Source organism: Gorilla gorilla, chromosome 8, assembly GCF_029281585.2.
Source record: "Gorilla gorilla gorilla isolate KB3781 chromosome 8, NHGRI_mGorGor1-v2.1_pri, whole genome shotgun sequence".
In the NCBI taxonomy this organism is placed as follows: domain Eukaryota; kingdom Metazoa; phylum Chordata; class Mammalia; order Primates; family Hominidae; genus Gorilla; species Gorilla gorilla.
This window is the reverse complement of record NC_073232.2, coordinates 80067827-80356184: the sequence shown is the minus strand read 5'-3', so window position 1 is coordinate 80356184 and position 288358 is coordinate 80067827. Positions and strand designations below refer to the sequence as shown.

Sequence of the window (288358 nt, the reverse complement as noted above, 5' to 3'; positions counted from 1 at the left end):
TTGATGGTATCCCATAAGTTTCTGAGGATCTGTTTATTATCCTTCATTCTTTTTCCTTTTTGTTCTTCATATTGATTAACCTCTATTGGTCTACCTTCAAGTTCACTGATACTTTCTTTCACAAGGTCAAATATGCTATTGAACCTCGCTAGTGATTTTTTCACTTTAACTGTTGTACTTTTCAATTATAGATTCTATTTTTAAACATATTCTGTCTCCTTATTCATATTCTCACATTATCATATTTTTAATTTGAACATATTTTCCTGTTTCCTTACATGTCTGATAATTTTTAATTGAAAACTAAACACTTTAATTACACATTATAGCAAATCTGGATTTGGTTTTTATTTGTTATTGTCTTTGTTGTTGTTATGTTTTGGTAATTGGCCTATACTTGTGCTGTGTAATCCTTCTGCCCAGTGGTTTTCAGCATTGATGTCTTTTATATCGTGTTGTTGTTGTTATTGTTGTTTTAGCCTGTCTTTCTAGGGATTTCCTTTGTGTCTGTTGCATAGCTTGATTTTGGAGAGACATTATATTAAAGCTAGTAAGGTTTCCACTCTCTGCCAAATAATCTGTGGGTGGGTTGGGTGAATGCATTCAAAGTTGCAATTAATACTCAAGTCTTACTTCATTTTTACTTTTTGTCATACTCTCTTGAGTGTTTCCTGCACTTCCATACTTTTCCAATCGGCCATATGTGTGGAGAACTTTTCTCAAACTTTCTATGGTTCTCTCCTTTCCAGGATTTCTCTCTCTCTCTCTTTTTTTTTTTAGTAATACTCAGGTTTTTAATTTATTATAGTGAATGGATACAAAGCAAAATTAGCAAAGGGAAAAAGTTGTATGTGGTAAAGGCTGGAGGATACCAGGCACAAGCTTCTTGGAATCATCTCCCGTGGAGTTACAAGGATGTGTTTCTCTTTCCCAGCATGAAATTTTGACAGCACATGTGCAATGTCATCTACCAGGACCAGAGTCTCATTAGAGACCCAGTACTCAGGATTTTACGGAGATTACTCTCCTTCACATGTACCAGAATTCCAGACTCCCAGAGGAAAAGTAGCTGTTCAGAGTAAACCACATTGTTTGTATAAACAGTTTAGGCACAGTGAGCCACTCTTCTCAGTGAGAGAATTGGAACTTGGAACTGGAAAACTCTAGCCTTGCATGTGGGTCTTTCTTTTCTTTCTTTCTTTCTTCCTTTCTTTCTTTCTTTCTTTCTTTCTTTCTTTCTTTCTTTCTTTCTTTCTTCTTTCTTTCTTTCTCTCTTTCTCTCTCTCTCTTTCTTTCTTTCTTCCTCTATGTTTGTTTCTTTGTTTGTTTCTTTCTTTCTTTCTTTCTTTCTTTCTTTCTTTCTTTCTTTCTTTCTCTTTCTTTCTTTCTTTCTTTCTTTTTTAATTTTACTTTGAGTTCCAGGATACATGTGCAGAACATTCAGGTTTGTTACACAGGTATACATGTGCCATGGTGGTTTGCTGCACCTATTGACCCTCAGGATCTCTCATTTAAATTTTTGTCTTGTCTTCCACTTCCCCAGTTGAAGCTGAAACCTCACACTAGCAAATCTGCAATTCTCTCTGTTCATTCCCAAACCACTCTGCTATATTTAACTGGCAAAACCATTGATTTCTTCCCTCTACTCCATACCAAATCCACCCGTGCCCCCAGCCCTAACAGGAAAGCTGCTGGGTTTTACATCCAGCTTCAAACTTGTAAAACTACAGTTTTTCCCAACTGAGCTTGGGGGTGAGAAGACAGATGGGAGTGTATTAGTCCGTTTTCATTCTGCTGATAAAGACATACCCAAGACTGGGAAGAAAAAGAGGTTTAATTGGACTTATAATTCCAGGTGGCTGAGGAGACCTCAGAATCATGGCGGGAGGTGAAAAGCACTTGTTACATGGTGGTGGCAAGAGAAAATGAGGAAGATGCAAAAGCGGAAACCCCTGATAAAGCCATCAGATCTTGTGAGACTTATCCACTACCACAAGAACAGTATGGGGGGGAGCCACCCCCATGATTCAATTATCTCCCACCAGGTCCCTCCCACAACACATAGGAATTATGGGAGTACAATTCAAGATGAGATTTGGTTGGGGACACAAAGCCAAACCATATCAGGGAGCAACCCCAGTCAGGAAGGGCTCAGACTTTTACCAATCTTACCCAAAACCCTAACACTTTTTTCAAGAATAAAAGCTTCTTAAATTTGATAACTGCCGTTGATGAGTTTTCAGGGTCCTGAAATGATTGTTTTTGGTATTTCTGCAATTTCTGGGGGGAGTTTTGGTGTGGAAATAAATTGCCAACCTTTTCATGTCACCTCCCAACCTTATCTTTATATCCTCTGATTAACAATTTTCATTAGTAATGTGTTACACAACAAATACTTGTTTAGACTAACCTGTATTTTACCAATTTCTTTGCACATTGTTCCGTCTTTTTTGGTTCTATGTCATATTTCTAAAGCATATCTTTCAGTAGATTTTTCCCTGGTAAAAAATGGCATATGTTCTTAAATGTATTTGTTTGACAATATCTTTCATTTGTCTTTTGTTCGAGTGACAGTTAACTGGCTACAGAATTCAACATTGAATGTTTTATTTATCTCTGTACTTTGAAGACTTTATTTAATTATCTTCCATCTTCTATTGTTGCTGATAAGAATTGAGAATCTGCTCTATTGTTTATTCAATTATGATTAATCTCTCTTTCTCTGTCTAGATTATTTAAGATTTTATTTTTGCCTTTGGTAGTCTATAGTTTCTCAAAATTTTATCTAAGTATCTATTTTTACTTAATCCTGATTAGAACTCATTTGACTTCCTGTGTCCAAATCAATAAAAACCCTAATCAATCCTGTAAAATTTGAAGCCAGTTTTCTTCTCAAATATTATATCTTCTTCATTCTTTCAATTATGTTTCTGAAACTACCAGTAGTTGTGTTTTAGATCTTTTCCATAATCTAAATCTCTCATTTTCCACCTCGTTTTTTTTTTTGTGTGTGCTATGCTTTTAAATAATTTCCTCATATCTACTACTTTGCTGTGTTCTCTCTTCAGCTTTGTCTAGATTGCTATTTGGGTACTTAGTGGGTTTTTTTCAGTTGAGTAAATTTTAAAGTTTTTTCTAGGTGTTCTATTTAATTATTTTACAATACTTTCAAGTAATTTCTTCTTCTCATGTCTCCAATTTTTAAAAATTGTCTCTAGTCCCTTTGAAAATACATACTTTATAGTGTCTATCTAGTGGTTCTATTGACTTTATGCAGTCTGGGATCAGGAGTGTCTATTAGAGGTTTTTTGAATTAGCATCTACTAAGTGTTCTAGGGATATTTCTATGCAGGGACACATTTATGGTAGGTTTAGAACTTTGGGATCCCTAACCTGTGCACGTAATGTAATTTGAGCCCTACACATAAGTTGGACGAGGCCAGTTTTACATATGAATTCTCAAAAAAGACTTTGCCACCCAGAGACCAGCTAAGAAAAACTGCCTTGTCTTCTCAATTAGTCAGTAGGATGACATTTTCTGGTCCGTGTTTTTTATTTTTTTTTTTTTGTTTTTTGTTTTGTTTTGTTTCTTGAGATGGAGTTTTGCTCTTGTTACCCAGGCTGGAGTGAAGTGGTGCCATCTCAGCTCGCTGCAATGTCTGCCTCCTGGGTTCAAGCAATTCTCCTACCTCAGCCTCCCAAGTAGCTGGGATTACAGGCATGCACCACCAGGCCAGGCTAATTGTCTGTATTTTTAATAGAGACGGGGTTTCACCATGTGGGTCAGGCTCATCTTGAACTCCTGACCTCAGGTGATCCACCCACCTCGGCCTCCCAAAGTGCTGGGATTACAGGCGTGAGCCACCATGCCCAGCCTGGTCCATTATTTTAGTAAGAGTTTAGCCCTCCAAGGCTTCCAGTTTTGCAGGATGACAATAATCAGAGGGGAGGAGGAAAGAAACTTTGTTCTAATTTTCCGCCTGGAGTGAGTCAAAATCCTCCTCTCCTACCCTGGCAAATTCTATACAGCCAGAAAGGGGTCATAGCTAAAAAATTCATGTAAGCTGTTTTAAGAATATTAAAAGCATTAGCAATTATGATTCATAGCAAATAAAGGTAGCCATTTAATTAGCAAATGGAAATTTACCACGTTATTGTCTGTCCTTTACAGAAACCTATGGATTCCTCAGTGAGTAGCACCTAGTTTCCAGAAACAAGATGTCTAGTAATTTATACCTACTCATCTTAATCTCCCTCTACCTCCTACCCATAATCTAAGATACATTATATTTATTCCCACAAAATCTAGGTTCATTGCTTCCAGCCACTACCTCCTATAATACATTTATGCCAAAAATCAGTTGAATTATCCTTTCAATAAAAAGATTTAGCAGGTTCCTGTTAAAAGATTTGGCACCTTGACACTGTGATCTTCAATAAGGTTGTGAATTCTTATCACAGCCAATCATCCTCTTATTTTCCATCCTGATAAAAAAGCTATTTTAAAATATAAAATGAAGTAAATCTCATCATATTGACATGATGTTTTTAACTATCATGTATTATAAGTTAGCATTTTCAAGAGTTCACATATAGGTTTTTTTTTATTTATTTTTATTTTTTTATTGAGACTGAGTCTCACTCTGTCACCAGGCTGGAGTGCAGTGACACAACCTTGGCTCACTGCAACCTCCACCTCCTGGGTTCAAGCAATTCTCCTGACTCAGCCTCCCATGTAGCTGGGATTACAGGCACGAACCACCACGCCTGGCTAATATTTGCGTTTTTAGTAGAGACGGGATTTCACTGTGTTGGCCAGGCTGGTCTCAAACTCCTGACCTCATGTGATCCAGCCTGCCTCAGCCTCCCAAAGTGCTGGGATTAAGGCGTGAGCCACTGCATCTGGCCCACATATAGTTTTTAAATATTTTTAAAGTGAAAACACTTTGTTTAAAACCTACTTCATAAATTGACAGGTTATTTGGAATATATGTTAAGCAGATATCTCTTTCACCAAACTTGTAAGCAATGTTGATCTATACCATGTATCATTTTATAGAACTGGTTATTAGTATATATGATAAAAGAGAATTGATCCTTTGTTTGTATACATCTATGTGTATGTAGATATATAGCTGTACACTTTTTTGTATTTCAGGAGTTACACTGTTTGTGATATGGTGTATGACCTGGTCAATCTTAGGCTCTGAAGCTCTCCCTGGTGGAAATTTATTTGGATTGTTAATTATTTTTTATAGTGCCATTATTGGGGGAAAAATTTACAACTCATTAGAATGCCTTTAGTGCCTCCATTTCCACCTTTTCTTGGTAAGTATATAATTAGCTCTCTTTTCTTTATTATTGACTATATGCAAATTTTGAACATTTTCTTGTTGAATTAGTTATAATTCAGCAATATTTCAATGTAGTATGTTTTATATAGTTTCTTCATGTGTGTATTTACTGTATGTGTGTGTGTGTGTGTGTGTGTGTGTGTGTACAGCTCCTTTATAGGGGCATTTATTTCTCTCTCTGTCTACATATATACACAAACAAGTTTTATCCAAAATTTATTTTTAAAATAAATTTAATATCCTTAGTTCATTATTCCTGTTGCTTTATTGTTTAATAGAACCTTTAAAAATTTTAGATTCACGGAGTACATGTGCAGGTTTGGAACATGGATATATTGCATAATGGTGAGATTTGGGCTCTAGTGAACCCATCACCAAACAGTGAATACTATACCCAATAGGTAATTTTTCAACCTTAACCCTCCAACCCTCTCTCCTTTTGGACTCCCCAGTGTCTATTATTTCCATCTTTATGTCCATATGTACCCATTGTTTAGCTCCCACACATAAGTGAGAACATGTGGTATTTGAGTTTTCTGTTTCTGAGTTATTTCACTTAGGATAATGGTGTTCAGCTCTATCCATGTTGCTACAAAGGACATGATGCCATTCTTTTTTATGACTGCATAGTATTCCATGGTGTATATGTACCACATTTTCTTTATTTAGTCATTTAAGTTGATTCCATGTCTTTTTATTGTGAATAGTGCCACAATGAACATATGTGTGTGTATGTCTTTATGGAAGAATGATTCACATGTTTAACCATCCTTGTATTTCTGGAGTAAAACCCACTTAACTATATTCTTTTTGATGTACTATAGAATTCATTTTGCTAGTTGAGAATTTTTGCATCTATGTTCATCAGGGATATTGACCAGTAGAGTGTGTGTGTGTGTGTGTGTGTGTGTGTGTGTGTGTGTGTGTGTGTGTGTATGGCTTTGCCTGATTTGGGTATAATTGTGATACTAGATTCATAGAATGTGTTAGGGAGGGAGTCCCTCCTTGAATTTTTTGGATTAAGTTTCAATCACCTTTGACCCTGAAGTAGTATTCTAGTGGATTGTACAATGACCCTGAACTAGTGGATTGTACAATGAATAAATGAATGCATATAAATTATTGTAAAATAAAATTTTGTTAAGTATATGATAACCATACACATGCAAAACAATAAACAATGTGATATGCAAACTCTCAGCCAGCCTACCATATTTGTGTTTGTTTTTGAGCTGCATAGTGGGAGGAGGTGCTCCTTACAATTTTCACTTTGTAAACATTTATTCTTTGATTTTAACCATCACTGCTATAACCACCATCACTCATGGAATCACCAAAAATTAAGTAAAGAATTATCTTATTTGTTTTTATAAAACTTTGTAAAATGTATGTAGAGCTCACCTTTATTTCATTGTTTAATACTAGAAGTGTTTTGGATCTTTATTTAGAAGTTTGGTGATGTTTTGTGACCAGCAATATGCTGTAGGAAATTGACTCTTGTTTATATCATTTAGCCTATGCTAAAATTGATTTTGTTATATACCATTTTACTCAAAGTTGCCATTTCCAATCACCTATCGACGATGTTAAGTGAGAACTTACTGTGTTTAAATATATCTAAATATTCAGTACAGTGGGCCAGGCATGGTGGCTCATGCCCATAATCCCAGCACTTTGGGAGGCCAGGGCAGGAGGATCACCTGAGCCCAGGAGTTCAAAACCAGCCTGGGCAACATAGCAGACCTTCTCTTTACAAAATATTAAAAATTTTTATGGGTCTCAGCTACTCAGGAGGCTAAGGCAAAAGGATCACTTGAGCTCAGGAGGTTAAGCCTACAGTGAGCCATGTTTCCATCACTGCACTCACCGTGGGCAACAGAATGAGACCCTGTCCCCAAAAATAAATATATATTCAGTACACTGTCAGTAGAGATAATCTCTACATCTTATCTCTGCTGTCCCTTCTGTATCCACAGTTTTCTTGCAGCACCTTCTAAGTATTTATTGAATCATTTTCCTCCTCTCCAAACTTTCTCTTTTGCTCTAGCTTAGGCTATTTGTTTCCAACTTTTGCATGGACTGTGGCAGAGCCTTCAATTTGGTCTCTGTCTCCAGTTTTGTCCCTAACTAATTCACCAAGACCCTCATATAAAAATCGCAAGACTCATTATGTTACTTCCTGCCTAAAACCTTCCCATGGTGCCTTACTTTGCCAAAGTGAGGGGAGACCTTTCTATGATCTGGCCCACCAAGCTCATTCTCCTCCCTCCTTTCCTTGCCCTGTATGTTCCAGCAACACTAAATTACTTGTTGAACCCCATTTAGGTGTATTGTTTCTTATCGCCATTCCTTTATTCATGCTGCCTTCTCTACTTGCTTGTAACCTGCCCTTTACCAAAATAATGAAAGGCATAGTGCAGTAGAAAATAAAGTAAACATTTCTGTTTTCTTTCTCAGAAAAATGAACTGTCATGTATGTTTATTTTGTTTCTTTTAAGGGATGTTACCGGCTGGTTTTACAATTAGGAATGTTCCATTCATCAATGAACAGGTCCATCTTCCTAACGCGTGGTCTTCAATTTTAAGAAGCATTGCCCTTAACATTATTCTAATACGAGCTGGGCTTGGACTCGATCCACAGGTAGATTTACAATTACAAATCGAGTAAGGTTATTTCAAATATTAGAGGATGGTGAGAAAGAAAAAGAAGCAAAAATTGTATTTACCTGTTCCAAGTGGAGTCTGTAAACAAACCTAAGATAAAGAAAAAAAGGCCGGGCATGATGGCTCATGCCTGTAATCTACAAAAACTAGCCAGGCATGGTGGCGTTTACCTGGTAATCCCAGCTACACACAGGAGGCTGAGGCAAGAGAATCGCTTGAACCTGAGTGACAGAGGTTGCAGTGAGCTGAGATAGTGCCACTGCAATCCAGCCTGGGGGACAGAGTGAGACTCCATCTCAAAAAACAAAACAAAACAAACAAACAACCGTTTTATAAGAAAAACCTTATACAATTATTTTTATTTTTTAGGGAGATTAAGGATTTCAGTAATTTTTTATGACGTTTTCACTACAGGATTGTGTTCCTGATTATCTTTGCATTATTGTAAAATCTAATCTTTTAAAGCATTTCTTAAAATATTACATTCTAGGGATCATAAATCCCATCTATAAGAAGATGACTATTCATGAGTATGACAGCCACTCAAATAAATGTGGCAAATGTGGTTTAATAGAAATAGCTCAAGAGCATAAATAATTATAGCCAATGAGATTATATTCTCCAGTAGAAAGTATGAACCAAGGAGAAAATTGAAAATTCTCCCTTTTAAAATGAATTATGCAGTTTTTAATTTATTTTCTTTGGCATGTTAGTATTGTATTTATACTTATCAAGTTAATCAAACAGTTCATATCAAAAAGTTAATGGGAAAACACTAATAGGACACTATTATTATACTATGTATTAGGAAAGCTCAGGAAGGTAGCATTAGCTATTTAATCACAGTAAAATTGATCTTTTAATAATTAAAATACAATAATATTTTATGAAAGATGAAATTGTTTATAATCCAACCTATGATGACACATAAAATATAATAGAGTTCAAAGTCCAGTGGGACAATCTGTTGAAATGAGATTTTGTTTAGTGAAAGCTTCTTATGAAAAAAGACTTTATAGTGCAACATTTGTTAAAATAATTTTCTTGTTTGGCCATTGTAAATGTATCAAATGTAGCTGTTTTGTGTTTCAGGCTTGGAGGCATTTGAAGGTGGTTTGTTTCAGATTGGCTGTAGGTCCATGCCTTATGGAGGCAAGTGCAGCTGCTGTTTTTTCCCACTTCATTATGAAATTTCCCTGGCAATGGGCAATTCTATTAGGGTAATTTCTTTCTCATTTTTTCTTATGAAAATATTCAATTAAGGATGCTTGGTTAAAACTGTTAAAATATTCAGAATATTGTATAGAAAAGCTCTATTAAAATTCATTTCACAGTGTTAAAATCCTTGGGAAGCAGTTGATTAAAAGCAGAGCATGTCCCGAATTGCACGAAATTTTTTTAACAAACATTCATAGCCCCTAAATGTTTATCATCAAGAAAATTCACGTGATCAATTTATTCCTTTTCATCTGTATTATAACATATCTGTATGTTTTAATCTATCTAATGGCCTCTTCCTCATAGCTATGTGTAAATACAGTTGCACATTTCATATATATGTATGTGTATATATATATATTTGAGAAACATTTTATATAGACATAGGTGTATAAATATAAACTCTCCCATTTTAAAGAAAGCAAGCAAACAAAAACTCTTGCCGTATATCCAATGCCCCATCCATCTTTATCTACCATCCATTTGTCTTATGTTTGAATTCCTCAAAATAAGTCTATAACTACTGTCTCTAGATCCTTACTCCTTTTCGTTTCTTAATTCAGCAACTTTTGTCTCTGCTTATCCATTCCAATGACACTCATAGCAAAGTTCATCCATTACATAGTTACTACAAAATCCAGTGAATTTTTAAATTAATGTTTATGATAAAATACTCAAATGCACTTTTATTTTAAAAATTAGAACTTTATAAATAAAGGAGAAATGACCTTAAACTATGCCTTCAAATCATAATGCCCATAACTCTACCCAAAGTGACAACTCTTAGGAGTTTTTTTCTTCTCCAATTTTTGTTTTGGCTCAAGGGGTACATGAGCAGCCTTGTTATATGGATAAATTGCATGTCACAGGGGTTTGGCATGCAGATTATTTTGTCACCCAGGTTGTAAGTATAATACCCAATAGGTAGTTTTTCTATTCTCCCCCTCCTTCCACCCTCCACCCTCAGATTCACCTAGTGACGATTGTTCGCTTCTTTCTGTCCATGTGTACTCAGTGTTTAGCTCCCACTTATAAGTGAGAATATGGGATATTTGGTTTCCTGTTCCTGCGTTAATTCACTTTGCATAATGGCCTCAACTCCATCCACGTTGCTCCAAAGGACACGATCTCGTTCTTTCTTATGGCTGTGTATTATTCTTTGGTGTATATGTGCCACATTTTCTTTATCCAGTTCACCATTGATGGGCATTTAAGTTGATCTCATGTCTTTTTTATTTTTTTCATTAGTTTTTAAGGAACAGGTGGTGTGTGTTTACATGGAAAATATTTTTAGTGGTAATTTCTGAGATTTTGGTGCACCCATCACCAGAGCAGTGTACACTGCACCCAAGGTGTAGTCTGTTATCCTTCACCCTCCTCCTACTCTTCCCCCTAAGTCCCCAAAGTCCATTGTATCATTCTTATGTTTTGCATCCTCATAGCATAACTCTCACTTATAAGTCAGAACATACAATGTTTGGTTTTTTCATTCCTGAATTACTTCACTTAGAATAATGGTGTCCGACTCCTTCCAGGCTGCTGTGAATGCCATTATTTCATTCCTTTTTATAGCTGAGTAGTATTCCATCCATGGTCTGTGTGTGTATATATATACACACATACACATATATATACATATATACACATATATATATACACCACATTTTCTCTATGCATTCTTTGATTGATGGGCATTTGAACTAGTTCCATATCCTTCACAATTTCAAATTGTGCTGCAATAAACGTGTGTGCAAGTGTTTTTTTCATATAATGACTTCTTTTCCTCTGGGTAGTTACCCAGTAGTGGGATTGCTAGATCAAATGGTAGATCTACTTTTAATTATTTAAGAAATCTTCATACTCTTTTCCATAGTGGTTGTACTAGTTTACATTCCCCCCAGCAGTGCAAAAGTGTTCCCTTTTTACCACACCCATGGCAAAATCTATTTTTTTTAATTGATTATGGCTATTCTTGGAGGAGTGAGATGGTATCGCATTGTGGTTTTGTTTGCATTTCCCTGATAATTAGTGATATTGAGGATTTTTTCATGTTTCTTGGCCATTTATATCTTCTTTTGGGAAGTGTCTATTCATGTCCTTAGCACATTTTCTGATAGGATAATTTGATTTTTTCTTGCTGATTTGTTTGAGTTCCTTATAGATTCTGGATATTAGTACTTTGTTGGATGCATAGTTTGTAAAGATGTTCTCCCACTCTGTAGGTTGTCTTTTTACTCTGCTGATTATTTCTTTTGCTGTGTAGAAGCTTCTTAGTCTAATTAACTCCCATCTATTTATCTTTGTTTTTGTTGCCTTTGCTTTTGGGTTCTTGGTCATGAAGTCTTTGCCTAAGCAAATGTCTAGAAGGGTATTTCCAATGTTACCTTCTAGAATTTTTATAGTTTTAGCTGTTAGATTTCAGTCTTTGATCCATCTTGAGTTGATTTTTGTATAAGGTGAGAGATGAGGATGCAGTTTCATTCTTCTACATATGGCTTGCCAATTATCCCAGCACCATTTGTTTAATACGGTGTCCTTTCCCAACTTTGTGTTTTTGTTTCCTTTGTTAAAGATCAGTTGGCTTAAGTATTTGGCTTTACTTCTCAGTTCTCTATTCAGTTCCATTAGTCTATGTGACTATTTTTATACCAGTATTATGCTGCTTTGGTGACTATAGCCTTATAGTATAGCTTGAAGTCAAGCAATGCGATGCATCCACATTTGTTCTTTTTGCTTAGTCTTGCTTTCGTTATGTGGGCTATTTTTGGGTTCCACATGAATTTTAGGATTGCTTTTTCTAGTTCGGGGAAGAATGATGATGTAGATTACTCTTGGCAGTATGGTCATTTTCACAATATTGATTCTACCTATCCATGAGCATGTGATGTGTTTGTATTTGTTTGTGTCATCTATGATTTCTTTCTGCAGTGTTTTGTAGTTTTCACTGTAGAGGTCTTTCACCTCCTTGGTTAGGTATATTCCTAAGTTGGTTTGCTTGGGGTTTTGTCTTTGGTTTTGTTTGTTTGTTTGTTTTGGTTTTTTTGTAGCTGTTGTAAAAGGGGTTGAGATCTTGATTTAATTCTCAGCTCAGTCACCGTCGGTGTATACCAGTGCTACTGATTTGTGTACATTGATGTTGTATCCTGAAACGTTACTGAATTCATTTATCAGATCTAGGAGCCTTTTGGATGAGTCTTTAGGGTTTTCTCATTATATGATCATATCATCAGGAACAGCAACAGTTTGACTTGCTCTTTACTGATTTAGATGCCCTTTATTTCTTTCTCTTTTCTAATTGCTCTGGCTAGGACTTCCACTACTATGTTGAATAGAAGTGGTGAAAGTGGGCATCCTTGTCTTGTTCCAGTTCTCGGGGGAATGCTTTCAACTTTTCCCCATTCAATATAATGTTGGCTGTGGGTTTTTCTTTCTTTCTTTTTCTGTATTTTTTTTTTGAGATGGAGTCTTGCTCTGTTGCCCAGGCTAGAGTGCAATGGCCCAATCTCAGCTCACTGCAACCTCTGCCTCCCAGGTTCAAGCAATTCTCATGCCTCAGCCTTCCAAAGACCTGGGAGTAGCTCCCCAAGCTTGCCAGCATCTATTACTTTTTGACTTTTTGATAATAGGCATTCTAACTCCTGTGAGGTTGTATCTCATTGCACTTTTGTTTTGCATTTCTCTAATGATTAGTGATGTTGAATATTTTTCCATATACTTGTTGACTACATGTTTGTCTTCTTTTGAGAATTGTCTTGTCCTGTCCTTTGCCCATTTAATGGGGTTGTTAGATTTTTGCTTGTTGATTTTTCTAAGTTCTTTTTGGATTCTGGATATTAGATTCTTGTTGAATGCATGGTTTGCAAACATTTTCTCCCATTCCATAGGTTGTTTGTTGATGATTTCTTTTGCTGTGCAGAAGCCCTTTAGTTTAATTAGGTCCCATTTGTCGATTTTTGTTTTTGTTGCAATTGCTTTTGGCATCTTTGTCATAAAATGTTTTCCAGAATTGAAATTTCATAGGATATGTCCAGAATGGCCTGTATCCAGAGTGGTATTTCTTAGGCTATCTTCCAGGGTTTTTATAGTTTTGGGTTTTACATTTAAGTCTTTAATCTACCTTGAGTTGATTTTTGTAAACGGTGAAACGTAGGGAGTCCAGTTTCAATTTTCTGCATACAGCTAGCCAGTTATCCCAGCACAATTTCCAAGTAGGGATTCCCTTCCCCATTGCTTGTTTTTGTCAAGTTTGTTGAAGAGTAGATGGCTATAGGTGTGCGGCTTTATTTCTGCGTTCTGTAACATGTTCCACTGGTCTATGTCTGTTTTTGAGTTCCTTATAGATTCTGGATATTAGTACTTTGCTGGATGCATAGTTTGTAAAGATTTTCTCCCACTCTATAGGTTGTCCTTTTACTCTGCTGATTATTTCTTTTGCTGAGCATAACCATGCTGTTTTGCTTACTGTAGCATTGTAGTACAGTTCGAAGTCAGGTAGTGTGACGCTTTCGACTTTGTTCTTTTTGCTTAGGATTGCTTTGGCTATTTGGGCTTTTTTTATTTTTTTCTTTTTTTTTGGCTCAAAATGAATTTTAGAATGCTTTTCTTTTAATCCTGTGAAAAATGTCATTGGTGGTATGATATGAATAGCATTGACTCTGTAAATAGCCTTAGACAGTATGGCCATTTTAACAATATTGCTTCTTCCTATCTGTGATCATGGAATGTTTTCCTTTTGTTTCTGTTGTCTCTGATTCTTTGACACTAGTTTGTAATTTTCATTTTAGAGATTTTTCACCTCCCTGCTTAGCTGTATTCCAAGGTATTTTGTAGTTTTTTTGTGGCTACTGTGAATGGGATTGCATTCTTGATTTGGCTGTCATCTTGGATGTTGTTGGTGTATAGAAATGCTACAGATTTTTGTACATTGATTTTTGTATCCTGAAACTTTGCTGAAGCCATTTGTCAGATCTGGGAGCTCTCGAGAGGCTACTATGGGGTTTTCTTGGTATAAAAGTGTTTCATCTATGAAGAGGCATAGTTTGACTTCCATTCTTCCTATTTAGATGTCTGTGTTTCTTTCTCTTGCCTAATTGCACTGGCTAGGACATCCAGCACTATGTTGAATAGGAGTAGTGAGAGTGGGCATCCTTGTCTTGTTCCAGTTCTCAAAGGGAATATTCCAGCTTTTTCCCATTCAGTATGAAGTTGGCTGTGGGTTCGCCATAAATGGCTCCAATTATTTTCAGGTATGCTCCTTCAGTAACTCATTTGTTGAGGGTTTATATCATGAAGGGATGTTTTTATTTTTAGTTCTATTTTATGATGAATCACATTTATTGGTTTGTATATCTTGAACCAAACTTGCATCCCAGGGATAAAGCTTACTTGATCATAGTGGACTAGCTTTTTGATATGCTGCTGGATTCAGTTGGCTTGTATTTTGTTGAGGATTTTTGCATCTATGATCATCGGTGATAACTGTCCTGAAGTTTTCTTTTTTGTTGTATCTCTGCCAGGTTTTCATATATGAATGATGCTGACCTCATAAAATGAGTTAGGGAGGAATCCTTCCTCCTCATTTTTTCGGAATAATTTCAGTAGCATTGTTACCAGCTCTTCTTTACACTTCCGGTAGAATTTGTCTGTGAATCTGTTGGGTCCTGGGCTTGCTTTTTTTTTTTTTTTTTTTTTTTTGGCTCAGAGAATTTTTATTACACATTCAGTTTCAGAACTCATTTTTGGTTTGTTCAGGATTTCTATTTCTTCCTAGTTCAATCTTGGGAGGTTGTATGTTTCCAGAAATTTACCCATTTCTTGTAGGTGTTCTACTTTGTTTGCATAAACATGTTCATCATAGTCTCTGAGAGTTTTTTGTATTTCTGTGTGGTTGGCGGTAATGTCCACTTTACCATTTCTGGTTGTGTTTTTTGTATCTTGTCTTTTTTTTTTTTTTTTCTTATTGGTCTAGCTAGTGACCTATCAAATTTATTTATTCTTTCGAAGAACCAGCTTTTAGTTTAATTTATCTTTTGTATGGCTTTTCATGACTCAATTTCATTCCATTCTGCCCTGATTTTGGTTATTTATTTTCTTCTGCTAGCTTTGGGTTGGTTTCCTCTTGTTTTTCTATTTCCTTTAGGTATGATATTAGGTTGTTAATTTAAGATCTTTCTAACTTTTCAATATGGGCCTTTAGCACGATAAATTTTTCCCTTAACACTGCTTTGCCTGTGTCTTAGAGAGTCTAGAATGTTGTATCTTTGTTTTAATTAGTTTCAGAGAATTTATTGGTTTCTGCCTTAATTTCATTGTTTATCCAAAAGTCATTCAGGCACAGGTTGTTTAATTTCCATGTAATTGTATGGTTTTGAGAGTTCTTCTTAGTGTTGACTTCTATTTTTGTTGCACTGAGCGGTCCAAGAGTGTGGTTGGCATGATTTCTGGGGTTTCAATTTATTGAAAATAATTTTAGACTGATAGTGTGATCAATTTTACAATATATGCCATGTACAGATGAGACGAAGATATATTCTGTTGTTGTTAGGTGGAGTGTTCTGTAGATGGCTGTTAGGTCCATTTAGCCAAGTGTTGACTTCAAGTCCTGAATATCTTTGTTCATTTTCTGTCTCTATGATCTGTCTAGTACCGTCAGTGAGATGTTGAAGTCTCCCACTATTATTCTGTGGTTATCTAAGTCTCTCTATAGGTCTCTATGAACTTGTTTTATGAATGTGAATGCTCCAGTTTTGAGCACATTTATCTATCAGACAGTTAAGTCTTCTTGTTGAATTGAACCCTTTATCATTACGTAGTGCCCTTCTTTGTGTTTTTGATTGTTGTTGGTTTAAAGTCTATTTTGTCTGAATTAGAATAACAATGCTTACCCTTTTTTGTTTTGCATTTGCTTGGTAGATTTTTTTCCATCCTTTTACTTCAAGCCAATGGGTATTGTTGCATATGAGCTGGGTCTCTTGACAACAGATACAGTTGGGCTTTGCTTCTTTATCCAACTTGCCATTCTGTGAGTTTTAAGCGGGGTATTTATACTGTTTACATTCACAGTTAATATTGGTATTTATAGCTTTGGTCCTGCCATTATGTTGTTAGCTTGTTATTATGCAGACTTGATTGTGTTGTTACTTTACACGTCAATGGTCTATGTACTTAAATGTATTTTTGTGGTGGCCATTAACAGTCTTTCACTTCCACGCTTAGCACTCCCTTAAGGACCTTTTGTAAGGCATGTCTCGTGGTAACAGATTCCGTTAGCATTTGTTTGTCTGAAAAGGATCTTACTTCTCCTTCACATATGAAGTATAGTTTGGCTGGATATTAAGTTCTTGGTTGAATTTTTTTTTTTTTTTTTTTTTTGCGACAGAGTCTTGCTCTGTCCCCAGGCTGGAGTGCAGTGGTGCTATCTTGGCTCACTGCAACCTCCACCTCCTGGGTTAAGTGATTCTCTTGCCTCAGCCTCCCGAGTAGCTGGGACTACAGACACGCACCACCATGCCCAGCTAATTTTTGTATTTTTATTACAGATGAGGTTTCACCATGTTGGCCAGGATGGTCTTGATCTCTTGACCTTGTGTTCCGCCCTCCTCAGCCTCCCAAAGTGCTGGGATTACAGGCATGAGCCACCACACCCGGCCAAGTTTTTTTTTTTTTTTAAGAATGCTGAAGGCCGGGCGTGGTGGCTCACACCTGTAATCCCAGCACTTTGAGAGGCCAAGGTGGGCAGATCACGAGGTCAGGAATTTGAGATCACCCTGGCCAATATGGTGAAATCCTGTCTCTACTAAAATTATAAAAAAATGTCGGGTTTTGTGGTGTGCACCTGTAGTCCCAGCTACTTGGGAGGCTGAGGGAGAAGAATTGCTTGAACCCGGGAAGTGGAGGTTGCAGTGAGCCGAGATAGCACCAGTGCACTCCAGCCTGGGCAACAGAGTGAGACTCTGTCTCGAAAAAAAAAAAAAGAATGTTGAATATAGGCCCCCAGTTTCTTTTGAATTGTAGAGTATCTTACAGTTCCACTGTTAGCCTGATGGGATTCCCTTTGTATGTGACCTGCCCCTTCACTTTAGCTGCCTTTCATAATTTTTTATTTCATGTTGACCTTGGAGAATCTGATGACTGTCTGTCTTGGGGATGGTCATCTTGTATAGTATCTCACAGGATTCTCTGCATTTCCTGGATTTAAATGGTGACTTCTCTAGCAAGATTTGGGAAATTTTTGTGGGCAGTATTCTCAAATATGTTTTCCAACTTGCTTGTTCTTTCTCCCTTTCTTTGAGTGATGCCTTGAGTCATATGTTTGGTCTCTTTACATAATCTCAGATTTCTCAGAGGTTTTGTTCATTCTTTTTTATTCTTTATTTTCATCTGACTGAGTTGATTCAAAGAAGTGGTCTTTGAGATCTGAGATTCTTTCCTCAGCTTGGTCCATTCTGCTGTTAGTACTTGTTATTGTATTATGAAATTCTTGAGGTGCATTTTTCAGCTCTATCAGTTTAGTTTGGTTCTTTCTTAAAATGCCTATTTCATCTTTCAGCTCTTATGTCATCTTATTGGATTCCTTAAATTATTTGGATTGGATTTTGACTTTCTTCTGAATCTCAATGATCTTTGTTTCTATCTAGATTCTGAATTCTATGTCTGTCATTTAATCCTGGTTAACAACCATTGTTGGAGAGTTAGTATGATTGCTTGAAGACAGGAAGACATTCCGGCTTTTTACATTGCCAGAGTTCTTGCACTGGTTCTTTCATATCTGTGTGGGCTAAGGTTCCTTTAATGTTTTGAATCACTGTCCTTTGGATGGAGTTTTTTCCTTTTTTATATTCTTTAATGCCCTTGAGGGTTTGACTGTGGCACAAGGTAGTTTCAGTCAAATGGCTTCATTTCTGGAAGATTTCAGTGGGCAAAGGCTCAGCTCAGCACTCCTGAACTGCACGCTCTAACTTTGCAATGCTGGTACCATACCCACAGATTTGTTGTCTGGCCCTTCAATGTTAAGCACTGAGGTGTTCCCAGTCCACTGGCAACAACACTCTGATGGGGTGTGCCAGCCAAAGTGCTTCATTGTAGTGATTGTAACAAGGTCCCCACTCGCACATATGTGCCAGCAGCCACAGCACACAGCAGGTATGCATGTGTTTGCAGGGGTGCAGTGCCGGCAGGAGTGGGATGGGGGTGTTCTGCATACTTGCACGTGCCAGCCGGGGCAATGGTGCTGTGGGGTGCACTCATGTGCCACTGGAGACAGAGTGGCAGCATCTTCATGAGTTTTATGTTATCATTCTAGATCTTTAAAAATAATGTTCTGGAGTTCTAACAAATGTATTTGTGAACCCAGAGAAAAAAAGAGTATTATTTTGTGCATTTTTACTTAATCATACCCAAGAAAATTTTACTTTACAATTTGTTCTTTTCACTCAACAATAGTCTTGAGGTTTATCCATCTCAAGATAGATACACATGTAGTTTATTCCTTTTAATTGTATAAGATTACATTGTATGTCAACAGCAGATTTTATTTACAACGTTATAACAAAAATAGCATTTTATTTGTCTCATTTTACATAAATATAAGTTTGTCTGGAATAGTTACCTGGGTTACATGCATTTTTAGTTTGATGTATACTGCCAAAATCCTTTCGGTATGGCCACTTTAATTTGCCCTAATACCAATAGCTTATGAGCCTACCTGTTGTTCTTGAAAATCCTTGCAAATCCTTGATATTATTAAATTTTATAATGTTTTCCAGTCTGATAATTGAAAAAAATGGCATAGTTTTGTTATTTTAATTTGCATTTCTGTGATTATTCACAAGCTTGAATATCTTTTATATATGTGTTGTCCTTCAGCTTTTCCTTATCTGTAACTAGCCTGTTCATATCATTTGTCCATTTTTTTGTTGAGTTGGTCTTCTTTATTAATTATATCTGTTATATGCATTTGTAAATTATATGTATTGCAAATATCAGTAGATATTTAATTTGTTTGTGATGATTTTTTTTCACTCTAAGAAGTGTATTCTGTTATTTTCAACAGGCAGAATTGCCAATACACAACACTGTTCACTTGACTTTGAAAATGAAAAAGAGAAAAAGGGGAAGAAAGAGCAGAATTGCTTTTGAAGTAGTACTTTATTATAGTACTTTTGAAGTTACTTTTGAAGTACTACTTTAATATAATTGAATGTATGAAAATCTCCTTTTATGTCTAATGCCTTTGTATGTATCATTCAAAAGGTCCTTTTTACCTCATGATCACATATATATTATTCTACATCTTTATTTTGTTGTTCAGAGTCTTGCTGTCACCCAGGCTGTAGTGCAGTGACATGATCTCAGCTCACTGCAACCTCCACCTCCCAGGTTCAAGTGATTCTCCTGCCTCAACCTCCCAAGTAGCTGGGACTACAGGCATGCACCACTGCACCCAGCTGTTGGTTTCGCCATGTTGGCCAGGCTGGTCTCAGATTCCTGATCTGTCCGCCTCAGCCTCCCAAAGTGCTGGGATTACAGGTGCGAGCCATCAGGCCTAGCCCACTACATTTTCTTATTACTACTTTTCCTTTTGAGCTTTTAACATTTATTATGTGTAAGGATCTATCTATATTCCTTTCCACATAGTTATCTGAACACCATTTGTGAAAGATTTCTTTCTTTCTCCCACTGATTTAAAATACCAATTGTATGATGTAACAAATCCCATAGATTTGTTTCCACACTTTGTATTCTCTTTTCTTCCAATTTATTTTGTCTATTTATATGTCACTATTATTCAGTTTTAACTATTTTACCTTTATAAAAACAGTATCTTGTTTTCTTAAGTTTACTTGATCTTTCATTCTAAGATCTTATTCTTCCAAATGAATTTTATAATCAGCTTGTCAAGCTCAGTAAAAATCCCTGCAAAGATTTTGATTGGTGTATCTCTGATTAATTCATTTGGGGGAGAGATTACATCTTTATATTACTGAGGCTTTGGCCGGGCGTGGTGGCTCACACCTATAATCCCAGCACTTTGGGAGGCCAAGGCAGGCATATCACTTGAGGTCAGGAGTTCAAGACCAGCCTGGCCAAAATGGTGAAACACCGTATGTACTAAAAACACAAAAACTAGCCAGGCGTGGTGTTGGGCGATGGTAAAATTGGGGCTTTTTAGTTCACACTTGTGAAATGTCTCTCTAAGTATTCAGGTATTATCTTAATTACTATATTATTATATTCACAATTTTTATAAAAGTATAGACTGTCTTCACAGTTTTGTTCTTAGATACTTTGTGTCTTTAATTGATGTTGTGGATTAAATTCTCTTTGATCACTTATTCCTGGGGAAGCCAGCTGCCATGTCCTGAGGCAGCCCTGTGGAGAAAACCCCGTTGGAAAAAACTGAAGCCTGCAATGGCTACATGAGTAAACTTGGAAGCAGATCTTCTCCACCCCACCCTACCTCATGGGAAATCTTAAGTCAAGGCATACAGCTAAGCCATGACCAGATTCCTGACCCACAGAAGTCATAAGACAATAAATATTTGTTGTTTTAAGCTGCTATGTTTGGGGATGACTTGTTAAGCAAAATGAGAAAAATAATACAACAGGTGATTACAATGTTCAGCAGAGTTCAGGAGCCACTGAGCTAGACCAGTATGTGGTCTTAGAGAAGTCTAGTCTCTTCTTGAGCCCACAGGGAAATCTGTAGCATAAACTTCGCCATAGAGTTGTACAGCCAGAAGCAAATCTCACATCAGTCCGTCATTGGCAGATGCTGTCTGGAGGGAAAGTAGAGGGGTGCACAACCTCCCTAGTATTCCCAGGTAGGTGCTTGTCAGCAGGACAAGGGTTCTAGAAACCTGCAGATATTAGCAGCCAACAAGAAGCACTGGGAGATGTGTTCATTGACCTGGTAAATGGATTCTGGCAGGAGCACCAAAAGCATTTCTACACAGGATATACTTCACGCTTTATAAAGTAAATGTAGAAGAGATGAGGTGAAATTCTGGATAAGATATGCCAATAGAAGGTATTCTGAGCAGGAGCCTCCCCATTCCTCATGGGGGTCACCAACCACTCCAGAAATGTTCTCATTTGCCTTTGTAACTTAGGTGGCCACACTTGTTTTTTTTGGGCAGACAACGCTGTTCCTTCCTTACTTCCTTACTTATTTACTCAAGAGCTAGGAAATGTGTGGAAGGTAGATTTGTCTGACCATTCTTACAGTGGTACTCCAAATAATCAACTATTTGGTTTCCCCAGAGGTCTCCCCTGCTCCCATCATCTGTCATTTCAGGGCTTGGACCACTTTTAGAAGCACATGTATCCTTTGAGGCAATCTTATTTACACACATTTTGGTTTATGGTTTCCTTTTTTCAATGGTAAATTGTCTGTCTCTTATCTTTCTGGCATATACTTAGTTTCTTGTCCATTGATGATTCACCTTTTGCTTTCTAGTTAGGTTATGAATTTTTCTATTACCTTTACATCTTCACTTCAAAGGATTTAGGAATAGAGGGAGAGGCTGCAACCTGTGCTCAGCCCAACATTTTAAACCACGTCTGTATAAAATTTTAGCCAGCACTAAACAATGCATGAAAAGTTTTATCACCATTAAATTGCATTCACTCAAATTTGAAATTCTTCTAAACAATGTCGGTTATAAATTTATTATAAACTACTTGTACTTGTAAAACACTACTTGATTAAAAAGATGCTTTTAAATTAATTTTCATTCTTTCTTTCAGTTTTGTTCTAGGTGCTGTCTCTCCTGCTGTTGTTGTCCTTTACACGATGGTGTTGCAAGAAAATGGATATGGTGTTGAGGAAGACATTCCAACCTTACTAATGGCTGCTAGCAGTATGGATGACATTCTGGCTATCACTGGATTCAATACCTGCTTGAGCATAGTCTTCTCCTCGGGTAAACAAGAAAATATAACAACCACCAGATCATTCATGACCCTTTTTGTTAGTTCTTTAAACAGGGTTTCTGGCTTTGCTTCTTCATTTACTAACCAAGACTGTTCAATTTAACATCTTTTTAATCTCCATAGAAAGCTCATTCCAGACCAAAGAAGATATTTCAGTGGCCTAAGATACCACTACTTAACACACATGATCTCACTTTAATAATCATGTGACAATTAATTTGATAAACCATATTATTACTATTTATCTGCTTATGTTGCTTTTGAATTTTACCAGTTCTCATTAGAAAAAATTAAGCAGCAGTATTATTTGTACTACTAATATTTTAATAGGCATTTTTGAAATGTGCCTTTTTGGCCATCCTAATAAACAACTGGTTGCTGTATTATAAGACAACATAAACATACAGAGCTGGGACAGCCATATGCCTTTTTGGTTGTGTTAGGACAAGATCCTGCACCAGTTCTGATTCCCAAGTTGATATCTGGTCTTGAATATCACTACAGAATTTGTGAAACTAAACATTTCCACATTAAGTAATGCTTTAATTATCTGCAATGTTTGAGTCTTCTGTATTATTGAAGTGCTAAACTATTTTTAAGTTGAAAAGTAATATATATAGTTTTATAGTTTCTCTTAAAATAAGAAAATATAAATAAATAAGAAAAAGAGGAAAAGTTAAAAATAAAATCTGCAATAGTCACATCCAGAAGAAAAGAATCATTTCCTTCTGAACCTTTTGATATAAATCCACCCATATTCCATTCCCTTCCCTTCCCTTCTTCCCTTCCCTTCCCTTCCCCTCTCCTCCCACTTCCCTTCCCTTACCCCTCTCTCTCTGTCAAATATTCTTATAAAAATCAGTGAATATTGACCAATATGTTCTTTTATTTATTTATTTTTTTTTTTTTTTGAGGCGGAGTCTTGCTCTGTCACCCAGGTTGGAGGGCAGTGGCACAATCACGGCTCACTGCATGCTCTGCCTCCTGGGTTCATGCCATTCTCCTGCCTCAACCTCCCAAGTAGTTGGGAATACAGGCGCCCGCCACCACGCTCAGCTAATTTTTTTTTTATTTTAATAGAGCCAGGGTTTCCCCGTGTTAGCCAGGATGGTCTTGATCTCCTGACCTCGTGATCCGCCTGCCTTGGCCTCCCAAAGTGCTGGGATTACAGGCGTGAGCCATCGCACCCGGCCTAATATGTTCTTATAACCTGAATTGTTTTACACTTAACTGTGTATCACAAACATGTTTCTTTCCAGTAAATGTATTTGTATATCATTTTTAATAGTTGTTTAGCTTAATGAAAGAGTATTCAATGTGCTGCATCATGATTTCTTATCCTGTTCAAAATTAAAGTTAACTCCAATATTTACTATTAAAATAATACTTAGTTGTGCTGCTATAAAAATATTTTTTTAATTAAAAAATTGGCCGGGCATGGTGGCTCACACCTATAATCCCAGCACTTTGGGAGGCCAAGAAGGGTGGATCACTTGAGGTCAGGAGTTCAAGACCAGCCTGGCCAACCAACATGGTGAAACCCCATCTCCACTAAAAATGCAAAACTTAGCTGGGCATGGTGGTGGGCATCTGTAATCCCAGCTACTCAGGAGGCTTAAGCAGAAGAATCACTTGAACCCAGGAGGCGGAGGCTGTAGTGAGCTATCCAGCCTGGGCAACAGAGCGAGACTCTGTCTCAAAAAAAAAATTTTTAATTAAAAAAATAATACTTGGCCGGGCGCGGTGGCTGACGCCTGTAATCCCAGCACTTTGGGAGGCCGAGGCGGGCGGATCACGAGGTCAGGAGATCGAGACCATCCTGGCTAACATGGTGAAACCCCGTCTCTACTAAAAATACAAAAAAATTAACCGGGCATAGTGGCGGGCGCCTGTAGTCCCAGCTACTCGGGAGGCTGAGGCAGGAGAATGTCGTGAACCCGGGAGGCGGAGCTTGCAGTGAGCTGAGATTGCGCCACTGCACTCCAGCCTGGGCGACAGAGCCAGACTCCGTCTCAAAAAAAAAAATAATAATAATAATAATAATAATACTTAGTTGAACATACAGAGAAATATTTGTACCTAATCTTCATATTTTCTTAAGCTTAAAAGTATAATTGTTGATCTAAAAGGTATATACATTTATGAGTGTTCTGAAACACATTGCCACAATATCATGTCCTACCAGGGTACATAAACTTGTCATTTCCTCTCACCTCTCTTCAAAACTTAGTATTACTAGCCTTTTTCATCTTTGCTAATTTGATAGGTGAAGGAGGGATCTCTATAAATGAAGTACTTTGAATACTAGTGTTGTTAAATATCCATGTTTATTAGTCATTGGCATTTTGTAAATTGCTTTTCTTGAAAGTTTTTTGCCTATTTCTTTTAGGTGGGTTCACCTTTTGTTCTTTTTGATTTGTCAAGATTCTGCATTAAATTGAGAATGAAAACCTTTGTTTTATATACTTTAGTTTTTTCAATTTGTAATTTGGCTTTTAATTTTCTCACACTTTTTACCATTCAGAAGTTAAAAGTTTTTTTATTGTCAATTGTGAAAATCTTTTCCTTCATGATCGGTATCTGTCATTCTTTCCAAAAATATTGTTATCAGTCATGTTTCAAAAAAATATTTCCAGGCTGGGCCCAATGGCTCACGCCTATAATCCCAACACTTTGGGAGTCCAAAGCAGGGGGATCACTTGAGGACATGAGTTCAAGACCAGCCTGGCCAACATAGCAAAGCTCCATCTCTACTAAAAATACAAAAAGTTAGCTGGGTGTGGTGGCGCAGGCCTGTAATCCCAGCTACTCGGGGGGCTGAGGCACAAGAATCGCTTGAACCCAAGAGGCAGAGGTTGCAGTGAGCCAAGATCACACCACTGCACTCCAGCCTGGGTGACAGAGGGAGACTGTCTGAAAAAAAGAAAAAAAAATTCCTCTTCCTTTTGCTGGCTACTATGCCAAACACTGAGAATAAACAGTAGGCAGCAACATTAGCTTTTATTGCATACTTGCTTGGCTCTTGTTCTAAGTTCCATATATGTCACCACTCATTTATAGGTAAGGAAACTGAGAAAGATGTTAAGTAGTTTTCTCAAGGACAAAGATCCAATAAGTAGGAGAGCAAGATGCAAATCTGACAGTCTCACTCCACACCCACACATTTAACTCTTCTCTTCTCCACTGCCTCTCAACACAACAGACAGACAAGATCAAATGGTGCATGTTCTCAAGGAGCTTGTATATTAAAGAAAAATTACAAATGGGATGAATATTACATTGTGAAGGTTAATATTCAGTAAGTGTCAACTTGATTGGATTGAAGGATCCAAAGTATTGTCCCCGGTTGTGTCTGTGAGGGTGTTGCCAAAGGAGATTAACATTTATTTAGTGGACTGGGAAAGGCAGATCCACCCTCAATGTGGGTGGGCACCATACAATCAGCTGCCAGCATGGCTAGAATAAAGCAGGCAGAAGAAGGTTAGGAGAAGCTGACTTGTTGAGCCTTCTGGCCCTCATCTTTCTCCCATGCTGGATGCTTCCTGCACTCAAATATCAGACACCAGGTTCTTTGGCTTTTGGACTCTTGGACTTACTCCAGTTGTTTTCCAGGGGCTCTCAGGCCTTCATCCAGAGACTCAAAGCTGGCCTGTTGGTTTCCTTACTTTTGAGGTGTTGGGACTCGGACTGAGCCAATAGTAGATTCCTTACTCCTCAACTTGCAGATGGCCTGTTGTAGGACTTCAATTGTGATGGTGTGATTCAATTCTCCTTAATAAACTCCCTTTTATATATATATATATATATATATATATCCTATTAGTTCTATCCCTCTAGAGAACCATGACTAATACAGATTTTGATACTGAGGTAATGGAGTGTTGCTATAAGATACCTGAGAATGTGGAAGTGACTTTGGAACTGTGTAATGTGCAGAGTTTGGAACAGTTGGGAGGACTCAGAAGAAGACCAGAAGATGTGGGAAAGTTTGGAACTGCCTAGAGACTTGTTGAATGGCTTTGACCAAACTGCTGATAGTGACTTGGACAGTGAAGTCCAGGCTAAGGAGGTCCGAGATGGAGATGAACAACTTGTTGGGAACTGAAGTAAAGGTCACTCTTGCTATGCTTTAGCAAAGAGACTGGTGGCATTTTGCCCCTGCCCTACAGATTTATGGAACTTTGAAATTGAGAGAGATGACTGAGGACATCTGGTAGAAGAAACGTTTGTTGTTGTTGTTGTTGTTGTTATACCTTAAGTTCTAGGGCACATGTGCACAACGTGCAGGTTTGACACATAGGTACACATGTGCCATGTTGGTTTGCTGCACCCATCAACTCACCATTTACATTAGGTATTTCTCCTAATGCTCTCCCTCCCCCAGCCCTCCACCCCCCAACAAGCCCCAGTGTGTGATGTTCCCAGCCCTGTGTCCAAGTGATCTCATTGTTCAATTCCCATCTATGAGTGAGAACATGCGGTGTTTGGTTTTCTGTCCTTGTGATAGTTTTGCTGAGAATGATGGTTTCCAGCTTCATCTATCTCCCTGCAAAGGACATGAACTCATCCTTTTTTATGGCTGCATAGTATTCCATGGTGTGTATGTGTCACATGTCTTAATCCAGTCCATCATTAATGGACATTTGGGTTGGTTCCAAGTCTTTGCTATTGTTAATAGTGCCACAATAAACATACATGTGCATGTGTCTTTATAGTAGCATGATTTATAATCCTTTGGGTATATACCCAGTAAAGGGATCGCTGGGTCAAATGGTAATTCTAGTTCTAGATCTTCGAGGAATCGCCACAATGTCTTTCACAATGGTTGAACTAGTTTACACTCCCACCAACAGTGTAAAAGCATTCCTATTTCTCCATATCCTCTCCAGCATCTGTTGTTTCCTGACTTTTTAGTGATTGACATTCTAACTGGGGTGAGATGGTATCACATTGTGGTTTTGATTTGCATTTCTCTGATGACCAGTGATGATGAGCTTTTTTTCTTGTGTCTGTTAGCTGCATAGATGTCTTCTTTGGAGAAGTGTCTATTTATATCTTTGCCCACTTTTTGATGGGGTTGTTTTTTTCTTGTAAATTTGCTTGAATTCTTTCCTTGTCAAATGGGTAGATTGCAATTTATCTCCCATTCTGTATGTTGCCTGGTTCACTCTGAAGGCAGTTTCTTTTGCCGTGCAGAAGCTCTTTAGTTTAATTAGATCCCATTTGTCAATTTTGGCTTTTGTTGCCATTGCTTTTGGTGTTTTAGTCATGAAGTCCTTGCTCATGCCTATGGCCTGAATGGTATTGCCTAGGTTTTCTTCTAGGGTTTTTATGGTTTTAGGTCTAACATTTAAGTCTTTAATCCATCTTGAATTAATTTTTTTATAAGATGTAAGGAAGGGATCAAGTTTCAGCTTTCTACATATGGCTATCCAGTTTTCCCAGCATCATTTATTAAATAGGCAATCCTTTCCCCATTTCTTGTTTTTATCAGGTTTGTCAAAGATCAGATGGCTATAGATGTGTGGTCTTATTTCTGAGGCCTCTGTTCTGTTCCATTGGTCTATATATCTGTTTTGGCACCAGTACCATGCTGTTTTGGTTACTGTAGCCTTGTAGTATAGTTTGAAGTCAGGTAGTGTGATGCCTCCAGCTTTGTTCTTTTTGCTTAGGATTGTCTTGGCAATGCAGGCTCTTTTTTGGTTCCATATGAACTTTAAAGTAGTTTTTTTTCCAATTCTGTGAAGAAAGTCATTAGTAGCTTGATGGGGATGGTATTGAATCTGTAAATTACTTTGTGCAGTATGGCCATTTTCATGATATTGATTCTTCCTATCCATGAGTGTGGAATATTCTTCCATTTGTTTGTGTCCTCTTTTAATTCGTTGAGTAGTGGTTTGTAGTTCTCCTTGAAGAGGTCCTTCACGTCCCTTGTAAGTTGGATTCCTAGGTATTTTATTCTCTTTGTAGCAATTGTGAATGGGAGTTCACTCATGATTTGGCTCTCTGTTTGTCTGTTATTGGTGTATAGGAAGGCTTGTGATTTTTGCACATTGATTTTGTATCCTGAGACTTTGCCGAAGTTGCTTATCAGCTTAAGGAGATTTTGGGCTGAGACGGTGGGGTTTTCTAAATATACAATCATGTCATCTGCAAACAGGGACAATTTGACTTCATCTTTTCCTAACCAAATACCATTTATTTCTTTCTCCTGCCTGATTCCCTTGGTCAGAACTTCCAACACCATGTTGAGTAAGAGTGGTGAGAGAGGGCATCCTTGTCTTGTGCTGGTTTTCAAAAGGAATGCTTCCAGTTTTTGACCATTCAGTATGATATTGGCTGTGGGTTTGTCATAAATAGCTCTTATTATTTTGAGATACGTCCCATCAATACCTATTTTGTTGAGAGTTTTTAGCATGAAGGAGTGTTGAATTTTGTCAAAAACCTTTTCTGCATCTATTGAGATAATTATGTGGTTTTTGTCTTTGGCTCTGTTTATGTAATAGATTACATTTTTTGATTTGCATATGTTGAACCAGCCTTGCATCCCAGGGATGAAGCCCACTTGATCATGGTGTATAAGTTTTTGATGTGTTGCTGGATTCAGTTTGCCAGTATTTTATTGAGGACTTTCGCATTGATGTTCATCAGGGATATTGGTCTAAAATTCTCTTTTTTTGTTGTGTCTCTCCCAGGCTTTGGTACCAAGATGATACCCGCCTCATAAAATGAGTTAGGGAGGATTCTGTATTGTTCTTTTTTTTTTTTTTTTTGGATGAAGAAAGAACTGTTTAAGTTTTTTGATGTTTTCAATGTTGATATTTTTTCCAAGAATTAGAGAAATATCTCTGGATGGTTATCTAAAATTTATAATTTTTGTACAGATATGGTATGTAGGAGAGTGTCATAGTTTTTCTATTATTATACTTTAAGTTCTAGGGTACATGTGCACAATGTGCCGGTTTGTGACATATGTATACATGTGTCATGTTGGTGTGCTGCACCCATTAACTCGTTATTTACATTAGCTATATCTCCTAATGCTATCCCCCCTCCCCCCACTCCATGACAGGCCCCAGTGTGTGATGTTCCCCACCCTGTGTCCAAGTGTTCTCATTGTTCAATTCCCACCTATGAGTGAGAATATGCGGTGTTGGTTTTCTGTCCTTGTGATAGTTTTCTCAGAATGATGGTTTCTAGCTTCATCCATGTCCTTACAAAGGACATGAACTCATTCTTTTTATGACTGCATAGTATTCCATGGCGTATATGTGCCACATTTTCTTAATCCAGTCTATCATTGATGGACATTTAGGTTGGTTCCAAGTCTTTGCTATTGCGAATTGTGCCGCAATAAACATACGTGTGCATGTGTCTTTATAGCAGCATGATTCACAATCCTTTGGGTATATGCCCAGTAATGGGATGGCTGGGTGAAATGGTATTTCTAGTTCTAGATCCTTGAGGAATTGCCACACTGTCTTCTACAATGATTGAACTAGTTTACACTCCCATCAACAGTGTAAAAGCGTTCCTATTTCTCCATATCCTCTCCAGCACCTGTTGTTTCCTGACTTTTTAATGATCGCCATTCTAATTGGTGTGAGATGGTATCTCATTGTGGTTTTGATTTGCATTTCTCTGATGGCCAGTGATGATGAGCATTTTTTCATGTGTCTGTTGGCTGCATAGATGTCTTCTTTTGAGAAGTGTCTGTTCATACCCTTTGCCCACTTTTTGATGGGGTAGTTTGATTTTTTCATATAAATTTGTTTAAGTTCTTTGTAGATTCTGGATATTAGCCCTTTGTCACATGGGTAGATTGTAAAAATTTTCTCCCATTCTGTAGGTTGTCTGTTCACTCTGATGGTAGTTTCTTTTGCTGTGCAGAAGCTCTTGAATTTAATTAGATCTCATTTGTCAATTTTGGCTTTTGTTGCCATTGCTATTGGTGTTTTAGTCATGAATTCCTTGCCCATGCCTATGTCCTGAATGATATTACCTGGGTATTCTTCTAGGGTTTTTATGGTTTTATGTCTAACATTTAAGTCTTTAATCCATCTTGAATTAATTTTTGTATAAGATGTAAGGAAGGGATCCAGTTTCAGCTTTCCACATATGACTAGCCAGTTTTCCCAGCACCATTTATTAAATAGGGAATACTTCCCCATTTCTTGTTTATGTCAGGTTTGTCAAACATCAGATGTTTTTAGATGTGTGGTATTATTTCCGAGGGCTCTTTTCTGTTCCATTGGTCTGTATCTCTGTTTTGGCACAAGTACCAAGCTGTTTTGGTTACTGTAGTAGTTTGAAGTCAGGTAGTGTGATGCCTCCAGCTTTGTTCTTTTGGCTTAGGATTGACTTGGCAATGCAGGTTCTTTTTTGGTTCCATATGAACTTTAAAGTTTTTTTTTCCAATTCTGTGAAGAAAGTCATTGGTAGCTTGATGGGGACGGCATTGAATCTATAAATTACCTTTGGCTGTATGGCCATTTTCACGATATTGATTCTTCCTATCCACGAGCATGGAATGTTCTTCCATTTGTTTGTGTCCTCTTTTATTTCTTTGAGCAGTGGTTTGTAGTTCTCCTTGAAGAGGCCCTTCACGTCCCTTGTAAGTTGGATTCCTAGGTATTTTATTCTCTTTGAAGCAATTGTGAATGGGAGTTCACTCATGATTTGGCTCTCTGTTTGTCTGTTATTGGTGTATAGGAATGCTTGTGATTTTTGCACATTGATTTTGTATTCTGAGACTTTGCTGAAGTTGCTTATCAGCTTAAGGAGATTTTGGGCTGAGATGATGGGGTTTTGTAAATATACAATCATGTCATCTGCAGACAGGGACAATTTGACTTCCTCTTTTCCTAACTGAATACCCCTTATTTCATTCTCTTGCCTGATTGCCCTGGCCAGAACTTCCAATACTATGTTGAATAGGAGTGGTGAGAGAGGGAATCCTTGTCTTGTGCCAGGTTTCAAAGGGAATGCTTCCAGTTATTGTCCATTCAGTATGATATTGGCTGTGGGTTTGTCATAAATAGCTCTTATTATTTTGAGATACGTCCCATCAATACCTAGTTTATTGAGATTTCTTAGCATGAAGGGCTGTTGAATTTTGTCAAAGGCCTTTTCTGCATCTATTAAGATAATCATGTAGTTTTTGTCTTTGTTTCTGTTTATATGATAGATTACGTTTATTGATTTGCGTATGTTGAACCAGTCTTGCATCCTAGGGATGCCAACTTGATCATGGTGGATAAGCTTTTTGATGTGCTGCTGGATTCAGTTTGTTAGTATCTTATTGAAGATATTTGCATCAATGTTCATCAGGGATATGGGTCTAAAATTCTCTTCTTTTGTTGTTGTGTCTCTGTCAAGCTTTTGTATCAGGATGATGTTGGCCTCATAAAATGAATTAGGGAGGATTCTGTCTTTTTCTATTGATTGGAAAAGTTTCAGAAAGAATGGTACCAGCTCCTCTTTGTGCCTCTGGTAGAACTCAGCTGTGAATCCATCTGGTCCTGGACTTTTTTTGTTTGGTAGGCTATTAATTATTGCCTCAATTTCAGAGACTGTTTTTGGTCTATTCAGAGATTCAACTTCTTCCTGGTTTAGTCTTGCAAGGGTGTATGTGTCCCAGAATTTATCCATTTCTTCTAGATTTTCAAATTTATTTGTGTAGAGGTGCTTATAGTATTCTCTGATGGTAGTTTTTATTTCCCTGGGCTCAGTGGTGATATCCCCTTTATCATTTTTATTACATCTATTTGATTCCTCTCTCTTTTCTTCTTTATTAGTCTTGCTAGCAGTCTATCAATTTTGTTGATCTTTTCAAAAAACCAGCTCCTGGATTCATTGCTTTTTTGAAGGGTTTTTTGTGTCTCTGTCTCCTTCAGCTCTGCTCTGATCTTATTTTTTGCCTTCTGCTAGCTTTTGAATGTGTTTGCTCTTGCTTCTCTAGTTCTTTTAATTGTGATATTAGGGGGTCAATTTTAGATCTTTCCTGCTTTCTCTTCTGGGCATTTAGTGCTATAAATTTCCCCCTACACACTTCTTTAAATGTGTCCCAGAGATTCTGGTACATTGTGTCTTTGTTCTCATTGGTTTCAAAGAACATCTTTATTTCTGCCTTCATTTTGTTATTTACCCAGTAGTCATTCGGGAGCAAATTGTTCAGTTTCCATGTAGTTGTTCAGTTTTGAGTGAGCTTCTTAATCCTAAGTTCGAATTTGATTGCACTGTGGTCTGAGAGGCAGTTTGTTGTGATTTCTGTTCTTTTACATTTGGTGAGGAGTGCTTTACTTCCAATTATGTGGTCAAATTTAGAATAAGTGAGATTTGGTGCTGAGAAGAATGTATACTTTGTTGATTTGGGGTGGGGAGTTCTGTGGATGTCTATTGGGTCTGTTTGTTGCAGAGCTGAGTTCAGGTCCTGGATATCTTTGTTAACCTTCTGTCTTGTTGATCTTTCTAATATTGACAGTTGGGTGTTAAAGTCTCCCATTATTATTGTGTGGGAGTCTAAGTCTCTTTGTAGGTCTCCAAGGACTTGCTTTATGAATCTGGGTGCTCTTGTATTGGGTGCATATATATTTAGGATAGTTAGTTCTTCTTGTTGCATTGATCCCTTTACCATTATGTAATGGCCTTCTTTGTCTCTTTTGATCTTTGTTGGTTTAAAGTCTGTTTTATCAGAGACAAGGATTGCAACCCCTGCCTTTTTTTGTTTTCCATTTTCTTGGTAGATCTTCCTCCATCCCTTTATTTTGAACCTATACGTGAATTTGCGCATGAGATAGGTCTCCTGAATACAGCACACTGATGGGTCTTGACTCTTTATCCAATTTGCCAGTTTGAGTCCCCATTTAAATGGGGCATTTAGCCCATTTGCCTTTACAGTTAATATTGTTTAGTGTGAATTTGATCCTGTCATTATGATATTCACTGGGTATTTGCCCGTTAACTGATGCAGTTTCTTCCTAGCATTGATGTTCTTTACAACTTGGCATGTTTTTGCACTGGCTGGTGCCGGGTGTTTCTTTCCATGTTTAGTGCTTCCTTCAGGAGCTCTTGTAAGGCAGGCCTGGTGGTGACAAAGTCTCTCAACATTTGCTTGTCAGTAAAGAATTTTATTTTCTCCTTCACTTATGAAGCTTAGTTTGGCTGGATATTAAACTCTGGATTGAAAATTATCTTCTTTAAGAATGTTGAATATTGGCCCGAGGGAGGCCTGGTCATGGGATGCACACCTGGCCACTGCTAGGGTAAGGAAGTGTCCTGTGAAAGGCACATGTTAAGCATCCACAACTCCCTGCCCAGAACCCCGGAAAGGCAGGGCTCCAATTGACAGCCACTCTCCAGAGACAAACCTCAAGCCCTAACTGGAGGAAAAGAAAACAATGTAAAAAGTTGAATTTATCTTACTATTTTAATGTTCCAGTAAAGACATTCTATGCCTGTACACCACATATTTTCTTCGATTGTGGATATATTTTAGATAAGATTTTATGTCTGGCTTTTACTTTTGCCTGGTCCCTATCTCAAGCATAAGGTAAAGATTTTCCATGGGTTCTTTTCTGGTACTGCTACCTGCCAGTGTGGGCTCATGTCCTAGTCTATCTTGAGGGAATCCCCCTATTCATTATTGTCAGAGTGAGACTGTTAAGTCTTGATTTCCCTGGACAACTTCATTGCGTGAGTTTTAATATGATTTTTAAATATACCCTTTACTGGACAATAAATTACATAGGTATCTGAGTAAGAGATATGGTCAGGAAGAGGCATTGCCTCATTCAGCTTTTCTGTTTGGTGAACTTGCATATGTTCTCCTCACCCACCAGTCACCTCTAAACCGTATTGTTCCAAGACAACAAACAGAACTCGAGTGTGTATCTTTCACCACTGGATTTGTCTCTGCTCCATAAAGCTTAATGCTTAATAGGGTTTCTGTTAGCATTTTCTATATATATTTTCCCATAAAATATCACAGGCCTTCTTCATATGGAATTATGGGTGATTTCCTTCAATCTACATCATATCAAGTTGAGGTTCATGTTGATGGAAAGTAAAACATACGTTTAAAATTTCACTAATGATGTTTTCCTCTCCTTTTTAGCACATGTGCCTGTGAGAGTCATTGTAATACAATTCTAGTCTCATGCTTTGATCATTCCTAAGATGAAAATAACATTTTTAGATAAAATTTCTGTGTTTTATGAGGTCTTTTGTATATGATGTGATAGAATATCGGAAGACCATACTTTTTTCTAGTTTTCCATGCAATTCTATCAGTTTCATCTTTACTCCTACTAGAGTAATTTTCCAAAATAGATATCTTATCATTCTTCCTGTTGTTATCAGTAAATAAGTGAAACGAAAAGCTAGATTATATAATTTATCTAGAACAAGAAAGTAGAATTGAATCTATATTCATTAATGAGACTAAGCAGTCAATTACACAGATAGGCATTTTACATTTTGAAGATCATATGGACCCATTGTCAGATATATTATTATTTATGTCTACATGGACATCACCTGTGCATATTTATGGAGAAATCAATGAGAGCTGATTTTTATTTGTATTATATATATTTTTTGAGATAGGGTCTTTCTTTGTTGCCCAGGCTGGGGTGCAGTGGTGCAATCACTGATCACTGCAGATTCAACCTCCCAAGTTCAAACAATCCTTCCACCTTGGCCTCCCAAATAGCTATGACAACAGGTGCACATCACCATGCCCACCTTTTTTTTTTTAACTTTTGATAGAGACTGGGTCTTGCTATGTTGCCCAGGTTGCTCTTGAACTCCTGGGCTCAAGGAATCCTCTCATTTCAGCCTCTTCAACTGCTGGTATTACAAGCATGAGCCACCATATGGGCTGGAAGCTGATTTTTAAAATACTGAGATCATATAGATGACAGCACCTGAAAAATAGACAACACCAAGCTTTATGTTAAAAGGTGTGAGGGTATCAATACTGTTGTGGCTATTGGGGAGGAAAACATTAGTAAAACCTGTGAGTTAAAGCTGTTGCTTTAAACTTTGGCTTTAATTCAACAAATGTTCTCTGTGGTGATAGTATGCACGTAACCATGCTATGCCCATTCACAGATGCAGTAGAGGGAAGAATTTCTCAAAGACAACTGTTCTAAGATTGAAATTAAACCATACTGGGTTTAAAAAGAGAAAGTCCAGGAATTACCAAATATTTTAGATATCAGATAAAAGAGAATGCCAGGTATGCGATGATAATCAGCAATGGTTGTTCACACAATATATCAAATCAGTATTTGAATTAGCTTTTGAATTACAAGGACAAATGGATCAAGTCTTGACTCTCTAGTAGATAAATCTTATTAGGCTGAGATGTGTTTTCACTTGTTTTTCCACAAGGGGATTGCAAATTTGCAAACCTCAGCTGCTCTCATTTTATGCTCTCGCCAATCCAAAAGCTGAAGTTCATCAATCAGTGTGTCTAAGTGTTCACTAGTTATATACCATTTTGTAGTTTAGGCTATCTTTCCAACTTCCTAAATCATCATCTTCATTTGACCTTGTTTTTTTCCACTATCACTTCTTTATTGACCATATAAAGAATACAAGTAAGTTCTTATTTTGTTATTGTTCACTTTAGTCTACTCTCATCAAAATATCATAATTCTTTAATTTCATTTTAATTTCAAAGATTAAATGAAACCTACATAGAAATGAGTGTAAGATTACATTTGCGTTATTTTGGCATCAATTTGCTATCCTCCCTCATACACATAGAGATCATTTCCATGTACGTGATTTCAAACATCCAAGTGCAGTATTAAAAGCAGTTGTAAATTATGGTTCTCATTTTCATGATACAATTACTATATAAACTTCCTCTTGCTGCTGTAACAAATTATCATGAAATTCATATCTTACAATAAAGTGACTGTTAAGCCTACAGTTCTGGAGTTCAGAAGCCTTAAATGAGACTCACAGGGCTAACATCAAGTTTTGGGCAGGGCTGCAGTCTTTCTGAGGGCTCTGTGGCAGAGTCTATGTACTTTATTTTTTTCAGCATGCAGAGGCCACCTTTATTCCTTGGAACATGACCTCATTCTTATATCTTTTTTTTTTTTTTTTTTTTTTGAGATAGCGTCTCCTTCTGTCGCCCAGGCTGGAGTGCAGTGGCACTATCTCAGCTCACTGCAACCTCTGTCTCCCGGGTTCAAGTGATTCTCCTGTCTCAGCTTCCTGAGTAGCTTGGACTACAGGCACGTGCCACCATGCCTGGTTAATTTTTTGTACTTTTAGTAGTGAAGGGGTTTCACCATGTTAGCCAGGATGGTCTCGATATCCTGACCTCGTGATCCACCCACTCCGGCCTCCCAAAGTGCTGGGATTAGGCGTGAGCCACCACGCTGGGTCCTCATGCTTGTATCTTAAAAGTCAGTGATGTTGAGTAATTTCTCATGCCACCACCTCCATGGTTGCCTTTCTTCTGCCTTCTTCTTTCACTTATAAGGAAGCTTGTGATTTCATTGATCCCAACCATTTAAGATAATCTCTCCATCATTTTATTGCAACCTTAATTTCACTTGAAATCTAATTTTCCACTGCCATGTAACCTAACATATTTGTATGTTAGACTCTGGGAATTAGGACATGAACATTTTGGGGAGGCCATCCTTTTGTCTACAGCAGACATAATCTATTTACCTGCAGATTAAAGTGTTCTTTATTTTTCTTCCTCCGTGTCTTAATTTTTTTTAAATAATATGAATTGTAGTAAAGAGAAAGAAAGAAAAGAAAAGAAAGAAAGTAAAAAGAAGGAAGGAAAGAAAGAAGAAAGAAAAGAAAGAGGAAATGAGATAAGGAAGGGAGGGAGGGAGGAAGGGAGAAAGGCAGGAAGGGAGAAAAAAGAAAGAAAGAACACAAGAAAGGAAGAAAGAAAGAAAGAAAGAAAGAAAGAAAGAAAGAAAGAAAGAGAAAGAAAGAGACAGAGAGAGAAAGAAAGTGAGAAAGAAAGAAAGGAAGGAGGAAGGGAGGAAGGAAAGGAGGAAGAGAGAATGGTAAAAGGGAGGAAGGCAAAGAAAGAAAATAAAGAGGAAAAGGAAGGAAGGAAGAAAGGAAGGAAGGAAGGAAAAATGAGGAAAGGAAGGGAGGGAGGAAGGAAGAAATGGAGGGGGGAGGACAGGAGAAAAAAAGCAAGGAAGTGAGAAAGAAAGAATAAGAGAAAAGAAGGAAGAAAAGAAGGGAGGGAGAAAGGAAGGGAGGGAGGAGGGAAGGAAGAATCAGAGGAAAGAAAGAAGGAAGCAAAGAAGGAAGGAAGGAGAAAAATGAAAGAAAAAGGAAAAGAAAAAAGAAAAGAGGAAAAGAAAGGAAGGAAGAAGGGAAAGGAAGAGAAGAGAAAGGAAGATGGAAGGAAGACTGCAAATATTAGAAATTCTGGTTTTGTTAGAGAATATGCCGTACTGTTTTTTTTTTCACTTGAAAGGAAAGAGTATCTGCCATTGAAGATTGGATGTCTTGTTGGTGATATTGTTCTTATCTTCCATATGATTACTGAGTCTGTGCCTAGTCTGTCCCTTACTAAGACAAAAGTTTTGAAGTCTGCAAATATAACTTTGGATTTTTCTAGTTCACCTTTGATTTCTTTCATGTTTTACCTCATGCATTTGGAGGTTCTGTTGTTAGCTGCATACCCTAATTAGTAGGATGTTTACATCTTGAGAATTGATTATTCTATTATCTATTATCTCTCATCTCTGATACTATTTCTTTTTCTGAACTCTGTTGTGTCTAATATCAATGTAGTCCTTCCACAGCTTTATTTTAGTGTTTCCATGATATGGCTTTCTCCATATCTTGATGATAACCTATTTATATCTCTATATATTTGGAGCAAGATATAAAATTTAGAGTTGATTTTTTAAAGATTTTCCAAGATGTAATTCTTATTTATTTTTGTTTTATTTGACATTCTCTGAGTTTCCTGTATCTGAAGTTTGATTTTCTGTCACTTCTTTTAGAATATTTTTGGCAGTTATTTTGAAAAATATTTCTTTTGCTCCATTATATTTTCCTCTTTTCTTTTTGGGATTTCAATTATAACTAGGGTAGGTAATTTCATCTCAGTCTTATGCAGGTACTTTTTCTGAGGATCTCAGGAATGTAGACTTCTCACACTTCTGTTCTTTTCCTGGCTGTGTTGGTGAGCTCAGTGATATTCCTCCATCAACTTCAAGAGCAGTTTTGTTTTGTTTTTCCTGTTTTCATACTCCCAGCATCAGGAGTGTTCTAGGTGTGTCAGTTTTTGTTACCTTCCCCTACATATTAAGTGGAATATCTTGGTCTATTTGGAGTCTTATAATAAAATAATATGAACTGGGTGACTAAAAAACAACAGATATTTCTTTTTTCACACTTCTTGAGGCTGTAAGATCTCAGGTCAAGACGCTCACAAATTCAGTGTTGATGAGAGCCCATTTCATGGTTCATAGATGGTGTCTTCTTTCTATGTCCTCACATAGTGGAAGGCACACAAGAACTCCATTGAGCTTCTTTTATAAAGGCACTAATCCCATTCATAAGGGCTCGGCCCCCAAGACCTGGTCACCTCCCAAGTGTTCTGCTCTCCCTGATCTGTATCATATACAGACTCTCTTGGATTCCTTACCAATTGCTTGAGAGATCACAGTGGGTTTGTGGGGAGAAAGTTTTCAAGATGATGGATCTTTCCCAACTTCTGCAGCTGTCAGCCGTCTCCCAATCTGACCAGCCCCACTTTGTCCTTAGGAATTTATTGATTATTCCAGCTTTACTTGTCATAGTGGTGTCTATTTGCATCTGTCCTATGTAAGTGCATCTGTCCTCTTTCTCCTTGCAGGTGCTTGCTTTCCCTCACATTTTGACTGAGTTCTTGGCAACCTGATTGCTATAAAAATAAAATCATGACTTTGAAGTTAGTTTGTTTATTACATTGTGGTAAGGTTAGGAGCCCTACTCCATCCCAGCTCTGCAAAACCCAGAATTTTGTGGGGGTTGAAATTTTAGGCTTTCTCTTTGAATTGTAGTTTTATCTTATTTCAGTTACAATTTGCATTTTAATTATGATTAATAAGACTAAGCTTTTTTTGTGTAGTTGACTGTACCTTTGGATTTTTTTCCCAAATCCCTTTTCATTTCTTATTTTCTTTATGGTTTCAGAAAATGTAGTTTACATAATTGCAGCTTGATTTTTTAATCAGTTAATGGCATGCTTAATGGAGAGAAAAACTATTAACTATATTTCCCTTTTTAATTACTGTGCTTTTTTCTTTTTTAAGGAAATATTTCATTATGTTAAATTTCAGTGTTATTCTACTTAGCTATTCCTTAAATATTATAGTATTTTGGATTTCACATATAAATTTGTAACACATCTTGAGTTTTTTGTATATACAGTAAGGCTATTTTCTCTTTTTTGTTTTTTAAGGCAAAAATCACATAATATAAAATTAATAACTTAACCGTTTTAAAACATACAATGCAATTGCTTTCAGTATATTCACAATGTTCCAGGACAATTTCATCATGTCCCTTCTAACAACCCATTATGCATAAAGTTGTTACACCCTATTCTGCTTCCCTGAGCCCTAATGACCACTAGTCTGATTTATATCCCAATTGATTTGCCGATTCCTGATGTTTCATGTGAATAAAATCAAGTAATGTTTGTCCTTCTGTGAACTTAACATAATGCTTTCAAATTTCACCCATATTATACCATGTATAAGTACTTCATTCTTTGTTATAGCTGGAAATTGGGTGTCCATTTATAAGTCAACAAACATATGGATTGTTTCCACTTTTTGACTGTATGAATATTACTGCTGTAAATATTCATGCACATGTTTATTTTTTGAGCACCTATGTTTTGTAAGAGTAACAGCTGACTTAACAGAAACAATGGAAGGCAAGAGGCAGTAGAATAATATAGTCAAAAGATGCAAAGGAAAAAAAACTGTCAGCCACCAATTCCTTATCCAGCAATTATTTTTCTAAAATGAAGATAACACAAAGACTTACCCAGATAAACAGAAATATTAACTGAAGTTATTGCTGGCAGACCTACCATAAAAAAAAAAAAAAAAACTAAAATAAATTCCTAAGGCTAAAAGCAAGTTACACAAGACAGTCATTTGAATCCACATTTTTAAAAAAGCACTGCTATAGGTAATATTATCATTATAAAAGACAGTATAAATGCATGTTTTCTCTTTATCATAAATTGTTTATAAAATAATATGTGTATAACAGCCGGGCACGATGGCTCATGCCTGTAATCTCAGGACTTTGGGAGGCCGAGGCAGGCATATTACGAGGCCAGAAGATCGAGACCATCCTGGCTAACACAGTGAAACCCCGTCTCTACTAAAAATACAAAAAATTAGCCAAGCGTGATGGCGGGCGCCTGTAATCCCAGCTACTCGGGAGGCTGAAGCAGAAGAATGCATGAAGCCAGGAGATGGAGCTTGCAGTGAGCGGAGATTGTGCCACTGCACTCCAGCCTGGGTGACAGAGGGAGACTCCGTCTCAAAGATAATAATATATGCATAATGTATTGCTGAGTATTTGACATGTAGAAATGTAACATGTCTATAACATATTTTCCAGTAACATCAAAAAGGAGGTAGTTGGAAGAAAAATGTATTGTGATAAGGTAATCCCTCTAGATGGTAAAGTAATAATTACTAAAATGTATTGTTGGCTTTGTAACTTTAATAGATGTAATGTGTAAAGTGATAATACCTTAAAATGGAGGAAATAAAACAGATTTGTAAAAGAATGATGTTTCTATGTATTACTAAAAGTTTACTAGTATAAATTGGAAGACGATTTGAATAATTAATTTTCCATATACTTATATGTTAAACTTACAACAACAACAATTCTCAAAAATAAATAGTAAAATAATTCATTAGTAATCTAAAGTTCCTTGTTTTAGAAAATATTCATTCATTGCAAAATAAAGCAATAACGAAAAATATTTGAGAAATATACAAAACAAACGGTAAAATGGCAGACATAAATAGAATTATACCAATTATAATATTAAATGTGAGCAGATTAAAGTCCAATCAAGAGGCAGAGATTGTCAGACTGGATTAAAACAAGTGATCCCAATATACGCTGAGATGCAAGGATACTAATGGATTGAAAGTAAAAAGATGACAAAAAATATCATGCAAAGAGCAATCATAAGAACACTGAACTCATTACACTCATAGCACACGATAGAGACTATTAAAAATGTGAATAGTATTTTAAAAATTTATATTGTAGTAATAAGGAGGTCAACGCTTTCGGAAGACGTAACTATTACAATCATGTATGCACAGATATGAGCTAAATTGTTTCCTCTATATAGATGCTGAAATCCTAACCACTGAATATGACCTCATTAGGAAATAGGTTCTTTGCAGGTGATCAAGTTAAGATAAAATCAGATGAGCCTGAATTCCATATGACTGATGTCCTTATAAAAAGAAGAAATTTGAGTAGAGGAAGACATACACACAGGGAGAGTACCATGTGATTATGAGGGCAGAGATTAGCCAAGGAATGCCAAAGACTGCCACTAAACCACCAGAAGCTAGAAACAAGGCATAGAACAGACTTTCTCTCATAGCCCTTGAAGGGACCATACCTGCTGACACCTCAATCTCAGACCTTTAGCTTCCAGGACTATAAGACTATAAATGTATATTGTTCAAGGCACCCAGTTTGTGTTACTTGGTTATGGCAGCCCTAGAAAACTAATACATGAACTAATAACAAAGCGTAATAACATGAAGCAAAAATTGACAAAAGAGGATCATCAGCAAAATAGCAGTGGAGACAGCGGCAATCTTTCATTTCCCCACAGAAACATCACACAACTAAGAGAAACTGTCCGAATAAACTTTGCCAAAACTCTGGAAAATGGTCAAAAGATTACAACAACCAAGTGAAAGCAGACTCAAGAAAAAGACAACTTGAAAACTTTATGACATTTTTAACTTGCCTTAGCCCCAGCAAATTGGCAGTTTTGAAGTCTCAGAAGCCCACGTTCCCAGTGAGGAACCCTGGTCCATGGTCGAAAGGAACAAGAGAATATCTTACCCGCAAATTATTATGTGTCTGTTCTGACTGGTCTGGGGGATACCTAAAGGACTAATGAAAGGCTTTTTTTTCTTCTGCGTTGCTAGAATACAGAAGAGATAAGGAATAGACATTATTAAGAAACTCTGTAAGGAGACCTAACAAACCACAGATGCTTAGGGCAAAAATTAGAGTTTACACATATAGTAGATCACCTTCAACACAGGAATAAAAGTTGGAGAAGAGTATTTGGAAAACTAAGACATTCAAAATCTTTCACGGACATGAAAGAGTCTAGAAAGTCACATGTATGCATAGGTCAAGCCACATGCTGACAAATGTCATAAGAAGACCCTACATTTTTACCTTGTCTGAACCCTCCCCTCAGTGCAAGCTCTGTGCAAGAGTGAACTTGAACTTCACTCAGTGCAAGAGTGAACACACACTTTGTGCCGGCATTAAAGAACCCAGCACAAAGCCAGTCTGCATGGCCTAGAGACATATTTTGCTGGATAATGATTCCCTGCTTTTCTTTTTTTTTGTTGTATTTGCCTGTTTGCTTAGTTCCTGACATACAAGAAAATCACTGTCAAAACATTAGCTTAACATTTGTTAAGGAAACAAAAAGACTTCAGTGACCACACCTTATAAAGCAAACAGTTTTTTAAATCACTTTGGAAAATTTCACTAAAAATTAAAACCTTAACAATAATAAGTAAATAAAACTTAAAACCACAAAACGTTAGTGTGTTTGTAGGGGGGGTCTGATTTACAGAGTAACCACATAATAATTATAATTATTATAATGTCCAGTTTTCAAAAAGTTACAAGGCATACAAAGAATGGGAAAGTATGGCTCATTCAAAGGAACAAAATAAATTGACAGAAAATATCTCTAAGGAAACCCAGACATCAAACTTACTAGACAAAGACTTTAAAACAACTCTCTTAATTATACTCAAATGTCAAAAGGAAAACAGAAACAAAGAAATAAAGGAATCAGAAAAAAATATTAAAAAGTAGGACTATCAACAAAGAGATAACAGAAATTCTGGAGTGGAAAACTACAAGATAAAAATTAAAAAATCACCGGAGGGATTTAAGAGTATATTTGCACACACAGAAGAAGTCATGAGCTTGAAGATAAGAAAATGGAAAATATTGACTCTGAGAAACTGATAAAAAATGAGCAGAGACTAAGGAATCTGTGGGACATCATCAAATAGACCAACATTCATATTCTAGAAGGTTAAATTATGTTGTTAAAAACTTTACCATTCTTTCTTTTCACCTTTCTTTCTTCCTCCCTCCCCCTCCTCCTCCTTTTTACTTTTCATCCTCTTCCTTTCTCTTGTTTCTCTCCTTCATTATAACTTTCGCTCTGTTTCTCTTTCTCCCTTTCTCTTTTTTCTTTCCTTTCAATTTTCTCAATTACTAAGAGATGTTTAAATACCCTTACCATGTTAGTACATATGGTTATTTATCCCTTTAGTTCTCTTTTGAGATTTATAGTCACTCTAAGTAAAGAGATAACCCAAACATAAGCCTCACAAACAGGCTTCCATACCATTCTTAATTTGGTCCTGTAATTCTTCTTTGCTGTATTAACTTTCTGATGCTTTTAAGGATGTTTTATAACAAATTGTTTAGTTTTTTCCAATGGAATGTTTATTCTGAATTATCTAATTCATATTGTAAGTATATAGGGAGTTTAATATAACATTATTAAACTAATATTTGTGAAAGAATGTATTTGTGCATTTAACAAATATGTTAATCCTCAAACTGTTATTGGGCAGCTGAGCATACAGCAATGAAAATAACATAATTTTTATGTGTACAATATTTATGGAATACGTTACTGGAGCAAATAAACAATTTAGTTAATAACATGACAAAGAACAGAAATGCTATACACTATAGAGCACAGTAATGGAATAATGAATGATTAAAGTTATTAATATTAGGTAGAAAATGAAGGGTATCTTTAAGAGCAGATCTCAAGGAAGCAAGCAATTTGCCTTATGAGGAAAGAGTTACCTGTGGATAAAGGAGAATCTGAAAAATTTACAAGTCAAGACTTTTTGAGCAAAAACAAAAATATGACCATTAGTCACCAATTCAGTACAGTGAAAAAAAAGTTGAAGAGATATCTTGAAAGTAAACCATGTTGTGGAAGAGCATGTAGGGTTTTGATAATCATGGGATTATACTGAATTAATTTTAAATGTGATAGGAATATATGAGATACTTTCACCAGAGAATAACATGATTGTGTTTGCATTTCAAAGGGGTGTATCTGGTGCACTGTGCAGAATAAGTAGGTCATGTGAGCAAATAAATTGGGAGGCTATTGTAATCCAGAGAAAAAAGGTAGTGACTTAGGTGAGAATGCTGTTAGTATGAGTGGTATTAGTGGTGAGAAGTTGTTAGGCCATAGATGTATTTCATAGGACTGGCCAAGAGAACTGCAGCTAAATTGGAGTGTAGGGAGTGAAATGGAGAACTTAAAGATGACTGTCAGCACTGGAAGGTGACAGCTGTCACTGAAGCATGCTGATGCCTCTTATTAAGAGAGTTACTTGGGAATGGCAAGATCAAAACTTCTCACTTTCAAATTTATGAAAAATATTGTTTTCAGAACAAATGACTTTGGGATCAGAAAGCCATCATTCTAATTGATGGTTCCACGACTACACAAGCTCACACTCCCAAGAGCAAAAGTAAATCATCACAAAAGTGCTTCCTGATAATTCTAGAGGATGGAGAAGTACTGTAACATCTTTCTGATTTTAGGAGAGGTAGCAGTTCCCTTTTTAGCCTAAATGCTATTTTTTTTAAAGCTCAGCCAAGAGACTCCATTATAATTTTCAAATGTGTATAACTTAAATTCTCATATGAAATACCACTATGCTTAAATTAGTCAAAACATTTTCCCCATCTACAACTCTATCTTGTCATTGCAATCATTTTCACAAAAGTGACTGCAGCTAACAGACCCTAAAAGGGGAAAATCTTGTGTAGGTTAACTGATCTAGTTGGTTTTGAAGACAGGATCTAGAGATTATTTAATATGAAATAGGTCACCTGAAATGAACTGTTTACTGAAAACAGTTTGGATCAGCCCACTTTTCTACTACTGAACCATGCATTTGGTTTAAAAAACACAACAACTCTGGGGAATATTGGCTGCTTCCAACTGTGTTGAAGGTGTTAAAGAAAAGAGCATAAAATTATAAATGATCATCTGAGGCCTTTATAGTCTCTGCTCAAGAGACTAGGGTCTTCCATTCTTAACGAAACGCCCAAATATCTTCATAATTGGGCAAAATCTAAATATCAGAGAGATAATTTTATCTTGAAGATTGTTAAATTATAATGGTGATTCAGTACCTTGCCACGTCTCTGAGTCAAAAATTAGATCTTTGTTTAGGAATTGATGGTACTCTGCAACTTGGAAATAGGAAGATTTTAGAAGACTCAAACATTGACTTTCTTGTGTGCCAAAAAAAGACGTATTGACATAAGACAAATCTTTCCTTGCAAGGATACCCCTAATGCTCATACACCACCTCCCCTAACGTTAATATAGCTTCCAGATCACTAACCAGTGTCAGACAGCAGCCTATGCAACTACAAATTCAAAAGATGTCGAACACAGAGTCAAGCCTAGAATAAGGAGTCTTAGCTAATTTAGTATGCTTTTCCCCCCAAATTCATATTAACAAAAACTTGGATATGTCAGAGAATGCATTCTAAGTTCACTCAACCTACGAGGGAGAAACATAATTTTAAACTAAGAGCTGAATCATTCTTGTCCTAACAAAAAGCAAGGAAAATGAAATATCACACCACAGGAGGGATTTCACAAATTAGTGTCAACATCAAAACCTTAAAATAGGCAAAGAAAATGGAGACTCACAATTAACTCTTCTACTTGTTTTGTTCAGAGAAGAGATGGTTCTGAGAGAATGACAGTGAATTAACCCCAACTGGTTTAGTTGGTGCTTTCAATTGCTGCTTCTGATAAACTCCTTTAGCTAGAATAAATTGATGAGGATTTTGACATGTGGTATTAGAGATGGTTATTAATTTTGTCCTCTTATTTGCATTGCTCAATGTAGTAAATACTAGCTGTATATGGCTACTTAATTTCAAATTAATTACAATGAAATATACTTAAATATTGAATTTTTTAGTCACTGTTGGTTCATTATTGAATCTCTTCAGCTAAGATTTCCCATCTAAATAGACTAAGTGGTGGCTTAGTTAACTGGTTGTCCACAAATATTGATGCTGTTGTTAACTCCTGATATATTCTCTGCAAATAGAATATTCATGAGCCTCCTCCTGAAACCAGCTGCCTAGAGATAATTTTATAAATTGGACACAAGTTGGAAATCTATACTCTTTCAGTTTTTGAAATATTAGCTTCCCAGGGAACAAAATCAAATTCATAAGATATGTTAGGACAATTTAACTCAACCTGTTCAAAACTGAAAAGACATATTCTACAATATGTGATAAAACCACCCCCTAACAACTTAAAGCAAAACAGGGATTGACCTTAAAGACCTGCCTTTTCCTCATCCCCCAGCCAATCAGTTTTCAAATCTGGCATTTTATTTTGAAAGATCCTTATCCCCCAAGTCTCTGGTTTCTAGACTTGGCACATATTTAAGTTTGTTACCTCTATCTACTGAGTTTCCTCTCTTCAAACAGTATCTATGCCTGCCAAATGTGAACATACAAAAAACAAATCAGAATGTGCCATTCTGATTTAAACTGCTTTTTAGTTAATACCCTCAAGATAACATCTGGGTTCTTAGCTGCACTGAGTTAAGCCTACTTACATCTTTTTTTGTCTTTGACTGCACTTTTCCTATCACATCACACTCCAGCAATGCCAAGCTGTGCCGCCTTCTACCCCATTTCCACTATTTTGCCCCCGCCGCCGAGGCTTTCTGCCCCCACAGCCGCAGCTTTCTCCCACCATGGCTTTTTGCCCCCGCCGCTGCTGCTTTTTGCCGCCGCGGCTTTTTCCCCCACCGCCGCGGCTTTTTCCCCCACCGCCGCGGCTTTTCCCCCCACCGCCGCGGCTTTTTACGGAATTTTTCCCCCCGCCGCCGCGGCTTTTTGCCCCTTGCCGTCATGGCCTTTTGCCCCCGCCACGGTGACCTTTTGCCCCCACCACCGCTGCTTTTTGCCCACGCCTCCATAGCTTTTTGTCCCCGCCGCCGCGGCTTTTGGCCCCTGCCGCCACGGCTTTTGCCGATGCGGCTTTTTACCCCCACTGCTGCTGCTTTTTGCCCCCGCCGCCACGGGTTTTGGCTGCCGCGGCTTTTTGCCCCCTCCCCCATGGCTTTTGCCTACCCGGCTTCTTGCCCCCGTCGCCGCGGGGTTTTTCCCCTGGCCGCAGCTTTTTGCTACCGCCGCCGCACTTTTTTGCCCCGCCATCGCGGCTTTTTGCCCCCACTGCTGCTGCTTTTTGCAGCTTTTTGCCCCTGCCGCCACTGCGGCTTTTGTTGCTTTTTGCCCCCCGCCTCAGCGGCTTTCCGCCGCCGCGTCTTTTTGCCCCCGCCGCTGCTGCTTTCTCCCACTGCGTCTTTTTGCCTCCGCCGCCGAGTCTTTTTGCCCCTGCCGCCGCAGCTTTTTGCCCCCGCCACTGCGCCTTTTTCCCGCTGTGGCTTTTTGCCCCCGCCGCCTAGTCTTTTCGTTCCCGCCACCGCAGCTTTCTGCCCCGACACCGCCGCTTTTTGCCGCCATGGCTTTTTGCCCCCACTGCCGCTTTTTGTCCCCGCCACAACGGCTTTTTGCCCCCACAGCTATGACTTTTTCCCCAGCTGCCGCGTCTTTTTGCCCCCACTGCCGCGGCTCTGAGGGCGGGAGCGGCAGACTCCGCTGCCAGCTCTACTGGCGTCCTGTTGGGGTCAGCGCCGAGGGGCGCTCCTGGTCCAGCTCTCCAGGCTTGGGGGTTCCTTGCCTAGGCGCCCGGGCCCCCTGCCTGGGCCACTGCGGCTTGCATAGAGCGGCCTTGCGCGTGGCGGCGATGGCAGAAAAGAAGGAGGGCGGTGGCGGGGGTGATGCCGCCAGGTCCAGTCCTCTCATCTTGTAGCTGAGGAAACCGAATGCCTGAGGGAGAACTGACTTGCCAGGAACCCCTGTTAAGGAGAATTAACAAAGTTTGATTAATAAAGGAGCACTGACTTGGGAGTGAGACCTGGAGGCCCACACCCTTGGTTAAGACATTATACCACCTTGAGTCTGGCCTGTTGACTGAGGGTGAGCCACTCCATCCTCGTCTGATTGTGGGGTCTTGACCTCAAGGGGTTTCCTGCAGGGAGAAGCAAATGGGTTTGCTTTCCTAGCTCTGTCCAGTACCTTAGGAACCCTGAGGACTGGAGAGATTCTTGGAGAGACATCCAGTGTATGTCATGGGTGGGCCTTTCTTGAAGGTCAGTCTGCCCAGTGGGCTGGCTCAGCCCCAAAGAACTGTCTTGAATCTTTGGAGTTGTCTGTGTACTTTTAAGGGCTTCTTATCCTTGCACCAAAAGATCCCCTGGAAATTAGGTGGGAAAACCTTAACTTTTGTGGGGCCTTGTGTTTGTCTTAAAAGTTCATGCACATGGCCAGGTGTGGTGGCTCACACCTGTTATCCTGTCCTGGATCCTTTGAGTCAAGGTGTTTGAGACCAACCTGGACAATATAGTGAGAACCCGTCACTACAAAAAATAAAATATTAGCCAGGGGTGGTTGCATGCATCTGTAATTCCAGCTACTACTGTGGCTGAGGCGGGAGGAGCACTTGAGCCTGCACTGAGCTGTGATCTCACCAGTGTACTCCAGCCTGGGCCACAGAGCAAGACCTTGACCCAAAAAAAAAAAAAAACCAACAAGAAAAATTCTTGAAGATTTTGCATTCTGTCCCACTATCCATTGGTTTTCATGTCAAGATAATGTCAGAAATTCTTTACAATTGCTTCCAGAAGGAGTAGACTTTTGATATAGTGTTCAGTCTTTCAGCTTCTCAGGGCCACATTGGAAGAAGAATGTTCCTGGGCCACACATAAAATACACTAATGCTAACAACAGCTGATGAGCTTAAAAAAAAAAAAGGTTTGTACATAATTTTCATGATACCCACCACCACAGATAGGCGGAAAAGTCCTTATAGTCAAAGGGTTGGACACAGCTGATCTAGTGTCCTGTCGTCTGTTTTGGCTTTCTCCCTGATTCCAGAATGCAGGTAGAGATGTAGAGACATGCTCTCAGGACAGCTGTTGAGATAAAAAAACATTGTCATTTATTCCCAAGCACAGCTGTTTGTCATTTGCATGGAAAAAGTCTCCATTCAAACTGCTGTCACATATAAAATCTATTCATATAAGTCTGTATTTTTCTGTTGTCTTGGCCTTTGTGGGCAGTAGTGGGTTTTAACCAAGCAAATTGTCCTTCCAAGTAATGAAGCCGAAGTCAGCCTACCTGCTTGCCATTTTTCTTCCCCTTCCATTTTTCTAACCTCAGGATAATTGTAAGCATGAAGTAAGATTTGTGTTTAAGGCCAGGCACAGTGTCTCAGGCCTGTAATCTCAGCACTTTGAGAGGCAGAGATAGATGTATCACTTGAGCTCAGGAGTTCAAGACCAGCCTGGGCAACATATTGAGACTCCGTCTTGTATAATTTAATTAAAATTTAAAAAAAGAAGAGAGAAAGACCTGTGTTTAAAATTTAAAAAAGGGGGGGAAAGTGTAATGCAAAATGTGGACTATGCCAGCTATGATTGGGAAAAATAATTTTTCCTACAGCATTATCTGTAGACTTGTATTAGCAGCATACTGGTGATAAGCGTTTTGCTTTCCTCAAATATGATGAGGTAAGCTACTTTGAAGTCTGGTGGGGCTTTCCTCCGTGTGGCTCCTGGAGGTGTTGAGTCCCAATTTAGCCAATTAATTCGGGTTTAGTTTTGATATGGATAAGGGAGACCAGCTTCATTGATGGTGCACGCACAGTTTTGCCAATAACGAGAAAAAAAAGCCACCTGAATGTTCCTGTTCATTAGATGCTATCTGGAGAGCTCCTACCCCACCTCCACCAAGGCCCGGGCCCTTAATAAGACTCAATGCAGCCTTTCTGTAACTCATACTGTATTCTGCAGGATGCTCCTGTGAAAGAAAGTTGTGCTGCATCAGCCATGTCCCTCCTGAAGATCCCTGCGGATGAGGATTTGTGTTTTAAAGGTTCTCAGAAGTCCTGCATCAACAGTTCTCAAACTTATTTGTCCAGGGATGTTTTCTTCCACTGAACGTAGTTGGGGAGACACGGCCTTAAGCCTTGAGCAGAGAAAGAGACAAGAAACTGTTGTCTCACTTACAACCAAGTGTTGTGTTTATGTTTTAGCTTTTTATAAAACTGAGGTGCTGTTTGAGGTTCCAAATCAAACTGGGTGGTTGAAGAGAGCCTGGTATCCCTGTAGACTTAGCCAGCCATGGGAGGTTGCCGTTTGTTGAAGGAGGTGTTTTACAAAGGGAAATAGGGTGTCTCCTGGGCATCATATTAGCACTTAAATACATGTATCACTGAAATGAAATGAAATGATGAAATGATGAAATGAAATGAAATGATGGAATGAAATGAAATGATGAGATGAAATGATGAAATGAAATAATGAAGTGAAAGGATGAAATGATGAGATGAAATGAAATGATGAAGTAATGAAATGAAAAGATGAAATGGAATGATGAAATGAAATGAGGAAATGATGAAATGCAATGGTGAAATGAAATGAGGAAATGAAATGAAATGAAGAAATGAAATGATGAAGTGAAATGATGAAATGAAATTAAATGATGAAATGAAATGAAAAGATCAAATGATGAAATGAAGAAATGATATGAAATGATGAAATGAAGTTAAATGATTAAATGATGAAATAATGAAATGAAATGATGAATTGAAATGAAATGATCAAATGAAATGAAATGATGAGATGAAAAGATGAAATGAGATGAAATGAAATGATGTGATGAAATGAAATCATGAAACGACAAAATGCAATGATGAGATGAAATGATGAAATGAAATAATGAAATGAAAGGATGAAATGATGAGATGAAATGATTAAAGGATGAAATGAAATGAAATGATGAAATGAAGTGAGGAAATGAGGAAATGAAATGATGAAATGATGAAGTGAAATGATGGAATGAAATGAAAAGATGAAATGATGAAATGATATGAAATGAAAAGAAATGATAAAATGAAATCAAATGATGAAATGATGAAATGAAATGATGAAACTAAACGATGAAATGATGAAATAAATGAAATGAAATGATGAATTGATGAAATGAAATGATGAAATGAAATGAGATGAAAAGATGAAATTAAATGAAATGATGAAATGAAATGACGAGATGAAAAGGTGAAATGAATTGATGAGATGAAATGAAATAATGAGATGAAATGAAATGATGAGATGAAATGATGAAATGATGAGATGAAGTGAAATGATGAAATGAAATGAAATGTTGAGATGAAATGAAATGATGAGATGAAATGATTAGATGAAATGATGAAATGATGAAATGAGAGGATGAAATGAAAGGATGAAATGAAATGAAATGAGGAAATGAAATGATGAAATGAAATGAAATGATGAAATAGATGAACCAAACATACTTATTCATTTTTTTCTTGGCATCCTTCTAAGAGTATTTTAGCGAGGTTAATTTCTAAAAATAAATTGCTATTCAATGGCTATACAGTTGGCCTTTGCACTACAGTGGTTTGAACTGTGCAGGTCCACTTAGCAAAACCAACAATTCTATATCCTTCTCCACACCCTGCCCATGAAAAGGATGAGGATGAAGATCTGTTTGATCATCTACTTCCATTTAATAATTAGTAAATATATTTTCCTTATGATTTTCTTTTTCTTTCCTCTGGCATGTTTGTTAAGAATACAGTATATAAGACATATAACACATTAAATATGTGTTAATTGACTGCTTGTGTTATTTGTAAGGCTTACAGTAGGCTATTAGTAGTTAAGTTTTGGGGAAGTCAAAGTTATAGTGGATTTTCTACTGTACAGGGGGGCCAGCACCCCAGCCTCCGTGTTGCTTAAGGGTCAACTGTACATGTTATTTCCTTTCTCGTAAGAGAAAAATGATGAGAAGGTCTTTTCTCCAATAAGTGTATTCAAAATATAGCAGACTTGAAATGTGTTGGTGCCACCATTTTGTGTCTCACTTTGAAAACTTATTATTAAAAATCGTGCTAAAGCCTACCTTACTTTTTCAACCTTAGAAAAAATGTTACAAAGAAAAGGGGTGAAACCATGCTAGTTTGCACTGAAATTTGAAATTATCTTTTAAAAATATATTTTTACTTTAATTACTTCCAAAATTGAGATCAGTTGCATACAAATGGCAGGTCATCCTAATCCATGCTATGACTGCACTTAGATTCATGAGGACTTGTGCCATCTAGAAAGGGCAGAGAAGAGGAGCCACATGCTTTGATTCTGTTGTCACTGTGTACTTACTGCTAGGAAGAGGGCATGTTTGTGTATTTTTATGCTAATTATTATCCAAGTTGTTAATGATTTAGGCTTTCAGAATCATACGAAGATTTTTTTCCTTCCAGATATAAACTATCTTGCATTGTTCTTCTGATCATATGAGTGATAAATTTGCCTAAATATTCTTCAGACCATAATAGTAGGTCCATACAAATGCCAGTAGCAAGAGTAGAATCAACCACAACTGCCTTTGTAATTATTTAAAGCATGTGTGCTTATAAGTAATTGGCATTTTATATAATCAAGAATCTTTGATATAATAATATCTCAACTATTTGAAACATGGCTTACATATATTAATTTTATATGCAAATATAGATATAATATCATTGTATATGAAACTAAATTTTGGACTTTAAAACAGCTTCTTAGAATCTTGACTTAAATGTCTAAAGTAATATTTGACTTAAAAAAATTTAGCACACTGTCACCATGATGAAAAAAATTACTATAAAATTATTTAAAAATTTTTCCACCCTAACATTTAGACTATTCTCACATTTGTGGTTAAAACCTATTGCGATTGTTCTTAGAATTTAGATAAAAAATGTTCCAGAAAGTTTGAAGAGAAGCACTTTAGTCCATTTTTACTTGTTCAAGCATGAAGAAACGACATTTCATTGACCTTTTAAAATCTATTCAGATTCCCTCTTTGAATTCAAGTGTTTCAAAGATATCTCATTTTAAAATACCAAAATAGGAATCGAATATGAAGGGCTGGTTATGAGTAATATGATACACATTTATGAGAGGATGAGATCACAATAACAATACCTCCTCTCATAGAATAGCCAGCAAGTCTCCACTAAATAACAGTGCCTTGATTTTATAGATGTTTAATCATGGATATTGAGTTAATGTGAACCATTTGTAGACACAGGAGTTTATTAAAGAATTATATAATATCTTTCAAGTATTAAGAAGAGTGTTGAAATTAAGCCTACATCCCCACGATTTTCAGAGGTGCTGATGCCTAATAAACTCAACCCCTTGCAAGCCAAAATTGGCTTAAAGCCCACCCGTTACCCAAGCTACACTTCAAGCATCAAGGCTCAAAAATGTAATTTTAAATATGCAAGAGTTTGAGGAATTCACTACTCACAATTTCTTGAACAGTCTATCCAAGTGCATCAAGCACAATGTGAGTAAAGAAATTTTGACCAAAGGATTGATAGTAATGTTGAATATATTTAATAGTAGATCTAAGATTAAAAGGTGACAGTGAGGGTCAGAAGAGTGTATGAATGCTTCGTGTTCTGACAAAGAGAATGTAGCACTCAGATCCTACCTGTTTGGTTGCATTGCCAGTGCCCACGGTAGGCTATTTTATCCAGGTTTTTAGGTTTTTTTGTTTTGTTTTGTTTTGTTTTTTTCTTTTCAAGAGAGTTAGTCCAAGACCAATAACTCCATAACTGGTAGATTTGGAAGATTTCAATAGTGCTTAACATTTTGTACATAGCTTTATAACAGTTTTCTTTTCATTTTTTTCTGAGAGATTCTTTTCAATATACCCCATCATGGTTGAACTCAAAGTCATTGCTTATATACAATCCACAACTGCTGACATTTTGTATCCTTTGCATTCCAGGTAATTCTTTTTGTGCATTTTCTGTATTTTTCTCCATCAGTCTACCTAGATATTTCTTAGATTTAATATTTTAATATTTTTCTGAAAAAGTGAGCTTTTGCATTTTTAAATATATACTCAGTTGCTTTATTTCTGCTTTTTCACGTACTATTTCCTGGTTTTTTTTTTTTTTTTTTTGACACGGAGTCTTGCTCTGTCGCACAAGCTGGAGTGTAGTGGCGTCATCTCTACTCACTGCAACCCCCAGCCCCCACGTTCAAGCGATTCTCCCACCTCAGCCTCCCGAGTAGCTGGGATTACAAGTGCATGACACCATGCCAGGCTAATTTTTGTATATTTAGTAGTGAGTGGGTTTCACCATGTTGGACCAGGCTGGTCTCTAACTCCTGACCTCAGGTGATCCACCTGCCTTGGCCTCCCAAAGTGCTGGGATTACAGGCGTGAACCATGGCACCTGGATATTTCCTTCACTCTTTATGTTTATTTTACTGGTTTTATATATATCTCTCTCACTGTTTCTCTCCTTCTCACATTCACTTTGAAGTTGTCAAATAGCCCAGGTGATGTTACAGATTGACTTCTTATAAAAGGAGGCATTACACATTACACATGCATCTTAGTGGCCTTACAAAAGTGTTTGGTTCATTTGTATTGACAATTCACCTTTAAAATATTTAAATAGTCATTAAAATAGCTTCCAACCAATATTATTAGCCTTATGTTTCTAGCTTTCTTTATTGTGTTGATATTTACCTTCATTGCTGTTTGTTTAGGAAATATATTGTGTCACGTTATTTCCGTGAAAATTGTTTGAATTTGTGGCATGGTCTAGCAAATGTTAATTTTTGTAAGTATTCGGTATGAACATGAAAATGACATGAATTATAATATTCATGTTCCTTATATAACATTTGCCCTTTTTAAAATCTAGTAGCTTCTTTTAAAACTTACTCTTTTAATTTCTTCTTGTATCTATTACTGAAGGATGTGTGTTTGAAATGTCTATAATAATTTGGGGGCTTATCCATTTCTACTTACTTGCTGATATTTTTGCTTTATATAATTTGACTCTCTCTAAATACGTGTTTGTGTGTGTGTGTGAGAGAGAGTGTGTGGTGTGTTTGTATATATGTATCAGGCTAATGCACATTTAAGTCATCACATGTTCTTAATAACTTAAAACTTTTATTACACTGGTTAGACTAACTTATTTTAATAAATGTTTCTAACTTACATTCTATTTTGTCTACATAGCAACTTTTTAAAAAATTATATTCATGTAGTATGTTTGCACGTATATCATATATACACATACTATCTGTATTGTTTCAACTTCGAAGTTTCTGAAAATTTATATATTAGTTGCCTCTCGTAACTATGATAGAGACGGAATTTTTTAATTTTGCCAATCTTTGTATTTTAACAAAAACATTGTCTACTTAGGTTTAAGTTAATCTTTGATCATTTATACTTAACTTGTTTTATTAATTTGTTATATATATATAAAATGCCTCTTTTTTCTTGTCAGGGTCTGTCTTCTTGTTTTTAAATTTTGACTTTTATTTTTATTGTTTTCATAGATACAACAGAGAAATGCATAATGTCCAGTGAATTTGTTACAGTTCCAAAGTCGGTCGTGCATGGTGGCTCACGCCTGTAATCTCAACACTTCGGGAGGCCAAGGCATGTGGATCATGAGGTCAGGAGTTGGAGACTAGCCTGACCAACATGGTGAAACCCCGTCTCTACTAAAAATACAAAAATTAGCCAGGCATGGTGGAATGCGGCTGTAATCCCCGCTACTCAGGAGGCTGAGGCAGGAGAATTGCTTGAACCTGGGAGGCAGAGGTTGCAGTGAGCCGAGATGGCGCCACTGCACTCCAGCCTGGGCAAAGAGTGAGTGAGACTCCTACGCAAACAAATAAAATAAAAAATAAAAAATAAAAAAAGTTGCAAAGGCATACTCACCTTTCTGCTCTTGTCAGACAATTAAGGGGTCTTTGAATACTTCATCCCTAAGAAGTTGCTTCCTAACATACATATTTCCGTGCTTATCTAATTTTAAATATCTTTTTGTTTCAACATCTAATTTTTTATTGAGATCTGTCTGTATGTTTACAATGTATTTTGCTCTGTGTTCATTCTTTGATTTCAGAACTTCAATCTTTCTGAAGCATGTTTTCAGAGTTTCTCTTTAGTTTCTTTAGTGGAATTCTGCTGGTGGCGTTTTGTTTCTTGTCTCTAAATAAGTTATTTAGCCATAGGTTGATGAATACTTTTCTTGCTTGAGAATTTCAGAATGGCATTATTATTCTTAACAAATAATATTGTTTATTTTACCTTTCATTCTTTCAGATTTCAATATGATTAAAGGTAATTTATTTTTCTAGTGCTAATTGAAATATTTTTCCCTTCCTGATTGTTTACTATTTCTCTAGGAGATACGTAGGTGTAGGTTTATCTCCATTGTAGCTTGCTTAGCATGCATGGAATTTTTGAACATGCAGATTAATGTCTTACAAAAGTCTAGAGAACTTTCAGCCAAAATACCATCACATATTGTCCCTTCCCAGTTCCCTTCTTCTATGAGAACACTCACTAAAGACATGCTACACTTTCTCACTGTATCTTCCATGTCTCTTCATGATTCTGTCCACATTTTGCATTTTTTTAAATTTTCTGTAATGCATTCTGAAATATTTATGAACTCTCACCATGGCCATCTCTAATCTGATGAGTTCATTTTTGAGTTTTTAATTTAAAATATTATATTTTTATACAAACTGCTTTTCAAATTTGCTACATCAATTTTTTAGTCTCCTAAAAATATATTCATTTTATTTTAAATTTTTTACAGCAAATATGCTTTATAATCTAACAGTGATATTTCTACTAATGAACCGTTGTGGATCTGTTTGTATTCATTTTCTACTTCCCTTTCAAATGGTGGAATATCATTTCCTTGCATACCTAGATGCCTTTGAATGACAAATATTTATTTTTCTCTGAAAATTATTTTTGTGCACTTTTGAGGATTAGTAAGAAGAAAATTTGCCGAAGAGAATTTGAATTTTTTTGTGAGTCTACTAAAGGTGCCACCATTCTGGGACCACATTATGTTAATTCTTGGCCTAAAGGTGTTTGGACGTATGTTTGGACTGCACATTTAAACATTTTTTAAATTAATTGCTGTTAATTATTAATGATTGTGTTTCTTTAAATCTGTCCAATCTCAAGTCATTTTTATTTGCCGTTTCCAGGGAATGTGAAATGGGACTAATTTACCTCTGATTCTTCTTTATACTGAGGATAGAAATTTTGGTCCTAGCTTTAGAGAGGAGCTCCTGTGTGATGCCCTATCTTGGGAAAAACTATGTATTTCTTTACTGTCTTATGTGATGTGTGACAGTAGGAATCTGCACTCATTCACTTTGGTACATGTCCGTAGGGCAAAATCAGATTCATTGTTTAGGTATATTTTGTCTGCTTCCTGCATTCCCATGGTTTTGACCTTATATTTTACTTTTTTTTTGTGAACATACCAATGCTTCAATTTTTTTCCAGTAATATAATCAACTATATTATGAGAAAGAGAAAAATTTTGATAAAACACAAATTTCATGTTTTCCCACTCTAATTGGCTTTTACTTAAAAATACAGGTAAAATTTAGTTGTGCTTTTTTGCTATTTCTGTTTGGCTATTCTCTGTTTGTCTATGTCTTCTCCACATAGGCACAATTAGGGAATTTCGTACACTCTTGTGCCAACTGCTTTGATAGTCACAAGATGTATTTCTCGAACTCCTAGGTATAAAACTCAAGTATCCACAATTTAAATTCTTTTTCCCTCACTTCTATTATGTGTCCAGTCTCAATAGAAATCGATGCCAATCCAGAAATACAAGCATTATTCTAATACTTCTCACACATTACAGATATAGATTACATTCTCTAGATCTCCTTAAATACTGTCATTTTCACTACTTGTATCTTAACTGTTATGTTCAACATTTTCTATAATGTTAATATGTTGTGAAAATTTCCTACTTTCTTATTTGTCCCAGGTTCAATGTTTTGCAGTCTCTACCTCACCCTGTGAAGCATAAACATTGTACATGCTGTAAAAATAATACATAGTTAATGTACTTAGAGATTACACAATTTTTATTTGGTTGACAATAGTTAATGTTTTCTTCTTCATTTTCTACTTCCTGATTTTTCTTTATTTAGTATATACTACATTATCATAAAAATAAGAACGTTTTAAAAACTAAAGCAAAAGCAACCCTAGGAATAAAATGCACAATTAAGATATGTAAACATACAGTTAGATATACCACGTACCCTTCTAATTTATTTAGACATTTAATTTTAGTACAATTTTAATTAAAGTCTGTGTATTATCTGTCATCGTCTTAGTATTTTTTATATAACAAATTTTGTAAATCAAGAACTCTCAATGTCGTTATAAACTATCTTGGCAGAGGTTGATCTCCAAGGAATAATTTCTCTCCCAAATTATGTCAATCAGAATTTCACTCTACCATAATTCTTCTAATCAGTTTCAGAGGAATAATAAATTTCAAGATTGTTCAAGGTACTTGCTGTAGTTCAAGTACATTTTGACAGGTGTAAAACTGTAGACAGACTGATACAAACATATTCTAATTGACTCAAAACTATATAGGACCTGTTTTAAAATCTAGATTTTAAAATGTCGTGTCAACACACACATGTTCTCCTTGTGAAAGAATTGCTTTTTATTCTCTGGATAGAATAATTTAATTTTTAAACCTTCAATTCACTGTTAAAAACAAAATATTACATAAGGATATGCTGATAAAAGTAATTCACAACTAGCTTTCTAATTCAGAAATATATGTGAGAAATCATCAAGCATCTAATGGATTTCAAGGAGAAATGGGTTAGTAATTTATTCCATATGTCTCAATTTTTCCTAGACTCAAGGCTTCCTTTAAAATAATTGTAGGCATTTAAGAAACCATGTAAACTAAAAAGAAGAAATTGTGACACTGCCACTTAGGTTTTTTAAATCTTTGGACATGAATCAATATGTTTTTATATTATATCTTAATTAGACATGGTGAGTTCACCATCTTCCTGTCAGTATAGCATCCAAGCTGATTATCACAGATTACAAGTTACACTATCAACTGTGTTCTGAGAGTCTAAAAAAAAAAGAATGTATTTGTTTGGGTATTCTTAAAGCAGGAGTGAGGACACAGTGAAAGTGAGACAAGGAAGAGAGAACAAACTAAAACAGGAAAGATAGAAAAGCCAATACCACACATGCTAAGAGGTAAGTTTCTGTGTTAGATATCAGGGCTTAATTCTCTGGGAAGCTATGTGGAACATGCCTCAGAATCACATCACTGAATCCAGGGAGATTCTTCTTAGTTACCCTCACCTTTTCTTCCCACTTCATGCCCAGTATCAAGCTCCCATGCTGCTAGAGAAAGTCCTCAGCTAGAAACAGGTGCAAATTCTGGAGATGAGACCTTGTAGAGTGTTAAGAATGGTTTTCTTCCAAGCAGCTGCAGGTAAAGAATAGGGGCTGGGCTATTAATACATCTGCTACAAATCAATAAAACCCTTATGCTCCTTTTGGTGATCGACAATGTATTTAAAAATATTAGATGATCAAGAAGGTCTGCAGAAAGGACGAACCAGAAACAAACAGCACACCTCTTGGTTTATTTTTATTCATTTCATCAGTTTCAAGGAAAATGTGTTGGGAGTTCCTGGCATAGAGAATGTCACAAAGACATGTTTTCAATAGTGTTGCTATCCCAAGGGCACAGAAGACCCAGAGAAAGCCCAAGTGGCTGCTGGAACAAAGTCAGACACCTTGCCACCTGTCCGCACTCCTTGGTTCTGCCATCATGCTGAAGATCGGTTTAAAGGACTGGCCTCCCTCCCTCCAAAATTAAAAGAGCACAAACTGAGAAACTGAATGTGGGAGACAGCAGTGGATTATGCTGTTCTCAGGGGTCACCTCGGGTTTGGAAGCATTCTTTCAAATTAACCCATCTCAGGCCATCTGCAGAGAAGAAAGGTGGTACCTAAGTTTTTTCTTGTCAGCATTTTGTAGATGTGTTTTATTGACCAAATATGCTCCCACAACCTAGTTTTTTGTAACTAACTAAATATAGTAGATTTTTAAATTTTATCATCAAAATCTATAGACAATTTTTGATTAAAATAGACTCCACATCTATGTCCTGCTTTTCTTCTTGTTATTAATTACATTGCTGTATAAAGAACAAGACTTCAGAATCAAGAATATCTTGTCTCTTTGCACTGAATTTATACAAGGTGCTCTTTCTTTAATGCTGTCTCAAAGGATATATTTTTACTCATTAAAAAGGAAGATCGGAATCTTGTTGTACGTACTGCTCCAACATATTAATAATTAAAATTAGGAGGTAAATGTGGTCAAAGCAAGAGAAAGACTTGAGATGTCATTTATATTGATTACTGTGTAGCACTCTACAAACAGAAATTTTTAAATATTAGTTTATATAAATATTTTGTAGCATTTCAAATATTTGAGTGCCTGAAGTTCCGACTATTACATAGTTCAGATAATCAATTTGAAGACTTACTCCACTAGTTAAAATGTTTTTAGTCTTGTTTGAGTATTATAAAAGCAATTTTCAGTTAAATGTGTTCTGCTTACATAAAACATTACAAATTATTGAGTATTTAATTACATTTTCATGTTCCTGTAATGTCTTTAGAAAATTTTCATATTATTACCTATCAATATATGTATGATTTGTCAAAGAAAAATCAAACATATATATCATTAAAATTGATACCTTTTAAAAGTACTTATTAATTCTATTCAAAAACCACATGCATAGGAACAATTACAATATAATATTGTGAACATGTAAATATATATCCTATGTCAATTTTATATATAAGCATATATGATTAAAATATAGTTAAGAATTTTTAAACCTAGTATTATAAAGTAAAAATCAGTTAAACTTCTGATGATTGTTTGTTAATTAAGATAATATTATTTTGATTAGGGTGATTTAAAATAAACAAAAATATTAAATTACATGAAAAAATTCTTTATAAAATGTTTATGATTTTTGCATTGGTTTTATCACTTTATTCCACTATTTTATTTTAAGATGACCAGCCTTGTTTAAAATACTGTATTCATCTTAATTAAATTAAATTCCATTTGTAAAAAAATTAACAAATGATTTGCTCTATTATACAGTGCAGTTATAAACTGAGTATCTCAAGATTTATCCCCATTATCGTCATCTGTGGCCCTATTTGTTTCATAAATGTATTGTCTTTTTCCATGCCTGTCACATCTCTATTGCTCATTCATTTTCCTCTTTGTCCCTTACAGGGAGCATTGCCTATCTCTAGATTAAGCAAAAGTTGCATATTAACAAAGCACAATAACCTGCTCAATCTTTCTCACACAGAGAAATGTTTGTTAAGTAATTAACGTGTAGATGATGATACAAAGAGTTTGATTAAATTAGATGCCAAAATACCCTTGTGATTCAGAATATGAATGGTATTTAATTTCTTTGAAATCAGTAATTGCTGAGTGACATTAATTAATGCCAATATTTCAGAAGTTGTTCTAGTTAGTGAAATGTATACAGCATGCAAAAATTTCAGAACTCTGAAGGGCAACATTATTCTATAGTTAAGAATTAAGAATCAATTCACATTAATTATTGGAGAGAAATAATTATTAAGAATTAATGACCAAGAAAATGTTTTCATTTTTTATTTAGAAAATTATTTTGTGCGTGAGCGTTAATGCAAGTTTTTCAAGAAACATACATTTAAAGAAACAATTACGTGCCCAAGGTGAATTTAATAACATCTTGATATTTTCCACGATTAGAGTTTTATTTGGTAAATCTTTAAATGCACATCATCTAAAGATAATAAATGAATCTTGGAAATCTTGTAGGTAAGGATAAATATTAGGATGCATCCAATTACATTTACACACACATACAATTACATTCACACCCATACATGCACACACACTCACTGATACACATTTGTGTATATATATATATATACTTGAATTTACTAATTGATTTTAACTAATATTTATAAGAGCCAGTAGGATTGATGTATATTGTTGAAACTGAAAAATATTTATTATATACATGTTTAATATACACACAGAAATAAATAGTAATTGCACTAGGCTTTTGCAACTGTACTAAAATATAAGCTGTGAATATTTTGTGATCACTACAAATTCTTACACTGAATATTTTTATTTTTATAATATTAATATGTTTGGTACATGTGTACATTTTTTACAATGTGTTATTTTATTTTTGTCATAGAGTCATGTAATGCATAATAACATTTCTGTCAAAGATGGATTACATATACAAAAGTGGTCCATGAGATTATAATACATATTTTTACATACTTTTCTATGTTTAAGTATGTTCAGATACATAAACTCTTATCACTGTGTTCTTATTGCCTGCAGTATTCAGTACAGTAATGTAGTACACAAGTTTGTAGCCTAGGAGAGAGAGGCTCTACCATATAAACTAGGCGTGGTAGGCTGTACAATCTAAGTGTTTGTAATATTCTCTGTGATGTTTACAAAATGATGAAATTGCCTATGGATGAATCTGTTAGAACGTATCCCTATCATTCAGTGATGCGTGACTGTACTAAAATGCTCAATCAATTTTATGCCCTCCATAAAATTGTTGTACTGTGAAATGCAAATCTCTCACCTATGGCCTGAACATGTTTGCAAACTAAGCAGATCATGGGAAGGAGAATGTGCTGGCATCGCTGGGATGATTTTCTCACACTACATGAATAATATCTCCAGACTTTTCGAATATGACCCACTTGCATAGAGTAAAAGTAGGCATCTCTTTGCTGGGAAATTTATCAAATGGGAGTGTGAATTGTTTTTAAAAGACACTTGTTTGTTTGTAGCCTGTAGGCCTACAGTGACTCATGGTAATGGTTGAGGTTGCTAAGATTTGGTGGAAGGAGGCAAAATGAAATGGCCACTTATATGGTATATGGATCACTTGTTTCTTTTGAGTTACAGATTGAGCTGGCTATTTCTCCAAATGTTAGTTATTTGGAGAAAAAAACATGATGGTAATTTTGGGGTAACAAACACAATATTTGATGAAAGCAAATTTATTAAGGGTTAGACAAACTACAAGGTAATTTAGGCTGCAAAGTCAACACGAGACTTCTGGCCCAAATTGTGCAGAGTTTGGGTCCAACTGCAAAGTTCAAAGGAAGAGGCCATATAAGACGATTCTCACTTTTGACACCAACTGCAAGTTCAGGGCTTTCCCCAGAACACCCTCAGTTTCAAGAATTTACTAGAAAGACTCACAGAACTCATTGAATGCCATTGTATTCATGGTTTATAATAGAGAAAGGGTAGGAATTAGGACCAATCAAAGGAAGAGACATATCACATAAGGTGGAATCTAGGGGGATTTTGAATGTTAACTTTCCATTTTCTTCAGGACATATTACCTGCCATTGTTGTACAGCAATAAACATGGAGTACTACCAACCTGGGGAGCTCACCTGATGCTAAAAAGACACTATTTTAATGAAAAGACAAAGGAAAGGATGAGATAAGATGACCTTCCACATTAAGGCACTGGAAAAAATAGCAAACTAAACCTAAGCAAGCAGAAGGAAGAAAATAAAAATTAGAGAAATTAATAATTTATAATATTAATCATATTTGTTGGTATTGACTAATTGATATTAATTCTTGACTAACTTTTTTTAAAAAGAGAAATATTCACTTCCCAATTTATTCTGTGGGGCCAGTGTTACCTTGATACGAAATTAAGTCCAAATAGCATAGAAAAATAAAACTACTATAAGTATAAATGCAAAATTCCTTAAAAAATACTAACAAATCAAATGTAGCAACATATAAAAGAATTATACACTATGACAAAGTGAAATTTATACTAGTCATCCCAGGTTGGTTTAACAGCCCAAAATCCGTTAAGGTAATACATCTTATCCATAGAATAAGAAACAAGAATTGTGTGATCATATCGATAGATTCAGAAAAGACATTTAAGAAAATCCAAATGCTTTAATGATTACAAATAAAAATAAAAACTCAATGAACCAGGAATAGAGAACTTTCTACACCAGATACATGGCACTTGTGAAAAGCCAATAGCAAACATTCAGCTTAGTGGTGAAAGAAAGGATACTTTCCCGCAATGGTCAGAGATAAGAATAAGATATATACTTTGACCTCTTCTAGTCAACACTGTACTAAAGATTTTATGCAGGGCAAATCGGCAAGTAAAGAAATAAGAGTCACCCATATTGAACAGGAAGAAATAAAACTTTATTTGCAAATAACATTCTTGTATATAGAAAATTTTAAGGAATCCACTGAACAATAGAAGTAGTAAATTATTTCAGCAATATTACAGCATACAAGATAAATATACAAAAATCAATTGCACTCATCTACAATGAAAACCCCAAAATGAAATTAAGAAAACATTTCAATTTGCAACAGCATCAAAAATAATAATAATTAATTTGGAAAATGTGATACAAGATTTTACTCTGAAAATTAAAAATTATTGCTTAAAGAAGATCTAAATAATTAGCAAACATCTTACAGCCATGAATTGAAAGATTTAATATTGTAGTACTTTACAATTTGAACTACAGATTTGATGAAATCCCTACAAGTATCCCAACAGACTTCTGTCTAGAAACTGACAAGGTGATTCTAAAATACACATGGAATTGTAAGGGACTCAAAATAGCCAAAATAGTCTTGAAAAAAGAAAACATGTTAGGATAATTCACACCTCCATGCTCCAAACCTTACGGCAAAGCATCAGTAATCAAGACAACACAATACTGATGATGGAAAAATATATAGACTGATGGAAGAGAATTGAGAGTCCATATATAAAACTGTGTATCTATAGTCAATGGATTCTTACAGTGGTGCCATTTGCAATTCAATGAGGAAGAGACAGTCTTTGAACAAACTGGGTCAGCAACGTACACGTGGATCACCACTTGTAAAATAATGAATTGGAACCCTTACACCAAAGCATACAAAAATATTAACTCAAATGAATTAAAGACATACATGCAAGAGCTAGAATAAAGCATATGGGAAAATCTTCAGGATCTTGGATCTAGCAAAGAAATAGCTGTAACACCAAAAACATGAGCAACAAAATAAAAATTAGATATTTAAAATTTCTTAAAAATTAAAGACATTGGTGTTTCAAAGGACAACCAAGCAAGTCAAAAGGCAGCTCAAAAACTGTGAGAAGATATTTGAAAAACACATATCTATATGTCTGTATATATATGTATCTTGAATATAGAAAAATTTTTTTAACTCAGTAACAAATATCCCAACTCAAAACTGATAAATGATAGGAATAGACGTGTTTCCCAGGAAGATACACGAACGGTCAATAATCCCATAAAAACGTACTCAATAGCATCACTCATCAGGCAACTACAAATCAAAACCACAGTTAGACACTCTATGGCTAGAACTGGCCACTTTGGAAAATACTTTGATGGCTTCTAAATATATTAAACATAGAATTGTCATATGAGCTAGAAATTTATTCCTAGGTATACACCCAGATTATTGGAAAGAGGTGTTCAAACACAAATTGTACACAAGTATTTTTAGCAGCAGTATTTAAAATAGCCAAAAACTGAACACAACTCAAATGTCAATAAAAATATTATTGGATAAACAAAATGTTCTATCCGTAAAATTGAATATTATACAGTTATAAAAAGAAATAAAGTACCAATACATATATGAACCTTGATAGCATTATGCCAACTGAAAGAAGCCAGGCACAAAAGGCTACCTATTGTATGATTCTATTTAGATGAAAATAGAATAGGAAAATCTACAGAGACAGAAAACAGATTTGTGGTTGCTTAGAATTGAGGAGGGGATGGGTGCATAGGAGGTTAACAGCTAAAGAAGGTGGGGTTTCTTTTTGAAGTGATGAAAATGCTCTAAAATTCATTGTGATGATGGCTCCACTTATCTGTGCATATATGAAAAGCCATTGACTTGTAGACATTAATGTGTGCACTCTACACTATGTAAATTATATCTCAATAAATCCTTTCAAAAATACACAGAAGTGTAAGGGGTTTTGGAGTGTTGCAACTGGCAGGCAGTTTGAAATACTGAATAGGTCTCATTGAGAATGTGAGGTTTCAGTAAAGACTTGAGGAAGTTGAATGAGCTGATCAATGGATATATGGAGGGTTATCTTTCCAAGCCAAGAAATTAACTAGTCTTCGTCATAAGACAGCAGCACGTTGGCATGTCCAGAGGACAGTGAGGTGGCCAGGAACACTGGTAAGATCAAGGGTGAAGATATAAAAGAATTTGGGCGGTTAACATGCGGCAGATCATGATGGGCTTGCAGACCATTGTAAGAATTGTGGCTTTTAGTGTAAATGAAATGGGGAGACAAATCATTACCCCATTATCAATATTTTAATAAATTGGGTCCATGAACCAAATACAATGAGATTAAATCAATTAGTAATAATATGCAAATTTGTTTTAAAATTACAAGAATTACTTGCACATTTGAGAACAGGAGAGTCATGATTGTTTATCAGCAATAATAAACATTATTAATTTTAATTGTGATCAGCTAATTGAGATTAATTGCAATACATCATGCTTTATAATGTGACTGTCCAAAGGAAAATATGATTGTAATCTTATACTACATCTATCAATGTCTTTGATTCATAGGACTATAGATTAAACCCCTAGTTTTCAAAGCCAACTTATGAGGCAGTGACATCTTATGCAAGTTTGCTGCTTTCTGCCACAGTGGTCCTCGGTCAGCTGGCACAAATTGTTTTACAAACGCCACTAGGTCTAAAAACAGTTTGGATCACAATGAACACAGAAACACCCTCTTCCCTTCAGAAATACCCATGAATTACTTCCAATACACAATGAAAAATTGACAAAGGAAATATGTTGATTGTAAAAATGCCAGTTAGCTTGCATCTACATAAAAGAAAAATGCCATTTTTTATTACTTTAGATCATTGTTTTACATGAGTTTTGGTATAGCACAATGTTGAACCAAGGGCAAAGAGAGATGAATTAATGAAGTCTTAAGATGTCAAGAATTTAAAAGAAAAGGAAGGTCATATTTGAAGGTTAGTGACATAGCATTCATCTTCTGTTGTCACTTTTTCCGTCATTCCCTGTATGCCTGATGGACAGCTTTCACTCAAGTTCAGAGAACAGCATGCAAAGATTAGCTACCAATTAATCTGTATGAAGTGAGCTTAATTTCTAGCCAGACTGAGCTTACGTTTTAGCAGGAAGCATTTTTGGGAAATGTTTATGTTAGAGTTTGCCCTTCTTGACAAGGTGAGACATAAATGTCTACTTTATAGACATGAATTAAGATAGGAAGATATTTGGGGGAAACATTTACTCAAACGCTAAATAATAAAGGCACACAAAGGGCAAATTATACTAGATTTTTTCCCACTTGTTTTCTACGTCTCATGCAATTCACCTTGATTCCCTTCAGTTTCTGTTTAATGTGGAACGTGGCATTTTCATTACTTTAAGCTTCTAGCACAATGAAAGAATTTCTCTCTTTCATGAACTGCATCATAAACGAAAGGGAGGAAGAGTTTCCTATATCATATTTATTGTTCAACAAAACACTGCTCCACGGCTTAAATTCAGTTTAAAAAAGAGAATTTATTGAACATCTAACACATACATAAAAGGTAGTAAAGACAAATGAGAAGAGGGCAGGATATTGAAGTATACAGACTTTAATGCTGAGTTTTGTATCTTAGGAAGTTACTCCGCCTTACAGAGGCTCAATTTCCCCTGATTTAGGAAGGCGATGCTAATGGGTATTGCCTAGGTGTATGTATAAAATGTTGTATTTAAGAAAATCCCACAAGCTTGGTATAAGGCAGAAAATAAATAGATGTGACATGAATAAGTAGTTTATAACATTTGTATGCTACCTGCAGACTAGAGGAAGCAAGAAACACAGCCACTATGCTTGATTAGCATTATATTCTAATTTGGAATATGAATAGAAAAGAAAAATAGAAAGCTATGCATAAACGCGTGCATTAAAATGAATTTTATGTGGACTCTTCCATGAAAATGTTCCTAAGGTATTTTATTTTTTTATTGTGGTAAAATACACATAACATAAAATGTACTCTGTTAACCATTTTAAGTGCACAGTTCAGTGGTACTAAATACAGTCATAACATTGTGCAGCCATCCCTACCATCCATCTCCATAACTCGTTTCATCTTGTGAAACTGAAACTCTATACCCATTAAACAATACTTCCCCATTTCTTCCTCCCCCCAGCTTCTGGCAACCATCATTGTACTATCTCTGTGATTCTGTCCACTTTAAGTCCCTTATACAAATGGAATTATACTGTATTTGTCCTTCACTGACTAACTTATTTTACTTGGCATAATATCCTCAAGTTTTATCCAAGTTGCAACATATGTCAGAATATTTCCCTCATGTTTAAGGCTGAATAATATTCCATTGTATGCATATATCATATTGTGCTTATCCACTCATCTGTTGTTGGACACTTCAATTGCTTCTACGTTTTAGCTATTGCCAATAACGCTGCTGCAAACATGGATGTACAAATATTTTTTCAGGACTCTGCTTTCAATTCTTTTGCTATCCTGAGATGTGGCGCTGCTGAATCATATGGCAATACCATTTTGATGTTTTGAGGAACTACCATACTCTTTTCCACAGCAAACATAGCGTTTGGCATTCCCTCCAATACTGCAAAACGAATCGCCACATCCTTGCCTGTGGATTTTATTCACAAGTCCTGTGGCTCTCTCTACATCCCGGCCACCATGTGTTATTTCCTGTTTATGTATATGACATCAAAGGTGCAGGAAGTAATGAACTAAATTGGAAGGATAAACATGTAGAAAAATAGAGGTAAATACTGACTACATAAAACCATAAGAATAAGAAATTTGGATGATCTATCTATTATATACCTATTTATCTAACATCTATCTGTTCCTCCATCTGTAATTAAAATATATTACAGTTAGAGAACAGAGGAAAAAGTAGGAAGACATGAATTTAAATTTTAATTCTTCTTAGATTGTCTCACAGCATCATTATAGGAAAGAAAATTTATAGGTCAATATCTGTTAACTGTAAATGTAACATTCTTAAAGAATTCAAATATATTGATTTACAGCAAGAATAATATATTACAATCCATTCAAGTTTATTTTATTCCAGGAACACAAAACTACAAATTTCATTTGCAATTCAAAAAAAACCAGAAATCGATACATATGATTGATGTATATACACATTTAATGTATTTTTAAATATACATTTTTTAAAATAGAAATTTTTCTAGGACAAATACTTAAAATATCACTGAAAAAAGGGTTATTAGCTAATACCTTCCTAATAACTCTGGTATTACATAAGAAAACAAAATTAAAATTTCAGGTAAACTTAGAAACTAAAAATTTTAAAAATATTATTCTGTTCTCCATATGTTCATAATTAATATTATTTCTTGTTTTCATTCGTCTTCAGTGTTGCTCTACTAAAATATAACATACAATACTAACTTTTGATTTCTGTTCTTATTACTCAAAATTGTATACATTTTCTCATGCTCTTAATTTAGTTATGCTACTCTTCTGTACTCTTGGAATTTTCACATTTGTGTTCACTCTCTTTTGAGTTCCCATAGTATCAGATGAGCTTTTTTCCCTCTTTCTGATTTGAAGATTCATCTTCTCATAATTATTTTGTCCACTCAGTTTCTTTTCATTCTCAGTTAAGTGCCTCTCCTCTGGCTTCTTTTCATTTATAAGGTTTCCTTTCATCTTAAGCCAGTCTTTCATTTATATTTTGATTCTGTTTTTTGGAGGACATGCTTCCCTGAATTTTATGGAAGAGGTCAAAAGGTTTGTTCAAGTTTTTACCTGATACATTGGATTAAATTATCTAATGCACACACTCTTAATTTAAGTCTAGGGGGGACTGTCTACTCTTGATTTTGTATAGTATTATTTTTCTTAACATCCATGTCCATCTTCTTCTATTTGTATAAGATCAATGAAAATATATTTGTCCAGAACCCTGCTTTGGCGGAGTTACTTCTTTCTAAGTAGTAGAGGTAGCAGTTGAGACATGAGCTGGGTTCTGGGTCAGTTTAGAGGGCTGGGCGACATTCCTCCTTTTGGTCTGTATGACTGAATGAATGCAGTTCTTGCTGTCTCGCTCCTCTCCTTAACACACTGAGCCATTGCAGCAGATGAGAAGGAATAATCTTGATCTTCCATTCAGGTGGAACACATGTTCTCTCCAACCACACCCATAGTTTGTACTCACACTTGGCCGGAAGGTATCCTGTCAATGATATGGAGATGTATCTATATATCTAGATAGATATCTACTTTGGTTTATGCTCTCTGGTTGCCCGTAAATTATCTCCTTAAAGTGAATATCAAAAGAGAGCTTGGTGATGGCAGTGTTATAAAATCCTCAAAATGCAGCACCCACACCCAGAGGAATTTGTAGATTCTGGGATTCTAATTCAGATACCAAACTATATAAAAGGGGAATTGGTCATTGAGGGTTGCTAGGCTCTTTGTTGAGCATATCTGCTCTTTTCATGACGTTGAAATTATTTTAAAAATCTAACCTTTTTCTCAGTGTGCTGCAAGATGATTTGATTTTAATGCATAAGCACTAATTCTCCCCTAAGATTTGTACAATATATTTCCTCTGACAAGCCATAGCCAGCAACTCACTTCACAGCAATTTATAGCATTTCCACGATAAGTTGAATTATTTTTGACTAGACTCTCTTTGCCTTAATAAAAATATGAAGAAGCAATCTACTTGTTCTAATTAGGTTCAAAAGTTGGCAGTCTCTCTCCTGGAAAGAATAATAAAAGTTTTCAACGGCCTAATATGCATCTATAGACACACACACACGCAAGCACTATTCATGAAACTTAAAGCACATTCTGTTCTATGACTTCATTTGTCTCGCACAAAATAAAACGATCTCAGTATATGTCAAGTACCAATTTTTTCATATGGCCAATTATAGATATTTTATTTTTTAAAGATTAGGGTGTTCTTGAAGCTCTTTCTATTTCTTTGTCAATGAACTAAACATTGGCAAATATGTAGGGTTTCCCACATAAGAACATGATTAACATCAAAATAGAAAGCTGGTGGTAGAAATAATGATTGGGAACACAGAGTCTCTTCTCAACGTTCTAGTTCTGTCATACCATAACTTTGTGATCTCAGGAAATATCTTTCCATGTTGTCATCTCTATGTATAGTTTTGTCATTTTTCAATAAGAGCTGTTTGCTTAATTATGAAGTACTAGTTACTATAACCATTATTTTGAGCTTCATGTAAATGAAGAACACATGGACTCCACTTGCAAAACATTGAAAATGTAGTTAGGGATTGGGGGCATAAAGCAACATTTTAAAATGTGTAAAGACAATGAGTAAGCAACAAAGTGTCCAATTTTTTAGGGGAAAGTTGCTTACATCAGGAAAAGGCAGGATTAAGTAACAGAGAATTTGAATGATAACTGGCCAATTGGTGTCATTTACAATTGCAAGTCATACAAATGAAGTTTGCTTTTTTAAAGAGAAAAGGAGTTATTTAGAATGGGTCAACCTATTGGGGAAGCAATGTAGTTAGAGACAATGCCCAAAACCATGTGAGCAAATACTCTGTAGAGCGCACCCCTGCAATGCTGCCATTATGAGGCCAATTCTCTCCTTGTCTTGCTACTGAGCCCTCCATTCTGCCTCCATCATTGTCACTGTAGCTGCCACAAAATGATCCCTCAACCACCGCTGCCCAGGAACAAAGAAAGAATTCTGTCCTTCCATGCTCTCAGATCAATTTCCAACAGCAGGTGAGCCTTTGATGGGCACTATTCAGTTCCCATATCCCTGAAATAGATGCAGTAAAAACATAGAAATTGCCGATGTGTTTCCCAATAAGACACATATGGAAGCCTGTTTTCCCACAACAGGAAGGTGTTTGCACGATGGGTGTTCAAAGGAACAATATTCCCTGTAAACCATACTTTGCCCATATGAAGAAAAGCAATAAGGATTATTTAGTAAATAGACACGGAAACTCATCCAGGGTTGGCTGATGAGAAGCTGGTTAGCAAGGGGTCTGCCTTCAGTTAGGACAAGGTCTGTGCTTCCCACGGGTTCTCTCCACAGCAGGAGGGATGCAAACTTCCCTTTCCTCCCCTGCACCTACCCTCAAATGGCCCAGAGGTCTTCAGGTGCTAGAATTTCTCAATTAATGCTGCACAAAATAACAGACAGCCTTGACTGTCACAGTCTGTTCTCATGAAGCTAGTCTCTGCTCACTACATAAAACAGGAGAGTAAAAACAAGGGTGTTTAATGCTACCCTAGCTCAAACGTGTTTCTCTCTATAGGATGCCAAGAAACTGGGAACCAGTGCATCTGCTGCTTTCCCTTCTCGGATTCTAGCAAAGACAAAAGAGGCAAGAGGCATTTCTTCAGAGGCCTTGAGCTTCACTACACAATGACCGAGGCTCTACATGCACCCTCTTTATATATTTCTACCTTGAAATTTTTTTTATATAATATTAATAATATATATTTTTATATAATAAACACATATGTTTATTTTATAGATAGATATAGATATACATAGATAAAGATCTCTAGTCAGCCTTTTTTAAGGCTGGGCTGATCACGGTGCCTCAAAACTATAATTCCAGCACTTTGGGAGGCCAACGTGGCCAGATCTCTTGAGTCCAGGAGATGGAGATCAGCCAGGGCAACATGGTGAAACCCCATCTTTACAAAAATTAGCTAGTATGGTGTCATGCACCTGCAGTCCCTGCTACTCAGGAGGCTGAGGTGGAAGAATCGCTTGAGCACAGTATGTGAAGGCTTCAGTGAGCTCTGATCACATGACTGCACTTCATCTTGGGTGACAAAGTGAGACCCTCTCTCAAATAAAATAAAATAAAATAAAATAAAAAGGCTACCACCATACTCACAGATAAGTGTGTCAGGTATATTTGCTGCTATCTTTCCTATATTCTACTTGGTAAAAAAATAATTGCAAAGAACTCTTCTCATTCTAGATTTTTGTATTAATTAGACATTTGAAGTTTATAGCAGAAGAACTATAATCATGTTTTGTGTGTGTACTCTATAGACCAGATAGTGCAAACAGATATCAATGCTTTTTAAAAGTATATAAGGTTATTAGAAATATTTTAAACTACCTATAGGTATATATGTATGTAATTGAACTATCAAATGCAAGTAAGATCATTTCCTTAGCATGTGAAATCCACTCAATTTATTAAAATATTTTCTAATATCTATTACAATAATATTTCTTAATTAGCTAACATAAGAGGAGTTTTAAGACATTTATTTATATGTACTTACTAGATTCAAACTCGATTCCACTATTTTCAGAAATCATACTCTGAGACAAGTCCTTTTTTTATCTAACTATGTTTCTGCCTATATTAAAAGACAGATATGTCAATTTTGCTAATCATGCTTTTCCAAACCTCTCCATCCTGATTATTTTTTGGTTTGTTCAACCAGTCACTCAGAGACTTACTTATATTCAAATTTCTCTCTAGGTTTAACATTTGTGTATGTCTTCTTGTGGTTTTGTCTATTTTTGCTGTATATATTTTATTGACATATATCATACATGCAGAAAAGTACAATGATTAAATATGGATAGCTTGATTAATGAAACACATGTATTTGCTTATAACCATGTATGAAAATAGAACATTACTAAAAATAGTGATACTTCTCCTACCCCTTTCCAAACACTAACCCTCATCCTCAATAGTAACAGATTTTTTTTTTTATCATCCAGTAATTTGGTCTATTTTCAAATTTTTATTAAATAAATCACAGTATCTAAGTCTATGTTTCTTTCATTGTTGTTATTTTGCTTATAGTATTTATCTGCTAATGGACATGGTAGATTAAAGACGGCTACATATACATTTTTTAATTAATAGATTTTTTGAGCACTTTGTGGCTCATGTCTCTAATCCCATCACTTTTGGAGGCTGAGGTGCGTGGATCATGAGGTCAGGAGATCGAGACCATCCTGGCCAACGTGGTAAAACCCCTTCTCTACTAAAATACAAAAAATTAGCTGATAGACTAACATCAAGATAACATCTGGGTTCTTAGCTGCACTGAGTGAAGCCTACTTATATCTTTGTCTTCCGCTGCACTTTTCCTTCCACATCACACTCCAGAAATGCCAAGCTGTGCTGGCCTTCTACCCCATTTCCACTATTTTGTCCCGGCCGCAGCGGGTTTTTGTGGCTTTTTTCCCCCGCCACCGCTGCTTTCTGCCCCCGCCGCCATGGCTTTTTGACACCCCCACCACGGCTTTTTGCCCTCGCGGGTTTTTGCCGCCATGGCTGTTTGCCCCCGCTGCTGCAGCTTGTTGCCCCCGTCACCGCGGCTTTTTGCTCCTCCCGCCTTAGGTTTTGTCTATTTGTACTATTCATGGGACTGCAGTTCTGGGAACTTAGTACTGGGTACCTAGTCAAGGAGGCGTAAAAAAGCTTTGCTTATATCGATGCCTTTATCTGAGCTTGAAAGGGGAGAAGAGGTTTGGAATAGGAACACTGGAATATTTTTTAAAAGTGGCTCGCCTAAGAAGAAAAACAAAAAGGGAGTAATAATGGCATTGTGTAGGACAAAATGACGTGCCCTGGGGCTGTGAAGGAGAGTGTGAGTGTAGAAGAAAGGGCAGTGCTCAGACAGGCTGGGATTAAAACACTTCTTTGCCCAGGATAAAAAGAGGACCAGAGGTGGGATGGCCTGCAGAGGGCATGTTCTTCTACAAAGCCAGCACCCTGAGTCCCACCGTGTTCCTCCTGCAGGAGGCGAGGCCAGATTTGCTATTTTTCTGACTCCTCTGCTGTCACACCTGCCAAATGCTGCCAGTGGGCACTACCAGAACCTGGACACTCTTGGGCCAGCTGCCAAACAAGTGTGCCGACGGGAGAGAGAAGGTGAGCTCTGTGACCAGCAAGCCCTGACACTTTGTTAGGCCAACTGGTTTCTTAGTTTGCATCTTGGTTCCTGGAACCATCTTGTACCTTGTGAATCCCAACGTGGGATGTGGAATGCCTGCCAAAGGGAAATGTCAAGTGTGCTGGTCAAGAAAAAGGATTTTATAACTTTTTGGGCTTTTGATTTTTTAATTTTTTTTAATATGTGGTCTTTCACTATGTTGCCCAGGCCGTCCTTAACTCCTAGGCTCAAGTGATCCTCCTGCCTTGACGTCCCAAAGTGCTGAGATTACAAGCATGAGCCACCTCATCTAGGCTATAACTTTTTAAAATTGTGGGAATGTTGCTTTTACTTCAAAAAGGGGGAACAAGAAGAGAAAATGGAAGAAAGGGATAGAGAAAAGAAATACTTTATTTTAGCACAGAGGTAGGAGAGGCTAAATCATGAAATTACACCTAGTGTTGGGATGTCCTGGGGAAAGGGGTGGAGGCAAGTGACTCTGTCTTGTTGATTTCAGTCTCTCCTGATGTCACTGAGGGACTTGGACTATGAGCAGAATTGGGGCAGGAGGGGCTCCAGAGAAGCCCTCCTTGAGCATGGGGGCTTCCAGCCTAACTTACAGTTCCCAGGGTTGTTTGTGGTTGTTTTTAAATATCATGGACCAGCAAAATTAAAGAAAAATAACCTGAAGACAATACTGAATCACCCACTTTTTATTTTGCCAGGGAGAGAATCCCAGAGCTTCAATTATAACATTATCAACACAGTATCATTTTAACATCTCTCACCTCCATTGAAAAAACACACAACTGCATGATAAAAAGAGTCTAAGAAAGTTCAGCTGACCTCCAGACTGATTATTTGGAAAGATTATATATAGTCACTATAAATAAATACTGATACTTACAAATACACATCCATAAGTGTATATGTGTGCATACAAATGATTGTGTGTGTATATACTATGAAAGGAAAATAAGTCTTGGGACCCCAAACTCTCTAAGGCAAAGGGGAAAGTTAAGCTGGGAACTGGGTCATGCAAACCTGCCCCCCAGTTTTGTTCCTAAATAAGACAGTTACAGAGATGAAAGGGTATATACCTCCCTCACAATTTTCCCACAAGGGAATTCCTGGTTGGCCCCACAATCTTTACCCTAAAGCAGTTCTGTTGAATTTCACTCTGACCGTGTAAATTCATCGCTGATCTTCTCAGGTATGGGACAAAGGACAGAACTGAAAAGTCATCTCTCCACTCACCTGAGACAAATGCCTATCTTACTACCTCCTCTACCCTCTGTTTATTTAAGGTTATGTAGTAATGCAGATTCACGGAGGACAAGTTGAATGCATAAGTGACTATTCCTCTACCCCCTCTCACATGTAAAATGTAGATTCAGAGAATACTGATCCAAGACTAAAAAGGATGCAACCTCTTGCCACTTTTATCTACCATCCTTTAAAAAGATTTTTCTTCTTCCTCTTTCCCCCAATACCTGCTTTTTTCCCTTTAAATATTGAGGTCCTCAGATTCTCTTTGGAAAAAAGCACAGACCACAGATTTTTCCTATGATTTTGTGTTCTTTTGTCCTAGGCATGTCCTTAACTTTGGCAAATAAACCTCTTAAAATAATTGTAACTTGCCTAGGTCATCTTTGATTTACAACACAATACACTGAGATGTATGAATAGGTTTAAAATATAAATACAAAAAAATAGCATACATTTATTGACGGTATTATATTGCAGGCGATTTTTTAGAAGTGGGTCAATTAGGGGTTCATGTTGAACAGTGCAACATGAAGTATAGCTCAAATATCTACTTGTAGACATTTTTCTGACCACATTTTAAATATAAGCTTATGCGTAAGCCTCCTGATGAAAATGGAAGCACTATGGTTAGCTGATGCCATGAAAGTGGTGGAGGCAGCCCAGCAGAGCTGGCTACAACTTCAGGAAAGGGGGTGCTGAAGGACACACTCTGCTTTCAGAGCCCTGCGGGGCTGCATCTGAAGAGTGGTTGCCCAGAGCAAGCATCTGAGAAGGCTGCTGCACACAGCAAAGCTTGGTCATGAGCCAGCTCTGCTTCTGGACCTGGAGTTTATGAACCAGTCACCAATAAATCTGGAATGAGAAGATTGAGAAGTGTTGCAGAAAGTTCCAAGGTCTTCTGAGCCTTTGAGACATGATAATATGAAGAGGCAGAAGCCAACGTATCATAAGAAAAAAATAAATATACTTAGCATCAACCTTGGTGACCAGTGGGAGTTCTCGTCCCTGGCATCCATTAGAATCACCTGGGGAGCTTAAAATCTAATAGCGAGTCCCACTTCCAGAGGTTGGGATTTAATTGACTTGGGGTGGGGCCTGGGTGGCAACATTTTCTTTAAAGCTTTCCAAGTGATTCTAACATGCAGCTAACTTGAAAACCACTACTTCAAAGACAGAAAAGGATGCAGGAAAAATTCCCTCTCATCAGAGGTTCTGAAACTGATTCCCAAATTCTCAAAATTCCCTCTCATCAGAGATCTGCTAACTATTTGCAGTAGGACAAAACATTCTACTATCAACCAAAAGAAATAAAAATATTTTACCCCAAAATGTATTTCTTTGACATAGTTTGAGACTGCTTGCTCAGAGACCCAGCAAACAGAAGTAACTCTGCAAAGCTGTCTTTTGTGGGGGACTTTGACACCTACAGAGAATCTAAATTGATGCAGCCAGGCCTCCCCTTGCCCCACTCTAAAAGAAAAATAATGGAGAGTTCAACACTTTTAAAGGTTTAAGAAGAAAAAAAACGTTTACCATCTATTATTTCTTTCTCTCTCTCTCTCTCTCTTTTTTTTTTTTTTTTTGATGGAGTTTCACTCTTGTCGTCCAGGCTGGAGTACAATGGCATGATCTCGGCTCACTGCAACTTCCACCTCCCAGGTTCATGTGGTTCTCCTGCCTCAGACTCCCAAGTAGCTGGGATTACAGGCACCTGCAACCATGCCCAGTTAATTTTTGTATATTTTAGTAGAGACAGTGTTTCACCATGTTGGCCAGGCTGGTCCCGAATTCCTGTCCTCAGGTGATCCACCCGCCTTGGCCTCCCAAAGTGCTGGGATTACAGGTGTGAGCTACTGCGCCCAGCCCCATCTATTGTTTTTGAGGGCTGCTACCTTTGCTAGCCAGGCCTCCTCTTCTCTCCCTCCCATAACCTGTTCTGCCATCATTACCTGTTTTTTCTGTACCCCCATTTTTTCTGTACATCAAGATGATATATAAGCTTCTACACTCCCCTGGTGGTTGGGGTAATCACTCTGTGGTTCTCCCTTGTGTGCATGTTTATAAATGTTTACGCCTTTTCTTCAATTAATCAACCTTTTGTGACTTGACTTTTAAACAATCCTTTAGAGGGTGAAGGGAAAGTTCTCTCTTCACCCCTACACAGTTGTGTAGGGATTCTCTTTTTTCGCTGAAAACCTTACCGTAGTTAACAGGCAAAAAGACACCCGGCTCATCAAAACACCAATGAGATGGTACAATGTAAAGTAGCATTATGAAAGCCACAGGCATTAACACAACAAATCTCAACAGTACAAAAATTCCACAGACCACCTAGAAGCCACCAGCCCTTGGTTACCTTGGGAAGTGTCTGCATGTGTGATGGGTGGGGTTGGCATCAAAGCTGGCCGAAGGCAGAGCCGGGGCTTCACAGCTTTGGAGCGTTGATTCTGCACCAGGCACTAGGCATACCACACATTCTTGGTATAAATGATCTCATCTAATGTACGTTTGTTCACTCTGCCTTGGCTGCACAGTCCTCCTGTTACTCATCAAATATGCCAGCCATGTCATCTCCCTTCTTCCACCTGGAACCCTCTTCCCCAGATATCTACCTTTTTCAAGTCTTTGTCCAAAATCCACAGACTCTGTCAGGGCTGTCTGAATACCCGATTTAAAGATGCCCGCAGTTGCTCTCTCTTCCTATTGATTTCTTTGTGCTTGTGCTACACTTTCTTCTTTTCAGAGCTTTTATCACTTTCTAGCATCTGTCTATTCATCAGCTATATATCTATGTGACATGGTTTGGTTCCGTGTCCCCACCCAAATCTCATCTCCAATTGTAATCGCCACTTGTCAGAGGCCTGGTGGGAGGTGACTGGATCAAGGGGGTGGATTTCCCCTTGCTGTTCCCATGATAGTGAGTGAGTTCTCACAAGATCTGATACTTTAAAAGTGTTATTTATATCCACTTCCTACTTCATTCTCTCTCTCCTGCTGCCATGTAAGACATGCCTTGCTTCCCCTTTGCCTTTCACCACAAGTGTAAGTTTCCTGAGGCCTCCCCAGCCATGCAGAACTGTGAGTCAATTAAACTTCTTTTCTTTATAAACTACCCAGTCTCAGGTAGTTCTTTATAGCAGTGGACTAATACATATGTGAATATATATATACATGCATGTATGTGTGTATGTATGTATATATCTATTTATCTACCTATCTACATTACTGTTTATTATCTGTCTTACCCATTAGACTCTAAGCTCCACTAGGGCAGACAGTCTCTCTCTTCCACTAGACAATGTCTAACCATGCCTGACATTTAGTCAATAAATATTTGATGAATTAACAAAAATATGTACTAACACTACAGTAAATTATTATTGTTATAATTATTTAACATAAATCTTCGCTAAAAAGTAAATGCTTTATTCTTTAATAAAAAGAAAACAAAACAGATAAAGGAAGACACTGAAAATAGAGAGAAGGGGGGAAAAAAAACTCCAGGTGGCTGTTGCTGATATTTGTATCATAAAATTACGAGCTTTGTGATTAATGGAAATATAAAAGTCACATGTGTGGCTCATAAAACTGAGGCTGGGTGATTTATATCCTCAGTTATTTTCATTATCCTCCCTTTAGGTGATTTTTTTTTGTAGTTTCCAAAGTTGACATCTGATAGTCACTTTCCTCAATTTATCAATAGGAATCTAACATCCCAAAGGCTAATATCTTGATTTTAAACCAGAAATCCCTTCCAAGAATTGCTCCCAAAATACATGCAGGTTGTTCCACTACCTTGAAGAGTGAATATGCCTCTCTAATATTTATTAGGAGTTATTCTGAAAATAAATGGAATACAACAAATCACTCCAGTCCCTTTTGCTGACAATGCCTGCAGCCTTTCTCCAGTTCCCTAGGTGCATTGGAACTGCTGTCCCCATTCAGAATTCTGCATGCAAGCCTGCAATCTCTAAAACTCTTACTCAGCAGGAAAGCACATTTAAACATTTTACCTTTGCTCCCAGTGTAACAATAGAAAAAAATTTTATATTTTTACAAGATTTTCACTCTTCTAGTACTAAAATGTTTAAATGGACTCTGCATAGAGGATCAGAGGTTTTCCAGATGGTCAGAAGTTGATTATGGCAGGCAAGGAAGAAGCAGAAAAGTCATACATGACTTGATAAAACAAGAAATACAGTTACCAAATGTAGTGTGTTCAAGGCAGGAGACTGTGAAATCATTATATTTTCCAAAAAGAGAGAGTAAGTACATCCCTGTAGAGTCAGATCTTTGCAGTTAAGCATCAAAATCTTTATCTTCACCAGATGCATAAAATGGAAAATACAATTTTGACACAGAGAGAAGGAAACACAACCAATTTCAGTTTTACCCTCCCCTTCACAACAAAGCAATTTGTTGTAAATGCATTTAAAGAGGCACCCTTCACCACTACTTTCAGGCAAATGACAGCAGGTTAAAATGTAAAAAGAGCTTTCAGTCCAAATCCAAAATAAGGAATAAATCCAGATAATGTCAACTCACGTGAGTAAAAAGCAAGATGGTTTCATTAGAATGATCAAAGGCAGTACAGAATTTCCATTAAAAAACGAATTTGCACGCTAAGCAAAAGTGATTTCAATTACTTTTTGCTAAAAACAAAGTAAGTTTGTAAAGTGCATACTTTGCGTGAAATCACCTTTGCAAAAACTGTGACAGCAAAAGAAACATGACCTAACTGACTCTATCTTGCTTCCAATCTCCAAGTTGCCCTGTTCTTTCCTGGGTGTAGGTTGAACTAAGTTTAGAAGAAATTTAGTTTATAGTTTAACTTTGAAGTAAACATGATAATAGCCCCTCCCTAAAACAAACCTCTTCTTTGCTTGAGGACCATACCGCCTTTGTAAAACTAACAAATCATCCACAAGATTAAGAATTATGTCTCAGGAGTCAGGCAGCCAGAGGCCAAAAGATTCCTAACATCTCCAATTGCTCCCATAGATAATATTACTACTATAAAACCTAAAATTGATGTTTGAGTATTTTTCAGACTCTACATTCTGATGGACCAGATGGCCCCACCCAGATCAGTTAACTGGCTGATCAGGTCTTGTGGCCACCACCCAGGAACTGACTCAGCCCAAGAGGACAGCTTCAACTCCCTGTGATTTCATCCCTGACCCAAACCAATCATCATTCTCCATTCCCTAGGCTCCTGCCTGCCTAAATATCTTTCAACAACCATAGCCTCTGAATTTCAGAGAAGCTGATTTGAGTAATAGCAAAACTCCGGTCTCCTGTTTAGCCAACTCTATGTGTATTAAACTCTTTCTCTATGGCAATTCCCATGTCTCAATAAATTGGCTCTATCTGGGTAGCAGGCAAGAAGAACCCACGGGGTGGTTACCAGTGCTGTGAAATGTGTATCAAGCATAAGGCTAGAAAACATCCTATACCTCCCGAAAGTGGTCCTATGTCATCCAGAAAAGTAAGCACAAACTCTAGTTTATTATTTTCCAATCTTACTACATTCTAAAATAACTATCTATACACCAATGTGCTGTAACTGTAAAGCAGGGATCTAAATGATGGTGACTGGGCTGACTCCATAGGTAAGGGTTTTAAGCCTGCATTGTGAGATATATGTATAGGGAGAGAGAGGGAGACAGAGAGAGGGGTGGGGGGTACAGAGACAGAGAGAGAGAGGCAGAGAGGGAGATAGAGAGTGGGGGAGGGGGAGAGAAGAGAAAGAGAGTCAGAGTCAGTCTTGCTCTGTCGCCAGTCTGGGGTACAGTGGCAGCATCTCGACTCACTTCAACCTCCGCCTGCTGGGTTCAAGTTGTTGTTGTTTTTTTTAAAATTGAACTTGAACCCTTTCATGCTGGCAAGCATGGACTCTGGTCCTCTACAAATTCTAGCCCTTGCTACAGTTTACACATTTCCCATTGTCTGGACCTTGAGGGTTTTTGTAACCTGGAGTAATCAGAATGGGCAGAAGACATCCACAGACCTACACCTTCCCTGCCATCCCAGAGCTCTCAGAACTTATGGGAAGCTCTTCTTAAACTACTTCGAAAGCCAGTTACAAGTCAGAAATTCTTATTTTATTATAGTCACATAGCATTTATTTTTCTTTTTATTATTCTTAGAGCTGGGATCTCACTCTGTCACCCAGGCTGTAGTGCAGTAGTGCCGTAATACCTCACTGTAACCTTGAACTCCTGGGTGTAAGTGATCTACCCATCTCAGCCTCCTGAGTAGTTGGGACTACTGGCATGTGTCACCACATCTGGCTAATTTTTAGAGACAGGGTCTCATTATGTGTCCAGGATGGTCTTGAATTCCTGGCCTCAAATGATCCTCCCCCCTCCCTCCCAAAGTGCTGTGATTACAGGTGTGAACCCATGTGCCTGGCCTCACATTGTTGTGATCAGAAATAAAATTACTCAGGTTGTTCATGCCCAACTTTTTCAAAAGCATTTGCTGGGAAGGGCTTTGACTGGTTTCTGAAAGTCCCAAGTATCTGCTAAGTATATGCATACTAAAGATAAAGGTACTGTGGCTGCTAAGTATATGCATACTAAAGATAAAGGTACTGCGGCTCAAAGTTGTTCTTCCTTTAGGTGAAAACACGGGGCCGTGCTAGAGTCATAAGAGTCGGTGCATGGTGGTGTGCACCTGTATTCCCAGCTACTCAGGAGGCTGAGGCAGGAGAATCACTTGAATCTGGGAGGCGGAGGTTGCAGTGAGCTGAGATTGCACCACTGCCTGCAGCCTGGGCAACAGAACAGACTGGATTCCTGGTCCCTGTTTGTATGTGGATAAGTTAACTGACTTCTTTCAGTCTAATCAAAATGAGAGAATATACCGTTTATTTAAAGATCCTGACATATACTCCTTCAGATAAGCCTTAAATCCTCCCCCATCCCTCCTTCTGGCTTAGGAAAACCTATAACTAAAAACTACAGCCCAATCTCTGCTTGAAACTTTGCACTGCTGAAAAAGATCTTGATATTTTGCTTATATTTTCTTTTGGTTATTAGTTATTTTTTTCCATCTTTTATATACTTTTTTTTTGTGTGTGTGTGTTTTGTTTTGTTTTTGAGACAGGGTCTCACTCTGTCATCCAGGCTAGAGTGCAGTGGTGTGATCACAGCTCACTGTAGCCTTGACCTCCCTAGCTCAAATGATCCTCCCACCTCAACCTCCCAAGTAGCTAGGACCACAGGTGTATGTTACCACATCTGGCTTTTTTTTTTTTTTTTTTCGAGACAGAGTCTCATTTTGTTGCCCAGGCTTCAGTGCAGTGGTGCTATCTCAGCTCACTGCAACCTCCACCTCCCAGATTCAAGTGATTCTCCTGCCTCAGCCTCCTGAGTAGCTGGGACTACAGGTGCACACCACCATGCCTGGCTAATTTTTTGTATTTTTAGTGGAGATGGGGTTTCACCGTCTCCACTGTGTGTCTTCTCCGCTGTGTCTCTTCTCACCTTCAGCCACCAAACATTGAATGGTCATGTAGCTGGAGCCTCGGACACTGACCCCTTCTGATAGGGACCCTTAGATGGGCCTCTGAGGAGACTCTGAGTACTGTTTTCCCCAAACTGCCCCTGATAGCAGGAAGCAGTATCCTTATTCTAATGGTAGTTAGATGTACTTCTTTAGAGGGAGGAATGAGGCAGCTGAGTAAAAAGGGGCCATCAGAGAACCTCCCACTGGCCTGCACACTGAGAGGAGTGTGCACTGGGGTGGGGCCTTGGGAAGTTCATGGTGCTGGGAGCCTGGCCCCTTCCCTTCCTGGGTGGAACCTGGAATTCAATCTGTGAAGCGGGATGCCTATGCTAGCAGCACTCACAAACTGCTGAGGGGCCCTGGTTCCCCTTTATCCTTTTTGCTTAATAAATTCCATTTTTCTCACCCTTCAAAGTGTCTGTGAGCCTAATATTTCATGACCATGTGACAAGGACCCCATCTTTATCTGAACTAAGGAAAAGCCCTGAAAATGTTATGTGTCTTTCAGCGCTTGTTGGGTTCACAGCCTATTAAATAAGCCAGCTGCTCTTCACCCTCCCAGACAAATCAACTTAGGGGAGGTGGCAGGGTGTGGGCCTTGGCCCAAGACCCGGCTGGGGCTGGGCTGTGATGTGGGCAGGCAAGCAGCAGACAAGACTGTATCTGCAGGTGCAGCATAGCCTCGACCTACGGCCATGAGAGTGTGTGGCCAAAGCTGTGAGCAGAGGCACAGGTGGTGACAGGAGTAGAGATGCCCCATGGGGAACATACTGACCTGTTTTGTGTGTCCCAGGACCAGCCCCGAGTTGGACCAGCACCAGGGGTTGGTGTGTCCCTGTGAGTCTGAGATCTATGAGGCAGCAGCTGGGGACATGATGGCAGGAGCACTGGTGGCTCTCACTGTAGAGCCTGGTGAGGGGACTTTAGAAGTTGGTCATCTCAGGGCCTCGATGTGCACCACATCTGTGACGGGGGCACACCTCTGGCTGCTGCTGTCCCCAAGGTCCCCCGCTAGGCATCCCCCACTTTGAGGTCCTTTTTGCCTGCAGCTAGCTTTCCCAGGGCTGGCCAGGAACAAAGGCTGGCTCTGCCTTGCATTCCCACCCCTTAGTCTTTCTCCACAGAGTCAAGTCAATTTCCTTTCACTTCCCCTCCCAAATGCCCAGTTCTTTCTCCCTCATTTCATTCTCCCAGGCTGGCATGGGACCATTTATTTATGGCTTTTCTTGTCTGTAGCTCTATTTATTATCCTATGGGACTTTGTGGAGGCTTCTTTGGAATATTATCTCCCTTCTCTCTATAAAAACTCGAATATCCCAACTTTCCTTTACCAATCTCATTCTTTCTTTGTACCTATCCAGGTAGTACCTAAGTGAAGGAACCAGGTAATTGCTTGTTTCCTCTGTTAAAGTAGCTAAATCCCAGGATAATTCATACTGAAATATTTGGGGATTTCTTATTTAAAATCAGAATGGAGGTTGCCATGGAAAGACTATATGGTATTCTTAATGGGCTGCTTTAAGTCACCTTGATAGAAGCTGCTTAGTTTCATCTAACTGTAATTTGAACACAGAAGGACAGAAAATGGGGGGTGCTTAAAATAATTGGGAAAGGTGTGAAATGTCATGGCCAGGGGTGCAGAAAATTGGGTGTGTTGTTGGGGGGGGTTCCCCCAAAAGAGTTTACCCATGAGGCTCTGATTACTTTAAAATTCTTACTTTAACACAAAATGTGTCTCCAGATTTATTCTGATGCCTTAACAGACTTTATTTACCTTCTTGTTCTAAAAGAGAGGTGGGGGTGGTTCATGGTCAAAACTCTCAAAAGACATGAAACATAAATGTAGACTTTGAATGTGTAATATAAAGATTGAAGTTTAAAATGTCAGACCTTGCCTGTGTAAGAGTATTTGTTGCCACGGCTCCCCCTTTGTCCTTCCCCCTCTTGACAATAGCATCTTGTTCAAAGATAAAAAAATTGGAGTTTTTCAGTCTCTAATTTGGAGAGGCAGGGGGATGGGAGGGGGTAGAAAAGAGTTGGTATGCCTCTAAAACTTTGCAAAGAGATGAATCTAAATAAAAATAATTCTGGGTAACAATATGGTTCTTGAATAAAAAATAAATTTCAAAAATAGAAAACATTGTATTGTAAAGATATTAAATTGAGTTGGTTCATTGGTTTCATTTAAATGTCAGAGATATTATTACTGTAGAGGAAATGTATTATAGCTCTTGTATTTAAACTTTGGTTGGGTTCTTAGTTTTTTAAGAGGTAGGGTAATTAAGACTCATGACGAGTGTGACTTTTTAACTTTGAAGTACTATACTCACTTTTCAAGGTATTTAAGGATTGCTTTAGAATAAACAAATATATTATGGAAATTAATTGATTATACCTTTATACACAAAACATGTAAGTACTTGTGTGAGATTATACTCCGCTTGGTGGTGTAAGGAAAGCCTCTGACTGATTTTACACACCAGTTAGTAGATGGATAGTATTGGATGAGAGCCCCAAAAGTGCTCTTTATTATCATTCTTTAGGATTACAACACAGTTTATGTATGTCTCATTTGGCCCTTTCCAATACACATAAGGCCTGTGTATGTTCTCCCTACGTACTGTTAATGAAGAAATGAAGATTTAGAGATCTCACATGACTATGGAAGACAGCTACTCAACAGAACTAAGGTTCCATGCCCTCACAATAGCATGGAAGTGACAGATATGCTGAATTTACTTTTTAAAAATTTAAAAAACTCCAGAATACATCTTGTTTGTTGCCTATAAAATAGACCAGTCTTTTAAAATGTACTGCCATGTGGATTTATTTTATGCAAAGTTGATTTTACACAACTCAAACCAACATTTACCTCTTCATTTTTTTTTTTTAATAAAGGAGGGTCTCACTATGTGACTCATGCTGGCCTCAAATTCCTGACCTGAGCTCAAGGGATTTTCCCATCTCAGCCTCGTGAGTAGCTGGGACTACAGGCATGCACCATCTTGCCTTGCTCCATCCTTTGTCTATACATTCATTTCAATGAATAAGAATAAAAGTGGAGGTAGTGAGATAGCCTAAATGCAGCAGTCGAATAAACGAGTTGATAAATTTTTATAAATGATCACATCTTTCTTTTCTCCCTCTATAGATACATCTTTGTAGTCCAACCCTTCTGACCAACCAGAGGCAAGCACAATATTCCTGAAGAGCTCTCAAACAGATGGTGAGACAGCATTGTTTTTTTCCACCAAGAAAAAGAGTGAAAACCCTTGTTTGATCAGATGTATTTTAGAAAGAATTTAGAAAAACTCACATTTAAATGTTTCAACTTTTCATGTTTACTAGTCTTATTTTAACATGTGATGTACTTTCCTTTAGTTGTTACTGTGTTAGTGAAATCATGTAAACTTCTTGTTTATACATTTTGCTGTCTTTTTATCAACACAAATAATTTGTCATGTGATGGAGGAGTCATAGGTTTATCTTTATTTATAATTCTTCGTCCGTTTTCTCTTAGTCCAAAGAGTACATTTTAAAGATGAATGATAGAACTTAGTCTTCAGCTTGGTTTTCATTTAAACAAACAAAAAAAATAGTTGTTCATCATCGGTGATTGAACCTGTGATTTTGGCCTCCTGTTACACAGAGCTCTGACCACATGCGTTTATCACATCCAAGTTTATGCCACTCAAAACTTTTAAGTTATTAACCTTTTCATTTGATGTAATGTAAATTTAAACATGCCCTACTCCTGCTTATTTTCCTTAGTGTTATGATAAATCCTCATTTGTTTGCTAAAAAGCCATACACAGCCAAGTTTTCCAGTTGATTTAAGCAGCAAGAATACAAGTGAGGACCTATAATAATATGGGAAGTAATGCAGCACAGTAAAATATGGGAGTTTGTAACCTTTCTTTTTGTAGTTTGAGTAGACTTTGCCTGTCTTGAGTCAGTTATTCCTGGTTAGAATTTGTGTTCATTTTTGCATAACTATAAAGAGATACCTAAGGCTGGGTAATTTATAACAAAAAAGAGGTTTAATTGGCTCATAGATCTTCAGGCTGTACAAGCATGGCTTCAACATCTGCTTCTGGTGAGAGCCTCAGCAAGCTTACAATCATGATGGAAGGCAAAGGGGAAGCAGGTGGTTCCACACTGTGAGAGAGGGAGTAGAGAGGGGAAGGGGGAAGGTGCCACACTCTTTTAAACTACCAGAATGAGAATTTGCTTGTTACCATGGGGATGACACCAAGCCATTAGTAAGGAATCCACTGCCATTACCCAAACACCTTCCACTGAGCCCTATCTCCAACCTTAAGGGTCACATTTTAATATTAGATTTGGAGGAGGAACATATCCAATCCATATCAGAATTGTATTTCCCAGTTCCTTCCAGAGGCGCGGGCTTCCTACACCTAGAGAGCATGGAAGCAGTAAAACAATAGCTATTCCATGTCCCTCACTCTTCTGTGGTAGGAATGTTTGCCTGCAAGGCCCTTCCAGCATCAAAGGCAGAGGCAGTGTAGGAAACAAAGCATGGCCCAAGTCCCTGTTGGAACTTTTATTATTCTGGCCTATTTTAAGAAAAAAGTGATTTTTTTTTCTTGTGCGGCAGACACCATGTCCAATTAGGTTTGTATAATAATTTTAAAATTTAAATTTAAGATAGGTTACAGTTGTGTAAAGACCTTTTTTTGTTTTCTTTTGTTTCATTTTGAGTGACATATTAGTAGCTGACCACCACTAAGTGTGATTCAAGATGCTTACAGGGATTCTGATGCATCTAGAGATAGGTGCCTGGCCAGCAAGTAGTTCTTACAGCTGTTAGCTCTTAGAGTCTGATAATCAAAGTAAGCTATGTGTAAATGCAGAATGAGACAATATTAATGGACCATGGATCATACATGCAACAGTTAAACTTTTTTATTAGCTAAATTTTTCATCTGGCCTAATTTTTTTGCCCTTTACTTTTGTACATGAGTATTCTTTCATTTGTATGTAATAGAAACAAAAAACTTTTGACCTAGTTTAAGGTCAAAAAGTAAAACTAAGTTTTTAGATTTTACTTTAGGAGATTTATCGTGCTAGATAATTTAAATTATAAATTGCTGAAAATAATTTTTTTAAATGGAATATTTTCTCATTTTACATAGGAGTAATCAATAAGATGTTAATAACTACTTTTATTTTATGGTATTTGTATCAGAAGTGACCAGTTTTTTTTTCATTCTTATACAAGAAAAAAGAAAAAGCAACTATACAAACCATGTAACTAAACAGTCAAAATGTTAAGAAATTGATAGCTTGACATAAAAGTATGTCTCTCTTGATTCCTTTAAATTATAATAGGGCCCAGTGGTGATAGCATGGAGATCTTTTTGTGGATTTTCTAAATCTCTTGTATTTTCCTAAGTATCAAATTTATCCAGAAAAGTCTTCAGCTTAGTGTGTCTATCATTTAAGGATTTCTGACGTTTAAGTTAAATTTCAATAGTCTGGTTGTGGTATAAAGATCTGCTTTACATATTTAATATTGAGTTTAATGAAATAACAAAAATAGAATAGCTAAGTTAACTGTTAGCACTGTCTATTGACTTTCTGTCATAGCAGGTGAAAGCATACCTTCTTCACTACACCATGACCTTATTTTTCTCCCTGTGTTTCTTCCAATTGTAGCACATTTTTAAATTAAATCAGTAATATTTACACGATTATGACTATGCAAATTTTATTCACTGCTAAGTCATTTGGTGTTTTCACTGTGCCTCTGCATTACATATCCTTCATTCTTTCTCTGAAACAGTTTTGAAATCTGAGCACTTCTGCAATTCTCCTAGATCTTCTCTTTTTTCCTAGTCTATGTTAGTTTATCCATCCAAATATAGTAAGTAGCCTCTGTGTGCTCTGTTTGCTTTCACATCCATTATTTTTTAGCATGAAGCTAATTTTCTGATTGTATTCATTTGCCTGTTTTCTAACAGCTGTTTTCCCCCCAAGTGTTGTAGCATTTATCACATGCCTTTCAAAGATATTTTCCACCTGCTAAAACACATCTGTTCCTTTTTTGGGGGGAGCGGGGGTGTTGGGCGACTTTATTTGGCCTTTTGTCATCCTAGTTCAATATAGAGTGCCTTTCCCTAGATATGCTCGATGTCTGTTTTTCTGTGCTAGCTCCTTAAAATCTTTTGGAATCTCACATAACTGCCGTCTTGTGTGGGATTACCTGAGTCCTAGATTCTGTTTCCCGCTGTCCTGTTATCCTCTCTAGTTGTACTTAAGCACATTTTCCTGGGTGGAGATGTTTAGAGATCTGGCAAGTCTTAAAATCCCTCCTCTTTGATAGAAAGTGAACCTCTAGGTTGAATCTAAATTTTATGGTTCTGAAGATATTTTGCAATTGTGCTCTCATTACAGCGTTGCTCTTGAATCTATTGCAATTGTGTGATACATTATTTATAACCACGTTTTAAGTATCTGTGGAGGCTTTTTAGGAGCTTTTCTGTCTCTGAGATTCTGAAATTTCATAATAACAGCTTGGTAAGGATCTTTTCATTTTATTGGGGCTACTAAGTCTGCAGACTATCACTTCTTGAGAATTTTTTAAATTTTCTCTGTTCCTTTTTTTCTGATAGTCTTGTTATTCAGACACTAGGCTGCTTAGACCAGTATACATGCATTGGCTTTTAATTTTTCCCTTTCTATTATTTTCAGTTTGTCTTTTTATTCTAATTCTGGGATATTCTGTGACTTTATCCTCTACTATTTCTATTGAATTTTATATTTTTAAGAGTGTTTTAAGATTTTTTAAAAAGTTTTGCTCATGATTTTGACTGGTCCCATGAATCCCTTTTTTCTGTTGTTTTGATGTCTCTTGTTGGAGGCTTCCCTCCAATGTGTGGTGGTCCCTGGCTTTTTTTATTTGGAAACAGGACTTCTGTTAACTGGCAGCACTCAGTGTGAGGTTTTGGAAGCCAAACTAGCTTTCCATTTTGGGGACCTCAGTGTATTATCTGTAGATCTTTATTAGAGACATTTCAGTTTCTTCTGAAAATGATCTCCCAATTTCCTGCCTGGGAAGTAAAAGCATGGCTACTTGGTTTCCAAAAGCAGAGTTAGGGAAGAAAGTTGGAGTTCCATTTTTGGTGTACAGTTTTCTTGATATTTCAAGTTTAAGCCATGGTATCTCTGAGCCAGAAATTATCAGGTTTGATATATCCAGACAACACACATCTAAGTTTCTTATCAGATGGGAGGACAGGTGGACTTGGGGCTCTGGTAAGAGATTTTCGACTGACCTTGCTGGCGTTTGTTTTACATTTTACCCCACTTTCCAAAGTGCCATTTGCCTCTAAGTTCACAGCCTGCCTTTAGTTCTGCAAGACAAACTGCTTTGCTTCTCTTCCAGTCACTTTATGTAGGCACCTAAGTTGTGCTTTGTGTTATTTACCACCCCTTTATCTACTTTCTATGTCTCAGCATTTATTAAAAATTATCTCTGTCAACCTCCTCTCCTGTTCCTGTGTGTAACCATTATTTTATGACTAATGAGACTTCCAGAGGGAGAGAAAATAAATTTGTGGTCAATCTATTATATTTAATCCAAATTTAGGACCTACATTTAAATGTAAATCAAAGTTTAATTTCAATATAATTAATGACATTAATCCAGACAATTTTTAAAATTATGTATCTATCATAAGCATATTATACTTATCTCCTAAAGCCTTGTTTAATATTTTCATTCAAACTTTATACACTGCCATATGATCCCATTACTTCACAACATAGATGGAGCTGTTTTCATGAATGCCCAAAGTGTTAGAAATATTTAAGTTAATTAAGATTTGTTTATTTTTAGCCTGGTCAACATAGCAAGAGCTCATCTCTACAAAAAGGTTAAATAACAAATTACCCAGGCTTGGTAGCATGTGCCTTTGGTTTTACCTACTCAGGAGGCTGAGGCAGAGGATTGCTTGAGCTCAGGAGTTTGAGGCTGCAGTTAACTATAATTGCATCACTGCACTCCAGCCTGGGCAACAAAGTGAGACCTTGTCTCAGAGAAAGGAAAAAAGTTATTAATTCTTTAAAAACATATCTAAAATTTGTCCTGCCAAAAAGGATAGATAAAAACATAAACTTAAGTTTTTATTTTATGTATTTATGTTTGCTGAGAAGAATCCTGTACTTTATTTATTCATTATTTCCATAGGTTTTTTGGGGAACAGGTGGTTTTTGGTTACATGAGTAAGTTCTTTAGTGATGATTTGTGAGATTTTGGTGCATCCATCACCTGAGCAGTATCCACTGAACCCAATTTGTAGTCTTTTATCCCTTACACTCCTCCCAGCCTTTCCCTCGAGTCCCGGAAATCCATTTTATCATTCTTATGCTGTTGCATCCTCATAGCTTAGCTCCCACATATGAATGAGAATATACGACGTTTAGTTTTTTATGCCTGAGTTACTTCCTTTAGAATAATAGTCTCCAGTTCCATCCAGGTTGCTGGGAATGCCATTAATTTATTCCTTATGATGGCTGAGTGGTATTCCATTATGTATATATATGTATATGTTTATCACAGTTTCTTTATCCACTTGTTGATTGATGGACATTTGGGCTGATTCCACATTTTTGTAATTTTAATTCGTAAATTGTAATTTGTTAGAGTTCCTTGTAGATTCTGGATAATAGCCCTTTGTCAGATGTACAGACTGAAGATTTTTTCCCACTCTGTGGGTTGTCTGTTTACTCTGCTGATTGTTCCTTTTCCTGTGCAGAAGCTCTTTAGTTAAGTCTCACCTGTTTGTTTTTGCTGAATTTGATTTTGGGTTCTTGGTCATGAAGTCTTTGCCTAAGATAGTGTCTTGAAGGGTTTTTCCAATGTTTTCTTCTAGAGTTTTCGTGGTTTCAGGTCATAGATTTATGTTCTTGATCCATTTTGAGTTGATTTTTGTGTAAGGTGAGAGTTGAGGATCCAATTTCATTCTCCTGCATGTGGCTTGCCAATTATCCCAGCACCATTTGTTGTTGAATACACTTTACTTTCTTCACTTTATGTTTCAGTTGGCTTTGTTGAAGATCATTAGCTATAGGTATTTAGATTTGTTTCTGGGTCCTCTATTCTGTTCCACTAGTGTATGTGCCTATTCTTATACCAGTACAATGCTGTTTTGGTGACTATGGCCTTATAGTATAGTTTGAAATCAGGTAATGTGATGCCTCCAGATTTGTTGTTTTTTCTTACGTTTGTTTTGGCTATGTGAGGTTCTGTTTGGTCACATATGAATTTTAGGATTGTTTTTTCTAGTTCAGTGAAGAAGGATGGTGGCATTTTGTTGGGAATTGCATTGAATTTTTAGATTGCTTTTGGCAGTATGGTCATTTTCACAATATTCCTTCTACCCGTTCATGAGCATGGGATGTCTTTCCATTTGTTTGTGTCCATGATTTCATTCAGCAATGTTTTGTAGTTCCCAATGGCATATGAAAAAGATAATCCACCACGATCAAATGGGTTTCATACCAGGGATGCAGGGATGGTTTAACATACGCAAGTCAATAAATGTGATATACCACATAAACAGAATTAAAAACAAAAATCCCATGATCATCTCAATAGATGCAGAAAAAGCATTTGACAAAATCCAGCATCGTTTTATAATTAAATCCCTCAGCGAAATCGGCATACAAGCGTCATACTTCAATGTAATAAAAGGCATCTATGACAAACCCACAGCCAACATAATACTGAGCAGGGAAAATTTGGAAGCATTCCCCCTGAGAACTGGAAAAAGACAAGGATGCCCACTCTCGCCACTTCTATTCAACATAGTACTGGAAGACCTAGCAGAGCAATCACTCAAGATAAAGCAATAAAAGGCATCCAGATTGGTAAAGAAGTCAAACTGTTGCTGTTTGCTGATGATAATGATCGTATACCTAGAAAACCCTAGACTCCTCTAAAAAGCTCCTAGAACAGATAAATGAATTCAGCAATGTTTCAGGAGGGAAAATTAATGTACACAAATCAGTAGCACTGTTATACCCCAACAGCAACCAAGTTGAGAATCATACCAAGATCTCACCCCTTTTATAGTAGCTGAAAAAACAAAATATTTAGGAATAGAAGAAATCAAGGAGGTGAAAGACCTCTACAAGGAAAACAACGTTAGTATTTTTAATGGGTTAAAATGAAAGGCAGCAAGTAGAGTGGAAGAAGTCAGTGGGTGGGCATTGGCGTCCAACGGATACTGGACCTCTGATGGCAAGGCTTTGATTTTGACTTACTAAATTACTAAGTATATTTATTTTCTAGTTTTTGTTATTAAACTGTAAAACTACTAAGTAACCCCTTCCATTTCTTGTTAAAGGTCATAAATTTTCATACTCTGATTTATACTGACTGAAGTTAGATTATTTGTTTCCATTTTTGTGATTACTTTTTTAAAATTATACTTTAAGTTCTAGGGTACATGTGCACAATGTGCAGGTTTGTTACATATGTGCCATGTTGGTGTGCTGCACTCATTAAGACATCATTTACATTAGGTATATCTCCTAATGGTATCCCTCCCCACTCCCTCCACCCCATGACAGGCCCCAGTGTGTGATGTTCCCCTTCCCGTGGCGAAGTGTTCTCATTGTTCAATTCCCACCTATGAGTGAGAACATGCGGTGTTTGGTGTTTTGTCCTTGCGATAGTTTGCTGAGAATGACGGTTTCCAGCTTCATCCATGTCCCTACAAAGGACATGAACTCATCCTTTTATATGGCTGCATAGTATTCCATGGTGTATATGTGCCACATTTTCTTATTCCAGTCTGTTATTGATGGACATAGGGGTTGGTTCCAAGTCTTTGCTATTGTGAATAGTGCCACAATAAACACAAATAAACACAAAACACAATAAACATGCCAAAAAAACATATATTTAAACAAAAAATATAAATCACGTGTCTCTATAGCAACTTGATTTATAATCCCTTGGGTATATACCCAGTAAGGGGATCACTGTGTCAAATGGTATTTCTAGTTCTAGATTCCTGAGGAATCGCCTCAATGGTAGATTCTTCCACAATGGTAGAACAAGTTTACAGTCCCACTAACAGTGTAAAAGTGTTCCTATTTCTCCACATCCTCTCCAGCACCTGTTGTTTCCTGACTTTTTAATGATCACCATTCTGACTGGTGTGAGATGATATCTCATTGCGGTTTTGATTTGCATTTCTCTGATGGCCAGTGATGGTGAGCATTTTTTTTCATGTGTCTGTTGGCTGCATAAATGTCTTCTTTTGAGAAGTGTCTGTTCATATCCTTTGCCCACTTTTTGATGGGGTTGTTTATTTTCTTCTTGTAAATTTGTTTGAGTTCTTTGTAGATTCTGGATATTAGCCGTTTGTTAGATGAGTAGATTGCAAAAATTTTCTCCCATTCTGTAGGTTGCCTGTTCACTCTGATGGTAGTTTCTTTTGCTGTGCAGAAGCTCTTTAGTTTGATTAGATCCCATTTGTCAATTTTGGCTTTTGTTGCCATTGCTTTTGGCATTTTAGACATGAAGTCCTTGCCCATGCCTATGTCCTGAATGGTATTGCCTAGGTTTTCTTCTAGGGTTTTTATGGTTTCAGGTCTAACATTTAAGTCTTTAATCCATCTTGAATCAATTATTGTATAAGATGTAAGGAAGGGATCCAGTTTCAGCTTTCTACATATGGCTAGCCGGTTTTCCCAGCACCATTTATTAAATAGGGAATCCTTTCCCCATTTCTTGTTTTTGTCAGGTTTGTCAAAGATCAGATGGTTGTAGATGTGTGGTATTATTTCTGAGGGCTGTGTTCTGTTCCATTGGTCTATATCTGTGTTTTGGTACCAGTACCATGCTGTTTTGGTTACTGTAGCCTTGTAGTATAGTTTGAAGTCAGGTAGTGTGATGCCTCCAGCTTTGTTCTTTTGGCTTACGATTGTCTTGGCAATGCAGGCTCTTTTTTGGTTCCATATGAACTTTAAAGTAGTTTTTTCCAATTCTGTGAAGAACATAATTCGTAGCTTGATGGGGATGGCGCTGAATCTATAAATTACCTTGGGCAGTATGGCCATTTTCATGAAATCGATTCTTCCTCTCCATGGGCATGGAATGTTCTTCCATTTGTATCTGTCCTCTTTTATTTCATTGAGCAGTGGTTTGTAGACCTTGAAGAGGTCCTTACATCCCTTGTAAGTTGGTTTCCTAGGTATATTATTCTCTTTGAAGCAATTGTGAACGGGAGTTCACTCATGATTTGGCTCTCCATTTGTCTGTTATTGGTGTATAAGAATGCTTGTGATTTTTGCAAATTGATTTTATATCCTGAGACTTTGCTGAAGTTGCTTATCAGCTTAAGGAGATTTTGGGCTGAGACGATGGGGTTTTCTAAATATACAATCATGCCATCTGCAAACATGGACAGTATGACTTCCTCTTTTCCTAATTGAATACGCTTTATTTCTTTATCCTGCCTGATTGCCCTGGCCAGAACTTCCAACACTATGTTGAATACGAGTGGTGAGACAGGGCATTCCTGTCTTGTGCCAGTTTTCAAAGGGAATGCTTCCAGTTTTTGCCCATTCAGTATGATATCGGCTGTGGGTTTGTCATACATAGCTCTCATTATTTTGAGATACGTCCTATCAATACCTAATTTATTGAGAGTTTTTAGCATGAAGGGCTGTTGAATTTTGTCAAAGGACTTTTCTGCATCTATTGAGATAATCATGTGGTTTTTGTCTTTGGTTCTGTTTATATGCTGGATTACGTTTATTGATTTTCATATGTTGAGCCAGCCTTGCATCCCAGGGATGAAGCCTACTTGATCATGGTGGATAAGCTTTTTGATGTGCTGCTGGATTTGGTTTGCCAGTATTTTATTGAGGATTTTTGCATCGATGTTCATCAGGGATATTGGTCTAAAATTCTCTTTTTTGGTTGTGTGTCTGCCAGGCTTTGGTATCAGGATGATGGTGGCCTCATAAAATGAGTTAGGGAGGATTCCCTCTTTTTCTGTTGATTGCAATAGTTTCAGAAGGAATGGTACCATCTCCTCCTTGTACATATGGTAGAATTCGGCTGTGAATCAGTCTGGTCCTGGACTTTTTTTGGTTGGTAGGCTATTAATTATTGCCTCAATTTCAGAGCCTGTTATTGGTCTATTCAGGGTTTCAACTCCCTCTTGGTTTAGTCTTGGGAGGGTGTATTTGTCGAGGAATTTATCCATTTCTTCTAGATTTTCTAGTTTATTTGTGCAGAGGTGTTTATAATATTCTCTGATTGTATTTTATATCTCTGTGGGATCAGTGGTGATATCCCCTTTATCATTTTCTATTGAGTCTATTTGATTCTTCTCTTTTCTTCTTTATTAGTCTTGCTAGTGGTCTATCAATTTTGTTGATCTTTTCAAAAAACCACCTCCTGGATTCATTGATTTTTTGAAGGGTTTTTTTTCTCTATCTCCTTCAGTTCTGCTCTGATCTTAGTTATTTCTTGCCTTCTGCTAGCTTTTGAATGTGTTTTCTCTTGCTTCTCTAGTTCTTTTAATTGTGATGTTAGGGTGTCAGTTTTAGATCTTTCCTGCTTTCTCTTGTGGGCATTCAGTGCTATAAATTTCCCTGTACACACTGCTTTAAATGTGTCCAAGAGATTCTGGTATGTTGTGTCTTTGTTTTTGTTGGTTTCAAAGAACATCTTTATTTCTGCCTTCATTTCGTTATGCACCTGGTAGTCATTCAGGAGCAGGTTGTTCAGTTTCCATGTAGTTGAGTGGTTTTGAGTGGGCTTCTTAATCCTGAGTTCTAGTTTTATTGCACTGTGGTCTGAGAGACAGTTTGTTATAATTTCTTTTCTTTTACATTTGCTGAGGATTGCTTTACTTCCAACTATGTGGTCAGTTTTGGAATACGTCCGATGTGGTGCTGAGAAGAATGTATATTCTGTTAATTTGGGATGGAGAGTGCTGCAGATGTCTATTAGGTCTGCTTAGTGCAGAGTTGTGTTCAATTCCTGGATACCCTTGTTAACTTTCTGTCTTGTTGATCTGTCTAATGTTGACAGTGGGGTGTTAAAGTCTCCCATTATTATTGTGTGGGAGTCTAAGTCTCTTTGTAGGTCTCTAGGGACTTGCTTTATGAATCTGGGTGCTCCTGTATTGGGTGCATATATATTTAGGAGAGTTGCTCTTCTTGTTGAATTTCTCCCTTTACCATTATGTAATGGCTTTCTTTGTTTCTTTTGATCTTTATTGATTTAAAGTCTGTTTTACCCGAGACTAGGATTGCAACCCCTGCCTTTTTTTATTTTCCATTTGCTTGGTAGATCTTCCTCCATCCCTTTGTTTTGAGCCTATGTGTGTCTCTGCATGTGGGATGGGTCTCCTGGACACAGCACACTGATGGATCTTGACTCTTTATCCAATTTACCAGTCCATTTCTTTTAATTGGAGCATTTAGCCCAATTACATTTAAGGTTAATATTGTTATGTGTGAATTTGATTCTGTCATTATGATGTTAGCTGATTATTTTTCTTGTTAGTTGATGCAGTTTCTTCGTAGCATCAATGGTCTTTACAATTTGGCATGTTTTTGCATTGGCTGGTACTGGTCATTTGTTTCCATGTTTAGTGCTTCCTTCAGGAGCTCTTTTAGGGCAGGCCTGGTGGTGAGAAAATCTCTCAACATTTGCTTGTCTGTAAAGGATTTCATTTCTCCTCCACTTATGAAGCTTTGTTTGGCTGGATACAAAATTCTGGGTTTAAAATTCTTTTCTTTAATAATGTTGAATATTGGCCCCCACTCCCTTCTGGCTTGTAGAGTTTCTGCTGAGAGATCTGCTGTTAGTCTGATGGGCTTCCCTTTCTGGGTAACAGACCTTTCTCTCTGGCTGCCCTTAACATTTTTTTCCTTCATTTCAACTTTGGTGAGTCTGAAAATTATGTGTCTTGGAGGTGCTCTTCTTGAGGAGTATCTTTGTGGCATTCTCTGTATTTCCTGAATTTGAATGTTGGCCTGCCTTGCTAGGTTGGGGACATTCTCCTGGATAATATCCTGCAGAGTGGTTTCCAACTTGGTTCCATTCTCCCCATCACTTTCAGGTACACCAATCAGATGTAGATTTGGTCTTTTCACATAGTCCCATATTTCTTGGAGGCTTTGTTCATTACTTTTTACTCTTTTTTCTCTAAACTTCTCGTCTTGCTTCATTTAATTCATTTGATCTTCAATCACTGATACCCTTTCTTCCAGGTGATCAAATTGGCTACTGAAGCTTGTGCATTCATCACGTAGTTCTCGTGCTATGGTTTTCAGTTCCATCAGGTCATTTAAGGTCTTCTCTACACTGCTTATTCTAGTTAGCCATTTGTCTAATCTTTTTTCAAGGTTTTTAGCTTCTTTGCGATGGGCTCAAACTTCTTCCTTTAGCTTGGAGCAGTTTGATCGTCTGAAGTCTTCTCTCAACTCATCGAAGTCATTCTCAATTCAGCTTTGTTCTGTTGCTGGTGAGGAGCTGCATTCCTTTGGAGGGGGATAGGTGCTCTGATTTTTAGAATTTTCAGCTTTTCTGCTATGTTTTTTCTCATCTTTGTGGTTATGTCTACCTTTGGTCTTTGATGATGGTGATGTACAGATGGGGTTTTGGTGTGGATGTCCTTTCTGCTTGTTAGTTTTCCTTCTTACAGTCAGAACCCTCAGCTGCAGATCTGTTGGAGTTTGCTGGAGGTCCACTCCAGACCCTGTTTGCCTGGGTATCAGCAGCAGAGGCTGCAGAACAGCGAATATTGCTGAACAGCAAATGTTGCTGCCTGATCATTCCTCTGGAAGGTTTGTCTCAGAGAGGTACCTGGCCACATGAGGTGTCAGTCTGCTCCTTCTGCAGGGTTCCTCCCAGTTAGGCTACTCTGGGGTCAGAGACCCACTTGAGGAGGCAGTCTGTCCGTTCTCAGATCTCAAACTCCGTGCTGGGAGAACCACTACTCTCTTCAAAGCTGTCAGACAGGGACATGTAAGTCTGCAGAGGTTTCTGCTGCCTTTTGTTCAGCTATGCCCTCCCCCCAGATGTGGAGTCTATAGAGGCAGGCAGGCCTCCTTGAGCTGCAGTGGGCTCCACACGGTTCAAGCTTCCTGGCCGCTTTGTTTACCTACTCAAGCCTCAGCAATGGTGGGCACCCCTCCCCCAGCCTTGCTGCTGCCTTGCAGTTCAATCTCAGACTGCTGTGCTAGCAATGAGCAAGGCTCCATGGGTGCGTGGGATCCTCTGAGCCAGGCAAGGGATTTAATATCCTGGTGCGCCATTTGCTAAGACCACTGGAAAAGTGCAGTATTAGGGTGGGCGTGACCCGATTTTCCAGGTGCAGTCTGTCACTGCTTCCCTTGGCTAGGAATGGGAATTCCCTGACCCCTTGTGCTTCCTGGGTGAGGTGATGCCTCTCCTGCTTCGGCTCATGCTCGGTGGGTTGCACCCACTGTCCTGCTCCCACTGTCTGACAAGCCCCCATGAGATGAACCCGGTACCTCAGTTGAAAATGCAGAAATCACCCATCTTCTGCATCACTCACGCTGGGATCTGTAGATTGGAGCTGTTCCTATTGGGCCATCTTGGAACCGCCGTGACTACCTTAAATAATACCTATAAACAGCAAACTGTTAGTAGTGTTTTTGTTGTAATTAAATGTAGTAAACTGTACCTTCCAAATTATATCTGAAATAATTTGTCAAACACTTGTTGAAGTTTTTGATTTACTCAAAATTCTATGCTCAGCAGTTGGAGGTAGGAACAGTAAGTGTCCTCCTTTACTCTTATGCAGAGGCATACTTTCTCATGAGGTGAATACTCTGCAAGAATTAGTATCTTGTAGCTAGTGGTGAATTTGACTAATTAGTGTACCAAAAAAGATTTTTTGGTGTGGCTGCTGGCAAAGAGAGCCAAGAGAGTAGATGGAGTCAAGCTTGCTGAAACAAGGAAAGAGAAAAGCATTATTTTAGGCAGAGAGCAGGGGTAGAGCAGGAAAATGCCTAGGTGCAGGTTAGATGATTTTTATAGAATGATATTAATCAACTTTTGAAATGAATGGAAAGTATTCCCTGAGAGTCTCCTTTGAGTCATGTCATGGCAGTCTTATTTAAACATGAAGTGAAAGTTAAATTTTTTAAATTGTCATTTTTGTTGTCTGTTTTCAGGGTGTCAGAGAATATTTAAGTGATACTATTTTATCCTCCGCATAACAAAACAGGACTAGAGAAACCTATGGCTTCCTCACTTGTTGGTGGTCTAGTAGCCCTGGCACACAGAGCCTCTGAATCTGAAACTCTTTTTGTCACAATATTGCCTGAAATAATACGTTTAGGATTAGTAACTTAGTAAATGCATTAGTCTTGTATTCACTGCAATAAAATGTTCTTGCACCAGTATTATTTAATACATTACATTTTATCATAGTAAATAAATAATATAAATAGAAGTTCTCAGCTGCTTTATATTGCTGTAGAAAAAAACAATGAAACCTTATTTTAAACTTTTCTCATTATTTATAAATGGAATTCATGAGATACTTTTTTAGGTTTGATGACAGGTACCATATTAAGGGAAGCATTTTATAACCCATGCCTTCAACACCATCTCCGGAAGTTAAGAGCCTCCAATGGGTTTTCTATAGAGTGCATATGATACCACACTCAGGCAGTTCATGGAGTGTAAGAAATATCTTAGTGCTTTGTCATTTGACATTTTCACCAAGAAAAAATAAACTTTGATAAGTTTATCTTATACTTCCTTTCCCCTTCTGGTATCTACTGAGTATTTTACTCAACAATACAGTTCATGCTCGAAAATATTCCTTGATGACAGCACTGCCAGCCAGCCTCATCCAACAATGACATTAAAATTGTGAGTACAACTATACTGTCAAGGGAGAGACTCCCGTATTCTAAAAGTATTTCAGCTTTTTGGTTGCACTCTTCTGCAATCAGTTTAAAAAAATGGAGTCCACTATATATTGATACCCAGATTATAAGTATCAATTTCTCTTTTAATCTTAGACGTCAGGGTGGAAGGAAAAATCAGTTAGCAAATAAGCAATCCCAGAAAAAGTGTAGCTATTTATTTGATGCCTTTATACCTTAAAACAATGTTGAACACAGTCAGAAGGATAGGTTCCCTTTATTGAATGTCTTTTTGTGAAAAATTAGTTTCTCAATGTGTTACAGGCCTAAATCAGTGTGTACTACTTTGGACATTAGTCTTGGAAGAAGGAACAGCTTTTTCTCTTCTGCCACCACCGTGTATCTGCATTTGAGTTTCTCCCATTGTGCATGAACACTTCATGTGCCACAAAGATGTGCTTTGAGAGCACCCTGAGATGAAGTTTATTTTAAAAGGAACAACAACCAACACCACCACCAACTCCATAGAGGCTGTCCAGTGTACGTTTTTATAATCTCCTTCGGTTATGAGTGTTATTTTTAAAGTTTGGAAAGTGCTAATTTAGAATATTAATGTCTTTATCTTTAATTTTACTTTTCATCCCGTAAATGTAACCAGCTTATAAACAATTTCGTTTTGAATGCACTAGCGTTTTTAGCTAATTCAATCATCAGTAACTTTAACTTTAATTAGAAATGGCAAGTTTACATGCATAATGTCACTTTCCTCCCTTTCTTATAACAATAATTGAGATGAAATTGTGTTTCAGCAAAAACTGGACTCAAACTCTATCTCAAGTCATGAGCTTTGGGACCTAATGAGTAATCGCTAAATGTCTGTAGTCAACCAAGTCTCTTAAATGTTGTTTTTCTTTTTTTTTTTTTTTTTTTTTTGAGACAGAGTTTCACTCTTGTTGCCCAGGCTGGAGTGCAGTGGTGCAATCTCGGCTCACCGCAACCTCTGCCTCCCGGGTTCAAGTGATTCTCCTGCTTCAGCCTCCCGAGTAGCTGAGATTACAGGCACATACCAGCACATCTGGCTGAGTTCGTATTTTTTTTCAGCAGAGACGGGTTTCTCCATGTTGGTCAGGCTGGACTCCAGACCTCAGGTGATCCACCCGCCTCAGCCTTCCAAAGTGCTGGGATTACAGGTATGAGCCACCACACCCAACCATCTCTTAAATTTTTGAGACACACACACACACACAAATCACAACACCAAAAAACTTCTTGGCACCAAAAAACACTACTTGGCTACAATCCCTGGCTTCTTTTCAATTGAAAAGATTTTGATGTGTTAGCAACAATTCAAAAGTAGCTTTGAAGATTAATCTTGCTCAAACAAATTTCATGCTTTTTTCCTCATTATTCTAATTTTTAGAAATCTATTTTGAAAGTAAAGTAAGTTTTAACTTGCCATCAGCAAGTTTGAGTAATGATCATTTGATATATTTACTATTGGTGAAATAAAGGTTTATTGAGCAAATTAATAGGGCAAATTGGCTTCAAGAAAAGATTTTGAAAGCTGTTCATTACGAGTTAGTAGTGCACTGTTGTCAATGGGATAAGTGGAACGCATTGGGATCAGTTTTGCAAAGTTTTTTTTCAAAATACATGTCTGTATACACATTTTTCTTCCCATCTCCACTTTCCCTCTATCTCTAGGCACTGAGAAGCCTTTTAGGAAAATAGGGATGGAAGTGAGGCATCTTTATGTGAAGAAAAGCATCCCAGAAGATTCTGATTTTTCACTCCAACTCAATCATTCCAAACTTTGCTGCACATTGAAGTCACCTGGGAAACTTTTAAGAACACCCTGATGCCCAAACTCATACCCAATACTAGTTAAATCAAAATGCCTCATGTTAAAATTGAAGCAGTTATTAAAGCTTCTCTGGTGATTTTAATGTGCAGCAAAGTTTGAGAGACACTGCCTAATTTGAGTTTAGGTTGAGAAACTGCACCTACTTGGTGGGGCCTTGGACAAATTAGTTTTAAGGTGTGTTTTCCTGGGATCTGTAAAATGAGTGTTGCATTAAATGGCATGTAAGGTCTTTGGTCCTTTCTAGCATATAACTTCAAATTCTGTGATTTTAAAATGATTTCAGAGGTGAAAACTACTTGAAGCACTATAGACATATCCATCTTAAATGCTAATGTCACAGGCTTTTTAAAAAGTGCTAATATTGTATGGACCTATTACTAAAATTGAGATTTGCCTTCCCTCAGTTATTTTGAGCCTCATTGTAGATGCTGAGGGCAAATGGAAGCACATAACTTATGTAAGAGTGCTTCTTGTTTTGTGATACACAGCATCTGTGAGTAACTTAGGAATACAGTTACATGTATCTGAAGAGGTGTATCTGTTCATAAATATTTCAGTTAAACTAGTTGAAGGTACCTGCCATTCACATTACATTGTGTCATGTTACACTGCCTTGTTACCACAGCTTATTTTATTTTAGGATCACTGCACCTATCATTGATTTCCTGTGTGCTTATGTTTACTAATATATTTTTAAATAATTATGCAAAAGTCATTTCAAATAATTTTATTTTTTATAAAGCACTTTCATTACATTATGTATTTTTAGGGAAATAATTAAAAAATGGGTGGTTAGGGGATAGTGATCTAAACTAAAATGCAGGGTCTAACATCTTAAAAAAGCAACCACTACTCAGTTGAATAAAAAGAATGGTTTAACTCTGTGAGTTAAATCCATAAATCTCATCAGTTTCACAGATAGCTTCTTCAAGTTTCTATCATGGGATATTAGGTATTTCCCCATAGGCCTCAATGGGCTCCCAAATGTTACTTCATAGATCCTCTAAAAAGAGTGTTTTGAACCTGATGAATCAAAGGAAAGGTTCAACTCTGTGAGATGAATCCACACATCACAAAGCAGTTTCACAGATAGCTTTCTTTTTAGTTTTTATCCAGTGATATAATTTTTTTTCCCCCATAGGCCACAATGGGCTCCAAATTGTCCCTTCGTATATTCTCCAAAAAGTGTTTCCAACATACTGAATCAAAAGAGTGGTTTAACTCTCTGAGATGAATCCACACATCGCAAAGTATTTTCACAGATAGCTTCTTAGTTTTTAATCTCGGGATATTTCGGTTTTGCCCCATAGGCCTTAAAGCACTCCCAAATGTCTCTTCACAGATTTTCCACAAAGAGTGTTTCCAACGTGGTGAAACAAAAGAAAGGTTTAACCCTGCAAGATAAATCTACACATCACAAAGCACTTTCACAGATAGATTCTTTCAAGTTTGTATCTGTGATATTCAGTTTTTCCCAAAAGGCCTCAATGGAATTCCAAATGTCCCTTCACAGACCCTCCAAAAAGAGTGTTTCCAACCTGCTGAATCAAAAGAATGGTTTTACTCTGTAAAATGAATACACACCTCACATCACTTTCACATATAGCTTTTTTTGAGTTTCTATCTTGGGATATTCAGTTTTTCTCCATAGGCCTCAAAGGGCTCCCAAATATTCCTTTGTAGATTCTCTAAAAAGAGTGTTTCCAACTTGCTGAATCACAGAACAGGTTTAACTCTGTAAGATGAATCCACACATCACAAAGCAGTTTCACAGATAGATTCTTTCTATTGTTTCACTGGTGTAATTTGGTTTTTCTCCGTAGGCCTCAATGGGTTTCAATATATCCCTTTGCAGATTCTCCTAAATGAGTGTTTCTAACCCTGCTTAATCAAAATAAAGTTTTAATTCTGATAGATGAACCCACAGCTCACACACCTCACAAGGGAGTTTCATGAAGACCTATGTTCTAGTTTTGATCTCAGAATATTCAGCCTTTCCATATAGGCCTCAATCAGCTCCAAAAAGTCCCTCTGCAGATTCTGCCAAAAGAATGTTTCTAACTTTCTGAATCAAAAGAAAGTTTTAACTCTGTAAGATGAATCCACATATCACAAAGCAGTTTCACAGATAGTTTCTTTCTAGTTTTTATATGGGGATATTCGGTTTTTTACTCATAGGCCTCAAGGGGCTCCCAAATGTCCATTTGCAGATTGTCCAAAAAGAGTGTTTCCAATCTGCTGAATCAAAATAAGTGTTAAACCCTGTGACATGGATCCACACATCACAAAGCAGTTTCAAAAATAGCTTCTTTCTAGTTGTTTTCTGTGGATATTTCATTTTTACCCATAGGCCTCAATGGGCTCCCAAGTGTTCCTTCACACATTATCCAAAAAGAGTGTTTTCAACCTGCTTAATCTAAAGAAAGGTTTATCTCTGTGAGATGAATCCATGTATCACAAAGCAGGTTAACAGTTTCTAGTTTTTATCTGGAGATATTCGGTTTTCCCCATAGGTGATAATGGGCTCTGAAAAGTCCATCCATAGATTCTCCAAAAAGAGTGTTTCCCACCTGCTGAATCAAAAGAATGGTTTAACTCTGTGACCTGAATCCACACGTCCATCAGTTTGCCACATAAATTCTTTGGAGTTTCTATCTTAGGATATCCAGTTTTTCCCCATACACCTCAATGGGCTCCCAAATGTTCATTCATAGATTCTGCAAAAGGAGTGTTTTCAACCTGCTGCATCAAGAGAAACGTTTATCTCTGTGACATGAATCCACATATTTCAAGCAGTTTCACAGAGAACTTCTGTCTAGTTTTTTTCAGGGGATATTCCATTTTTTTTCGTTAGGCCACAATGGGCTCAAAAATCTCCCTTCACATATTCTCCAAAAAGTGTTTCCAATCTACTGAATCAAAAGAATACTTTAACTCTTTGAGATGAATCCACATATCACAAACGAATTCCACAGATAGCTTCATTTGAGTTTTTTTCTGGGGATATTCGTCTTTTTTCCCCCTTAGGTCCCAATGGGTTCCAAAATATCCCTTCAGAGATACTTTGAAAAGAGTGTTTTCAACCTGCTGAATCAAAAGAAAGTTTTAATTCTCTGATATGAAACCACACATAACAATCCAGTTTCACAGTTTGTTTCTTTTCAGTTTTTATCAAAGGATATTCAACTTTTTCTTACAGGCCTTAATGGGCTCCCATGTGTCCCTTCACAGATTTTCCACAAAGAGTGTTTCCAAACTGCTAAATTGAAAGAAAGTTTTAACTCTGTGGGAAGAATTGACACATCACAAAGCAGAGTCACAGATAGCTTCGTTCTAGTTTTTTTCTGGCGTTGTTCTGTTTTTCCCGATAGGCTTCAGTGTGTTCCCAAATGTCCATTCACAGATTATCCAAAAAGAGTGTTTCCAACATGCTGAAACAAAGGAAAGGTTTACCTCTGGGAGGTAAATCCACACATCACAAAGCAGTTTCACAGATAGCTTCTTTCTGGTTTTTACCTGGTGATATTGGATTTTTCCAAATAGGCTGCAATGGGCTCCCAAATGTCCATTCGCAGGTTCTCCAAAAAGAGTATTTTCAACTTGCTGGATACAAAGAAATGTTTAACTCTCTGAGATGAATCAACACATTACAAAGCAGTTTCACAGATAGCTTCTTTCTAGTTTCTATCTGGGAATTTTTCATATTATCCCATGGGCCTAATTGGGCTCCCAAATATTTCTTCGTAGATTCTCCAAAAAGATGTGTTTCAAACCTGCTAAATCAAAAGAAAGGTTAAGACTGTGAGATGAAGCCACACAACACAAAGCAATTTAACAGATAGTGTCTTTCTGGTTTTTATCTGGGGATACTCTGTTTTGTTTTCCATAGGCCTCAATGGGATCCCTATTGTCAGTTCACAGATTTTCCAAGAAGACAGTTTCCAACCTTCTGAACTGAAACAAAGGTTTAACTCTGTGAGATGAATCCACATATCACATTAGTTTCTTTCAAGTTTCTATGTTGGGATATTCAAATTTTCACCATAAGCCTTAATGGGCTCCCAAATGTTTTTTCACAGATTCTTAACTTGTGAGATGAATGCACACATCACAAATCAGTTTCACAGAGAGCTTCTTTGTAGTTTTTATATGGGGATATTAAATTTTTCCCCACAGGCTTCAATAGGCTCCCAAATGTCCCTTCACCAAGTACACAAAAAGAGTGTTTCCAAACTGTCAAAACAAAATAAAGTTTGAACTATGTGAGATGCATCCACACATCAAAAAGCAGCTTCACAGATAGCTTCTTTCTACTTTTTATCTGGGATAATCAGTTTTTCCACATAGGCCTCAATGGGCTCCAAAATGTCCCTTCTCAGGTTCTCCAAAAAGAATGTTTCCAACCTACTGAATTGAAAGGAAGGTTTAACTCTGTGATAGGAATCCACACATCACAAAGCTGTTTCACAGATAGCATCTTTCTAGTTTTTATCTGGGGATATTTGATTTTTCCCATAGGCCAGAATGGGCTCCCAAATGTGCCTTGGCAGATTCTCCAAACAAAGTGTTTCCAACCTGCTGAATCAAAAGAAAAGTTTAACTCTGTGAGATGAATCTGCATATCAGAAAGCAGTTTCAGAGATAGCTTCTTTCTCGTTTTTATCAGGGGACATTCAGTTTTCCCTCATAGGCCCAAATGGGCTCCCAAATATCTCTTCACAGATTCTCCAAAAAGAATGTTTCTAACCTACTGAATCAAAACAAATGTTTAACTCTGTGAGATGAATCCACACATCACAAAACAGTTTCACAGATTGCTTCTTTCTAGTTTTTATCTGGGGATATTCGTTTTTTTCCTATTAGTCCACAGTGGGCTCAGAAGCTGTAAAAAGAGAGTTTCCAACCAGATGAATCAATTTAACTCTGTAGAATGAATCCACACGTCAGAAAGCAGTTTCACAGATAGCTTATTTCTAGTTTTTATCTGGGGATGTTTTGTTTTTCCCCATAGGTTTCGATGCGCTCCCAAATGTCCCTTTCAGATTCTCCAAAAAAAGTGTTTCTAACCTGCTAAATCAAAAGAAAGTTTTAACTCTATGAGGTGAATCCATAAATCAAAATGAAGTTTCACAGATAGCTACTTTCTAGTTTTGACCTGGGGATATCACCTTTTCCCTATAGGCCTCAATGGACTCCCAAATGTCCCTTAGCAGATTCTCTGAAAAGGGTGTTTTCAACCTGCTAAATAAAAAAAAAGCTTTATCTCTTTGAGATGAATCTATATACCACAAAGCAATTTCACCAATAGCTTCTTTGTAGTTTCTATCTAGGGATATTTGATATTTCCCTATAGGTTTCAATGGAATCCAAAATGTCATTTAGCAGATTCTCTGAAAAGTGTGTTTGCAACCTGCTGAAGCAAAAGAAGTTTTAACTCTGTGAGATGAATCCACACATTGGCAAGTTGTTTCAAAGATAGCTTCTTTCTAGTTTTTATCTGGGGATATTCTGTTTTTCCTCATGGGCATCAATGGGCTCCCAAACGTCCCCACACAGATTGTCCAGAAAGAGGTTTTCCTACCTTCCAAATTAAAACAAAGGTTTAATTCTGTGAGAGGCATCCACTCATCACAAAGAAGTTTCACATATTGTTTCTGTCTAGCTTTTATCTGCAGATATTAGGTTTTTCCCCATAGGCCTCAATGGGATCCCAAATGTCTCTTCACAGATTCTCCAAAAAGAGTGTTTCCAAAATGCTGAATCAAAACAAAGTTTTCACTCTGTGAGATAAATCTACACATCACAAATCAGTTTCAGAGATAACTTCTTTCTAGTTTTTATTTGGGGATATTTGGTTTTTCCCCATAGGCCTCAGTGGGCTCCCAAATGTTTCTTCACAGATTCTCCAAAAACAGTGTATCCAACGTGCTGAATCAGAAAAAAGTTTAACTCTGTAAGATGCATCAACACATCACAAAGAAGTTTCACAGATAGCTTCTTTCTATTTTTTTCTGTGGTTATGAAGTTTTTTGTTATAAAATTTAATGGTCTCCCAAATGTCACTTCGCAGATTCTCCAAAATGAGTATTTCCAACCTGCTGAATCAAAAAAAAAAAAAGTTTTAACCCAGGGAGATGAATCCACACATCAAAAAGCAGTCTCATGGATAGCTTCTTTCTAGTTTTTATATGGGGATATTCTGTTTTGTCCTCTAGTCCTCAACAGACATCAAAATGTCCGTTCACGAATTCTCCAAAAAGAGTGCTTCCAAATTGATGGATCAAAAGAAAGGTTTAATTCTGTGAGATGAATCCATGCAACACAAAGCTGTTTCACAGATAGCTTCTTTCTAGTTTTTATCTAGGGATATTTGTTTTTACCTGTTTATTTCTCAATGGGCTCACTAATGTCCCTTAGCAGAATCTGTAAAAAGAGTGTTTCTGACCTACTGAATCAGAAGAAAGACTTACCTCTATAAGATGAACCCACATATTCCAAAGAATTTTCACAGATAGCTTCTTTCTAGTTTTTATCTGGGGATATATGGTTTTTCCCATAGGCTCCAAAGTGCTCCCAAATGTCCCTCTATAGATTCTCCAAAAAGAGTGTTTCCAACCTACTGAATCAAAAGTAAGTTTTAACACTTTGAGATTAATTTATACCTCACTAAAGAATTTCATGGATAGCTTCTTTCTAATTTTTATCTGGGGATATTCAGTTTTTCCCAAAAGGCCTCAATGGGCTCCCAAATGTCCTTTCAGAGATTCTCCAGAAAGTGTTTTGAACATGCTGAATCAATGAAAAGTTTTAGCTCTGTGAGATGAATCCACACATCACAAAGAAGTTTCACAGAGAGCTTCTTTCTAGTTCTTATCTGGGGATATTCTGTTTTCCCCATAGGCCTCAGTGGGCTCTGTGAGTTGAACACACACATCCCAAAGCTGTTTCACAGATAGCTTCTTTGTAGTTTTTATCTGTGGATTTTTGGTTTTTCCCATAGGCCTCAATGAGCTTCCAAATGTCCTTTTGGGGATTTTACAAAAGAGGGTTTCCAACCTGCTGAATCAAAAGAAAGTTTTATGTCCGTGAAATGAATCCACATGACATAAAGCTGTTTCACAGCTAGACTCTTTCTAGTTTTTTTCTGGAGATATTTGGTTTTTCCCCATAGGCCATAATGCATTCCCAAATGACACTTCATAGATTCTAGAAAAAGCGTGTTTCAAACCTGCAGAATCAAAAGCAATGTTTAACTCTGTGAGGTCAATCCACACACATCACATAGAAGTTTCACAGATAGCTTTTTATTTTTTATTTTTTTGGGGGGATATTTGATTTATCCCCATAGGCCTCGAAGTAGTCCTATATGTCCCTTCACAGATTCTCCACAAAAAGTGTTTCCAACATGCTGAATCAAAAGAAAGTTTAAACTCTGTGAGATGAATCCACACGTCACAAGCAGTTTCACAGATTGCTTTTTCTAGTATTTATCTGGGAATATTATAATAATTCCTAGAAAAATTTATATTTATCTGGGATAAATATGATTTCTAGTGTTTGTCTGGGAATATTCAGGCCTCCATGGGCTCCCAAATGTCCCTTTACAGAATCTGTAAAAAAAAAAAAATATTTCCAACGTCCTAAATCAATAGAAAGTTTTAAAACTGTGAGATGAATCCACACATCACAAAGCAGGTTAGTGCTTTGGATATATACCCAGTAATGGGATGGCTGGGTCAAATGGTATTTCTAGTTATAGATCCCTGAGGAATTGCCACACTGACTTCCACAATGGTTGAACTAGTTTACAGTCCCACCAACAGTGTAAAAGTGTTCCTATTTCTCCACATCCTCTCCAGCACCTGTTGTTTCCCGACTTTTAATTGATCGCCATTCTAACTGATGTGACATGTTATCTCATTGTGGTTTTGATTTGCATTTCTCTGATGGCCAGTGATGATGAGCATTTTTTCATGTGTCTTTTGGCTACATAAATGTCTTCTTTTGAGAAGTGTCTGTTCATATCCTTTGCCCACGTTTTGATGGGGTTGTTTGAATTTTTCTTATAAATTTGTTTGAGTTCATTGTAGATTCTGGATATTAGCCCTTTGTCAGATGAGGAGGTTGTGAAAATTTTCTCCCATTTTGTAGGTTGCCTGTTCACTCTGATGGTAGTTTCTTTTGCTGTGCAGAAGCTCTTTAGTTTAATTAGACCCCATTTGTCAATTTTGTCTTTTGTTGCCATTGCTTTTGTTGTTTTAGACATGAAGCCCTTGCCCATGCCTATGTCCTGAATGGTATTGCCTAGGTTTTCTTCTAGGGTTTTTATGGTTTCAGGTCTAACGTTTAAGTCTTTAATCCATCTTGAATTAATTTTTGTATAAGATGTAAGGAAGGGATCCAGTTTCAGCTTTCTACATATAGCTAGCCAGTTTTCCCAGCACCATTTATTAAATAGGGAATCCTTTCCCCGCTGCTTGTTTTTCTCAGGTTTGTCAAAGATCAGATGATTGTAGATTTGCAGCATTATTTCTGAGGGCTGTGATCTGTTCCATTGATCTGTATCCTGTTTTGGTACCAGTTCCATGCTGTTTTGGTTACTGTAGCCTTGTAGTATAGTTTGAAGTCAGGTAGTGTGATGCCTCCGGCTTGGTTCTTTTGACTTAGGATGGACTTGGTGATGCACACTCTTTTTTGGTTCCATATGAACTTTAAAGTAGTTTTTTCCAATTCTGTGAAGAAAGTCATTGGTAGCTTAATGGGGATGGCAGTGAATCTATAAATTACCTTGGGCAGTATGGCCATTTTCATGATATTGATTCTTCCTATCCATGAGCATGGAATGTTCTTCCATTTGTTTGTATCCTCTTTTATTTCATTGAGCAGTGGTTTGTATTTCTCCTTGAAGGGGTCCTTCACGTCCCTTGTAAGTTGGATTCCTGGTATTTTATTCTCTCTGAAGCAATTGTGAATGGGTTTTCACTCATGATTTGGCTCTCTGTTTGTCTGTTATTGGTGTATAAGAATGCTTGTGATTTTTGCACATTGATTTTGTATCCTGAGACTTTGCTGAAGTTGCTTATCAGCTTAAGGAGATTTTGGGCTGAGACAATGGGAATGTCTAGATATGCAACCATGTCATTTGGAAACAGGGTCAATTTGACTTCCTCTTTTCCTAATTGAATATCCTTTATTTCCTTCTCCTGCATAATTGTCCTGGCCAGAACTTCCAACAGTATGTTGAATAGGAGTGGTGAGAGAGGGCATCCCTGTCTTGTGCCAGTTTTCAAAGGAATGCTTCCAGTTTTTGCCCATTCAGTGTGATATTGGCTGTGGGATTGTCATTGATAGCTCTTATTATTTTGAGATACGTGCCATCAATACCTAATTTATTGAGAGTTTTTAGCATGAAGCATTGTTGAATTTTGTCAAAGGCCTTTTCTGCATCTATTGAGATAATCATGTGGTTTTTGTCTTTGGTTCGTTTATATGCTGGATTACATTTATTGATTTGCATGTGTTGAACCAGCTTTGCATCCCAGGGATGAAGCCCACTTGATCATGGTGGATAAGCTTTTTGATATGCTGCTGGATTTGGTTTGCCAGTATTTTATTGAGGATTTTTGCATCAATGTTCATCAAGGATATTGGTCTAAAATTCTCTTTTTTTGTTGTGTCTCTGCCCAGCTTTCATATCAGGATGATGCTGGCCTCATAAAATGAGTTTGGGAGGATTCCTTCTTTTTCTATTGATTGGAATAGTTTTGTCTCATAGGAGTACCTGGCCATGTGAGGTGTCTGTCTGCCTCTACTGGGGAGTGCCTCCCAGTTAGGCTGCTCGGGGGTCAGGGGTCAGGGACCCACTTGAGGAGGCCATCTGCCCATTCTCAGATCTCCAGCTGCGTGCTGGGAGAACCACTACTCTCTTCAAAGCTGTCAGGGACATTTAAGTCTGCAGAGGTTACTGCTGTCTTATTGTTTGTGAGTGCCCTGCCCCCAGAGGTGGAGCCTACAGAGGCAGGCAGGCCTCCTTGAGCTGTGGTGGACTCAACCCAGTTCGAGTTTCCTGGCTGCTTTGTTTACCTAATGAAGCCTGGGCAATGGCAGGTGCCCCTCCCCCAGCCTCACTGCTGCCTTGCAGTTTGATTTCAGACTGCTGTGCTAGCAATCAGCCAGACTCCATGGGCATAGGACCCTCTGAGCCATGTGTGAGATATAATCTCCTGGTGTGCCGTTTTTTAAGCCTACTGGAAAAGCACAGTATTAGGGTGGGAGGGACCCGATTTTCCAGGTGCCATCTGTCACCCCTCTCTTTGACTAGGAAAGGGAACTCCCTTACCCCTTGCACTTCCAGAGTGAGGCAATGCCTCACCCTGCTTCGGCTCATGCATGGTGCACTGCACCCACTGTCCTGCACCCACTGTCTGGCACTCCCTAGTGAGATGAACCTGGTATCTCGGTTGGAAATGCAGAAATCCCCCATCTTTGGCATTGCTCACGCTGGGAGCTGTAGACCAGAGCTGTTCCTATTTGGCCATCTTCACTTCTTTGTAGTTTTTATCTGGGGATATTCACTCTTTTCCCAAAGGCATCATTGGGCTCCTAAATATCCCTTTGCAGATTGTCCAAAAAGAGTATTTCCAACCTGCTGTATCAGAAGAATGGTTTGGCCCTGCGAGATAAATCCACCCATCACAAAGCAGTTCCATGGAATGCTTCTTTCTAGTTTTTATCTGGGGATATTTGATTTTTCCCCATAGGCTTCAATGGGCTGCAAATATCCCTTCACAGATTCTCCAGAAAATGTGTTTCCAACCTACTGAGTTAAAACAAAAGTTTAACCCTGTGAGATGAATCCACACATCAGAAAAGAGTTTTGCATATAGCTTCCTTCTGTTTTTTATCTGGGGATATTCTGATTTACCAACTGGCATCAATGAGCTCCTAAATATCACTTTGCAAATTCTCCAAAAGAGTGATTGCAACCTGCTGGATCATAGAAAAGATTTCTTCTGTAAGATTAATCCACACATCAAAAAGCAATTTCACAGATAGCTTCTTTCTACTTTTTATCTGGGGATATGCAGTTTTTCCCTATAGCTCTCAATGGGCTTCCAAATGTACCTTCACAGTTTCAACAGTTAGAGCGTTTTCAACCTGCTGAATCAAAAGCAAGGCTTAAATCAGTGAGAGAAATTTGCACATCACAAGGTGGTTTCACAAATACCTTTTTCTAGATTTTATTTGGGGATATTCAGATTTTTTCCCATAGGCCTCAAGTGGCTTGCAAATGTCCCCTCACAGGTTCTACAAAAAGAGTGTTTCCAGCCTGCTGAATAAGAAAATAAAAAGATTTAGCTCTGTGAGATGAATCTACATGTGAAAAAGCAGTTTCACATTTAGCTTCTTTGTAGTTTTTTTTATGGGTATCCTGTTTTTCCCCCTAGGTCTCAATGGGCTCCTAAATATCCACTAGCAGATTCTTCAGATAAAGTTTTTCCAACCTGTAGATTCGATAGAAAGGTTTAACTCTGTGAGATGAATCCACCCATCACAAAGCAGTTTCACAGAAAGCTTCTTTCCAGCTTTTATCTGGGGATATTCATTTTTTCCTATTAGGCCTCAATAGGCTCCAAAATGTCCCTTCACAGATTCTACAAAAGGAGTGTTTCCTACCTACTGAATTAAGGAAAAAATTTAGCTCTGTGAGATGAATCCAACATCACAAAGCAGTTTCACAAGTAGCTTCTGTCTGATTATTATCTGGGGATAATTGGTTTTTCCGCATAAGTCTCAATAGCTCCCTAATGACTCATTGCAGATTCAACAATTACAATGTTTCCACCCTGATGAATCACAAGAATGTTTTAACTCTGTGAGACGAATCTACATATTCCAAAGCCATTTTACAAATAGCTTCCTTCCATTAGTTGTGGAGAAATTCTTTTTCCCCATAGGTCTCAGTGGGTTCCCAAATGTCCCTTCACTTATTCTCCAAAAAAGTGTTTATAATCTGCTGAATCAGGAAAAAGTTTTAACTCTATGAGGTGAATGCATGCATCGCAAAGCAGTTTCATAGATAGGTTTTGTTTAGTTGTTATCTGGGGATATTCTGTTTTTCCTGTAGGCCTCAATGGGATACCAAATATCCATTCACAGATCCTCCAAGAAGAGTGCTTCCAACCTGCTGCATCAAAAGAGGAGCTTAACTCCCTGAGATGAATCACAAAGCCATTTCACAGATAGCTTATTTGTGGGTTTTATGTGTAAATATTTGGTTTTTCCCAATAGGCCTCAATGGGCTCCCCAAAGTCCCTTTGAAGCCTCTACAAAAAAGTGTTTCCAACATGCTGAATCAAAAGAAAGTCTTAAATCTGTGAGATGAATCCACATATAACAAAGAAGTTTCACAGTTAATTTCTTTCTAGTTTTTCTCTGGGGATATTTTGTTTTTCCCAGTAGGCCTCAATGGGTTCCAAAACGTCCTTTTGCATATTCTTCAAAAAGAGCTCTTCCAACCAGCTGCATCAAAAGAAAGTTTTAAATCTGTGATATGAATCCACGCATAACAAAGCAGTTTCATGGATCACTTCTTTCTAGTTTTTATCTGCAGATATTCATTTTTTTTCCATAGGCCTCAATTGACTTCCAAACGTCTATTTGCACATTCTCCAAAAACAGTATTTCCAACCTGCTTAATCAAAATACAGTCTTAACTCCGTGAGATGAATCCACACATCACAAAGTGGTTTCACATATAGCTTCTTTCTAGTTTATATCAGTGGATATTCCATTTTTCCCTATAGGATTCAAAGGTCTCCCAAATACACCTTCATAGACTCTACAAAAAGAGTGTTTCCAACCTGCTGAATCAAAAGAAACATTTAACTCTGTCAGATGAATCCAAACTTCACAAAGCTGTTTAACAGATTGTTTCTTTCTAGTTTTTATCTGGGGATATTCTTTTTTTTTTTTCATGTACATCAATGGACTCCCAAATGTCCCTTTGCAGATTTTCCAGAAAGAGTGCTTCCAACGTGCTGAATTAAAAGAAAGCTTTAACTCTGCGAGGTAAATCCACACATCACAAAGCAGTTTCACAGATAGCTTCTTTCTAGTTTTATCTAGGGATATTCTGTTTTTTCCCATAGGCATCAATTGGCATCCAAATATTCCTTCACGGATTCTTTAAAAAGAGTGTTTCCAACCTCCTGAATCAAAATAAACGTTTACCTCTTTGATATGAATCCACACATCACAAAGCAGTTTCACAAATTGCTTATTTCTAGTTTTTATCTGGTAATGTTCAGTTTTTCTCCATATGTCTAAATGGGCTCCCAGTTGTCCCTTTGGAGATTCTCCAAAAAGAGCATTTCCAACTTTCTGAATCAAAAGAAAGGTTTATCTCCCTCAGATGAATCCACACATCAAAGGCAGTTTCACAGATAGCTTCTTTCTCATTTTTATCTGGGGATGTTCGGTATTTTAACACTGGCCTCCATTTGCTCCAAAATGACACTTCACAAATTCTCTAAAGAGAGTGTTTCCAACCTTCTGAATGAAAAAAGTTTAACTTTGTAAGATGAATGCAAACATCACCAAGCAGTTTGACACATTGTTTCTAATTCTTATCTAGGGATACGTGATTTTCACCATAGGCCTCAAAGGGATTTCAAAGGTCCCCTTGCAGATCCTCCAAATAGAGTGTTTCCAACGTGCAGAATCAAAAGAAAGATTCAACTCTGGAAGAGGAATGCACACATCAGAAAGCACTTTCTCAGATAGCTTCTTTCTAGTTTTTATCAGGGGATAATCAGTTTTTCCCCATAGGCCTAGAGGGGCTCCCAAATGTACCTTTGCAGATTCTCCAATTAGAGTCTTTCCAACCTGCTGAATCAAAAGAAAAATTTAACTCTGTAAAATGAATCGACACATCACAAAGCAGTTTCACAGGTAGCTTCTTTCTCATTTCTATCTGGGGCTATTCAGTTTTCAACACAGGCCTCCATGGGCTACCAAATGTCATTTCTTAGATTTTCCAGTAAGAGTTCTTCCAATGTACTGAATCAAAACAAAGTTTTAACTCTGTGAGAAGAATCCACAAGTTACAAAACTGTTTCATGGGTAACTTCCTTCTACTTTTTATCTGTAGATGTACGTTTTTCCCAGTAGGTCTCAATGGGCTTCCAAATGTTTCTTCACAGTTTCTACAAAAAGAATGTTTCCAACCTGCTGAATCAAAAGGAAAGTTTAACTCTGTGAGATGAATTTACACATCACAAAGGAGTTTCACAGATAGCTTCTTTCTAGTTTTTATCTAGTGATATTAGGCACTACACCATTGGCCTCAATGGGTGCTCAAACATTACTTTGCAGATCCTCCAAAAAGAGTGTTTCCAACTTGCTGAATCAAAAAAGTAGTTTAACTCTGTGAGATGAATCCCCACATAACAAAGCAGTTTCACAGACACTTTCTTTCTAGTTTTTATCTCGGGATATTCAGTTTTTCCACATAGGCTAAGATGGGCTCCCAAATGACCCTTCACAGATTCTCCAAAAAGAGTGTCTCCAACCTGCTAAATCAAAAGAAATGCTTAACTGGGTGATAAATCCACCCATAACAAAGCAGTTTCACAGATACCTTCTTTCTAGTTTTATTTGGGAATAATCTGTTTTTTCACATAGTCCTCAAAAGCTTCCAAAATGGCACTTTGCATATTCTATATAAACAGTATTTCCAACCTGATGAATTAAAAAAAAATGTTTAATTTTGTGAGATGAATCCACACATCTCAAAGCAGTTTCACAGACAGCATCTTTCTAGTTTTTATCTGTGGATATTTGGTTTTTCCACATAGGCTACTATGGGCTCCAAATGTCTTTTTGCATATTCTCCAATTAGAGTATTTCAAACCTGCTAAATCAGAAGAAAGTTTTAACTCTGTCAGATGAATCCACACATCACAAAGCAATGTCACAGATAGCTTATTTCTAGTGTTTATCTGGGGATATTCAGTTTTTTCTTATAGGCCTCAACAGGCCACCAAATATCCTTTCACAGATTCTCCAAAAAGAGAGTTTCCATCCAGGTGAATAAAAAGAAAGGTTTAACTCTGTGAGATGAATCCACACATCACAAAGCAGTTTCACAGAGAGCTTCTTTCTAGTTTTTATCTGGGTATATACAGTTTTTCCTCATAGGCCTAAACGGGCCCCAATAGTCCCTTCATATGTTCTAGAAAAAGAGTGTTTCCAACCTGCTGAATCAAAAGAAAGGTGTAGCTTTGTGAAATTAATGGACACATCACAAAGAAGTTTGACAGATAGCTTCTTTTGAGTTTTTATCTGGGAATATTCTATTTTTGCCAATAGGCCTCAATGGGCTCCCAAATGTCCTTTTGCAGATTTTTGAAAAACAGTGTTTCCAACCTGCTGAATAAAAGAAAGGTTTAATTCTGTGAGAGGAATCTACACATCACAAAGCAGATTCACAGATAGTTCCTTTCCACTTTTCATCTGTGGATATTCGTTTTTTCCCAGTAGGCCTAAAATGGGCTCCCAAAAGTCTCTTCGTGTATTCTACAAAAAAAAAGGATTTGCAATCTGCTGAATTGAAAGAAAGATTTAACTCTCAGAGATGAATCTGCACATCACAAAGCAATTCACAGATTGCTTCTTTCTAGTTATTTTCTGGTGATATTCTGTTTTTTCCCATTGACATCATTGGACTCCCAAATTTCCCTTCACAGATTCTCCAAAAAGAGTGTTTCCAACCTGCTGAATCAAAAGAAAGGTTTCACTTTGTGAGTTGAATCCACACGTCAAAAAGCACTTTCATAAATACCTTGTTTCTGGTTTTTATCTGGGCATTGGGCGTTTTTCCATAGACCTCAATGGGCTCTGAAATGTCCCTTTGCAGATTATCTAAGAAGAGTGTTTCCAACCTGGTGAATCAAAAGAAAGTTTTGACTCTAAGAGATGAATCCGCACATCCCAAAGCAGTGTCACAGTTACCTTTCTAGTGTTTATCTGTGGATAATCAGTTTTTCCTTATATGCCTCAATAGGCCACCAAATATCCCTTCACAGATTCTCCAAAAGTAGTGTTTCCAACCTGCTAAATAAAAAAAAAGTTTAACACTCTGCGACGAATCCACACAACACAAAGCAATGTCACAGATAGCTTCTTTTTAGTTTTTATCTGGGGATACTCAGTTTTTAACCTTAGGCCTCAATGGGCTTCCAAATGTCCCTTCAGAGATTTTTACAAAAGAGTGTTTCCAACCTGCTGAATCTAAAGAAATTTTTACCTCTGTGAGGTGAATCCACAAATTACATAGCAGTTTCACATATAACTTCATTCCAGTTTTCATCTGGGGATATTCAGTTTTTCTTATTATGCACCAATGGGCACCAAAAGTCTCTTCACAAATTCTCCAAAAAAAGGTTCCAACCTGCCGAAAAAAAAGGGTTAACTCTGTGAGATGAATCCACATATAACAAAGCAGTTTCTCAGTTAGCTTCTTTCTACTTTTTTTGTGGGGATATTCAATTTTTCCCCATAAGCCTCAATGGGCCCCTGAATGTCCCTTCGCTGATTCTCCAAAAAGAATGTTTCCAGCCTGCTTAATCAGAAGAAAGTTTTAAATCTGTAAGATGAATCCATACACTACAAGGCACTTTCACAGATAGACTGTTTCTAGTTTTTTTCTGGGTATATTCGATATTCCACAATAGGCCTCAAAGGGATTTAAAATTTCTCTTTGCAGATTCTACCAAAATAGTGTTTCCTACCTGCTGAATTAAAAGAAAGTTTTAACTCTGTGAGATGAATCCCCATATCAGAAAGCAATTTCACAAGTAGTCTCTTTCTAGTTTTTATCTTGAGATATTATGTTTTTCAGAATAAGCCTCAAAGGATTTCAAACGTCCATTTGCAGATTCTACCAAAAGTTTGTTAACAACTGGCTTGTAGCTTCTTTCTAGCTTTTATCTAGGGATTCACAGATAGCTTTCTACTGGTTTTTATGTGGGGATAGTTGGTTTTTCCACTTAGGCTTCAATTGGCTCTTCAATGTCCCTTCATGGACTCTCCAAAAGAGGCTTGTAAACTGCTGGAACAAAAGAAAGTTTTAACTTTGTGAGATAAATCCACACATCACAAAGCAGTTTCACAGATAGTTTATTTCTGTTTTTTATCTGGGATTATTTGTTTTTTCTCCTTAGGCTTCAAAGGGGCCCAAATTTTTCTTCACCAATTCTCCAAAAAGAGTGTTTCCAACATGCTGAATCAAAAAAAAGTTTACCTTTGTGAGATGAATCCACATATCACAAAATAGTTTCTGAGATAGCTTATTTCTAGTTTTTGTCTGTGGATATTCAATTTTTTCCCCATAGGCCTCTATGAGATGAATCCACATATGGCAAAAGAGTTTCACAGATAGCTTCCTTCTAGTTTTTATTGGGAGACATTCAGTTTTCTTCTGTAGGCCTCAAAGGGCTCCCAAATGTTTGTTTACAGATTCTACAAAAAGAGGTTTTCCAAAAAGCTGAATGAAAATAAAGTTTTAAATCTGTAAGATGAATCCACACATCAAAAAGAAGTTTCACCGAAAGCTTCTTTCTAGTTTTCATCTGGGGATATTTGGATTTTCCCCATAAGCTTCCATGGACTCCCAAATGTCCTATCACATATTCCCTTAAAAGAGTTTTTCCAACCTGTGGAATCAGAAGAAAGTTTCACCTCTTCTAATTGAATCCACACATCAGAAAACAGTTTCACAGACAGCTTCTTTGTAGTTTTCATCTGGGTATATTCTGTTTTTCCCTATAGTCCTGAAAGAACTCCAAAATGTCACTTCACAGATTCTACAAAAAAAGTTTTTCCAACCTCCTTGCTATGAAAAAAAACTTTAAATATGTGAGATGAATCTACACATCACAAAGCAGTTTCACAGATAGCTCCGTTCTACCTTTTATCTGTGAATATTCTGTTTTTCTACTTATGCCTTAATGGGCTCCAAAAATTCCCCTCACAGAATCACCAAAAAGACTGCTTCTAACCTGCTGCATCAAAAGAAAGGTTTAACACTTTGAGATGAATCCACACATCACAAAACCATTTCACAGATAGCTCCTTTCTATTTTTTCATCTAAAGATATATTTTTTCCCCATAGGCTTCATTAAGTTATTAATTGTTCTTTCATACATTCTCCAAAAAAGTGCTTCCAACCTGCTGAAGCAAAAGAAAGCTTTGACTCTGTGAGATGAATTCACACACCACAAAGTGTTTTTCAGATAGGTTCTTTCTAGTTTTTATCTGGGGATATTCAGATTTTCCCATACGCCCCAATGGGTTCATAAATGTTCCATTGCATATTTTCCAAAAAGAGTGTTTCCTGCCTGCTGAATGAAAAGAAAAATTTAAATCTGTGACATGAATCCACACATCACAAAGCAGTTTGACAGATAGCTTCTTTCTAGTTTGTATCTGGGGATATTATTTTTTCCCAATAGGCCTCACTGGGTTGCCAAATGGCCCTTTGCAGATTCTCCTTAAAGAGTTTTTCAAACCCCTTTAATCAAAGAAAAAGGTTTAACTTTGTGAGATGAATCCACACAACACAAAGCAGTTTCACAGATAGCTTCTTTGTATTTTTATCTGGGGATATTCTGTTTTTCCCCATAGTCCTTAATGTTCTCCCAAATATCCCTTTGCAGATTCTCCAAAAACAGTGTTTCCAACCTGCTGAATAAAAGAAAAGTTTTAACTCCGTTAGCTTAATCCGCATATTAAAAGCAGTTTCACAGATAGCTTCCTTGTAGTTTTTATCTGAGGATATTGGGTTTTTCCCCATAAGCCTCAAAGGCCTCCCAAATGTCCATTGACAGAATCTTTAAAAAGAATGTTGCCAACCTGCTGATTAAAAGAAAGGTTTAAATCTCAGATAAATCCAAAAATCATAAAGCAGTTTCACAAGTAGCTTCTTTGTAATTTTTTTTTTTCCTGGGCATATTTGTTTTTTCCCCTTAGGCCACAACGGGCTCCCAAATTTCTTTTTACACGTTCTCCAAAAACAGTCTTTTCAACCTGCTGAATCAAAAGAAAGGTTTAACCATGTAAGGTGAATCCACACATCACAAATCAGTTTCACAGATAGCTAGTTTTTAATTTTTATCTGGGGATATTCAGCTTTTCCCCATAGGCCTTAAATGACTCCCAAAAATCCATTCCCAGATTCTCCAAAAAGAGTGTTTCCACCCTGCTGAATCAAAAGACAGTTTTAACTCTGTGAGATGAATATACACATCACAAAGCTGTTTCACAGATAACTACATTATAGTTTTTTTCCTGAGGATATTTCATTTTTTTCCATAGGCCTCAATAGGCTCCCAAATGTCCCTTCACAGATCCTCCAAAAAGAGTGTTTCTAACGTGCTGAATCAAAGAAAATTTTAACTCCCTGAGATGAATACACACATCACAAAGCAGTTTCAGAGATAGCTTCCTTCTAGTTTTTATCTGAGGATATTTGATTTTTCGCCATAGGCCCCAAAAGGCTCTCAAATGTCCCTTCGCAGATTCTCCAAAAAGTGTGTTTCCATTTTGTAGGTTGCCTGTTCACTCTGATGGTAGTTTCTTTTGCTGTGCAGAAGCTCTTTAGTTTAATTAGATCCCATTTGTCAATTTTGGCTTTTGTTGCCATTGCCTTTGGTGTTTTAGACATGAAGTCCTTGCCAATGCCTATGTCCTGAATGGTATTGCCTAGGTTTTCTTCTAGGGTTTTTATGGTTTTAGGTCTAACGTTTAAGTCTTTAATCCATCTTGAATTAATTTTTGTAAGGTGTAAGGAAGGGATCCCTTTCCAGCTTTCTACATATGGCTAACCAGTTTTCCCAGCACCATTTATTAAATAGGGAATCCTTTCCCCATTGCTTCTTTTTCTCAGGTTTGTCAAAGATTAGATAGTTGTAGATATGTGGCATTATTTCTGAGGGCTGTGTTCTGTTCCATTGATCTATATCTCTGTTTTGGTACCAATAACATGCTGTTTTGGTTACTGCAGCCTTGTAGTATAGTTTGAAGTCAGGTAGCATGATGCCTCCAGCTTTGTTCTTTTGGCTTAGGATTGACTTGGCAATGCATGCTCTTTTTTGGTTCCATATGAACTTTAAAGTAGTTTTTTTTCCATTTCTGTGAAGAAAGTCATTGGTAGCTTGATGGGGATGGCAGAAAATTTTCACAACCTACTCATCTGACAAAGGGCTAATATCCAGAATCTACAATGAACTCAAACAAATTTACAAGAAAAAAACAAACAACCCCATCAAAAAGTGGGCGAAGGATATGAACAGACACTTCTCAAAAGAAGACATTTATGCAGCCAAAAAAAAATTGAAAAAATGCTCACCATCACCGGCCATCAGAGAAATGCAAATCAAAACCACAATGAGATACCACCTCACACCAGTTAGAATGGGAATCATTAAAAAGTCCGGGAACAACAGGTGCTGGAGAGGATGTGGAGAAATAGGAACACTTTTACACTGTTGGTGGGACTGTAAACTATGTTCAACCATTGTGGAAGTCAGTGTGGTGATTCCTCAGGGATCCAGAACTAGAAATACCATTTGACCCAGCCATCCCATTACTGGGTATATACCCAAAGGACTATAAATCATGCTGCTAAAAAGACACATGCACATGTATGTTTATTGCAGCACTATTCACAATAGCAAAGGCTTGGAACCAACCCAAATGTGTAACAATGATAGACTGGATTAAGAAAATGTGGCACATATACACCATGGAATACTATGCAGCCATAAAAAAGGATGAGTTCATGTCCTTTGTAGGGACATGGATGAAATTGGAAATCATCATTCTCAGTAAACTATCGCAAGGACAAAAAAATCAAACACCGCATGTTCTCACTCATAGGTGGGAATTGAACAATGAGAACACATGGACACAGGAAGGGGAACATCACACTCTGAGGACTGTTGTGGGGTGGGGAAGGGGGGAAGGATAGCATTAGGAGATATACCTAATGCTAAATGACGAGTTAATGGGTGCTGCACACCAGCATGGCACATGTATACATATGTAACTAACCTGCACATAGTGCACATGTGCCGTAAAATTTAAAGTATAATAATAATAAAATAAAAAAGTGTTTCCAACCTGCTGAATGAAAAGAAAAGTTTAACTCTGAGAGCTGAGTCTACACATCACAAAGCAGTTTCAGAGGTGGCTTCTTTCTTTTTTATATCTGTGGATATTTGTATTTTGCTTATAGGCCTTAATGAGCTCCCAAATACTCCTTCACATATTCTCCAAAGATTGTTTACAACCTTTTGAATAAGAAGAAAACTTTCACACCATGAGATGAATCCACATATCACAAATCAATTTCACAGATAACTTCATTCTAGTTTCTATCTGGGAATATTTGGTGTTTCCCCATAAGCCTCAATGGACTCCCAATGTTTCTTCACAGATTCTCCAAAAAAAAAAGTGTTTCCAACCTGCTGAATCAAGAGAAAGTTTTAAATTGGTGAGATGAATACACACATCACAAAGCGGTTTCACACATAGCTTCTTTCTAGTTTTTGTCTGAGGATATTTGGTGTTTCTCCATAGGCTTCAATGAGCTCCCAAATATCTTTTCACAGATTCTACAATTAGAGTGTTTCCAACCTGCTGAATCAAAAGAAAAATTCAATTATGTGTGACAGCCACACATTACAAAGCAGTTTCTCAGATAGTTTCCTTCCAGTTTTTATCTGGGAATATTCAATTTTTCCCCATAGGCCTTAATGGCTTCCCAAACATCCCTTCACAGATTCTCAAAAAAGAGTGTTTCCTACCTGCTAAATCAAAAAAAAAAAAAATGTAACTCTGTAAGATGAATGCACAGAAGACAAAGCAGTTTCACAGATAGCTTCTTTCCAGTATTTTTCTGGGGATATTCTGTCTTTCCCCATATTATTCAATGGGCTCACAAATGTCTTTTTGCAGATTCTCCTAAAAGAGTGTTTCTAAACTGAGGAATCAAAAGAATGGTTTAACTCTGTGATATGAATCCACACATACAAACCAGTTTCACAGACAGCTTTCTTGTAGTTTTTATCTTCGGATATTCAGTCTTCCCTGTTAGGTCACAATGGGCTCCCAAACGTTGCTTCACAGATTCTCCAAAAAGAGTGTTTCCAACCTGTGGAATCAAAAGAGGGTTTAACTCTGTGAGATAAATCCACCCATCACAAAGCTGTTTCACAGATAGCTTATATCTAGTTTTTTTTTTTTTTTTTTTTTTTTTTTTTTTATGGAGTCTCACAGTGTTACCCAGGCTGGAGTGCAATGGTGCAATCTGAGATCACTGCAAGCTCCACCTCCTGGGTTCATGCCATTCTCCTGTCTCAGCCTCCTGAGTACTTGGGACTACAGGCTCCTGCCACTACACCCAGCTAATTTTTTGTAGTTTTAGTAGAGACTGGGTTTCACTGTTAGCCAGGATGGTCTCTTTCCTGACCTCATGATCAGCCAGCCGCAGTGTCCCAAAGTGCTGGGATTACAGGCATGAGCCTCCACACCTGGCCCTTTTTTCTAGTTTTCATCTTTGGATATTCAGGTTTCCCCATAGACTTCACTGAGATTTCAGGTGTCCCTTCACAGATTCTCCAAAAAGACTGTTTCCATCCTGCTGAATTAAATGAAATGTTTATCTCTGTGAGATGAATCCACATTACAAATCAGTTTCACAGATAGCTTATTTCTATTTTTTTTCTAGCAATATTCATTTTTTCCCCATAGACCTCAATGGTCTCCCAAATGTCCCTTCAAGGTTCTGCATAAAGAGTATTTCCAAACAGCTGAACCAAAGGAAAACTTGAATTCTGTCACATAAGTCTACACATCAAAATGTAGTTTCACAGATAGCTTCTTTCCAGTTTTTATCTGGGAATATTTGGTTTTTCGCCATAGTCCTCAAAGGGATCATAAATGCGTCTTTGCTGATCCTCCAAAAACAGTGTTTCCAACCTGCTGAATCGAAAGAAAAATTTAACTCTGTGAGATGAATATATGCATCACAATGCATTTTCCCAGGTAGCTTCTTTCTTGTTTTTATCTGGTTATATTTGGTCTTTCCCTATATTGTAAATGGGCACTTAAAAGTCCCTTTGCAGAGTCTCCAAAAAGAGTGTTTCCAACCTGATGAATTAAATGAAAGTTTAACCTTTCATGAATCCACTTAACACAAAGCAGTTTCATGGATAACTTCTTTCTAGTTTTTATCTTGGGACATTACGTTTTTACCAATAGGCCTCCATGGGCTCCTAAATGTACCTTCCAAGATTCTACAAAAGGTGTGCTTCCAATCTTCTGGATCAAAAGAATGATTTAATTTTATGAGATTTATCCACACATGATATAGTTTATTTTCTAGGTTGTTATCTGGGGATATTCGCTTTTTACCCATAGGCCTCAAAGGGCTCCCAAATGTCCCTTTGCAGATTCAACAACTAGTGTGTTTCCAACCTACTAAATCAAAAGAAAGTTTGAACTCTATGAGATGAATTTACACATCATGAAGCAGTTTCACAGATATTTTCCTTCTAGTTTTTGTCTGGGGATATTTGTTTTTTCTTCATAGTCCTCAAATGTCTCCCAAATATCCCTTAGTAGATTCTAGAAAAAGAGTGTTTTGAAGCTGCAGAATCCAAAGAAAGTTTTAACTCTGTGAGAGGAATCCACACATCACAAAGTATTTTCACAGATAGTGTCTTTCTAGTTTTTAGGTGGGGATATATGGTTTCAACCCATGGGCCTCAAAGGGCTGCCAAATATTCCTCCACAGATTCTCCAAAAAAAGTTTTTTCAACCTGCTGAATCAAAAGAGGTTTCACTTTGAGAGATGCATCCACACATCACAAAGTAGTTTTACAGGTAGCTTCTTTCTAGTTTTTATCTGGGGATATTCTGTTTTTCTTCATAGGCCTCAAAGAGCTCCCAAATATGTCTTCACAGATTCTACAAAAAGAGTGTTTTTAACCTGCTTAATCAAAAGAAAGGTGAAACTCTGTGAGATGAATCCACACATCACAAAGCAGTTTCACAGACAGCTTCTTCTAGTTTTTATCTGGGGATATTTGGCTTTTATCCATACTCCTCATTGAGTTCCCAAATGTTTCTTCACAAATACTCCAAAAAGAGTGTTTTTAACCTGCTGAATCAAAAGAAAGGTTTAAGTTTGTGAGTCGAATCCATACATCACAAAACAGTTTCACAGATAGCTTCTTTCTAGCTTTTATCTGAAGATATTCGGCTTTACCAAATAGAACTCAATGTGCTCCAAGAGGTGCCTTTGCAAGTCCTCCAGAAGATTATTTTCAATCTGCTGTAACAAAAGAAATGTTTAACTCTGTGAGATCCATCCACACATTACAACACAGTTTAACAGATAGCTTTTTTCTACTTTTTATCTGGGTATATTCAGTTTTCCCAATAGGTCTCAATAGTATTCCAAATTTCCCTTCACAAAATCTCCAAAAAGAATGTTTCCAAACTGCTGAATCAAAAGAAAAAATTAACTCTGTAATACAAGTTTATACATAACAAAGCAGTTTCACAGAATGCTGCTTTCTGGTTTTTATCTAGGGATATTTGGTTTTTCCCCATAGGCTTCAATGGGGTCCTAAATGTCCCTTTGAAGATTATACAAAAAGACTGTTCCCAACCTGCTGAATAAAAAGAAAGGTATAACTCTATGAGATGAAACCACACATCACAAAACAGTTTCACAGATAGCTTCTTTCTAGTTTTTACCTGGGGATATTCTCGTTTTACACTTTGGCCACAATGGGCTCCAAAATGTCCTTTCAGACATTCAACAATTAGAGTGTTTCTAACCTGCTGAATCATAAGAAAGTTTTAATTCTGTGAGATGAATCCACACATCACAAAGCAGTTTCACAGATACCTTGTTCCTAGTTTTTATCTGTGGATATTCAGTTTTTCCCCATAGACCTCAATGGATTCCCAAACATCCCTCCATAGATTCTACAAAATAATGTCCATAACCTGCTGGAGCATAATAAAGTTTTAACTCTGTGAGATGGATCCACACATCACAAAGCAGTTTCACCAATAGCTTCTGTATAGTTTTTATCTGGGGATATTTTATTTTTCTTCATAGACCACAATGGGCTTCAAAGGGTCCTTCATAGATTCTCCAAAAAGAAAGGTTTACTTCTTTGAGATGAATTCACACAACATGAAGCAGTTTTATAGACATTCTCTTTCAAGTTGTTTAACTGAGGATATTCTGGTTTTGCCCATAAGTCTCAATGGGCTCTTAAATGTCTCTTTGCAGATTCTAAGAAAATAGTTCTTCCAACCTGCAGGAAGAAAATAAAGGTTTAATTCTGTGAGATGAATCCACACATGAAGAAGCAGTTTTGCAAACAGCTCCTTTCTGTTTTTTACCTGGGGATATACTGTGTTTCTCCATAGACCCCAATGGGATAATAAATGTCCCTTCACAGATTATTCAAAAATATATTTGCCCACCAGGTGAATCAAAACAAAGGTTTAAATATGTGAGATGAATACACACATCCCAAAAGTTTCACAGACAGTTTATTTCCAGTTTTTGTCTGGTGATATTTGGTTTTACCACATAGACCTCAAAGGGCTCTGAAATGTTCTTTTGCATATACTTTAAAAAGAATATTTTCAACGTCCTGCCTTAAAACAAAGGTTTAACTAGGTGAGATACATCCACACGTAACAAAGGAGTTTCACAGATAGCCTCTTTCAAGTTTTTAATCTGTGAAAACTCAGTTTTTCCCAGTAGACCTCAAAGGGCTCCCAAAGATCTCTTTGCAGCTCCTGCAAAAAGAGTGTTATCAACCTTTGAATCCAAAGAAAAGTTTAACACATTGAGATGAATCAACACTCACAAAGCAGTTTCACAGATAGGTTCTTTCTAGTTTTTATTTAGGGATATTCAGTTTTTTCCCAAAGCCTCAATGATATCCCAAATTTACTTTCATGGATTCTCCAATTAGAGTGTTTCCAACCTGCTGAATCAAAAGAAAGGTTTACCTCTATGAGATGAATCCACACATCACAAAGCAGTTTCACAGATAGCTTCATTCTAGTGTTTGTTTATCTGGGGATATTCAGTTTTTCTGCTAGCCTTCAATAAGCTCTCAATTGGCCTTTCATATCTTCTACAGAAATAGTGTTTCCAACCTGCTGAATCGAAGGAAAGTTTTAACTCTGTTAGATGAATTCACACATCACAAAGCAGTTTCACAGATAGCTTCTTTCTAGGTTTTATCTGGGAATATTTAGTTATTTTCCATAGGCCTCAATGGGCTTCCAAATGTCTCTTTTCAGATTCTCCAAAAAGAGTGTTTCCAATCTGCTATATCAAAATAAATGTTTAACTCTGTTAGATAACTCTACACATCACAAAGGAGTTTCACTGATACTTTCTTTCTAGTTTCTATCTGGGGATATTTGATTTTTTTTTATAGGCCTCAATGGGCTCCCAAATGTCCCTTCACAGATTCTCTACAAAGAGTGTTTCCATCCTGCTGAATCACAAGAAAGGTTTAACTGTGTGAGGTGAATCCAAACACCACAAGGCAGCTTTACCAATAGCTCCTTTCTTATTTTTTCTAGGAATATTCAGTTTTTCTTCCTAGACCTTATGGGCTTTCAAATGTCCCTTCACAGATTCTGAAAAAAGAGCTCCTGAATAACAAAAGGTTTAAGTCTGGAAGCTGAATAACCACATCACAAAACGCATTCACAGATTGCTTCTTTCTAGTTTTCATCTGGGGACATTTTCTTTTTCCCCATAGGCAAAAATGGGCTCCCAAATGTCCCTTCAAAGATCCTCCAAAAAGAATGTTACCAACCTGCTGCATCAAAAGAATGGTTAAAATCTGTTTGATGAATCCACACATCACAAAGCAGTTTGATAGATAGCTTCTTTCTGGTTTTTATCTGGACATATTCAGTTTTTCAACATGGGCCCCAATGGGATCTTAAATGTCCCTTTGCAGACCCTACAAAAAGAGTGTTTCCAACCTAGTGAATCAAAAGAAAGGCTTAAGTTTGTGAGATGAATCCACATATCACAGAGCAGTTTCACAGACTGCTTTCATCTAGTTTTTATCTGGGTATATTGGCTTTTCCCCAACAGGCATAAATGGGTTCCCAAATGTCTCTTTACTAATTCCCCAAATAGAGTGTTTCCAACATGTTGGATCAAAAGAAAGGTTTATCTCGGTGAGATGAATCCACATATCACAAAGCAGTTTCATAGATAGCTTCCTTCTAGTTTTTATCAGGAGATATTCGGTTTTTCTCTATAAGCCTCAATGGGCTCCCAAATGTCCCTTTGCAGAGGCTACAAAAAGAGCATTTTGAACATGCTGAATGAAAAGAAAGGATTACCTCTGTGAGATGAACCCACACATCAAAACAGATTCATTCTAGTTTTTCTCTGGAAATACTTGGATTTTCCCTATACTCCTCAATTAGATCCCAAATGTTCCTTCACAGATTCTCCAAAAAGAATGTTTCCAACTGCTGCATCAAAAGAAAGTTTTAATTTTGTGAGATGAACCCACACATCACAAAACAGTTCCACCAGTGGCTTTCTTTCTAGTTTTTATCTGGGGATAATCTGATTGCCGCATAGGTCTCATTGGGCTCTGAAATATCACTTCTTAGATTTTCCAAAATGAGTGTTTACAACCTGCTGAATCAAAAGAAAGGTTTAACTCTGCAAGAGGAATCCACACATCATGAAGCAGTGTCACAAATGCTTGCTTCTAATTTTTTTTCTGGGGATATTCACTTTTTCCCCATAGGCCTAAATGGACTCCAAAATGTCCCTTTGCAGATTCTGCAAAAATAGTGTTTGCAAACTGCTGAGTCAAAACAAAATTTTACTCTGTGACATGAATCCATACATAAAAAAGCAGTTTCACAGATACCATCTTTATAGTTCTTATCTTTGGATATTCTGTATTACCCCATAAACCTCAATGGGCTCCCAAATGTCCCTTCAGAGATTGTTCTAAAAGATTTTTTTCAACCTGCTGAATCAAATGAAAGGTGTAACTCTGTGAGATGAATCCACACATCACAAAGCAGCTTCACAGATAGCTTCTTTCTAGTTTTTATCTGGGGATTTTCTGTTTCTTTTATAGGACTCAATGGACTTAAAAATGTCCCTTTGCAGAATCTACAAAAAGAGTGTTTCAACCCTGCTGAATAAAAATAAAAGGTTAACTCTCTGAGATGAATCCACATATCACAAAGTAGTTTCACAGATAGCTTATTTTTAGTTTTTTTCTGTGGATATTTTTTTTTTCCAATAGGATTCAATAGGCTCCCAAATATCCCTTCACAGATTCTATAGAAAGAGTGTTTAAAACTGTTGAATAAAAACAAAGGTTTAACTCTGTGAGATGAATCTACACATCACAAAGCAGTTTCACAAATAGCTTCTTTCTCGTTTTTACCTGGGGTTATTTGGTTTTTCCTAATAGGCCTCAAAAGGCTCCAAAATGTCCCTTCACAGATTCTCTAAAAAGAGTGCTTCCCACCTGCTGGGACAAGAGAAAGTTTCATGGTGATATGAATCCACACATCACAAAGCTGTTTCACAGGGAGATGTTTCCAGTTTTTGTCTCGGGATATTTGTTTTTTTCCCATAGGCCTCAATGGGTTCCCAAATGTCCCATCACAGATTCTGTAAAAAGAAGAGTATTTCCAAACTTCCGAATCAAAAGAACGGTTTAACTCTCTGAGATTAATCCACACATCACAAAGAAGTTTCATAAATAACTTTTTTCTCGTTTTTATCTGGGGATGTTCAATTGTTCCCCATAGGCCACAAAGGGCTCCAAAATATCCCTTTGCAGATTCTACAAAAAGAGTGTTTCCAACCTGATGTATCAACAGAATGGTTTGACTCTTTGAGATGAATCCACACATCACAAAGTAGTTTCACAGATGCTTATTTCTAGTTTTTAATCTGGGGATATTCAGTTTTTCCCCAGAGACCTCAATGGGCACTGAAATGTCCCTTCACAGATTCTCCAAAAGAAATGTTTCCCACCTTCTGAATCAAAAGAAAGTTTTAACTCTGTGAGGTGAATCCATCTATCACAAAGCAGTTTCACAGATAGATTTTTTCTAGTTTTTATGTGGGAATATTGTGTTTTTTCCATAGACCACAAAGGACTTCCAAACGTCCCTTCACATATTCTCCAAAATGAGAGTTTCCAACCTACATATGCAAAGGAAAAATTTAACTCTGTGAGGTGAATCCACATCATAAAGGAGTTTCACAGATAGCTTTTGTCTAGTTTTTATCTGGGGTTATTCTGTTTTACTCATAGGCCACAATACACTACAAAATGTCCCTTCGCAGATACTCCAAAAAGAGTGTTTCCAGCCTGCTGAAAGAAATGAAAGGTTTAACTCTGTGACTTGAAATCACACATCACAAAGTATTTTCACAGATAGCTTCTTTCTTGTTTTCTCTGTAGATATTTTGTTTTACCCCATAGGCCTCAATAGACTCCCAAATGTCCCTTTTCAGATTCTTCAAAAATATTTTTTCCAACTTGCTGAATAAAAAGAAAGGCTTAACTCTGTGAGATGCACCCACACATCACAAAGCAGTTTCATAGATAGCTTCTTTCTAGTTTTTATCTTGGGATGTTGGTGTTTTCCCAACAGCCATCAATGGGCTCTCAAATGTTTATTTGCAGATTCTATGAAAAGAGTGTTTTCAACCTACTAGATCAAAAGAAACGTTTAACTCTGTTGGATGAACACACACAATGCAAAGCAGTTTCACAAAGAGCTTCTTTCCAGTTTTTAATCTGCAGATATTTGGTTTTTCCCTATAGGCCTCGATAGGCTCCAAAATGTCCCTTCATAGATTCCACAAAAATAGTGTTTACAAATTGTTAAATCAAAAGAAATGTTTAACTCTGTGAGATAAATCTCACATTACAAAACATTTTCATAGATAGCTTCTTTCTAATTTTTATGTGGGGATATTCAATTTTTCCCCATTGGCTTCAAAGGGCTCACAAATCTCCTTTTGCAGTCTCCAAAAGGAGTGCTTCCAATTTGCTGAGTCAAACGAAAGCTTTACCACTGTGGATAAAAATCCACACATCACAAATCAGTTTCACAGATTGCTTCTTTCTAGTTTTTATACAAAGATATTCAATTTTTCCCCATGGGCTTCAATGGGCTCAAAAATGTCCCTTCTCAGAGTCTCCAAAAGGACTGTTTCCAATATGCTAAATCAAATGAAAGATTTAACTCTCCGAGATGAATCCACATATCACAAAGAAGTTTCATGGATAACTTCTTTCTAGTTTTTCTCTGTATATGTTCAGTTTTTCCACATAAGCCTCAATGGGCTTCCAAATGTCCCTTCCCAGGTTCTCCAAAAAGAGTGTTTCCAACCAGCTGAATCAAAAGAAATGTTTAACTCTGTGATATGAATCCAAACGTTACAAAGCTGATTAACAGGTAGCTTCTTTCTAGGTTTTATATGGGGATATTCTGTTTTTCCCCATAGGCCACAAACAGCTACAAAAGTCACTTTGCGGATTTGACAAAAGTGTTTCCAACCTGCTGGGTCAAATAAAAGGTTTAACTCTGTGAGATGAATCCACACATCAAAAAGCAATTTCACAGATAACTTGTTTCTAATTTTTATCTCGAGATATTTTGTTTCTCCCCATAGGCCTCTATAAACTCCCAAAATATCCTTCACAGATTCTACAAAAAGAGTGTTTCCCACATGCTGAATCAAAACAATGGCTAAACTCTGTGAAATGAACCTGCACATCACAAAGCAATTTCAATGATACTTTCTTTCTAGTTTTTATCTTGGTTATATTATTTTTCCCCATAGATGTCAATGGACTAAAAAATGTCCCTTCCTAGGTACTCCAAAAAGGGTATTGCTCATCTCATGAATCAACAGACAGGATTAGTTTGTGAGATGAATTCACACATCACAAAGAGTTTCACAGGAAGCTTTTTTCTAGTTTCTATATTAGGATATTTTGTTTTTCCCCATAGGCTTCAATGGGCTCCCAAATGTCCCTTTGCAGATTCCACACAAAGATTGTTTCAAACTTCCTAGATTAAAAGAAAAATTTAAATTTGTGAAATCAATCCACACATCATGAAGAGGTTTCACATATACTTTCTTTCTACTTTTTGTCTGGGGATATTCAGGTTTTTTCCAGAGGACTCACAGGACCCCCAAATGTCTTTTCATGGATTATTTAAAAAGAGTGTTTTCAACTTACTGAATCAGAACAAAGGTTTACATCTATGGGATGATTTTACAAATCCCAGAGAATTTTCACAGCTAGCTTCTTTCTAGTTTTTATCTGAAGATATTTGGTTTTTCCCATAGGCCTCCATAGGATCCCAAATGTCCTTATGCAGATTCTCCAAAAACAGTGTTTCCAACCTCCTGAATCAAAAGAAATTTTAACTCAGTGAGATGAATGCACATATCAAAAAGCAGTTTCACAGATAGCTTCTTTCTGGTTTTTATCTTGGAATATATGGTTTTGCCCCATAGGCTACAAGGCTTTCAAATGTCCTTTTGCAGATTCTCCAAAAAGAGTGTTTCTAAACTGCTGAATCAAAAGAAAGTTTTAACTCTGTGAGATGAATCCACACCACAAAGCAATTTCACAGATAGCTTCATACGACTTTTCATTTGAGGATAATCTGTTTTTCCCTATAGGCCTTGATGGCCTGGGAACTGTCCCTTCACAAATTCTACAAAAAGAGTTTCCAACTTGCTGAATCAAAAGAAAGTTTTAACTTTGTGAGATAAATCCACCTATCACAAAGGTCTTTAACAGATAGCTTCTTTCTGCTTTTTATCTTGGGATATACGGTTTGCCCCATAGGCCACAGGGCTCCCAAATGTCCTTTTGCAGATTCTCCAAAAAGAGTGTTTCCAAACTGCTGAATCAAAAAAAAGGTTTAACTCTGTGAGATGAATTCATACATCACAAAGGAGTTTCACAGATAGCTTCTTTCTAGTTTTTATTTGAGGATATGCGGTCCTTCCTCAAAGGCCTCAATGGGTTCCCAAATGTCCCTTTGCAGATGCTACAAAAAACATATTTTCAACCTGCTGAACCAAAAAAAAATGCTTAACTCTGTGAGATGAGTGCATACATCACAAAGCAGTTTCAAATACAGATTCTTTTCAGTCTTTATCTAGGAATATTCACTTTTTCCACATAGGCCTCAATTGGCTCACAAATTTTTCTTTACAGATTATCCAAAGAGAATATTTGCAACCTGCTGAATCAAATAAAGGTTTGCTCTGTGAGATGAATCCACACATCACAAAGCATTTTAACAGAAAGATTCTTTTTAGTGTTTATATGGGATTATTTTGTCTTTCTCCATAGGCCTCAAAGGGCTCCCAAATGTCCTTTCACAATTTGTACAAAAAGAGTGTTTCCAACCTGCTGAATCAAAAGAAAAGTTTTACTCTCTGAGGCTAATCCACACATCAGAAAGCAGTTTCTCAGATAGCCTCTTTCTGTTTTTTTTTTTTTTCTGGGGATTTTTGGTTTTTCCCCTTAGGCCTCAGTGGGCTTCCAAATGCTCCTTTGCAGATTCTCCAGTTAGAGTCTTTCCAACCTGCTGAATCAAAAGAAAGTTTTAATTCTTTGTGATGAACCCACATGTCACAAAACCATTTCACACATTGCTTCTTTCTTGTTTTTATCTTGGGATATTAAGTTTTTCCCCATAGGCCTCAATGGTGTCCTAAATGTCACCTTGCAGATTCTGTAAATAGAGTGTTCCAACCTGCTGAAACAAAAGAAATGTTTAACTCTGAGATGAATTTACACATCACAAAGCAGTTTCACAGATAGCTTCTTTCTGGTTTTTATCAGGAGATACATGGTTTTTCTCCGTAGTCCTTAATGTGTTCCCAAATGCCCCTTCTCAGTTTATCCAAAAAGAGTGTTTCCAACCTACTGGATCAAAGAAAGGTTTATCTCTGTGAGATGAATCCACACAACACAAAGCAGTTTAACAGATAGCTTCTTCCTAGTTTTTAATCTGGGGATATTTGATTTTTACTTATAGGCCTTATTAGGCTCCCAAATGTCTCTTCTCAGATTCTACAAAAACAGCGTTTCCAACCTGCTGGATCAAAGAAAATTTTAACTCTGTGAGATGAATCCACACATCACATAGCAGTTTCACAGATAACTTTTTTTTAGTTTTTGTCTGGGGATATTCGGTTTTTTCCCTTAGGCAAGAATGAGCTACCAAATGTCCTTACACAGATTCCCCAAAAAGAAAGTTTCCAAACTGCTGAATAAAAAAAAAAGTTCACCTCTGTTAGAGGAATCTACAGGTCACAAAGCAGTTTCACAAATAGCTCCTTTCTAGTTTTTATTTGGGGATATTGTCTTTTTCCCCATAGGCCTCAATGGCCTGTGAAATGTCCCTTCACAGATTCTACAAAAAGAGAGTTTCCAAACTGTGTGAGATGAATCCACATATCACAAAGTAGTTTCACAGCTAGCTTCTTTCTAGTTTATATCTAGGGATATTCAGTTTTCTTTCTTAGGCCTCAATGGGTTCTGAAACGTGCCTTTGCTGAGTCTCCAAAATGTGTGGTTCCAATCTGCTGAATCAACAGCAAGGTTTAACCCTGTGAGATGAATCCACACACCACAAAGCTGTTTCACAGAAAGCTTCTTTATAGTTTTTTTTTTTTTTCTGGGGATATTCTGTTTTTTTTTTCCCATAGGCCTCAATGGGCTCCCAAATGTCCCTTCACAGAATATCCAAAAAGAGTATTACCAACCTGCTGAATCAAATGAAAGCTTTAACACTGTGAGATGAGTCCAGCATCACAAAGCTGTTTTACAGATAGCTTCTTTATTGTTTTTATCTTGAGATATTCTGTTTTCCCCATAAACTCTATGGGATACAAAATGTTCCTTTGCAGATTCTAAAAAAAAGAGTGTTTCCAACCTGCTGAATGAAAAGAAAGTTTTAAGTCTGTGAGATGAATCCACACATCACAAAGGAGTTTCACAGATAGCTTCCTCCTAATTTTTATCTGGGGATATTCCATTTGTCCCCATAGCCCTCAATGCTCTCCCAAACGTCTGTTCGCAGTTTCTACCAAAAGAGTGTCTCCAAACTGCTGTATCTAAAGAAAAGTTTAAATTCATGAGATGAATCCACACATCACAAAACATTTTCACACATAACTTCTTTGTAGTTTTTATTTGTGGATGTTCGGTTTTTCTCCATAGACCTCAAAGGGCTCTCAAATATCCCTTCACAGATTCTCCCAAAAGAGTGTTTCCAACCTGATGATTCACAAGAAAACTTTAAATCAAGAGCTGAATCCAAATATCACAAAGCAGTTTTGGAGGAAGCATCTTTCTTCCTATTATCTGTGGATACTTCATTTTCTCTTATCAGCCTCAATGGGCTCCCAAATATCCCTTCGCAAATTCTACAAAAAGATTGTTTAAAACCTTTTGAATAAGAAGAAAACTTTCACACTGTGAGATGAATCCACATATTACAAATCAGTTTCACAGATAGCTTCATTCTAGTTTCTATCTGGGAAAATTTGGTGTTTCCCCAAAAGCCTCAGTGGGCTCCCAAATGTTTCTTCACAGAATCTCCAAAATGATTGTTTACAACCTGATGAATCAAAAGAAAGTTTTACCTCTGTGAGATGAATCCACACATCACAAAGCTGTTTCAGAGATTAATTCTTTCTAGTTTCTATATAGGGATATTCTGTTATTCTCCATAGTCCTCAAAGGTTTCACAAGTGTCCCTTTGCAGATTCTCCAAAAAGAGTGTTTTCAATGCTGAATAAAAGAAAGGTTTAGGTCTGTGAGTTGAATCCACACATCAACAAGCAGTTTAAAAGATAGCTTCATTCTAGTATTTATCTGGGGATAATCCATTTTTCCCCTTAGGCTCCAATGGGTATCCAATTGTCCCTTAGCAGATTCTCCAAAAAGAGTGTTTAGAGGCTGCTGAATGAAAAGAAATATTTAAATCTGAGATCAATCCACACATCGCAATGCTGTTTCACAGATAGCTTCTTTGTAGTTTTTACCTAGGGTTATTCAGTTTCTCCCCATAGGCCCCCATGAGCTCCCAAATATCCCTTTGCAGATTCCACAAAAGGAGTGTTTCCAGCCTGCTGAATCAGCACAAAAATTTGCAGTGTGAGAAGAATCCACACATCACAAAGCAGTTTCACAGACACCTAATTTCTGGTTTTTATCTGGAGATACTCAGTATTTCCCCATAGGCCTATTTTGAGTGCCCAAATTTCCCTTCGCAGATTCTACAAACAGAATGTTTCCAAACTGTTGAATAAATACAACAGTTTAACTCTCTGGTATGTATCCAGCAATCACAAAGCACCTTCACAGTAACTTTCTTAGACCCCAATGGGCTCTAAAATGTCCCTTCACAGAGTCTCCAAAAAGTAGTTTTCCAATCTGCCGAATCATCAGGAAGGTTTAACTCTGTGAGATGAATCCACACATCACAAAGGAGTTTTTGGAAATATGTTTCTAGTTTTTATATGTGAATATTCCATTTTCTCCACTCTCCTTAATGAGCTCCAAAATGTCCCATTTCATATTCTACAAAAAGAGTGTTTCCAACCCACTGAATCAAAAGAAATTTTAAACTCTGTAAGATGAATTCACACATCACAAAGCAGTTTCACAGGTAGCTTCTTTCTAGTCTTTATATGGGGGATATTTGGCTTTACTCTTTTGGCCTTAATGGGCTTCCACTTGTCCCCTTGGAGATTCTCTAATCAGCGTGTTTTCAACCTACTGAATCAAGAGAAACGTTTACCTATGTGAGATGAATCGACATATCAAAAAGCAGATTCTCTTTATCCAATTTGCCAGTCTGTGTCTTTTAATTGGAGTATTTAGTCCATTTACATTTAAAGTTAATATTGTTATGTGTGAATTTGATCCTGTCATTATGATGTTAGCTGGTTATTTTGCTCGTTAGTTGACGCAGTTTCTTCCTAGCCTCGATGGTCTTTAAAATTTGGCATGATTTTGCAGTGGCTGGTACCGGTTGTTCCTTTCTATGTCTAGTGCTTCCTTCAGGAGCTCTCTTAGGGCGGGCCTGGTGGTGACAAAATCTCTCAGCATTTGCTTGTCTGTAAAGGATTTTATTTCTCCTTCACTTATGAAGCTTAGTTTGGCTGGATATGAAATTCAGGGTTGAAAATTCTTTTCTTTAAGAATGGTGAATATTGGCCCCCACTCGCTTCTCGCTTGTAGAGATTCTGCCGAGAGATCCGCTGTTAGTCTGATGGGCTTCCCTTTGAGGGTAACCCGACCTTTCTCTCTGGATGCCCTTAACATTTTTTCCTTCATTTCAACTTTGGTGAATCTGACAATTATGTATCTTGGAGTTGCTCCTCTCTAGGAGTATCTTTGTGGTGTTCTCTGTTTTTCCTGAATCTGAATGTTGGCTGCCTTGCTAGATTGGGGGAGTTCTCCTGGATAATATCCTGCAGAGTGTTTTCAAACTTGGTTCCATTCTCTCCGTCACTTTCAGGTACACCAATCAGACGTAGATTTGGTCTTTTCACATAGTCCCATATTTCTTGGAGGCTTTGTTCATTTTTTTTGTATTCTTTTTTCTCTAAACTTCTCTTCTCGCTTCATGTCATTCATTTCATCTTCCATCACTGATACCCTTACTTCCAGTTGATTGCATTGGCTCCTGAGGCTTCTGCATTCTTCACGTAGTTCTCAAGCCTTGGCTTTCAGCTCCATAAGCTCTTTTAAGCACTTCTCTGTATTGGTTATTCTAGTTATACATTTGTCTAAATTTTTTTCAAAATTTTTAACTTCTTTGCCTTTGGTTTGAATTTCCTCCTGTAGCTCAGAGTAGTTTGATCATCTGAAGGCTTCTTGTCTCAACTCATCAAAGTCATTCTCCATCCAGCTTTGTTCCATTGCTGGTAAGGAACTGCATTCCTTTGGAGGAGGAGAGGCCCTCTGCTTTTTAGAGTTTCCAGTTTTTCTGCTGTGTTTTCCCCATCTTTGTGGTTTTATCTATTTTTGTGCTGTATTCAGGAAACCCATCTCACGTGCAGAGACACACATAGGCTCAAAATAAAAAGATGGAGGAAGATCTACCAAGCAAATGGAAAACAAAAAAAGGCAGGGGTTGCAATCCTATTCTCTGATAAAACAGACTTTAAGCCAACAAAGATCGAAAGAGACAAAGATAGCCATTACTTAATGGTAAAGGGAGAAATTCAACAAGAAAAGCAACTATCCTAAATATATATGCACCCAATACAGGAGCACCCAGATTCATAAAGCAAGTCCTGAGTGACCTACAAAGAGACTTAGACTCCCTCACAATAATAATGGGAGACTTTAATATCCCATTGACAACATTAGACAGATCAATGGGACAGAAAGTTAACAAGGATACCCAGGAATTGAACTCAGCTCTGCACCAAGCGGACCTAATAGACATCTACAGAACTCTCCATCCCAAATCAACGGAATATACATTTTTTTTCAGCACCACACCACACCTATTCCAAAATTGACCACATATTTGGAAGTAAAGCACTCCTCAGCAAATGTAAAAGAACAGAAATTATAACAAACTATCTATCAGACCATCAGACCACACTGCAATCAAACTAGAACTCAGGATTAAGAAACTTACTCAAAACTGCTCAACTACATGGAAACTGAACAACCTGCTCCTGAATGACTACTGGGTACATAATGAAATGAAGGCAGAAATAAAGATATTCTTTGAAACCAATGAGGACAAAGACACAACATACCAGCATCTCTGGGACACTTTCAAAGCAGTGTGTAGAGGGAAATTTACAGCACTTAATGCCCACAAGAGAAAGTAGGAAAGATCCAAAATTGACACCCTAACATCACAATTAAAAGAACTAGAAAAGCAAGAGCAAACACATTCAAAACTAGCAGAAGGCAAGAAATAACTAAAATCAGAGTAGAACTGAAGGAAATAGAGACACAAAAAACCCTTCAAAAAATTAATGAATCCAGGAGCTGGTTTTTTGAAAGGATCAACAAAATTGGTAGACTGCTAGCAAGACTAATAAAGAAGAAAAGAGAAAAGACTCAAATAGATGCAATAAAAAATGATAAAGGAGATATCACCAACGATCCCACAGAAATACAAACTACCATCAGAGAATACTATAAACACCTCTATGCGAATAAACGAGAAAATCTAGAAGAAATGGATAAATTCCTCGACACATACACCCTCCCAAGGTTAAACCAGGAAGGAGTTGAATCTCTGAATAGACCAATAACAGGCTCTAAAATTGTGGCAACAATCAATAGCTTACCAACTAAAAAGAGTCCAGGACCAGATGGATTCACAGCCGAATTCTACCAGAGCTGCAAGGAGGAGTTGGTACCATTCCTTCTGAAACTATTCCAATCAATAGAAAAAGAGAGAGTCCTCCCTAACTCATTTTATGAGGACAGCATAATCTTCATACCAAAGCTGTGCAGAGACACAATCAAAAAAGAGAATTTTAGACCAATATCCTTCATGAACATTGATGCAAAAATCCTCAATAAATTACTGGCAAACCAAATCCCACAGCACATCAAAAAGCTTATCCACCATGATCAACTGGGCTTCATCCCTGGGATGCAAGTGTGGTTCAATATACACAAATCAATAAATGTAATCCAGCATATAAGCAGAACCAAAGACAAAAACCACATGATTTATCTCAATAGATGCAGAAAAGGTCTTTGACAAAATTCAACAAGGCTTCATGCTAAAAACTCTCAATAAGTTAGTAATTGGTGGGAAGTATCACAAAATAATAAGAGCTATCTATGACAAACCCACAGCCAATATCATACTAAATGGGCAAAAACTGGAAGCATTCCCTTTGAAAACTGGCACAAGACAGGGATGCCCTCTCTCATCACTCCTATTCAACATAGTGTTGGAAGTTCTGGCCACAGCAATCAGGCAGGAGAAGGAAATAAAGGGTATTCAATTAGGAAAAGAGGAAATCAAATTGTCCCTGTTTGCAGATGACATGATTGTATATCCAGAAAACCCCATTGTCTCAGCCCAAAATCTCCTTAAGCTGATAAGCAACTTCAGCAAAGTCTCAGGATACAAAATCAATTTACAAAAATCACAAGCATTCTTATACACCAACAACAGAAAAATAGACAGCCAAATCATGAGTGAACTCCCATTCACAATTGCTTCAGAGAGAATAAAATACCTAGGAATCCAACTTACAAGGGATGTGAAGGACCCCTTCAAGGAGAACTACAAACCACTGCTCAATGAAATGAAAGAGGATACAAACAAATGGAAGAACACTCCATGCTCATGGGTAGGAAGAATCAATATCGTGAAAATGGTTATACTGCCCAAGGTAATTTAGAGGTTCAACGCCATCCCCATCAAGCTACCAATGACTTTCTTCACAGAATTGGAAAAAACTACTTTAAAGTTCATATGGAACCAAAAAAAGAGCCCGCACCACCAAGTCAATCTTAAGCCAAAAGAAAAAAGCTGGAGGCATCATGCTACCTGACTTCAAACTACACTACAAGGCTACAGTAACCAAAACAGCATGGTACTGGTACCAAAACAGAGATATAGATCAATGGAACAGAACAGAGCCCTCAGAAATAATGCCACATATCTACAACCATCTGATCTTTGACAAACCTGAGAAAAACAAGAAATGGGGAAAGGATTCCCTATTTAATAAATGGTGCTGGGACAACTGGCTAGCCATATGTAGAAAGTTGAAACTCGATCCCTTCCTTACACCTTATACAAAAATCAATTCAAGATGGATTGAAGATGTAAACGTTAGACCTAAAGCCATAAAAACCCTAGAATAAAACCTAGGCATTACCATTCAGGACATGGGCATGGGCAAGGGCTTCATGTCTAAAACAACAAAAGGAATGGCAACAAAAGCCAAAATTGACAAATGGGATCTAATCAAACTAAAGAGCTTCTGCACAGCAAAAGAAACTACCATCAGAGTGAACAGGCAACCTACAACATGGGAGAAAATGTTCGCAACCTACTCATCTGACAAAGGGCTAATATCCAGAATCTACAATGAACTCAAACAAATTTACAAGAAAAAAACAAACAACCCCATCAAAAAATGGGTGAAGGATATGAACAGACACTTCTCAAAAGAAGACATTTATGCAGCCAAAAAACACATGAAAAAATCCTCACCACCACTGGCCATCAGAGAAATACAAATCAAAACCACAATGAGATACCGACTCATACCAGTTAGAATGGCAATCATGAAAAAGTCAGGAAGCAACAGGTGCTGGAGAGGATGTGGAGAAATCGGAACACTTTTACACTGTTGGTGGGACAGTAAACTAGTTCAACCATGTGGAAGTCAGTGTGGCGATTCCTCAGGGATCTAGAACTAGAAATACCATTTGAGCCAGCCATCCCATTACTGGGTATATATCCAAAGGACTATAAATCATGCTGTTATAAACACACATGCACACGTATGTTTATTGTGATACTACTCACAATAGGAAAGACTTGGAACCAACCCAAATGTCCAACAATGACAGGCTAGATTAAGAAAATGTGGCATATATACACCATGGAATACTCTGCAGCCCTGAAAAAGGATGAATTCAGGTCCTTTGTAGGGACATGAATGAAATTGGAAATCATCATTCTCAGTAAACTGTTGCAAGAACAAAAAACCAAACACCGCATATTCTCACTCATAGGTAGGAATTGAACAATGAGAACGCATGGACACAGGAAGGGGAACATCACACTCTGGGGACTGTTGTCGGCGGGGTGGGGGGACGGATAGCTTTAGGAGATACACCTAATGTTAAATGATGAGTTAATGGGTGCAGCACACCAGCATGGCACATGTATGCATATGTAACTAACCTGCACATTGTGCACAGCTACCCTAAAACTTAAAGTATAATAATAATAAAATAAAAAAAATTTCATCTCAAAAGCATAAATAAATAAAATAAATACATAGAAAAAAAGATTTCTCAGGTAGCTTTTTCAAGTTTTATCTGAAGATATTATTTGGTTTTTCACCGTAGGCCTGAATGTGCTCTCTAATGTCCTTTATAGGATTTTACTAAAACAGTGCTTCCAAACTGCTGAATCAAAAGAAATCTTTGACTGGGTAAGATGAATGCATGCATCAGAAAGCAGTTTCTTAAATAGCTTCTTTTTAGTTTTCATCTTGGGATATTCACTTTCTAACTATTGGCCTAAGTGAGCTCCCAAATATTCCTTTGCAGATTATAAAACAACAGTGTTTCCAAACTAAGCTGCTGAATCAAAAGATAGGTTTAACTCTGTGAGATAAATCCACGTATCACAGAGCTGTTTCAAAGAGAACTTCTTTCTAGTTTTTATCTGGGGACATTCACCTCTTTGCAGTAGGGCTCAATGAGTTCCAAAATGTCCCTTCACAAATTCTACAAAAACAGTGTTTCCAAACTGCTGAATCTAAAGAATGCTTGACTTCTGTAAGTTCAATGCAAACATCACAAAGCAGTTTCTCAGAAAGCTTCTTTCTAGTTTTTATCTGGGGATATTCTGTATTTCACCACAGGCCTCAATGTACTCCAAAATGTTTTTTTCACAGTTTTTTAAAAGTGTTTCCAAACTGCTGAATCAAAGGAAAGATTTACCTCTGAGAGATGAATGCACACATCACAAAGCAGTAGCTCAGATAGCTCCTTTCTAGTTTTTATCTTAGGATGTTTGCTTTTTCACCCTAGGCCTCAAAGCCCCTCAAAATGTCCCTTCTCAGATCCTACAAAACCTGAATTTCCAAACTGCTGAATCCAAAGGAAACTTTAACTCTGTGAGATGAATACACACATCAAAAAGTAGTTTTGCAGATTATTTCTTTCAAGTTTTTATTGGAAGTTATATGCTTTTTCACCATAGGCCTCAATATGCTCTTAAAATCCTTTCTAGGATTCTCCAAAACAGTGTTTCCAGAATGCTAAATCAAAAGAAGTCTTTAACTGTGTAAATTGAATGCACACATCCAAAGCAGTATCTGAGATAGCTTCATTTTAGTTTTAATCTTAGGATATTTGCTTTTTCACCATTGGCCTCAATGAGCTCCCATATGTTCCTTTGGAGATTCTAAAACAACAGTGTTACCAAACTGCTGAATCAAAAGATAGGTTGAATGCACACATCACAGAGCGGTTTCAGAGAGTGCTTCCTTGTAGTTTTTATCTGGGGATACTCACTTATTTACAGTAGGCCTTAATGAGTTCTAAAGTGTCCCTTTGAAGATTCTACAAAAACTGTGTTTCCAAACTGCTGAATCAAAAGAAAGGTTTAGCTCTTTGAGATGAAGACACACATCACAAAACAGTTACTCAGAAAGCTTCTTTCTAATTTTTATCTGAAGATATTTTCTTTTTCACCATAGGCCTCAAAGAGATCCAAAATATCCATTTGCAGAAAGTACAAAGGCAGTGTTTCCAAACAGCTGAAACAAGAGAAAGGTTTAAGTCTGGAGATGAATGCACACATCACAAAGCAGTTTCTCAGAAAGCTTCTTTTAGTTTTTATCTGAAGATATTTTCTTTTTCACTGTAGGCCTCAAATGGTTCTCAATGCCTTTTGCAGATTCTACATAAACACTGTTTCCAAATTGCTGTATAAAAAGAAAGGTTTAACTCTTCAAAGTGAAGGCACACATCACAAAGTAGTTTCTCAGATAGCTTCCCTCATTTTTTTATCCTGGGATATTAGCTTTTTTGCAATTGGCCTCAATGAGCTCCCAAATTTCCTCTTACAGAATGTACAAAAACAGTGCTTCCAAACTGCTGAATCAAAAGAAAGTTTTTATTTTGTGAGATGAATGCACACATCACAAAGCAGTTTCTCAAAAAACAACTTTCTAGTTTTTATCAGAAGATATTTTCATTTTCACCTTAGGCCTCAATGAGCTCCCAAATGTCCATTCACAGAATGTACAAATACACTGTTTCCAAACCACTGAATCAAAAGAAAGGTTTACCTCTGCAAGATGAATGCACACATCAAAAATCGGTTTCTCAGATAGCTTCCTTCTATGTTTTATCTTCGGATATTCACGTTTTCACCACTGGCCTCAATGAGCTCCAAAATGTCCATTTGCAGAATGTACAAAAAGAGTGCTTCCAATCTACTGAATGGACGGAAAAGTTTAACTGTGTGAGAGGAATTCACACATCACGAAGCAGTTTTTCAGAAAGCTTCTTTCCAGTTTTTGTCTGAAGATAATTTCTTTTTCACCATAGGCCTCAATGCTCTCCCAACTATCCTTTCTCAGATCCTACAAAAACAGCATTTCCAAACTGCTGAATCAAAATAAAAGTTTAACACTTGGAGATGAATGCATACATCACAAAGCATTTTCTCAGATAGTTCCCTTCTAGTTTTCAGCCTGGGATATTCCCTTTCTTGCCATTGGCCTCAATAGGCCCTGAAATGTCCATTCACAGAATGTACAAAAACAGTGTTTCCAAACTGTTGAATCAAAAGAAGGGTTTAACATTGTGTATCAATGCTCAGATCATAAAGACATATCTCAGAAAACTTCTTTCTAGTTTTTCTCTGAAGATGTTTTCATTTTCACAATAGGCCTCAATGTACTCTCAAATGTCCGTTCACAGAATGTACACAAACAGTGTTTCCAAACTGCTGAATCAAAAGAATCATTTAACTCTGTGAGATCAATGCATAGAACAAAGAAATTTCTCAGAAAGCTCCTTTCAATTTTTTATCTGAAGTTATTTTCTTTTTCACCATAGGCATCAATACACTCCCAAATGTACTGCCACAGATTCTACAAAAACAGTGTTTTCAAATTGTTGAATCAAAAGAGAGGTTTAACTCTGTGAGAGGATGCACACCTCACAAAGTGGTTCCTCAGATACTTTCCTTCTAGTTTTAACTTGGGATATTCACTTTTTCACCATTTGCCTCAATGAGCTCCCAAAAGTCCATTCGCATAAGGTCCAAAAACAGTGTTTCCAAAGAGCTAAATCAAAAGAAATGTTTACCTCTGTGAGATGAATGCACTCATCACAAAGCAGTTTCTCAGCAAGCTTCCTTCTAGGTTTCAACTGAAGATATTTTCTTTTTCACTAAAGGCCTCAATGGGCTCCCAAATGGTTTTCATAGATTCTACAACAATGTTTCCAAACTGCTGAATCAAAAGAAAGTTTTAACGTTAGGAGATATACCTAATGCTAAATGATGAGTTAATGGGTGCAGCACACCAACATGGCACAAGTATACATATGTAACAAACCTGCATGTTTTGCACATGTACCCTAAAACTTAAAGTATAATAATAATAATAATAATAATAATAAACATTGGGAGATGAATGCACACATCACAAAGTATTTTATCAGTTATCTTCCTTCTAGTTTTAATCTTGGGGTATTCACCTTTTCACCATTCACCTCAATGAGCTCACAAATATCCATCTGCAGCAGGCACAAAAACGTGTTTCTAGACTCGTGAATCAAAAGAAAGGTTTAACTCTGTGAGGTGAATGCCCACATCACAAAGCAGTTTCTCAGAAGCTTCTTTATAGTTTTTATTTGTCAATAATTTTGTTTTCACCACAGGCCTCAATGAGCTCTTAAATGTACATTTGCAGAATGTACAAAAACAGTGTTTCCAGACTGCTTAAGCAAAAGAATGGTTTAACTTTGTAAGATGAATGCAAACATCATAAAGCAGTTACTCAGATAACTTCCTTCTAATGTTTATCTTGGGATACACGCTTCTCCGCCATTGGCCTCAATGAGTTCCCAAATGTCCATTCACAGAACATGTAAAAAGAGTGTTTCCAAGTTGCTGAATCAAAAGAAGTGTATAACTCCATGAGATGAAAGCACATATCACAAAGCTCTTTCACAGAAAGCTTCCTTCTAGTTTTTATCCTGGGATATTCACTTTTTCACCATTGGCCTCAGTGAGCTCCCAAATGTCCATTAGCAGAAAGCACAAAAATAGTGTTTCCAAACTGCTGAATCAAGGGACAGTTTTAACTTTGTGAGTTGAATGGATATATTAACAAAGCAGTTTCTCAGAAAGCTTCCTTCTAGTTTTTATCTAAAGATATTTTATTTTTCAACATAGCCCTAAATGCACTCCAAAAAGTCCTTTTGCAGATATTACAAAAACAGTGTTTCCAAACTGCTGAATCAAAAGAAAGGTTTATCTCTGCCAGATGAATGCACACATCGCAAACCAGTTTCCCAGATAGCTTCCTTGTAGTTTTTATCCTGGGATATTTTCTTTTTTGTCATTGGCTTCAGTGAGCTCCCAAAGGTCCATTTGTAGAAAGTACAAAAATAGTCTTTTGAAATTGCCGAATCAAAAGAAAGGTTTAATTCTGTGAGATGAATGCACACATCAGAAGCAGTTTCTCAGAAAGCTTCCTTCTACTTTTTATCATAGTATATTTGCTTTTATGCCATTGGCCTCAGTGAGCTCCCAAATGTCCATTCACAGAATGTACAAAAAAAGCATCTCCAAAATGCTGTATCAAAAGAAAGACTTAATGAGATAAATGCACATATCACAAAGCAGTTTGTCAGGAAGTTTCCTTCCAGTTTTTATCTGAAGGTATTTTCTTTTTCAGCATAAGCCTCAAAGTTCTCCCAAATGTCTTTTCCCAGATTCCACAAATACAGTTTATTTAAACTGCTGTATCAAAAGAATGGTTTAACTCTGTGAGATGAATGCACACATCACAAAGCAGTTTCTCAGACAGCTTCTTTCTAGCTTTTATCTTGGGATATTCACGTTTTCACCACTGGCCTCAGTGAGCTCCCAAATGTCCATTTGCAGAATGTACAAAAACAGTGTTTCCAAACTGCTGAATGAAAAGAAGTGTTTAACTCTGCTAGATGAATGCATACATCAAAAACCAGTTTCTCAGAAAGCTTCTTTCCAGTTTTTATCTGAAGGTAAAGATATTTTCTCTTTCACCTTAGGCCTCATTGAGCTCCATAATGTCCATTCGCAGATTTTAGAAAAACATTGTTTCCAAAATGCTGAAAGGCAAGAATGTTTTAAATCTGTGAGATTACTTCACACATCACAAAGCAATTTCTTAGAATGCTTCTTTCCATTTTTTTATCTGAAGATATTTTCTTTTTCACCACAGGCTACAATGACCTCTTAAATGTACTTTCACAGGTTCCACAAAAACAGTGTTTCCAAACTGTTGGATCAAAAGAAAGGTTTAACTCTGCAAGAGGAATGTACACATCACAAAGTGGTTTCTCAGATAGCTTCCTTCTAGTTTTTATATTGGAAAATTCACTTTTTCACCATTGGCCTAAATGACTTCCCAAATGTCCATTCACAGAATGTACAAAAATAGTGTTTTCAAACTGCTGGATCAAAACAAAAGTTTAACTCTGTGAGTTTAATGCACACAACAAAAAGCAATTTCTCAGAAGGCTTCTTTCTTGTTTTTATCTGAAGATATTTTCTTTTTCACCATAGGCCTCAATGGGCTCCCAAATGTCCATTAGCAGAATGTACAAAAAATGTCTCCATACTCCTGAGTCAAAATAAATGTTTACCTCTGTGAGGTGAATGCACACATCAGAAAGCAGCTTCTCAGAAAGCTTCTTTCTAGTTTTTATCTGAACACATTTTCTTATTTCACAATAGGCCTCAAAGCACTCCCAAATGTCCTTTCACAGATTCTACAAAAACAGTGTTTCCAAACCATTGAATCCAAAGAAACGTTTAACTCTGTGGGATGAATGCACAAATCACAAAGCGGTTTCACAGATTGCTTTCTTCTAATTTTTGTCTTGGGATACTTTCTTTTTCACCATTGGCCTCAATGAGCTCCAAAATATCCATTCACAGAATGTACAAAAAGAGTGTTTCCAAACTGTTGAATCAAAAGAAATTTTATCTCTGCCAGATGAATGCACACATCACAAACCAGTTTCTCAGAAAGCTTCATTGTACTTTCTATCCTGGGATAGTCTCTCTTTTGCCATTGGCCTCAGTGAGCTCCCAAATGTCCATTCGCAGAAGGTACAAAAACACTGTTTCCAAACTGTGGAATCAAAAGAAAGGCTTAATTGTGTGTGATGAATGGACATTTCAACAAGCAGTTTCTCAGAAATCTTTCTTCTAGTTTTTATATAAAGATTTTTTTCACCATAGGCCTAAATGCACTCCCAATTGTCCTTTCACAGATATTACAAAAACAGTGTCTCCAAACTGCTGAATCAAAAGATTCAAATCTGTGAGATGAATGCCCATAACAGAAAGCAGTTTGTCAGGAAGTTTCCTTCTAGTTTTTATTTGAAGATATTTTCTTTTTCACCTTAGGCCTCAATGAGCTCCCAAATGTCCATTTGCAGATTTCAGATAAACACTGTTTCCGAAGAGCTGAAGGAAAAGAAAGTTTTAACTCTGAGAGTAATTCACACAACACAAAGCTGTTTCTTATAAAGCTTCTTTCCAGTTTTTATCTGAAGATATTTTCTTTTTCACTATAGACCTCAATGAACTCCCAAATGTTCTTTCACAGATTCTACAACAACATTGTTTCCAAACTGCTGAATCAAAAGAAAGTTTCAACATTGTGAGATGAATGCACACATTAAAAAGTGTTTTATGAGATAGCTTCCTTCTAGTTTTAATCTTGGGTTATTCACTTTTTCACCATTGACCTCAATTGAGCTCACAAATATCCATCCACAGAATGCACAAAAACAGTGTTTCCTAACTCCTGAAGTGAAAGAAATGTTTAACTCTGTGAGGTGAATGCTCACATCACAAAGCATTTTCTCAGAAGTTTCTTTCTAGTTTTTATTTGTAGATATTTTTGTTTTCACCATAGGCCTCAATGAGCTCTTAAATGTCCATTTGCAGAATATATAAAAACAGTGTTTCCAGACTGCTTAAGCAAAGGAATGGTTTAACTTTGTAAGATGAATGCACACATCACAAAGCAGTTGCTCACAAAGCTTCTTTCTAGTTTTTATGTAAAGATATTTTCTTTTTCACCATAGGCCTCAATGCACTCCCAAATATCCTTTCACAGATTCTACAAACTGATCCTTTCACAGATTCTATAAACATTGTTTCCGAAGAGCTGAATGAAAAGAAAGTTTTGACCCTGAGGGTAATTCACACAACACAAAGCTGTTTCTTATAAAGCTTCTTTCCAATTTTTATCTGAAGATATTTTCTTTTTCACTATAGACCTCAATGAACTCCCAAATGTTCTTTCACAGATTCTACAACAACATTGTTTCCAAACTGCTGAATCAAAAGAAAGTTTCAACATTGTGAGATGAATGCACAAGCATTCATCAAGCATTCAACAAGCAGTTTCTCCAAAACAGTGATCTCCAAAAACAGTGATTCCAAACTGCTGAATCAACATAAAGCTTTAACTCTGTGAGACGAATGGACACATAACAAAGCAGTTTCTCAGAAAGCTTCTTTCTTGTTTTCATCTAAAGGTATTTTCTTTTTTAACATAGGCCTCCATGTGCTCCCAAATGTCCTTTTGCAGATTCTACAAATACAGAATTTCCAAACTGCTGAATCAAAAGAAAAGTTTTTCTCAGCCAGAGCAATGCACATATCACAAACCAGTTTTTCAGAGAGTTTCCACCTAGTTTTTATCCTAGGATATTTCCTTTTTTGCCATTGGCCAGAGTGAGTTCCCAAATGTTCACTTGCAGAATGTACAAAAAGAGGGTTTCCAAATTTCTGAATTGAAAGAAATGTTTAACTCTGTGAGACAAATGCACATATCACAAAGCAATTTCTCAGAAACCTTCCTTCTACTTTTTAATCCTAGGACATTCCCCTTTTCACTATTGGCCTCAGTGAACTCCCAAATGTCCATTCAAAGAATGTAGAAAAACAGGGTCTCCAAACTGCTGAATCAAATGAAAAGTTTAACTCTGTGAGGTGAACGCACACATCATGAAGCAGATTCTCAGAAACCTTTCTAGTTTTCATCTGAAGATATTTTCTTTATCACCACAGGCCTCAATGCACTCCCAAATGTCCTTTCGTGGAATCCACACAAACAGTGTTTCCCAAGTCCTGTATCAAAAGAAAGGCTTAACTCTGCCAGGTGAATGCACACATCACAAAGTGGTTTCACAGATAGCTTCCTTCTAATTTTTATCTTGGGATATTCACTTTTTCACCATTGGCCTCAATGAGCTCTAAAATGTCCATTCACAGAAAGTACAAAAACAGTGTTTCCAAACTGCTGAATCATAAGAAATGTTTACATCTGTGAAGTGAATGTACACATCACAAAGCAGTTTCTCAGAAAGCTTCTTTGTAGTTTTTATCTGAAGATATTTTCTTTTTCACTTTAGGCCTCAATGAGCTCCCCAATGTCCTTTCGCAGATTTTAGAAAAACGTTGTTTCCAAACTGCTGAATCAAAAGAAAGTTTAACTCTGTGAGATGAAATCATACATCACAAAGCAGTTTCTCAGAAAGCTTCTTTCTAGTTTTTATCTGAAGATGTTTTCTTTTTCACCATAGGCCTCAATGAGCTCCCAAATGTCTATTCACATAATTTACAAAAACAGTGTTTCCAAACTGCTAAATCAAAAGAAAGATTTACCTCTGTGAGTTGAATGCACACATCACAAAGCAGTTTCTTAGAAAGCTTCTTTCTATTTTTTTATCTGAAGATATTTTCTTTTTCACCATAGGTTTCAATGCTGTCCCAAATGTACTTTTGCAGATTCTAAAAAACAGTGTTTCTAAGCTGTTGAATCAAAAGAAAGGTTTAACTCTGTGAGAACAATGCACACATCACAAAGTGGTTTCTCAGATAGCTTCCATCTAGTTTTTATCTTGGAATATTCACTTTTTCATAATTGGCCTCAATAAGCTCCCAAATGTCCATTCACAGAATGTACAAAAACAGTTTCCAAACTGCTGAATAAAAAGAAAGCTTTAACTCTGAGAGATGAATGCACACATCACAAAGCATTTTGTCAGAATACATCTTTCTAGTTTTTATCTGAATATATTTTTCTTTTTCACCATAGGCCTCAAAACACTCCCAAATGTCCATTTGCAGAATGTACAAAAAAAGTGTTTCCAAATTGTGGATCAAAAGAAAGGTTAATCTATGTGGGATGAATGCACACATAACAAAGCAGTTTCACATAAAGTTTCCTAACTGTTTGTATCCTAGGATATTCACTTTTTTGCCTTTGGCCTTAGTGAGCTCCCAAATGTCTATTTGCAGAATGGACAAAAACTGTGTCTCCAAACTACTGAATCAAAAGAAAGGTTTAACTCTGTGAGATGAAGGCACACATCACAAAGAAGTTTCTCAGAAAGCTCCTTTCTACTTTTTATCTGAAGAAATTTTCTTTGTCACGACATGCCTCAAAGTGCTCCCAAATGCCTTTTCTCAGATTCTACAAAAAAAAGTTTTTAAACTGCTAAATCCAATGAATGTTTTAACTCTGTGAGATGAATCCACACATCACGAAGAAGTTTCTCATATAGCTTCCTGCTAGTTTTCATCTTGGAATATTTTCTTTTTCACCATTGGCCTCAATGAACTTCCAAATGCTCATTGACAGAATGTATAAAAACATTATTTCCAAACTGCTGAATCAAAAGAAAGGGTTAACTCTTTGAGTTAAATGTACACATTACAAAGCAATTTCTCAGAAAGCTTCACTCTAGTTTTTATCTGAAGATACTTCCTTTTCACCATAGGCCTCAATATTCTCCCAAATGTTTTTTTCACAGATTCTACGAAAACAGTGTTTCCAAACTGCTGAATCAAAAGAAAGTTTTAACTTTATGATATGAATGCACACATCACAAAGCAGTTTCTCAGAAATCACCTTTCTAGTTTTTATCTGAAAATATTTTCTTTTTCACCATAGGCCTCAATGGGCCCCCAAATGTCCATTCTCAGAATGTAGCAAAACAGTGTTTCCAAACTGCTGAACCAAAAGAATGGTTTATCTCTGTGAGGTAAATGGAAACATCACAGAGAAGTTTTTCAGAAAGCTTCTTTTTAGTTTTTATCTGAAAGTATTTTCTTTTTCAGCATAGGCTTCAGCACACTTTTCAGAGTGCTTTTGCAGATTCTACAAAAAGTAAAAAGAAGATTTCTGACATTGATGCCAATGGCAAAAAAGTGAATATCCCAGGATGACAACTACAAGGAAGCTATCTGATAAACCACTTTGTGGTGTATGCATTCATCTTGCAGGGTTAAACTTTTCTTTGGATTTGGCAGGTTGGAAATACTGTTTTTGTAGAATCTGTGAAGGCACATTTGGGAGCTCACTGTGGCCAATGGCGAAAAAATGAATATCCCATGATAAAAACGAAAAGGAAGCTATCTGAGAAACCACTTTGTGATGTGTGCATTCATCTCACTGAGTTAAACCTTGCTATGATTCAGCAGCTTGGAAACACTGTTTTTGTAGAATCTGCAAAAGAACATTTGGGAGGGCATTGAGGCCTATCATGAGAAAGGAAATATATTCAGATAAAAACTGTAAAGATTTCTGAGAAACTGCTTTGTGATGTGTACCATCATCTCACAGTGTTAAACCTCTCTTTTGATCCAGCAGTTTGGAAACACTGTTTTCATAGAATCTGCGAATGGACATTTGGGAGCTCATTGAGGCCAATGGTGAAAAAGCCAATGTCCCAAGATAAAAACTAGAAGGCAGTTGCCTGAGAAACCGCTTTGTGATGTGTGCATTCAACCTGCAGAGTTAAAACTATCTTTTGATTTAGTAGGTTGGAAGCAGTGTTTTTGTAGAATCTGCAAAAGGACATTTGGGAACTCATTGGGCCAATGGTGAAAATGCCAATATAATAAGATAAAAACTAGGAGGAAGCTATCTGAGAAACCACTTTGTGATGTGTGCATTCAACTCAGAGTTAAATCTATCTTTTGATTGAGCAGTTTGGAATCAATATTTTTGTAGAATTTGCGAATGCACATTTGGGAGATCATTCAGGCCAAAGGTGAAAAAGCCAATATCCCAAGATAAAAACTAGATGGAAGCTATGTGAGAAACCACTTTGTGATGTGTACATTCAACCTGCAGAGCTAAACCTTTCTATTGATTCTGCAGTTTGGAAACAGTTTTTCTAGAATCTGTGAAAAGACATTTTGGAGTGCTCTGAGGCCTATGGTGAACAAGAAAATATCTTCAGATAAAAACTAGAAATAAGCCATCTGACATACTGGTTTGTGATGTGTGCATTCATCTCACAGACTTGAACCTTTCTTTTCATTCAGTAGTTTGGAAACACAGTTTTAGTAGAATCTGGGAAAGGACATTTGGGAGCACATTGAGGCCTAAGCTGAAAAAGTAAATATCTTCTGATGAAAACTAGAAAGAAGCTTTATGCAAAAGTGCTTTTTGGTGTGTACATTAATCTCACTGTGTTAAACCCTTCTTTTGATGCAGCAGTTTGGAAACACTATTTGCATTCATTCTGTGAAAGGACTTTTGAAAGCTCATGTAGGTTAATGGTGAAAAAGTGAATATCTGAAGATAAAAACTAGAAGGAATGTATCTGAGAAACCACTTTGTGATGTGTGCATTCATCTCACAGAGCTCAAACTTTCTATTGATTCAGCAGTTTGGAAACACTGTTTTTGTAGAATCTGTGAAAAGACGTTTGAGAACCATTTGAGGCCTATGGTGAAAAAGAAAATATCTTCATATAAAAACTAGGAAGATGCTTTCTGACAAACTACTTTGTGATGTGTGCATTCATTTCACAAAGGTAAAACTTTCTTTTGATTGAGCAGTTTGGAAACACTGTTTTTGTACAATCTGTGATTGGACATTTGGGAGCTAATTGAAGCCAATGATGAAAGAGCATATACCTCAAGATAAAAACAAGATGGAAGCTATCTGTGAAACCTCTTTGAAATGTATGCATTTATCTCACAGAGTTAAACCATACTTTTGATTCAGCAGTTTGGAAACACTGTATTGTAGATTCTGTGAAAGGACATTTTGGAGAGCATTGAGGCCTGAGGTAAAAAAGGCAATATCTTCAGATAAAAACTACAAAGAAGCTTTCCAAGAAACTGCTTTGTGGTGTCTGCATTCATCTCACAGAGTTAAAAATTTCCTTTGTTTCAGCATAGAGGCCTGTGGTGAGAAAAGAAAATATCTTCAGATAAAAACTAGAAAGAAGCTTTCTGAGAAACTGCTCTGTGTTGTGTGCATCTCATGAAGTTAAACCTTTCTTTTGATTCAGCAGTTTGGAAACACTGTTTTTGTACATTTTGTGAGTGTTCATTTGGGAGCTCACTGAGGTCTATGGTGAAAAATAAAATACCTTCAGATAAAAACTAAAAAGAACCTTTCTGAGAAACTGCTCTGTGATATGTGCATTCATCTCACAGAGTTAAACCTTATCTTGATTCATCAATTTAGAGACACTGTTTATGTACTTTCAACGAATGGACAGTTGGCAGCTCACTGAGGCCAATGATGAAAAAGAAAATATATTCGGATAAAAACTACAAAGAAGCTTTCTGAGAAACTGCTTTGTGATGTGTGCATTCATCTCACAGAGTTAAAGCTTTCTTTTGATTCTGCAATTTGGAAACACTGTTTTTGTAAATTATGTGAAAGGACATTTGGGAGTGCATTGAGGCCTATGGTGAAAAATAATATATCTTCAGATAAACACTAGAAAGAATCTTTCTGAGAAATGTTTGTGATGCGTGCATTCATTTCATAGAGTTAAAACTTTCTTTTGATTCAGCAGTTTGGAAATAATGTTTATGTACATTCTGCCAATAGACATTTGGGAACTCATTGAGGCCTGTGGTGAAAAAGCATACATCCCAAGATAAAAACTAGAGGGAAGCTATCTGAGAAACCACTTTGTGATGTGTGCATTCATCTCACAGAAGTAAACCTTTCTTTTCATTTAGCAGTTTGGAAACACTGTTTTTATAGATTCTGTGAAAAGACATTTTGGAGCACAATTAAGACTATGGTGAAAAAGAAATTATCTTCAGATAAAAACTGGAAAGAGTCTTTCTGAGAAACTGCTTTGTGATGTGTGCAGTTATCTCACAGAGTTATTCATTTGATTTAGCAGTTTGGAAACACCACTTTTTTGCATTCTGGGAATGGGCATTTGTGAGCTTATTGAGGCCTATAGTGAAGGCAAAAATATCTTCAGATAAAAACTAGAAAGAAGCTTTCTGATAAGCTGCTTTGTGATGTCTGCATTCATCTCACAGAGTGAATCCTTTCTTTTCATTCAGTGGCTTGGAAACACTGTCTTTGTATAGTCTGTGAAAGGACATTTGAGAGCTCAGTGGGGCCAAAGGCAAATAAGTGAATATCCCAGCATAAAAACTAAAAGGAAGCTATGTGATGTTGTGGGAAATCAGGGACCCAAAATTGAGGGACTGGCTGAAGCCACAGCAGAGGAACATTAATTGTGAAGATTTCATTTTAATATGGACATTTATCACTTTCAAAATAATAGTTTCATAATTTCTTATGCCTATTTTACTTTAATCTCTTAATTCTGTTATCTTCATAAGCTGTGGATGTACATCACTTCAGGATCATTGTGATGATTGTTTTAACTGTACAAATTGATTGTATAGCATACTAGCAGTGGATATCGATATTTAATACTCTGGGAAAAGAATTGCAATCCTGGGGAGAGGTCTGTAAATGACTGCTGTGTGTCTGCCTTATGCAGTTGAGATAAGGACTGAGATATGCCCTGGTCTCCTGCATTACCCTCGGGCTTATTAGGGTGGAGAAAACCCCACCCTGGTGAATTTCAGGTCAGACCGGTTCTCTGCTCTCAAATCCTGCTGTCTGTCAAGATGTTTATCAAGACAATGCATGCACCACTGAACATAGACCCTTATCAGAACTTCTGGTTTGTCCTTGTCCTGTTTCCTCAGAAGCATGTGATCTTCGTTCTCCTTTTTGCCGTTTGAAGCTTGTGATCTTTGTGACCTACTCACCGTTCGTACACCCCTTCCCCTTTTGAAATCCTTAATGAAAACTTGCTTTTTTTTGGCTCAGGCGGGCATCACGGTCCTATCAATATATGAAGTCACCCCTGGAGGCACAGCTGTAGAATTCCTCTCTTTGTACTCTTTCTCTTTTTCTCAGCCAGCCAACACTTAGGGAAAGTAGAAAGAACTTACGTGCAAATATTGGGGGTGGGTTCCCCGGTATGTGGTGCACCAATGTGGTTTTTCTTTTTCCTAAATGCATGTGGGAACCCAATTCCTTTGGTAGATATGGAGAAATGTTCATTGGTCCGGTCCACAGAAACGCTTGTTTGGCTCCCTGATGTTTGGTGAGTTGACTGTGTATTGTTTTGGGTAACTCTGGATCACACGGAATTTAAACATTATGCTTATCTCTGCTATATTAAACTCATGTTAAAACAGAGTGGAGTTCAGGTGCCCATGGAAAATATGGTCACTCTATTCAGGGCATTGGAAGAACACTGTCCTTGGTTTCCTGAAAAGGGAACATTAGATGTGGAACTATGGGATCATGTTGGTGCAAAATTCTGGGAACTGGTCCCGGCAGGAAATTATGTTCCCATCACTGTTTGGGGTGACTGGGCCTTGGTATATGCCATCCTAATGACATGCAAATCCTGTGACTCCTTGCAGTTACCACAATTTTCTGAATCTGGCGACCTCTACCTCTTCCTCAGCTTTCCTCTCACACATGGCCTTCATTATCTGCTCAGTGTCTCCCTTCACCTACTCGTCCCCCACCTGATGATGTTGAGGATTCAATATCTAACTCTGGTGACTTTGGCTTAACATCACACCCTGATGATTTTACTTCTTTTCATTAAAAATTGATACTTGTATTTCCCGTGGCCCTGACTCAGACAGCCCAGGACCATATCTATGCTAACTCTTCCCTCTTCAAACCTTTGCAGTCTTTGCCTCCGGAGACACCTAGTGGCTCCAGGGCCAAACTACAATTTACCTGTTATTCTACAGGCCCTCCCCCACCCACCACTGTCCCTCACCCTCCTGTCATTTCAGTCCAACTGGTCACCTTGCCATCCACTCAACCTGCTTCTCTGTACACTTCTTCATGCATGGATGCCAATAATCACCAGTATGCTTCTTCCTCTTCTGCCCCTACAATGCCCCTTTCTCACACTCTCATATTGTTCTGACCTCCTCAAACTCAGTTTCCCTTATCTACAAATGCTTTTTCTGTCACTTCTATACCGACTCCTTCTCATGTGCCAGTTCTTGAAACTTCCATACAACACCTATTATGCCAAAGCAAAGAAACAAGTGGATTAGAGGCATGGGCTTATCCTGTTGCGCTGGAATCTCCTAATGGTCAAGGGGAACAAGTGCATCAATATGCACCACTCAATCTTATCTTTTTAGAAGAATTCAAGGATACTATTACTCAGTATGGTCCTACTTCTTCATATGTTAAAATGATATTACAGACTCTTTGTACTAAAGACTTTTTGCTTCCTTTAGACTGGGACATTTTGGCAAAAGCTGTTCTAACTCCTCCTCAGCATTTACAATTCTGTACCTGGTGGTCAGAGGAGGCCTGTCTGCAGGCTCAGCTAAATCGGCCTGATGGCATTCTAATTACTCAGGCTCAGCTCACAGGCTCCGATAATTCCTCTGACACTGCCGCTCAATTAGGCTTTGGTGCTCTCACCATGGAACAAGTAACAAAGGTGTGTATGAGACCTTGGGATAAATTACGCACCCCAGGCCAAACTCCTGTTTCTTTTAGTACTGTTAAACAGGGTCACAATGAATTATATCCTGATTTTCTGGCTAAATTACAAGATGCTGTTGAAAAATCTGTCTCTGAAGAGAATGTTCAAGGTATTCCCCTTTGCATGTCAGGTGTTGAAAATGTGAACCATGAATGTAAAATGGCCATGTGTTCCATCCAACGTTAAATTTACCTGATCACGAATTGTTGCCTGCATATATTAAGGCTTGTGAAGGCATGGAATCAGAGACCCACAAAGCTATTCTGTGGGCATGGGCCATGAAGGATGCCAATCAAAGTGGCTCAACTGATTCTTTACTTGGAGCCTTCTATAACTGTGCTCAAATTGGTCTACTCAATAAAATTGCACTGTTAAAAACTTAAAAGTGGCTAAGCTGGCTCAAAAAACAAGGCCAAATGCTGCTCCTACTGTTTACCTGCATTGTCATAAGGTTAAACAGTGGGCAAGTACTTGCTGCTCTAAGTCTGATATAGATGGCAATCCCCTGCCACAGAACCAGGGAAATGGGAAGTGGGGCCAGTCCCAGGAGCCAATATCAAATGGGACACCTCAGACTCAGACCAATGTTGCATTTCCACTTCAAGTGGTCCCAACGCAGCCCCCAGCACAAACAAGTTTACGTGCAGCCAACCCAGTTTGGCCCCCGCCTCTTCTTCTGTCTCTGTACAAAGCTTGTCCACATCCACAGTAGAGGGTGGGGCAGTCAATCTCTGTAGTACCATCCCTTTAAATTTACTACCTAATTCTTTGCCATTAATTGTCCCCACTGGGGTCACTGGCCCTTTATCTCAAGGTTCGGTGGGCCTGATATTAGGTAGGGCATCCACCTCTGCTAAAGGTATCACTCATCATACTGGCCTCATTAATTCTGATTCCTCTGATGACATTAACCTTATGTTGTGTGCCAAGGTTCTTGTTTCCATTCTGGCCAGTGAGTCAATTGCTCAATTACTTTTATAACATAATATTGTTTTAAACAAGGGAGATAAGTCATGGGGCCTTGGGGTGGGCTATGGCGGTGAAAAACCTGCTTAATGGATTAATGTAATTTCTAAACCATGGGCCACCTGCACCATACACATTCAAAGAAAAAAGTTTGAGGGCCTAGTAGATACTGGGGCTGATGTTCCTATTATTTCCTCTAATTTACAGCCTTCCTCTGGGCTTAAACATCTCGCTAACATGGGAGTAATAGGTGTTGGAAAGGCTGATGAAGTTCACCAGAGCACATTTATCTTGCCTTGCACTGGCCCTGATGGTCAAAATGGTACAATTTAGCCTTATATCACGCCAATCCCCATCAATCTTTGGGGTAGAGATTTGCTGGCACAATGGGGGGCTGAAATTAATATTACACATAACTCTTATAGTGCTCCCAGTCAACATATAATGGAAAACATGGGATTTGTTCCCGGACTAGGTCTTGGTCAAAAACATGAAGGAATTACTAAACCCCTTCAAGTTACTTTAAAAGAGGACAGGGTTGGTTTAGATCATCCTTTTTAATGGCAGCCACTCACAAACCTCCTAATCTTATTCCTTTACAATGGAAATTGGAAACACCTGCTTGAATTGAGCAGTGGCCACTCTCTAAAGAAAAACTGGAGGCTTTAACTCAATTGGTTTCTGAACAGCTACTACTTGGAAATGTGGAATGTTCTCTTCCCCTCCTGGAATTCTTCTATGTTTCTAGTAAAAAAGAAATCAGGCAACTGACCGATGATAACTGATTTAAGGACCATTAATACTGTAATTAAACCTATGGGAGCAGTCCAACCTGGCATGCCTGCCGCAGCTTTAATACCTAAAAATTGGCCTCTCATAGTTATTGGTCTTAAAGATTGCTTTTTTCATATTGCTTTACATAAATTGGATTCTAAATTTTTGCCTTTACTTTTCCATCTATCAATAATCAGGAGCCTGCAGCTCACTACCAATGGAAAGTACTTCATCAGGGAATGCTGAATAGCCCTACTATCTGCAAGATTTATGTCGGACAGGTGCTTTCACCAGTTTGAGCTCAATTTCCACAGGCTGATATTCTTCACTACATTGATGATATATTAATTTTTGCCTCCATTGATAAACAATTAATTAACTGTTATCAATTTTGGAGCCACCATGTTATAGAGGCTGGATTACACATCACTCAGGATAAAATTCAACAGTCCACTCCTGTTCAATATTTTGGAATGCTGGTCGATAAGAATGTATTCAACCTCAAAAAGTTCAGATTAGGAGAGTTTCTTTGAAAATCTTAAGTGATTTCCAAAAACCATTGGGTAACAATCATTATTGAAGACCTACTTTAGGCATTCCAACAACATATGTGCTGTCTAACTTGTTTTCTATGCTTCGTGGAGATTCCAATCTCCACAGTCCCAGGACTTGGACCCCTGAGGCTTCACTTGAATTGCAATTCATAGAATAAAAAATCCAAACTGCCCAGTTGTCTAGGGTACAGCCATCTCAGCCTTTTCACGTTCTGGTTTTTTGCTTCATTGCACTCCCCTACTGGGCTAATAGTTAAATGTAATGATTTAGTGGAGTGGTGTTTTCTTCCTCATTTGGTTTCAAAAACTTTGTCCGCTTATCTAGACAAAACGTCCACCCTAATTGGACAAGTTCAGTTTAGAATACTTAAACTTTCTGGATTTAATCCAAATTTAATTGTGGTTCCTTCAAATTGGCTCGAAGTTCAAGCTGTTTTTCAACATTCCATACTGTGGCAAATTCACTTGGCTGATTTTATTGGTTATTGACAGTCATTATCCAAAAAACAAATTGTTTGATTTTATAAAAATGACTTATTGGGAGGTCCCTTGATTGACCAAAAACCAGCCCATTCCTGAGGCTGTTGCAGTGTTCACTGATGGCTCCAGTAATGGAAATGCTTGTTAAGTGAGTCCTACAGACAAGCTTATTTCTACCCCTTACACCTCTTCTCAAAAGGCAGAGTTAATTACTGTAATTACTGCCTTACAGGACTTCCCCAAACCTTTAAATATTCTTTCTGATTCTGCTTATGTTGTACTTCCCACTAAAAATATAGAAACCGCTACTGTCAAACATATTGATAATTCTGAATTGGCTTCTTTATTTTCAAGGTTACAACAGGTGGTTTGCCGACATAGACATCCTTTCTATATTACACATATTAGATCTCATACTACTTTACCAGGACCCATGTCTACTGGTAACCATAAAGTCGAGTGTTTGGTCTCTTTTGCAACCCAAGAAGCTCAGGAGTTCCATAATCTCTCTCATGTCAATGCTATGGATTAAAAGATAAATTTGCTGTCACCTGGAAGGAGGCTAAGCTTATTGTCAACTGCTGCCCTCAGTGCCAAGTTTTTATACTTCCAAATCAGGAACATGGTGTTAATCCCACAGGCCTAACTCCTAGTGATTTGTGGCAAATGGATGTTAGCTCCTTTGGCAGACTTTCATATGTGCATGCTTCTGTATACATCTTTTCAGGCTTTATCTGGGCTACTTGCCAAACAGAGGAAGGCATGGCCCATATTAAAAGACATCTGTATCCTTGCTTTGCAGTTATGGGGCTTCCATATCAAATAAAACCAGACAACACCCCTAGATATGTTAGTAAGGCTTTTGATTTATTTATGCAACAGTGGGGAATTTCCTGTATTACCGGAATCCCTTACAATCTTCAGGGAAAGTCTGTGGTGGAAAGGGTCAATCACACTTTAAAAACTCAATTGTCCAAAGAGTCTGAACAACAAAGGCATAATTTAATCACTCCCCACTCCCAATTATATTTAGCATTGTTTTCTTTAAACTTTCTAAATATTCCTAAAGACAATACTCTGATTGCAGCTGAATGCCATTATACAGGCAAAAAATTATCCCTAAATGAAGGGAAAGCCAGTCTTATTGAAAAGCTCCCAGGCCAATACCTGGAACCTGGAAAAATTATAACATGGGGAAGAGGGTATGCTTGTATTTTACCAGGAGATCATCAGTCTCCTGTCTGGGTGCCTACTAGGAGACTTAAACTTCGTGTGAATTTTGACTATGAAAACCACAGGGAAAAGATGTCCACGCCAGAGGTCACCATCATATCTGGTGAGATCTGAATCAACTCCTCAAAAACTGGCATGCCAAATCAAAATTTATCTGGTTCAATCCTCCCTAATGGCAACGGAGACCCCTCTAACTAATCCCACTTCTCCTAAACCTAAAATTCTCACCATTCTATTTGCCTGAAAATAACATCCCTCTGTTCTTCTCTTCCTCCTTCAGCACTGGATCTCACTTACTATAGGTTTTATTTAGTAATTCCCCTCCTTATATTTTCTGTCTCAGCAGGTTCCCCTCAGAATGATTTACCTGCTACACAAAATTACTCTTATTGGGTTTATGTGCCTTTTCCTCCACTTATTCGACCTCTCACCTGGATGGATACTCCTGTGAAAATCTATACTAATGATAGTGTGTGGATGCCTGGACCTACAGATGACCGTTTCACCTTTCAACCAGGAGAAGAAGGCACTGCGTTTAATGTTACTATGGGTTATAAATACCCTCCCCTGTGCCTCAGACATGCACCTGGTTGCATCCATCTAGAAACTCAAGTCTGGGCTGCTGATCTTCTGGAGAGATTAGCTACAAAGGAATGGGGACATTTTGTCTCTGGTCTCTCCCTTTCTCCTTTAATACAAATGAAAAGGGGAGTAATAGGACATACTCCATACTTTCAATATAAACATGTAGGAAAACCATGTCCTAAAAATTTTGAGGGCCCAACTAAAACTTTAATTTGGGAAGATAGTGTTAACTCACATGCAGTAGTATTAAAGAATGACTCATAAGGTTTAGTAATAGATAGACACCAAAGGGCTGTTTAAAAAACAATTGCTCCTCTGGCAGAAGGGAATTCCTGGAGGCTACTTATTTTATTTCTTTTTGGGAGGACGGGATCATCATCTTCCTTTGCATAGGAGGTTCGGCCCTTTCTTATCCTTAAAATGGGAAGATAAGGGCAATACCCCCTACCCAAGGCCTCACATGCTATTCCCCATTCTGAGCCCATAACACTCAGAATTTTGGAAATTGGCTATTGCCATGTCTGGACTGTGAGTAAAGGAAGGGGAAAGGTTTCTGTCTGTTGTCCCCACTACTGCCCCTCACATCCATGATTCTGAACCCCATGGTAAATCCCCTTTGAACCCTTTTCTTCTTTTTGACACCAGTCCTCCTTTGTGGACTCCAATTGGCATTATGATAACTCTTCTCGACCAACGTATGCCCCTCTACCTCTTTGGCATTCCCAGGCACCTCAGAATACTTCTTTATCACAGAGAACATTGGGCATTGCCACTGCCAGTCCTCTCCCTCAGTATCAACATAGATTCAGACATTCTGCTTCGTTTACCTCCAACCTGACTATTACTATACAGAGTTGTGTTAGACCTCCTTACATGCTGTTAGTGGGAAATATCAAAATTTGGCTGAACAATCAAACTGTCCAATGCATTAATTGTCATTTATACGCTTGTATTAACTCCCATTTTGACTCCAGGAAAAGTGTAATATTGGTTCAAGCTCGAGAAGGAATCCGGATACCAGTAACCTTACACAGACCTTGAGAATCTTCCCCCTTAGTACATTTAATTAATGAAGTGTTACAACGAATTATTAAAAGAACTAAGAGATTTGTTTTCACTTTAATTGCTGTGATCTTGGGCCTAATTAGAGTCAGTGCACTGGCCGCCACTGCCAGAATGGCATTACATTAATCTATTCAAATCTCTCATTTTGTTAAGGATTGGCAAGCCAATTACACCCAAATGTGGAATTCTCAACAGGGCATTGATCAAAAATTAGCTAATCAAATTAATGATTTAAGACAGTCTGTTATTTGGCTTGGAGATCTGCTAGTGAGTCTTGAACATTGCATGCAAATGCAGTGCAATTGGAATACTTCTGATTTCTGTATCACACCGTATTCCTACAGCAAGACTGATCATTCATGGGAAATGATGAAAGGACACCTTTTGGGTAGGGAAGATAACTTATCCTTAGACATAACTAAATTAAAGAAACAAATTTTTGGAGGCTCTCAAGCTCATTTATCCATTGTGCCTACTGCTGAGGCGTTTGATCAGGTGGAAGAAAGTCTTTCTGGACTAAACCCCACTACTTGGATTAAGTCTATTGGTAGCTCCACTGTAGTAAATTTTGGATTTACGTTTCTCTGTTTAATTGGCTTGTTTTTAGTGTGCTGGACAAGTAAAAGAATCCTTCATCAAAACTGAGAGAATGAGCAAGCATTCATCTCCATGGCACATTTATATAAAAAGAAAAGAGAAATGTTGAGGGAAGTCAGGGACCCCAAAACGGATGGACCATCTGGAGCCATGGCAGAGGAACATAAATTGTGAAGATTTCATTTTAATAGGGACATTTATCACTTTCAAAATAAAACTTTCATAATTTCTTATCCTTGCCTTACTTTAATCTCTTAATCCTGTTATCTTCATTCGCTGAGGATGTACTTCACCTCAGGATCACTCTGATCACTGGGTTAATTGCACAAATTGATTGTAAAATGTGTGTTTGAACAATATGAAATCAGGGCACATTGAAAAATAACAGAATAACAGCGATTTTTAGGGAACAAGGGAAGACAGCCATAAGGTGTGAGACATTTGGGAGCCCATTGAGGCCTATGCACAACAGTTGAATATCCACAGATTAAAACTAGAAAGAAGCTATCTGTGTAACTGCTTTGTGAAGTGTGGATTCATCTCACAGATTTACAACTTTCTTTGATTCAGCAGGTTGGAAAACTCTTTTTGGAGAATATGCAAAGGGACATATAAGAACCCATTAGTCCTAAGGGGAAAAAAAGCCAAATATCCCCATACAAAAACTAGAAAGAAACTATCTGTGAAACTGCTTTGGGATGTGTGGATTCATCTGACAGAATTAAACCCTTCTTTAGATTTCAGAAGTTGGAAACACTCTATTTGGAGAATCTGTGAAAGGACACTTGAGAGCTTATTGCTGCCTGGGGGAAAACCCAATATCCTTAGATAAAAACTAGAAAGAAGGCTTCTGTGAAACTACTTTGTGATGTGTGGAAACTTCTCACAGAGTTAAACCTTTCCTTTCATTCAGCAAGTTGGAAACATTCTTTCTGGAGAATCTGCAAAGGGACATTTTGGCACCCATTAACGCCTATGGGGGGAAACAGAGTATCCCCCAATAAAAACTGCAAAGGAGCTATCTGTGAATCTGCTTTGTGATGTGCGGTGTCATCTCATAGAGTTAAACCTTTGTTTTGATTCACCATGTTCAAAACATTCTTTTTGGAGAATCTGTGAAGGGACATTTGGGAGCCCATGGAGGCCTATGGAGAATTACCGAATAACCCCCAACAACAACAAAAAAAAAAAATAGAAAAAAAGAAATCTATGAAACTGCTTTGTGTTGTTTGGATTATTCTCACAGATAAAAACCATTCTTCTGATTCAGCAGTTTGGAAAAACTGTTTTTGTATAATCTATGAAGAAAAATTTGTGAGCCAATTGAAGCCTAAAGGGAAAAATTGAATATCCCCTGATAAAATCTGGAATGAAGCTATCTGTGAAACCACTTTATGATATGTGGATTCATCTGACATAGTTAAAACTTTCTTTTGATTCAGCAGGGTTGGAAACACTCTAACTGGGGAATCTGTGAAGAGACATTTGGGAGCTCTTTGATGCCTATAGGGATAAACTGAATACCCAAGGAAAAAAAGAAAACTAGAAAGAAGCTATCTGTGAAACTGCTTTTTGAGGTGTGGATTCATCTCACAGAGTTGAAACTTTCTTTTGACTCAGCACATTGGAAAAACTTTTTTTGGAGAATCTGTGAAGGGACATTTGGGAGCCCATTGAGCCTCTGGGGAGAAACAGAATATCCCCAGATAAAAATTAGAAGGAAGCTATCTATGAAACTGCTTTGTGATGTGTGGATTCATCTCACAGATTTAAACCTGTGTTTTGATTCAGCAGATTGAAAACATTCTTTTTGAAGAATCTGTGAAGGGACATTTGGGAGCTCATTGAGGCCAATGGAAAAAAACTGAATGTCTCTGGATAAAAACTAGAAATAAGCTATCTGTGAAACTGCTTTGTGAGGTGTGGATCCATCTCACAGAGTTAAACGTCTTTTTTTTTTTTTTTAATCCAGCATTTTGGAAACATTCCTTTTGGAGAACCTGTGAAGCAACATTTGGGAGCCCATTGAGAAATATGGGAGGAAAAACGAATATCCTCAGACAAAAACTAGAAAGAGGCTATCTGTGGAAGTGCTTTGTGATGTGTAGATTCATCTCACAGAGTCAAACCTTTCTTTTGATTCAGCAGGTTGGAAAACTTTTTTTAGAGAATCTGTGAAGGGACACTTGGAGCCCATTGAGTCCTATGGGAAAAAAACAGAATATGCCCAGATAAAAACTAGAAAGAGAGTATTTGTGAAGCTGCTTTGTGATGGGTGGATTCATCTCCAAAGGTTAAACCTTTCTTTTGGTTCATCAGGTTGGAAACACTCTTTTTGGAGAACCTGAGAAGTGACACTTGGGAGCCTTTGAGTCCTATGGGAAAAAACCCAATATCCCCAGATAAAAACTAGAAAGAAGCAATCTGTGAAACTGCTTTGTAATGTGTGAATTCATGTCAGAGAGTTAGATCTTTCTTTTTTTCAGCAGGTTGGAAACACTCTTTTTAGAGAATCTGTGAAGGGACATTTGGGAGCCCATTGAGACCAAAGGGGAAAAACAGAATACTTTAAGATTAAAACTACAAAGAAGCTATCTGCAAAACTGCTTTGCGATGTGTGGATCATCGCACGTGGTTTAACCTTTTATTATTATTATTATTCAACAGGTTGGAAACACTCATTTTGGAGAATCTGCAGAGAAATATTTGACTGCCCATTGAGGCCAATGGGGTAAAACAAAATATCCCTAGATAAAAACTAGAAAGAAGGTATCTGTGAAACTGCTTTGTGATGTGTTGATTCATCTCACAGAGTTAAAACATTTTTTGATCCAGTAGGTTGGAAACACTCTTTCTGGAGAATCTGCAAAGCTACATTTTGGAGCCCATTGAGGCCTATGGGAAAAAACTGAATATCTCCAGATAAAAACTAGAAAGAAGCTATCTGTGTAACTGTTTTGTGATGGGTGGATTCATCTCACAGAGTCAAAACTTTTTGTTGATTCAGCAGGTTGAAAGGACTGTATTTAGAGAATCTGTGTAGGGACATTTGGGAGACCATCGAGATCAATGGAAAGAACGAATATCCCCAGATGAAAACTAGAAAGAAATTATTTGTGAAACTGCTTTGTGATGTGTGGATTAATCTGCAACGGTAAAGCCTTTCTTTTCATTCAGGAGGTTGGAAACCGTCATTTTGGGGAATCTGTGAAGGGACACTTGGGAGCCCATTGAGGCCTATGGGGAAAAAAGGAATATCCCCAGATAAAAACTACAAAGAAGCAATCTGTGAAGCTGCTTTGTGATGTGTGGATTCAGCTCAGATATTTAAACCTTTCTTTTGATTCAGCAGGTTGCAAACCCTCTTTTTATAGAATATGCAAAGGTCAATTTAGGGGCCCTTTGAGGCCTATGGGGAAAAACAGATTATCCCCAGATAGAAAGAGAAGAATCTACCATGAAACTGCATTGTGATTTGTAGACTCACCTCACAGAGTTAAGCCTTTCTTTTATGCAGAAGGTGGCAAGCCCTTTTTTTGGAGAATCGAAGAAGAAATATTTAGGACCCCATTGAGGCCTATAGGGAGAAACATAATATCCCCAGATAGAAACAAGGGAGAAGCTATCAGTGAAACTGCCTCATGATGTGTGCATTCATTTCTCAGAATTAAACTTTTCTTTGGCTTCAGCATGTTGGAAACACTGTTTTGTAGAATCTGCGAAGGGACTTTTGAGAGCCCAGTGAGACCTATGGGGAAAAATCGAATATCCCCATGTGAAAATGACAAGGAACCTAGCTGTAAAACTGCTTTGTGATGTGTGTATTCATCTCATAGAGATAAAAGCTTCTTTTGAAGCAGGTTGGAAACATTTTTTTTTGAAGAATCTGCAAAGGGACATTTGGGAGCCCATTGAGGCCTATTTGATAAAGCTGAATATTCCCAGATAAAACTAGAAAGAAGTTGTCTGTGAAACTGCTTTCTGATGTGTGGATTCATCTCACAGAGTTAAACCTTTCTTGTGATTCAGCAGGTCAGAAACTCTCTAATTGGAGAATCTCTGAAGGGGCATTCTGGTGCACATTGGGTCCTTTGGGGAAAAATTGAATATCCCCAGATAAAAACGTGAAAAAAGATACCTGTGAAACTGCTTTGTGATGCCTGGATTCACTTCACAGAGCTAAACCATTTTTTTGTCTCTGCAAGTTGGAAACACTTCTTTTGGACAATCTGCAAAGGGTTATTTGCAAGCCCATTGAGGGCTATGGGGAAAAACAAAATATCCCCAGATAAAAACTAGAAAAAATCAATCTTTTACTCTGCTTTGTGATGTGTTGATTCATTTCACAGAGGTAAATTTTACCTTGATTCTGCAAGTTGGAAACACTCTGTAGAATCTGTGAAGGTCCATTTGGAAGCACATTGAGGCCTATGGAGAAAAACTGAATATCTCAAGATTAAAAACTAGAAAACAGCTTTTTGTGACACTGCTTTGTGATTTGTGGTTTCATCTCACAGAGTTCACCCTCTCTTTTGTTTCAGCAACTTGGAGGCACTCTTTTTGTAAAATCTACAGAGGAACATTTTGGAGCCCATTAAGGCCTATGGGAAATAATTGAATGTCCCAAGAAAAAAACTAGGAAAAAGTTACCTGTGAAACTGCTTTGTTATGTGTTGATTCATCTCATAGACTTAAACCTATGTCCTGATTCACCAGGTTGGAAACATTCTTTATGGAGAATCTACGAAGGGCCATTTGGGAGCCCATTGAGGCTGATGGGGAAAGACGGAATACACCAGATAAAAACTAGAAGGAAGCTATCTGTGAGACTGCTTTGTGATGTGTGGACTCTTCTCACAGACTTAAAACTTATTTTCATTCATCAGGTTGGAAACACTCTTTTTGAAGAATATGCAAAGAAACATTTTGGAGCCCATTGAGGCCTTGGGGAAAAACTGAATATATCCAGATAAAAACTAGAAAGAAGCTATCTGTGAAACTATTTTGTGATGTGGGGATTCATTTCACAGAATTAAACTTTCTTTTGATTTAGCAGTTTGGAAACACTCTTTTTGTAGAATCTGTGAAGAAACTTTTTGGTCAAATTGAGGCCTAAGGGGAAATACAAATTATCCCCAGATAAAAGCAACAAGAAGCTAACTGAGAAACTGCTTTGTTTTGTGCGGATTCATCTCATGGAATTAAACCTTTCTTTGGATTCACCAGTTTATAAACACTTTTTCTGGAGAATCTGTGAGGAGATATTTGGGAGCCCATGGAGGCATATGGAGAAAAACTAAACATTCCCAGATAAAAACTAGAAAGAAGCTATACGTGAAACTTGTTTGTTATGTGTTGATTCATTTCACAGAGATAAACCTTTATTTTGATTCAGCACATCAGAAACATGCTTTTTGGAGAATCTGCAAAGGGACTTTTGTGAGCAAATTGAGGCCAATCAGGAAAAACAAAATATCCCCAAATAAGAACTTGAAAAATATCTATGTGTCAAACTGATTTGTAATGTGTGGATTCATCTCAGAGTGTTAAACCTTTGACTTGATTCAGCTGGTTAGAAAAACTCTTTTTGGAGAATATGCAAAGGGACATTTGGGAGCCAATTGAGGCCTATAGTAAAAAAATGAATACTCAATGATTAAAAACTAGAAAGAAACTATCTCTGAATCTGCATTGTGATGTGTGGATTCATCTCACAGAATTAAACCTTTCTTTTGATTCAGCATGTTGGAAACATTCTTTTTGTAGAATCTGTGAAGAAACATTTGAGAGCAAATTGAGGCCTAAGGGGAAAAATGAAATATCCCCAGATAAAAATTACAAAGAAGCTATCTGAGAAACTGCTTCATTACGGGTGGATTCATTGCAAAGAATTAAACCTTTCTTTACATTCAGCAGGTCATAAACACTCTTCTTGGAAAATCTGCAAAGGGACATTTCAAAGCCCATGGGCACCTTTGTGGAAAAATATAATGTCCCCAGATAAAAATTAGAAAGAAGCTATCTGTGAAACTGCTTTGTTATATATGAATTCATCTCACAGAGGTAAAACTGTATTTTGAAACATCAGGTTGGAAACACTCTTTTTGGAGAATCTGTGAACTGACATTTTGGAGGCCATTGAGGCCTATGGGGAAACACGAAATACCCCCAGATGAAAACTAGAAAGAAGCTATCTGTGAAACTGCCTTGTGGTGTGTGCATTCAGCTCACAAAGTTAAACGTTTCTATTGATTCAGCAGGTTTTAAATATTCTTTTTAGAGAATCTGTAAAAGGATGTTTCAGAGCTCATTTAGACCTATGGAGAAATACCAAATAAATCAAGATAAAATTTAGAAAGAAGCCATCTGTGAAACTGCTTTGTGATGTGTGGATTGATCCCACAGAGTTAATCTTTTCTTTTGATCCAGCAGGTTGAAAGCACACCTTTTGTAGAATCTGTGAACAAACATTTGGCTGCCCATTGAGGCCTATGAGAAGAAACTAAATATCCTCAGATGAAAACAGGAAGGAAGCTCTCTGTGAAACAACTTTGATATGTGTGGATTAATCTCACAGAGTTAAACTTTGTTTTGATTCAGCAGGTTGGGAACACGGTTTTTGGTGAATCTGCGAATGGAAATTTCAGAGCCCACTGAGGCCTATAATTAAAAATCTAATCTCTCGAGATAAAAGCTACAATGAAGGTATCCATGAAACTGATTTTTGATCTGGGGATCCCTGTTACAGAGATAAAACTTTCTTTTGATTCAGCAGATGGAACACTCTTTTTAGACAATCTGCAAAGGGACATTTGGGAGTTCATTGAGACCTATGGGGAAAAACGAAATATCCCCTCATAAAAACTAGAAAGTCGCTATATGTGAAACTGTTTTGTGACATGTGGATTCATCTCAGAGATTTAAACCATTCTTTTGATCCAGCAGGTTGGAAACACTCTTTCTGTAGAATTGGAGAAAAGACATTTGGGTGCTCATTGGAGCCTTTGGGAAAAAAACTGAATGTCCCCAGATAAAAACTGGAAAGAAGCTCTCTGTGAAACTACTTTGTGTGGTCTGGATTCATCTCACAGACTTAAAACTTCCTTTTGATCCAACAGGTTGGAAACACTCTATTTAAAGAATCTGCCAAGGGACATTTGAGAGACTATTTAGGCCTATGAAGAAAAACAGAATATATGCAGATAAAAACTAGAAAGAAACTATCTGTGAAACTGCTTTGTGATGTGAAGATTCTTCTCACAGAGGGAAAACTTTATTTTTATTTCACAAGTTGGAAACATTCTTTTTGTAGAACATGCAAGGAAACATTTGGGATTCCATAGACGCTTATGGGAATAAACTGAATATTTCCAGACAAAAACTAGAAACAACCTAAATGTGAAACTGCTTGGTAATGGTTCAATTCATCTCACAAAGTTAAACTTTGTTTTGATTCAGCAGATTGGAAACACTGTTTTGGAGAATGTGTGAAGGGACATTTGGGAAACCATTGAAGGCTATGGGGAAAACAAATTATCCACACATAAAAGCTACAAACAAGATATCTTATCTGTGAAACTGCTTTGTGATGTGTGAATTCAACTCACAGAGTTAAACCTTTCCTTTCATTCAGCAGGTTGGAAACACTTTTTCAAAAATACATAAAGGGACATTTGGGAGCCCATTGGGTCCTGTGAGGAAAAACTGAATATCCCCATATAAAAACTGCAAAGACGTTATCTGTGAAACTGCTTTGGGATGTGTGAATTCATCTCACAGAGTTAAACCCTTCTTCTGATTCAGCAGGTTGAAAACACTCTTTTCAAAGAATATGCAAAAAGACATTTGGGAGCCCATGAGGCCTATGGAAAAAAAGGAATATTTTTTAGGGAAAAACTTGAAAAAAATATCTGTGCTACTGCTTTGTGACGTGTGGCTTCATCTCCCACAGTTAAGCCATTCTTTTGATTCAGTAAGGTGAAAACACTCTATTTGAAGTATCTGTGAAGGGACATTTGGAAGCCCATTGAGGACTATGAGTAAAACAATATTTCAAGATAAACACTAGAAAGAAACTATCTGTCAAACTGCTTTGTGATGTGTGGATTCATCTCACAGAGTTAAACATTTATTTTGATAAAGCAGGTTAGAAATAGTGTTTTTGGAGTAACTATGAAGAGACTTTTGGGAGCCCTTTGTGATCTATGGGGATAAATCGAATATCCGCAGAGAAAAACTGGAAAGAAGGTATCTGTAAAACTGCTTTGTGATGTATGGATTCATCTAACAGAGATAAACCTTTCTTTTGATACAGTAGTTTGGAAATATATTTTTGTAGAATGTGTGGATTGACACTTTGGAGCAGATTAAGGCCTATAAATAAAAATTGATAACCCACAAGAAAAACTAAACAGAAGCTATCTTTGAAACTGCTTTGTGTTGTCCGGATTAGTCTCACAAAGTTAAAGATTTCTTTTGATCCAGTTAAACCACCCTTCTGATTCAGCAGGCTGGAAATGCTTTTGTTGGAGTATCTGCAAAGGGACATTTGGAAGCCCATTGAGTCCTATAAGTGAAAACTGAATATCCCCAGATACAAACTAGAGAGAAGATATCTGTGAAATTGTTTTGTGATGTGTGAATTCATCTCAAATAGTTAAACCTTTCTTTTGATCCAGCAGGTTGAAAACACTCTTTTTGAGAATCTGCCAAGGGACATTTGTGAGCCCATTGAGGACTAAGGGGAAAAACTGGATATGCCCAGAGAAAAACTAGAAAGAAGCTATCTGTGAGACTTCTTTGTGATGTGTGGATTCATTTCACATAGTTAAATATCTCTGTTCATTCAACAGATTAGAAACAATCATTTGTAGAATCTGCAAAGAGATATTTGGGAGCCAACTGATGCCTATAAGTAAAAACTGAATATTCCCAGATAAAACCTAGAAAGAAGCTATCAGGGAAAATACTTTGTGATGTGTGGATTCATCCCACAAAGTTAAATCTTTCTTTTGACTCACCAGGTTTAAAAGACTTTTTCAAGACTGAAACTGCTTTCTGATTTGTGGGTGCATCTCATAGAGTTAAACATTTCTTTTGATTCAGAAGACTGGAAATACTCTTTTGGGAGAATTTGCAAAGAAATATTTGAGAGCCCATTGAAAACTTTGGGAAAAACCCAAGTATCCCCAGATAAAAACTAGAAAGAAGCTATCTTTGAAACTGCATTTTGTTGTACAGATTCATCTCACAGAGTTAAACCTGTCTTTTGATCCAGCAGGTTTTAAACTCTCTTTTTGGAGAATCTGCAAAGGGACATTTAGATGCTCTTGGAGGCCTACCAGGAAAAGCTGAATATGTGATTTACACATTTCATATTGGGATATTGCCTTTTGCCCCATAGACCTCAATAGGCTCACAAATATCCCTTCACATCTGCTCCAAAAAAGAGTGTTTCCAACCTGCTGATTCAAATGAATAGTTTAACTGTGTGAGATGAAACTGCACATCACAAAGCAGGTTCACAGAAAGTTTCTTTCTAGTTTTCTTCTGGCAATACTGGGTTTTTCCCCATAAGCCTCAGTGGGCCCCCAAATGTCTCTTCACAGATAATATAAAAAGAGTGTTTCCACCCTGTTGAATCATAAGAAAGATTTTACTCTGTGAAATAAATCCACATATCAAAAAGCAGTTTCAAAGAAAGCTTCTTTTAAAATTTTTAATGAAGATATTCTGTTTTTCCCAACAGTCCTCAATGGGCTACCATAAGTCCCTTCACAGATTCTCCAAAATGAGTGTTTCCAACTGGCTGAAAGAAAGGTTTAATCTTGTGCAATGAATCCACACATCACAAAGCAAGTTTATAGATAGCTTCTTTCTAGTATTCATCTGGCTATGTTCGATCTTTCTCTCTAGGCCTCAATGAGCTCCCAACTATGCCTTCTCAGATTCTCCTAAAAGAGTGTTTGCAACCTGGTGAATCAAAAGAAAGATTTAATTCTGTGAGATGAATCCACACATCACAAAACATTTTCATAGAGAGCTTCTTTCTAGTTTTTATCTGGGGATATTCTGTTTATTTCTATTGGCCTCAAGACGCTTCCAAATGTCTCTTCACAGATTCTTCAAAAAGTGTTCCAAATCTGCTCAATCAAAAGAATGATTTAACTGTGTGAGATGAATCCACACATTACAAAGCAGTTTCACAGATAGCTTCTTTCTAGTTTTTCTCTAGAGATATTCAGTTTATCCAGTTTATCCCCATAGGACCCTGTGGGCTCCCAAATGTCCTTTCACAGATTCTCCAGAAAGAGTGTTTCCAACCTGGTGTATCAAAAGGAAAGTTTAACTGTGTGTGATGAATCCACACATCACAAAGCTGTTTCACACACAACTTCTTTCTATATTTATCTGGGGATATTTTTTTTCCTCCATAGGCCAAAATGGGTTCCCAAACGTCCCTTTGAAAATTCTCCAAAAAGAGGGTTTTCACCCTTCTGAATCAAAAGAAAGGTTTAATTATGTGATATAAATTCAGACATCACAAAGCAGTTTCACAGATAGCCTCTTTCTAGTTTTCATATGGGGAATTTCTGTTTTGCCTTATAGGACTCAAAGAGCTTTCAAATGTCCCTTTGCAGATGCTCCAAAAAGAGTGTTTCGAACCTGCTAAATCAAAAGAACGGTTTAACTCTGTGAGATGAATCCACATATCACAAATCCATTTCACAGATAGCGTCTTTCCTGTTTTTATCTGGGGATATTTGCTTTTTCCCCATAGGCCTCAATAGACTCCCAAATGTCCCTTCACAGGTTCTCCAAATAGAGTGATTTCTATCTGCTGAATAAAAAGAAAGGTTTAACTCTGTGAGATAAATCCACATATCAAAAGGCAGTTTCACAGATAGCTTCTTTCTCGTTTTTATCTGGGGATATTTGCTTTTTCCCCACAGGCCCCAATGGGCTCCAAAATGTCCCTTTGCTGATACTTCAAATAGAGTGTTTCCAAACTGCGAATCAAAAGAAGGTTTTAACTCTGTGAGATTAATCCACACATCAAAAGGCATTTCACAGATAGCTTCTTTCTAGTTTCTATCTGCTCTATCTGGGGTTATTCAGCATTTCCACATAGGCCTTAATGGGCTCCAAAACGTTTCATTGCAGATTCTCTAAAAAGTCTTTCCAACCTGTTGAATCAAAATAAGGTTTAACTCTGTGAGATGACCCACACATCACAAGTGGTTTTAAGAGACCTTCTTTGTACTTTTTATCAGGGAATACTCAGTTTTGCCCCATAGGCTTCAGTGTGCTCCAAATGTGCATTCATAGATTCTCAAAATAGATGGTTTCCGAACTGCTGAATCAAGTGAAAGCTTTAAGTCTGTGAGATGGATCCACGCATCACAATGCAATTTCACAGATAGCTTCTTTCTAGTTTTTATCTCGGGACATTCAGATTATTTCCATTGGCCTCAAGTGGCTCCTAAATATTCCTTCACAGATTCTCCAAAAAGAGTATTTTAAAACTGCTGTAAAAAAATAAATGTTTAACTCTGTGAGATGAATCCACACATCACAAAGGAGTTTCAAAGATAGTTTCTTTCTAGTTTTTATCTTGGGATATTATGTTTTTCCCCATAGGCATCAAAGGGCTCAAAAATGTCCCTTTGTAAATTATCTAAAAAAAGCGTTTCCAACCTGCTGAAACAAAAGAAAGTTTTTATTGTATGAGATGATTCCACACATCACAGAGGACTTTTACAGAAAGCTTCTTTCTAGTTTTTATCCAGGGATATTCAATTTTTCCCCATAGGTTTCAATGGTCTCTCAAATGTCCCTTCGAAGATTCTACAGAGTGAGTGTTTCCAACCTGCTTAATGAAAAGAAAAATTAAACTCTGTTCTGAATCGACATATCACAAATCTGTTTCACACAAACATTTATCTGGTGATATACTGTTTTTCCCCTAGGCTTCAATGGGCTCCCAAATATCTCTTTGCAAATTCTCCAAAAAGAGTGCTTTCAACCTTTTGAATCAAAGAAAAGGTAAAAATCTGTGAGATGAATCCACACATCAATTAGCAGTTTCACTGATAACTTATTTGTAGTTTTTATCTAGGAACAGTTTTTCCCTTAGGCCTGAATAAGCTCCAGAATGTCCCTTCACAGATTTTCCAAAAAGAGTGTTTCCAATCTGCTGGATCAATGGAAATGTTTAATTCTTGCAGATGAATCCACACATCACAAAGCAGTTTCACACATAGCTTCTTTCTAGGTTTTATATGGGGATGTTCATTTTTCCCCATAGGACTTAATGGGATCATAAAGGTCCCTTTGCAGATGCTCCAAAGAAGGTGTTTCCAACCTGCTGAATCAAAGAAAGATTTAACTCTGTGAGATGAATCCACACATCACAGAACAGTTTCACAGATAGCTTCATTCTACTTTTTTATCTGGTGATATTCACTTCTTCCCCACAGTCCTCACTGGGCTCTAAAATGTTCCTTTGCAGATTCTCCAAATAGAGTGTTTCCAAACTGCTGAATCAAAAGAAAGTTTTAACTCTGTGAGATTAATCCGCACATCACAGAGCAGTTTCACAGATACATTCTTTCTGGTTTCTATATAGCGATATTTGCCTTTTACACTTAGGACTTAATGGGCTCCCAAATGTTTCATCGCAGATTCTCCAAAAAGAGTGTTTCCAACCTGTTGAATCAAAATAAGCTTTACCTCTGTGAGATGACCCACACATCACAAGCAGTTTCAAGATATCTTCTTTGTACTTTTTATAAGACAATAATCATTTTTACCCCATAGGCCTCTGTGGGCTCCCAAATATCCCTTAGCAGACTCTCAAAAAAGACGTTTCCCACTTGCTGAATCAGAAGAAAGATTTAACTCTATGAGATGAATCTACACATTACAAAGCAAGTTCACAGATAACTTCTATCTAGTTTTCCTCTGGAAACATTTGGTTTGCCAGAAAGGCCTCAATGGGCTTCCAAATGTCCCTTCACAGATTCTCCCAAAAGAGTGTTTCCAACCTGAAGAATCAAAAGAAAGCTTCAAGTCTGTGAGATGAATCCACAAATCACAAAGCAGTATCACAAATAGCTTCTTTCTCATTTTCATCTGGGGATATTCCATTTGCCCCACAGGTCTCAATGGGCTCCCAAATATCCCTTTGCAGCTGTTCCAAAAAAAATTGTTTCCAACCTGCCAATTCAAAAGAAAGTGTTATCTCTGTGAGATGAATCCACACATCATGAAGAAGTTTCACAGATAGTTTCCTGCTAGTTTTTTTCTGGGGATATTCTGTTTTGGCCCATAGGCCTCAAGGGGCTCCAAAATGTCTTTTTGTAGATTCTGTAAAAACAGTTTTTCCAAACTGTTGAATCAAAAGAAAGGTTTAACTCTGTGAGATGAATCCACACATCAAAAACCAGTTTCACAGATAGCTTCTTTCTAATTTTTAACTGAATATATTCAGTTTTGCCCCGTAGGACTCAACAGGCTCAGAAATGTCCCTTCACAGACACTTGAAAAAGAGTCTTTTAAACCTGGTGAATCAAAAGAAAGATTTAAGTGTGTGAGATGAATCCACACATCACAAAGAATTTCCACAGACAGACAGCTCCTTTCTAGTTTTTGTCTGGGGATATCCAGTTTATTTCCATTGGCCTCAAGAGGCTCTCAAATGTCCCTTTGCAGATTCTTCAAAAAGAGGGTTTCAAACTTGCTCAATCAAAAGAATGGTTTAACTGTGTGAGATGAATCCGCACATTAGAATGCAGTTTCACATATAGCTTCTTTCTAGTTTTTCTCTAGAGATATTTGATTTATCCCCATAGGCCCCTGTGGGCTCCCAAATGTCCTTTTGCAGGTTCTCCAGAAAGCGTTTCCAAACTGTAGTATCAAAATAAAGGTTTATCTCTGTGTGATGACTCCACAAATCACAAAGCTGTTTCACACAGAGATTCTTTCTTGTTTTTATCTGCGGATAATTCATTTTTCCCTGTACACATCAATGGGCTCCCAAATGTCCCTTCACAGATTCTGCAAAAAGAGTGTTTTCAACTTCCTGCATCAAAAGAAAGTTTTGTCTCAGTGAGATGAATCCACATCTCACAGAGTAATTTGACAGATAGCTTCTTTCTAGTTTTGATCTGAGGATATTGTGTTTTTTGCTACTGGCCTCAATGAGCTCCCAAATGTCCCTTTGCAGATTCTCTAAAAAGAGTGTTTCCAACCTGTTGAGTCAAATGAAAGATTTACCTCTGTGAAATGAATCCCCACCTCAAAAAGCAGTTTTTCCAATAGCTTCTTTCTATTTTTTTTATCTGGGGATATTCTGTTTATTTCCACTGGCCTCAATGAGCTCCCCAATGTCCCTTTGCAGATTCTCTACAGAGAGTGTTTCCAAACTGGTGAGTCAAACGAAAGGTTTAACTCCATGACATGAATCCACACATGACAAAGCAGTTTCACAGATAGTGTCTTTCTAGTTTTGTTCTGGGGATATTGGTTTTGTTGTTGTTGTTGTTAGGTTTCAATGGCTTCCAAACTGTCCATTCACTGATTCTACAAGAGTGTTTCCTACCTGCTGGATCAAAAGAAAGTTTTAACTCTGTGTGATGAATCCAAGCAACATAAAGCAGTTTCAGAGGTATCTTCTTTATAGTGCTTGTCTGATGATTACCTGTTTTTACTTATAGGCCTTAATGGGCTCCCAAATATCTTTTTGCAGTTTCCACAAAAGGAGTGTTTCCAACTTTCTGTATGAAAAGAAAGTTTTAATTCTGTGAGTTCAATCCAAATATCACAAAGCAGTTTCACAGACAGCTTCTTTCACCTTTTATATGGGGATATTCACTTTATCCCCACAGACCTTAATGGGCTCCCAAATGTCTTTTCAGAGGTTCTAGAAAAAGGAGGATTTCCAACCTGCAGAATCAAAAGAAATGTTGAAATTTGTGAGATGCATCCACGTGTAACAAAGCAGTTTAACAGATAACTTCATTCTACTTTTTATCTGGGGATATTCAGTTTTTCTGCTAGGCATCAGTGGGCTCCAAAACGTACATTCACAGATCCTACAACAAAAGTGTTTCCAACCCGCTGGATCAAAAGAAAGGTGTAAATCTGTGAGATGAATCCACACATCACTAACCAGTTTCACAAACTTATTTCAGTTTTCATCTGGGGATATTCAATTTTTCCTTATATGCTTCAATGGACTTCCAATTATCCCTTCACAGATTATACAAAGAGAGTGATTTGAACCTGCTGAATCAAAAAGAAAAATTTAACTCTGTGAGATGAATCCTCACATTGCAAACCAGTTTCACAGATACCTTCTTTCTAGTTTTTATCTAGGGATATTCAATTTTCTTCCTAGGCCTCAATGGGCTCCAAGACGTCACTTCATAGATTCTCCAAAAAGAGTTTTTCCAACCTGCTGAATTAATTAAAATGATTAACTCTGTAAGATGAATCCAGCTATCATAAAACAGTTTCACAGGTGGCTTTTTTCTAGTATTTACCTGGGGATATTTGTTTTTTCCCAATAGGCCCAAATGGGTTCTCAAATGTCCCTTCACAGAGTCTACAAAAACAGTATTTTCAATCTGCTGCATCAAAACAAAGGCTTAACACTTTAAGATGAATCCACACATCAAAAAACATTTTCACCAATAGCATCTTTCTAGGTTTTTCCCCTTAGGGCTCAATTGTCTACAAAACGTCCCTTTGCAGATTGTCTAGAAAGAGTGTTTCCACCCTGCTAATTAAAAGAAGCTTTAACTCTGTGAGATAAATCCACACATACAAAGCGGTTTCACAAAATGCATCTTTCTAGTTTTTACCTGGGGATATTCGATTTTTCTCCATAGGCCTCAATGGGCTCCCAAATGTCCCTTCACAGGTTCTAGAAAAAGAGTGTTTTGAACCTGCTGAATTGAAAGAAAACATTAATTCTGTGATTGAATTTACACATCACAAAGCAGTTTCACAGGTAGCTACTTTCTAGTTTCTATCTGGGGATATTCAGTTTTCCCCCTATGCATCAATGGGTTCCAAAATGTCTCTTTGCAGATTCTCCAAAAAGAGTTTTTCCAACCTTTGGAATCAATACCAACATTTAACACTGTAAGATAAATCTGCACATCACAAAGAAGTTTCACAGATTGCTTCTATATAGGTTTTATCTGAGGATGTTAGGTTTTTCCTCATGGGCCTCAATGGGCTCTTGAATATCCCTTTGCAGATTCTTCAAAAAGAGTGTTTCCAACGTGCTGTACAATAAAACGTTTTAACTCTTTGAGATGAATCCAAACATCACAAAGCAGTTTCACAGATATCTACTTTCTAGGTTTTCTCTGGGAATATTTGGTTTTGTTCCATAGTCCTCATCCACTACAAAATGTCCCTTTGCTGATTCTACAAAAAGAATGTTTCCAACCTGCTGAATCAAAAGAAAGGTTTAAACTTGTTACATGAATTTACAAATCACAAAACAGTTTCACTTAGCTTCTTTCTGGTTTTTACCTGCACATATTGGTTTTACCAAATAGGCTTCAATGGGCTTTGTGATATGTGAATTCATCTCACAGAGGTAAATTTTTCTTTTGATTCACCAGGTTCAAAATACTTTTTTTGGAGAATCTGCAAAGGGACATTTGGGAGTACATTGATGACTATGGGGAAAAGTCAAATATTTGCAGATAAAAACTTGGAAGAATGTATCTATGAAACTACCTTGTGAAGGTGATTCATTTCACAGAGTTTAACTTTTCTTTTGATTCAGCATGTCGGGAGTGCTCTTTTTGGAGAATCTTCAAAGAAATATTTGAGAGCCCTTTGAGTCCTATGAGGGAAAAACTGAATATCCCGAGATAAAAACTAGAAATGAGCTATCTATGAAACTGCTTTATGATTTCTAGATTCATCTCACAGAGTTAAACCTTTCTGTTGATCCATCTGGTTGGGAACTCTCTTTTTCTAGAATCTGTGAAGGGACTTGTGGGAGCTTATTGAGGCCTATGAAGAAAAACAGAATATTCCCAGATAAAAACTAGAAATAAGCAATCTGTGAAACTGCTTTGTTATGTGTGGATTCATCTCACAGAGTTAAAACTTTGTTTTGATTCAGCAGTTTGAAAACAACATTTTTAAAGAATCTGAGAAGGGACATTGGAGAACCCACTGAAACCTATGAGGAAAAACTTAGTATCCCAGATAAAAACTGGAATAAAGTTATCTGTGAAAGTGCGTTGTCACTTGTGAACTTATCTCACAGAGTTAAACCTTTCTTTTGATTCAGCATTTTGTAAACACTATTTTTAGGGAATCTGCATAGGGACATTTTGGAGCCAATGGAAGCCTATGGGGAAAAAAGGAATATCCCAAGATAAAAACTAGAAAGTAGGTATCCATCAAACTGTTTGGTGATTTGTGGATTTATCTCACATAGTTCAAACATTCCTTAGGTTGAGCAGGTTGGAAAAACTTTTTTTAGAGTATGGAAAATAATATTTTGAAGCCATTTGAGGCCTAGAGGGTAAAACTGAATATCCCCAGATAAAAACTAGAAAGAAGTTATCTGATAAACTGATTTATGATGTGTGGATTCATCTCACAGAGTTAAAACTTTCTTTTGATTCAGCATGTTGGAAAGTATCTTTTTAGAGAATCTGTGTAGGAACATTTGGAAACCCAGTGATGCCTACTGGGAAAAACCAAATATTGCCAGATAAGACATAGGAAGAAGCTATCTGTGAAACAGCTTTGTGATGTGTGGATGCATCTTACAGAATTAAACCTTTCTTTTGATTCAGGAGGTTGGAAACACTTTTTTGGAGAATCTGTGAGGGGACATTTTTTAGCCCATTGAGGCCTATGGGGAAAAACTGAATGTCCTGAGGAAAAAAACTAGAAAGAAGCTACCTCTGAAACATCTTTGTGATGTGTGGACTCTTCTCACAGAGTTAAAACAGTCTTGTGACTCAGCAGGTTGGAAATATTCTTTTTGGAGAATCTGTGAAGGGATATTTAGGAGCCCTGGGAGGACTATGGGAAAAAAATATCCCCAGGTAAAAATTAGAAAGAAGCTATCTGTGAAACTGCTTTGTGATTTGTGGATACATCTCATAGAGTTAAAACTTTCTTTTGATTCAGCAGGATGTAAACACTCTTCAGAAAATCTGCAAAGGAATATTTTGCAGCCCATTGAGGCCTAGGGCAAAAAAAACGAATATATCCTGATAAACACTCCAAAGAAGCTAGCTGTGAAACTATTTTGTGATGTGTGGATTTAGCTCAGATAGCTAAACCATGCTTTTGAATCAGCAGGTTGGAAACACTTTTTGGAGTATCTACAAAGGGACATTTGGGAGCCCATTTTGGCCTATGGAAAAAAACCCGAATATCCCCAGATAAAAACTACAAAGAAACTATCTGTGAAACTGTTTTGTGTTTCATGCATTCATCTCACAGAGTTAAACGTTACTTTTGACTCAGCTAGTTGAAAACACTCCTTTTAGAGAATCTGTGAAAAAATATTTGGGAGCACATTGAGGCCTATGTAGAAAAATAGAATATCCCAAGGTAGAAAATCGAAAGAAGCTATGTGTGAAACTGATGTGATGTGTGGATTCATTTCACAGAGTTAAGCCTTTCTTTTGATTCAGCAGGTTGGAAACACTTTTTGGAAAATTTGTGAATGGACAATTGGCAACCCATTGAGGCCTATGGGACAAAACAAAGTATACCCAGAAAAAAACTAGAAGAAATTATCTGTGAAATTTCTTTGTGATGTGTGGATGCATCTTACAGTGTTAATCCCTTCTTTTCATTCAGCAGGTTTGAAACACATCTTTTTGGAGAATATGCAAAGAAATATTTGGGAGCCCAATTAGGTCTATGGGATAAAACTGAATACTCCCAGAGAAAAACTAGAAAGAAGCTATCTGTGAAACTGCTTTTTGATGTGTGGATTCATCTCAGAGAGTTAAGACTTTCTTTTGATTCAGGAAGTTGAAAACACTGTTTTTGGAGAATCTGTGAATGGACATTTTGGACCCCTTTGTTGCCTATGTGGAAAAATAAAATATCACCAGATAAAAACTTGAAAAAAGCTATCTGTGAAACTGCTATGTGATGTTTGGATTCATGTCAGAGAATTAAATCTTCCTTTAGATTCAGTTGGTTGGAAACATTGTCTTTGCAAAATGTGTGAAGGAAAATTTTTGATCCCATTGAGGCCTATGGGGAAAAATGGAATATCCACAGATAAAAACTAGAAAGAACTATTTGTGAAACTGCTTTGTGAAGTTTGGGTTGATCTCATTGAGATAAACATTTCTTTTGATTCAGCAGGTTGAAAACACTCTTTTTGGAGAATCTGCAAATGGACATTTTGGAGCACCTTGTGGCCTATGGGGAAAAACCAAATATCCCCATAAAAAAACTAGAAAGATGCTAACTGTGAAACTACTTTATAATGTGTGCATTCATCTCACAGAGTTAAAGATTTTAGTGATTCAGAAGGTTAGAAACATTCTTTTTGGAGAATCTGTTAAGGGACATTTAAGAGCCAATATAACCTACAGTGAAAAGCTGAATATTCCCAGATCACCATAGCTATCCGTGAAAGTGCTTTATGAGGTGTGGACTCATCTCTCAGAATTAAAACTTTCTTTTGATTCAGCAGGTTGGAAACACTGTTTTAGGAGAAATTGTGAAGGGACATTTGGGAGTTCATTGAGGTCCATGGGAAAAACTGAGTATCCCCAGATAAAAAGTAGAAAGAAACCATCTGTGGAACTCTTTTGTGATGTGTGGATTCATCTCACCGAGTTAAAATTTCCCTTTGATTCAACAGGTTGGAAACATATCTTTTTGAAGAATCTGAGAATAGATATTTGGGAGTTTATTTAGGCTTATGTGAAAAACCCAATATCACCAGGTACAAACAAGAAAGATGCCATCGGTGAAACTGCTTTGTGATGTGTGGATTCATCTCACAGAGTTAAACCTTTCTTTTGATACTGCAGGTTGGAAACAGTCTTTGTGGAAAATCTGTGAAGGGACATTTAAGAGCCCTTTTAGGTCTATGGGGCAAAACAGAATATCCCCAGATAAAAACTAGGAAGAAGCTATTTGTGAAACTGCATAGAGATATGTGGATTCATCTCACAGAATTTACCCTTTCTTTTGACTCAGGAGGTTAGAAACACATCTATTTGGAGAATCTGCAAAGGGACATTTGAAAAGCCATTGAGGCCTATGGGGAAATACTGAAAATGTTTTGTGATATGTGGATTCATCTCACAGAGTTAAACCTTTCCTTTGATTCAGCAGGTTGGAGACACTTTTTTGAGAATATATGAAGGGATATTTGGGAGCCCACTTTAGCCTATGGAAGGAAAATGAATATGCCCAGAAAAAAAAAAAACTACAAAGAAGCTAACTGTGTAACTGCTTGGTGATCTGTGAATTTATCTCTCAGAGTTAAACCTTTCTTTTGATTCAACAGATTGGAAACACTCTTTTGGTAATATCTGTGAAGGAACATTTGGGAACCCATTGAGGCCTATAAGGAGAAGCCGAATATTTTCAGATGAAAACTGGAAAGAAAGCACCTTTAAAACTGCTTTGTGATGTGTGGATTCAGCTCACAGAATTAAAACTTTCTATTGATTCAGCAGGTTGGAAACACTTTATTCATAGAATCTGTGAAATGATATTTTTGCATCTAATGAAGCCTAATGGAAAAAAACTGAATTTGCCCAGATAAAAACTTGAAAGAAGCTATCTGTGAAACTACTTTGTGATGTGTGGATTCATCTCAGAGAGTTAAACCATTCTTTTGACTTAGCAGGTTGGAAGCCCTTTTTGGAGAATATACGAAGGAATATTTTTGAACCCATTGTAGCCTATGGAAAAAAAAAAAATTATCCCCAGATAAAAACTAGAAAGAATCTATCTGTGAAGCTGATTTATGATGTGTGGATTCATCTCACAGAGTTAAACCATTCTTTTGATTCAGCAGTTTGGAAATACTCTTTTTTGGAGAATCTGTGAGTGGACATTTGGGAGGCCACTGAGGCCTACTTGGAAAAACTGAATATCTCCAGATGAAAATTAGAAAGAAGCCATCTGCAAAACTTGCTTGTGATGTGTGGATTCGTCTCACAGAGCTAAACCTTGCTTTTGATTCAGCATGTTGGAAACACTCTTTGTGCAGAATCTACAAAGGGACATATGGGAGGACTTTGAGGACTATGGGGAAAATCAATAACCCCAGAAAAAAACTGAAAAGAAGCCATCTGTTAAACCGCTTTGTGATGTGTGGATTCACCTCACAGAATTAAATGTGTCTTTTGATTCTGCAGGTTCGAAACATGCTTCTTCTAGAATCTACAAAGTGACATATGGGAACCTATAGGGCCTATATCGAAAAAAAGAATATCCTCAGATAAAAACAAGAAAGAGGGTCTCTGTGAAACTGCTTTATGATGTGTGGATTCTTTTCACAGACTTAAAATTTTCTTCTGTTCAGCAGGTTGTAGTAGCCCATTGAGGCCTATGCTGAAAAACAGAATATCCCCAGATAAAACTAGAAAGAAGACATCTGTGAATCTTCTTTGTGATGTGTGGATTCATCTTACAGAGTTAAACCTTTCTTTTGATTCAGCAGGTTGGAAACACTCTTTTTGGAGAATCTGAAAAGGTACGGTTGGGAACCCATAGTTGACTACAAGGATAGATCAAATATCCTCAGATAAAAATTAGAAAGAAGCTATCTGTGAAATTGCTTGGTAATGTGTGGATTCATCTTGCAAAGTTAAATATTATTTTTAACTCAGCAGGTTGGAAAGACTCTTTTTGGAGAACATGCAAAGGAACATGAGGGAACCCACTGAGGCTTAGAGGAAAAATAGAATATCCCCAGAGAAAACTAGAAGGAAGCTATCTGTGAAATTGGTTTGTGATGTCTGGATTCATCTCACAGAGTTAAAACTTTCTTTTGAATCAGCAGGTTGGAGACACTATTTTAGTAGAATCTCGAAGGTACACTTGGAATCTCATTGAGGCCTATGGGGAAAAACAGAATATCCCCAGAGAAAAAGTAGAAAGAAATTATCTGAGAAACTGCTCTGTGATGTGTAGATGTATCATACAGAATTAAATATTTCATTTCATTCAACAAGTTGGAAAGGCTCTTTCTGGAGAATCTGAGAAGGGACATTTTGGAGCCCTTTGAGATCTACATGGAAAAACTGAATATCCCCAGATATAAACTAGAAACAAGCTATCTGTGAAACTTTCTTGTGATGTGTGGATTCATCTTACAGAATTAAACCTTTCTATGATTTAGCAGGTTAGAAACATTCTTGTTGGAGCATCAGCAAAAGGACAGTTTGTAGCCCATTGAGGCCTATGGGGAAAAACCAAATATCCCCAGATAAACGCTAGAACGAAGCTATCTGTGAAAGTGCTGTGTGATGTGTGGATTCATCTCACAGACTTAAGACTTTCTTTTGATTCAACAGTTTGGAAATACTCTTTGGAGAATATGCAAAAGGACAGTTAGGAGCCCATTGAGGTCTATGAGAAAAAAGCAAATGTCCCTGATAAAAACTATAAAGAAATAATCTGTGAAATGGCTTTGTGATGTGTGGATTCATCTAACAGAATTAAACTTTTCTTTTGATTCAGCAGGTTGGAAATACTGTTTTTGGAGAATCTGTGAAGGGACATTTGGGAGCCCATTGAGGCCTATGGGGAAAACTGAATATCTCCAGATAAAAACTAGAAAGAAGCTATCTTTGAAACTGGTTTGTCATGGGAGGATTCATCTCAGAGGGTTACCCTTTCTTTCGATTCAGCAGGTTGGATATGCTTTTTTAGAGAATCTGCAAAAGATGTTTTCAATCCCATTGAGGCCTGTTGGAAAAATCGAATATCCCTAGATGAAAACTAGAGAGTACCTATCTGTGCAACTCATTTGTGATGTGTGAATTCATCACACAGATGTAAAAGTTTGTTTTGATTCAGGAGGTTGGAAACAGACATTTTGAAGAATCTGCAAGGAAACTTTTGGGAGTCATTGAGGCTTATGAGTAAAAAGTGAATAGCCCTAGATAAAAAATAGCAAGAAGCTGCCAGCGAAACTGGTTTGTGTTGTTTGGATTCATCTCATAGATTTAAATCTTTCTTGTGATTCAGCTACTTGGAAACACTTTTTTTTTTTGGATAATTATTGAAGGGATATTTGGGAGCGCTTTGAGTCCCATGAGGAAAAACAGAATACCCCCAGGTAGAAACTAGAAAGCATCTATCTGGGAACTGCTCTGTGATGTGTGGATTTATCTCACAGAGTTCAAACTTTCTTTTCATCAAGCAGGTTGGAAACTCTTATTTTGCAGAATCTTCTAAGGGGTATTTTGGAGCCTGTTGTGGCCTATAAGTAAAAACTGAATATTTCCAGATGAAAAATACAAAGGAGCAATCTGAGAAACTGCTTTATGTGTGGATTCATCTCACAGAGTTAAATCTTTCTTTTGATTCCTCAAGTTGAAAACTCTCTTTTTGGAGAATTTGCAAAGGGACACATGTGATCTCATTAAGGCTGATGGGTAAAAACCAAATATCACCAGATTAAAAAAAGAAAGACGCTACCTGTGAAACTGCTTTGAGCTGTGTGGATTCATTTCTCATAATTAAACCTTTCTTTTGATTCAGCAGGTTGGAAACACTTTTTTGGAGAGTTTGCAAAAAGACATTTGGGAGACAATTAAATCCTATAAGTTAAAATCGAATATCCCCAGATGAAAACTAGAACAAAGCTATCTGTGAAACTTCTTTGTAATGTGTGGATTCCTCTCAAAAGAGTTAAACCTTTGTTTTGATCCAGCAGATTGGAAACATAATTTTTGTATAATCTGTGAAGGGACATTCGGGAGCCCATTGACATCTATAATTAAAAAACAAATATCCCCAGATAAAAACTAGAAAAAAGCTATCTGTGAAACTGCTTTCTGATGTGTTGATTCGTCTCACAGATTTAAATTTTCTTTTGATTCAGCAGGTTGGAATCACTCTTTTTGGAGAATCTGCGAAGGGACATTTGAGACTCCATTGAGGACTATGGGGAAAAATCAAATATTTACAGGTAAAACCTAGAAAGAATCTGTCTGTGAAACTGCTTTGTGTGTAGCACTCATCAGACCCAACACCAGATTGTGGGCATGATGACGTCTGTCAGAGTGAATGGAATGAGAAAAAGACATGCAAGCCCTGCCTCAGCTCCTCCCAACACTTAGCTTTTCTCCCACCATGCCCCCCTTCGTTTTTGTAAAAACTACCAAAGCTATCATTATTATTATCATAATGTGTCCTTGTTTTTAAATTAATTGAGTAAGACAATTGCAGGCTGTCCAGCCCTTAATTGCCAGTTGATGATCCAGCTTCATTTTTCTTAGCCCTTATTCAAAATGGAGTCTCTGGTTTGAATGCTTCCTATATATCTCCCCTTTCCCTTTTACAAGAGGACCTTAATCCTAGGGGTTGCAGGAGGATGAAGGTCCATCTTCTGTAACTTCTTCATGCTGAATAGGGGCATTGATACTCCTGCCTACATATTTGTGCCTCTTGTATTCAGGGTAGAGAGGAGTTCAGTAAGAAAGCACTGGTCTGTCAAGCATCTGTAGGTAAAATCTTGCATTCCAGTGGTTTCTCAGCATGGCTCATACTGGGAAAACCCGGTTCATGGTTGGGATCCATGGGTCCTTCCAGTCTCCTGTTCCATGGTCATACACATCTTGAGGGCACCTACATGGTTTGTTTATCTTCTGCAAAACACAAGCGTACCCTCACCCTCACGTTAGTAAATCTACTGAAACAAAAGCAAAAGCTTTGCTGGCTGTAGCCTGAAGGCATGCCATTGCTGAAGCATTTGTAACTCAGCTTCCGCCTCTTTGGTTAATTACTGCAGGGTAAGACTTACCATTGATAATGAGAAGCAGGCCCCTTCTAACAGAAGGCACAGAGAAACCAAATCAAGGCTTAAAAGCAATCATTAAACCTCCTATTTGCCCTGTACAGTTGGGTCCACTAGATGCTGCGGCTCCTGATAGATTTTCAGATGTTGGATGGGCACCCATACAGGCACCTGATTATCACCTGGGGAGACACAAACAAATCCTCTTCCTCATAAAATTATCTTTCCTTTTCCCAGCTCTTTGTATATGCATAACTCCACCATACATCTTGTCCAGCCTTTTATTTTCCTTTCATTCTGTCAGGTGTTGTTTAGCTGCAGTCATGGGTTGACCTTTTTGAAAATAAGAAAAAAATAATGTTAATAAAGCTAAATGCAATTGTATATGTGGTGTCTTATATTCCTGGTCCCCTCACTTTTGCTGTTGTATTTGAGTTTTTAAAGTAGTATTACTCTTTCCACTATTGCTTGTCCTTGTAAGTTATATAGAATACCTATAGTATGGGTAATATTCCACTGTTGAAAAAATGTAGCTATGGTTTACTACAGTGTCCTGGGCCATTATCGGTTTTGATTTTTTCTGGGGTTCCTATAACTGAAAAGCAAGATAAATGGTGTCTTTTAACATGAGCTGTGGCTTTCCCTGTTTGACATGTGGCCCAAATAAAATGTGAATAGGTATCTACTGAAACGCGAACAAAGGACACTTTTCCAAAAGCAAGAATATGTGTTCCATCCATCTGTCACACGGAATTTGGAGATAAACCTCTAGGGTTAACTCCTGTTCACTGATGTGGCAGATGTAGGACTTGGCAGGCAGAATAGTGTTGCACAATTTCTTTAGCTAGTTTTCATGATAGATCATGTATTTTTTGAAGACATATATATGCAAAACAAATATATTGCTGTGGAAGACCTACAAATGAGGCATTTCCATTACTAGATCCATCAGAAAAAAACAATAATGGCCCCTTCAACAGGGGCTTTTTGAGTAATAGAAGGCAATATCCAGGATATTTATTTTAGAAACTGGAAGATTTTACACTTAGGATAATGACTATGAAAAATGCCAACAAAACCAGCCAAATTAAGCAGACATTCTTGGGAATTAATATAGGCTTGTTGAATTTTTTGTTTTGTTAATGGAACTATAATCTGATTTGGATCATATCTCATTAACTTTGGTAACTAATGGAGCAGTAAGTTTTTCAGCTAATTTATTTTCTCACCCATTAAAGGGAGAGAGAGCAAGTGGCCATTCAATTAATTCACTGGGTGTAGGTGACAGGCTAGTAAAATAAGCTTTTTTTTTAGTTTGCCTTTCTTTTCTTTAATCTCCTCCAGTATCTGTTCCTCATGCTCAGAGTCTGAAGTCAGTTTTTTACACTCATCCTCCTCTTGCTCATTGGAATCTACCTCATCATCTGTTTGAAATGGCTCAAGAGCTGTCTTTATTAGTGCCCACATTGACTAAATGGAAACTGGAATTTCTGCTCCATCTTTATACGCTTCTTTAAAATATCTTACAATTCTCTCCCATTCATCCAACTCCATTGTCTCTTGTTCAGGAAACCATTGGCAAAACTACTTTACTGTACTAAAGAGTGATAAAAATTTCTGATTACTAACTTTCTCTCCTCTTCTTCGTAATAAATGTCTTAAGATATTTAAATAAGCAGAATGTCTGCTTTCACCTTCTCCCGTTTATACCCTAATTCTTCCAAGTGCTCAGCTTACCACGGAGCTTCTGTTAGATGTCTTCAGGTGTCCTTTGAAGATGTGTCCTCTGCTTTCACACTCTCTAACATTCCTTCATTGGGGTCTTTGTCACCCCACTTTTCTTAGGCAGGGATGCTGGGATGATCAGACCCAAAACCAGGCCATGGGGGTGACGACGTCTGGCAGAGTCAAATAAATGAGAGAAAGACAGTTTGAGACACAAAGTGTGACAAGGGGGCTATTGTGAGTGCAAAGGCTGCAAAGGCCTCGAGCTCTGGGAGTCCAAACTATTGACTGGTGCACAAACAAACCAACAGGTTGTGAGGAAGTGGGGGTTGAAATGAAACAGCATATCATCTGAATGAGTAACATATTTCTGCTTGAGATAATGGGAGTGCAAAAAGCAAGGAGCAAGCAAGCCTAGATGACATGCAAGCCCTGCCTCAGCTTCTCTCCCAACACTCAGCTTTTCTCCCAACATTGTGTTGTGTCGATTCCTCTCACAGAGGTAACCTATTCTTTTGATCCAGCATGTTGGAAGCACTATTTTTGGAGAAACATTGAAGGGACATTTGAGAGCCCATCAAGGCCTATGGGGGAAAACAGGATATCCACAGATAAAAACTAGAAGGAAGCTATCTGTGAAACTACTATGTAATACGTGGATTCATCTGACAGGGTCAAATCTTTCTTTTGATTCAGCATATTGAAACCACTCTTTTTAGAGAATATGCAAATAAATACTAGGGAGATGTTTAACGCCTATGGCAAAAAAAAAAAAATATATCCTCACATAAAAACTAGGAAGAGCCATCTGTGAAACAGCTTTGTGATATATGGATTCATCTCACAGGATTAAAGTTTTTTTTTTTATTCAGCAGGTTGCAAACACTCTTTTTGTAGAATTTGTGAAGGGACATTTTGGAGCCCATCGACGCCATTGGGAAAAAACAAATATACCCAGACAAAAACTAGAAAGAAACTATCTGTGAAACTTCTTTGTGATGTGTGGATTCATCTCAAAGAGGTAAACTTTTTTGGATTCAGCAGTTTGGAAACACTCTTTTTTTTTGAGACAGAGTCTTGCTCTTTCTCCCAGGCCGGAGTGCAGTGGTGCTATCTTGGCTCACTGCAAGCTCCTCCTCCTGGGTTCACACCATTCTCTGGCCTCAGCCTCCTGAGTAGCTGGGACTACAGTCACACACCACTGCACCTGGCTATTTTTTTGTATGTTTAGTAGAGACGTGGTTTCACCATGTTAGCCAGGATGACCTCGATCTCCTGACTTCATGATCCACCCACCTTGGCCTCCCAAAGTGCTGGGATTACAGGCATGAGCCACCTCACCTGGTCTGGAAACACTCTTTTTGGAGAATCTGCAAAGAGAAATTTAGGAGCCTACTAAGAACTATAAGGATAAACTGAATATCCCAAGATAAAAACTTGAAAAAAACTATCTGTGAAACTGCTTGGTGATGTGTGGATGTATCTTACAGAGTTAAACCTTATTTTTGATTAACCACGTTGAAAACACTCTTTTTTGGAGAATCTGCAGAGGGACATTAGGGAGCCCATTGAGGCACATGAGGACAAACTGAATAAACCCAGATAAAAACTACAAGGACGCTATTGGTGAAAATGCTTTGTGATGTGTGAATTTATCCCACTGAGTTAAACCTTTCCTTAGATTCATCAATTTGGAAACGATCTTTCTGGAGAATCTGAGAAGCGACATTTTGGTAGTCATAGAAGCCTCTGGGGAAAAACCTAATATTCCCAGTTAAAAACTAGAAAGATGCTATCTGTGAAACTGCTTTGTGTTGTGGAGATTCATCCTACAGAGTTAAAGCTTTCTTCTGATCCGACAGTAGGAAACACCCTTTTTGGAGAATCTGCAAAGGAACACTTAGGAGCCCATTGGGAAAAACTGAATAACCCAAGATAAAACTTAGAGAGAAGCTATCTGTGAAATCACTTTGGGTTGTGTGGATTCATCTCACAGAAATAAGAGTTTCTTTTGATTCAGCAGGTTGGAAACACTCATTTTAGAGAATCTGCTAAGGGAAATTTTGGAGCCCATTGTGGCCAACGGATAAAAACTGAATATTTCCAGGTAAAAACTATAGAGAAGCTATCTGTGAAACTGCTTTGTGTTGTGTCAATTCATCTCACAGAGTTAAATGTTTCTTATGATTCAGCAGGTTGGAAAAACTTTTTTAGCAGAATCTGTGAAGTGACATTTGGGAGTAGTTTGAGACCTATGGTGAAAAATGGAATATCCCCAGATAATCACTAGAAAGGAGCTATCTGTGAAACTGCTTTGTGATGTGTGGATTTATCACAGAGAGTTAAACATTTTTTTGATTCAGCAGGTTGGAAACACTCTTTTGTAGAATATGCAAACGAACTTTTGTGAGACCATTGATTGCTATGGGGAAAAACGGGATATACCCAAATGAAAACCAAAAAGAAGCTATCAGAGAAACTGCTTTGTGATGTGTGCTTTCCTCTCCCAGAGATAAATTCTTTCCTGTTGATGCAGCAAGTTGGAAATACTATTTTTGAAGAATCTGCAAAGAGATATATGAGAGCCCATTGAAGCCAATGGGGAAACACATAATATCTCCAGATAAAAATTCAAAAGAAGCTATCTGTGAGACTGCTTCAGGATGTATGGATTCTTCTCACAGAATTAATTCTTCCTTTTCATTCACCAGGTTGGAAACACTCCTTTTCCAGAATCTGTGAAAAAAAACTTAGGAGCCCATTGAGGGCTAAGGGGAAAAACTAAATATCCCCAGATAAAATTTTGAAACTGCTTTGTGATGTGTGGATTCATCTCACAGTGTTAAACCATTGTTATAATTCAACAGGTTGTAAACACTCTTTTTGGAGAATTTGCAAGTGAACATTTTGCAACCTATTGTGGCCTATAAGGAAAAACTGATTATCCCCAGATAAAAACTAGAAAGAAGCTATCTGTGAAACTGCTTTGTGATGTGTGGATTTTTCTGACACAGTTAAAACTTTTTTTTCATCTAGCAGGTTTGAAACAGTATTTTTGTAGAATCTGTGAAGGAAAATTTTTTGGCTCATTGAGCCCTAAGGGAAAAACCGATATACACAGACAAAAACTATAATGAAGTTTTCTGTGAAACTACCTTGGGATTTGTGGATTCATCTCACAGAGTTAAAACTTTCTTTTGATTTAGCAGCTTGGAAACACTTGTTTTACAGAATCTGTGAAGGGACATTTGGAAGCCCATTGAGACCTAGGAAAAGAACAAATATCTTCAAGGGAAAACTAGAAAGAAGCTGTCTATGAAACTTCTTTGTGATGTGTGAATTCATCTCTGAGAGTTAAAGTTGTATTTTTAAAAACTAGAATGAAGTTGTCTGTGAAACTGCTTTGGGATATGTGGATTCTTCTGACAGTGTTACACCTTTTTTGATTCAGCAGGTTGGAAACACTGTTTTTGGAGTCTCTGCTAAGTGATAAAAACTAGAAAGAAGCTATCTGTGAAACTGATTTTTGATGTGTTGATTCATCTCACAGAGTTAAAACTTTATCTTGATTAAGCAGAAGATAAATACTTTTTTTGGAATATCTGTGAGGGGGCATTTTGGAACCCAATGAGACCTATATGGAAAAACAAAATACATCAGATAAGACTAAAATGAAGCTATTTGTAAAATTGCCTGTGATGTGTGGATTTCACCTCACAGAGTTGAACCTTTCTTTTGATTCAGCAGGTTGGAAACACTGTTTTTGGAGAATCTTTGAATAAATATTTGGGAGCCCATGGGTGTGTAAAAGGGAAAACCAATATCTAAAGATAAAAAGTAGAAATAAGCTATCTGTAAAACTCCTTTGTGATGTGTGGATTCATCTCACAGAGTTAAACCTTTGTTTTGATTCAGTGGGTTGGAAACACACTTTTGGAGAATCTGCAAAGGGACACTTGGGAGCTCATTGAGGTCCATGGGGAAAAACAGAATATCCCCAGATAGAAACTAGAAAGAAGATATCTGTGAAACTCTTTTTTTGATGTGTCGATTTATCTCAGAGTGTTAACACATTTTTGTGATTCAGCAGGTTGGAAACATCAGTTCTGTAAAATCGGTGAAGGGAAATTTGGGACTCCATCAGGGTTTATGTTTAAAATTGAATATCCCCGGATAAAATCTAGAATGAAGTTATCAGTGAAACTGCTTTGTGATGTGTGGATTCATCTCACAGAGTTAAAACTTTATTTGATTCAGCAGGTTGGAAACACACTTTTTGATGAATCTGCAAAGGTACATTTTAGAGCAGATTGAGGCCTATGAAGTACAAATGAATATCCCCAGGTAAAAACTGTAAAGAATGTATCTGTGAAATTGCTTTGTGATATGTGGAATTATCCCACAGATTTAAAACATTTTTTGAGCCAGTACGTTGGAAACACTCTTTTTGTAGTATGGTGAAGGGACCATTGTGAGCCCATTGAGGTCTATGGGGAAAAACAGAATATCCCAGATGAAAACTAGAAAGAAGTTATCTGTAGAACTGTTTTTGATGTGTGCATTCATCTCACAGAGTTAAACCTTTCTTTTGACTCAGAAGGTTGGAAACACTTTTTTTAGAGTATCTGGGACTAGACATTTTGGAGTCCATATTGGTCTACTTGAAAAAAAATGAATATCCTCAGACAAATCTAGACAGAGACTCTCAGTGCAATTTCTTTGTGATGTTTTAAGAAAAAAAACAAAAACAAAAATAAAGCTACCTGTTAAACTGCTTTGTTTTACTTACATTAATCTCAAAGAGTTAAACCTTTCTTTTGATTCAGTGGGTTGGAAACATCTTATTAGAGAATCTGTGAAGGTACATTTGGGAGCATATTAAGTCCTGCAGGTTGGAAACCCTCTTTTTGGAGAATCTGTGGAAGGACACATGGGAGCCCATTGAGACCTATGGGGGAAAAAATCTCCTGATAAAAACTAGAAAGAAGTTATCTGTGAAAGAGCTTTGTGATGTTTGGATTCATCTCATAGAGTTAAACCTTTCTTTAGATTCAGGACATTGGAAACACTCTTTCTGGAGAATCTGCAAAGGAACATTTGTGATCCCAGTGGGGCCTGTGGGGAAAAACTGAATATCCCCAGATAAAAACTGGAAAGAAGCCCTGTGTGAAACTGCTTTCTGATGTATGGATTCATCTCACAGAGTTAAAACTTTCTTTTGATTCATCACGTGGCAAAAACTATTCTTGTAAAATGTGTGAATGAAAGTTTGGAAGCTTTTTGAGGCCTACAGGGAAAAGCAGAATATTTGCAGATAAAAACTAGAAATAACCTATTGGTGAAATTCTTTCATGATGTTTGGATTCCTCTCACAGAGCTAAATTTTTCTTTTTATTCATCAGCTATGAAATTCTCTTTTTTGAGAATCAGCAGGGAGATATTTGGGAGCCCATTGAGGACTATGGGGAAAAACTGAATATCCCAAGATAAAAACTAGAAAAGAGCTATCTGTGCATCTGTTTTGTGATGTGTAGATTCTTCTCACAGGGTTAAACCTTACTTTTGAATCAGCAGGTTGGAAACACTCTCTTTTTGTAGAATCTGCCATGGGGCAGTTTGGAACCTTTTGAATCTGATGAGGAAATATCAAATATCCCCAGATACAAACTAAAAAGAAGCTAACTGTAAAACTGCTTTGAAATGTGTGGATTAACCTCACAGAGTAAGAACTTTCTTTTGTTTCAGCATGTTGGAAACACTCTTTTTGGAGAATTTGTGAAGGTACATTTTAAAGCCTTTGGAGGCCTAGACAAAAACAGAATATCCCCAGATGAAAACGAGAAAGAAGCTCTTTGTGGAACTGCTTTGGGATGTGTGGATTCAACTCACAGAGTTAAACATTTCTTTTGATTCAGAAGGTTGAAAAACTGTTTTTGGATAATCTGCAAAGGGACATTTGGAAGCCTAATGGGGCCTACGGTGCAAAACGGAATATCCCAAGATAAAACTAGAAAGAAGCTATCCATGAAACTGGTTTTTGATGTGTGGATTCAACTCACAGTGTTCAACCATTCTTTGGTTTACCAGGTTGGAGACAGTCTTTCTGGAGAATCTGCAAAGGGACAAATGGGAGCCAATTGAAGTCAACGGGGAAAAACCAAATATCCACACATTAAAACTAGAAAGAAGCTATCCATGAAACTGCTTTATGATGTGTGGATTCATCTCACAAAGTAAACCTTTCTCTTGATTTTGTAGCTTGGACACACTATTTTTGTAAAATCTGTGAAGGGAAATTTGGAAGCCAATTGAGGCCTATGGGTAAAAGTGAATATCCCGGATAAAAACAAAGAAAATGTTATTTTTGAAACTGCTTTGTGATGTTTGGATTCATTGCAAAGCAGTAAATCTTTTCACTCACTACATTGAAAACTCTCTTTTTGGTGGTTCTGTGAGTGGACACTTGTGAGTCCATTGTGCCTTGTGGGAAAAATTGGAACATCCAAGATAAAAACTACTAAGAAGCTATCCATGAAACTTCTTTGTGATGTGTGGATTAATATCACAGAATTAAAACTTTCTTTTTATTCAACAGGTTGGACACACTGTTTTTGGAGAATTTGCAAAGGGACATTTGGGATCCTATTGAGGCCTATGAAGAAAAATGGAATATCCCCAAATAAGAACTAGAAAGAAGGTATCTGAGAAACTACTTTGAGATGTGTGGATTCATCTCACAGGGTTAAATCTTTCTTTTAATTCAGCAGAATCTCATTTTGCAGATTCTATGATGTGACATTTGAGAGCCCATTGAGGCCTATGGAAAAAACAAAATACACCACATAAAAACAAGAAAGAAGCTATTTGTGTAACTGCTTTGTGATGTGTATTGGTCTCACAGGGTTAAATCTTTATTTTGATTCAGCAGGTGTGATGTGTGCATTTATCATACAGAGATAAAACTTTCTTTTGATTCAGCCAGTTGGGATCACTCTTTTTGGAGAATCTGTGAAGGGACATTTGGGAGCCCATTGATGCCTATGGGGAAAAGCTGAGTATCCCCAGATAAAAACTAGAAAGAAGCTATCTGTGAAACTGTTTTGTGATGCGTGGATTCATCATGCAGAGATAAACCTTTCTTTTGCTTCATCTGGTTGGAATCACTTTTTGGAGAAATCTGGGGGACATTTGGGAGCCCATTTTGGCCTGTGGGGAAAAAACAAATATTACCAGATAAATATTAGAAAGAAGCTATCTGTGCAACTGCTTTTGATGCGTGGATTTATTCTTTCAGCAGGTTAGAATCACTGTTTTGGTGAATCAGCAAAGGGACATTTGACAGCCTTGTTTAACCTATGGGGAAAAGGTGAGTATCCCCAGATAAAAAGTAGAAAGAAGCTCTCTGTTAAACTGCTTTGTGATCTGTGGATTCTGTTCACAGATTTAAACCTTTGTTTTCATTCATCAGGTTGGAAACACTCTTTTTGGAGAATCTGCATAGAGACATTGGGAGCCCATTGGGTCCTATGGGGAAAAACTGAATATCCCCAGATAAAAACTAGAAAGAAGTTATCTGTGAAACTGCTTTGTGAAGTGTGGATTCATCTCACAAATTTAAACCTTTCTTTTTTCTTTCAAAAGGTTATAAACACTTTTTTGAATTATGTGCAAAAAAATATGTGAGACAATTGAGGCATAAGGGGAAAAGATGAAAATTCCCAGATAAAAATTAGAAGGAGGCTTTTTGTAAAAGATTTGTGAAGTGCAGATTCATATCACAGATTTAAACCATTCTTTTGAAACAGCTGGTTGGAAAAAATCTTTTTAAAGATTCTGTGAATGGACATTTAGAACCCCGTTGAGTCCTATGGAGATAATCCAAATATCCCCAGATAAAAACTGGAAAGAAGCTATGTGTGAAACTGCTTTGTGATGTATGGATTCATCTTACAGATTTAAAACTTTTCTTTGATTCCACAGATTACAAACACTCTTTTTGTAGAGTCTGAAAAGGGACATTTTGGAGACTATAGAGGCATAGGGGAAAAAAATCCCAAGATTAGAACTAGAAATAATTTATCTGTGAATCTTCTTTTAGAAGTGTGCATTCATCTCACACAGTTAAACATTTCTTTTGATTCAGCAGGTTGTAAAAACTCTTTTTGCAGGATCTGCAAAAGGACATTTGGGATCCCATTGAGGCCTATCAGGAAAAAACAGAATATCCTCAGATAAAGACTAAAAGGAAGCTATCTGTGAAACTGCTTTGTGATGTGTGAATTCATCTCACAGAGTTACACCATTCTTTTTATTCAGCAGGTTGGAAACACTGTTTTTGGAGCTTCTGCAAAGGGACATTTTGTAGCCCATTGAAGCTTATGGGAAAAATCTGAATATCCACAGATAAAAACTAGAAAGTATTAATCATTAAGACTGCTATGAGATGTGTGGATTCATCTCACAGAGTTAAAGATTTCTTTTGGTCAAGCAGGTTGGAAACACTCCTTTTGAAGAATCTGTGATGGGACATTTGGGAGCCTGTTGAAGCCTATGAAGAATAACTGAATATGCCCAGATAAGAACTAGAAAGAAGCTATCTTACAAACTGCTTTGGGATGTGTGGATTCATCTCAAAGAGTTAAATCCTTATTTTAATTCGGCAGATTACACATACTCTTTTTATAGAATTTGTGAAGGCATATTTCAGACATCATTGAGGCCTAAGGGAAAAAAAGAAGTATACCCACATTAAAACTCTACTTTGTGATTCATGTATTCATCTTACAGAGTTGAACCCTACTTTTGATTCAGCAGGTTGGCAACACTGTGGAGAACATGTGAAGGGACATTTGGGAGCCACAATAGGCTTACAGGGAAAAACTCAAATATCTTCAAATATAAACTGGAAAGAATCTATCTGTGAAATGGCTTTGTGGTGTGTGGATTAATCTCATAGTTTTAAACCTTTCTTTTGGTTCAGCATGTTGAAAACACTCTTTTTGTAGAATCTGTGAAGAGACATTTGGGAAACCATTGTGGCCAATGGGGGAAAAAATGAATAGCCTAAATAAAAACTAGAAAGAATTTACCTTAAAACTACTTTGTAATGTGTAGATTCGTCTCACAGATTCAAACATTTCTTTTGATTCAGCTGGTTGGAAACATTGTTTTTGGAGAATCTGTGAAGGGACATTTCGGTGCCCATTAACACCTATGGGGAAAAACTGAATATACCCTAACAAAAACTAAAAAGAATTTCCCTATGAAACTGCTTAGCGTTGTGTGGACTCATCTCACAGACTGAATCTTTTCTTTTGATTCAGCCAGTTGAAAACACTCTTATTGTACACTCTGCGAAGAGACATTGAAGTGTAGCCCCAAAAAACTGAATATTCACAGATAAAAACTAGAAAGAAGCTGTCTGTGAAACTGCTTTGTGATATTTGGATTCAGCTACAGAAATAAACATTTATTTTGACTCAACAGGTTGGAAATAGTCTTTTGGAGAATTTTCCAAGAAACATTTGGGAGCCCATTGATGTTTGTGGAAAAACTGAATATCCCCTGATAAAAACTAGAAATAAGGTATCTATGAAAATGCTTTGTGATTTGTGGATTCATCTTATAAATTTAAACTTTTCCTTTGATTTAACAGATTGGAAACACACTTTTATAGAATCTGCAAAGGGAAATGTGGTAGACATTTGAGACCTATTTGAAAAAATTGAATATCCCCAGATAAATATTGGAATGAAGCTGTCTGTGAAACTGCCTTGTGATGTGTGGATTCATCGCACAGAATTAAAACTTTCTTTTATTTAGAGGATGGAAACACTCTTTTTCTAGCATCTGTGAAATGACATTTGGGAGCATATTGAGGCTTATGGGAGAAAACAGGATCTTCCCAATAAAAATTAGAAAGGAGATATTTGTGGAATGGCTTTGTGATTTGTGACATTTGGGACACTTGGGAACCCAGTGAGGCATATGAGGAAAAACTGCTTATCCCCAGATATAAACCAAAAAGAAGTTGCCTGTGAGAGTATCTTGTTATATGTGGATTCATATCACAGAGTTAAACCTTTCTTTTGATTCAGCAGGATGGAAAAACTCTTTTTAGAGAATCCACCAAGGGACATTTCAACAATCATTGAAACCTATGGGGAAAAAATTGAATATCCCCAGATAAAAATTAGAAAGATGCTATTTGTGACTGTGCTTTGTGATGTTTGGATTTATCTCACAGTCTAAAATATTCTTTTGATTTAGCAGGATGGACACACTATTTTTTGAGACTATGCAAAGGGACATTTGGGAACCCATTGAGGATTTCTGGGAAAAACTGAAAATCCCCAGATACAAACTAGAAAGAAGTGATCTGTGAAACTGCTTTGTAATGTGTGTATTCATCTCGCAATGTTAAAACTTTCTTCTGATTCAGCATGTTAAAAACGTTCTTTTTGGCGAATCTGTGAAGGGACATTTGATCACCCATTGAGGCATATGGGGAAAAATTGAATAACCCCAGATAAACATATAAGAAGGTATCTGTGAAATGGCTTTGTGATGTTTGGATTCATCTTAGAGTGGACAATTTTCCTTTTGCTTCATCAGATTCAGAAGACCTTTTTTGCAGAATCTGTGAAGGGACATTTGGGAGCCCATTTATGCCTATGGAAAAAAAGAAAAAACAAATCTCCTCAAATAAAAACTAGAAGGAAGCTGTCTGTGAAACTGCTTTTTGATGTGTGGATTCATCTCACTGAGCTATTTTTTTTCTTTTGATTCAGCAGAAGGGAAACACTCTTTTTGGAGAACCTGCAAAGACATATTTTGAAGCCCATTGAGGCTATCCAGTAAAAACTAAATATACCCAGATAAAAACTAAAAAGGCACTATCTGTAAAACTGCTTTGAGATGTATAGATTCATCTCACAGAGTTGAACCTTTCTTTGGATTCAGCAGGTTTGAAACACTCTTTTTGGAGAATCTGTGAAGGAATATTTGAGAGTACATGGATCGCTTTGGGGGTAATACAGAATGTCCACAGATAAAAATCACAAATAAGCTATCTGTGAAACTTCTTTGTGATGGGTGGATTCATCTCAAAAAGTTACAATGTTCTTTTGATTGAGCAGGTGGTGAACACTCTTTTGGAGGATAAGTGATGCTACATTTGGGAGCCCATTGAGGCCTATCAGGAAAAACTGAATATCCCCAGATAAAAACTTGAAATAAGCTATCTGTGAAGCTGCTTTGTGATGGGTAGATTCATCTCACAGAATTAAAGGTTTTCTTTGATTCAACAGATTGCAAACACTCTTTTGAAGAATCTGTGAAGGGGCAATTTTTAACCCACTGAGGCCTAGGGGAAAAACTGGATATTCCCAGGTGAAAACTAAAAGGAAGCTAACTGTGAAACATCTTTGTGATGTGCGAAGTTAAAGCATACTTTTTATTCAGCAGGTTGGAGACGTTCTTTTTGGAGAATCTGTGAAGGGACATTTTTGGAGCCCATTGTGGCCTAAAAGGAACAACAGAATATCTTCAGGTAAAAACTAGAAAGAAGATATTTTTGAAACTGCTTTGTGATTTGTGGATTCATTTCACAGTGTTAACGTTTTCTTTTTATTCTTCAGGTTGGAAACACTTTTTATGTAGAATGTGTGAAGGGACGTTTGGGAGTTGTTTGAGGAATACAAGGAAAAACAGAGTATCTCCAGATAAAAAGTACAAGGAAGCTATCTCTGAAACTGCTTTGTGATGGGTGGATTCATCTCACAGTGATACACTTTTATTTGATTCAGCATGATGGAAACACTCATTTTGAGAATCTACAAAGACACATTTGGGAGCACATTGACATCTAGGGAAAACAACAGAATATCCTAAGGTAAAAACAAGAAAGAAGCCATCTGTGAAACTGTTTCATGTTGTGAGGATTCATCTCACAGAGTTAAAGTTTTCTTCTTACTCAGCAGGTTGGAGACACTCTTTTTACAGAATTTGCAAATGGACTCTTGGGAGCCCATTGAGGCATATGGAAAAAAATGGAATACCCCCAGATAATTATTAGAAAGAAGTTATCTGTGAAACTGCTTTGTGGTGTGTGGACTTGTCTCACAGAGTTAAACATTTCTTATGATTTCATAGGTTAAAAACACTTTTTTTGGAAAATATGCAACAAGACATTTTGTAGCCCATTGAGGCCTATGGAAAAAAACCAGAATAATCCCAGATAAATACTAGAAAGAAGCTGTCTGTGAAACTGCTATGTGATGTGTGGATTCATCTCACAGAGGAAAACTTTTTTTGATTCAGCAGGTTGGAAACACTCTTCCTGGAAAAATAAGCCATGGGACATTTGGGAGCCCTTTGTGGCATATGGGGAAAAACAGAATATCCACAGATAAAAGTAGAAGTAAGCTGTCTGTGAAACTGCTTTGTGATGTGTGGATTTATTTCACAGTGTTAAAACATTCTTTTGATTCAGCAGGTTGGAAACACTCTTTTGGAGAATCTGCGAAGGGACAAATTGTAACCTGCTGAGGCCTCTGGGAAAAAACTGAATAGCCCCAGATAAAAACTAGAAGGAGGTTATCTGTGAAAAGGCTTTGTGATGTGTGGATTAATCTCACAGCACTAAAGCCTTCTTAAAATTCACAAAATTGCAAATGTTCTTTGAAGAATCTGTGAGGGGACATTTAGGAGCCCATTGAGTCCTATTGGGAAAACAGAATACCTCAAATAAAAACTAGAAAGAAGCTGTCTATGAAACTACTTTGTGATCTGTGGATTCTTTGCACCAAGAAAAAACTTTCTTTTGAATCAGTAGTTTGAAAAAACTCTTTTTGTAGAATCTGTGAAGGGACATTTAGGAGTCCTTTGAGGCCTATGGGGAAAAACTGAATATCACCAGATAAAAAATACTAAGAACCTATCGGTGAAACTGCTTTGTGATGTGTCTATTCATCTCACAGAGTTAAAAATTTATTTTGATTCAGCAGGTTGGAAACACTCTTTTTGGAGAATCTGTGAGAAAACAATTCGGGGCCCTTTGAGGCCTATGGGGAAAACCAGAATATTCCCCAGATAAAAATTAGAAACAAGATATGTGTGAAACTGATTTGTGATGTGTGATTCATCAATCATGGTTAAATCTTTCTTTTGATTCAGCAGGTTAGTAATACTGTTTTTGGAGAATCTGAGAAAAGACTTTTGGGAACCCATTTTGGCCTACATGGGAAAAACAAATATGCCCAGATAAAATCTACAAAGAAGCTAAGTATGAAACTGCTTTGTGATGTGAGGATTCATCTGAGAGGTAAACTTTTCCTTTGATCAGCATGTTGGAAATACTCTTTTTAAAGAATCTTCAAAGGGAGATTTGGAAGTCCTTTGAGGCCTATGGGGAAAAACAGAGTATCTCCAAATAAACACTGCAAAGAAACTATCTGTGAAACTACTTTGCAATGTGTGGATTCAGCTAATAAGATTAAACCTTTCTTTTCGTTTAGCAGGCTGGAAACACACTTTTTGGAGAATATACAATGGAACATTTTGGAAAGCATTGAGGCCTATGGGGAAAAATGAAATACCCCAAGATAAAAACTAGAAAGAATCTATCCATAAAATGCTTTGTGATGTGTGGATTCATCTCACAGAGTTAAACCTTCTTTGTGATTCAGCAGGTTGGAAACACTGTTTTGGAGAAACTGCTAAAGGACAATTAATAACCCATTGAGGCCTATGGGGTAAAACAATAAATTCAGATAAAAAATAGAAAGGAGCTATTTGTGAAATGGCTTTGTGATATGCGGATTCATCTGACAGAGTTAAACTCTTTTTTTTTTTGATTCAGCAGGTTGGAAATTTTCCTTTTGGAGAATCTGCCTGGGGACATTTTCGTGCCCATTGAGGCCTAATGAGAAAAACTGAATATCTCCAGATAAAAACTAGAATGAAGTTATCTGTGAAATTGCTTTGTGATGTGTGGATTCATCTCACAGAGGTAAAACTTTCTTTTGATTCTACAGGTTAGAAGATCTTTTTTGGTAAAATCTATGAAGGGATATTTGGAAGCCCATTGAGGCCCACAGGAAAAAACTGAGTTCCCCCTGATAAAAACTAGAAGGAAGATGCCTGTGAAACTGTTTTGTGATGTGTGGATTCATCTCAGAGACTTTACCTTTTCTTTTGATTCAGCAAGGTGGAAAGACTCTTTTTGTGAATCTGTGAAGTGACATTTGGGAACCTATCCAGGTTTATGGAAAAAAACAGAATATCCAGAGGAAAAAAAAAAAAACGGAAAGAATCTATCTGTGTCACTACATTTTTTTAAGTGTGGATTTGAGTTACAGAGTTAAACATGTCTTTTTATTCAGTAGCTTGGAAACACTCTTTTTGGAGAATCTGTGAAGAAATATTTGGGAACCTTTTGAGGACTATGAGGACACACAGAATATCCCCAGATAAAAACTAGAAAGAAGCTACCTGTGAAAATGCTTTGTGATGTGTGGATTCATCTCACAGAGTTAAATCTTTCTTGTAATTCAGGAGGTTGAAAACACTCCTTTTTGAAATCTGCGAATGAACATTTGGGAGCTCATTGAGGGCTATGGGGATAAACAGAACATCCCCAGATGAAAAGTACAAAGAAGTTATCTGTGAAGCTAATTTGTGATATGTGGATTCATCTCACAGATTGAAACTATTCTTTTGTTTCAGGGGGTTAAAAACACTTTTTTGGAGAATTAACAAAGAGACATTCTGGAGCCCATTGAAGAATATTGCATGAAACTGAATATCCCCTGATAAAACCTAGAAAGAAGCTAACTGTGAAACTGCTTTGGATGTGTGCATTCATCTCACAGAGTTAAACTTTTCTATTGATTCAGCAGGTTAGAAACACTCTTTTTGGATCATCTGTGAAGGGACATTTGGGAGCCCACTGAGGCTTGTGGGGAAAAACTGAATATCCCCAGATAAAAATGAGAAAGAAGCTATCTGTGAAATATTTTGTGATAGGTGGATTCATATCACAGAGGTAAACCTTTTGATTCAGCAGGTTGGAAACACTCACTTTGGAGAATCTTTGAAGGGACATTTGTTAGCCCATTTTGTTCTATGGAGAAAAACTGAATATCCCCAGATAAAAACTAGAAAGAAGATATCGTGAAACTGCTTTGTTACGCGTCAAATCATCTCACAAACTTAAATCTTTATTTTCCTTCAGCAGGTTGGTGACACTCTTTTTGGAGAATCTGAGAAAGGCCATTTGGGAGCCCACTGAAGCCTAAGGGAAGGAACAGAATATTTCCAGATAAAAACTAGAAAGAAGCTATCTGTGAAACTGCTTGTGTTGTGTAAATTCATCTCACAGGGTTAGAATTTTCTTTTCATCCAGCAGGTTGGAAACACTCTTTTTGGAGAACCTGCAAAGGGACATTAGGAGCCCGTTGAGGCCTACGGTGCAAAACCAAATATCCCAAGATAAAAACTAGAAGAAAGCTATCTGTGAAACTTCTCTGTGATGTGTGCATTCATCTCACAGAGTTTAAACTGTCTTTTGATTCATCACTGGGGAAATACTCCTTTAGGAGAATCTGAGAACGGACACTAGGGAACCCATTGAGTTCTATGGGGAAAAACCAAGTATCGTCAGATAAAAATTAAAAAGAAGCTATCTGTGAAACTACTTTGTGATGTGTGTGTTCATGTCAGAGAGTTAAACCTTTCTTTTGATTTAGCAGATTAGAAACACTTCTCCTGTGGAATCTGCGAAGGAACACTTTGGAGCCCATTGATGACAAAGAAAAAGAGAATATCCACAAATAAAAACAAGAAAGAAGCTACCCATTAACCTACTTTTAATGTGAAGATTCATCTCACAGAGTTAAACCTTTCTTTTGATTCAGCAGGTTGGAAACACTCCATTTGGAGAACACGCAAAGGGAAAACTGGGAGCCTATTGAGGACTATGGAGAAAAGCAGAATATTCCCAATTAAAAACTAGAAAGAAGATATCTGTGGAACTACTTTAGATGTGGGTATTCATCTCAGAAAATCAAACCTTTCTTTTGATTCAGCAGGTTGGAAACACTCTTTTGGAGCATCAGCAAAGGGACATTTTGGCGCTCAAGGAAACTGATGTGGAATAACCAAATATCTGAAAATAAAATCTAGAAGAAGCTATCCATGAAACTGCTTTGTGATGCGTGGATTAATCTCACAGAGTTAACTTTTTCTTCTGATTCAGCAGGTTAGAAACACTCTCTTTGTAGAACCTGTGAATGAATATTCGAGAGCCCATTGAGGCTTATGGTGAGAAACCAAATATCCCCAGTTAAAAACATAGAAAGAAGCTATCTGTGAAACTGCTTTGAGATGTGTGAATTTATCCCACAGGTTTAATTTTTCCTTTGATTCAGTAGTTTGGAACACTCTTTTGGAGAATCTGTGATAGGACATTAGTGAGCACATTGTGGCCTATCAGGAAAAACAGAATATCCACCAATAAAACCTAGAAAAAAAGCTATCTGTGAAACTTCTTTGTGATATGTGGATTCATCACACAAGAGTAAAACTTTCTTTTGATTCAGCAGGTTGGAAACACTATTTTTGGGAAAATCTGTGAGGGACATTTGAGAGAACATCGAGGCCTATGGGGAAAAATTGAATATCCCTAGCTAAAAACAAGAGGAAGCCATCTGTGAAACTGCTTTGTGATGTGTGGACTCATCTCACAGTGTTCAAGTTTTCTTTTGAATCGGTAGTTTGGAAACACTCTTTTTGGAGAATCTGCGAAGGGATATTTTGGAGCCATTGAGGCTTAATGGGGAAAATCAAATATCCCCAGATAAAAACTAGAATGAAGTAATCTGTTCAACTGCTTTTGGATGAGTGGATTCATCTCAAAAGGTTGAACCTTTCTTTTGACTCAACAGGTTGGAAACACTGTTTTTGGAGAATCTGCAAAGGAGCATTTGGAAGCCCATTGTGGCCAATGGAGAAAAACCAAATATCTCCAGATAAAAACTAGAAAGAAGATTTTGTGAAACTACCTTGTGATGTGTGGATTCCTCTCCCAGGGTTAAAGTTTTCTTTTGAATTGGTAGTTTGGAAACACTCTTTTTCGAGAATCTGTTAAGGGACATTTTGGGGTCATTGAGGCTTAAGGGGAAAAACTGAATATCCCCAGATAAAAACTAGAATGAAGTTATCTGTGAAACTGCTTTGGGATGTGTGGATTCATATCAAAGAGTTAAACCTTTCTTTTGATTCAGCAGGTTGTAAACACTCTTTTTGGAGTATCTTCTAAGGGACATTTGGGAGCCCATTGTGGCCATGGGGAAAAACAGAATATCTCCAGTTAAAAACTAGAAAGAACCTTTGTGTGAAACTTCTTTGTGATGTGTGGATTCATCTCACAAAGATAAACGTTTCTGTTGATTCAGCAGTTTGGGAGACCCTTTTTGTGTAATCTGCAAAGGGACATTTTGGAGCCCATTGAGACCTATGGGAAAAAATAAAATTGCCTTAGATAAAAACTAGAAAGAAACTTCTGTGAAAGTATTTGTGTTGTGTGGATTCATCTCATAGAGTTAAATTTTTCTTTTGATTCAGGAGTTTGAGAACACTTTCTTTGTAAAATCTGCGAGTGAATATTTGAGAGCCCATTGAGGCCTATGGGGATAAACTGAATATCCCCAGATAAAAGCTAGAAAGAAGCTATCTGTGAAACTTTTTTGTGATGTGTGGATTTATCTCACAGATCTAATCTTTCTTCTGATTCTCGAGTTTGGAAACATTCTCTTCTACAATCTGTGATAGGACATTTGGGAGCACATTGTGGCCTAGGGGAAAAACAGAATATCCCCAGATAAAAACTTGAAAGAATCTATCTGTGAAACTTCTTTGTGATGTGTTGATTCATCTCAAAGAATTAAAAATTTCTTTTGATTCAGTAGGTTGGAAAAGCTCTTTTTTGAAAATCTGCAAAGGGACATTGGAGAGCCCATTGAGACCTATGGAAAAAAACTGAATGCCACCAGACGAAAACAAGAAGTTATCTGTGAAACTTCTTTATGATGTGTGGATTCGTGTCAGAGTTAAAGTTTCTTTTCAAGCAGCAGGTTGGAAACACTCTTTTTGGAGAATCTATGAAGGAACATTTGGGGCCATAGAGGCCTAAGGGGAAAAACTGAATATCCCCAGATATAAACTAGAATGAAGGTGTCTGTGAAACTGCTATTGGATGTGAGGATTCATCTCAGAGTTAAAACTTTCTTTTGATTCAGCAGCTTGGAAACAGTCGTTTTATGGAAACTGTGAAGGGACATTTGGAAGCACATTGAGACCTAGGGGAAAAACAGAATATCTTCTGAGAAAAAAAAAAGAAGGAAGCTATCTGTGAAGCTGCCTTTGTGATGTGTGGATTCATCTCACAGAGCTACACTATTCCTTTGATTCAGCAGGATGGAAATACTCTTTTTGTACAATCTGTGAAGGGATATTTGGGAGCCCAGAGAGGTTTAGGGGGAAAACCAAATATCCCAGATATAAACTAGAAAGAAGCTATCTGTGAAACAGCTTTTCAATGTGTGGATTCATCCCAGAGAGTTCAAACTTTTTTTTGATTCAGCAGGTCTAAAACAATCTGTTTGTAGAATCTGTGAATGGAAATTTGGGTACTCAAACAGGCCTATGGGGAAAAACTGAATATCCCCAGAAAAAAATCTAGATAGAAGCTATCTAAGAAACTGCTTTGTGATCAGTGGAATCATCTCACAGATTTAAACTTTTCTTTTGATTCAGCAGGTTGGAAACATTCTTTTTGCAGAATCCGCAAGGTGACATTTGGGAGTCCGTTGAGGTCAATGGGAAAAAACGAAATATTCCCAGATAAAAGCTAGAAAGAAGCTTCCTGTAAAACTTCTGTGTCATGTGTCAATTCCTCCCACAGGGTTAAACCTTTCTTTTGATTAAGCAGGTGGGAAACACTATTTTTGGAAAATCTGTGAAGGGACATTAGGGAGCGCTTTTAGGCCTATTGGGAAAAACTGAATATTCCCAGATAAAGAGTAGAAAGAAGCTCTCTGTGAAAATGCTTTGTGATGTGTACATTCATCTCACAGAGTTGAATCTTTCTTTTTGATTCAGCAGGTTGGAAACACTCTCTTTGGAGCATCTTCAAATAAATATTTGGGAATCCATAGATGTCTAAGGGGTAAAACCAAATATCCAAAGATAAAAACTAGAAAGAAGCTATCTGTGAAACTGCTTTCTGATGTGTGTATTCATCTCACAGAATTAAACCTTTGTTTTTATTCAGCAGTTGGAAACACACTTTCGGAGAATCTGCAAAGGGTCATTTCAGAGTCCTTTGAGGTTCATGGAAAAAAAAAGAATATCCCCATATAAAAACTAAAAAGAAGCTATCTGTGAAACTCCTTTGTGGTGTGTGGGTTCGTCTCACAGAATTAACACTTTTTTGTTATTCCGCACATTGGAAACATTCGTTTTGTAGAATCTGTGAAGGGAGATTTGGGAGCCCACTGAGACCCATGGATAAAAATTAAATATCCCCATTTAAAAACTAGAATGAAGGTATCTGTGAAATTGCTTTTTGATGTGTGGATTGATCTCACAGAGTTAAAACATTTTTTGATTAAGCAGGCTGAAAAACTCTTTTTGTGGCGTCTACAAAGGGACATTTGGGAGCCCATTGAGGCCTATGAAGAAAAACCAAATATTCCCAGGTAAAAACAGCAAAGAAAGTATCTGTGGAATTGCTTTGTGATGGGTGGATTCATCTCACAGAGTGAAATCTTTCTTTTGATTCAGCAGGTTGGAAACACATTTTTTGTAGTACCTGTGATGGGATTTTTGGGAGCCCATTGAGGCCTAAGGGGAGAAATAGAATATTCCCAGATAAAAACTAGAAAGAAGTTATTTGTGGAATTGTTTTGTGGTGTGTGCATTTTTCTCACAGAGTTAACCCTTCTTTTGACACAAGAGGTCGGAAAGTCTCTTTTTGGAGAATCTGTGGATGGACAGTTGGGAGCCCACTTTGTTCTACTAGAAAAAACCGAATATCCCCAGACAAAAACTAGACAGAAGCTCTCTGTGAAATTGCTTTGTAGCATTTCAATAAAAAAATGAAAATAAAGCTACCTGTGAAACTGCTTTGTGATGTGTTCCTTAATCTCATGGAGTTAAGCCTTTCCTTTGATTCAGCTGATTGGAGACATCTTTTTGGAGAATCTGTGAAGGGACATTTTGGAGATAATTTAGACCTATTGAGAAAAAAACGAATATCTTCAGATAAAAACTAGAAAGAATCTTTCTGTGAAACTGCTTGGTAATGTGTGGATTCATCCCACAGAGTTAAAACTTTCTTTTCATTCAGCAGGTCGGAAACATTATTTTTGTAGAATCTGTGAATGGACATTCCGGAGCTCATTGTGGACTACAGGGAAAAAATAAATATCTCCAGATAAAAACTAGAAAGAAGCTATTTGTGAAACTGCTTTGTGATGTGTGGATTCATCTCACAGAGTTACATTTTTCTTTTGATTCAGCAGGTTGGAAACACTCTTTTTGGCAAAATCTTCAAATGGACATTTCGGAGCCCAGTGAGGCCTATGGGGAAAAATGGAATATCCCCAGATAAAAACTAAAATGAAGTTATCTGTGAAAGTGCTTTGTAATGTGTGGATTCATCTCACAGAGTTGAACATTTCTTTTGAATCAGCAGGTTGGAGAGACTTTTTGGAGAATCTTCTAATAAATATTTGGGAGTGCATGGATGCCTAAAGGGCAAAACCAAATATTCAAAGATAAAAACTAGAAAGAAACTATCTGTGAAACTGCTTTGAGATGTGTGGATTCCTTTCACAGAGTGAAACCTTTGTTTTGATTCAGCAGGTTGGAAACACACTTTTGGAGAATCTGCAAAGGGACATTTGGGAGCTCTTTTAAGTGTGTGGGATAAAACTGAATATCCCCAGTTAAAAACTAGAAAGAAGCTATCTGTGAAACTGTTTTGTGATGTGTGGATTCATCTCACAGAATTAACACTTTTTTGTGGTTCAGCACGCTGGAAACATTCATTTTGTAGAATCTGTGAAGGGAAATTTGGGAACCCATTCAGGCCTATTCTTAAAAATTGTATATCCCCAGATAAAAACTAGAATGAAGCTGTCTATGAAACTGAGTTGTGATGTGTGGATAGATCCTACAGAGTTAAACTTTTTTTGATTAAGCAGGTTGGAAACACTCATTTTGTGGAATCTGCGAAGGAATATTTGAGAGCCCATTGAAGCCTATGAAGTAAAACCGAGTATTCCCAGGTAAAAACAGTAAAGAAGGTATCTGTGAAATTTCTTTGTGATGTGTGGATTCATCTCACAGAGTGAAATCTTTCTTTTGATTCAGCAGGTTGAAAACACTGTTTTTGTAGTGTCTGTGAAGGGACATTTGGGAGCCCCTTGAGGCCTATGGGGAAAAAAACAGAATATCCCCAGATAAAAATTAGAAAGAGGTTATCTGTGGAACTGTTTTGTGATGTGTGCATCCATCTCACAGAGTTAGACCTTTCTTTTGACTCAGGAGGTTGGAAACACTCTTTTTGGAGAATCTGTAAATGGACAGTTGGGAGCCCATTTATTTCTACTTGAAAAAACCGAATATCCCCAGACAAAAACTAGACAGAAGCTCTCTGTGAAATTTCTTTGTGACGGTTTAAGGAAAAAACGAAAATAAAACTACCTGTGAAACTGCTTGGTGATGTGTGGATTAATCTCACGGAGTTAAACCTTTCCTTTGATTCAGCTGATTGGAAACATCTTTTTGAAGCATCTGTGAAGGGACATTTGGGAGCTTATTAAGGCCTGCAGGTTGGAAACCCTCTTTTTGGAGAATCTTCAGAGGGACTTTTGGGAGCCTGTTGAGGCCTATAAGGAAAAACTGAATATCCCTAGATAAATACTAGAAAGAAGCTATCTGTGAAACAGCTTTGTGATATGAGGATTCATCTCACAGTTAACTTTTCTTTTGATTCATCAGGTTGGAAACAATCTTTTTGGAGAATCTGTGAAGGGATATTTTAGAGCCCATTAAGACCTATGAGGAAAAATTGAATATACCCAAATAAAAACTAGAAAGAATCTATTTGTGAAAATAATTAGTGATGTGTGGATTCATCTTAAAGAGTTAAACATTATTTTTGTTTCAGCAGTCTGGAAACACTCTTTTTGGAAAATCTGCAAAGGGACCATTGAGAGCTTATTATAACCTACAAAGAAAAACTGAATATCCCAAGAAAAAATGAAAATAATCCTGTCTGTGAAACAGCATTGTTCTTTATTAATTCATCTCAGTGAAGTAATCCTTTCTTTTGATTCAGAAATTTGGAAACCCTTTTTAGAGAATCTGCAAAGGGACTTTTGGGAGCCCATTGAAGCCTATAAAGAAAAACTGAATATAAATACAAAAGAAAACTAGAAAAAAAAGCTATCTGTGAAACTGCTTTGTGATGAGGGGATTCATCTTACAGCGTTAAGCCTTTCCTTTGATTCAGCAGGTTAGAAACTCTTTTTTTGTACAATCTGTGAAGGGATATTTGGGAGCCCATTAAGGACTATGTGGAAAAACAGAATAGCTTCAGATTAAAAAGTAGAAAGGAGCTATCTATGAAACTGATATGTGATGTTTCAATTCGTCTGACAGAGTTAAAACTTTCTTTAGATTCAGGAAGTTGGAAACATTCTTTTTGGAGATTCTATGAAGGGACATTTGGGAGCCCTTTGAGGCCTATGTGGAAAAACAACATATGCCCAGATAAAAACTAGAAAGAAGCCGCGTGTGAAACTGCTTTCAGACGTGTGGATTCATCTCAAAGAGATAAACTTTTCTTTTGATTCAGCCAGTTGCAAAACCTCTTTTTGTAGAATGTGGCCACGGATATTTAGGAGCTTGTTGAGACCTACAGTGAAAAACCAAATATCTCCAGATAAAAACTAGAAAGAAGGTATCTGTGAAACTTCTTTGTGATGTGTGGATTTGTCTCACAGAGTTAAATATTTTGTTTTATTCAGTAGCTGGGAAACACTCTTTGTAGAAAATCTTCAAGGGGACATTTGGAAGCCCATTGAGGCTTATGGAAAAAACTGAATATCCCCTGATAAAAACTAGAAAGACGCTAACTGTGAAACTGCTTTGTCATGTGTGAATTCACCTCACAGAGTTAAACATTTCTTTTGATTCAGCATGCTGGAAACCCTTTTTTTTTGGAGAATCTGCAAACATACATTTGGGAGCCCATCGAGGCCTATATGGAAAAACCAAATATCGCCTAATAAAAATGGGAAAGAAGCTACCTGCGAAACTGCTTTGTGATGTTTGGATTCATCTCACAAGTTGAATCCAACTTGATTCAACAAGTTGAATCAACTTGTTGAAGTTTTCTTTTCATTCAGCACGTTGGAAAAACTCTTTTAGGAGAATCTTTTAAGGGACATGTGGTCTCCCATTGTAGCCTAATGTGAAAAGTGAATATCCCCAGTAAAAAGTAGAATAAAGTTATCTGTGAAACTGCTTTGCTATGTGTGGATTCGTCTCACAGTATTAAACCTATATTTTGATTCAGCAGGTTGGAAACACTCTTTTTGGAGAATCTGCCAAGGGACATTTGGGAGCCCATTGAGGTCTATGGTGGAAAACAAAATATCCCCAGGCAAAAACTAGAAAGAAGCTATCTATGAAATTGCTTCTTGGTTTGTGGATTCATCTCAAAGAGTTAAACCTTCCAATTTATTCAGCAGGTTGTAAACAATCTTTTTTGAGTATCTGCAAAAAGACATTTTGGAGCTCATTTAAGCCTATGGGGAAAAACAGAATATCCCCAGATAAAAACTAGAAATCAGCTATCTGTGAAACATTTTGTGAAATTAAAGTTTTGGAAAGAGTTGGAAAGGACTTTAAAAACACGTAGAAAAGGAAGAAAATTCCTTTGACTTTTTGGTAAGTTTGGACATTGGTGCGTACAGCACTGGAAGCTTTTCAGATGAGGAGGCTGAGTCATAGGAGAAGGGATAGGAGTTTGATAATCAGAACTCTGAACCACCTCTACCAAGTGCTAGCCAAAAGGATAGTTCACAGTTAATGTATGCCAAACTCTGTGGTCTCCCTAAACCTGCTCTGAAAATTGTTCTGCTCATGGCTCCTTCAGAAGAGTGCCCAGAAAGGCCACCTCCTCTTCAGCTGAGTGAGTGCTGGGAAAGGGAGTCCAAGACTTGGCTCACTGAGACTCAGCTCACTGCACCCACTATTGCCCGACTTGCATTTCCTCACTGTGGAGGAGCAATTTCTCTTAAAATGGATAACACAGCACGCTGTCTGGGTTGAACAGTGGCCGCTCCCTAAAGACAAGTTGTGGGTGCTTTGTGAAATAGAAAACTACTAGAAAAAGGACGTATTTCACCCAATTTGTCTCCTTTGAAATCCCCAGTATCTTTAATTAAAAAAAAAAACATCTAGTACATGGTGCATGCTGACTGACTTGCAATGGGTCATCACTGTAATTCAACTGATGGCAACCTTACAGCTAGGGCTCCCATCCCCCACTATGCTCCCTAAAGACTAGCCACTTGTTATTATAGATTCAAAAGACTGTCTTCTTACAATTCCTTTGGCAGAGGCAGATTTAAAAAAGTTTGCCTTTACCATCCTTACTCTTAATAACAAGGAACATGCAACCAGATGTCATTGGAAGGTTTTACCCCATGGTATGTCAAACAGCCCCACAATTTGTCAAACTTTTGTAGGCAAGGCTAACCAGACTGTTAGAGATCAATTTGCAGAGTGTTACATCATCCATTATATGGCTGACATAATAAGTGCAGTAAAAAATATAGATCAACTTATTCAATATTATTCACTTTACAAAAGACAATTACAAATGCTGGATTGTTTATAGCACCTGACAAAATTCAAACAACCACTTCTTTTCAGTACTTGGTGATGCAAGTACAAGATAGAGCCTTTAAGCCTCAAAAGGTTCAAATTAGAAGAGATTCTTTAAAAACCTTAAATGGTTTTCAAAATTATTAGGAGATATATAACTGGATTTGACCCACCTTAGAAATTCCTACTTATGCTATGTCTAATCTTTTCTCAATATTGAGGGGAAATTCCAACTTACATAGTAAAAGAGAACTAACACCCAAGTCCATTAAAGAGTTAAGAGTAATTGAAGAAAAAATTCAGCAAACCCAAGTCAGTAAAATTCGCTCAGACATGCTTTTACAATTCATTGTGTTCCTTACTTCACACTCCCCAACTGGGGTTATTGTCCAAAGTGAGGATTTAGTTAAATGGTCCTTTGTGCCACATAATACCATAAAAGCACTTATAGTATATTTAGATCAGATGCCAATTCTAATTAGACCATTTCCCATATGAATTATTAAACTTTGTGGCACTGAACCCAATAAGATTATAGTACCAATAAATAAAAATCAGGAAAAACAGGAATTTATTAACTCAGTTGCATGACAAGTTAATTTAGCAAAATTTTTTGGTTGTATTGATAATCATTATCCTAAAAATAAAACTTTCCAGTTCTTAAAATTAACTACACAAGTTCTTCCAAAAATTATCCATGATGCCCTTTTGGAAGGAGCTGTGACTGTTTTTACTGATGGGTCTGGTGAACAAACAAACAAAAAAACCTACAGTCTGGTGGAGACCACATAATCTAATCACTCTATCTCAATTTACTAGCATTCAGAGAGGTGAAGTTATTCTGTTTATTTATTAAGGAAGTTTTACAGCCTTAAGTTCACTCTGGAGCCCACACTGTGTGCTCTTTTTCTTCAACTTCAGCAATTGCTAGACCAAGGTACACATCCCATTTTTATTACACACTTTCAAGCCCACAGCTCTCTGCCTGGCCCATTGGCTTATGGCAATAATCAAGCAGAGCTTCAGGTTATGACATCGCTGCTTGACCAAGCCACCCAATCACATCAATTTTTCCACCAAAATTGGAGAAATGTATCTAAATAATTTCAACTTCCACAGAGGCCTGCTAAGCAAATTATCCTAAAATACCCAGATTACCAGCTCACAGGTACCAGCTCACATGCATCTCCCCTCTTTCAACAGGTGTTAACCTTAGAGGATTGGAACCTATTCAGTTGTGGCAAACAGATGTTAAACACATCCTTAAATTTTGGAAACTAAGATGTGTACATATATCCATTGTTACCAACACTCATATAATTATTGCACATTAAAAATAAAAATAGAAAAAAGTAAGAAAAAGACTAGAAGAGACAAAAATTAAAGAAAGATACAAAAAGAAAGACTAAGGAAAAAATAAAGTAGGAAGAAAGGAAAGGAAATATTAAGAAAGTTAAAAGAATGTACCTTTAGTAAGGAAAGTTATGAAACATAGAAAGTTAAGGCATGTTGAAGATTGTGAAAGTGACAAAAAATGTTATAAAAAGGAATTTATGCAAGGAAGATTTTAGAAGTTTTGTTTTGAGGGTCCAAGCAAGTTTTAAAATGATAATTGTAAAAAGTTTTGTGGGTAAATATATTTGCTAAAGTTAAAAAAGGTATCATCCAATTTTTCTATAAACTAAACACTAAAATAAAACACAAGTTTTTCTTAAAACACTAACAAGCTCTTAAAGATGGTAAAAAGTCTCTGAACACAGGTACCACTCCTAGAATTTCCAGTACCAGCCTGAAGACTATGTGCTCATCAAAGGATGAAAAAAAGAAAAAATATTCAAGCCAGCCTAAAAAAGACCCTACAGGAACTACAGCCTCAACAATGCACCTTCCACAAGCAACACAGGCTCCAGACATTATGCTGAAGAGGCAGAACACTAAACTAAATAATTTACTCATTTTTAATTCTCTCACTTTGCCTACTGCTTATACCTGCTAAACTTTGTTAAGCTCATATCTTAAATCCGCCTTTATTCTGCCCTGTTATTTTAACAAACACCCCCTCCTCAGCTTCTAATAACATAACTGCTAGGCTAAAATAAATTAACGTTCAAACAGTGGGATTCATTCAGTATGGTGGCTATGATTGCAGGAATTGCTATGGTGGTAAATCTCTCTTTGGCTACAGCAGACCAAAATTATACCTATTGGGAATACGTCCCATTCCCACCTTTAATTAGGCTTGTCACTTTGTTGGAATCCCCGGTTGTGGTTTATGTTAATGATAGTGTTTGTATGCCTAAGCCTAGAGATACTCTTGGGCCCTCTCACCTAGAGGAGAAAGAAATGATAATAAATGTGTCCATAGGTTATCTGTTCCCCCACTCTTTACATAATGCTGGCTATCGGTTGCCTTAAAGGCTATCAAAAACATTGGCTATTTAAAATTCTAGGTAATAACCAAAGACAAGTATCCTATCCTTTACTTTCTGGATGGAGCCTGGATCATTCACAGAGCTCATTTCAATTGCAACAGTTTAAGCCCAGAAAAGAGAGGTGTCAACAACCTCAACAATAGTCAAAAGATTTAAAAATATTAGTTTGGGAGGATTGCATCTCTGATCACACTGAGGTACTGCAAAATCATTCCTGTGGAATCATCTTTGATTGGTCCCGTAAGGGGATCTTTGCAGCTAATTTTACCAATCAAAATGATAGATGCCAAACAAACTAAAACAGGAACTATACTATCAAAGAGATGACACTACTTATAATAAAAAAGTGCCCATTTTCTCATAATTTGGACCAACTTTAGTATGGCCAGCCCACATCCAAAAATGATTAATCCTATGATAGGCCTTGAACATCCAGAATTATGGAAGTTAATAATGGGCAAATCACTTATTTGGGTTTGGAAAAAAAATTATCTTAAGACGAATGGTGAGAGACTTCAGTTTGTGTATCAGTTTTCTTCCAACTGAACAGTACCCATTCAGAGTTGTGTCAAGCCTCCTTTTATGTTGATGATCAGAAATCTTAATATTCAATCTAATTCTCAAACTATTTCCTGTCAAAACTGTCAACTTTTCACCTGTATTGATTCCACGTTTGGTGTAAAAACATCTGTGTTGCTGGTGAGGGCTACAGAAGGTGTTTGGACACTGGTTTCCCTCAATATACCTTGGGAAGCCTCTCCTTCCATTCATATCATCACAGAAATGTTAAAGGGAGTGTTTAACAGAGCAAAAAAATTATTTTTAACCTTATAGCTGTCATTATGGGACTTAGTGCAGTCACAGCTGCTGCTGCAGCTGCTGGAATTGCTTTACACTCCTCTGTTCAAACTACAAAGTGTGTAAATAATTGGCAAAAGAATTCCTCAACATTGTGGAATTCTCAGACCTGGATAGACCAACAATTGACAAATCAAATAAATGATATTAGACAGACTGTTATTTGGAAGAGAGATCATATAATGAGTTTAGAACATCGATTGCACATACAATGTGATTGGATTACTTCTGATTTCTACATAACTCCCCATTCGTATAATGCTACTGATCATCATTGGAAAAAAGTTAGACGTCATGTGGAAGAAAGAAATGAAAATTTAACATTGGATACAGCCAAATTAAAGGAACAGGTTTTTGAAGGGTCTCAGGCTCATTGAACTCTCCTGCCTGGGACTGACATTATCACTGGAGCTGCTGATGGACTTTCAAATGTAAACCCTCTTAAATGAATTAAGACCACTGGAGGATATACTATTGCAATCTTTGCTTTAATGTGTATCTGTTTATACTGTTTGCTTTTAGTCTGCAAATGTGGAATATGCCTCTGGAGAAAAACCAGACACAAAGAAAAAGCCTTAATAGCAATGGCGGTTTTAAAAATGAAAAAATGGGGGCATGTTGGGAAAAAGGTTTATGGGCTGCCTGTAAAACCTGGCCAAAAATATTAGACAATAAGTTGTGGGAAGCCACAAGAAGACTCTGAGGAGGAAAGCCTCCTATTTGCCACCCTATTTCCATGCTGTGAGTGAGACTTGCTGCCTTATGTGTAAACACTGTGTTCAAAGAGAAAGACACTCTCTTGACGTAATGGAAAGTGGACAGATTTGCAGGCTCCTGGTTAAGCCTACTCCCACTAGCTACTCTCTGATAAGCTAAAGACATGCTCTTTGAGCACAAAGGATATGCATTTAAACTGGTACTACTATAGATTACCCCTATGACACACTCACCATTTCACTGTTTTGCCCTGAACATCTGCTCTTATATCTAAGTGACTGTGCTAAATAAATAGTGTGGAGACCAGAACTCTGGGCCTTTTGCAAGCTGCTACCATGCATTTGGCCCCCTGGCCCTCAACTTTACTCTTAACTTGTCTCTGGTCAATCCTTTGTCACCACCGGACTTTGGGTACAATACAGATTGTGTTGAGGCTGGTCCCCAACACCAGATGAAAATTAGAAAGGTGATATCTGTGAATATGCTTTGGACTGGGTAGATTTGTGATGTGAGATGTGTTGGAAACACTCTTTTATGAGAATCTGCCAAGGGTTATTTGGGAGCCCTTTGGGGCCTATGGGGAAAAACTGAATATCCCCCAATAAAAATAACAAAGTTATCTGTGAAACGGCCTTGTGATGTGTGGATTCATCTCACAGAGTTAAACCTTTCTTTTGGTTCATCATGTTGGGAATACTCTTTTTGTAGAATCTGCAAAGGGATATTTCACAGCCCATTGAGGCCTGGGGGGAAATCCTGAATATCCCCAGATAAAAATTAGAAAGAAGATTTCTGTGAAACTGCTTTGTGATTTGTGGATTCTTCTCACAGAGATAAAACTTCCTTTTGATTCAGCATGTTGGAGAAACTGTTTTTCTATAATCTGTGAAGGGAAATTTTGGAACCCTTTGAGGCCTATGGAAAAAAAGAGAATATCCACAGATAAAACAAGAAAGAAGCTATTGGTGAATCTGCTTTGTGCTGTGTGGATTCAACTTACAGAATTAAACCTTTCTTTTGATTCAGCAGGTTGGAAACACTCTTTCTGGAGAATCTGCAAAGGGACATTTGGGAGCCCATTGTGGCCTGTGGGAAACACTGAATATCTCTAGATAAAAACAAGAAAGAAGATGTCTGTGAAACTACTCTGTGATATGTGGATTCATCTCAGAGAAGTAAACCTTTCTTTTGATCCAGCAGGTTGGAAACACTCTTTCTGTAGAACTTGCAAAAGTACGTTTGGGAGCCTGTAGAGGTTTAACAGAAAAACTGAATATCACCACAAAAAACTTGAAAGAACATATCTGTTAAATTTATTTGTGATGTGTGGATTAATCTCAGAGAGTTAAAACTTTATTTTTCTTCACTAGGTTGCAAACATTCTTTTTGAAACATCTGAGAAGGGACATTAAGCTGCTCAAAGAGACATATGGGGAAAACCGATCATCCCCAGGTAAAAACTAGAAAGAAGCTATCTGTGAAAATGATTTCTGATGTGTGGATTCATCTAACAGAGTAAAATATCACTTTTGATTCAGCATGTTGGAAAAACTGTTTTTGGAGGATCTGTGAAGGAAGATTTGGGAGCCCACTCTGGCTTAAGAAAAAAAAAAACAGAATATCCCCAGATTAAAACCGGAAAGAGGATTTCTGTGAAACTGCTTTGTGATGTGTGGATTTATCTCACAGAATAAAATGTCACTTTTGATTAAACAGGTTGGAAACCCTCTTTTTATTTTTTTGGTCTTTTTTTTTCCTTTCTGTGGAGAATGGGGTCTTGCTATATTGCCCAGGCAGGTCTCAAACTCCTGGGCTCAAGATATCCTCCCACCTCTTGCCTCCCTGCAAGCTGGGATTACAGGCATGAGCCACCACACCCAGCCAAAGTGGAAAGAGCTTGGAAGCTCGGTTGAGGCACCACTGGGATTCGAACCCAGGATCTCCTTTAAACCCTCTTTTTGGAGAATCTGTGAAAGGACATTTTTCAGTCCATTGAGGTATATGGGAAAAAAAAATATCCCTAGATAAAAACTAGAAAGAAGCTATCTGTGAAACCGCTTTGTCATGTATGGATTCATCTTACAGAGTTAATGTTTTCTTTCGAATCAGCAGGTTGGAAACACTGTCTTTGGAGACTCTCCAAAGGGATATTTAGGTTCCCATTAAGGCCAAGGGGAAAAAAATGAATATTCCCAGATGAAAACTAGAATGAAGTTATCCATGAGACTGCTTTGGGACGTGTGGATTCATGTCACAGAGTTAAATCTTTGTTTTCATTCAACAGCTTGGAAACAATTCTTTTGAAGAGTCTGTGAAGGGACATTTGGGAGCTCATGCAGACTTATGGGGAAAAACCTAGTATCCCGAGATAAAAACTAAAAAGAAGGTATATATGAAACTGCTTTGTGACGTGTGGATTACATCACACATCACAAAGAGTTAAACCTTTCCCTTGATTCAGCAGGTTGGAAACACTCTTTTTGTAAAATCTACAAAGATACATTTGGGAGTCCAGAGTGGTTTACGGGAAAAACAGAATATCCCCAGAAAAAACTAGACAGTAGTTATCTGTGAAACTTCTTTGTGATGTGTGGATTCATCTCAGAGAGTTAAAACTTTCTTTTGTTACAGTTGTTCTTTTTTATTTTATTTATTTATTGGAAACACACTTTTTGCAGAATCTGCAAAGGGACATTTAAGTGCTCAAAAAGGCCTATGGGGAAAAACAGAATATCTGGGGAAAAACTAGAAAGAAGATATCTGTGAAACTGCTTTGTGATATGTAGATTGATCTCACAGAGTTCAATGTTTCTTCTGATTCAGCAGGTTGGAAACACTTTTTGTAGGATCTGTGAAGGTACATTTGGGAGCCCATAGAGGTTTAAGGGAAAAAAAGGATTATCCCCCCAAAGAACTAGAAAGAAGCTATCTGTGAAACTGCTTTGAGATGTGTCTATTAATCTCAGAGAGTTAAACTTTTCTTTTGACTCAGTGGGCTACCAAATATTGGAAACACTCTTTTTGGAGCACCTATGAAGAGACATTTAAGCACTCAAAGAGGTCCATGGGGAAAAAACAAATATCCCTAGATAAAAACTAGAAAAAATCTAACTGTGAATCTGCTTTGTGATGTATGGATTCTTCTCAAGAGCTAAATCTTTCTTTTGATTCAGCAGGTTGGAAAACTTTTTCTAGAATCTACAAAGGGAAATTTGGAAGCTCATTGAAGCTAAAAGGGAAAAACTGAATAAACCCAGATAAAACTAGAAAGAAGCTATGTGTGAATCTGCTTTGTGATGTGTGGATTCATCTTACAGAGTTAAACCTTTCTTTTGATTCAGCAGGTTGGAATCATTCTTTTCAGAGGATCTGCAAATGGACATATTAGTGCTCAAAGGGGTCTATGGGGAAAAATCGAATACACCCAGGTAAAACATAGAAACTGTCTGTGAAACTGCTTTGTAATGTGTGGAGTCATCTCACAGTGTTAAATTTTTCTTCTTATTCAGCAGGTTGGAAACATTCTTATTGCAGAATCTGCTAAGGGACATTTGTGAGCCCTCTGAGGCCAATAAAAATGAATGTCTCCAGGTAGAAACTAGAAAGAAGCTATCTGTGCCACTGCTTTATGATGTGTGAATTCATTTCAGAGAGTTAAACCTTCCTTTTCATTCAGCAGGATGGAAACACTCTTTTTGTAGAATCTGCAAAGGTACTTTTGGGAGCCCATAGAGGTTTAAGGGAAAATCCAAATATCCCCCTGACCAAAAAAAAAAAAAAAAAAAAAAAAAAAAACTTGAAAGAATGTATCTGTGAAAGTGCTTTGTGATGTGTGGATTTATCTCAGAGAGTTAAACCGTTCTTTGATTCACCAGGTTGGAAACACTTTTTTGGAGATTCTGTGAAGGGACATTTAAGCACAGGAAGAGGCCTGTGGGGAAGAAATAAATATCCCCAGATAAAAAGTAGAAATAAATTATCTGTGAAACTTCTTTGTGATGTCTAGATTATTCTCAAAGAGTTAAATTTTTTTGTATTTATTAGTAGGTTGGAAACACATTTTTGTTTTTAGAATCTGTGAAGGAAAATTTGGAAGACCCTTGGGGACCTTTGGAGGAACCCAAAAAACCTTAGATTAAATCTAAAAATAAGCTTTCTGTGAAATTGCTTTGTGATGCATAGATTCATCACAGAGTCAAACTTTTCTTCTGATACACCAGGTTGTAAACACTCTTTTGGCAGAATCTGAGAAAGGACATTTTTGGGCTCATTGAGGCCTAAGGGAAAGAAGTGAATATCCCCAGATAAAAACCAGAAACAAGCTATTAGTGAAATCACTTTGTGAAATGCGGATTCATCTCAGGGAGTTCAATATTTTTTTTGTATTCAGTAGGTGCGAAACACTCTTAATGGAGAATATATGAAAGGACATTTGGGAGTCCTGTAAGGTGTAGGGGAAAAACAAAATATCCCCAGATAAAAACTAAAAAGAAGCTGTCTGTGAAAATTCTTTGTTATGTGTGGATTCATCTAACAGAACTAAACCTCAATTTTGATTCAGCAGGTTTTATACATTCTTTTTGGAGACTGCCAATGGACATTTGGGAGCCCATAGAAGCATATGAAGAAAAACTGAATATCTCCAGATTAAAACTAGAAAGAAACGGTCTGTGAAACTGGTTTGTGACGTGTGGATTCATCTTGCAGAATTAATGTTTTCTTTTGAATCAGCAAATTGGAAACACTCTCTTTGGAGAATCTGTGAAAGGACATTTGGAAGCCCATTGACACCTTTGGAGGAAAACTGAATATCCCCACATAAAAACTGGAAAGAGTATCTGTGAAAGTGCTTTGTGATGTGTGGATTCACCTTACAGAGTTAAATGTGTCTCTTGATTCAGCAGGTTGGAAACACTCTTTTTGGAAAATCTGCAAAGGGACATTTAAGAGCTCGTTGAGGCCTAAGGGGAATAAGCAAATATTCCCAAATGAAAACTATAAATAATATATCTGTGAAACTGCTTTGTGATGTGTGGATTCATCTCTCAGAGTTAAACCTTTCTTTGATTCAGCAGGTTGGAAACATTTTCTTTCTAGAATCTGCAAAGAAATATTTGGTAGCCTATTGAGGATTATAAACAGAAACTGAATATTCCCAAGTGAAAACCAGAAAAGAAGCTACCTGTGAAACTGCTTTGTTATGTGTGGATTCATCTCACAGAGTTCAACCTTGGTTTTGATTCAGCAGGTTGGAAACACCCTTGTAGGAGAAATTGAGAAGGAACATTTGAGAGTCCATTGAGGCCTGCTGGTTATAACCAAATATTCCCAGATAAAAACTAGAAAGAAGCTCTCTGTGAAACTGCTTTGTGATATGTGGATTCTTTTCACAGTGCTAACCATTTCTTTTGATTCACCAGGTTACAAACACTCTTTTTGTAGAATCTGCTACGTGATAAAAACTAAAAGGAAGCTATTTGTGAGACTAATTTCTGATGTATTGATTCATATCACAGAGTTAAATCATTGTTTTGATTCAGAAGTATGGAAATACTCTTTTTGGAAAATATGTGAAGGGACGATTGGGAGCCCTTTGAGGCCTATGTGGAAAAACTGAATATTTCCAGATAAAAACTGAAATGAAGCTACCTGTGAACATGCTTTGTGACGTGTGGATTCATCTCACAGAGTTGAATCTTTCTTTTGATTTGGCAGGTTGGAAACACTGTTTTCGGAGAATCTGCAAAGAAATATTTTGGAGGCCTTGGATGCCAAAGCAGCAAAACCAAATATCCAAAGATAAAAACTAGAAAGAAGTTATCTGTGAAACTGCTTTGTGATGTGTGGGTTTCTCTCACAGAGTTAAGCCTTTGTTTTGATTCACCAGGTTGAAAACACACTTTTGGAGAATCCACGAAGGGACAATTGGGAGCCAATTGAGGTCTGCAGGGAAAAACCAAATGTCCTCGGATAAAAACTGGAAATCAGCTATCTGTGCAACTGTTTTGGGATGAGTGGGCTCATCTCACACAGTTAACACTTTTCTGTGATTCAGCAGGAGAGAAACACTCGTTTTGTAGAATCTACGAAGGGAAATTTGGGAGACCTTTGTGGTCTGTGGTTAAAAATTGAATATCCCCAGATAAAAACTACAAATAAGCTATCTGTGAAACTGCTTTATGATGTGTGAATTCATCTCACAGAGGTAAAACTGTGTTTGATTCAGCAGGTTGGACACACTCTCTTTGTAGAATCTGTGAAGGGACATTTTGTAGCCTATTTAGGCCTACGGTGAAAAACCAAATATCCCCAGGTAAAAACTGCAGACAATATATCCGTGAAATTGCTTTGTGATATGTGGATTCTTCTCACAGAGTTAAACCTTTCTTTTTATTCAGCAGGTTGGAAACACTCATTTTATAGAATCTGTGAAGGAATAATTGGGAGCCTATTGAGGCCTATGGGGAAAAACCAAATATCTCCAGATAAAAACTAGAACGAATCTATCTGTGAAACTGCTTTGTGATGTGTGGATTAATCTCATAAAGTTAAAACTTTTTCTGATTCAGCTGGTTAAAACAATCTTTTTGTAGTATCTGTGAAGGGACCTTTGGGTTCCCAGTGAGGCCTATTTGGAAAAACAGAATATCCCCAGTTAAAATCTAGAAAGAAGCTATCTGTGGAACTGTTTTGTGATGTGTGCATTCATCTCACAGAGTAAAAACTTTCTTTTGACTCAGGAGGTTGGAAACAGTCTTTTTGGAGAATCTGTGAATGGTCATTCAGGAACCCATCGTGGCCTACTTGAAGAAACTGAATATCCCCAGACAAAAACTAGAAAGAAGCTCTGTGTGAAATTGCTTTGTGTTGTTTTAAGTAAAAATGGTAAACTTGCCTGTGAAACTGCTTTGTGATGTGTGGATTAATCTCATGAATTTAAACCTTTCCTTTGAATCAGCAGATTGGAAACATTTTATTGGAGAATCTGCAAAGGGACAATGGGAGCCTATTAAAAGCTGCAGTTGGAAACACTCTTCTTGGAAAATCTGCACAGGAATGTTTGGGAGCCCATTGTGACCTATGGGAAAAAAACCAAGTATCTTCAGATAAAAACTAGAATATTTCCTTCTGTGAAAATGCTATGTGATGTATGGATTCATCTTATAGAGTGAAAACTTTCTTTTTATTCATTAGGTTGGAAACACTCTTTTTGAAGAATTTTGAAAGGACGTTAGAGAGCCCATTGAGGCCTACGGGGAAAAACTAAATATACCCAAATACAAACCAGAAAGAAGCTCTCTGTGAAACTGCTTTGTGATGTGTGGATTCATCCCACAAAATTAAACCTTTCTTTTGTTTCAGCAGCTTGGAAACACTCTTTTTGGAGAATCTGCAAAGGGACATTTTGGAGCCCATTGCAACCTATGGGGAAAAATAGATTATCCCAAGAAAAAAACGAAAATAATGAAATATGTGGACCTCATTGTTCTGTGTTAATTCATCTCGGTTAGTTAAACCTTTCTTTTGATTCAGCAGGTTGAAAAGTCTTTTTGGAGAATTTTCAAAGGGACATTTGTGAGCCCATTGTTACCTTCGGGGAAAAAAAACAGAAAAAAGAAACAAGCTATGTCTGAAACAAATACGTGATGTATGGATGCATCTTACAGAATTAAACCTTCTTTTGTTTCAGCAGGATGTAAGCACTTTTCTTGGAGAATCTCTGAAGGGACATTTGGGATCCCAGTGAGGCTTATTAGGCAAAACAAAATATCCCCAGATAAAAACCAGAAGAAGCTTTCTGTGAAGCTGCTTTGTGATGTGTGGATTGGTTTTAGAGTTAAACCCTTCATTTTATTCAGTAGGTTGGAAAGACTATTTTTGGAGGATCTGTGAAGGGACACTTGGGAGCCCTTTGAGGCCTAAAAGGAAAAATTGAATTTCCCCAGAAAAAAAAAATTCAAAGAAGCTATCAGTGAAACTGCTTTGTGATGTGTGCATTCATCTCACAGAGTTTAGTTTTATTTTGATTGAGCAGGTTGGAAACACTCTTTTTGGAGAATCTGCAAGGGGATATTTGCGAGCCCATTGAGGCCTATGGTAAAGAAATGAATATCCCCAGATAAAAACCACAAACGAGTTATCTGTGAAATAGCTTTGTGATATGTGGATTCATCTTATAATTTTAATCTTTTATTTTGATTCAGCAGGTTGGAAAAAATTTTTTTGGAGAATATGTGAAGGGACATTTTGGAGCCCAATTAGTCCTATGGAGAAAAATCGAATATCCCCAAATAAAAAGTAGAAATAAGCTATCTATAAAACTGCTTTGTGAATGTGGATTCTTCTCATAGAGAAAAACATTTCTTTTGAGTCATCACAGAAATACTCTTTCCTTAGAATCTGCGAAGTGAAATTTGGGAGCCCATTGAGGCCTAAGAAGAAAACCTGAATATCCAAAGATAAAAATTAGAATGAAGTATCTATAAAGCTGCTTTGTGATATGTGGAGTTTACAAAAGAGTTAAACCTTTCTTTTGATTCAGGAGGTTGGAAATGCTCTTTTTGTAGAATCTGTGAAGGCACATTTGACAGCACATTGAGGCATAAGAAAAAAAACTGAATATTCACAGATAAAAACTGAAAGAATCTTTCTGTGAAACTGCTTTGTGTCGTGTTGATTCATCTCACAAAATGAAACTTTTCTTTTAATTCAGCAGGCTGTAAACAGTCTTTTTGAAGAACTTGTGAAGGGACATTTGAGAGCCCATTGATACCTATGGAGAAAAAGCAAATATTCCCAGATAAAAACTGAAAGAACCTTTCTGTGAAACTGGTTTGTGTTGTGTTGATTCATCTCACAAAATTAAACCATTCTTTTAATTCAGCAGGCTCTAAACAGTCTTTTTGAATAATCTGTGAAGGGACATTTTAGAGCCCATTGAGGACAATGGAGAAAACCTGAGTGTCTGCAGATAAAAACCAGAAAGAAGCTGTCTGTGAAACTTCTTTGTGAAGTCTGGATTCATCTCACTTTTGTAAACTTGTCTTTTGATTCCTCAGGTTGGAAATATTCTTTTTTGGTGAATCTGTGAAGAGTTGTTTGGGAGCCCATTGAGGCCTATAACAAATAAATATCTCCAGATAAAAACCAGAAGGAACCTATCTGTGAAATGGCTTTGTGATGAGTGAATTTTTCTCACAGAGGTAAATTTTACTTTTTATTCATTGGGTTGGAAACACCCTTTTTGTAGAATTTGCAAAAGAACAATTAAGAGCCCACTGAAAACTAAGGGGAAAATTGAACATCAGAAGATAAAAGCTAGAATGAAGCTATGTGTGAAACTGTTTTGTGATGTGTGCATTCATTTCACAGAGATAAAACTTTCTTTTCATTCAGCAGCTTGGAAAAGCTCTTTTTAGAAAATCTGCAAAGGGACATTTGGGAGCCTATTGAAGCCTGTGGGGAAAAACAGGATATCCCCAGATAAAAACTTGATAGAAGCTATCTGTGAAACTGCTTTATAATGTGTGGATTCATCTCACATAGTTAAATCTTTCATTTGTTTCAGCAGGTTGGAAACACTTTATTTAGAGGATAGGTGAAGGGATATTTTGGATCCCATTGAGGTGTAAGGGGAAAAATAATATATCCCCAGATAAAAACTAGAAACAAGCTGTCTGTGAAACAGCTTTGTGAGGTGTGGATTCTTCCCACAAAGTTAAAACTTCTTTTCAGTAAGCAGGTTGGGAACAGTCTTTTTGGAGAATGTACAAAAGGACATTTTGGAGCCCATTTAGGCCTACGAAAAAAAAATCCCAAGATAAAAATTAGAAAGACACTATCTGTGAAACTGCATTGTGATGTGTGGATTCTTCTCACAAAGATAAATATTTCTTTTGATTCAGCAGGTTGGAAACACTCACTTTGGAGAATCTTCAAAGGGACATTTGGAAGCCCTTTGAGGCATATGGGGAAAATTGTGTATCTCCAGATATAAACTACAAAGAAGCTACCTGTAAAATTGCCCTGTGATCTGTGGATTCATCTCACAGAATTAAACTTTTTTTTTCCAGCAGGTTGGAAACACTTATTTTGTAGAATCTGTGAAGGAACATTTTGGGGCCCATAGAGATCAATAATTAAAAATGAATATCCCCAGATAAAAACTAGAAAGAAAGTGTCTGTGAAGCTGCTTTGTGATGTGTGGATTCATCTCACAGAAGTAATGCTTTCTTTTGATTAAGCAGCTTAAAAGCACTTTTTTTGGAGTATTTTCGAAGGGACATTTTGGGGCCCATTTGTGCCTATATGATAAAATCGAATATCCACAGGAAAAAAAAAAAAAACTAGAAAGGAGCTACCTGTGAAACTGCTTTGTGATGTGTGCTTTCACCTCACAGAGTTTTACCTTTATTTTGATTCAGCAGGTTGGAAATACTGTTTTCAGAGAATCTGCAAAAGGACATTTTGGAGCTCATTGAGGACTATAAGTAAACACAGAATATCCCTAGATAAAAAGTAGAAAGAGGCTATCCATGAAACTGTTTTGTTTTGTGTGTATTTGTCTCACATAGATAAACTTTTCTTTTGCTCCAGCAGGTTGGAAACACTCTTTTTCTAGAATCTGCTAAGGGACATTTGAAAAGCCATTCAGGCCTATGGGGAAAAATGAATATCCCTTGATAAAAAGTAGCAAGAAGCTCTCAGTGAAACTTCTTTGTGATGTGTGGATTCACCTCAGAGTGTTCAACTTTTGTTTTCATTCAGCAGGTGTGAAACACTCTTTTTGTAGAATCTGCAAAGAAACATTTTAGATCCTATTGAGACCAATGGGGAAAAAATATATTCCCAGATAAAAAGTAGAAAAGAGCTATCTGTGAAACTGCTTTGTGATGTGTGGATTCACTTCACAGAGTTAAATGTTTCTTTTGATTCAGCAGATTGGAAGCACTCTTTTTGTAGAATATGTGATAAAACATTTAGGATCCCATCGAGTCCTATGGAGAAAAACAGAATATCCTGAGATAAAACTAGAAACTGCTTTGTGGTGTGTCCACTCATCTCACAGAGTTAAAACTTTCTTTTAATTCAGCAGCATAAAACTACTGTTTTTATAGAAACTGCAAAGGGACATTTGGGAGCTGTAGAGGTTTAGGAAAAAAATTAATATCCCAGATGAAAAGTAGAAAAAAGATCTCTGTGAAACTGCTTTGTGATGTGTAAATCATCTCAGAGAGTCAAATCTTTCTTTTGATTCCAGAGGTTGGACACACTCTTTTTGGACAGTCTTCAAGGGGACATTTTGGCACTCAAAGAAACCTATGTGGAAAAACTAAATATCCACAGATGGAAACTAGAAAGAAACTATCTGTTAAATTGCTATGTAATGTGTCAATTCATCTCACAGAGTTAAAGCTTTCTTTTGCTCCAGCAGTTTGGAAACACTGTAATTGGACAACCTGCAAAGGGACATTTTGGAGTTCATTGAGGCCTATGGGGAAAATCTGAATATCCCCAGATTAAAACTTGAAAGAAGCTATTTATGAAACTGCTTTGTGATATGCGTATTCATCTCACAGATTTAAAGCTTTCTTTTAATTCAGCATATTGGAAGCACTTTTTGTTTAAGAATATGAGAAGGTACATTTTAGATCCCATTGATGTCCAAGGGGAAAAACAGAATATCTTAGATAAAAACTAAAAGAAACTAGCCATGAACCTTCTTTTTGATGTGGGATACACGCCACTGAATTAAACCTTTCTTTTTATTCTACAGGTTAAAAACACTATGTTGGAGGCTGGGTGTAGTGGCTCATGCCTGTAATCCCAGCACTTTGGGAGGCCAAGGCAGGCAGATCATGATATCAGGAGATTGAGACCATCCTGGCTAGCAGAGTGAATCCCCATCTCTACAAAAAACCAAAACCAAAACCAAAACCCCCCAAAAAAACAAAACAAAGCAAAACACTATGCTGGAGAATATGCAAAGGAGCATTTGGAAGACCCTTGATGCCTATTATTGAAATGCAAATATGCCCAGATAAAAGCTAAAAAGATGCTATCTGTGAAAGTGTGTTTTGATGTGTAAATGCATCTCATAGAGTGAAACATTTATTTAGATTCCGCAGGTTGGAAATACTTCTTTCAGAAAATCTGCATAGGGATACTTGGGAGTCCATTGAGGCCAAAGGGGAAAAACCAAATATCTTAAGATAAAAACTGGAAAGAAGCTACTTGTGGAACTGTTTTGTGATGTGTGGATTCATTTTTCAGAATTAACCTCTCTTTTGAATAAGCAAGTTGGAAACACTCTTTTTGTAAAATCTGTGAAGGGATATTTGGAAGCCCATTGAGGCCTATGGAGTAAAACTGAATATCCCCATATCAAAACTGGAAAGAAGATATCTGTGAACTGATTTTTGAAGCTTTGATTCAACTTACAGAGTAAAAGTAGTCTTTTGATTCAGCAGTTTCAAAACTGTCTTTGTGGAGAATCTGAGAACATTGGGGAGCCCACTGTGGCCTATGGAGAGAAACAAAATATCCCCAGATAAAACCTAGAAAGAAGCTATCTGTGAAAATTCTTTGTGATGTGTGGATTCCTCTCACAGAGTTAAACCTTTCTTTTGATTCAGCAGCTTGGAAACACTCTTTTTGGAGAATCTGCAAAGGGACATTTTGGTGCTCAAAAAGGTCTATGGGGGAAAACTGAATACCCCCAGTTTAAAAAAATGGAAAAAACCGATCTGTGAAACTGTTTTGTGATGTGTGGACTCATCTCACAGAGTTAAAAGTCTCTTTTGTTTCAGCAGGTTGGAAACACACTTTTTGGAGAATCTACAAAAGGTCATTTAGGAACGGTTTGTGGCCAATGGGTAAACAGTACAAATATCCCTAGCTAAAAACTAGAAAGAAGTTATCTGTGAACTGCTTTGTGATGTGTAGATTCTTCTCAGAGAGTTAAATCTTTTCATTCCACAGGTTAGAAACACTCTTTTTCTAGAATCTGCAAAGGGAAATTTGGGAGGGCATTGAGGCCTATTGGGAAAAAGTGAATATTGCCATATAAAACTAGAAAGAAACTCCATGTGAAACTGCTTTGTGATAAGGGGATTCATCTCATAGTGTTAAACCTATCTTTTGATTCAGCAGGTTTGAAACATGGTTTTTGGAGACTGTGCAAGGAGACATTTAGGAGCCCATTAAGGCACATGGGAAAAAATAGAATATTCCCAGATAAAAACTAGAAAGAAGCTTTCTTTGAAACTACTTTGTGATTGGTGTGTTCATCTCATGGAGTTAATCCTTTCTTTTAATTTGGCTAGTTGAAACAGTCTTTTTGCAGAATCTGTGAAGGGACACTGGGGAGCATACATGAAGCATACATGAAAAAACTGAATATTCCCAGATAAAAAGTACTAAGAATCTATCTGTGAAACTCTTTTGTGATGTGTGGATTCATCTCACAGAGTTAAATCTTTCTTTTGATTCAGCATGGTGAAAACACTCTTTTTGCAGAATCGGTGAATGGACGTTTGCGAAGTCCCTGAGACCTACAGGAAAAAATCAGATATTTCCAAATTAAAAATTAGAAAGAAACTATCTGTGAAACTGCTTTATGATGCGTCTATTCATCTCAGTGAACTATACCTTTCTTTTGATTCACCAGGTTGGAAACACTATTTTTGGAGAATTGGCAGTAGGGAAATTGGGAGCCCATTGACGACTATGGAAAAAAACTGAAAACCCCAGATGAAAATTTGAAAGAAGCTATCTGTGAAACTACTTTGTGATATGTGGATTCATCTCAGAGAGTTAAACCTCTCCTTTGATTGAAAATGATGGAAACACTCTTTTTGTAGATTTTGTGAAAGGGCATATGGGAGCCCATATAGGTTTAGGAATAAAAAGAAATATCCCCAGATAAAAACTAGAAAAAAAGCAATCAGTAAAACTGCTTTGTGATGTGTGGATTTATCTCATAAGGGTAAACCTTTCTATGAATTCAGCAGGTTAGAAACACTATTTTTGTGTAATCAGTGAAGGGACATTTGGGAGCCCATTGAGGCCTATGGGGAAAAAACAAATATCTTCAGATAAAAATGGGAAAGAATCTTTCTGTGAAACTGCTTTGTGATGTGTGGATTTATCTCACAGAGTTAAATCTTTTTTTGATACAGCAGATAGGAAACATTCTTTTTGGAAAATCTGTGAATGGATATTTGTGAGCCCAATGTGGCCTATGGGAAAAACCTAATATCCCCCAATAAAAACTAGAAATAATGTGTGTGTGAAACTGCTTTGTGATGTGTGGACTCATCTCACAAAGTTAAAACTTTCTTTTGATTTAAAATTTGGTAAACACTCTTTTTGGAGAATCTGCCAAGGGATATTTGAGAGCCCATTGAGGCCTCTTAGGAAAAACAGAATATCCCCAAATATAAATCACAAGGAAGCCATCTGTGAAAATGCTTTCTGATGTGTGGATTCATTTTGCAAAGTTAAACCTTTCTTTTGATTCAGCAGATTGGAAACACTCCTATTGGAAAATGTGTAAAGGGACATTTTGGAGCTTATTTGGCTTATGGTGAAAAACTGAATATCCCCAGATAAGAACTAGATGGAAACTATCTGTGAGACTGCTTTGTGATATGTGGATTCATCCCACAGAGTTAACGTTTCCTTTTAATTCAGTAAATTTACAACACTCTTTTTGGAGAATCTTCGAAGGTACATTTTGGTGACTGTGAGGCCTAAGGGGAAAAATTGATTATCCCTGGATAAAAACTAGAAAGAAGCTATTTGAGAAACTGCTTTGTGATGTGTGGATTCACCTTATGGGGTAAAACTTTCTTTTGATGCAGCAGTTTGGGACCACTCTTTTTGTAGAATCTATGAAGGAATATTTGGGAGTCCATTGAGCCACATGGGGGAAAAAGTGAATATACCCAGATAAAAACTAGAAAGAAGCTAAGTGTAAAATGTAGTTGTGCTGTTTGACTCATCTCACAGTGTTAAACCTTTCTTTTGATTCAGCACGTTTGAAACAGTCTTTTTGAAGAATCTGCAAAAGGACATTTGGGAGCCCATTGAGGCTTAAAGGTAAAAATAAAATATTTCCAGATAAAAACTAGGAAGAAGCTATCTGTGAAACTGCATTCTGATGTGCAGACTCATCTCACAGATTTAAATCTTTCTTTTGATTCAGAAGTTGTAAACACTCTTTTTGGAAAATCTGAGAAGGGACATTTGGGAGCCCATTGAGGCCCAAAGGGATACACGAAATATCCCCAGAAAAAAGACTAGAAAGAAGCTATCTGTGAAACTGCTTTTGACGTGTGGATTTATTTGGCAGGGATAAACTTTTCTTTTGATTCAGCAGTTTGGAGACACCCTTTTTGTAGAATATGTGCAGGGACATTTAGGAGCTTATTGAGGCCTGTAGGGAAAAACAGAATATCCCCAGATACAAAGTAGAAAGAAGCTATCTGTGAAACTGCTTTTTGATGTGTTGATTCAGCACACAGAGTTAAACATTCTTTTATTCAGCAGGATGGAAACACTCTTTTTGGAAAATCTGTGAATGGATATTTGGGAACCCTTTGAGGGGTATGGGAAAAAATCAAATATTGCAAGATTAAAACTAGAAAGAAGTTAACTGTGAAACAGCTTTGTCATGTGTGGATTTATCTCAGAGTTAAAACTTTATTTTGATTCTGCCGGTAGTAAACACTATTCTTGGAGAATCTGTGAAGGGACATTTGAGAGCCCATTGAGGCCTATGGGGAAAAACCACATATCTCCTAATATAAACTACAAAAAGCTGTCTGTGAAAACCCTTTGTGATGTGTGAATCCATCTTGTATAGTTAAATCTTTCTTTTGATTTGGCAGGTTGGAAACACACTCTTTGGAGAAATTGCAAAGGCACATTTTGAAGCCCATTGAGGTCCATGGGGAAAAACAAAATATCCTCAGATAAAAACTAGAAAGAAGCTATCTGTGAAACTGCTTTGTAAAGTGTAGATTCATCTCTCAGGATTAAAACTTTCTTTTGATTCAGTGGGTTGGAAACTCTCTTTTTGGAGAATCTGCAAAGAAACATTTGGGAGCTTATTGAAGCTTACAAAGAAAAACTGAATATCCCCAGATAAAAGGTAGAAAAAAGCTATCTGTTAAACTGCTTTTTGATGTCTGCATTCAACTTACATAGTTAAACCTTTCTTTTCTTCAGCAGGTTGGAAACACTCTTTCTGGAGTATCTGCAATTGGACATTTTGTAACCCTTTTTGGCCTATGGGATAAAAGTGAATATCCCCAGATTAAAACAAGAAAGAATCTATCCGTGAAAATGCTTTGAGATGTGTGGATTCATCTCACAGTGGTAAAGCTTTCATTGGATTCAGCACGTAAGAACCAATGTTTTTGTGGAGTTCGTGAAGGGACGTTTGGGAGCTGATTGAGCCCTATGGAGAAAAACTTAACATCCCTAAATAACAACAACGAATAACCTACCTGTAAAATTGTTTTGTGATGTGGAGATTCATCTCACAGAGTTGAAACTTTCTTTTGATTCACCAGGTTGGAAATACTCTTTTTGTAAAATCTGTGAAGGGATATTAAGGATCCCATCAAAAACCTGAATATCCCCAGATAAAAACTAGAAAAAACTATGTGTGAAACTGCTTTGGGATATGTGAATTCTTCTCACAGAGTTTAATCTTTCTATTGATTCAACAGACTTGAAACACTCTTTTTCTAGAATTTGCAAAGGGATATTTGGGAGCCCATTGAAGCCTATGTTGAAAAATCAAATATCCTCAGAAAAAAATTAGAAAGAATCTACCTGTGAAATTGCTTTGTGATGTGTGGGCTCATCTCATGGAGTTAAACCTATCTTTTGATTAAGAGGTTGAAAACACTTTTTGAGAATCTGCAAAGGAACATATAAGAACTCAATGAGGCTTTTGTGAAAAACTGAATATTCCCAGATGAAAACTAAAAAGAAGATTTCTGTGAAACTGCTTTGTGACTTATAGATTCATCTCATAGAGTTAAAACTTTCTTTTGATTCAGCAGGTTAAAAATACTCTTTTTCCAAAATCAGCTAACAGATATTTGGGACCACCTTGAGGCCTTCAAAGAAAAACTGAATATTCCCAGATAAAAACTAGAAAGAACCTGTCTGTGAAAATGCTTTGTGATTTGTGGATGAAATTCACAGAGCTAAACCTTTCTTTTGATTCAGCAGGTTGAAAACACTCTTTTTGGAGAATCTGCAAAAAAACATTTGGGAGCCCACTGAGGCCTAGGGGAAACACTGAATATTCTCAGATGAAAATTAGAAAGAGCTATCTGTGAAACTGCTTTGTTATGTGTGGATTCATCTCACAGAAAGAAACCTTTCTTTTCATTCAACAGGTTTGAAACACTCTTTTTGTAGAACCTGCAAAGGGACAGTTGGGAACTCATTGAAGCCTATGGGGAAAAAAAATCCACAGATAAAATCAATAAACAAGTTATCTGTGCAACTGCTTTGTGATGTGTGGATTCTTCTCACACAGGTAAAGTTTTCTTTTGATTCAACAGGTTGGAAATACTCTTTTTGGAGAATCTGTGAAAGGACATTTGGATGTCCATTTGGGCCCATTGGGAAACAATGAATATCCCCAGATAAAAACCAGAAAGAAGCTATCTGTGAAACTGCTTTGTGACGTGTAAATTCATCTGACAGAGTTAAACTTTTCTTTTGATTCAGCAGGTAGTAAACGCTCTTCTTGGAGGATCTGCAAAGGGACATTTGAGAGCCCATTGAGGCCTAAGGGGAAGAACGGAATATCCTCAGGTATAAACTACAAAGAAGCTGTCTGTGAAAATGCTTTGTGACGTGTGGATTCGTCTCATAAAGTTAAACCTTTCTTTTGATTCAGCATGTTGGAAACACTCTTTTTTGAGAATCTGTGAGTGGATATCTTGGAGCTTATTGAGGCTTATGGGGAAATAGAGCATATCCCCAGAAAAAAACATAGAAAGAAGTACCTGTGAAACTGCTTTTTGATTTGTGGATTCAACTTAAATAATTAAAGTTTTCTTTTATTCAGCAGGTTGGAAACAGTTTTTTTTTGGAGTATCTGCGAATGGACATTTGGGAACCCTTTGAGGCCTATGGGGAAAAAACGAATATCCACATATTAAAACAAGAAAGAACTTATCTGTGAAACTGCTTTGTGATGTGTGGTTCATCTCACAGAATTAAAACTTTCGTTTGATTCAGCAGGTTGAAAAAGCTTCTTTTGGAGAATTTGTGAAGGGACATTTGTGAGCTGATTGAGGTCTATGGGGAAAAACCAAATATCCCCAAATAAAAACCACAAATAATCTATCTGTAAAAGTGCTTTGTGATGCGTAGATTCATCTTACAGTGTTAAACCTTTCTTTTGATTCAACAGGTTGGAAGTTATCTTTTTGTAGAATCCATGAAGGGACATTTGGGATCCCATTGAGGCCTATCAAGAAAAACCTAATATCTCCAGATAAAAACTAGAAAGAAGCTATCTGTGAAACTGCTTTATGATATGTGGATTCTTCTCACATAGTTACGTCTTTCTATTCATTGAACAGATTTGAAACACTCTTTTTCTAGGATCTGGTAATGGATATTTCGGAGCCCATTGAGGTCTATGTTGAAAAACAATTATCCCTAGAAAAAACTAGAAAGAAGCTATCTGTGAAACTGCTTCATGATGTGTTGATTCATCTGACAGAGTTAAACTGATCTTTTTATTAAGCAGGTTGGAAACACTCTTTTCTGAGAATCTGTGAAGAGAAATAAAGGAGCCAATTGGGGGCCAGGTGTGGTGGATCATGCCTGTAATCCCAACAATTTGGGAGGCTGAGGCAGGGGGATCATGAGATCAGGAGATCAAGACCATCCTGGCTAATGTGGTTAAACCCTGTCTCAATAAAAATCCAAAAAAATTAGCTGGGCATGTTGGTGGACCCCTATAGTCCCAGCTGCTTGGGAGGCTGAGACAGGAGAATGGTGTGAACCTGGGAGACAGAACTTGCAGTGAGCTGAGATTGCACCTCTGCACTCCAGCCTGGGTGACAGAGCGAGACTCCATCTCAAAAAAAAGAAAAAGGAGCCCATTGGGGCGTATGTGGAAAACCCGAATATTCCCAGATAAAAACTATAAAGAAGCTTTTAGTTAAACTGTTTTGTGGTGCGTGGATTCATTTCATAGAATTAAACCTTTCTTTTAATTCAGCAGGTTAAAAACTCTTTCCAAAATCTGCCAACAGAGATTTGGGATCCCCTTGGGTCCTAAAGGAAAAACTGAATATTCCCAGATAAAAACTAGAAATAACCTATCTATGAAACTGCTTTGTGATGTGTGGGTGAAATACACAGAGTTAAACCTTTCTTTTGATTCAGCAGATTGAAAATAATATTTTTGGAGAATCTCTGAAAAACAAATTTGAGAGCTCATTGAGGCCTACGGTGAAAAACTGAATATCACCAGATTAAAACTGGAAATAAGCTATCTGTGAAACTTTGTGATGTGTGGATTCATCTCACAGAAAGAAACTTTCTTTTGATTCAGCAGTTTCAAAACACCTTTTCTGAGAATCTGCAAAGGGACAGTTGGGAGCTGTTTGAGGTTTTATGGGGAAAAATTTAATATCCACAGATAGATATAATTAAAAAAGAAACTATCTGTGAAACTCCTTTGTGAGATGTGGACATTTGAGTGCCCTTTCAGGCCTATTGGGAAAAACTAAATAACCCCAGATAAAAACCAGAAAGAAGCCATCTGTGAAACTGCTTTGCAAGGTGTGGATTCATCTCACAGAGTTAAAACTTTCTTTTGATTCACCATGTTGGAAACACTCTTTTTGTAGAATATGCAAAGGGACATTTGGGAACACATTGAGTCCGATAGGGAAAAATTGAATATCCCCATAAAAAAGTAGAAAAAGCTATATGTGAATCTGCTTGGTGATGTGTAAATTCAACTCACAGAGGTAAACATTTCTTTTGTGTCAACAGGTTGGAAACACTCTTTTTGGAGAACCTGTGAAAAAAATTTGAAAGCCCACTGAGGGCAATGGGGAAAAACTTAATATCTCCAGATAAAAATGAGAAAGAAACTATTTGTGAATCTGCTTTATGATATGTTGATTCATCTCACATAGGTAAACCTTTCCCTTCATTCAGCAGGTTGGAAACAATCTGATTGGAGAATCTGCAAAGGGACACATGGCAGCCCATTGAGGTCCACAGAGAAAAGCCAAATATCCCTATATAAAAACTAGAAAGAAGCTATCTGTGAAAGGGCTTTGTGATGTGTGAACTCATCTTACAGAGTTTAAAATTTCTTTTGATTCAGCGGGATGGAAACACTCTTTTTTAGAATAAGAAAAAGGACACTTTGGAGTCCCTTAAGGAGTATGGGGAAAATGGAATATTCCCATATAAAAATTAGAAACATCTTTCCATGAAACTGCTTTGTCATGTTTTGATTCATCTCACAGAGTTAAACCTTCCTGTTGATTCAGCAGATTGGAAACACACTTTCTGGAGACTCTGCAAAGGGAAATTTTAGAGCCAATTGAGGCCTAAGAAAGTTACCTGTGAAGGTGTTTTGTGAATGCTGGATACATATTAGAGAGTTAAACCCTTGTCTTGATTCAACAGGTTGGAAAAAACTCTGTTTGTAGAAGCTGCAAAGGGAAATTTGGGTGCTCAAATAGGCCTATGGGGAAATACTGAATATCACTAGGTAAAAACCACAAAGAAGCTATCTGTGAAACTGCTTTGTGATACGGGGATTTATCTCACAGAATTAAACCTTTCTTTTAGTCAGCATTGGAAACACTGTTTTTGGAGAATCTGCAAAGGGACACTTGTGAAACCTTTGAGGCCTATGGGGAATAACTTAATATCCCTAGATTAAAACAGGAAAGAAGTAATCTCTGAAGCAGATTTGTGATGTGTGGATTCAGCTCACAGAGTTAAAACTTTCTTCTGATTCAGCGGGTTGTAAACACTCTTTCTGGAGATTCTGCAAAAAAAAAAACATTTGGGAGCCCACTGAGGCTTATGGGGAAAGACCAAATATTCCCAGATAGAAACTAGAATGAAGCTATCTGTGGAACTGATTTGTGATATGTGGATTCATCTCACAGTGTGAAACTTTTCTTCTTGTTCAACAGGTTGTAAACAATCTTTTTGTAAACTCTGTGAAGGGACATTTGGGAGCCCATTGAGACCTACAAGAGAAAAAAAAATCCACAGATAATGGGAAGAAAGAAGCTACCTCTAAAACTGCTTTGTGGTGTTTGGATTCAGCTCTCAGAGTTAAACTTTTCCTTTGAATCAGCAGGTTGGACGCACTCTTTTTGGAGAATCTGCGAAGGGACATTTGAGAACCCATTCAGGCCTGTGGAGAAAAACTGAACATCCCGAAATAAAAACTACAAAGAAGTTATCTGTGAAACTGCTTTGTGACTTGTAGATTCATCTCACGAAGTTAAACTTTTCTTCAGATACAGTAGTTTGGAAACACTCTTTTGGTAGAAACTGCAAACAGATATTTGGGAGCACATTGAGGCCTATGGGGAAAAATGGAATATCCCCAGATAAAAATTAGGAAGAAGCTATCTGTGAAACTCCTTTGTGATGTGTCGATTCATCTCACAGACTTAAAACTTTCTTTTCATTCAGCAGGTTGGAAACACTCTTTTTGTAGAATCTGTGAAGGAACATTTTGGATCCCATTGAGTTTATGGAGAAAAACAGAGTATCCCAAGATAAAAACTAGAAAGGAGATATCTGTAAAACTGCTTTGTGTTGTTGGACTCACCTGACAGTATTAAACCTTTCGTTTGATTTAGTAGTTTTGAAGTGCTCTTTTTGGAGATACTGTGAAGGGACATTTGGGAGCCCATTGAGGTTTATGGGGAAAAAACAGAATATCCCCAGAAAAAAACTAGAAAGCAGCTTTCTGTGAAACTGCTTTGTGATGTGCGGATTCATCTCACTGAGTTAAACCTTCCTGTTAATTCAACAGATTGGAAACACACTTTTTGGAGACTCTGTGAAGGGACATTTTAGAGCCCATTGAGGGCTAAGAAAGAAAACTGAATATCCCTAGATACAAAATAGAAAGAAGCTATCTGTGAAACTACCTTTTGAAGTGTGGATTCATCTCATAGAATTAAACCATTCTTTAGATTCAGCAGGTTGGAAACACCCTTTTTGGAGACTCTAAAAAGGGACATTTGTGAGCCTGTGGAGGCTTATTCAGAGAAACTGAATATTCAAAGGTAAAAACTAGAAATAAGCTTTCTGTGAAACTGCTTTTTGATGTGTGCATTCATCTCACAGAGTTAGAACTTTTTTTTGATTCAGCAGTTTGGAAGCACTCTTATTGTAGAATATATGAAGGGAGATTTGAGAGCTCCTTGAGGCCTATGGGGAAAAACTGAGTATGGCCAGATAAAAACTAGAAATAAGCTATTTGTGAAACTGCTTTGTGATGTGTGGATTCATCTCACAGAGGTTGAAAATTCTCTTTTTGTAGAATCTGTGAAGGGACATTTCATAGGCCATCAAGGCCTATGGGGAAAAACAGAATATCCCCAAATAAAAACTAGGAAGAAGCTATTTGTGAAACTGCCTTGTGACTTGTAGATTCCTCTAACATAGGTAAACTTTTTTTTTTGATTCAGCAAGTTGGAAACATTCTTTCTAGAGTATCTGCATAGGGACATTTGGGAGCTCATTGATGCCTAAGGGAAAAAACGAATATCCCCATACAAAAACTAGAAAAAACTATCTGTGAAACTGCTTTGTGACGTGTGGATTCATCTCACAGAGTTAAATTTTTTTTGATCAAGCAGGTTGGATACACTGTTTTTGTAGAATCTGCAAAGAGACATTTGGGAGCCTAATGAGGCTTACCTAAAAACCAAATATTGCCAGATAAAAACTAGAAAAAACTATCTGTTAAACTGCTTTGTGTTGTGTGCATTCATCTCACAGAGATGAACCTTTCTTTTGACCCAGCAGGTTGGAAACACTGTTTTTGGATAAACTGAGAAGGTGCTTTTGGGAGCCCATTGAGGCCTATGGAGAAAAACTGAATATCTCCTCATAAAAACTAGAAAGAAGCTATCTGTGAAACTGCTTTGTGATTTGTAAATCCATCTCAGAGTTAAACCTTTCTTTTGTTTCAGCAGACTGGAAGCACTGTTTTTACAGAATTTATGAAGTGATATTTGGGATAACATTGAGGCCTATGGGGAAAAGCTGAATATCCCAAGATAAAAACAAGAAAGAAGATATGTGTGAAATGGCTTTGTGACATGTGGATTCATCACACAGAATTAAAACATTCTTTTGATTGAGGAGGTTGGAAATGCTCTAACTGGAGAATCTGCAGACGAACATTTGGAAGCCCATTGAGGCCTAAGGGGAAAAATCAAATATCCCCAGAAAAAAAAAACTAGAAAAAATCTATCTGAGAAACTGTTTCGTGATGTGTGCATTCATCTCACAGAGTTAAACATGTTTTTTGATTCAGCAGGTTGAAAATACGTTTTTTTGTAGAATCTGTGAAGGAAAATTTGGAAACCCATCAAGGCCTTTTGGGAAAGACTGAATATCCTCAAATAAACACTAGAAAGAAGTTATCTGTGAAACAGCTTTGTCATGTATGGATTCATCTCACGGGGTCAAATCTTCCTTTTAACTGAGCAGCTTGGAAACATTCTTTTAGGAAAATCAGCAAAGGGACATTTGGGAGCCCATTGATGCCTATGGGGCAAAACTGATTCTGCCCAGATGAAATCCAGAAATAAGCTATCTGTGAAAGAAATTTGTGGTGGGTGGATTCATCTTTTAAATTTTTCTTTTAATCTAGCAGGTTGGAAACAATCTTTTTGTAGAATCTGTGAAGGGACATTTGGGAGCCCATTGAGGTATATGGGGAAAAATCCAATATCCTAATATAGAAACTAGAAAGAAGATATCTGTGAAACTGCTTTGTGATGTGTGAATTCATCTCACAAAGTTAATCCTGCCTGTTGATTCAGTAGGTGGACAACACTCTTTCTGGAATATCTGGGAAGGGACAATTTTTAGTCCATTTGCACGTATGGGGAAAAAGAGAATAAACAAGATAAAAACTAAAAAGATGCTATCTTTGAAATTGCTTTGTGATGTGCAGATTCATCTAACAGAGTTCAGTCTTTCTTTTGATTCAGCATGTGGGAAACACTCTTTTGTAGAATCTCCCAAGGGTCATTTGGGAGTTTATAGAGGCCTATGGGGAGAAACTGAATATCTCGAGATAAAAACTAGAAACAAGCTATCTGTGAAATTACTTTTTGATGTGTGGATTCATCTCACAGAGTTAAACATTTTACTTGATCCAGCAGGTTGGAAACACTTTTGTCAAATCTGTGAAGTGACCTTTTGGAGCCCTTTGAGGCCTACAGGGAAAAACAGATTATCACCAGATAAACACTAGAATGAAGCTTTCTGTGAATCAGCTTTGTGAAGTTTGGACACATATCACAGAGTTAAACATTTCTTTTGATTCAGCTGGTTGGAAACACTCTTTGTGGAGATTCTGGGAAGGGACATTTGGGAGTCCATTGACGCCTATGGGGATAAACAGAATATCTACAGAGAAAACTAGAAAGAAGCTATCCTTGAAATGCTTTATGATATGTGGATTCATCTCACAGAGGTAAATCTTTCATTTGATTTAGCTTATTGGAAACACTCCTTTTGGAGACTTTGCAAAGGGACATTTCTGAGCCATTGAGGCCTATGGGGAAAAATTGAATATCCTTGTATAAAAATTAGAAAGAAGCTATCTGTGGAACTGCTTTGTGATGTGTGGATTCATCTCACAGGGGTAAAACTTTCATTTGACTCAGCAGATTGGAAGCACTCCTTTTGGAAACTCTGCAAAAGAACATTTGTGAGCCCATTGAAGCCTATGGGGAAAAATTGAATATCCACAGATTAAAAACTAGAAAGAAGCTATCTGGGAAACTGCTTTGCGTTGTGTGGATTCATCCAAAAGAGTTAAGCCTTTCTTTTGATTCAGCAAGTTGGAAAAACTCTTTTTGGAGGATCTGGGAAGGGACATTTCGGAGCCCATTGATGCCTATCGGGGAAATGCCAATATCACCAGATAAAACTTAGAAAGAAGCTATCTGTGAAACTGCTTTGTGGTATGTGGGTGCATCTCACAGAGTTAAGCCTTTCTTTTGATTCAGCAAGTTAGAAAAACTCTTTGTGGAGAATCTGGGAAGGGACATTTTGGAGTCAATTGAGGCCTATGGGGAAAAACAAAATATCTACAGAGAAAAACTAGAAAGAAGTTATCTGTGAAACAGCTTTGTGATGTGTGGATTCATCTCACAGAGGTAAATCTTATTTTGATTCAGCATATTGGAAACACTCCTTTTGGAGACTCTGCAAAGAGACATTTTTGAGCCCCTTGAGGCCTAAGGGGAAAAATTGAGTATCCTTGTATAAAAACTAGAAAGAAGCTATATGTGAAACTGCTTTGTGATGTGTGGGTTCATCTCACAGAGGTAACACTTTCGTTTGACTCAGCATACTGGAAGCACTGTTTTTGGAGACTCTGCAAAGGGACATTTTTTGAGCCCATTGAAGCCTATGGAGAAAAATTGAATATCCCCATATAAAAAATAGAGAGAAGGTATCTGTGAAACTGCTTTGTGATTTGAAATTCATCTCAAAGAGTTAAACATTTGTTTTGATTCAGCAAGTTGGAAACATTCTTTTTGTGGTATCTGTGAAGGGACAATTTGAAGCCCAATGAGGCCTATGGGGAAAAACCAAATATCCTCAGATGAAAACTAGAAAGAAATTACCTGTGAAACTACTTTCAGTTGTGTGGATTCATCCAACAAAGTTAAACTTTTATTTTGATCTAGCAGGTTGGAAACACTCTTTTCACGGAATATGCGAAGGGACATTTGTGAGCTCATTGATGCCTATTGGGAAAACGTCAATATCCCCAGATAAAAACTAGAACGAAAGTATCTGTGAAACTGCTTTGTGATACATGGGGGCATCTCACAGAGTTAAGCTTTCTTTTGATTCAGCAAGTTGAAAAAACTCTGGAGAATCTGCAAAGGGACATTTTGGAGCCCATTAAGGCCTATGGGGAAAAAAGGAATATCCCCAGATAAAAACTGGAAACAAGGAACCTGTGAAACTGCTTTGTGATGGGTGGATTCATCTCACCATGTTGAACCTTTCTCCTGATGCAGCATGTTGGAAACACTCTTATTGGAGAATATGTGAAGAGACATTTGGGAGCTCTTTCAGGCCTATTCAGAAAAACAGAATAACCCCAGATAAAAACGAGAAAGAAGCTATTTGTAAAACTGCTTTGTGATTTGTGGATTCATCTCACAGAGTTAAAACTTGTTTTTGATTCATTGGATTTTAAACATACTTTCTGTAGAACCTGTGAAGGGACATTTTGGAGCCTATTGAGGCCTATGGGGAAAAAAACAAATATCCACAGATAAAAACTAAAAATAAACTATCTGTGAAACTACATTGTGATGTGTGGATTCATCTCAGAGAGTTAACTCTTTATTGTTATCAAGAAGAGTTGAAACACTCTTTTTGTAGAATCTGCAAAGGGACACTTTTAGTTCCCTTAAGTCCTATGAAGGAAAGAGAAAATCCCCAGATAAAAACTGAAAAGAAGCTATCTGGTAAACTGCTTTGTGATGTGTGGATTCATCTAACAGAGTTAAACCTTTCATTTGATTCAGCTGGTTGGAAACACTCTAATTGCAGCATCTGTGAAATGACATCTGGGAGCTGAATGTGACCTATGGGGAAAACCCAAGATTCCTCATAAAAACTAGAAAGAAGAAATCTATGAAACTTATTTGTGATGTGTGGATTCATCTGACAGAGACAAACCTCTCTTTTGATTCAGGAGGTTGGAAACACTGTTTTTGGAGAATCTGCAAAGGGACATTTGGGAGCCAATTGGAGAGAAACAGAATATCCCTACATAAAAATTAGAAAGTGTCAATCTGTAAAGCTGCTTTGTGCCATGCAGATTCATCTCATGGAATTAAAACTTTCTTTTGATTCAGCAGGTTAGAAATACTCTTTTTGTAGAATTTTTGAATGGACATTTGGGAGCCCATTTAGGTATGCAAATGAAAACTGAATATCTACAGATAAAAACTATAAAGAAACTCTCTGAGAAACTGCTTTGTGATGTGTGGACTCATCTCACAGAATTAAACCTTTCTTTTGACTCAGCAGGATGGAAACACTCTTTTTAGAGAATCTGAGAAGGGACACTTGGGAGCCCATTGTGGCCTATGGGTAAAAATAAATAATCCAAAATAAAAACTAGAAAGAAGCTATCTGTGCAACTGCTTTTCATTGTTTGGGTGCATCTCACAGAGTTAAACATGTCTTTTGATACAGAAGGTTGGAAACTCTCTTTTTGAAGAATCTGAGAATGGACATTTGGGAACCCTTTGAGTCCCATGGGGAAGAGCTAACTATCCCCAGATAAAAACTGGAAAGAAGCTGTCTGTGAAACTGCTTTGTGGTGTGTGGAGTGTTCAAACTTTCTTTTGACTCAGCAGGTTGAAAAAAATCTTTTAGGAGAATCTGTGTAGGGACAGTTGGGAGTGTATTGGGGTTTATGGGGTAATACTGAATATCCAGAGATAAAAACTATAAGTAAGGTATCTTTGAAACAGTTTTTTTTTTTGTGTGTATGGATTCACGTCACAGAGTTAAAGCTTTGTTTTGATTCAGCGGTTTGCAAACACTGTTTTTGCAGAATCTGCAAACGGACATTTGGGAGTCTATATAGGCCTAATGAGAAAAACTGAATATGCCCAGGAAAAAACGAGAAAGAAGCTATTTGTGAAACAGCTTTGTGATATGTGGATTCGTCTCACAGAGTTAAACCTTTCTTTTGATTCAGCAGGCTGAAACACTCGTTTTGGAAAATCTGAGAAGTGATATTTCAGAGCCCAATGAGACCTCTGGGGCAAAAAGATTATCCACAGATAACATCTAGAAAGAAGCTATCTGTGAAAGTGCTTTGTGATGTGTCAGTTCATCTCACAAAATTAAAACATTCTTTTGTTTCAGCAGATTGGAAACATTCTTTTTGGAGAATCTACAAAAGAACATTTGGGATCTAATTGAGGCTTATGGGGAAAACTCGAATATTTCCAGAGAAAAACTAGAATGTGGCAATCTGTGAAACTGCTTCCTGATGTGTGGATTCATCTCACAGAGCTAATCCTTTCTTTTCATTCAGAATGTTTGAAACACACTTTTTGTAGAGTCTGTAAAGCGACATTTGGGAGCCCTTTGAGGTCTATGGAGAAAAACCGAATGTCTCCAGAAAAAAAAACTAGAGAAAAGCTATCTGTGAAACTGCTTTGTGATGTGTAGATTCATCTCACAGAGATAAACCTTTCTTTTGATCCAAAACGTTAGAAACTATTTGGAAAATCTGTAAAGGGACATTTGGGAGCCCATTTAAGAATGCACACATCACAAAGCAGTTTCTCAGAAAGCTTCTTTCTTGTTTTTATCTGATGATATTTTCTTTTTCACCAGAGGCCTCAATGTGCTCCCAAACGTCCTTTCACAGATTCTACAAAAACCCTGTTTAAACACTGCTGAAAAAAAGAAAGGATTAACTCTGGGAGATAAATGCACACATCAAGAAGCGGGTTCTCAGATAACTTCCTTCTAGTATTTTTTTTTTTTGGCGGGGGAGATATTCGCTTTTTCACCACTGGCCACAATGAACTCTGAAATATCCATTCACAGAACGTACATAAGCAGTGTTTCCAAACTGCTGAATCATAAGGAAGGATTAACTCTGTGAGAAGAATGCACACACCATGAAGCTGTTTCTCAGATATCTCCCTGTTTTCATCTTGGGATATTGGCTTTTTCATCATTGGCCTCAATGAGCTATGAATGTCCATTTGCAGAATGTGCAAAGGCAGTGTTTCCAAACTGCTAAATCAACAGAGACTTTTAAATCTGTGAGATGAATGCACACATCACAAAGCAGCCTCTCAGATAGCTTCCTTCTAGTTTTTTCTCTTCAGATATTTGCTTTATCATTGCTGCCCTCAATGAGCTATCAAATGTCCATTTGTAGAATGTCAAAGAACAGTGTTTCCAAAATACTGAGTTGAAAGAAAGGTTTAACTCTGTGAGGTGAATGCACACATCACAGAGCAGTTTCTCAGAAAGCTTCTTTCTAGTTTTTATCTGAATACATTTTCTTTTTCACCATAGCCCTCAATGTGCTCCCAAATGTCCTTTCGCAAATTCTACAAAAACAGAGTTTTGAAACTTCTGAATCAAAAGAAACGTTTATTCTGTCAGAAGAAGGCACATATCACAAAGTGGTTTTTCAGATAGCTTCCTTCTAGTTTTTATATTGGGATATTCACTGTTTCACCTTTGGCCTCAATGAGGTACAAAATGGCAATTCACAGATTGTACAAAAATATTCTTTCTAAACTGCTGAATCAAAAGAAATTTTTACCTCTGTGAGATGAATGCACACAAAACAAAGTAGTTTCTCAGAAAGCCCCTTTATAGTTTACATTTGAAGATATTTTCTTTTTTACCATAGGCCCAAATTCACTCCCAAATGTCCTTTCACAGATTATGCAAAAACAGTGTTTCCAAACTGCTGAAGCAAAAGAAAGTTTTAACTCTGTGAGAAGAATGCAAACAGCACAAAGCAGTTTCTGAGATAGCTTTCTTCTAGTTTTTATATTGGGATATTCATATTTTCACCATTGGCCTCGATGAACTCCCAAATGTCCATTGTCCATTCAAAGAATGGACAAAAACAGTGTTTCCAAACTGCTGAATCAACTTAAAGATTTAAACCTGTGAGAGGAATGCACACAGAACAAGGCAGTTTCTCAGAAAGCTTCTTTCTAGTTTTTATCTTGGGATATTCACTTTTTAACCATTCGTCACAGTGAGCTCTGAAATATCCATTTGCAGAATGTACAGAATCAGTTTTTCCCAACTGCTGAATGAACAGAAATGTTTAACTCTGTGAGATGAATGCAGACAGCAAAAAGCAGTTTCTCAGATAGCTTCCTTCTAGGTTTTATTCTTGGATATTCACTTTTTTGCCCTTGGCCTCAATGAGTTACCAATTGTCCATTAGCTTTGTCCATTAAAGGCAATGGAGAAATAGTGAATATCCCAGGATAAAAACTAGAAGGAAGCTATATGAGAAACCACTTTGTGATATGCGCATTCATCTCACAGAGTTAAACCTTTCTTTTCATTCACCAGTTTTGAAACACTCTTTTTGCAGAATCTGCAAAGCAATATTTCAGAGAGCATTGAGGCCTATGGTGAAGTATGAAACATTGTCAGATAAAAACTAGAAAGAGGCTTTCTGAGAAACTGCTTTGTGATGTGTGCATTCATCTCACAGAGTTAAAACTTTCTTTAGATACAGCAGTTTGGAAACACTGTTTTTGACCATTCTGTGAAGAGACATTTGGGAGCTCATTGAGGCCAATGCCAAAAAAGGGAATATACCAGGATAAAAACTAGAAGGAAGCTATCTGAGAAAACTCTTTGTGATGTGTGCATTCATCACACAGAGTTAAACCTTTCTTTTCATTCAGCAGTTTGGAAACATTGTTTTTGTAGGATCTGCAAAGGGATAATTCAGAGAGCATTGAGGCCTATATTGAAAAAGGAATCAACTTCAGATAAAAACTAGAAAGAAGCTTTCTGAGAAACGACTTTGGGCTCTGTGCCTTCATCTCACAGAGTTAAAACTTTCTTTGGATTCAGCAGTTTGGAAACACTGTTTTTATAGAATATGCAAAGGGATATTTTGGAGTGAATTGAGGCCTATGGTGAAAAAGGAAACACCTTCAGATAAAAACTAGAATCTTTCTGAGAAACTGCTTTGTGATGTGTGCATTCATCTCACAGACTTAAGCCTTTCTTCGGATTCAGCAGTTTGGAAACGCTGTTTTTGTCCATTCTGTGAATGGACATTTCGCAGCTCATTGAGGCTAATGGCGAAAAAGTGAGTATCTCAGGATAAAAACTAGAAGGAAGCTATCTGAGAAACTGCTTTGTGATGTGTGCATTCGTCTCACGGAATCAGAGCTTTCTTTTCATTCAGCTGTTTGGAAACCGTATTTTTGTAGGTTCTGCAAAGGGATATTCTGGAGAGCATTGAGACCTAAGGTGAAAAAGGAAACATCTTCAGATAAAAATTAGAAGGAAGCTTTCTGAGAAACTGCTTTTTCATATGTGCATTTATCTCACAAAGTTCAACTTTTCTTTGGATTCCACAGTTTGGAAGCACTGTTTTTGTCCATTCTGTGAATGGACATTTTGGAGCTCATTGAGGCCAATGGTGAAAAAGCAAATATCCCAGTCCAAAAACTAGAATGACACTATAAGAGAAACCACTTTGTGAGGTGTGCGTTCATCTCACAGAGTTAAACTTTTCTGTTCATTCAGCAGTTTGGGAACTCAGTTTTTGTAGAATCTGCAAAAGGATATTTCTATGTACATTGAGGCCTGTGGTGAAAAAGGAAACATCTTCAGATAAAAACTAGATGGAGGCTTTGTGAGAAACTGCTCTGTGATTCTGTGATGTGTGCATTCAACTCAAAGATTTAAACCTTTCTTTGATTTCAGTTGTTTGGAACACTGTTTTTGTCCCTTTTGTGAATGGACATTTTGTAGCTCATTGGGGTCAATGGCGGAAAAGTGAATTACCCAACAATAAAAATGAGAAAGAGGTTATGTGAGGAACTGTCTTGTAAGTTGTGCATTCGTCTTTCAGAGATGAAAGTTTTTCAGTCAGAAGTTTGAGAACACTTTTTGTAGAATATTTAAAGGGATATTTCAGAGAGCATTGAGGCCTATGGTGGAAAAGGAAGCATCTTCAGGTAAAAACTACAAAGAAGCTTTCTGAGAAACTGCTATGTGATGCCTGCATTCATCTCACAATGTTTTCCTTGAATTCTGCACTTTAGAAATATTGTTTTCTTCCGTTCTGTGAATGGACATTAGGGAGCTCATCAGGGCCAAAGGCGAACAAGCAAATATCCCAGGATAAAATCTAGAAGCAAGCTATCTGAGAAAAGCCTTTAGTATGTGTGCATTCACCTCGCAGAGTTAAACCTTTCTTTTCATTCAGCAGTTTGTAAACACTGTTTTTGAATAATCTGCAAAGGGATATTTTGGAGAGCATTGAGGCCTATCGTGAGAAAGGAAACATCTTCAGATAAAAAATAGAAAGAATCTTTCTGAGAAACTGCTTTGTGATGTGTGCATTCATCTCAGAGTATTAAACCTTTCTCTGGATTCAGAAGTTTGAAAACACTGTTTTTATCCATTCTGCGAATGGACATTTGGGAGCTCATTGAGGCCCATGTTGAAAATGCAAATGTCCCAGGATAAAAGCTACAAGGGAGCTGTCTCAGAAACTGCTTTGTGATGTGTGCATTCATCCCTCATAGATAAACGTTTCTTTTCATGCAGCTGTTTGTAAACATTGCTTTTGTAGACTCTCTGAAAGGAGATTTTGGAGCACTTTGTGGCCTATATTGACTATGGAAACACCCTCAGATAAAAACTAGAAGGAAGCTTTCTGAGAAACTATTTCGTGATGTGTGCATTCATCTCACAGAGTTAAACCTTTCTTTAATTCAGCTATATGGAAACACTCTTTTTGTCCATTGTGTGAATTGTCATTTGGTAGCTCAATGAGGGCAATGGAGAAAAAGCAAATTACCCTAGGGTAAAAACTAGAAGGAAGCTAAGTAGGAAACCACACAGCTATGTGTGCATTCATTTCTCAGAGTTAAACCTTTCTTTTCTATCAGCAGTTAGGGAGGACTGTTTTTGTTGAATCTGCTAAGGCACATTTGGGAGAGCATTGAGTCTTGTGGTGTAAAAGGAAACATCTTCAGATAATAACTAGAAAGAAGCTTTCTGAGAAAGTGCTTTGTGGAATATGCATTCATCTCACAGAGTTAATTTTGGATTCAGCAGTTTGGAAACACTATTATTGTCTATTCTGCAAACGGACATTTGGGAGATCATTTAGGCCAATTGCAGAACAGAAAATGTCCCAGGATGAAAACCAGAGGGAAGCTATCTGAGAAATCACTTTGCAACGTGTGCATTCATCTCACAGAGCTAAAGTTTCCTTTTCACTCACCAGTTTGGAAACTCTGTTTGTTTAGAATCTGCAAAGGGATATTGTGGAGAGCATTGAGGCCTAAGGTGAAAAAGGAAACATCGTCACATAAAAATTAGAAAGAAGCTTTCTAAGAAACTGTTTTATGATGTGTGCAATCGTCTTACAGAGTTAAACTTTTCTTTGGATTCAGCAGTTGGGAAACACTGTTTTTGTCCATTCTGCAATTGCACATTTGGTAGCTCATTGAGGCTAATGGCAAAAAAGCAAGTGTCCAAGGATAAAAACTACAAGAAAGCTATCTCAGAAACAGCTTTGTGATATTTGCATTCATCCCTCAGAGATAAACCTTTCTTTTCATGGAGCTGTTTGTAAACACTGTTTTTGTAGAATCTTCAAAGTGATATTATGGTGTGCATTGAGGACTATGGTGAAAAAGGAAACATCTTCATATAAAAACTAGAAAGAAGCTTTCTGAGAAACTGCTTTGTGATGTGTACATTAATCTCAAAGAGTTAAACATTTCTTTGGATTCAGCCAGTTGGAAACTGTTTCTGTCCAATCTGCAAATGGACATTTGTGAGTTCTTTGAGGCCAATGGTGGAAAAGCAATTATCCCAGGATAAAAACTAGATGGAAGCTATCTGAGAAACTGCTTATTGACGTGTCCATTCATCTTACAGAGTTAAACCTTTCTTTTCATTCAGCAGTTTGGAAATACTCTGTTTTCAGACTCTGCAAAGGGATACTTCAGACAGCATTTAGGCCTATGGTGAAAAAGGAAACATCTGCAGATAAAAACAAGAAAGAAGGTTTCTGAGAAACTACTTTGTAATGCATGCATTCATCTCACAGAGTTATACCTTTGTTTGGATTCAGCAGTTTGGAAACACTGTTTTTGTCCGTCCTGTGAAAGGACACTTCAGAGCTTGTTGAGACCAATGGAGAAGAAGTGAATATCCCAGGATACAAACTAGAAGGAAGCTATCTGAGAAACCAACTTGTGATGTGCACATTTACTCCCAGAGGTAAGTCTTTCTTTTCATTCAGCAGTTTGGAAACGATTTTTTTGGATAATCTGCAAAGAGATATTTTGGAGAGCATTGAGGCCTATGGTGAAAAAGGAAATATGTATAGATAAAAAATAGAAATAAGATTTCTGAGAAACTGCTTTGTGATGTGTTCGTTCATCTGACAGACTTAAAGCTTTCTTTGGATTCAGTAGTTTGCAATGAGTGTTTTTGTTCATTCTGTGAATTGACATTTTGGAGCTGATTGAGGCCAATGGTGAAAAAGCAAATATCCCAGGAAAGAACTAGGTGGAAGATATCTGAGAAACTGCTATGTGATGTTTGCATTCATCACGTAGAGTTAAAATTTTCTTTGGATTCAGCAGTTTGGAAACACTGTTTTTGTGCATTCTACAAATGGATATTTGGGAGGTAATTGAGGCAAAATGTGAAAAAGTGAATATCACTTTATAAACACTAGAAGGATGCTATCTGAGAAACTGCTGTGTGATGTGTGCATTCATCTGACTGAGTTAAAGCTTTCTTTTCACACAGCAGTTTGGAAACAGTGTTTTTGTAGAATCTGGAAAGGTATATTTCAGAGAGCATTGAGGCCTATGGTGAAAATGGAAACAGCTTCAGATAAAAACAGGAAAGAAGCTTTCTGAGAACCTCCTTTGTGATGTGTGCATTCATCTCACACACATTAACTGTTCTTTGGATTCAGTAGTTTGGATACACTGCTTTTTTCCATTTTGTGAATGGACATGTGGGAGCTCATTGGGCCCAATGGCAAAAGAGTGAATATCCCAGGATAAAAACAAGAAGGACTCTATCTGAGAAACCAAAAAACTGCTTTATGGTGCATGTGCATGCATTCATCTCACTGAGTTATACCTTTCTTTTCTTTCAGCTGTTTGGAGTCACTGTTTTTTTTAGAATCTGTGAAGAGATATTTCGGAGAGATTTGAGATCTATGGTGAAAAAGGAAACATCAGCAGATAAAAACTAGAAAGAAGCTTTCTGAGAAATTGCTTTGTGATGTGTGCATTCATCTCACAGACTTAAAACTTTCTTCAGATTCAGTGGTTTGGAAACAATTTTTTTTTTCTGTTCTGCAAATGGACATTTCAGAGCTCTTTGGGGCCAATGGCAAAAGAGTGAATATCCCAGGATAAAAACAAGATAGAAGCTAACAGAGAAACGGCTATGTGATCTGTCTATTCATCTCATGGAGTTAAACTTTTCTTTTCATTCAGCAGTTTGGAAACACTGTTTTTGTAGAATCTGCAAAGGGATATTTCAGAGAGCATTGAGGCTTACGGTGAAAATGGAAACACCCTCAGATAAAAACTAGAAGGACGCTTTCTGAGAAACTGCTTTGTGATGTGTGCATTCATCTCACAGAGTCAAACCTTTGTTTACATTCAGCTGTTTGGAAACACTGTTTTTGTAGAATCTACAAAGGGATATTTTGGAGAGCATTGAGGCCTATGGTGAAAAAGGAAACATCCTCAGATAAAAATCAGAAAGAAGCTTTCTGAGAAACTGCTTTGTGATGTGTGCATTCATGTCACAGAGGTAAAACTTTCTTTCAATTCAGTAGTATGGAAACACTGTTTTTGTCCATTCTGAAAATTGACATTTGGGAGCTCATTGTGGCCAATGGTTAAAGAGCGAATATTCCAAGGTAAAAACTAGAAGGAAGTTATCTGAGAAACTGCTTTGTGATGTGTGCATTCATCTAACATAATTAATCCTTTCTTTTCATTCAGCAGTTTAGTAACACGGATTTTTTTTAGAATTTACAAAGGGATATTTCGGAGAGCATTGAGGCATATGCATAAAAGGAAACATCTTCAGAAAAACTTGAAATAAGCATTCTGAGAAACCACCTTGTGATGTGGGCATTCCTCACACTGAGTTGAACCTTTCTGTTCTTTCAGCAGTTTGGAAACATGTTATTTTAAGAATCAACAAAGTTATATTTCAGAGAGAATTGAAGTCTATGGTGAAAAAGGAAACATCTTCAGAAAAAAACTAGAAAGCAGCATTCTGAGAAACTGCTTTGTGGTGTGTGCCTTCATCTAAAAGAGTTAAAACTTTCTTGGGATTCAGTAGTTTAGAAAGAGTGTCATGTCCATTCTGTGAATGGACATTTGGGAGCACATTGAGCCAATTGTGAAAAAGTGAATATCCCTGGATAAAAACGGATGGACGCTATCTGAGAAACTTCTAAATGATGTGTGAATTCATCTCACAGAGTTAAACCTTTCTTTGCGTTCAGCAGTTTGGAACCATTGTTTTTGTAGAATGTGCAAATGGATATTTCAGAGAGAATTAAGGCCTAAGGTGAAAAAGAAATCATCTTCAGATAAAAACAAGAAATAAACATTCTGAGAAACTGCTTTGTAATGTGTGCATTAATCTCGTATAATTAAACCTTTGTTTGGATTCAGCAGTTTGGAAACTGTTTTTATAGAATCTGCAAAGGATATTCAGAGAGCATTGTGGCCTATGGTGAGAAAGGAAACACCTTCAGATAAAAAATAGCAAGGAGCTTTCTGAGAAACTGCTATGTGATGTGTGCATTCATCTCACATAGTTAAACCTTTCTTTGGATTCAGTAGCTTGGAAAGAGTTTGTTTTTTTTTCCATTCTGTGAATGGATATTTGGGAGGTCATTGAGGTCATTGGCAAAAAAGCAAATGTTTCAGGATGAAAACTAGAAAGAAGCTTTCCGGGAAACTGCTATGTGATGTGTGCATTCATCTCACAGAGTTAAAACTTTCTTTTCTTTCAGCAGTTTCTAAACACTGTTTTTTTAGAATTTGCAAAGGGATATTTCAGAGAAGATTGAGGCCTGTGGTGAAAAAGGTAACATCTTCAGATACAAACTATAAAGAAACATTGTGAGAAACTGCTTTGAGATGTGTTCATTCATCTCACAGAGTTAAACCTCTTTTCATTCAGTAGTTTGGAAACACGGACATGTAGAATCTGAAAAAAGATATTTCGGTGAGCCTTGAGGCCTATGGTGAAAAAGGAAACATCTACACATTAAAACTACAAAGAAATTTTCTGAGAAACTGCTTTGTGATGTGTGCATTCATCTCACAGAGTAAAACCTTTCTTTGGATTCAGTAGTTTTGAAAGAGTGTTTTTGTAGAATCTTCAAAGGGATATTGTGGAGAGCATTGAGGACTATGGTGAAATAAAATCATCTTCTGATAAAAACTATAAAGAAACTTTCTGAGGGACTGCTTTGTGATATGTACATTTATCTCAGAGAGTTAAAACTTTGTTTTTATTCAGCAGTTTAGAAAAACTGTTTTTGTCCATTACATCCATGGACATTTTGGAGCTCATTAGGGACAATGGCAAAAAATAGAATATCCCAGGATGTAAACTAGAAGCGAGCTATCTGAGAATCTGTTATTTGATGTGTACATTCATGTCACAGAGTTAAAACGTTCTATTCATTCAGCAGTTTGGAAACACTGTTTTTGTAGAATCTGCAAAGGGATATTTTGGAGAGCATTGATGCCTATTGTGAAAAAGGAAACATCTTCAGATAAAAACCATTAAGAAGTTTCTGAGAAAGTTCTCTGTGATGTGTGTATTCATCCACAGAGTTAATCCTTTCTTTAGATTTAGCAGTTTGGAAACACTGTTTATGTCCATTCTGCGAATAGACATTTGGGAGTACTTGGAGGCCAAAGGTGAAAAACTGAATATCCCAGAATAAAAACTAGAAGGAAGCTATCTGAGAAACTGCTAAGTAATATGTACATTCATCTTGCAGAATAAAACGATTATTTTCATTCAGCAGTTTGGAAACACTGTTTTTATAGAATCTGCAAAGGGATATTTTGGAGATCATTGAGGTCTATGTTGAAATAGGAAACATCTTCAGATAAAAATTAGAAAGAAGCTTACTGAGAAACTTCTTTTTGATGTGTGCATTCATTGCACAGAGTTAAACCTTTCTTTGGATTCAGCACTTTGGAAACACTATTTTTTGTCCATTCTGCAAATGGACATTTGGGAGTTCTTTGAGTCCAGTGATGAAAAAGCTAATATCCTGTGATAAAAACTAGAAAGAAGCTATCTGAGAAACCGCTTTGTGATGTGTCCATTCAACTCACAGAGTTAAACCTTTCTTTTCATTCAGCAGTTTGGAAGCACTGTTTTTGTGAAATCTGCAAAGGGATATTTCAGAGAGCATGGAGGTCTGTGGTGAAAAAGGAATCATCTTCAGATAAAAACTGGAAAGAACTTTCTGAGAAACTGCCTTGTGATGTGTCCATTCATCACAAAGACTTAAAGTTTTCTTTGGATTCACTAGCTTGAAAACACCGTTTTTGCCCATTCTGTGAATGGACATTTTGGAGCTCATTGAGGCCAGTGGTAAAAAAGTGAACATCTGAGGATGCAAACTAGGAGGAAGCTGTCTGAGAAACCGTTTTGTGATGTGTGCATTCATCTCACAGAATTAAACCTTTCTTTCCATTCAGCAGTTTGGAAACACTGGTTGTAGAATCTGCAAAAGGATGGTTATAAGAGCACCAAGGCCTCTGGCGAAAAAGGAAACAACTTCAGATAAAAGCTAGAAAGAAGCTTTGTGAGAAACTGCTGTGTGATGTGTGCATTCATCTCACAGAGTTAAACACTTCTATGGATTCAGCAGTGTGGAAACACTGTTTTTCTCCATTCTGCAAATGGACATTTGGGATTTGCTTGAAGCCAATGGTGAAAAACCGAATATCCCAGGATAAAAACTAGAAGGAATCTAACTTAGAAAGTGCTATGCCATGTGTCTATTCATCTCACAGAGTTAAACTTTTCTTTTCATTGTGTGGTTTAGAAACACTGTTTTTTAGAGTCTGCTGTGGGATATTTAAGAGAGCAATGAGGCCTATGGTTAAATAGGAAACGTCTACAAATAAAAACAAGAAAGAAGCTTTCTGAGAAACTTCTTTGTGATTTGTGCATTCATCTCTCAGAGATAAATCTTTCTTTGGATGCAGCAGTTTGGAAACACTGTTTTTCTTAGAATCTGCAAAGGGATATTTCAGAGACCACTGAGGAGTACTGTGAAGAAGGAAACATCTTCAGATAAAAACTAGGAAGAAACTTGTGTGCATTCATCTTGCAGAACTAAACTTTTCTTTTCATTCAGTGGTTTGGAGACACTCTTTTTGTAGAATTTGCAAAAAGATATTTTAGAGAGCTTCATGGCCTATGGTGAAAAAGGAAACATCTTCAGATAAAAACTAGGAAGAAGCTTTCTGGGAAACTGCATAGTCATGAGTGTATTCATATCACAGACTTAAAACTTTCTTTGGATTCAGTAGTTTGGAAACTGTTTTTGTTCATTCTGTGAATGGACATTTGTGAGCTCATTGAGAACACTTGAGGACACTGGCAAAAAAGTGAATATCCCAGTGTAAAATCGAGAAGGAAGCTATCAGAGAAACTGCTTTGTGATATGTGCTTTCATCTCACAGTGTTAAACTTTTCTTTAGGTTCAGCAGTTTGGAAACACTGTTTTTGTCCATTCTGCAAAAGACATTGGGGAGTTCTTTGAGGCCAATTGCAAAAAAAGTGAATATTCTGGGAAGCTATTTGAGAAACTGCTATGTAAAAGGTGCATTAATCTTGCAGAGTTAAACCTTTCTTTTAACTGAGCAGTTTGGCAACACTCTTTTTGTGGTATCTGCAAAGGGATATTTCAGAGAGAATTGAGGCCTATGGTGAAAAAGGAAACATCTTCAGATAAAGACAAGGAGAAGATTTCTGAGAAACTGCTTTGAGATGTGTGCATTCAACTCACAGAGTTATACTTATCTTTACATTCAGCTGTTTGGAAATGCTGGTTTTGTAGAATCTGCAAACACATATTTCGAGAGAATTGAGGCCTAAGGTGAAAAAGGAAACATCTTCAGATAATAACTAGAAAGAATTTTCTGAGAAACTACTTTGTGATGTGTCCATTCATCTCACAGGCTTAAACCTTTCTTTGGATTCAATAGTTTGGAAACACTGTTTTAGTCCAAGATGTGAATGGACATATGGGAGCACACTGAGGACTCTGGCAAAAAATGCAAATACACAAGATTAAAAACTAGAAGGAAGGGATCTGAGAAACCTGCTTTGTGATGTATGCATTCATCCCACAGATTTAAACATTCCTTTTCATTCAGCAATTTGGAAACACTGTTTTTTTAGAATCTGCAAAGGGATATTTTGCAGAGCATGGAGGCCTATGGTTAAAAAGGAAACATTTTTGGCTAAAAACTGGAAGGAAGCTTTCAGAGAAACTGCTTTGTGATTTGTTAATTCACCTCACAGAGTTAAAACTTTCTTTGGATTCAGTAGGTTGGAAAGAGTGTTTTTGTCCATTCTGTGAGTGTGCATTTGGCAAAGAAGAAATTATCCCAGGATAAAAACTAGAAGGAAGCTATATGAGAAACTGCTTTCTGATGTGTGCATTCATCTAACAGAGGTAAAAGTTTCTTGGGATTCAGTAGTTTGGAAAGAGTGTTAAGTCCATTCTCTGAGTGGACATGTGGGAGCTCATTGAGGCCAATGGTGAAAAAGAGAATATCCCAGGAAAAAAACAGACAGAATCTATTTGAGAAACTGCTGTGTGATGTGTGCATTCATCTTGGAGATTTTAACCTTTCTTCTCATTCAGCCGTTTTTAAACACTGTTTTTGTAGAATCTGCAAAGGAATATTTCAAAGACCATTGAGGCCTAAGGTGAAAAAGGAAACATCTTCAGATAAAAAACAGAAAAAAGCTTTCTGAGAAACTACTTTGTGATGTGTGCATTCAACCCACAGATTTAAAACTTTATTTGAATACAGAGTTTGGAAACACTGTTTTTCTTCATTCTGAGAACGGATATTTGGGACTTCATTGAGGCCAATACAGAAAAAGTGAATATCCCAGTATAAAATCTACAAGACTATCTACAAGATAAAATCTGTCAGAGAAACCGCATTGTGATGTGTGCTTTCATCTCACAGAGTCAAACTTTCTTTTCATTCAGCAGTTTGGAAACACTGTTTTTGTAGAATCTGCAAAGGGATATTTCAGAGAGCATTGAGGCCTAAGGTGAAAAAGGAAACATCTTCAGATAAAAAATAGAATGAAGCTTTCTCAGAAACTGCTTTGTGATGTGTGCATTCAACTCACAGAGTTAAAACTTTCTTTGAATACAGAGTTTGGAAACAATGTTTTTCTTCATTCTGTGAATGGACATTTGGGACTTAATTGAGGCCAATATAGAAAAAGTGAATATCCCAGGATAAAATCTGCAAGATTATCTACAGGATAAAATCTATCAGAGAAACTGCTTTGTGATGTGTGCTTTCACCTCACAGAGTTAAATCTTGCTTTTCATTCAGCAGTCTGGAAACACTGATTTGTAGAATCTGCTGAGGGATATTTTGGAGAGCCTTGAGATTTGTGTTGAAATAGAAAATATTTTCAGATTAAAAACTAGAAAGAAGCTCTCTGGGAAACCCCTTTGTGATGTGTGCTTTCATCTCAGAGAGTTAAATCATTCTTTGTATTCAGCAGTTTGGAAACAGTGTTTTTGTCCATTCTGCAAATGGATATTTTGGAGCTCATTTAGACCAATGATGAAAAAGCAAATGTCCCAGCATAAACACTAGAAGGAAGCTACCTGAGATGAGGCTTTGTCATGTGTGCATTCATCTCACAGAGTTTAACCTTTCTTTCTTTAGGCAGTTTGGAGACTCTGTTTTTCTAGAATCTTCAAAGGGATATTTTGGAGAGCATTGAGGCCTATTGTGAAAAAGGTAAAATCTTCAGGTAAAAACTAGAAGAAAAACTTTCTGAGAAACTGCCTTGTGATGTGTGTATTCATTTCACAGGGTTAAACCTTTCTTTGAATTCTGCAGTTTTGAAACAATGTTTTTCTTCATTCTGCAAATGGACATTTAGGACTTCATTGAACCCAATGGCAAAAAAGTGACTATCCCAGGAAGAAATCTAGAAGGAAGCCATGTGAAAACCCACTTTGTGATGTGTGCATTCATCTCCCAGAGTTAAACATTTCTTTTTATTCAGCTGTTTGTAACCACTGTTACGTAGAATTTGCAAAGGTTTATTTTGGACAGCATTGAGGCCTACGGTGAAATAGGAAACATCTTCAGATAAAAACTAGAAAGAAGCTTTCTGAGAAACTACTTAGTGATGTGTGCATTAATCTGACAGTGTTAAACCTTTCTTTGAGTTTAGCAGTTTTGAAACACTTTTTTTGTCCATTCTGTGAATGGACGTTTCAGAGCTCATTCAGGCCAATGGTGAAAAAGCAAATATCCCAGGATAAAAAGTAGCAGGAAGCTATCTGAGAAACTGCTATGTGATGTGTGCAGTCATCTCACAGTGTTAAATCTTTCTTTTCATTCAACAGTTTGGAAACCCTTTTATTGGATTAAATAGTTTGGAAAGAGTGTTTGTCCATTCTGCTAAAGGACGTTTTGGAGCCCATTGAGGCCAATGGCAGAAAATCAAATATCCCAGGATAAAAAGGATGGAAGCTATCTGAGAAACTGCTACACCATGTGTGCATTCATCTCGCAGATTAAACCTTTCCTTTCTTTCAGTAATTTAGAAACACTTTTTTTTTAGAATCCACAAAGTCATATTTTGGAGAGTATTGTGGCCTGTGGTTAAAAAGGATACATCTTCAGTTAAAAGCTAGAAAGAAGCTTTTGGAGAAACTGCTTTTTGATGTGCACATTAATCTTATGGATTTAAACCTTTCATTGCATTCAGCAATTAGGAAACACGGTTTTTCTCAATTCTGCAAAGGGACATTTGGGGGTTCATTAAAGGCCAATAGTGAAAGAGCAAATATCCCAGGATAAAATCTAGAAGGAAGCTATTTTAAAAACTGCTTTGTCATGTACACATTAATCTTACACAGTTAAACCTTTCTTTTCATTCAGCAGTTTGGAAACACTTTTTTTTCCCTTCTGCAAATGGACATTTGGGACTTAATAGAGGCCAATGGTGAATAAGCAAATATCCCGAGAAAAAATCTTAAGAAATTTAACTGAGAAACCGTTTTTTGATGTGTGCATTAGTCTCAAAGAGTTAAATCTTTCTTTTCATTCAGCAGTTTGGAAACACAGTTTTTGTATAATCTGAGAGGGGATATTTTGGAGAGCATTAAGACCTATGGTGAAATAGGAAACATCTTCAGATAAAAACTACAAAGAAGCTTTCTGAGAAATTGCTTTGTGATGTGTTCATTCATTTCACAGAGGTAAATTTTTATTTGGATTCAGCAGTTTGGAAAGAGTGTGTTTGTCCATTTTCCTCATGGGCATTTGGGAGCTCATATAGGCCAATGATGAAAATGTAAATATCCCAGGATAAAAACTAGAAAGAAGGTGCCTGAGAAACTGCTATGTTATGTGGGCATTCATCTCACAGACTTCAAACTTTCTTTGGATTCAGTAGTTTGGAAACACTGCTTTTGGCCCTTCTCTGAATGGACATTTCAGAGCTCACTGAGGCAGAAGGCAAAAAAGTGAATATCCCAGGCTAAAAACAAGAAGGACTGTATCTGAGAAACTGCCTTGTGATGTGTGCATGCATCTCACACAGTTAAACTTTTCTTTTCATTCAGCAGTGTAGAAACAGTTTTTTTAGAAACTGCAAGGGGATATTTCAGACAGTATTGAGTCTATGGTGAAAAAGCAGACACCTTCAGATAAAAACTAGAAAGAAGCTTTCTGAGAAACTGCTTTGTGATGTGTGCATTCATCTCACAGACTTAAACCATCCTTTGGATTCAGCAGTTTGGAATCACTGTTTTTGTCCATTCTGCGAATTGACATTTGGGAGCTCATTGAGGCCAATGGCAAAACATTGAATATCCCAAGATAAAATCTATAAGGAAGCTATCTGAGAAACCCCTTTGGGATGTGGACATTCATTTCAAAGAGGTAAAGCTTGCTTTTCACACAGCAGTTTGGAACCAGTGTTTTTGTGGATTCTTCAAGGGGATATTTCAGAGAGCTTTTGGCTTATGGTGAAAATGAAAACATCTTCACATAAAAACTAGAAAGAAGCTTTCTTAGAAACTACTTTGTGATGTGTGCATTCATCTCATAGAGTTAGAAGTTTCTATGAATTCAGTAATTTGGAAACACTGCTTTTGTCCATTCCACAAGTGGACATTTGGAAACTCATTAGGGCCAAAGGCAAAAAGTGAATATCCAAGGATAAAAAGTAGAAGGAAGCTATCTGAGGAATCGCTTTGTGATGTGTGCATACATCTCACAGAGTTAAACCTTTCTTTTCATTCAGCAGTTCAGAAACACGGTTTTAGGATAATCTAAAAATAGATATTTCAGAGTGCTTTGCGGCCTATAGTGAAAACTGCTTTGTGATGTGTGCATTCATCTCACAGTGGTAAACGTTTCTTATCATTGAGCAGTTTGGAAACTCTGATTTTCTAGAGTCTGCAAAGGGATATTTGTGAGAGCTTTGAGGCCTCTGGTGTAAAAAGGAAATATCTTCCCATAAAAACTAGACAGAAGCTTTCTGAGAAACTGCTTTGTGATGTGTGCATTCATCTCACAGAGTTAAACTTTACTTTTCATTCAGCAGTTTGGAACCACTTTTTTTATACGATCTGCAAAGTGATATTTCAGAGAGCATTGAGGTCTACGTTGAAAAAGGAAAAATCTTCAGATAAAAACAAGAAGGAAGGTTTCTCAGGAACTACTTTTTGATGTGTGCATTCATCTCACAGAGTTAAAATATTTCTTTGAATTTAGCAGTTTGGAAACCCTGTTTTCGTCCATTCTATGAAAGGACATTTGGGAGGTTATTGAGGCCAATGGCAAAAAAGCAAATATCCCAGGATGAAAACTAGAAGGAGGCTATCTGAGAAACTGCTTGTAAAGTGAAAATTCATCTCACAGAGTTAAACCATTATTTTAATTCAGCAGTTTTGAAACAGTTTTTGTAGAATCTGCAAAGGGTTATTTCAGAGAGTATAGAGGCCTGTCGTGAAATAGGAGACATCTTCAGATAAAAACTAGAAAGAAGCTTTCTGAGAAACTGCTTTGTGATGTGTGCATTCATCTCACAGAGTTAAATGTTTCTTTGGATTCAACAATTTGAAAACACTGTTTTTGTCCACTCTGTGAGTGGACATTTGGAAGCTGATTGATATCAATGGTGAAAAATAGAATACCCCAGGATAAACACTAGATGGAAGCTATCAGAGAAACTGCTTTGTGTTGTATGTATTCACTCTTAGAGTTAAAGCTTTTTTTTCAAACAGCAGTTGGGAAAATGTTTTTGTAGAATCTGCAAATTGATATTTCAGAGAGCATTGAGGACTATGGTGAAAAACAAAACATCTTCAGATAAAAACTAGAAAGAAGCTTTCAGAGAAACTGATTCATGATGAGTACATTCAACAGAGTTAAACCTTCCTTTGGATTCAGTACTTTGGAAAGAGTGTTTTTGTCCATTCTGTGAATGGACATTTGGGAGGTCACTGAGGCCAATGGTGAAAAATCAAATACCACAGGACAAAAACTAGATGGAAGCTATCTGAGAAACTACTATGTGATGAGTGCATTCATCTCATAGACTAAAACCTTTCTTTTCATTCAGAAGTTTGGAAACACTGTTTTTGTAGAATCTGAAATGGGATATTTCAAAGAGCATTAAGACCCATGGTGAAAAAGGAAATATCATCAGATTAAAAGCAGAAAGAAGCTTTCTGAGAAATTGCATTGTGATGTAGGCATTCATCTCACAGACTTAAACCTCTTTTTGGGTTCATTAGTTTGGAAACACTGTTTTTATCCATTTTGTGAATGGTCATTTTGGAGTGCTTAGAGGCCAATGGTAAAAAAGGGGATATCCCAGGATTAAAACTAGAAGGCAGCTATCAGAGAAACAGCTTTGCAAAGTGTGCATTCATATTGCAGCGTTAAAACTATTTTCATTCCACAGTTGGAAATCACTGGTTTTGCAGAATCTGCAAAGTTTCATTTCAGAGAGTAATGTGGCCTATGGTGAAATAGGAAACATCTTCAGATAAAAACGAGAAAGAAACTCTCTGAGAAACTGCGTTGTGATGTGTGCATTCATCTCACAGAGTTAAACCTTTCTTTGGATTCAGCCGTTTTGCAACACTGCTTTTGTCCACTCAGAAAGAGGACATTTGGAGGTTCTTTGAGGCCAATGGTGAAAATGGAAATAACCCAGGATAAAAACTAGAAGGCAGCTATCTTAGAAACTGCTTTGTGATGTGTGCATTCATCTTACAGGGTTAAGCCTTCCTTTTCATTCAGCACTTTGGAAACACTGCTGTCATGGAATCTGCAAAGGGATACTTAGGAGAGCATTGAGGTTTATGGTGAAGTAAGAAACATCTTTACATAAAAACTAGAATGAAACCTTCTGAGAAACTGATTTGTAATTTGTGCATTCATCTCACAGAGTTAAACATTTCTTTGCCTTCAGCAGCTTTGAAACATGGTGTTTGTCAACTCAGCAAATGGACATTTGGGGGCGCCTCGAGACCAACTGTGAAAATGGGAATATCGAAGGATTAAAAACTAGAAGGAAGATATCTGAGAAACAGCTTTGTGATATGTTCATTCATCTCACAGAGTTAAATTATTTTCATTCAGCAATTTTGAAACACGTTTTTTGTATAATCTGCAAAGGGATATTTCAGAGAGCATTGAGGCCTATGATAAAAACGGGATCATATTCAGAGAAAAAGTAGAAAGAAGCTTTCTAAGAAACTGCTTTGTGCTCTGTGCATTCATCTCACAGAGTTAAAGCATTCTTTGGATTCAGTAGTTTGGAAATACAGTTTTTGTCTATTCTGTGAATGGACACTTTGGAGCTCTTTGGGTCCAATGGTGAAAAAGTGAAAATCCCTGAATAAAAACTAGAAGAAGTCTATCTGAGAAACCGCTTTGTCCTGAGAGCATTCATCTCACAGAGTTAAAGCATGCATTTTATTCAGCTGTTTGTAACAGTATTTTTGTAGAATCTGCAAAGGGATATTTTGGAGAGCATTGAGGCTTATGGTGAAAAAGGAAACAAATTCAGTTAAAACCTAGAAAGAAGCTTTCTGAGAATCTGCCTTGTGATGTGTCCATTCATGTAACAGAGTTAAAGCTTTCTTTGGATTCAGCAGTGGGGAAAATCTGTTTTTGTTCATTCTGTGAATGGACATATGGGAGCTCATTGAGGCCAATGGCAAAAAAGGAGATATGCCAGGATTAAAACTACAATGTAGCTCCCTGAGAAACTGCTTTGCGATGTGAGCATGCATTTCACAGAATTAAAACTTTCTTTTCATTCAGCAGTTAGGAATCACCATTTTTGTAGAATCTGCAAAGGGTTATTTCAGAGACTATTGAGGCCTATGGTGAAATAGGAAACATCTTCAGATAAAAACGAGAAAGAAGTTCTCTGAGAAACTGCTTTGTGATGTCTGCATTGATCTCACAGACTTACAGCTTTCTTTGGATTCAGGAGTTTGGATACACAGTTTTTGTCCATTCTGAGAATGGACATTTCAGAGCTCTTTGGGCTCAAAGGCTAAAAACCAAATATCCCTGAATAAAAACTATAAGTAATCTATCTGAGAAACCTCTTTGTGGTGTGAGCATTCATTTAATGGAGTTAAATCATTCTTTTCATTCAGCTGTTTGGAAGCAGCATTTTCATGGAATCTGCAAAGTGATATTTCAGAGAGCGTTCAGACCAATGTTGAAAAAGGAAACATCTTCAGTTAAAAACTAGAAGGAAGGTTTCTGAGAAACTGCTTTGTGATGTGTTCATGCATTTCACAGACTTACAGCTTTTTTTGGATTCAGTAGTTTGGAAACAGAGTTTTTGCCCATTCTGTGAATGGACATTTTGGAGCTCTTTGGAGCCAATGGTGAAAAAGTGAATACCCCTGAATAAAAACCAGAAGAAATTTACCTGAGAAACAGCTGTGTCATGTGAGCATTCATTTCAAAGAGTTAAACCATTCCTTTCATTCAGCTGTTTGGAAGCAGTGTTTTTGAAGAATTTGCAAAGGGATATTTTGGAGAGCATTGAGGCCTATGGTGAAAAAGGCCTCAGTTAAAAACTAGAAAGAAACTTTCAGAGATACTGTTTTGCGTTGTGTGCATTCATCTCACAGAGTTAAACAATTCTTTTCATTCATCAGTTTGGAAACACTCTTTTTGTAGAATCTTCAAAGTTATATTTCAGATAGCAATGTGGCCTGTGATAAAAAAGGAAACGTATTCAGATAAAAACTAGAAAGAAGATTTCTGAGAATCTGGTTGGTTATGTGTGCATTTATCTCACTGAATTAAATATGTCTTTGGATTCAGCAGTTTGGAAATACAGTTTTTGTCCACTCTGCGAATGGACATTTGGGTGCTCTATAAAGCCAATGGCAAAAGAGTGAATATCCTAGGATAAAATGTAGATGGCAGCTATCTGAGAAACTGCTATGTGATGTCCATATTCGTCTTGCAGAATTGAAACTTACTTTTCATTCTGCAGTTTGGAAACACTTTTTTGTCAAATCTGCAAAGAGATATTTTGGAGATCATTGAGGTCTATGGTGCAAAAGGAAACATCTACAGATAAAATTAGAAAGAAGCTTTCTGGGAAACTGCTTTGTGATGTGTGGATTCAACTCACAGAGTTAAACCATCGTTTTCATTCAGAGTTTGGAAAAAGTATTTTTGTCCATTCTGCAAATGGACGTTTGGGAGGTCATAGTTGGTAAAGTTGAAAAAGCGAATATCCCAGGATAAAAACTAGAAGGTAGCTATCTGAGAAACAGCTTTGTGATGTGTGCATTCATCTCAAAGAGATAATACTTTCTTTTCATTCAGCATTTTTGAAAACTGTTTCTGTAGAGTCTGCAAAGGGATATTTGGAGAGTATTGAAGAATATGGTAAAAGAGGAAACATTTTCAGATAAAAACTAGAAAGAAGCTTTCTGAGAAACTGCTCTGTGAGGTGTGCATTCATCTGAGAGAGTTACCTTTCTTTGGATTCAGTAGTTTAGAAAGAGTGATTTTGTCCCTTCCCTGAATGGATATTTGGGAGTTCATTGAGGCCAATGGCAAAAAAGTGAATATCCCAGGGTAAAAACTAAAAGGGAGCTCTCTGAGAAACTTCTGTCTGATGTGTGAATTCATCTCACAGAGTTAAACTTTTGTTTCATTCAGCAATTTGTAAACACTGACCTTTAGAATCTGCAAGGGGATGTTTTAAAGAGCATTTAGTCCAACATTGAAAAAGGAAACATCTTCCGATAAAATGTAGAATGAAAATTTCTGAGAAACTGCTTTGTGATGTGTGCATTCATCTCACAATGTTAACCATTTCTTTGGGTTTAGCAGTTTGGAAACACTCTTTCTTTGTAGAATCTACAAAGGGATACTTTGGAGAGTATGGTGAAATAGGAAATATCTCCAGATAAAAACTAGAAAGAATTTTTCTGAGAAGCTTCTTTGTTATGTGTGGATTCATCTCAGAGTTAAACCTTTCTTTGAATTCAGAAGTTTGGAAACACTTGTTTTGTAGAATCTGCAAAGGGATATTTCAGAGGGCATTGAAGCCTATGGTGAAAAAGCATAGACCTTCAGATACAAACTAGAAAGAAGCTTTCTAAGAAACTGCTTTGTGATGTGTGCATTTATCTCACAGAGTTAAACATTTCTTTGTATTCAGCAGTTGGGAAACACTATTTTTCTCCATTCTCCAAATGGACATTTGGGACCTCATTTAGGCCAATGGTGAAAAAGGGAATATCCCAGGATTCAAACTAGATGGTAGTTTGCTGAGAGACTGCTATGTGGTGTATGTATTCATCTTACAGAGTTAATCCTTTCTGTTCATTGAGCAGTTTGAAAACACTGTTTTTGTAGAATCTGCAAAGGGATATTTCAGAGAGCATTGAGGCCTAAGGTGTAAAAGGAAACATTATCTGATAACAACTAGGAAGAAAGTTTCTGAGAAACTGCTTTGTGATGTGTGCATTCACCTCACAGACTTAAAACTTTCTTTGGATTCAGTAGTTTAGAAGCACCATTTTTGTCCATTCTGTGAATGGACATTTGGGAGCTCATTGAGGCCACTGGCAAAAAAAGGGAATATCCCAGGATAAAAACTAGATGGAGGCTCTTTGAGAAACCTCTTTGTGATGTGTGCATTCATTCCACAGAGTTAAATTTTTCCTTTCATTCAGCAGTTTGTAAACACTGTTTTTATAGAATCTGCAAAGGGATATTTTGGAGAGCATTGAGGCCTAGTGTGAAAAAAGAAATATCTTCAGATAAAAGCTAGAAAGAAGATATCTGAGAAGCTGCTTTGTGATGTTTGCATTCCTCTCATAGAGTTAAACCTTTCTTTGGATTCAGCTGTTTGGAAACACTGTTTTCGTCCACTACATTTGGGAGTTCATTTAGGCCAATGGGAAAAAAGTGAATATCCGAGGATAAAAAACTGATGGAAACTATCTGAGATCTGCTATGTGATGGTTGAATTCATCTTGCAGAGTTAAAACACAGTTTTCATTCAGCAGTTTTGAAACACTTTCTTGTATAATCTGGAAAGGGAAATTTCCAAGAGCATTGAGGCCTATGGTGTAAAAGGAAACAACTTCAGATAAAAACTAGAAAGAAGCTTTCTGAATGTGAAGTGTGCATTCCCCTCACAGAGTTAAACTTTTCCTTGGATTTTGCAGTTTCAAAAGATTATTTTTGTCCATTCAGTGAATGGAAATTTGGAAGTTCATAGAGGCCAAGGAGAAAATGTGAATATGCCAGGACCAAAACTAGACAGAAGCTATCTTAGAAACTTCTTTGTGATGTAGGCATTCATCTAGAAGAGTTAAACCTTTCATTCAGAAGTTTGGAAACACTGTTTTTGTAGAAACTGCAAAGGGATATTTCCGAGAGCATTGAAGCCTATGGTGGAAGAGGAAACATATTCAGATGAAAATTAGAAAGAAGGTTTCTTAGAAACTGCTTTTTGAGGTGTGCTTTCATCTCACAGAGTTAAACTTTCTTTAGATTCAGCAGTTTGGAAACACTGCTTTTGTCCATTGTGCAAATGAACATTTGGGAGCTCATGGTGGCCAGTGATGAAAAAACGTATATCCCCAGATAAAACCTAGAAGGAGGTTATCTGGGAAAACGTTTTGTGATGTGTGCATTCATCTCACAGTGTTAAGCCATTCTTTTAATTCAGCAGTTTGGAAACACTGTTTTTGTAGAATCTGCAAAGATGCGTTTTGGAGAGCAGTGAGACCTATGGTGAGAAAAGAAACACATTCAGATAAAAACTAGAAAGAAGATTTCTTTGAAACTTCTTTGTTATGTGTGCACTCATCTCACAGAGTTAAATATTTCTTTGTTTTCAATAGTTTCAAAAGAGTGTTTTTGTCCATTATGCAAATGGACATTTGGCAGCTCATTCAGGTCAACGTGAAAAAGTGAATATCCAAGGATAAAAACTGGATGAAAGCTATCTGAGAAACTGCTATGTGATGCGTGCTTCCCTCTCACAGAGTTAAACCTTACTTTACACTAAGCAGTTTGGAAACACTGTTTTTGCCAATGTGCAAACAGATATTTCAGAGAGCATTGAGGCCTACAGTGAAAAAGAATCATCTTCAGATAAAATCTAGAAAGAAACTTTCTAAGAAACTGCTTTGTGATGTGTGCATTCATCTGAAAGAGTTAAACTTTCTTTCAGTTCAGCAGTTTGGAAACACTGTATTTGTCCATTGTGCAAATGGAAAGTTGGGAGCTCATTGAGTCCAATGGCAAAAAAGAAAATATACCAGGAAAAAAACAGGAAGGAAGCTATCTGAGAAACTGCTTTGTGATGTTTTCATTCATCTCACAGAGTTAAAACTTTCTTTGGATTCAGCCGTTTGGAAACACTGCTTTTGTCCATTCTTCAATGGACATTTATGGGCTCTAAGAAGTCAATGGTGATAAAGTGAATATCAGAGTATAAAAACTAGAAGGAACACATCTGAGAAATCACTTTGTGATGGGTACATTCATCTCAAAGAATTAAACCTGTCTTCTTGCTTTTCTAGTTCTTTTAACTGTGATGTTAGGGTGTCAATTTTGGATCTTTCCTGCTTTCTCTTGTGGGCATATAGTGCTATAAATTTCCCTCTACACACTGCTTTAAATGCGTCCCAGAGATTCTGTATGTTGTGTCTTTGTTCTCATAGGTTTCAAAGAACATCTTTATTTCTGCTTTCATTTCGTTATGTACCCAGTAGTCATTCAGGAGCAGGTTGCTCATTTTCCATGCAGTTGAGCGGTTTTCAGTGAGATTCTTAATCCTGAGTTCTAGTTTGATTGCACTGTGTTCTGAGAGATAGTTTGTTATAATTTCTGTTCTTTTACATTTGCTGAGGAGAGCTTTACTTCCAAGTATGTGGTCAATTTTGGAATAATTTTGGAATGTGCTGTGGTGCTGAAAAAAATGTATATTCTCTTGATTTGGGGTGGAGAGTTCTGTAGATGTCTATTAGGTCCACTTGTTGCAGAGCTGAGTTCAATTCCTGGGTATACTTGTTGACTTTCTGTCTTGTCAATCTGTCTAATGTTGACAGTGGTGTGTTAAAGTCTCTTTCAAAAGCTAGCAGAAGGCAAGAAATAACTAAAATCAGAGCAGAACTGAAGGAAATAGAGACACAAAAAAACCCTTAAAAATTAACAAATCCAGGAGCTGGTTTTTTGAAAGGATCAACAAAATTGACAGACTGCTAGCAAGAATAATAAAGAAAAAAGGAGAGAAGAATCAATAGGTGCAATAAAAAATGATAAAGGGGATATCACCACCAATCCCACAGAAATACAAACTACCATCAGAGAATACTACAAACACCTCTATGCAAATAAACTAGAAAATCTAGAAGAAATGGATAAATTACTTGACACATACACTCTCCCAAGACTAAAGCAGGAAGAAGTTGAATCTCTGAATAGACCAATAGCAGGAGCTGAAATTGTGGCAATAATCAATAGCTTACCAACGAAAAAGAGTCCAGGACCAGATGGATTCACAGCTGAATTCTACCAAAGGTACAAGGCGGAACTGGTACCATTCCTTCTGAAATTATTCCAGTCAATAGACAAAAAGGGAATCCTCCCTAACTCAGTTTATGAGGCCAGCATCATCCTGATACCAAAGGCTGGCAGAGACACAACCAAAAAAGAGAATTTTAGACCAATATCCTTGATGAACATTGATGCAAAAATCCTCAATAAAATACTGGCAAACCGAATCCAGCAGCACATCATAAAGCTTATCCAACATGATCAAGTGAGCTTCATCCCTGGGATGCAAGGCTGGTTCAACATACGCAATTCAATAAATGTAATCCAGCATATAAACAGAACCAAAGACAAAAACCACATGATTATCTCAATAGATGCAGAAAAGGCCTTTGACAAAATTCAACAATGCTTCATGCTAAAAACTCTCAATAAATTAGGTATTGACGGGATGTATCTGAAAATAATAAGAGCTATCTATGACAAGCCCACAGCCAATATCATACTGAATGGGCAAAAACTGGAAGCATTCCCTTTGAAAACTGGCACAAGACAGCGATGCCCTCTCTCACCACTCCTATTCAAGATAGTGTTGGAAGTTCTGGCCAGGGCAATCAGGCAGGAGAAGGAAATAAAGCCTATTCAATTAGGAAAAGAGGAAGTCAAATTGTCCCTGTTTACAGATGACATGATTGTATATCTAGAAAACCCTGTTGTCTCAGCCCCAAATCTCCTTAAGCTGATAAGCAACTCCAGCAAAGTCTCAGGATACAAAATCAATGTACAAAAATCACAAGCATTCTTATACAACAACAACAGACAAACAGAGAGCCAAATCATGAGTGAACTCCCATTCACAATTGCCTCAAAGAGAAAAAAATACCTAGGAATCCAACTTACAAGGGATGTGAAGGACCTCTTCAAGGAGAACTACAAACCACTGCTCAAGGAAATAAAAGAGGATACAAACAAATGGAAGAACATTCCATGCTCATGGGTAGGAAGAATCAATATCGTGAAAATGACCTTACTGCCCAAGGTAATTTATGGATTCAATGACATTCCCATCAAGCTACCAATGACTTTCTTCACAGAATTGGAAAAAAAACTACTTTAAAGTTCATATGGAACCAAAAAAGAGCCCGCATCACCAAGTCAATCCTGAGCCAAAAGAACAAAGCTGGAGGCATCACACTACCTGACTTCAAGCTATATTACAAGGCTATGGTAACCAAAACAGCATGGTACTGCTACCAAAACAGAGATATAGATCAATGGAACAGAACAAAGCCCTCAGAAATAATGCCACATATCTACAAATATCTGATCTTTGACAAACCTGAGAAAAACAAGCAATAGGGAAAGGATCCCTTATTTAATAAATGGTGCTGGGAAAACTGGCTAGCCATATGTAGAAAGCTGAAACTGGATCCCTTCCTTACACCTTATACAAAAAAAAATTCAAGATGGATTAAAGACTTAAACATTAGACTGAAAACCATAAAAACCCTAGAAGAAAACCTAGGCATTACCATTCAGGACACAGGCATGAGCAAGACTTCATGTCTAAAACACCAAAAGCAATGGCAACAAAAGACAAAATTGACAAATGGGATCTAATTAAACTAAAGAGCTTCTGCACAGTAAAAGAAACTACCATCAGAGTGAACAGGCAACCTGCAAAATGGGAGAAAATTTTCACAACCTACTCATCTGACAAAGGGCTAATATCCAGAATCTACAATGATCTCAAACAAATTAGCAAGATAAAACCAAACAACCCCATCAAAAACTGGGTGAAGGATATGAACAGCCACTTCTCAAAAGAAGACATTTATGCAGGCAAAAAAGACGTTAAAAAATGCTCACCATCACTGGCCATCAGGGAAATGCAAATCAAAACCACAATGAGATACCGTCTCACACCAGTTAGAATGGCAATCATTAAAAAGTCAGGAAACAACAGGTGCTGGAGAAGATGTGGAGAAAAAGGAACACTTTTACACTGTTGGTGGGACAGTAAACTAGTTCAACCATTATGGAAGTCAGTGTGGATATTCCTCAGGGATCTAGAACTAGAAATACCATTTGACCCAGCCATCCCATTACCGGGTATATACCCAAAGTTTTATAAATCATTCTGCTATAAAGACACATGCACACGTATGTTTACTGTGGCACTATTCACAATAGCAAAGACTTGGAACCAACCCAAATGTCCAACAATCATAGACTGGATTAAGAAAATGTGACAATATACACCATGGAATACTATGCAGCCATAAAAAATGCAGAGTTCATGTCCTTTGTAGGGACATGGATGAAATTGGAAATCATCATTCTCAGTAAACTATCACAAGAACAAAAAACCAAACACCGCATATTCTCACTCATAGGTGGGAATTGAACAATGAGAACACATGGACACAGGAAGGGGAACATCACACTCTGGGGACTGTTGTGGGGTGGGGGGAGGGGGGAGGGATAGCATTGGGAGATAAACCTAATGCTAGATGACGAGTTAGTGGGTGCAGTGCACCAGCATGGCACATGTATACATATGTAACTAACCTGCACATTGTGCACATGTACTCTAAAACTTAAACTATAATAATATTAAAAAGAACAAAAAAAAACTTTCTTTAGATTCAGTTTGGAAAAACTGTTTTTGTCCATTCTGTGAATGTGTATTTGGGAGCTTATTGAGGCCAATGGCAAAAAAGCGAATGCCCCAGGATAAAAACTAGAAGGAATCTATCTGAGAAACCGCTTTGTGATGTGTGCTTTCATCTCTCAGAGTTAAAACTTTCTTTTTTGGAAGTTTGGAAACACTGTTTTTGTAGAATCTGCAAAGGGATATTTTGGACAGCATTGAGGCGTATGTTGCAATAGGAAACAGCTTCAGATGAAAACTAGAAAGAAGCTTTCTGAGAAACTGCTTTGTGATGTGTGCATTCATATCACAGACTTCAACCTTTCTTTGGATTCAGTAGTTGGAAACACTTTTTCTGTCCATTCTGTAAATGGACATTTGGGATCTCAATGCGGCCAATGTTGAAACAGTCGATATGCCAGGATAAATATTAGAAGGAAGCTATCTGAGAAATTGCTACATGATGTATGCATTCATCTCATAGAGTTAAAGCATGCTTTTCAAACAGCAGTTTGGAAACACTCTTTTTATTGAATCTGCAAGGGACTTTACAGAGAGCTTTGAGCCCTGTGGTGAAATTGGAAACATCTTCAGGTGAAAACAGGAAGGGAGCTTTCAGAGAAACTGTTTTATGTTGTGTGCATTCACATCACAGAGTTAAACCTTTCTTTAGATTCAGTAGTTTGCAAAGAGTGCTTTCATTGATTATTTAAGTGGACATTTGGGAGCTCATTGAGGCCAATGGTGAAAAATTGAATATCCCAGGATAAAAACTAGGTGGAAGCTAGCTGAGAAACTGCAATAGTTGGGTGCATTCATCTCACAGAGTTAAACCTTTCTTTTCATTCAGCAGTTTGGAAACACTATTTTTGTACTATCAGCAAAGGAATATTTTGGAAAGCATTGAGGCCTATGGTGAAATAGGAAACATCTTCATATAAAAACTGGAAAGAAGCTTTCTGAGAAACTGCTTTGTGATGTCTCCATTCATCTCACAGAGTTAATACTTTCTTTGGATTCAACTATTTGGAGACACTGTTTTTGTAGAATGTGCAAAGTGATATATCGGAGAGTATTGAGGCCTATGTCATAAAAGGAAACATCTTTAGAGAAACACTAGAAAGGAGCTTTCTGAGAAACTGTTTTGTGGTGTGTGCATTAACCTCAAAGGCTTTATCCTTTCTTTGGATTCTGTAGTTTGGAAGCATTGTTTTTGTCCATTCACGGAGTCATCATTTCAGAGCACCTTGAGGCCAAAGTTGAAAAAGTGAATATCCCAGGATAAAAACCAGAAGGAAGCTATCTGAGAAACCGTACTGTGACGTGTGCATTCATCTCACAGAGTTAAACTTTTCATTCCATCCAGCAATTTGGAAACACTTTTTTGTCCATTCTGTGAATGGACATTTTGTAGCTCCTTCAGGCCAATGGCAAAAAAGCAAATATCCCAGGATAAAAACTAGACAGAAGCTTTCTGAGAAACTGTGATGTGATGTGTGTATTCACCTTACAGAGTTCAACCCCTTTTTTCTTTCAGAAAGTTTGAAACATTGTTTATGTAGAATCTGTACAGGGATATTTTGGGGAGAACTGAGGCCTATTTTCAAAAAGGAAAATATCTTCTAACGAAAAATAGAAAGAAGCTTTCTGAGAAACTGCTTTGTGATGTGTGCATTCATCTCACATAGTTAAACATTTCTTTGGATTTAGCCATTTGAAAACACTGTTTTTTTTTCATTCTGGGAATGGACATTTTGGAGCTCATTGAGGCCAATGGTGAAAAAGCAAATATCAAAGGATAAAAACAGGAAGGAAGCTATCTCAGAAGCCACATTTTTATGTGTGCATTCATCTCACAGAGTTAAAACTTTCTTTTCATTCAGCAGTTTGTAAACACTGTTTTTATAGAATCCACAAAGGGATACTTTGGATAACATTGAGGACTATGGTGAACTAGGAAACATCTTCAGATAAAAACTAGAAGGAAGCTTTCTGAGAAACTGCTTTGTGATGTGTGGATTCATCTCACAGAGTTAAACCATTCTTTGGATTCAGAAGTTTGGAAACTGTTTTTGCCCATTCTGTGAATGTATATTTGGGAGCTTGTTAAGGCCAATGGCGATAAAGTGAATATCCCAGTTTAAAAACGAGAAGGAAGCATCTGAGAAACTGCTATATGATGTGTGCATTTTCCTATCAGAGTTAAACTTTTCTTTAATTCAGAAGTTTGGAAACACTGTGTTCATAGAATGTGCAAAGGGATATTTCAGAGAGCATTGGGGAAAATGGTGAAAAATGCAAACATCTTCAGATAAAAACTAGAAAGAAGCTTTCTGAGAAACTGCTTCATGATTTCTGCATTCATTCATCTCACTGCAAAAAAATTTTGTTTGGATTCAGCAGTTTGGAAATACCTTTTTTGCCCATTCTGCAAAAGGATACTTGGGAGCTCATTGAGGCTAATGGTGGAAAAGCAGATATCCCAGGATAAAAATTTGAAGGAAGCTATCTGAGATACTGCTTTGGGATGTGTGCATTCATCTCAACGTGTTAAAACTGTGTTTTCCTTCAGCAGTTTGGAAACACTGTTTTTGTCCATTGTGTGAATGGATATTAAGATGCTCATTGAGGCCAAAGGGGAAAAAGCTAATATCCCAGGATAAAAATTAGACAGAAGCTATCTGAGAAGTTGGTATGTGATGAGGGCATTCATCTAGCAGAGTTAAACCTTTCTTTTCATTCAGCAGTTTGGAGACACTGTTTTTGTAGAATCTGCAAAGGGCTATTTGAGAGAGCATTGAGGCCTATGGCGAATAAGGAAACATCTTCAGACGAAAATTAGAAAGAAGCTTTCTGAGAAACGGCTTTACGATGTGTGCTTTCATCTCAGACAGGTAAAACTTTCCTTGGATTCAGCAGTTTGGAGGCATTGTTTTTGGAGAATCTGCAAAATGATATTTCAGAGAACATTGAGGCCTATGGTGAAAAAGGAAACATCTTCAGAGGAAAACTAGAAAGAACCTTTCTGAGAAATGGCTTTGCGATGTTTGCATTCATCTCACAAAATTAAACCTTTCTTTGGATTCTGCAGTTTGGAAAAACAGTTTTTGTCCATTCTTTGAATGGACATTTGGGAGCTGATTGGGGCCAAACGTGGAAAAGGGAATATCCCAGGATAAAAACAAGAAGGAAGGAATCTCAGAAGCTGCTTCATGATGTGTGCATTCATCTCGCAGAGTTAAACCTTTCTTCTCATTCAGCAGTTTGGAAACACTGTTATTGTAGAATCTGTGAAGGCATACTTAAGAGCGCATTGAGTCCTAGGGTGAAAAAGGAAATATCCTCAGATAAAAAATAGAAAGAAGCTTCCTTAGGAAATACTTCATGATTTCTGCATTCATCTCACAGACATAAGCCTTTCTTTTGATTCATCAGTTTGTTAACACTTTTTTTGTCCATTCTGCAAATGGACATTTGGGAGGTGATTGGGGCCAATGGTGAAAAAGTGCATATCCCAGGTAAAAACTGGAAGGAAGATATCTTAGAAACTGCTTTGTGATGTGTGCATTCATCACACAGAGTTAAACATTTTTTTTCTTTCTAGGGTTTGGAAACACTATTTTTAAAGTAATTTTGAAGGGATATTTTGGTTCACCATAATTCCTATGGTGAAAAAGGAAATATATTCAGATTAAAAACTATGAAGAAGCTTTCTGAGAAACCACTTTGTGATGTGTGCATTCATCTAGCATAGTTAAACCTTTCTTTTTCATTCAGCAGTTTGGAAAAACTGTTTTTGTAGAATCTTCAAAAGGATATTTGGAAGCACACTGAGGCCTGTTGTGAAAAAAGATACGTTGTAGGATAAAAACTAGAAAGAAGCTTCTGATAAACTTCTTTTTGATGTGTGCATTAATCTCACAGAGTAAAACTTTGGTTTGGATTCAGCAGTTTGGAAACACTGTTTTTATCCATTCTGTGGCTGGAAAATTGAGATCACATTGAGGTCAATGGTGAAAAAGGAAGTATCCTCAAATAAAAACTAGAAAGAAGCTTTCTGAGACACTACTTTGTGTTGTGTGCATTCATCTCACCGAGTGCAACCTTTTTTGGATTCAGCAATTTGGAAACACAGTTTTTTCATAGTAGTAGTGGACATTAGAGAGATCTTTGAGGCCAATGGCAAAGAAGGAAATATCCCAAGATAAAATCTATAAGTAAGCTATCTTAGAAACTGCTATGTGATGTGTGCATTCATCTCACAGAATTAAAACGTCTTAGGATTCAGCAGTTTGGAAACACTCTTTTTGTCCTTATGCAAATAGACATTTGGGAGCTCAGAAAGGCCAATGGCAAAAAAAGTGAATATCCGAGGATAAAAACTAGGAGGCAACTATCTGAGAGACTGCTTGTGATGTGTACATTCATCTCACAGAGATAAACATTTCTTCTCATTCAGCAGTTGGAAACACTCTTTTTGTAGAATATGTAAAGGGATATAAGGGAGTGCATTGAGGCCTGTGGTGAAAAAAAAACTTCTGATAAAAATTGGAAATATACTTCCTGAGTAACTGCTTTGTGATATGTGCATTCATCTCACAGATTTATACCTTTCTTTGGATTCAGAAGTTTGGAAACACTGTTTTGTAGAATCTGCAAAGGGATATTTGGGATCGCATTGAGGCCTATGGTGAAGAAGGAAATATCTTCAGATAAAAACTAGAAAGATGCTTTCTGAAAAACCGCTTAGTCATGTGTGCAATCATCTCTCAGATTTCAACTTTTCTTTGGATTTAGCAGTTTGGAAAAACTCTTTTTGTCCATTGTGGGAATGCACATTTGGGAGATCACTGAGGCCAGTGGCAAAAAAGTGAATATCCCAGGATAAAAACTATAAGAAGCTACCAGAGAAATTGCTTTGTGATTGTGCAGTCATCTCACAGAGTTAAATTTTCTTCTGATTCAGGAGTTTGAAACACTGTTTTGTAGTATCTGTGAAGGAACATTAGAGAGCACATTGATGTCTATGGTGGAAAAGAAAATATCTTCAGATAAAAACGAGAAAGAAGCTTTCTGAGAAACTCCTTTTGTGTGTGTGTATTCATCTCAAAGAGTTAAACCTTTCTTTTGATTCAGCAGTTTGGAAATCCTGCATTTGTCCAAATGAACATTTGGAAGCTCATTGAGGTCAATGGAAAAAGAGAATATCCCAGGATAAAAACCAAAAGGAAGCAATCTGAGAGAGCACTTTGTGATTCGTGCATTCATCTTGCAGATTTAAACCTGACTTTTCATTCAGCAGTTTGCAAAACCTGTTTTTGTAGAATCTGTGAAGGGATATTTGGGAGCCCCTTGAAGTCTATTGTGAAAAACAAAATATCTTCAGATAAAAACTTGAAAGGAGCTTTCTGAGAAACTGCTTTCTGACGTGTACTTTCATTACACAGAGTTAAAATATTTTTTGATTCAAGAGTTTGAAAACACTGTTTTTGTAGAATCTGCAGTAACATATTTCTGAGAGCTTTGAGGGCTATAGAAAAAAATAAACAACTTTAGAAAAAAACTAGATATAGGCTTTCTGAGAAAATGCTTTGTGATGTGTGCATTCATCTCACATAGTTAAACCTTTCTTTGGAGTCACCAGTTGGAAAGAGTGTTTTTATAGAAACTTCAAAGTGATATTTCGGAGACCATTGAGGCCTATGGTGAAAAAGGAAACATCTTCAGATAAAAACCAGAGAGAAACTTTCTGAGAAACTGCATTGTGATGTGTGCATTCTTCTGACAGACTTAAACCTTTCTTTGGATTCATTAGTTTGCAAACACTGTTTTTGTGCATTCTATGAATGAACATTTGGGAGCTTGTTCAGGCCAAGTGCGAAAAATCAAATATACCACGATAAAAACTAGAAGGAAGCTATCTAAGAAACAGCTTTGTGATGTGTGCATTCATCTCACAGATTTAAACATTTCTTTTCTTTCAGCAGTTTGGAAAAACTGTTTTAGCAGAATCTGCAAAAAGATATTTCAGAGAGCTTTGTGGCCTATGTTGAAAAAGGCAACATATTCAGATAAAAACTAGAAAGATGCTTTCTGAGAAACTGGTGTGTAATGTGTACATTCATCTCATAGACTTAAACTTTTCTTTGGATTCAGTAGTTTGGAAACACTGATTTTGTCCATTCTATGAATGGACTTTTCAGAGCTCTTTCAGGAGAAGGGTGAAAAATTGAATATACCAGGATAAAAACTAGGAGGAAGCTATCTGAGGAACAGCTTTGTGATGTTAGCATTCATCTCACAGAGTTAAACGTTTCCTTCCATTCAGCAGTTTTGAAACATTGTTTTTGTAGAATCTGTAAAGGGATAATTCAGGGACCATTATTGCCTATGGTAAAGAAGGGAACATCTTCAGTTAAAAACTAGATAGAAGCTTTCTGTGAAACTGATTTGTGATGTGTGAATTCATCTCACTGAGTTGAACTTTACTTTGGATTCAGTAGTTTGGAAAGAGTGTTTTTTTTTTCCATTCTGTGAGTGTATATTTGGCAGTTTATTAAGGCCAAGGACAAATAGGAGAATATCCAAGGATAAAAACTAGAATGAAGTTAACTGATAAAGTGCTATGTGATGCGTAAATTCATCTCACAGAGTTAAACTTTCTTTTCATACAGCAGTTTGGAAATTGTGTTTTTGTAGAATCTTCAATGGGATATTTAGAAGAGCATTGATGTCTATGGTGAAAAAGGAAACATCTTCAGATAAAAACTAGAAAGAAGCTTTTTGAGAAACTGCCTTGAGATGTGTGCAGACATCTCACAGATGTAAACCTGTCTTTGGGTTCAGCAGTTTGGAAAATCTGTTTTTGTCCATACTGCAAACAGACATTTGGGAGCTCATTGAGGCCAATGGCAAAAAAGGAAATATCCCAGGATTAAAACTAGAAGGAAGCTATCTGAGGAACCGCTCTGTGATGTGAGCATTCATTTCACAGAGTTCAACTTTCCTTTTCATTCAGCAGTTTGGAAACACTGTTTTTGTAGAATCTGCAAAGAGTTATTTCTAGGAGAATTGAGCCTCATGGTGAAATAGGGAAAATCTTCAGATGAAAAAGAGAAAGAAGATTTCTGAGAAACTGCTTTGTGATGTCTGCATTCATCTCACAGAGCTGAACCTTTCTTTGGATTCATCAGTCTTGAAACACTTTTTTTGTCCACTCTGTGAATGGACATTTGGGGGCTCTTTGGGGCCAAAGGCAAAAATGGGAATAACCAAGGATAAAAACTTGAAGGCAGCTATCAGAGAAACCGCTTTGTGATGTGTGAATTCATCTCACAGAGTTAAACCTTACATCTTATTCAGCAGTTTGGAAACACTATTTTTGTAGAATCACCAAAGGGATACTTTGGAGAGCATTGAGGCCTATGGTGAAATAGGAAATATATTCACAAAAAAACTAGAAAGAAACTTTATGAGAAACTGCTTTGTGATGTGTACATTCAACTCATAGAGGTAAGACTTTCTTTGGATTCATCAGTTATGAAACACGGTGTTTGTTAACTCAGTGAAAGGACTTTTGGGGGCACTTTAAGTCCAATGGTGAAAATGGGAATATCACAGAATAAAAACTAGAAGGAAGATACCTGAGAAACTGGTTTATGATATGTTCGTTCATCTCACTGTGTTAAATCATTCTTTTCATTCAGCAATTAGGTAACACTGTTTTCATAGAATCTTCAAAGGGATGCTTCAGAGAGCCGTGAGGTCTATGGTAAAAAAGGAAATGTGTTTAGAGAAAAACAAGAAAGAATCTTTCTGAGAATCTGCCTTGTGATGTGTCCATTTGTCTCACAGAGTTAAACCTTTCTTTGGATTCAGCAGTTTGGGAAATCTGTTTTTGTCCCTTATGCGAATGGACATTTTGGAGCTCATTGAGGCCTATGGCAAAAAAGGGGATGTCCCAGGATTAAAACTAGAAGGCAGCTATCTGAGAAACCACTTTGTGATGTGGGCATGCATTTCAGAGTTAAACCTTTCTTTTCATTCAGCAGTTAGAAATCACTGTTTTTGTAGAATCTGCAAGGGTGATTTCGGAGAGTATTGAGGCCTATGGTGAAATAGGAAACATCTTCAGATAAAAACAAGAAAGAAGCTTTCTGAGAAACTGCTTTGTGATGTGTACATTCATATCACATCCTTTCTTTGGATTCAGCAGTTTTGCAACACTGTTTTTGTCCACTCAGCGAAAGGACATTTGGGTGCTCTTTGAGGCCAATGGCAAAACTGGGAATGACCCAGGATGAAAACCAGATGGCAGCTATCTTAGAAACCGCTGTGTCATGTGTGCATTCATCTCACAGATTTTAGCCTTCCTTTTCATTCAGCAGTTTGGAAACACTGTTTTTGTTGAATCTGCAAAGGGTTAGTTCAGAGAGCAGTGAGGCCTAAGGTGAAATAAGAAATATCTTCAGATTAAAAACTAGAAGAAAGATTTCTGAGAAACTGTTTTATCATTTGGGCATTCATCTCACAGAGTTAAACATTTCTCTGGATTCAGCAGCTTTGAAACACTGTGTTTCTCAACACAGCAAATGGACATTTGGGGGCGCTTTAAGACCAACTGTGAAAATAATAATATCCAAGGATAAAAACTAGAAGGAAGATATCTGAGAAATCTTTTTGGGATATGTTCACTCATCTCATAGAGTTAAATCATTCTTTTCATTCAGAAATTTGGAAACACTGTTTTTGTAGAATCTGCAAAGGGATATATCAGAAAGCATTGAGGCCAATGATAAAAAAGGAAACATCTTCAGAGAAAAACTAGAAAGAGACTTTCGGAGAAACTGCTTTGTGATGTGTACATTCATCTCACTGCGATAAAGCATTCTTTAGGTTCAGTGGTTTGGAAACACAGTTTTTGTCCATTATGCAAATGAACATTTTGCAGCTCTTTAGGGACACTGGCAAAAAAGCAAATATCCCAGAATTAAAACTAGAAGGAATCTATCTGAGAAACGAATGTGTCACGTGAGCATTCATTTCAGAGAGTTAAACCATTCTTTTCATTAAGCTGTTTGGAAGCAGTGGTTTTGCATTATCTGTAAAGGGACATTTCAGAGAGTATTGAGGCCTATGGTGAAA

The 288358-nt window shown here is 37.2% G+C and overlaps 1 pseudogene; it reads left to right on the top strand.

Annotated features, from left to right (window-relative positions):
• The first annotated feature begins 960 nt into the window (after positions 1–960).
• LOC129524822 (sodium/hydrogen exchanger 9B1-like) lies at positions 961–9242 on the top strand (annotated as a pseudogene).
• Positions 9243–288358: the final 279116 nt, after the last annotated feature.